Below are 288,358 nucleotides of genomic sequence, written 5' to 3'. Positions count from 1 at the left end.
GTAAAAACTCATAGAAGGGTTGTAAGCAGCTTAGTAATTAATGTCACAAGGCTTAGAATTAAATAGAAAAACAGACTACTTATTTTGGTATAAAATGGACTTCTAAGGAATAATTTTTATGAATTCACCTTCCTGCTGGGCAAAGCTCCGTGCTGACTGTGCAAATTTGTAAAATTGCCTCTTTGATGTCTAGTTTATATTTAAGCAGTTACAATGCTTCATTCAAATTCTGTGCTGTTTGATCCAAGACTACAGGAGGAAGAACAACTCGGAATCCCACAAGTAAATAATACACTGCAATCCACTGGGATTCTGAGATATTCCATGGACCAGTATCAGAGTGAAACCAGAAGACAATTTCAAATAAATGTTGGGATTAAAAACTGCCACCTTTTCTGATTATTTTTTTAAATGCTTGTTCTCAGAACTCATTCTGAATAGACTGAGAAATAGTCATGTAAGCCCACAAAATAGCGGCAATGAAATACAGCTATTTCCTTGTAAGTTTCCTGAGGTTACAAAATAATTTCTGTGAATGCCACAAACAGAAAGCAGCTGTTTGAATTTCTAAAACTAGCTTTTGACAAATTAACATTTTTGCAACATGTTCTTCAATGTCCTTCTATTATTTCTATGCCTAAAATTAATCAAGCATATTAAATTATATCAGAGGAAAAGAGGAGGAGTACATTACTTTTTGTTGGTTCTATCCTATTCTATAGCATTGGCCTTACTGTAGCAATGTCAGTGTACTAGAAGTGGATACAACGTTTCTAAAAATTGCTAGAAAAGGGGAAAACATTGGTTGACGTGGTAATGTTACCTTGGACAATATACAGTGTCAGAAAGGGGAGTAAGACAAGGAACACAGAAGAATATGGCTGTGAGAATATGCTAATAAAAAGGAGGCAACAATGGTGCTGCAGCTAAATTTCAGGACAGCATGCGCAGAAACAGGAGGAGCAATTGTTTCTGAAACTTGCATTAAATGCAGTTGGAGCAGTGTAAACTGTCATAAGATTCAAAGTAATAGCTCTCACTTATTTAGCATTCAAAATGCTCTTGAATCTCTGGAATGGTGTGACCGGTATGACCATACATCAGGGAATGTACAGGGAATTACAATTTTTGGCTTTTGGAGGGCACGTGAACACTTCCTTCAAGCTATGGGGCAAACATGTAAACACATCTATAATCTTTGGATGATTATTGGGGGCACAGGTCCCTTGTGCATCCCACAGACATGCATATGTATTGCCCAACTTGCACCTGGTGACAGCTATGTGAATGTTTACACCATAGCAGTGCAGTGAATCCCCACCAGAAGTGCACAGAGTTGGCAAATCATAACTTCAAAGGAGAGTGCTGGACAGATTTGCCACCAATTATGGCATATTGACAGGTCCTTCTTGTTGCTGAATGCAGAGTGAAGAGAAGATTCCCACTACCAATGCCATTTAAAGACATCTAAACTTTAAACAATCTACAGTTCAGTTCTTATTGATTTCTTTTGACTATTGATAAGACTGTGTAAGTATCTGGTGCTTTCCATAGTTGTTTCAAGTGTGCAGATAGTGGTATGTTCTGAAGGAAATCCTGCTGACTTCAAAGCTTCTGCACAAGCCAGTTGCTCTCAGACATAGCTGCATCAGAAAACTTTCTCCTTGGAACACAGCAAGAGTAAAAACAAAGATTGGAGCATACACAGAACAGAACAAAGAGCAGGAAGTGGGAAGAGGCAGAGAGAAAGAGAGAGAGAGGAGTCTCAGCCTGTTTTCAATGTTATTTGGGGTGCAGTGCTGCCGGAACCTCAGCAAAAGCAATGTGAAGTGCAGCTGAATTTCAATAAGGATGACCTCCCCAAAACCTAGCATTTGCTACAGCCATGACTACAGCTACAGAGGAACAGGGACCCCATTGACAGTGGCTGTCAAGATGACTGAATTTGTATATGCTGGAGTTCCCTGATGTTGGAGTTATTTACAATGGCATGCAGGTTGCCACGCACTCTTGCTTTGCGGAGGTTGCTCAGACTCTGTTGCAAGACAACTACTTGCACTTCATTCTTGCTTTTCAAGAACCAATTGGGAGAGAAGAAACATAAGACTTTGTACAGATTACACAGCGCAGGGTGCACATGAATTGTTTTGCTGGCACTGCATGTCAACTATACCTTACACTTGAACGGAAAGAGACTTCAGTCCCTCAACATTCTAGCAGTGTGCAACCATCTGCAGTGTATCATGCAGGTCAATGGTCCATATCTTAACACCAGCAATGGTGCCTTTAGACTGCCTTAACAGCGTCATTGGAGTCAATATGAAAACCAAAGAAGGGTAACTTTGCAACAAGGGTAATTCACTGATGGTCTAACTAACGACTCCTGTGCACAGCCCACACACACAGGCAGTGAAGCTCAAATATGTGCAACAGCATATGATCATAAAAAAATTTACAACAGTGAAAGGGGCCAGTCTGGGCCATTCTAGAAAGAGCTTCCCAACATAATCCCACCTTCCAGGTCTAGAACTTCATGGAGAGGTACAGCACAGAAACAGGCTCTTTGGCCCACTGAGGCCACACCATCAACCAGGCATTTACACCAAACCTACATTAATCCCAATGTTTTGATGCTCCCCACATTCTCATCAGCTCCCCCCAGATTCTACCATTCACCTATGCACTTGGGGCAATTTACAGTGGCCAATTGACCCTACCAACCAACATGCATTGGGGATGTGCGAGGAAACTGGAACACCCAGAGGAAACCCACACAGTCACAGGCAGAACTTGCAAACTCCACACAGACAGCACCCAAGGTCAGGATAGAACCTGGGACTCCAGGGCTGTGAGGCAGTGGCTCCACTAGTTGCACCACTGTGCTGCTCTCTGCCCACCAGCTCTGCAGACCTGCAACTCGTGGCTCTTCACTTTATATGTGATGAGGGTGTCTGCTTCTCCTTCAAATCCATGCCCCCTCAGAGACAGAAAGATGAGATGAAAGAAATACACAAAGAAAGAAAGAATAAAAGGGATGAGAAGAAAGAGGAAGCAGATGCATACAATGAAAGGTATACTCATAGTGCTGATTATTGGCAAGGTACTACAGAGTTGCCTGTACTACAGTGGTGGAGCTGTGATTCAGCATAGGGGACAGCGTGGATACTGGTAGAGGTGCAGTGTTGTGATCACAGAAGAAATCGTCCCTAAAGGGAATAACAAATCTGTGTTATGCAGAGCATTTGTTGCTCCCATGGGGTGACATTCCAGTAATCCTAATGATCTGTTGCAGCCAGATAGCTGACTGCTGTGTTACCCTACAAGGTCCTTGTACACTGCAGAAGCAGCTCTAATAGAAAAAGTCTGACCTTGCCCTGGATGCAGTCTGAGTTTTCAGTGCCTCATTGAGTGGCAGCTATTTGAAAGAAAGTAGAAGCTGTGGTGTTGGGAATCAGAACACATGTTGTGGCTGGGTCCAGATAGGCACCAATGGAACTGGCCCCCATTGAACTTATTATAGCAATGCATCCAGGTCCTTGAGCTTTGAATCTTGGCATTGACCTCTGAGGCTATCTGCTTCTTCTGCTTCCTGAGCATGTGCAGGCTGATATAAACCAGTGCATGCTAGCTTTAACTGGAACTAACTCATCAAGATGTTGATGCATTTGGCCAATGAATAGTACAGTCAGTACTGGCTGCAGAGTGTAATCATAGCATGTAGTTGGCCTGCTGCCTGCACTCCCCTTAACATGTGCCAGTTTATCATGATTCCGTCCTGTTCCCTGGTTTATAAAAAAAAATCCATTGTTTGAGAAGTGGAAGTGACAGGGGAAGAGAAAGTGAAGTGGTTAATCCGGATGCTAAAATGAACGTGCCTTCAGCTGAAGGAAAATGCCTAACCAAGGGGATGCACGGGGGTTGAAATACATCTTCAGTTACATGTGCTGGATGCATAAGGTAGCAACCTATGTGTGCTGTATCTGCTTCTAAAGTTCAGTTCCATGACCTTCAATGGAAGGAACAAAAGGAAACATCAGTTCATTCCAACTTCCTTTTCCTTTCAATATCCCAGAGTATATTGGAGTCACTCAAACCCATGCCCAACTGGAGCTCCTTCTATGAATCCCTAGGTTTTAGCCCTGCCATGGTGTCAATGATTAAATTCCCTCATGTCTTTTCTTGTAATTGTACAAAGGTAACACCATCTTCTTTATTCTTCTCTGTCTGTCCACCATGTTTGTCATGGTTAACAAAATCTCCCTCCTTTAATGTCATAAGCTGGGTAGGGCCACGCTTGTCTGGCTCCATTCAGCTGAACCTCTCATCCTGACTTCATTATCTCTAGCCTTAACTATTCCAGTGCACTCCTGACTCTGTTCTCTCATTCTTTCTACAACTTATGATAATCCAAAACTCTGCTGCCTTTACCCTAACTTGCAACACCCATCACACCTGTGCCGAGGTTCTCATTTAAGTAGCATCTTAATTTTAAAATCCTGACCCTATCTTCAATCCCCTCAATGATCTTGTCCCTCTTGAAATATCTACACACCTCTAATTATGACACTTAATTATCTCTGAATTTAATTTCTCGACCTCCAGTGGCCATGGTTTCAGCTGCCTAGACCCTAAGATCCTGATTTCTACTGCTAAATCCTTTCACCTCTCCTTCCCCATTTAAGACACTGCTTAAAACCTACCATTTCTCCTAAGCATCTGCACACCTGCCCATACATTTCCTTAAGTGGTACAGCATCATTTTTTGTTTGATAACTTTCAGGTGAAGCACCTAGAACACTTTGCCACGGTGAGGATAAAATGCAATTGGAAACTATATTTATGAAAGACCACCAGAGCTGGAGGAAATCATCCTCTTGATGTTTATATTTGGTGATGACTGCAAGCCAATAATGACAGGGCACTGTACACACTCAGTACTAACTCAGCGCTCTCCCTCATGTGTCATAGTTACATCCTGATGGCACATTGTACTGCTCTCCCCTGCCACTGGTCACTCTCTCAGCTACTTTCTGTTCCCAGTTTTCCAGACCCATGGAATTCTGGTCAGAGAGACTGAGGAAGAGAACTGTCTGGAAGATGGACCATTACTCCCACAAACCCTTTCGACGTACATTCCCAGTACTTGGAACCCAGTGAGGTCCAGCTAATAATTAGCAGCATTGGCACTTGATTATTCACTGAGTACCTGTGAGTAGGAGCAGGCACTGGAATTGATTCCTAGGATGACCTAGGAATTGATTCAATACAGGGCCTATGCTTTTCTCAGCTATGCTGAAGTTGACAGTGATGTAAACTTCAGTGCCATGGTGTACCATTTAAATGCTAATTAAGGAGCTTCTGCAACATTGGGACTGTATGGGCAGGGAGACTAAGTAACTGTATGAGGTTTTGCCAGGGGGTAAAAGTTCTCCACTCTCAGTGTGGCATGCAGCTGGACTCATTGCTAGAGTCTGTACCACTGCTAGGAGCTGTCCTCTGGGATGATGCTTTTGAATCCTACAGGCTTTGATCTCAAGCATCCTCCCCAGCTTAACCATCTGCAACCTTGATTGGACAAGGGGTTCGTGACATTCAGACCCAGGGTTCCTGACATTCAGACCCTGGGTTCTGATTGCAGTGCTGCTTGGATTTTGAGTGTGTGTTCCTGAGAGAAGCCACAAACCAAATGGCCTTTGTCTCTAAGCAAAGAGCGAAGAGCCCCTAATCTATTGCGCAGGCCAAAGGTCTGAGAGGGACAATGCATACTACATGCAGCCGAGGTTGGGCAGAATCTTACACCATGTACAGCCAGTGTACGCACAGGTGAACTCTAATCATTCATGAGGCAAGCTCAAAGGAGTTTGTGAAGGAGCCTGGAAGGTGACATGGTGAAGCCTGCAACCTGAGCAGATCCAAGAGCTCTATCCTGCTGCTTTCTGTTATCCACAGGGAAAATGCTGCAAATGTTTGCTTGAGAAAACAAACATCAATCACCTGCTCAATGAAAGCAGAACCTGCTGACTGATGGTGCTGATATCCCCCTGAGGCAGTGGCGAAGGTGCCGGAGACAATGAACTTCAGGGTGCATTGAACTTGCCTGTGACTTGTCCTGTCAGGGGGTTGCAGATCTTACTCCATTGTGACTTTGCTACAGTAAAAAATCACCTTTAAGTTCTGCTTGCTCAGAGAACCACGGGGATGTTTTCCTGGACCTATAATCTCTGCTAAGGAGATAGGACTCCTCTGAGTGTTGCCTTTGTCTATTTGTTCTCCCTGCAGCTGCTGCACTGTTTGCTCCTTCCTGCTATTGCTGCCTCTCTGAAATACTCCCAGAAGGCACTTTAAAATCATCTGAGTAGAAGAATAACCCCTTTGTGATATAAAACATAGAACATACATAGAACATAGAACAGTACAGCACAGAACAGGCCCTTCAGCCCACAATGTTGTGCCGACATAGCTAATCCCTCCTACCTACAGAATGCCCATATCCCTCTATTTTCCTCTCATTCATGTGCCTATCCAAGCCCGCCTTAAATGCCCCAATGAATTTGCCTCCATCACCCTATCAGACAACACATTCCAGGCATCCACCACTCTCTCAGTAAAAAACGTACCCCTCACGTCTGTTCTGAACCTACCCCCCTCACCTTAAATGCATGCCCTCTAGTATTGGATTGCTCAATAATGGGAAAAGGATATTGCTTGTCCACCCTATCTATGCCCCTCATAATTTTATACACCTCCAACAGATCACCCCTCAGCCTCTGCCGCTCCAGAGAAAAGAGCCCCATTTTGTCCAGCCTCTCCTGATAGCACATGCCTCTAATCCAGGCAGCATCCTAGTAAACCTCCTCTGCGCCCTCTCTAAAGCCTCAGCATCCTTCCTATAATGAGGTGACCAGAAATGCATGCAATACTCTAAATGTGGCCTAACCAGAGTTCTATAGAGATGCATCATAACTTCTTGACTCCTATACTCAGTACCTCGATTAATAAATGCAAGCATTCCATAAGCCTTCTTAACCACCCTATCTACCTGTGTAGCCACTTTTAATGAGTCATGGACTTGCACCCCAAGGTCTCTCTGCTCTTCAACACTGTTAAGGGTCTTGCTCTTAAGATTGTACTCTCTCTTGACATCAGTCCTACCAAGGTGCAACACCACACATTTATCTGGGTTAAACACCATCTACCATTTCTCTGCCCACATCTGCAGCTGATCTATATCACGCTGTATCCATCGGTAGTTTTCCACACTATTCACTACTCCACCAATCTTGGTATCGTCTGCAAACTTACTAACCCATCCATCAATGTACTCATCCAGGTCATTTATGTACATCACAAACAGCAGAGGTCCCAGCACAGATCCCTGCAGAACACCACTATTCACAGGCCTCAAAGCCCGAATCCCCCCAACCATCACCCTGTGTCTTCTACAGGCAAGCCAGTTCTGGATCCACACAGCCAATTCTCCACCGATCCCATGCATAAGAACTTTCTTGATCAACTGATTATGTGGGACCTTGTCAAATGTCATATAGATGACATCCACAGCTCTACCTTCATCAATCTCTCTCGTCACCCTGTCAAAGAACTCAACCAGGTTAGTAAGACATGTCTTGCCCCGCACAAAGCCATGCTGGGTTTCCCTAATCAAGACATTGGATTAGATGTTTGTATATCCTCTCCCTAAGATTTTTCTCCAGCAATTTCCCTGCAACTGACGTGAGACTCACCGGTCTATAGTTCCCTGGATTTTCCCTTGTTCCTTTCTTAAATAGAGGAACAACATTAGCCACTCACCAGTCCTCAGGGACCTCACCCATGGTCAAAGAGGACACAAAGGTACTGGTCAAGGCCCCAGCAATTTCCTTTCTCACCTCCCTCAGTAACCTGGGGTATATTCCATCAGGTCCCAGGGGCTTATCCACCTCAATACTGTTTAGGAGACCTAACACTACCTCCTCTTTGACCTCTAAATGCCCTAACCTGATGGCCTCGGCTAGATGCAGATTAGAGGTACCCTAAGTGGTCCTTCCAGGTGAGGCAGCACATCACATGTGAATCCATTGGTGTCATTTGATGCATCCAGTGCTCCCGGTGCAGCCTCCTCTACATTGGTGAGACCCCAGGCACGCAGATCGGGTGACCGCTTCGTTGAGCACTTTTGTTCCGTCTGCCACAACAGCCAGGATCTCCCGGTGGCCAGCCATTTAAATTCCACTTCCCATTCCCACACTGACATGTCTGTCCATGGCCTCCTCTACTGCCAAGCTGAGGCTGGATGCAGTTTAGGGAAAAAACACCTCATATTCCATCTTGGTCGTCTCCAATTTAATGGCATCAACATCGTTTTCTCTAACTTCTGGTAACCACTCTCCTCTGCCTCCCCCCCCCCTTTTATTTTCCTTCATCCCTCTGGCCCCTCACCCACACCTCCAACACCTTCCTCCCTCTGGTTCCCAACCTCCCCTTTATTCCATAGTCCACTGTCCTCTCCTATCAGATTCCATCTTGTTCAGCCCTTTGCCTCTTCCATCTATCACCTCCCAACTTCCCACATCATTCCCACCACCCCCCCTCACCTACCTACCTTGCTGCCTCACCTGGATTCAGCTATCTCCCGCTAGCTCGTGCTTCTCCCCCTCCCCCACCCTTTTATCCTGGCTTCTGCCCCCTTTCTTTTTAGTCTCGGCCCAAAATGTCCACTGTTTATTTCTCTCCATAGATGCTGCCTGACCCACTGAGTTCCTCCAGCACTTTGTGTGTGTTGCTCCAAGTATACAGCTCCATGCCTTCTTTATCCTCTCTGTATCAATAATGCGGCATATTTATCAGAATTTGATGGCACGCTATCTCTGAGGTAACTGCCAAATAAAAATATATGTAAATAAGCATGGAAAAAAATTCAGAGAGGTCATCAAGCCAGAGTGTTAATTCTGTCCCTCAGCCCCCAGATGCTGCTTGACCTGCTGAGTACTTCTTGTATTTTTTGTTTTATTTAGGTTTTCCAGGATTTGTTTCTTTCAGAAGCTGATTTAAAAAAAACATTATTGAAAGTATCTGTCGAAAAATTTACACTTGCAATGCAGCATTCACATGATTACATGGAGAGCTTAAACAAAAGCCTCAACCTTTGAACTTCTGATGGGAAATTACCCCAGACTTCAAACTTCAAAGGCTGAGAGTTGCTTTCAAGATCATTCATTATGATTGGTCAAGGATTAATTGCAAATGGAGTGAGTGTTGCAGCACTCTTACCTAAATACTGTTACTTAAACTTCTGTCTGTGTTTGGTGTTAGCTGGGTAACTTTAGCAACTGTGGACATCTACCAAAAAGAAATTTTTCCAGTAGGGATCAAATTCATTGCAGAAGGAAAATGGTGGCTTTAATTGTTGTGATTGCATCTATTTGAATATTGTGCATTTGATTTTCTATTTTTGAAACTGTCTTACCCAGCTGGCTTGATGATTCATGTACGTTGCAAGTTACTAAACTCATTACACAAAACAGTGGATTCTTCTGTATCCCTGTTCCTCTTTTTTTGCATTCTCAATTATTTGTGACATCAGCAAGAATTTGCATAATGATGTTAACATCCAATGGAGAAGTTTTAATGTATTTTTCTGGGCCTTGATGGAGCAGAGCCAGGTTGTAATCTAATTCTTCGGTCCCTGGTAAAATTTTTGGTCCTTAGGGTTATATATAGAAAAAAAATCTTTGGTTTTATATCTAGAGACATTGAATTCAAATTCAAATTCTAGAAGGCATTGTATAAACCACAATTTGAGTTTTGTGTACAGTTCTGAGTATGATAAACAATATATAAAACCAATGGTAAAGATATATTGTAGATTAGCTTGGCTGTTAACCAGGATGAAGAACACTTCTCAATAAAAACTGAGAACTTAAATTATTTTCATCAGACCTGACAGTGTTCGCCCCTCAGCAACACTACCTAAAGGGATTGTCTACTGTTAACAAGTTAGTTAGTGGTTAATTTTCTTTTCTGGCTTTTTTTTTTAATCAATCTACATGTATTTGGTTCCCTTCTATAGTTGTTTCAAGTCGCAAAGGTCCACAGGTTTTGCAAATGTTGATAGACGCTGTCCTGACTTCAATGTTTCTGCACACACCAGACAGTTTCAGATTCCTTTGGAATACAGCACAAATGGGGGGTTGAGCAGAGGGCACACACAGCAGGACAAGTTACTCTGAGAGAGGGAAGAAGGATAGAAAGAATGGATAAAGGCCATATCACAAAGGGTGGTTAGCTAATTCTCTCAAATGATATTGAGCAATGAACAAATCATCTGAGCTTCAGAAAGAATGTCCTCAATGAAGTTATGATCTACAGGTTGGATTGCAGGTTCTCTCATTTTCTATGTCCCCTCATCAACTTCCAAGATGTCAATAAAACATCTCTTCCTCAATGACAAAATGATGCCATTTCAAGTGTTAAAACACTTCAGCCCCAGGAGAGCTCAAGCTGACCTGAAAAAAAATCTGGAAAACCTTGTCTATAAAAAAATCAACAGATTAAAAAATTGAAGTTGAAGAGCATTCCTGAGGAATGATCAAGGTTATAACTACTGGGTCCCCTTCTCTGTTGTGGAGGCATGCACACAAACACTGACATTTAATAGACTGTGAGCTTCCTTTGCAGTTATCTCTTGGAACCAACGCTGTCATATTTCTTTCTTTGCTAGGGCCAGCAGTTTGGCAACAACGGCGGTGTGCTGACAAAACACTGCTGGTTCCTCTCACTGATATGTGCAGGCAGCATGTAGCTGTCTGCTAATCAGAGGTAACATTTATAGAAGCCATTTGAAGGGTATCTAGAGGTGGAAACGGAAAATAAAAACATAGTGGTGATCATCTCATACTTAGAAAATGCTGCAGTATGATGACATAGGTTTTAGTGGATAAAAAAGTTAGATAAAATAGCTGGCTATGCCAACAGAAGCTTCAATCATATTGTCCATTACATCGGTGTATGGTGCCAACTAATCACTGACATAGCAGCAACTCAAGTTTATTTAGTGACTCCAATGTAATAAAATGTCCAAAGAATTTATCAGGAGTATTTTTATCCTCAAATGAGATATCAGGACGGATGACTAAATGATCGGTCAAAGAAGTAGATTTTAAGGAGCATCTTAAAATTGGAGAGGGAGATAGAGTTAGAGAATTTAAGGCAGGGAATTCTAGAGCTTACGACCCAGGCAGTTGAAAGCATGGTCAGCAATGTTGGATGCAGGAGGTCAGATTTGGGGGAATACAATAAAGTTTAATAGCTGTAAAAGATTGTAGATGGAGAGGAGGTAAGGCCAACTTCAAAACAAGGATGAGCATTTCAAAACTGTGGCATTATTGAACCATTCATTGGTGTAATAGGGTAAGCATAAGGGTGAATGATGAACAAGACGTAGTTTGTTAAGGGCAGCAGAGTTCTCCTTATTGTGACCACATTGTTCTTCCTATTTAAAAAATTGCTGTCATTTACCAGCTCCAGTTCCAGCTCCAGTGGGACTTGGTCAGATGTCAGAGTTCTGATGGTCCACAGGATAGGCCAATAGTTTAACATGAAAATAACATCACTTCTTAGAGGAAGAGATAGAGAAGGAGAAAGAGAGAGAGAGAGGGACAGAGAGAGAGAGAGACAGAGGGACAGAGAGCGAGAAAACACTTTATCAAATGTACATTGACAGTAGCATTTACTCAGTGGATGCTATTTGCAGAATTCACAAAGAGGGTAATTGAAATCAAGGACTCTCTTCCCCAAAAGACTGGTGGTCTTACTGAGTCAATTGAAATTTCAAACAAAGATAGATTTTTGTTGGCCAAAGGCATCAAGGGAAAAGGGCAAGTAAGAGGTATGATCTAACTGAATGGTGGAACACTCTCATGGGACCGAATAGTCTACACTGATCCTATGTAGCAGACAATAATATTCAATTTGTTTGCCTTTTTAAAGTCATCCTATAACGTGAGAGCTACTGTAATCTCTTTTGCAATTACCTCAAAAGATTGTGCTGGAAGGATTTATTTACATTATATATCTTGACATTCAATGTATGTTTCAGTATAACTATCTGTGCTGGCATAATGCGACTTCATTTGGGTAACACAGACCTTATATTTATATTAATATTTATGATAGTGATGAATCCAGCGCTACTAGATTGCAATGTTCAGTGCCAGCAGCCCATAGAAACTCGTTAACCTTTACAGGGATAAAGTTTCAACAGAATGAACCCACAGATAAGAAAAATCTCCTAAGGGTGAGCAACTAGCTCCAGGATAGGAAGTGCTTACAGAGTTCCAACAGTGTGTTTATCCATCAAAGTACAGAAAGCCATTCAGCCCACTGAGATAGCTTTTTCATGAGAGTCCCTATTCTAATCCTATTTGTTTAGCCGAATTCCACATCCTTTTTATATGCTTCATTTTAAAATACATAGCCAATTCCGTATAAATGAGAACATTCAAAAAGGACTGGGAAAGTCTGCTTCACACACAGTGCAACCACATATATAACATTGACCAGCAGTCCCCTGAGAGAGGCCAAAAACTGGAGGGAAAAATAATCACCTCAGGAGAAACCACCCTACAATTTATCTTCTGTAACTTGAAAAAGCCTCCCCTCTGGGGAATACGTCCAGCTTCCTTTTGAAAAACTGCAGTGAATCCATGTACCTTTCTGATGCTAAATTCTTTGCTGTAGCAGCCATTTCAGCTAATGACTGTTCTAATGACTGTGGGAGAAATACAAGATTTTGTACAGTTAGTTTGCAAAGTAAAGAGGAGCACGGAGTAATAAACTAAATGTTAGAACTTTTGGGACATTTTTTGAAGCAGACTCCAGCAGTCCCTTTAAGAACCTCTGATTAACTAACCTCTGATTAAAATGCACAATGTCACAATAGCACAAACAAATTTAGAGGTCTAATTCCAAAGGAGCTGCTACAACGGCCTCAATAAAAGGCCCCAGCCAGTATACATGGGAGCTAAGCACCCACTCAGATCATACACAGGTAATTATTTTGCTATTGGACCCACCTAAGGTCTACCGAACATTTGGACAGAGATTAAATTTAGATCTCTACATTCCTTGATTTATAGAGCAGTAAAATTAAAACTCAAATGTTCACAGATTCCACTTGGCTGAGAAGTAATCGGAATTCCATGGGCTTCAGACGCAAGTCTGGAGCCTGCAGCTGCCGGGGAGCCTAGGGACATCCAATCCCTGAACCTAGGAATGCTGGGTATCCCATCACCAACACTGACATTGGGAAAGCTGGGATGTCCTTGTATGGGTTAGATATTTTGGAGTGGGTGGTGGAGAGTAGGGGTGGAAGGGAGTAGGGAGGGGAGCAGAAGTTGGAAGGCTGGGATGAAGTAATCTGCTCCTGAGCCCAAAGGAAAGGATGTCCTCTCTCTGAAGCTATCCTTTCCTCACCAACTGCTTTACAAGTTAAACCCTTGGTAGCTGACAATGTCATCTTGGAAGGGCAAAACCTGCATCTTAGATGGGCCTAATCAGAGGCTGACAGTGACATAAAAATATTTAATTTACTAAGGCCACAATCTGTCTGTCCCAGGTTTAGCTAACCTTAAATTGGATGGGATGGAGTCACTTCCATTTTTCCATATTTCCTTGCAACATAGAAGGAGACCATTTGGCCCATCAAGTCCTTGCCAGCTCAGGGCAATCCCATCCCCCCACTAGTTTTTCCTGCAATCTATTCCCATCAACTCCCTCCAGATTAAACCACCCACCCACGCCAGGAACAATTAACCACTCAACCCACGCATCTTTAGGATATGGCAGGAAGCTAGCACACCCAAAGCAAATGCATGCAGCCACAGGGACAACATACAAACTCGACACAAACAGCACCAGAGGTCAGGATGGAACCTGGGTCACTGGAACCGTGAGGTAGCAGCTCTACTAGGTGCACCACTGCTTTACAAATTAGAGTCAGGTTTAAGGTGTTGAAATTTTAATGACTCACTGCATCCACCCCATCCAATTTTGGGATTAAGATTTAGCTTGATCTTATTCTAATTAATTTCTCAAAACCTTTCATTATTTTGAAAACTTAACTACAAGTCTTCTTTAACCATATATGCTCCAGGGATAAATACACTAATCTTTAGTTTCTTTCTACAAATCTAATATTCACATGGTACATCTATGCTGCTTCTCTCCACAGCCCCAACATCTCCCTTGTGATGCAGTGCATAAAACTGCATGAAATACTCCAACTGTGCAATTGAAGTTAATCTTGCGTCAAAAGCCTTTCCTAACATTCCGCAGATAGGCACATTATGGAACCTAAAATTAAATATCATCATGTAGCAACAGGGCTAATCTCACCTGTCTTGTGGCTTCCCCCCTCCTGTGGTTGAGAAAGCTCGAGCCCACATCTCTGCTGTTTTCCCGCACCTCTGATCTCACCCCCATCCCTCCCAGACCCAACAGGGATAGGGTCCAGCTTGTCCTCACATTTCATCCCATCAGCCTATGTATCCAACACATCATTCTCCGCCACATCCGCCATCTCCAACGGGACCACGCCACCAAGCATATCGCCCCCTCCCCACCCCTTTTGCCTTTTGCAGGTACCACTCTCTCCGCGACTCCTTTGTTCACTCCTCCCTCCCCACCCATCCCGCTCCCACCCCAGGGACTTTCCACTGCCCCCACCATATGTGTAATACCTGCCCGTACACCACCTCCATCACCTCCATCCAGGGACCCAAACAGTCCTTTCAGGTGAGGCTGTGATTCACCTGCACCTCCCCTAATATCATCTACCGCATTCGGTGCTCCAAGTGTGGCCTCCTCTACATTGGCGAGACCAAACGCAGACTAGGTGAACACTTCGCAGAGCACCTGAGCTCTGTCCGTAACTGTGATCTGCATCTCCCTGTTGCCAGTCATTTCAATTCACCCTCCCGCTCCATCACTGATATGTCAGTCCTCGGCCTCCTCCTCCACTGCCAGGAGAAGTCCAAACACAAACCGGAGGAATAGCACTTCAGTTTCCATCTTGGGACCAATGGCATGGACATTGAACTCTCCCACTTTAAGTAAACAAAACCCCCCACCCCTCCCCCACTATGCCTCTTCTCTTCCCTTCCCTTTCCTAGCCTATCTCCCTTTTTTCTCCTTGCCTATTTTTTCCTCCCCTCCCCCCATGGGGCACCTGACTCCATACCTTTGATCCGTCCCCTGGTGAAGCTGCTCTCCCTCCTCCCCCACATCTGCCCATCTCTATCTCTTACCTGCACCTACCTATCACCATCCTATGCCCACCCTGCTTCCCCTCTTTTGTCCACCTATCACTGCTCTGTTTATCCCCCCTATATAGTGGGCTTCCCCTTTTCCTACCTTCAGTCCTGAAGAAGGGTCCTGACCTGAAACATTGACCGTCTGCTTTTCTCCATGGATGCTGCCTTGCCTCCTGAGTACCTCCAGTACCTTGTTGCTTTTTCATTCAGTGTACTATCTTCCACTCCACTTGCAGCTTTAGTTGTAACTCCAAGCATTTACCTCCATAACTTCTCAGAACATCTGGACATATGTGTAAACAAAGGCAAACACGGATGTCCTGAGCTTCCATACATTTGGTCACCGCTGTCAATTCACTGTGCTTCAGCTCTAAGCACCTTATGCAGTTCAGTTGCACAGAGCCTCACCCATTAGGTCAGAGAGGGCTTCTTCAAGGAAGTTCATGCCAAGGGATAAATTAGACAAAGCCTGACTTAGCTGGTAAGTAAGCAGCAAATATGGATGGCTAGATTGTCTGAAGGAATTCTAGGCCAATCTTGCTCTCTGTTTTAAATGAGAATCTCATATTATTAATCTTCTGCTGTTTCCAAATGTATAAGTAACAGAAGGCAGTGACAAATGTAAACTAAAAGGAAGGACAAGCATCATTGGTATTGGTATTGGTTTATTATTGTCACTTGTACTGAGGTACAGTGAAAAACATGTCTTGCATACTGTTCATACAGATCAATTCATTACATGGTGCAGATACATTGAGTTAGTACAGAGTGCATTGAGGTAGTACAGGGAAAAACAATAACAGAGTAAAGAGTAAAGTGTCACAGCTACAGGGAAGTGCATTGCAGGTAGACAATAAGGTGCAAGGTCATAACAAGGTAGATTATGAAGTCAAGAGTCCATCTCATCGTATAAGGGAACCATTCAATAGTCTTATCACCGTGGGATAGAAGCTGTCCTTGAGTCTCAGGCTCCTGTACCTTCTGCCTGATGGGAGAGGAGAGAAGAGAGAATGACCTGGGTGGGTGGGGGTCTTTGATTATGCTGGCTGCTTCACCTAGGCAGCGAGAGGTATAGAGAGAGTCCGTGGAGGGGAGGCTGGTTTCCGTGACGCACTGGGCTATGCCCACAACTCTCTGCAGTTTCTTGCAGTCCTGGGCAGAGCAGTTGCCATACCAAGCCATGATGCATCCAGAGAGGATGCTTTCTATGGTGTATCGATAAAAGTTGGTGAGTGTCAAAGGGATCATGCCAAATTTCTTTAGCCTCCTGAGGAAGCAGAGGCGCTGGTGAGCTTTCTTGGCTGTGGCGTCTACATGGTTGGACCAGGACAGGCTATTGGTGATGTTCACTCCTAGGAACTTGAAGCTCTCAACCCTCTCGACCTTGAAGGAAAGGTTGTTGTCATGACACCATATTACTAAGCTCGTTATCTCCTTCCTGTACTCCGATTCGTTGTTATTTGAGATACAGCCTACTACAGTGGTATCATCTGCAAACTTGCAGATGGAGTTAGAGCAGAATCTGGCACGCAGTCATGAGTGTATAGGGAGTAGAGGTCTGAGGACACAGCCTTGTGGGGCACCAGTGTTGAGAATAATCGTGCTGGAGGTATTGCTGCCTATCCTCACTGATTGCAGTTTCAGAAGCAATAAGCAGTAAATACAGGAGTGTTGTTGTATATAATGGTCCAGATTTTGCTGAAGCAGGCCACTAATAGTATCTGTGGTTGGTTCAGCTTGCTCTTGCACACTTAAGTGCATAATTACTTTGTGCAATGAACTGCAGGAAGTGCGAGCTAAAAACGTTATGTGAGAGAAGGATATGATCAATCTGAATGAACTGCTCCAGCCACTGATTATCACTGCAACAAGTCAAACTGAAAGCTTGTGAGATAAACAGCAGATGGAGAATGAGTTTAAGGTGAATTCAATGTCAAATCAGACACAAGAAGAGCAATGCAGAGAAAAAAAGGGGTGGATTATGAAGGAGAGAAAGCTCAATCCAGGGAGAAGAGGAAAGGGAATAGAGTCATATAGCACCAAAACAGGCCTTTTGACTCACAGATATATGGAGTTTGAGAATTGCACTTACATTCCTAGCACACTGATCTAAGAGGAGATGCTCCTTTCATTTTGAGCAACTAAATTTCCACTGTTGCTTTGGTGACTTTACTTTAACCCCCTGTGGTTTCCTGTCCTCAGGGGCAAGATTTACAGTGGCAGTCAGTATAGACTGCGGTCAGCTGTCAATCACCAACTGTCTGCTTACACTAATCCTATTTTTATTCTCCCTGCATTCCCATCAACTCTCTCCAGGTTCTACCATTCACCTACACACTCGGGGCAATTTACAATGTCCAGTTAACCTACCATCCACCGTGGGTGGCTGGTCCCAATTAACAGTCAGCATATTGCTAATGTATTACTTGTCCCGAAATGGCCCAACTTAACTCTCTTTGATAAGGTTATTACCATCTAAATGGAGAGTTATTTACTATTATCTAAATGGAGAGGGACTGCAAATGAGTGAAGTTCAGTGGGATCTGAGTGTTCTGATGCATGAACCACAAAAGGTTAGCAGTTAGCAAGTAGGTCCAACAAGCAGTCAAAAAGGCAAACAGCATGTGGACCTTTATTGCAAACAAGTTGGGCTTTAAGAATAGGGAGGTTTTGTTAAAATTGTACAGGCCACACCTGGAATACTACACACAGTTTTGGTCCCTTTACCTAAATAAAGGATATAGTAGCTTTGGAGGCAGTCCAAAGGAGATTCACCAAGCTAATTCCTGGAAAGAAAGGGTTGTCCTACCAAGAGAGACCAGACAGTTTGGGTCTGTATTTCTTGGAGTTTAGAAGAATGAGGGGTGACCTTATTGACACATATAAGATCCTAAGCAGGCTTGGCAGGGCAGACGTTGAGATGTTTCCATTAGTGGGAGAGTTACAAACAAAGGGTCATGGCTACAACATTAGAGGTCGGTCATTTAAAATTGATGTGTGCAGAAATTTCTTCTCTCAGAGTGTAGTGAATCTCTGGAAGCCTCTGCCCTCCAGGGTGGTGGAGTCCAGATCATTAGAAATCTTTAATGTGAAGATAGATTAATATTTGAAAGATCGAGGAACTGATGGTTATGGGGAACTGGCACAGAAGAGGCAAGCATAGATTAGAGGTGTAGGCTGACGGGTCTAGCAGCCTACTCCTGCTTCTATTTTGTTGTGTTCTTTAATTTGCATCAACTCTGCAAAACCAGCAGTTTCGTGACATTCAGCACTTCGGTGGTGCACCAGAAAGCGGGGGGTGCTGTTCCAACAAAGCTAATGGCAAAACAATCTAAATGAGACAGCAGTTTTTTGACATTAACACTCATCCACCTATCAACAATTTTCCTGAAGTTGCTTTACCAATTACAAATAAATAGATGGTGAGCACCTTTAGCTTCAATATTACGTTAATAGGAAATTTTGGCCCAATTAAAAATTTAAGTCTTGCATACCTGAGCTGTTTATGTTACCACAAACATGCTAAAGGATGAAATGAATGTAGTTAAATTATAATTTTGTTCAACGTTATTCACAACCTGCATAAACTAGTTTGCTTGACATCATTGGCAATAGTTCAAGTCACAAAATAACTCAGAGCATAGCAGCCTATTGCTCTGGAGACCATGTGGGTGGTTTAATATTGCATATCTGAAACCAATCCTGTTTTTTCAGAGTAATGATGTGTAGTTGTGAAGAACAGCTGACTGCAGTCTATACCGACTGCCACTGTAAATCTTGCCCCTAGGACAGGAAACCACAGGGGGTTAAAGAAAAGTCACCAAAGCAACAGTGGAAATTTGGTTGCTCTAATCAAAAGGAGCATCTCCACATGGACGAATGTGTGGGGACTGGAAGTGCAATTCTTAAACTCCACGCATGCCTTACATGAAGAAGTCTCCTTTCATTGTGTAATGAAGTGATGCACTCTTCAATGCCTTTCCTTCAGAAAGATATTTTGTCTGAAGTTTTCAGGCATTACATCCAGAGGAGGCAAAGTAGGAGCAAAGGAAAATAAATGTACAGCAGCTGCAGAATGATGGGGATTGGGAGGAGGATTGGAGATGCAGAGGTGATGGGAAGAGTGCCAGCAAATCCATGGAAGGGGTGAAGATATAACTGAAGTTGGGCTTCCAGTCTCAAGGTTAGTAAACCAGAGAGCTGGGAGCTTCTAATGATTGAAACTGGTGCTTCCTGTAGAAGAGGTCTGGAAGTTCCCTCAAATTGAGCCATGAAGTTGCTTCAGTAATTAAATACAATCAGACTAAGAGGAGATACCAGGAAGGGGAGAATTAAGAGGAGGATAGAAGCAATAGCTAAGATCTGAGAGGGGTTTGCCCAAGGCCATAATTGGAATAGTGGGAAAATTAGTGGTCAGGAGATAGGTGGAGCTTTCAGGGTCACAAACAAGGGTTGGTGGGGATTAGGGGACTGTAACCATGCAAGGTTGAAAAATAAACCTGCGGAGAAGCCATATTTCTTGTATCATTTTATCATCATGAAATCAGCATTAAATGCCTCACAAGCATCTTAAAAAATACAAAGAGAATCTCAATATTTAATGTCATTTTAATTTTTTTTAATTTATTTTTTATATTAAATTAAATTTTATTTAAATTTTAAATGTCATTTTAAAAAAATCAACAAATGAAGCCTGAACAGCATCTATCTCTCTCATTCTCTCTGTGTAAAAAATTTGCCTCATAAATCTTCTTGAGACTTTCACCTTCTCACCTTAAACCTATGCCCTCTAATGCAACATACAAAGCGTTGGAGGAACTCGGTAGGTCAGGCAACCGTGGAGGGAAATGGTCCAGATGAGGGGTCTCAACCCAAAACATTGACTGTCCCTTTCCCTCCATAGATGCTGCCTGACCTACTGAGTTCCTCCAGCACTTTGTGTGTTGCTCCAGATTCCATCATCTGCAGTCTCTTTTGTCTCCTATGCCCTCTAGTATTTGACATTTCCATCCTGGAAAAAAGACACTGATGATCTATCCTACCCTTGCTTCTCATAATTTTTAAATACTTCTATCAGGTCATTCCTCAGCTTCCTACACTTCAGTGAAAACAATACAAGATTGCCCAACCTTTCCTTATAGATGCTCTCCAATCCAGGCAACAATCTGGCGAATCTCTTCTGCATCCTCTCCAAAGCCTACACATATTTCCTGTACTGTAAACTGCAAACAAACTGTGGGGGTAGATACATTAGGGACATTTAAGAGACTCTTAGATAGCCACATGAATGATAGAAAAATGGAGGGATATGTGGAGAAGGGTTAGGTAGATATTAGAGCAGGATAAAATGTCGGCACAACATCATGTGCCGAAGGGCCTGTACCATGCTGTAATGTTCTATGTTCTATGTTCAATACTCCAAATGTTGGCTAACCAAAGTTTTATACAGCTGCAACATGACCTGCCAACTTTTATACTCAATCCCATGACCAATGAACGGAAGCATGCCATATGCCTTCTTTACCACCCTATCCACTTGTATTGCCAATTTCAGGGAGCTTGGACTTGCACCCCAAGATCCCTCCTAAGGGTCCTGCCATTTACTGTATACTTTCATCTTGCATTTGTCCACCCCCCCAAATGCAATAGCTCACACTCATCCAGATTAAACTCCACCTATTATTTCTCTGCCCAAATTTCTAATTGATCTATGTCCAGCTGTATCCTTTGACAACCTTCCCCACTATCTGCAATTCCACCAATTTTTGTGTTGTCTTCAACATTGCTAATCAGACCGCCTACATTTTTGTTGAAATCATTTACATATATTACAAAGCAGAAGGTATCAATGCCTTCTAATGCAGGATGAACACCAAACAGTAATAAGAGGTTTATATTATCATCTATTGGCTGCAATAAACCTGAATCTAGGAATTTGAGAATGAGAGTGACTTTGACTTCAACCGTGGGAGCAGTTCAGGAAATGTGTGACCTTGGAGACTGCAGATGCTGGAATCTAGAGCAAAAAACGAGCTGCTGGAGGAACTCAGCGGGTCAGGCAGCATCTGTAGAAGGAAATGGGCAGCCGACATTTCGAGTCAAGACCCTTCATCTGGACTGCGGCAATCCAGTAAAAGGATCTTGGCCTGAAATGTTGACTGTCCATTTCCCTCTACAGATGCTGCCTGACCTGCTGAGTTCCCCCAGCAGTTCATTTTTTTGCATGTGTATGACCTAGTGCTTGATATTTTATCATGACATAGCTCTCATTAAGGATGACACAGTTGAAGTATAGCCTGCATAGAAATTACTCCTCCAAGAAGTGCAGGCAAAAACATGGATCCCTGTGAAATCTGTGTGAATAAAGTGTTGGCTGCTGAACCATTGCCTCTACCACTGAAACGGCTTTACATTGCAAGATGTGTGGGTGTAATAAGCTGCTGTGTAGGTCTCTGTATGAGGGAGTGGACAATGGGATGAAGAATAAAAAGTCAAGAGGGATACTAGCCATGAAGTTAGCAAAGTCTTCCCCGTTCCTTTCATTTTCTCCACAGAGCTTTTCTGGAAACCTCTACTCTCAAGGAGACAACACTTAGAGTTTAGATGACACCTTTCACCCCATTCCCACTATGTAGAGTTATAGAAAGATGCAGAAAAAGAGGTTGTTCCTCTTCAGAAGTTTCTTTGTCCATGTGTCAGCTTGTGGGTAGAGTTAGTCAATTTGTCTCTTCCCCTTTTTCTCTTCTTCTAGCCTGCAGATTTTTTTTCCAATTCACGATATATCCAGTTCCTTTTTGCTAGCTAATATTAAATCCTCTTGCACCATGCTTTCAGGCAGTGTATTTCAGAGCTTAATAACTTGCTCCAGGAAAAGCTTCTTCAAATTGCCACTGGCTCTTCTTCTTCAGTTTACAACTGTGTCCTTTCATTATCAACTCTCTACCACGGGAAAGATTTTTTTCCTTATTTACACTCTCAAAACCATTCCTGGTTTTAAACTTGTACCATTTAGTTTATACTGCAGTCCTCTGTCTCACTACCAAAATTAATCATTTTACATTTGATTGCATTTTAGTTTCTCTGACATAACTTTCCATCTTAGTCTCTGAATAATTACTAATCTCCTCATTATTTACTACATTTTCATGTTTCATGTCCAAACTTTGCACTTATGCCTCAGTTCTTGAACATATATCAGAAGTTGTAATGGTTCCCAAAACAATCCCTGGAGATCATCACTTCACACTTCCTTCTAATCTAAAAAAACAACAATCTTTGCTTTCTATTCCTTTGCCAATTTTGCATCCACACACTGCCCCATCAATCTCATGGGTTTCAATTGTGCTGACATTTATCCTGTGAAGTTTTACATTTAATAAATTCACATGCACATCATTAACTGAACTGCCCTCATCAACCCTCTCTGTTATACCGGTACCTCACTGAGAGGGCAGGATGCATTCCCAGGAGCAAGAGCACTAATGGAATCATTGGTAAAATGGGTTATTATGGCATTATATATGGAGAGATGCGCTACTAACATGGCTGCTATACTGGTAACCGAGTGCAAACTCATGCCTCCCCCTGCAGTGCATTGCTGTGCTGGGTGCCTCACATAAATCCAGCAATAAATCGTCCCGTGGTTCTGTGTGGAAATGCTGCCTGTTGAGCTTGTTACCATGGAGAAATCTCTGGGCTGGGAATAGCTGTGCAGGCAGACAAAGAGGGAGAGAAAGCAGCTTCTATCGCATTCAGCAGGAGGTAATAAGAGAGCAGTAGGATCTAGGTGGTCTGTCTACACATGGAGCAGGTGCCATTAGCTCCCAGCAATGGCCCACATTCTCCATGCCGGTCAGGCTCCAGTACTGAGCTTGACATCTCACTTCAAACCACTAAACAACAGCCCTCACAGGCAGGTTCTCCACACTGGGTCATGGGGCAATTCGGTGCTGGGGAGGTGTCAGCAGAGTGTCAGCAGAGGGCAAGGGTTTGAACCAGGTTCCTGGCACAGCAGCACATGAGCCAAACAGATTTCTTTTTTAACTACATACAGGTACACATCGGCAAGTGTTTGGACTGGAGGACCAGGAACACTCAAGGGAACCGCCATTCTGTGCAATAGGGTTAAGCAGAGTACCAGTATACCTCATTAAAGAAGTCAATTAGATTAGTTTAGAAGTGGCATTCAGGAAATGAACCTGAGTCAGAGCACTGAGAGTGCTGAATCATAACCACCAGACTATCTGAAAAGTTCGCAATTTGTCATTTAACTAACTACAGGATTGTCTATCTCGCCTGCAGTTTCTTTAGTCTCTAGAAAGCAAAGAGTGAAGAACTGCTCACAGTTTGGAATACTTTGGTATTAAATTGGCAAATTCACAGGATAATATGTGGAAGGGGTATAAATCTCATATCCTAAAGTTTTCCTCCCTCGCTGTAACAAGCTTCCTTTTTCTGAAAACCAATAAAATAGTGATATGTTTTCAATGAAGAGTTTCAGAGAAGTTACATATAACCTAGTATCTTAGGGCAGTGGTCCACATATATGGCCACATCAGGACAAAGCATGCAAATATGTGGGAAGGATAGTGCTTTTGTTGCTTCTTGCTTTCCAAATTTAATAGAACACTTGGCAACTGTCTTGTCCTATCAGCACTACAGAACACCTCAAGCATATGAGCTGTTTGGAGCGCATGTAGTAGATTTCATTTGCGGCAAGTGCCTTTGTCCTTCTTGATAGTAAAAGTTGAAGCTTTGGAAAGTACTAGCAAAGTAATCTTGAGAAATAAATGAAGTGCATTTTGTAAGTGGTAGGTACTGCAGCCACTTGGTGCCGGTGGTGGTTAGTACCAACCAAGCTAGGTCCTTTGTTCTGGATTGTGTTGAGCTTCTTTAGTATTATTGGAGATGGATTTATCCAGGTAAATGAATCATATTCCACCACACTCCTGACTTGTGGAGTCGGGAGGTGAGCCCCTTGCCGTAGGATACTGTTCTTTGACCTGCTGTTATAGCCACGCTATTTATGTAGCTGGTCAAGTTTACTTTCTATTCAGGATCTCTGTTACCTTCTCCAGCCCTATACTCTAACTTTGAATACTTTGCATCCATTCCCTTCTTTTCCTCCTCCATGGTGCAGCCCATCAGCCACCACAACACTGATTGCCAGAGTTCTGTCTCTCAGCACAATGACTTTAGAATATCCCTCACCCAGCTGCAAGTGCCATTTCAAAACCTACTCCTTTGAACTTGTCTTTGCTCTCCTACCCGACCTTTCTCCCAGATCCTGCTCTGTATTTGAATTCTTTCTTATTAGGAAAAGCACTTGTTTCGCTCTGTTGCGATTTCTGTATTGTTGCATTTGTCATCTTTCTTTTTCCCCTTTCAGCTTGGAACCATCCTGGATTATGGGCCTTGATCCTTGACTGAGAAAAATAAAACTATATAAAAAAAACAATGTTAGTTAGTCTGATGAAGGGTCTCAACTTGAAACGTCTACTGCTTATTTCCCTCCATAGATGCTGGCTGACCTGCTGAGTTCCTCCAGCATTTTGTGTGTGTTGCTCCAGATTCCAGCATCTGCAGAATCTCTTGTGCCCTAGCTAGTCACACACTTTGATTGCATTGCTCTTTATCTACAGCTGTCATCTGTATAATTTATATAATCCTAGAAAAATGCAAAGTTAGACTGCAATCCCATACACAGCATAGAGGTCCAACCCTTAGGATTGTATATTGGAAATTCAGTGTAAAATGGATAATCCTGAAGCATCTTCAGAATTCAGTGTCTCATTCTGAAAATGGGCTTCCAAGTGAATTTTCAAAACAGAATTTGTATATTGACCACTATTTTATGGAACAAGCATTGCAACTTCTACTTGTATTTTGAATAATACATTCTAAATTGATTTTCTCAACATTGGTGAAAGATGAGGTTCTACCATATTGCCATTTGCACACTAATCTAATCCCATTTATAAATGCATTAATGGTAATTCCAAGGTTTTCATGTTATGAAACAACTCCTAATATTTCTTTTAAGAGCAAGTGGTCCCTTACCTTTCATCCAAGTGGAAACCACATTTTTACTCACACTGAATTGCCTATAGGTCATTTTGCCTAAGAATAAATTATCTGGCCATGATCCAGTTTATCTTTTCAGGTGACAAAACCTTGTGCTCACTGAGTGGAAAATAAGGCCCAAAGAGATTTGCAAGGTACAGGACAGCATGAATCATTGGCTGGCGGGTGAGTCTATGATATTGACACACTCACAGCTGCAAGATTCCCAGGCAATCCTCTGCCTTCAAATAAAAAAAAAATTGTTTTTGGCAATACAGAGCAACTCATGTACAAATTTCTCAAAAATACTACAACGTTAAACAGCCCTGGGATTGCATGATCTCAATTTTGACCTTCACTTGGTATTAAGAGAATTTAGAAAAAAAGGACACATCAAGAAAGCAAAGTAAAGCTAAAATCCTCCCATTGAAAATATCGTCCTATTGTTAGTTCAATATTTGCAGGTCACACGATTCTCCTTCACTCATCTGCAACACATTCCTAAGCTGTCTGTCCTATTTATATAGTCTCTAGAAGGTTTTTAATTTGCATGTTTGATGTAGCTGCTGCAGCACCCTGCTAGAATCAGGGACTTCAATTCTCACTAACCATTAGAAATGCTCTTCAGTTGGCTTGAGGGTTTACTTTTCTGGCATCTATAACATCCTAACAGAATCTTTGTAGTTACTTTTACATATCAATGTGGCCATTGTAGAATGTGATAGTGTGAATTCCTGAAATAATATAATAAAATAATATTTAAAGAGTGATGTATAGATGCACAAAATTAAATGCAAGGGCAGTTTTAAAGGACAGTACTTAGCTGGTCATTGACTCCAGGAAAGGGAGCGGTGAACATGCACTTGTCCACATCAATGGTGTTGAGGTTGAGAGGGTTGAGAGCTTCAAGTTCCTAGGAGTGAACATCACCAATATCCTGTCCTGGTCCAACCACATAAACGCCACGGCCAAGAAAGCTCACCAGCGCCTCTACTTCCTCAGGAGGCTAAAGAAATTTGGCATGTCCCCTTTGACTCTCACCAACTTTTACTGAGGCACCATAGAAAGCATCCTCTCTGGATGCATCATGGCTTGGTATGGCAACTGCTCTGCCCAAGACTGCAAGAAACTGCAGAGAGTTGTGGACACAACCCAGCACGTCACGGAAACTAGCCTCCCCTCCATGGACTCTGTCTATACCTCTCGCTGTCTTGGTGAAGCAGCCAACATAATCAAAGACCCCACCCACCCAGGTCATTCTCTCTTCTCTTCTCTCCTCTCCCATCAGGCAGGAGCCTGAGGGCACGTACCACCAGGCTCACGGACAGCTTCTATCCCACTGTGATAAGACTATTGAACAGTTCCCTTATACAATGAAATGGACTCTTGACCTCACAGTCTAACTTGTTTGACCTTGCACCTTATTGTCTACCTGCAATGCACTTCCCTGTAGCTGTGACACTTTACTCTGTATTCTGTTATTGTTTTTACCCTGTACTAGCGCAAAGCACTCTGTACTCCCTCACTGCACTGTGTAGTGAATTGATCTGTACAAACAATATGCAAGACAAGTCTTCACTGTACCTCGGTACAACTGACAATAATAAAACAATACCAATACCAATAAAGTAAAAATATGGAAAACACCCCATGCCGTCCATACATCTCATAACACAAGCTGTGGACAGTTAACCTGGTCTCCCATTCCAACATTGAACTCATCCATACATCTTACATCATTTGAGTCAGATGCCTACCATTGTCAAATAGACTGTTATCACAAATTTTCAGCAAGATTTTCCTTACAGCTACCTAACCAGTTTTAAAGATAATTAACCAAACAGAGAACTCCCATGATACAGCACTGAGATGTTCCAAAAGCCCTGCAAGAGACTAAGGCCTTAATAGTAAAATGAGAGGAAGGGAATACAAGGGAAGTGCGGCAAATGGTTAAAGAAACAACAGTATGGAGAAACTGACCTGAACTCATCACCACCAATCTACTTGCTGCAAGGGTGTCCGCCCATGACGGTATTGATTGGAATGAAAAATTTGCCCTTATGGAAATAAAATACCAATTTCACTTTGAAGGCATGCTTCACCATGTTTTTCAGGCAGGAGCAGAATGCTAAATGGGATGGATTCAGAACAGATCTGACAGTTCAAAATTGGTTATTCATGAAGTGATGGGATAAGCAGCAGTAAAATTATATTCCATCACAAAGCTTGACACAACGACTCTACAATTACAGTCCAGCCGGGGAGCAACCCTGGTTCAATGAGTGGAGTAAAACGTGCTAGGAGCAGCTTCAAGCATACCTTAATATGAGTTGCACACTTGGTAAAGCTACATATAGGACTAAAAACACAATAAACAGCAGAAGCAACATGTTAAAGTTAAGCTATCTCACAATTAAGGATCCAAATAAAGCACTACAATTTGTCACGTCCAGTTGTAGGGTGGCACAATGGTTCAGATAGTGGTGCCATTGCCTTACAGCACCTGACACCCAGGTTCAATCCTGGCCTTAGATCCTGTCTGTGTGAAGTTTGTACATGCTCCCTGTGACTACATGGGTTTTCTCCAGATGCTCTGGTTTCCTCCCACATCCCATTGATGTGTGGGTTGGTAAGTTATTTGCCCACTGTAAATTGCCTCTAGTGTCTAGTTAAGTGGTAACATCTGGGGGAAGTGATGAGAATGTGGGAAGAATAAAAATGAGATTAATGTAAAATTCATGTAAATGGGTAGTTTATGGTTGGTGTGGACTCAGTGGGCTGAAGGGCCTGTTTCTGTGCTGTATCCCTCTATGACTCTATAAATAGTGGAAGTGGGCAGGGTGGGGGGGAGGGGTCAATAAAAAAAAATGTGAAGGAAGAGGTTCCTCCTGCAATCCCATCTCATTGGAGGAGTCATTCATAGTCATAGAGCCATGCAGCATGGAAAAAGGCCCTCCACATCTGTCCTGAGCAGCAACAAGCCATGTACACTAATCCTACACAAATCCCATTTTATTCTCCCCATGTTCTATTCATCTACTTCCAGATCCTACCGCTCACGTACACACCCTTAGCAATTTGCAGTGATCAACCAACCTGCACGTCATTGGGATGTGGGAGGAAACCCATTTGGTCACAGGGATAATGTGCAAACTCCACACAAACAGGACTAGAGGTCAGGATTGAACATGGATCAATGGAGCATGAGGTAGCAGCTCTGCTAACTATGCTACTGTGCCACCTTGTGCAGTCCAAAGCTATTTCATTTCTCCCAGTGCCCTCTTTCATGGTGTCTATGGTGACCAGAAACATTGTGGAGCAGTCTAAAAAAAACTTGAAGCATTAGTTTATTAATAAAAATAATTTTAACATTAACAAGTTAACTTAAAAACACATATTACAGATGTAATTTAGTTGGAAAGATTGATAGCAATTAAAGTACTTTAAAAAAAAGACACTTAGCTTCACTTGCCTTTTTACTGAAGGTTAGTGACCATAAATAGGGCTGCACTTGATGTTCCAGCTTGACTGGTTAAGGCTGAAGGGGTAAGTGGCCAGGGACAAGTTGTATCTGGTTCTTCAGCTCAGATGTTATGAAACACCCCAAGACTCATTGGTGACACCAGGCGCAGAGCAGGAGGTCAGACCTCCAGTGTGTGTTGTGCTTCAGAGCTGCTGAGCAATAGAGTGGAAGTCTGGAACGCATTGATGCATGCACAACAGCTGGTGGTTCTGCACGGAACAGTTGGTTGGCTATTAGTACAATCTGGCAAAAGGATCCAGAGTTACCATCATGGCAAGGACAATTTATAGACTGCTGAGGGGAGAAATTTATTTTTGGTCACCAATCCTAAACATATGCATGAGTATCTGCCTCCAGTTCTTTACACCCTCACACAGTCAGCTCCACTGAAGAATGAAACCTTATGCACCATATTGCTCATCTGCATTTAGTGCCAGTGACCAAAGATTAATTTCTCCCCATTGAATCATAGTACATAGCACAATAGAGAAGAAATTCAATCGAACCATCAAGTCTGCATCATCCTTTCTAAAGGGCAATCCTATTATTACTGCACCCCCGAGTTCTTTCTTATATGAATGGTGGACCCAAGGAAGTCCTGCGGAACAGAGGGACTTTGATGTACATGTCCAAGGATCCCTGAAGGCAGAGATATAGATAGATAAATTGGTTAGGAAGGCCAATGGAATACTTGCCTTTTGAAAGGTGGAACACTGAATGTAAGAACAGGGAGGTTATGGTACAACATTGGTTTGAACACAACTGGAGTACTGTGTGCCGTTCTGGTCACCAAACCATTGGAACAAAGTGATAACACTGGAGAGGGTGCAGAGGAGATTCACCAGAGTGTTGCTTGAGATAGAGCATTTCAGCCACAAGGAGATACTATTGGCTGGGTCTGTTTCCCTTGCAGTGGAGAAGGCTGAGCGGGGACCTGATTTAGATATACAAATTGAGGGGTGTAGATATGGTGGATAGCAGGAAAGCATTCTTTATAGCAGAGGTGTTTATAACCAGAGGGCATGGATTTAAGGCAAGAAATAGGGGATTTAAGGGGTAGCAAGGAAGAAACTTTTCATCTACAGAATGATGGGAATCTGGAATATACTGCCTGAGGGACAGTGGAAGCAGGTGCATTCTTAACAGTTAAGAAGTATTTGAATGAGCACCTGAAGTGGTATGGCATGAAAAGCTGGGGGGTCAAATGCTGGAAACTGGAAGTAGTATAGATGGATACTTCATGGGCAGCGTGGACACAGCGGGCTGAAGGGCTGTGTGATTCTATGATCTACGACTCTGTTTTCTACCGTAACTTGCTATTGAAGGCTACTATTGAATCTGTTTAAGCTATCCCTTCAGGTAGTGCTTTCCAGGTCCTAACCACCTGTTGAAGTGAAAGGTTTATTGTCATGATGCGTTCGGTTATATTCGCAACTACCTTACATCTGTGCTAATTGATTATCCACAGACAGCCACTGGAAATAGTTAACAGTTATTCTGGTGCAGTTTATTCCAGCAGCCTCCCCATGACAATTGCTGGGGATTTACCATAAGTGCACCCTCTCACTGAACTCCATCAAGAGTCAAATGTCAGGGTGCAGACAGCAAAACTACCATGAATAGCTGATGCCTCTTTCCCTTGCCATGTCATTATCAGCTAGCACTACCAACAAGTTACATGGCAAAAAGAAATTTCAGCTGAATGGTGCAGAATGAAGCAGACTGAACTGTGTTTGCTGTAAGATGTCTCGCTCCAGTAAGAACATCCCCAATAAGCACAGCTCTCAGCCTGTAGGGAACGCATGACAACACACACTTCTGATAAGCTTTCATTTTTAGAGATGCCGGATTAAGCCAAGATACACAGATAGGTACGTCCTACAAAAAGAATATTTTCATACTGAATTGAATTTGCTCAAATTACATTCATGGAAGGATGTCTGTTCTGGCAGGATGAGATAATGAACTAATCCAGGTGAAGGACTTTTTGTTTATTAAAACCTTTCTTCTATCACTGTTTCATCAGAAAAATATTTTTATTGGACAGAACTAGGAATTTTATTAAAGGTATATTAAAATGTTTGATCCTGGCCCATTTAGATTGAGAAGAACTGAAAAGGACATGCTTCTTGTTTTTTATATAAGATATTAACTTTTATTCAATCAATGTATATTTATGGTTCCATGTGTCCAAATATCAGAAGGCTATTAGCATAGGGCATCAGAATATAAATAAACATGCTTCTGTTGCAGTGAAAAACTCCAGGAGAGTAGAGTCTTCTGCTCTCTGTAGCTGCTTGACCCTTGGTACAGATTTCATACAAAGCCTCCTATAATTTTCCAAAAATGTGGAACATCACAATTACTGTATGGTGCCATATGATCGTCTGTCTTGTGTTCATAACCCTAAGAAACACACACGTCATTTATGGAGAAATTTGAAAATAGAAAAAACATGAATGATTTTCACATTTCCCAAATTCATGCAATATAAAAAAATCAGATTCACAGAGCCAAGTGTTTGTGCTGCTGTCATTATTTATACATTTTACTGTCAACACTTTGGTGTGAATAACCTGCTATTTAACAAATGGAACACATCTGTAGGGATACTTACCAAGCTGGTATTAGTAAATCACAGGACAATTATAATGCCAAAACTAGACATGATTTTCATCAATTATTTAAATCAATCACAGGAACCACTGCAGCAACAGTTAAAAAATAATCTCCAGAGATGGAACTAGTTGTGAGATGGAAGGAAAGATTACAAAAGTTTAGTCTTGGGAGAAAAAAATGTTCACGTTTAACCATTAAGGATAAAGGGTCCATGGGTCCAGGAAAAGATGCTGAGGTTGGGATGACTAAGTCTCTGTGATGAAAAAAATAAGGGATGAACAAAGGACTATAGTCACAGGAATGAGAATGTGGGAAAGGAACATGAATTAGGCAGAGCTTATATGGACAGTGTGCTTAAAATAGGGAGGCATCAGAACAGACACACAAGGAATTAAAATTAAACTTGGAAGTACATGGAAGCAATAAAAAAAACATTAACATATTTATTTGGAGTTTTTAACATAGAAATATGTCCAAAGTGCTACATGGAAGTTATATTAAGCAAAATTTAACTCTGAGCCACATAAAGAGATATTGGAGTAACAGCTTCCCCAATGCCAAACAAAATATCATCCCACTGTGGAGAATCTCAGGTACTGAGTAAATTGACATCTTCCCATTCTGTGCCACTGTGTGTTGCAGCCATAGCACCCTGACACATCACCAAAACTATTTACAAACTATTTACTCTATCTGGATTTGAAACAAGATAATAATGTTACAAGCTAAATACTTAAAATCTAAATTTGCATATTTCCTCTTTGCTGCTGTTATTAGTATAGAGCTGGTGATGGCAGGGAATATGACTATTGGGAAATAGGCACACATGAACCTAGCATTTATATCTACTATCAAGCCATTAAAAGAAAATACTTTAGAAACAAATTTGACAAGACAGTTAAACATAACATTTTATAACCTTGTTTATGCAAACATTACAAATTATGACATTGATTCACAACTTCTAATAAACTCTTGTTAAACTACATTTCATGTACTGTAACAAAGAATTAGAGTTACCTGTTTCTGTCTAACCTTACAAGGGTCATGAAGAAATCTGATGTTGCCTTAAACAATAGAATTGAAATATATATTCTTTAGTGGCCCACTGGAGTGCAATGCATTATTGTATGTTGTATTTATTTTAATTTATTGTTGTTTGATTAATTATGGAAATAATACAAAATAATGCACAGAAAGTAATCATATAGCATTGCCTGTGTACATATGACAAGCTGCAAAATATTGGCCAAGAGGCATCAATCTTTTCAGATTTTTCAGAAGGAAGTAATCACATCTATGTCATATCAAAGGCTATATTTCAAAATGATTGTGATTTGTTTGCGAAGAACTTCAGGACATCCAATGGATTTGAATGGTGTTTTATAAACGTTTTTCCCCCTTTCAACACGAAAGAATACAAATGCCTTGCATGTTCTTGAATTGTGATTTCAGCACATATTTTAGGATCACCTAACATCAATGTCCTTGGTTCTAACCCTAGATTTCAAGGTCATTGGGAGAGAATCAAATGAGTACAAGGGCACTTTTGAGTGGATGGATTTCAGGCACTTGGCTCCCAATGCAACAAGAAAATCTGGCACCAATTCATCACACAGACAATAGCTTGACTAGACTCCTCTTCAGACTCCATATTGCCTTCAAACCCCTTTATAATGGAAGCAGGGAAGTATGTGTTAAAAAGCAACTACTCTTTGCAGAATTGGACTGCTTAATTAACCTGGATGTTTAAGGTAATGATCCCTTACACCACTCCAGAGGATGGTACATCTCATCCAACTAGATAAGGCAGCCTCCAAACTTAGGGTACGTAATCCTTACATGTACCATGCTGCCAATGAAATTTGCCTGCATGGAGCAAGCAGAAGTTCTACCTCTAAACAAGCAGGAAGATCCTGAAAATGGATGAAACCAAGTACTTGCTGTTTTTGGGGGGTCTGGTCAGTTAGCTACAGCTACTGAGTGACAGCAGGAAGCCAGCAGATGACCCAGATCCTTTCAGACCAACCAGTTGATAAAAAGTGAGAGGTAGTACAAGCAAGGAAGTAATGGTAAATCACTGGTTAGAGGACTGCTCCAACAGTGTAGGAAGGATATAAAGGCCTTTGGGAGGGTGCAGAAGATGTTTACCAATGATGAAGGACTTCAATTGTTTTGGTAGAGTTGAGGGAAGCTGAGATTGTTTTCTTCAGAGTGGACAGGATAAAGAGAGAAGTACAATGGGGAGAAGAAAAAAATGAAGGCTTTTGATACAGAGTAACTGTTTTTACTGTCAAATGATTCTATAACCGTAGAATTTCAAATTTAATGAATTGGCAGAAGAATTAGTGGGGAGATAAGAGGAAATTATTTTCTGCAGTGACTTATCTGCATTTGAAATGCACTGCCTGGTAGAGTGTAGGAATCAGTTTCAGTAGGAATTTTCAGAAGGAAATTGTATAAGCAATTGAAGAGGATACAATTATAGAGCTATGGGGAAAGAATGGGACTGCAGGAGTAACCAGGTAGCTCTTTCAAAGAGCCAGCACATGTTTAATGGGCTGAATGGCTTGCTTCTTGTTTCCAGTATACTAAGGATAAAAACACTCAACTAAATGGTACTCATTTGAAATACTATCAATGCCTTTTCAGGTATGTGGCTTTTATTATTGATTGTTCCAGCAAAATCTAAAGCTTAAAGACTATAGTTCCAACTATTTGATTTCCTTGCAACATTGACACATATTTGGAGAAGGGCACAATGCTTTATTTGCTGTCTCTTGGTTTTCAAAGACTCTCAATCGTATTTTGGCATTCAGAAAGGCTGTGCCAACACATAATAACATGCAATGTTCTTATGTGTACCCAACTAGGCATTTCCTTCTCTGTTTCCTGTATGCGATCACAAAGAACACGTAATGAGGTTACAGTTGGTATTATGCATGCACTTGATAAGTACTTGGGACTATTACCGTTCAACAGACTTAAAAGGTACAATTATAAATGTTGGCTTCACTCTTACACATGCTCATGATAATGTTTGTGCTCATTCTCATTAGAATGGGGTTGAGAAATAAAAAATCATCCATGATTGAATGGTGGAGCAGACTTGATGGCCTAATTCTGTTCCTATATCTTACGGCCTTATGATGAGGGGCCAATAGGCCTAAGTTACACTGCTCACTCCTTGCCATTGCCTGGCCAGAGAAAATTTATCTTCACTTATATATTACTAGACATATCCCTAGCTTTATGCAAAGAAGTATTTTAAAAATATCAAAAAGTTTACTCTTAAAGTTTCTTCTTCCCCAAAATCAACTCCCACTACTTTCAACCAGCAAAACCACAATACATTGCCTGATCAAGCCAGCAGTTAAAATGACTATCAGGTTCTGGTCAGATGCTTGTTAAAGAAGGAATCTGCTGACTTTAAGCAGGTATCCTTGCCACCAACACAGAAGAACAGGTTTAGATAGATGACAGTGTAGGCAGAGCAGGACATTGCCAGGTAAATCTCCCAGGCAATGTGAACTGGCCATCTGCCAGCCACTAAGATTAAATTCTCCTTGGTATTCAGGGCACAAGCAAGGTTTTAATTTTTACAGATTAGAATGTGGATTTATATGTAAAATATCTGTTATTGCAGCATTGATGAAGATTTAAGTCTTTATAATTATAATTCAACAGCAGTTTGGATTAACTTGGAAAAACATTCCTAGCTACTTCATAATAATGTGTTCAACCAAAGTCAATGCTATGACAAAGAAGTAATATCTGGTGGGATAAAAAGCTTGATCAAAGAGAAAGGTTTTATAGGAAGTAAAGAGAAGAGGGATGTGGAGAGGTCTACATTTAAAAAAAAGACCGGTTATATTTAGGCAGGTATCATTGGCATCAACTTAGGAAAAAACGGGTTTAAAGAGAGCACTGTGTAATTTGAACAAGATGGGAGAGGTGAAGGTTATCTATTCTCTCCATGGATACTGAGACTAATTTTGTGTTTTATTCAAATGATGGAAACTATTTTTAGGAAAGCATTGAGTTAGATATCCTGTTTCAATTGATTACAGCAATTATTGGCCATGGAACTTGATGAAAATGTTTATCTGGATCCAGGATATATTATTTAGTAAATATCTATTCTACCCAGCACATGTTGTTTAATAGAGCTGGATATTTTAAAAAGCATGTATGAATGAAACTCAGAAGGGCAGGACATAAAAATGCCAAGGAGATTGGAATAAGCAGGTAACAAGCTGTTTCACTTAAGAGTTGTGGTCTGAAGCAAACACGAGTGTGATGGTATCATAATGTGTTATACTCTTGTGCTTAGTCAAATTAAATACATTAACTGCTTAAGTAACATTCACTTCAGGGCTTGTCAGTACTAATAACTTTTTAATTCCCAATTGTTGCTAACGAGTTAAATAGCCCAGAACCACATTGACAGCCCTTAACTCAAATGTGCACTTGGCTGTAACAATTAAATACCCAAGCTGTAATGTGGAATAACCTTTGCACACCAACATTTTTGGGACATCAAACAAAATAAGTCACATTGGTAGCCATTCTATTGAATGCTCGGCATTAGAAGGGGTTCAATAGTGCAGGTGAGACTATATTTCCTTCTAAATTAAGGATGGAACACAATTTTCCAGCTAGGAAATGACCCTCCACCCTTTCTAGCCCCATCACATTATTCCTTACATTTTCCAACTCCTTCTGCACCTTAGAAGAAAGGCCTACAGAGCAAACATAATCTGTTTTTGTGACTCTGGAGACAAATCTGGGATCTAATTTCAGGAAACTAAAAGGGTAACAACAGAAAAATATAAGCTGACAAATGAGGAACAGGCTAAGAAGGAAAAGAAATAGCTTGCATTTAGTTAGTGTCCTTATTTTGACCTTTAGATATCATGTCCTGCCTTTATACTTCTGAAAAACAGTTCACTTTTGTAATTCAGGAAAGGTAACACCCAATTTGCACAAAGCAAAGTCCCACAGCAATACTGAACTAACTGACCAGATCTTTTATCTTGGTGACAATACCGGAAAGAAAATTACAAGACCCCCCCCCCCCCCCCCACTTCCATCTTTAGATAGATCTACTGGGTCATTTAGATCTACCTGAAAGTACAGAGAGGGTCCTATTTTAATATCTCACTCGAAAGATGGCATTACTGACAGTGTACCAGTGCTAGCACTGGACTAGCTGAGGAGTCTGAAGTGGAGACTGAAACCATCACTATTTGACTCAATACTGAGAATTCTATCACTGAATAAAAGCCATCACTTCAAATTTGATTATTATTTTTTTAGATGATCTATAAATAAAATTGTGATACAAACTGATGGAAATTAGTCTGCAAAAGGCAACAAAATATGGTGAGTGGTGGGAGGGGGGTGGGGGCTGACTGGCTGTGCACAATCTTGTTCAGAGTGGGAGATTATAGAAGGGGATAACTGATAATATTTGTGCCAACAATGAGAACAGGAATCAGAGGAAGATTAAAAAAAACAGAGGGAGTCAGTGCTTTCACCAGCAAATTACTGTTTGGAATTTTCCACTGTAATTACCATCAGATTTTTGCCAAGATTCCTAATCACTATTCACAACCAATACACATATTCCTTACCATGGCATCACCTTGCTCTCTGTTTGTTTAAGGCTGAAAAAAAAACAATACTTTGCCAATTCTTCAGTTTATGTGCACATTTGTTCCAGAGGTAGGAAGCTAGTTAAGGAGGCATTTGATTTGTTACCTGTCTTGTGAATTATGTACATGCAATGTACTATTCCTTTCCTTCTCCAGTCAATTTGGTGCATGTTCGATTTTAATGACTTTCAAGGTTCTTGTTGATGCACAGATGTTCCTGATATATACTTCAACAGCATCTGGTATTCAGTGCAATATGCTGGAAGCTCTGGTTCTTTAATGCAGCATTGTCAGATGGGCTGATCACTGCACTCATGATACTGGAAGTGGTAATGACAAATTTCAGCAGCTTAACTGGTTCACTTAATTTAGAATTTCACAAATTGGGAAATATGTTGACAATAACATTATAAGAATTATTAAGTGTTGCTGATATTTTGCTTCCAGGACAGGTATTTTAAGCCAATCTGTGAGGAGTGGGGTGATTGTTAAAATCCCTCCAATAGGTTATGATTATTAGCAGGGTGCTAAGCAGTGCTGTAAATTTTGGACCTTTTATACTTGGCTTTAAAAACAAACTTTTAAGACTTCCTCCTTACCTCTGACCTTTCCAAATGGCTTGGTCCAGAAATGAAATGTCATTGTCAAACAGAATGATTTGACACTTCGAGGCTTTTGGAAGTAAAGTTCCTGAGGTGCGTGGGTGAATTCAAGATATTTTTCTTTGGATTTTTTTTCCTCAATTTAACTAATTAATTACTTCTTATCATTTTATCATATTTTAATTGGTTCACTTTCTTTTTATCTGCTAGCATTATATTACTTGCATTATAGAACCCTTGAGACCATAAAAGTTCCTTGGAACATAGTCTTTATGAGTCTGAAAAGGGTTCCATTAAACCCAGACTATTAATGAATGTTTAAGTTGTATTTGACCTTGGAAAGTTAGAGTGTACTTATTCTACTAGCTTCTTGAGTGGTAGCGTTAGTTAAGGAGCTAGATAAGTAGACCTTCAGCTACCAGATCACCCACAAGCAGTGGATCATGGCAGGAGCACAAACCCCACAAAGTTCAAAAGAAATAAAGCACAACAAGGCCCATGTCTCACTAAGAGAATACTTTAGGAATGCAAAAGCAGGATCCCACTTTTTGACAGCCCTAGAGTATCATATCATATGACATAACAAAAGTAGCCAAAACATTATAGTGTGCCCCAGGCTTTATTGTTTTGTCCTTAGAAGAGCACAAATGGAAGAGCAGGTTAGACAGGCCCTGAAGTGTCATCTTGAGGGTAGAAGCCAAGAAGACAAATTTAGCAAAAGTCTGAGAGAGAAATACTAATTAAAATTAAATGATGCCACTATATTAGAAGAATTCATGTTGCCACACCCACTAATGTGCTATTATCTTCTACTTAACCTCAACAATAATTTATTTCCACCTACAGAACTAGATTGATTATAAATTGATTTAATGAGAAATGTAGAAATAAAATTCACAGTATTTATTAATCTTACAATTCTTTGTGCATTATACATTATTTCTCATTTGACCTGTTCCTGATGTTGATAGCGTATAGTTTATGTCCAACTTTTTGTTCACTCTGGTTACTATTCACATGGGAGGAAAAAGTGAGTTAACCGCCTGCTGGGAATTATTGAATTGCACATAGAATAAAGGTGTCTCCAGACCATGGGTTGATGCCCATCCAACATGTAGTCAGGTCTAGCTTAACGCAGGAAATTTGCAGGGTAAAATAGTGCAAAATGTGTAACAGGAGAGAAACAAGAACAGTGGATTATTTTTTAATATAGCGCAACTGTATGGATATCTCTATCATATTGGTAAAGCAAGACAGATTATATAACACACGAATACCTTTTGAAAACTATTTCACGGAGCAATGTCAATTGAACGGCGTTATATCTCCTTTGTTTCTTCTGCTTAAGCATATGTGTGCATGTGTATGCATGTTGTATCTGTGCACATGTCTGCCTGTCTGTATACATGCATGCACACAAGTAATGTGGTGGTGTATAGGGTGTGCCTCCATTTGCCAGATGAGCAGATTTGAAATTATAGAGAAAATTGCTCAGTATAATGTTATAATTAAAATAATTGTGAAACCAAATTTGCTCCTTGGAAATAAACCAGATCATTTGGAAAACACCACCGCTGCTTGAAGATTTAATGCTATTGGACATCCTGATAATGTCCGGTTGTTAAAAATGATTGGAAGTTTACAAACTGTGCTGAAGCTATGCATATGATGGCAAAACCTGATGATGGAGTAAGAATTAGGAGCTGGAATAGATCATCCACCCCTTCAAGCATGCTCCACCATTTATTAAGATCATCCATGATCATCTATGTCAGTGCAATTTTTCTGCACAACCCCATATCCCTTGATTCCTTTAATATCCACAATGATGGAGCCTCAAGTCAGGGATGGAACATTCCAAAGGTTCACTCTGTGAGTAAAGAAATTTCTCCTCAGTGCTAAATGGCTTACCCATTATTTACAAATAATGCCCCCTCCACCCTCTGCCCCCACCCCTCTCCCCCAGTACTAGGTATCCTAGATTCCACAGCCAGGAGAAACAGCTTCCCTGAATATAGCCTGTCAAGCCCTTTGAGAAATTTGTAAGTTTAGATGAGATCTTCTTTCATTCTTCTAAACTTTACAGAATACAGCCCTAGTCCATTCAATCTTTATTCAAATGGCAAACCCACTATCCCTGGAACGAGTCCAGTAAACCTTCACTGCAGTCTAGGGCAAGTTACCACAACTGTACACAATACTCTTGGTGTGATCTCATTAAGGCCCTATACAATAGTAATAAGACTCTCTTAATCATGAATGCAAATCCACTTGTAATAAAAACTAGCATGCCAATCTTCTTAATCGCTTATTTCAACAGCATGTTGGCCTCGAGGGACTTGTGTACAAGCACAATTAAGTCCCTTTGAACATCAACACCTCATATTTTTCCACATTGTATTCCATCTGGCATTTTGACCACTTACACAGTGTGTCCATATCCTCTTGAAGCCTTTTGACATCCTTCTCATACTCACAATCCCAACTAGTTTAGTATTGTAACCAAACGTGGAAGTACGGTATTTAGTCCCCACATCCAAATCATTGATATAGATTGTGAATAGGGGCCCAAGCACAATCCCTGCACAATTCCAGTCATAGACTGCCAAATTAGGAACAATCCATTTATCCTTACCCTTTACCTCCAGTCCAATAACTAATTCCCAATCCATATCAGTATATTCTCCTGAATTCTATGTCGGCAATCTTTGTTGATCAGTGTTCTGGTGGGATTCTATTGAAATGCACCACATCCCCTTATCTATTCTATTAGTAATCTATTAGTCACATCCTCAAAGGAAGTCCAGCAGAATAGTCAAACTTGTTTTTTTTCATAAATGTATGTTGATTTGGCTCAATCGTATTATACTTTTCATAGTGTTTTGTTATTACATCCTTCATTATAGATTCTACCATTTTCCCTACTAATAGGTCGGTAGTTCCCTGTTTATTCTCTCCCTCCCCTCTTGGTGGGGCCATGCTTGCTGTGCTCCAATCCACTGGAACAAGTATTGTAAGAATCAAGAAAAATATTAAAATCAGATTGCAAGAAACATTTGATTTTTTTTCATCTAAGTCTCATTGTTTAGCATATACTTTTTGGAAAGTTAATACAGTGCCATAGTTGCAGCAAAATTGTCCTTGAACTTATGTTTACATTTTTCTCCCCAATATTGTGGCTTGTTTGAAGCTCCAAATCTGTCTGGAATGTGTGTACACATTCTGCATGTCTGTAAATATTCAAAGAGCGGGGTTGGATTTTCTGGGATTAGGAAGATTTTAGTCACTCAGTTAACATGATGTTGCACTTCTGGAACTGCTGATGAAGTCAGAAACTGCTCACTAACACAATTGCTGCATTGATATTGAACAGTTAAGTCCTCATTGTCATGTTGCAGAACTATTCTGCAGAACACACAAATATAACAAAGAGTTTTCAACAACCAGCTATTTGAGTGTGGTTTGGAAAATAAGAGGGAACTGAAGTGCAATGCAACATAATTTGTTTCCCCATTTTGTGATTATATTTCTATTACAAAATGACATAACCATGTACTGTTCATAATTTGCACTAAAACCAACACCAAATACCAAGGGTGCCCATTTGTTCTTCATATCCCAGATTGCTAATGGTAGTTACTGTTGCCTAGTTGCATGTGATCCTGATGGTTTCATGACTCGACCTCTCACCCCCATCTTCCCCACCCCAACGCTCGTGCCATTAGCCTCCAAACATCTGCATCTTCATCATGCACCAGTTTGTCAGGTTAACTAGACAGCAAAAAGACTCTTCACTACTTGATTGGATAATTCTTGAATGTCAGCCAAAAAACCTTTGCCCATCTCCACTATTTTTATAATTGATAAATTAATGAGTTCAATGAAAACAAAAATATACAGAATTGCATCAAGAGCTATTGTGGTAGTTTCTCCAGGGTTGCTTACACCATTCCCCGAGGAACTAATCCTCAACTTCCGTTGGGGAGAGTTAAGGAGAGTTGGCTACTCCAATGCTGGTGAAGAGAGGAGCGAATATTGAATTTTCCAGTTTCAGGTGACCCTTCCCTCCTGTGTTTCCCCTTCCCCTCCTTCTGATCCACCTCCGGTTCTCCCACTTTTGTCCCTTTTCTCATACCCTGAGCCCTGCCCCCATCACCCATATTCATCCCCCTCCCCATCCTGCTTCCATCCACCTCCTACCCACACATTTTACCCACTGGATCCCCACCTGGTTCCATTGGCCTGTCTCTTCCCTATCTCACCTTCTTTATTTATCAGGTTCCAGCACTGGTAGCCTTGTGTTCCCGCATATCACCCTCCCAGCCATCTCCACCTACACCTTCCCCTCCCCCCACCTTGCTTCTATTGGCCATTTTTTTGCCTGCCTTCATCTATCATCCACCTTCCTCTGGTTCCCAGCTCCACCCCTCCCAGTCCCCTACCTGGCTCCATCTGCCCGTCATCCTTCACCATCCTCGGTCCACCAATCACATACTGGCCCTTGTCTCATCACTCCCCCTCTCTTCTTTTTACTGGTTATCTCTCCTCTCTACTCTCAGTCCTCATGCAGGGTTTCAACCCAAAATGTCAACAATTCCTTTCCCCTCACAGATGCTGCTTGACCTGCCGAGTTCTTCCAGCAGATTGCATGTTGCTCCAGACTCCAGCATCTGAATTCTCTTTTGTCTCCATCTCCTTCTTTCATTTGGTCCCCAAAGTCATTTTACTGGAAACACTCTTACTAGGCATCTTGAGAAATTTTGCTATTCTCAGGTTACTACCTTATTACTGAAGTAGCCTCCAATCATCGAGTCATATTTCTAGCTCCTCCTTGTTGATGATCAACACAGGCGCACCTCAAGGAGGCATGCTTAACCCTCTGCTCTACTCTCTCTACACTCATGACTGTGCGGCTAACTACAACTCAAACACCATTTATAAGTTCGCCGACGACACCACTGTTGTTGGTAGAATCTCAGATGGCGATGAGGAGGCGTACAGGAGTGAGATAGATCAGCTGATTGAGTGGTGTCGTAACAACAACCTCACACTCAACATCAGCAAGACCATGGAATTGATTGTGGACTTCAGGAAGGGGAGGTCAGGAGAACACACACCAGTCCTCATTGAGGGGTCAGTGGTGAAAAGGGTGAGCAGCTTCAAGTTCCTGGGTGCCAACATCTCAGAGAATCTATCCTGGGCCCAACACATTAATGCAGTCATGAAGAAGGCACGCCAGTGGCTCTACTTTATTAGGATTTTCGGAGATTTAGTATGTCACCAAAGGCTCTCACAAATTTCTATAGATGTACAGTGGAGAGCATCATGACTGGTTGCATCACAGCCTGATATGGAGCTTCCAATGCACAGGATCACAAGAGGCTGCAGAGGGTTGTAGACTCAGCCAGCTCCATCACAGACACAACCCTCCCCACCATCGAGGACGTCTTCAAGAGGTGGTGCCTCAAGAGGGCAGCATCTATTATTAAGGACGTTCACCATCCGGGACACACCCTCTTCACGTTACTACCATCAAGGAGGAGGTACAGGAGCCTGAAGACCCACACTCAATGATTCAGGAACAGCTCCTTCCCCTCTGTCATCAGATTTCTGAATGATCCATGAACCCATAAACACTACCTCATTATTCTTTTTTTTGCACTATTTATTTATTTTTTGTAATTTATAGATTTTATGCCTTTGCACTGTACTGCTGCCGCAAAACAACAAATTTTGTGTCATATGTCAGTGATAATAAATCTGATTCTGATTCTGATAGCTGATATTTCTACTATTGTTGTTAAGGGTATAGGTGCAAAGCAGGATCCAATCCTTTATTAAAAGCTTAAACTCAATCACTGATGAAGGGTCTTGACCTGAAACATCGACTGTTTATTTCCCTCCATAGATGCTGCCCTACTTGCTGAGTTCCTCCAGCACCTTGTGTGCGAAACTCAGTCACATAGTGCATGATTATTAAACTTGTAGATTGAATTGTCCTATAAGCTCAATCAGAAATCATGGTTAGTACTCCCAATGGTGATCATGCAAAATGAAACACTGAGTCACACGTTCAGAACACAAAGGGGTAATGTCAGTCATCATGCAAGGCAAATTGACACCTCCTTGTGAACCTAAATGTTTGGATTTGCAATGCTCCAAGAATGAAATTTTCTGTTTTTCTTTAAAATAGGAACTGCAAAATGTGGCTCACCGCCACCTTTTCAGGGTATGTGTAATCGATGTTGGCTTTGCCAATAATGTGTCCACGTCCTGAAAAATGAATAAAGTAAAATGGTTAATCATTAGCTCTGATGTTCCAGGAAAATCTGTCACCTATTACCAATAATGAACATGAAGAAACCCAGAGCAACAAATAATCTGCTGGAAGAACTCGACGGGTCAAGCAGCATCTATGGGGGAGAAGGAATTGTCGACGTTTTGGGTTGTATCCTTCCACCTTTCCTCCAGCAGGTTGTTTGTGGTTTCAGATTGCAGCATCTTCAGGCTCTTGAGTCTCCATGAAGGAACCCAAATCCCCGTTACCATATCTCCATTAGTGATTGTCTCAGTGTCCCCTTCTGCACAAGTTCTGTACTCCAGTGCTGTGCAGAGATAGACCTGTGCCGTACCATACTCTATCTCAGTGTTTTGTAGTGACAGATCTGTGCCCACTAGTTTTGTACAGTGGGATACCTGTATCCACCAGTACTGAACATCAATGTCACATCATGACAATTGCTGACAAACAAGTACACAGAACAGCCAGAACTTCCCTGCAAAACCTAGCTCATTATTTTTCTGGTGTAGGGTCTTCAGCCTGAAATATTGTTTCCCCTTTCAAAGATGGATGATGTGTGGTTAGCATTGATGGTTTGATGGAAGAGGTGTTTCTGGCCAGTTATTGATATTGAATCGTGACTGGCTGATCGCTGGGTTATTTACCCTTTGCAATGAAACCCTCTGCCCTGATCACTTGCAATCTTGTGGATGTAGCAGTGCAGTAGTTAATTTACTGGACCAGTAATTTAGTAGACTAAACTCATAATTTTTATTACACATCAATTATGAGATTTTTTTAAAAGCTAACTTCAGTGACTACTGGATTGTCGTAAAATAGAAGTCTTCCACCATTGCCCATTCTGACTAGAATGTGACACTAGTGACCTCCTGAGTGATTCCAACATTTTCTATTTAATTTTATTATTTTTCTTTTTTTCCTAAAACTGGTTATTGAGATGAAAGAACTGTTCCTATGTGACAGATTCTTCAATAGAGCCACCAAGGTGTTAGAGGATTAATGCACATTGTACACAGGGATTTTCAGAAAGTGTAGAAGATTACCAATTAAAACAAGGGCATATGGGACTGGAAACAACCTTGTGGCATATCTGTAAAATTGTTTTGGGAACAGGAGGCGAAAAGTTGTAATAAAAGAGACATTCTTGGGTTGATAGTTGGAGTCTTCTGGGGCCCACTGTTAGAACCATCACTTTTCATTCTATATGCAAATGACTTAGATTTAATAGTGTCAGGAAGCAGATCCAAGATTTGCAGATGATGCCAAAGTTAAGGCTTAAGAGTAAATTTTCAGCAAGTGATATTGAAGTAGAACAGGGAACAGAGGTACTGATAAATGTAGTGGAAATGAACCAATCATCTGAATTGTGCATTTTTAGTTGCAGCTGAATCTTGTATTTCCATTGTGGGGTCCGGAGGGAACAAGAAGAGATTCAGGAATATTCAGCCCAATCAGTATGGGACATCAGTGACCATCAAAGACAATGGACTACATCACCTTAGCTGAAGTGTTGAAACCCTGTGCTCCAGCAATAGCTGTACCTCTTGCCAACCTGTTCCCAACAGTGTGGATACCGCCAGGAACGCAAGTGCACTGAAAGCCAATCCAATCAATCACTGGTCTGTGGACTACTTCCAATCATCAGCAAAATAATAGAAGGTGCCATTGCCAATGCTGTCAAACAGCCCACATCCAGTTAGTCTGGAGAAACAAGGGAGTGCAGATGCTGGAATCTGGATCAAAAAGAAACAAACTGCTGGAAGAACTCAGCAGATCAGGCAGCAGCTGTGAAAGGACAGAGGTGGTCGATGTTTCCAGCTGAGACGTTATATCAGTCCTGAAATGTTGACCATTTCTTTCCCTCCACAGATACTGCCTGATGCACTGAGCTCCCCCAGCTGCTCCATCAGTAGTTTGCTCACCAAGTCTGGATTCCACCAGGACAACATGACTCCAGATCTCTGTGAAACTTTGCTACAAACAAGGATCAAAGAGATAAATTGTGGGGGTGAGAGTGACTACAATTGGCATCTAAGCAACATTTGATTCTGCTTTATTTCAGGGAGTGCTATTAAAATGAAATCAGTAGGAATCCTGGGAAAAATTCTCTACTGATTGGATTCATACTGAGCCCACTGAAAGACGACGACAACTGCAGTTTCCTCTATCCCAGAGCATTTCTGCAGAGGTCTTCAGGACAGTGTCTGGCTTTCAACCATCTTCAGCTGTTTCATCAGTGCTTCCCTCCTTCATAAAGCCAAAAGTGTGCATGTTTGCTGATGATTTTATACTTGTCAGTTCCAATTACAACTCCTTAAATATGAAAGCATTCTGTCCTTACAAGCAGCAAAACCTGGACACCATCTGGACTTGGGATGGTAAGTGGCAATTAACATTTGTGCCACCCAAGTGTCAGGTAACAACCATCCACAGCATTTGACCTCCACACTTGACGTTAAATGACATTACCCTCACTGAATTCCATATTATCAACATCCTGGAGGCTACCATTGACCAGAAAATTAATAAACCGTCCACATTAGTACATTGTCTCCAAAAGCAATGAGAACAGATGTCCTGCAGTGAGTGACTCAGAACCTGACACACCAAAGCTCTTCCATCATATGCTAGGCGTGTCAGAGTGTCTGAAGAATGCAGCTCCAGGAAGACTCAATATCATGGAAGACGACACAGACTTCTTAATTGGTCACCCTATATATTTATGTCCTCTACCACCAGTCTACCATGGCTACAATGTGAGACCAAGCACACTGCAGCAACTCTGTTACTCAGCTGAGGTCAGCACTGATTGGCATCAGTAGGCGTAATCCTGCTGTGAGTGCCAGTAACACGGCCCACTGAATTTTGGCCTCAATAATTTCATCTTTATACTTAAATCCATTGCAATGGGGAGCTTTTCAGCACGAGTGATTTTTGCTGACTCTTACTGCGAATGTGCTGTGCACTAAATTCAATCACATGAAAGAGGCAGTGTTCCTGATAGATAGCTTTTAAATGCTTTCTGGCATTGCAGAAGTCAGAGGAGAATGTCAATAAGTGATACTTTTCTTTCACTTGGCAATATTTTCTATTTTCAGTACTAATATTCTCATTTTTTTTCAATATTAAGATTCCTCACTTATAGGAGGATATGCCATATTTTACCATATTACCTGTTTTGGATGACTGAGTCTATGCTGGCTCATACAGCAATCTCTTTCTCTCACTAATTTTCCCTGTGACTAATTATCCCCACATTCCCATCAACTCCTGTCAGATTCTACCAGTCACTTACACGCTAGGGGTAATTTACAGGGGATAATTCTTTCCAATACTTTGGAATGTGGGAGGAAAACAGAGAATCCAGGGCAAAATCATACAGTTACAGGGAGAATATGTTAACTCCACATAGACAGCACCAGAGATCAGGTTTGAACTAGGTCAATGGAGCTGAGAGGCAGAAGTTCTACTCACTTCACCACTGGGTTACACTTATTGGTTCCATAGGAGATTAGAGCACAGGAGGAGGCAACTTACCTTCCCTTGCCTGTTCCAATTCTCTTCTGGAGCAATTAAAATCTTATCCCACCAATAGGATCACCCCTTGTTGCTTTGTATCCACATGCCGCACCAGCACTTTGCGTTAAATCCCATGAAGAACTATCTACAGAAAAAGTACACCTAGTTTGTACTACCACAGATGGATGGTTTGATCAAGGACCACTGAGCTGAAACATTCCCTCTGGTTCTCTCTCCAAAGATGGTGCCCGACCTACTCATCATTTCCAGCAGTCTCTATTTTCATAAGTTCTTGGAGGTACCACTTCACTAATGTTGCATTGACTCCCAGGGTGTGACCTCCAATTAACTTCTGCCATAGAGATGGCATTACCTGGTGCCCATCAATAATATTATAAACCTTAACATTTGTGCATCAGGCTTATTCCAGCTGTCACAGAGGATATCAGCAAAGTTAGTCAAGCAGGTGACAGAAGCATTGTTTTCTATAGAACATAATGTTTATTGATGGCTGGCATCATAATAATGTAATTCAAAACTTAATTTGGATGGCAGCTTAGCTATGGTACAGGATTTCCCTGTTGACCCCTACATCCTAGGTTGTGGCTTCAGGCTTTCCACTCCATCTAGGACAATGAAAGTTAGGTCCATGCAAATGAGTACCAGTTGTCAAAGTTATTGTGCTTTACTCTATGTCTTTGACAAACCTGGCACAGACAAGATTAATTCTAGGAGACTGAGCTGGCATGGTCCAGTTCTGGCTTCAGACATCTTAGGAAGTGCAACAGTAGTGCAACAAGAAGCATTATCAGACCCAGAATAGACATATTCAATTATTAATTCAGATACAAAGATAGATTAGGGAATATTCTGTTATAGTTTATAACGATGCTGATGAAGAAGTTGTATTCCAGTTTTGCTGCCTCAGGAGAGATTACTTGAGGTATGTAGAGATTAATATCTGTAGAAGGATATGCATGGCACACATTGCTAAATGTAAAACCTATTCTTGGCAATGATTTGTCAGCTGTAAAAATTGCTGAACCTGTTGCTCGGAAACTCAATAGAAATTATTTTATGTCTTTCCCAGTCCCATTGGCACATACCAGAAGGTGAGCACCCAAGGTGTACACTGGCTGACTCAGGCCCAAGTGGAGAGGAAAGGGAAATCAGTTTTTGAATGGGACCTGTGCAGAGGGTCAAGGGTGGAATCAAACCACCATGATTCAGCTGAAAAGCAGCAACAGCATTGAGGCCTTTTGGCTTCTGACCAACAACAGCAATCTGAAGAAGCCTTCAGTTTTGAAAGCCAATTGCTGGACCTGCCTTCCTTCGTGGGCTATCCCTGTCTTTCCTGACAGTGTCTCTCAGATCCTTTTGGGGCCAAAGAACACATTTACCTAAGGCACAAAAGAGTTGTAATCAGAGCATTAATATTTGAAGTCAGCAGTGTCCTGGAAGGGGGTTGACATCACAATGGCAGTGAACATTTCAGCTCAAGGCGTGGAGCTGAGTGAAGCAGCAGCTGGAGGATTCCCTGCTGGAGCTGATTGAGGGTGGAGCTTAGAACGTCCTTGGACATGTGCCAGCGTTATCAAAGGAAAACTTTAGTGCTGACCCAGGATTGTGTTCTGAGCCACCAAGTGACATTTCTGACCAATTTAATTTCAACCAGCAGATTTGAGAAGACTGGAGTTTGAAAACAGCTGCAATAATTTTTCACTATTTTCATTATCAGGTTCTCAAAAATGTACACCTGTCCACATGCTTTACAAAGCCATTTAACACTGGTGTTTATTCACAAACATTTTATATTATGTAGCGGATGTAAATTACAGGTGTGTTGCTTCATCAGGAGTATGCATCAACATGTCCGTTTTCTTTATCTGTGAGATGTTAATGTTGTCAGCAAGCCCAACACTTATTGCCCATCCCTGATTGCCCTTGGGTGGTGGTGAGTCGCCTGCTTCAGCTGCTGTAATTTGTACGATAAAGGTAGTACCAAAATGCTGTTGGGTAGGGAGTTCCAGGATTTTCTCTCAGCAACAATTAAGGAATGCTGATGTATTTCAAAGTCATGGTGATGTGTAACTTCAAGAGGAACTTGCAGGCAGGGGTGTTACCAAGTATATACTGTTCTTGTCCTTATAGGTGGTCGGGTTTGCAGATTTACAAGGTGCTAGTAAAGAAGTCTTGGCAAGTTGTTGCAATCCATTTTATGAATGTTACACATTGCAAAAACAGTAAGTTGATAGTGAAAGCAGTGAATGCTTAAGGTAGAGCACGAAGGTAAAATTAAATGGATTTCTTTATCCTGGGTAGTGTTAAATTTCCTGAGCATTATGGCAACTGTACTCATCAAGACAAGGGGAGAATATTCCATCATTGAATTATGATCATAGGTAGTGAAAGAGTTTTGATAGTCAGGATTGAGTTTCTTGCCACAGAATACATGGCTTCTGAATTACACTTGTAGCCAAAGCAGTTTTGTAGTTGGTCACTTTAAAGTTCTGCAGTAACTGCCGGGTAATTGATGAAGGAAGATCCAATGATGGTAATGTCATTGAATGTCAAATGGAGGTGGTTAGCTTTTTCCTTGTTGGAGATTGACATTGCCTGCCTCTTGTGTTGATTTATAAGGAGAGGCTGGATAGGCTGGGATTGTTTTCCCTGGAGCCAAGGAGACTGAGGGGTAACCTTATAGAGGTTTATAAAATCATGAGGGGCTTAGATAAGGTGGATGGTCATGGCCTTTTTCCCCAGGGTAGGGGAGACAAAAACTAGAGGGCATGGAGTTAAGGTGAGAGGGGAAAGGTTTAAAGGGGACCTGAGGGGCAAATTTTTTATCCAGGGGGTGGTGGGTAGATGGGACAAGCTGCAAGAGGATGTGGTAGAAATGGGTACAATTACAATGTTTAAAAGACATTTGGCCAGGGACATGGATAAGGAAGTATTGAGAGGGATATGGACCAAATGCCAGCGAATGGGAGTAGCTCAGGAAGGCATCTTGGTCGGCATGGACAATTTGGGCCAAAGGGCCTGTTTCCATGCTGCATAACTCGATGACTCTATGATTCTATAACTCTAAATGTTCCTTTGCATGATCTAGTATGAATGTTGCCCAAAGCTTGTACTCGGGCTGTTTCAATGTGCAAGGAAATGCAAATTGAAGTAAATATTCCATAACAATCAGAGAAATTACCAACTTCAGAACTTATGCTTGAGGCAAGGTCATTGTTAAAAGAGTTGAAAATAATTGCACCTAGAACTTGTCCTGCAGCATTTCTGGAGGTTTAAATAACAGGCCTAACTACCACAAACATCATTCTTTCTGTTACGTTTGGCTCCATACAGTGGAGGTTTTTCCCTTAATTCCTATTAAATCCAATTTTACTAGTACGCCTTGGTGCCTCACTCAGTGAAATGCTACTTGTGTCAAGGGTAGTCAATCTCACCCCATTTTTGGAATTCAACTTGTTCATTCAAGGCTGCAATAACTCTTACCTAGAGCAAAACGGTCCTGGTGTGACCTCAACTGAACATTTCTGAATAAGCTATTTGTGAATGTGTGACATTAGTTAACACTTTTGATTTAACGTTGTATAGTGCTGCTAATGAGTGGTGTAGACTGAAGCAAGTGTAACTGTTCAGATTGGATTTCTGCTAATAATTATGTTTAGGATAGACTAGGAAATGTTAAATTTGTTGCTTGATGCTAATGTAACAGTTTCGGTAAAGCTTGGTTGGAATTGAGATTCATTTGAGGATACAAGTCTTCATTATTGAACTGAAATGTTGTCAGGGGTGGCAGGATTTGCGGTGTCCAATGTGCTCCTCCTTTTCTTGTTATCATGTGGAATTAATTGACTTTATTGATGGATTAGCATCTGAGATGGTGGAAATCTCAAGAAGAAGCCAAAATGACTCATCCACAAGACATTCAGAGTGAAGATGGCTGCAGCATTGCCTATTGAACTCAATTGTTAAGCTCAGTCAGGGGAATATTAGTGGTGACTTCCTTCCTGTAACTTGCTTATATTTCATTTTAAGCATTTGAAAATAGCCATCAGCCTTTCATTAAGCTGGACATTCTATCCCATACTATCAGCTCTTTAAGTGCCAGGACTATCAAATTACTCAAATATGCTGTCTTTGCCATTTGCCAAAATTAGTTCAACGCATACATGTGCCTCAGGAGCAGCAATCCTGGGCTCTGCCTTGGGACCACATTGGTAATCACAAAGCCAGTTGATATTCCCTCAGGTGTAGTTGAATGAGGTCACTTTTAAATTGTATTCAATCTGTACTGAAACGTATAATGTATGGTACAAAAAACTCCTTAAGACGTACGGGTTAGGAAGTTGTGAGCATGCTATGTTGGCGCCGGAAACGTGGCAACACTTGCGGGCTGCCCCCCAGAACACTCCACGCAAAAGGTACATTTCACTGTGCGTTTCGATGTACATGTGACTAATAAAGATCTTACCTTATCTTATCTTGAGTATTTTGATTTACAGGGAAAATCAAATCATCAATCATCAATGGTGCATATTGGTTAATTATTAACGAACTAGATGTCAGGCAGTGGACCAGGGTCTTTTCATCATTCTGACCTTATTTATCAATTCTCTTACTAATGATTAGGTATTTAATTTAATCTGGAGAATTAAAAGAACACCATTATGTGTTAAAATATATTGCGAGGCCTACATTTATTAAGCCTGGAAACATTGATGTACATCAATGGTGTAGTGGTTAAATTACAGGCTGGTAATCCAAAAGCATAGACTAACAATCTAGAGACGTGAGTTCAAGTCCCTCCATGATAGCTGTGAAATTCAGTCAAATAAATAATCTAGCCCTTGTGAAACTACTGGATCTTTATGAAAATCTACTGATACCCTAAGGTGAAGGAAGTCTATCATTCTTACCCAGTCTGGCCTAAATGTGACTCCCAACACCCCCCTCTGCAATGTATTTGAGTCTCAGTTTTACATTGAAAAGTCCTCGCAAACCACACAATTGTATAATTAATGCTACAATAAAAATGACTGCAATGGTTCAAGAAGCTTACTACCATTTTTGTAAATTCAATTAGAGATGGGTATGCCAGTGCTGGCCAACAGTGATAGCCACATAGCATAAATGAATAATAATACTGTGAGGTGTGCTTCATTATCTCAGTATCCAGGCCTCCTGGTTAAAATAATTATCCCTGTTAAAACCAAATTCCAAATATATTGCTTTACACTCTGTTGTAATTACTTCGTACCTCAAGTGTGATTAATTTTATGCTGTTTAGAGCAACAATTTTGGAGTATTTCAGCGAACTCCAGTGTTTTAACACACGCTCTCAACAACTCCCCAGCCCCAATCCAATCTCTAGATTTGCTCTCTTGTGTTATCTGTCCCTGCTGAAGGCAATGTGTTGCACTGGAATGGCAACTTAGAAGTCAAAAACTTTCAGCTTTCAAGGAGGAGTCACAGTCCCATTTAAACCTCTTTAAAAATACCTGTCATAGATGTTATCAGGCATTTAATAACTACTCAGTTGGTTGTAGATTCCTCTGTCCACCAGTGCCAGTGGGGAGAATGTAGTAACAGACAAGAATGGAATCTTTGCCACAGGAAAAAAACTGGTCCACTTGGAAGCTCCCTCAATGCAACACAAATATCTCTTTATAAGTGCTCACACAACAAGTATGTTGGTAATGTAAAATGTATTAGGTGAAGTTGAGGGTGTTGTTGAAATATATTGGAATCTGAGGAATTATACTGACTCATGCTCTATCTAAACTAAGAATGTAAAAGCAATAAATAGGGGCAGGAGTTGGCCATCTGGCTTTTCAAGCCTGCTCTCCTATTTATCAAGATCATTGTTAATCTTCCACCTGAAAGTCATTTTCCAGCACTGTCCCCATATTCCTATAATCTCTTAATATTGATTTCTGATTTGAATGAACTCAATGACTGAGTCTCCACAGCCCTCAAGGGTGAAGAATTCTAAAGCATCACCACATTCTAGGTGAATAAATTACTCCTGAACTCAGTGCTATGTGGACAACCCCTTATTCTGAGACTGTAACCCCTATTTCTAGACTTCCTAGCTGGGGAAACATCCTCCATGCATCCACCTTGTTAACCTCCATATGAATTTTGTAACATTCAAAGAGATCACCTCTTATTGTTCAAAACCCTAGAAAATATAGGCCTAGTTGACCCAATCTCTCCTCATTTGGCAAACACATCTTTCCTGGAACCTTTGTTGCACTCCATCTGTGGGAAGTATGTACCTTTTTAACATAAGGACACTGAAATTCTATACAATAGTCTAGGTGCAGCTTCAGCAAGGCCCTATGTAACTGCAGTAAGACATCAGTACTCCCCCAATTCCTCGTGATAAAGGCCAACGTACAACTTGCCTTCCTCATTGCTTAGTACACCTGCGTGTTACCTCTCAGTGATTTGTGTGCAAGGATACTTAGGTTGCATTGAACATCAATATTATCCAGTCTGTCTCATTTAAAAAATAATCTGCTTTTCTGTTTTGTGCACTGAAGTGGATGATATCACAGACCTTTTTCTATTATATTCCAGCTGCTGTTTTCTCACCTACCCACCTATCTTGCCTATATCCTTTTAAAGCTGCTTTACATCCTCCTCCCTGAGCACACTCCCATCAAGTTTTATATCATGAACAAACTTGGAAATATAGAACTCCAGTTGCCTCAGCCAAGTCAGTGCTATGGATTGTGAACAGATGGGGCCCGAGCACCAGTCCCGGTAGTACCCCACTACAAATAGCTTGTCAACCTGAGAAAGACCAATTTATTCCCACATTTGTTTTTTTTAATCTAGGAACAATTCTCAATCCATGTTAGCATTTTACCCCCAATCCCAGTTGACCAATCCCCTTTGTAGGACCTGAGTGAAAGTCTTCTGAAAATTTAAATAAATCACATCCTACTGTTCTACTATTCTACTGGTCACATCATCAAAGAACTCCAAATAGATTAATAAAATATGATTTCTCTTTCATAAATCCTTGCTGACTCTGCTCAATCTTATTCTCCCCAAGTCATAAGATCCCCTTGTGCTTTTATCTCTTAGCTTGGACCCATAGTAACAGAAATGAGCAGCAAAGAAGCAATAATTATTGCCTAAGCAACATTTCCTTAAAGTAAGTTTCATTATTTGTTTCTGCAACATTTTTTTTACCAATCTGTGTAACTTAATTCCTGTTGGTTACTAGACATTTGCAAAATTATATTCAGAGTAGGAAGCGTTCCTCTCTTCTTAAGCAAAGTCATGAAACAGTTATTATCAGAATGATGTATGATTTTGCTTAATATACCAAATGCAGGAAACCTTCCTATGTTTGTATTAATGATATATAGGAGGAGCCCTGCAATTAACCACAACACAATAATTCTACAAGCACCCTGTGACTTCTTTTTCTCCATGTTTTAAATATACACAGAGACATGACTACAAGGTGTTTCCTGTGAATGCAGCTGTTGACTGGAGGCATCGGATCTTGGAATTACTGCTACAATGACCAGCAGAAACCTTGTTGTCTGAGTACGGCTTACAATTTACTGGTGTGTCCAAACAATTTAAGAACAGTTGCAAGAAGATAAATCCCCTGAGAATGGAATATTAGTTTAGAAAATCCACACATTCACCTGAAATTCTTCACAGCACTAAGCAGGGGTATGTATTTATTTCACTAAGATTAATGCTTTGACTAAAGAGGCACAGGGGAATTTCAAACAGATATGTTAAACATTTGGATACTAACATCCCATGGCATACTTCTAGGGAGAAAACATTTACTTTCAGTGGATTTCTTGTATGTGAGGGAATATTTCATGTAAATCAGAGCTGATAATTTAAACATTAGCTTTGTCCTGAGTAGGCAGATTCTGAGTATTTGTTAGGTTTGTTGTAATAATGAATATCATGCTGTTTGCTTGTCTTACCAGTCAAAAGGGATGAATACAGCTACGTGGACAATTATATTTTAGTTGGTAAACTTTTAGTTAGTTATGCATTAACCCTCCTTATCTTCACCCATGGCCTAAACATATGCAAAACACTGCAAAAAAAATTTTTTACAATTCATGCTGACATGCATCATTGGCTAAGCTACCCTTGTCCGGGTGTTCTCTCACCATAGGGCCTGTCTGCACTACATAGGTTCATTAGAAACTAGCAGCCTTTCAGAAGAATCTTGGATATTGCATAAACTAATACCATTAACCTTTAATTTTAGCCAAATGTAGCAAATAAAAAGATAGTATACAATGCATTCCACTTCCTGTTTCCTATGTAAGCAGGCTCTGGTTCAGTGTGGGTGTGTATATTTAGGCCAATGTCATTAAAATACCTCTTATCGTTCAAAGAAGGGAGGGCCCACATTTTATTTATAAGAGCCTGCTCATGTCATTTGGTAAGAAGGAAACAAATTATAATTATTGAATGGCGTTTTCTGAGAACAGTGATCTTCATATGAGGAGAAAATCCATTAAAAAAGATAGGCTCAATAACGACACTCTCAATTGTGTCGTTTTTTATTTTGTCATTATATAATACTACCAATTGCTGGGCAACTCCAATTGAAACACTTTCATTAGTATTTCATTGCTCTGTCAACTAAATAGAATACCTGTGTGCTAATGTTTGCCATAATAATGTTCATTTCTCTAGATAAAAAGCTGTAATTTATCCAGTTGATAATTCACTCAATGTTAATAACTGGTTATAGTTATTAATAATTATACCTAAGTTCCATCAATTGAGAAACATTTAATCTAGCATATTGTTTTTTTTTCACAGTGCCATTTTTTGACATTAGAAAGATCAAATGTGGATTTTATGTTCGCTTTGTACAACACCTTCATTCAGAGTGCAAACATGGTCATGAATTTATGGTAGTTCTCTTTCCTGCTGGAAGTCCTGCATCATTAGAGTAAAGTGTAAAGTAGAACATGGGATATACTTCTGGATTCATAATTCAGAGACTAGGATTATTAATCCAGATTCCATCATGGCAATTAGTCAAAGTCATAGAGTTACACAGCACGGAAACAGGCCCTTCAGCCCAACTCGTCCATGCCGACCAAGGTGCCTATCCAAGCTAGTCCCATTTGCCAGCAATTGGCCCTTTTCCCTCTACACCTTTTCTATCCGTGTACCTGTCTAAATGTCTTTTAGACATTGTAATTGTACCCGCCTCTACAGCTTCCCCTGGCAGCTTGTTCCATACACCCACCACCCTCTGTGTGAAAATGTTTCCCCTGAGGTTCCTTCTAAATCTTTCCCTTCTCACCTTAAATCTATGTCCTCTAGTTTTAGACTCCACTACCCTAGGAAAAACACCGTGGTCATCCACCTTATTCATGCCTCTCATGAACTTGTATATCTCTATAAGGCCACCCCTCAACCTTCTATGCTCTAGGGAAAAAAGTGCTAGCCTATCCAGCCACTCATTATAACTCAAGCCCTCCAGTCCCAGTAATATCCTTGTGAATTTTTTCTGCACCCTTTCCAGCTTAATGATATCCTTCCTATAGCTAGGCAACCAGAATCGAGCACAATACTCCAAGTGTGATCTCACCAACGACTTGTACAATTTCAACATGATGTCCCAACTCTCATACTCAATGAAGACAAGCATGCCAAACACCTTCTTCACCACCTTGTCTACCTTTGTCACCACTTTCAGAGAACTATGTACCTGTACCCCTCGGTCTCTCTGTTCTACAGCACTCTCCAGGGCCCTACCATTTACTGTGTAAATCCTGCCCTAGTTTAACTTACCATAAAGCAACACCTTGCATTTGTCCAAGTTAAACTCCATCTGCCATTCCTTGGCCCACTTCCCCAGTTCATCTAGATCCTGTTGTAATATTAGATAACCTTCTTCACTGTCCACTACACCACCAACTTTGGTGTCACCCGCACACTTACTGACCATATTAATAACATGTCATCCAAATAGTTAACATAGATGACAAACAACAGTGGACCCAGCACTATGGTAGACTACTGGTCACAGATCTGGTCACTTTGAATTTTGCGCTCTAAATAAATCTGAAATAAAATGTCAGTAATGTGATCATGAAGCTAAATGCAAACTGCTGGAGGAACTCAGCAGGCCAGACAGCCATCTGCGGTGGGTAAGGAATGGTCAACAATTCCGGTTGAGACCCTACATTGGGACTGTGTGACCATGAAGCTGTTGGATTGTCACGAGAATAGAACTGTTCATCATTGTCCTTTAGGGAAGAAACTTTACTGTTCCTATTCAGTGTGCCCTATCTATGATGTCGGAAACACAGCAATATCATTGCCTGTTCTATGAAGTGGCTGATCAGTTGGATAAAGTTTTTACAAAAGAAGTATAAGATTAAAATTATACAGACCTCCTGATAAAGAACTAGGCATTGGATTTGGACATGACAATAACATAAGCAGACCAGTCCACCTTGCAAGCTCCTTCACAAGCAGTCAAGCAGTAACTTGACATACTCTTTGTCATATAGGATTACACTTTTCAACAAATCTCCTGGACTCCTTAATCATCGAACCTGCAGAAGGACATATCTACCAGAAGTGGGAACAGTTCTGCACAGTCGGGATCTAGATGTCCTTAAGATTACTCTGGATCCCAAGAAGCCTAGTGTCACTAGGTCAATCATGTTTACCACCACATACTTCCCCCCTTCAACTGATTCATCATTTATTCTCCACATTGAACATATTTGAGGAAAGCCAGGGTGCTTCATGTGAAGATATCAATGTCTGTCATCAAGCATGGCTCAACAGCATCATTACTGTCTGAGCTGGCTGAGGATATTTCAGCCAAATAGGTTGACAGCTGATAGATGGTGAACCACCACAAGGAGGAAAAAAAGTAAAGCATCTTTCACTGGGCATCAACCCCTTATACCCTCACTTTAATGAATTTTGAGCTTGTCACAAACTGCTCTTGCATCACTTTTCATCTGCACTCACTTCTTTAGTTCAGAGTCTTTCCCCAGCACAGCAGAAACCCTTTCTCCAAAATTCCCAGTTCTCCTGCATCCATCTCTCTGGCATCTTATACCTTAATTCATTTTGTTATTTGGCACAATTGGCATTCAATCCGCTGCTTTGATATCTCAGTCTCATTCACTAACGTCAACCAAATTCATTGTGAATATGCAGTGTTCTGTTGTCAGAGGTCATCCTAATATTGCCCTAAGACATGCTGACAGGGGCAACACTGTTGCTGTTTGGCAAATAAACCTTTGTCTTGCAGAGGTTGAATGGAAACCCTCCCTATCCTCCTACCATCCCCATGACCATGACCACACCAACAAACATAAAAGCATTAATTCCCACAGCATCGTTTGCCTCACTTTCTTTTGTGATTTTCCATATAGCCTCCAATTTAACAGTGTCCTAACATTGCACAACTTGCTTCTACCCTTTTCCCAAGATTCACAAACAGGACTGTCCTGTTAGATCTGTTCTTCCAACCTGTTCTGGCTTCATTAAGCGTGTTCCTTTCTCCTCTTTTTTTCTTATGGTCTCTTCTCACCTTAATTCTTCAAACATTGTTAGCAACTTTAACCTTTTCCTAATCTTCTCTTTTTCACCATTAATCTCCAGAGCCCTTACATTTCCTTCTCACATAGAACAGTACAGCACAGGAATAGGCGTCTCGGCCCAAGATGTTGTGCTGAACTAATTAAACTAGTAATTAAAAGCCTACTAAACTAGTCCCTTCTGCCTACACAAGTCCATACCTCTCCATTCTCTGCACATTCATGTGCCTATCTAAGAGCCTCTTAAATGCTTCTTATCATATTTGCCTCCACTGCCACACCTAGCAGTGCATTCCAGGTGCCCACCACTCTCTGTGTAAAAAACTTGCCCTGCACATCTCCTTTGAACTTATCCCCTCTCACCTTAAATGCATGGCCTCCAGTATTAGTTATTTCGAACCTGGGAAAAAGATACTGGCTGTTATCTCTATCTATGCCTTCATAATCTTATAGACTTCTATTAGGTCTCACCCCCCCCAGCCTCCACTGCTCCACAGAAAACAACCCAAGTTTGACCAGCCTCTCCTCATAGAACATACCTTCTAATCCTGGCACCATCCCAGTAAACCTCCAGCACCCTCTCCAAAGCCTCCACAGCTTTCTTATAATGGGGCAACCAGAATTGAATGCAATACTCCAGATGCAGCCAAACCAAAATTTTATAAAGCTGCAGCACAACTTCCTGACTCTTGAAATCAATACTTCTACTAATAAAGGCAAGCATGCCATTTGCCTTCTTTATACCCTATCAACTTATGCAGCCACTTTCAGGGAGCTATGGACTTGGACCCCAAGATCCGTCTGTAAAGCAACACTGGTAAGGGTCCTGCCATTAATTATATACTGTCCCTTTACACTTGATCTCCCTTAAGTGCAACATCTCACACTTGGCCAGATTAAACTCCATCTGCCATTTCTCCGCCCATATCTGCAATTGATCTATATCTTTCTGTATCCTTTGGCAGTCTTCTACACTATCCACAACACCACCAATCTTTGTATTGTCTGCAAACTTACTAAGCCACCCATCCACATTTTCATACAACTCACTTCTATATATCACAATACATAGCAGGTCACGGATCCCTGTGGAACATCACTAGTCACAGGCCTCCAGCCACAATAAGTCCCATCAACCACCATCCTCTGTCTTCTGTGGGCAAGCCAATTCTAAATCCAAATGGCCAAGTCACCATGGATCCCATGCATCTCAATCTTCTGGATGAGCCTAGCATATGGGACCTTGTCAAACACCTTACTGAAATCCACGTCGACAACATCCACAGCTCTACTGTCATTATTCACTTCCGTCACCTCCTCAAAAAACACAATCAAGTTAGTAAGGCAAGACTTCCCCACACAAAACCATGCTGACTGTCGCTAATTAAGCCGTGGCTCTCCAAATGCTCATAAATCCTATCCCTAAGAATCCTCTCCAATAGCTTCCCTACCACTGACATGAGACTCACCGGTCTATAGTTACCAGGATTATCCCTATTTCCCTGCTTAAACAATGAAACAACACTAGCCACTCAGCAGTCCTCTGACACAAAGATCTTGGTCAAGACCCCAGCAATCTCATCTCTTTCCTCTTTCAATAACCTGGGGTATATCCCATCAGGCCCTGGGGACTTATCCACATTAACATTCTTCAAGAGACCCAATACTACCTCTTCCTTAATCTCAAAATGCCCTAGCATATTAGCACACTCTACACAAATCGTACCATCCTCCATGTTCTGCTCCCTGGTGAATACCAATGCAAAGTACTCATTTAGGACCTCTCCCATATCCTCTGCCTCCAAGTACATGTTTCCTCCTTTATGCTTGAGTGGTCCTACCAGCTCCCTAGTTATCCTCTTGCTCTTAGTGTAGGCATAGAATGTCTTGGGATCCTCTTTAATCCTACTTGCCAAGGACTTTTCACCCCTCCTGGCTCTCCTAATTCCCTTCTTGATTTCTTCTCTAGCTTCTTTATAATCCTCAAGGCCCTGTTTGATTTTAGCTTCCTGAAACTTACATGCGTTTCCATTTTCTTCTTGACTAAATTCACCACCTCTCTCATAATCCAAGGATCCCTTACCTTGCCACCCTTGTCCTTCCTTCTCACTAGAACATACCTGTCAACTACTCTATGCATTTGTTCTTTAAACACCCTCCACATGTCAGATGTGGACTTGCCCATAAACAGCTGTTCCCAATTAATTCTCCTAGTTCCTGTCTAATACTCTCATAGTCTTCCCTGTCCCAATTTAGTACTCTCCTGCAAGGTCTGTACTTATCCTTATTCATGGTTATCTTAAAGCTTATGTTCTGATCACTGTTTCCCAAATGCTTCCCCCCCCCCCCCCCCCAAACAGTCAGTCACCTGGCCAAGCTCATTTCCCAATACCAGGTCCAGTACGTCCCCTCCTCTAGCTGGATCACCTACATACAGATTTAAAAAACCCTCTTGGATGCCTCCAACAAATTCTGCCCCATCTAAACCTCTTGCACTAAGGAAGTCCCAGTCAATATTGGGGAAGTTGAAGTCACCCACGACAACAATCTTGTTGTTTTTGCACCTTTCCCTATTCTGCCTGCATATCTGTTCCTCAATATCCTGATGGCTATTGGGGTGGATAGTATAATCCCATCAGAGTGATTGCACCTTCCTTATTTTTGAGTTCTGCCCATGTAGGTGCAGTGGATGAGCTCTCTTATTATGTCCCCTCTGAGTGCAGCTTGATTTTGTCTCTCCCCAAGCCCCCCCCCCCACCTTCTACCTCCCCCTCTATCTTTTCTAAAACATCAAAACCCTGGAACATTAAGCATCCAGTCCTGTCCCTCTCTCAACCAAGTCTCTGTAATGGCCACAACATCATAATTTCATGTACTGATTTGTGCTCTAAGTTCATCTCCCTTACTCTTAATACTCCTGGTATGACAGTCGATAGTTAGGGGGACAGACAGGGGATTCTGTGCAGACCAACCTGTTCCTCCCTTCTTGTTTATTACCTTGTCCCTGCCCATCCTTCTTTACAAACTTAGTGGGTCATGACATCTACCTTCCTCTCAATCCCTCCATTTACTGACCTGGTTCCCATCCCCCTGCCAAACTAGGTTAAACTTCCCACCAGCATATTGGTTCCCCTCCAGTTAAGGTGCAACCCACCCCTCTTGTACAGGTCATTCTTGCCCCAGAAGAGGTTCCAATGATCCAAGAACCTGAAATCTTGCCCCCTGCACCAGTTCCTCAGCCACGCATTCAACTGTTCTGTCTTTCTATTCCTGCCCTGACTAACACATGGCACTGGGAGTAATCCCGAGATTACTACCTTTGAGGACTTGATTTTCTGCCTCTTTCCTAACTCCCTACACTCGATAACTCCCTATGCTCACTGTGCAGGACTTCATCCCCCTTTCTACCTATGTTGTTGGTGCCAATGTGCACCATGACATCTGACTGCTCACCCACCGCATTGAGAATGTTCTGCAGCCACTCTGAGACATCCTCGACCCTGGCACCCAAGAGGCAACATACCATCCTGGTGTCTCTTTCACAGCCACAGAATCCCCTGTCTGTCCCCCTAACTATCGACTGTCCTATCACTATTGCCCTTCCTGACTTGACCCTTCCCTGCTGAGCCTCAGGATGCTCTGCAGGTTTTGATTTTCTGCAATTGCTGGAATAGAAATGGCAAAATGTACAGATTATAAGTGCTATAACTAAGAATGTATCCAAACCTTAATTTAATACTGTTAGAACAATGCACGTAGTTTTGCATTTCACATTATATGTTTAGCCACACAGAGGTCCAGCTAGTAGGGTCACTGCCTCACAGCACCAGAGATTGGGTGCTGTCTGTGTGGAGTTTGCATGTTCTCCCAGTGACTATGTGGGTTTCTTCCAGGTGCTCTGGTTTCCTCCCACATCCCAAAGATGTGCAAGTCAGTAGGTTACTTGGCCACTGTGAATCGTCCCCAGTGTGTAGGTGAGTGAAAGTATCTGAAGGGACTTGAAGAGAATGGGGGCAGTGGGGGAGAGAGTAAGAATAAAAAATGAGATTAATGTAGGATTAGTGTAAAAATGTGTGGTTGATGTGCAGACATACAATACAGGTGTTACCTAGTAGTGTGAAAAAAGGAAATAATAAGATAATTGACATTTATATTGGCACAGTAGAGATTAAGGGATGTCTAAAGTCTGTGGGCTTTTCCACTGTTGCTGATTATAAAGTTAAAAACAGAGATTGAATTATCAACAAAAGATTCTTTATTAAAGGCAGTAAATTCTCAACTAAACAACAGTGGCTGATATAACAATGTATCAAAGTCATACCTTGCTGATACTCAGTTCTCAGAAGTGCCTTGCACTTGTAGGCTGCACTGCTTCTCCTTGAAAAAAGGAAATAGACCGTAAAAATGAAATTAGACAAATGAAGTCTAGTCTACAATAGACTTATGGATACACAATTATCAATTCAACTAATTATAAATCTAATTAATTTACTGGTCTTTTCAAATTTGATCTTTTTTACCACACAGGTACTTTTGTATTGTCTGAAGTTTCCACTGCAGGCTCCCACAATTCTGGTGGATCATCTGCTCAGTTTCCAGTCCCCTGTGGCTCCTGATAACATGTCCTCTGCAAAGTTGGCTTCCTCACACAACCCATCTGATAACTTAGATCTGTGCTCGTTCTGTATATCATATTCTCAATCATCAGCTTCTTGGGTGCTATATGCATGTACCTATTGATCCATGTAAACCCTCCGACTTCTGTCTCCTTCCTTCACCAATACTTTCACAATCTCATCACGGCTCCACCTCCACTCTCACAGTGTCCCCCACTTGCAACCCTCTCTCTTAACCTTGTGACTTGCACCACTTCTCTTGGCTCCTCCTCTTTCCTTCCATCTACCTTTCCAAGTTAGGATGCACCCAGGCATGCCAAGTCACTAAACTTCAAGCAATCGGAGCTGGGGAATATCCTGTGGTGGAGAGTGGGATGATCTTGTGCAGTTGCATATGCATAATATATTGTCGTGATTAAACTAAAGAATAGGAAGCAAAGGAGGGTTACTAAAAACCTGGTCAATGAATCTAGGTTTAGGAGGGCACTAAATGAGGGAGAGGGAAAGGCAGAAGAATTTTAAAAGGCAATCCCAGAAAAAAGGGCAAAAAAACTGAGGGATAAATGCCTCTGCTTGTGTGAGGGCAGGGATGACATAAAATACCGGAGAAAGAAGAAAGGAGAATTTTGGGAGGGTGAGGTTATAGCACTGGAGGAAATTACAAGAATGAAAAAAAAGCACAGTCATTCGGGGATTTCAACATTTTGGTAAGAATGTTAAATGGGTGGTGTTCCCAATGTATGACAGACAGAAGGGACTGAAGAGTTAGGCAGTGGGATGGTCTAGGATTGAATATGGGCAGTAGTTTTTGGATGAGTTGAATTTTACAGAGACCAGAAGTATGAGGCTGGACAGGCAAATATTAGAAGACTTACATCTGGTGATAATACACCTAGGGTTTCAGGATTTAACAACATATGGGCTGAGGCTAGAGATAGGTTGTTTTATGAAAGTGGAAACTGACTATCATTACGGATGAGGGCATAAGATTAGAACTGAAAATAGGGAATGAAGAGGACAGAAAATTGCAAAATAGACTAACCCATATGATTTACATAAAATCTACAATCTCTAATATATTAAAATTTCATGTTTGTCAGCACCATCATATCTTCAGATACTTTAACCTTTATATTTCAGTGGTTCATAGACTTCTTTAACAGAGAAGGCCATACAGCCCAGTGTGCTTGCAGTAGCTCTTTGAAAGTCTAATCACTTAGTTTCAGTTCCCATCTCCTCTCTAAGATTTGATGAAGTTTTCCTTACCACACTTTAGTATTCATCTAATTTGTTTACAAGATTTGCCATAGAGGGTTCAACAGTAATAATATAATTTAATGAGTATAAATTTTATTAATAATCTAGTACATAAAATTATATAAATTATATAAACTATCAAATCCAGTAAAGATTATGGGTTCATTATTAACCTCTCTGCAACGTTGAAAAGATTGGGGGAAGCAGGTTGCAGAATTAATTGTAAGGAGGGTGACCTCTACACAGTATACTTGCAGTGGCCATATTCTTTAATAGTGGATATGCTGTTGTCTACATGTTCCATCATGGAGAAATGGATGTTCGTTAGTGTATATAACTTAAGCTCTTGCAGCAAAATTGAGAGTCTGATTTAAAATTTGGGGCTGCAATTCAGTTTTCCCAGGCATTAGGAACGTCAGCAATGCAAGCATGGTATGAGTAGTTGGCTCCAAAATATAAATATCCTTTCCAGTACCCCTGGAACAGGAGATGTAGTTATACTCCCCTGAGTCCCTCAGTGATGCCTCCAACCTCTCCCACCCATCACAGACCTTTCTCTTCCCCACCATTGCAATTGCCTCCCACCTTAGCCAGGCATGATCCCTGGCTTTTCCCCCTCTTAACTTCCAATGACTGACCTCCAAGGGTCCTTGACAATGCTATCATTTTGCCTTGCAAAAAAAATGTTAGTGAGCTCCTGCCTTTAGGTTTGACAGGATCGCTGTGTTACTGAATATGTCAACCTATTTTGTCCTCTACACCTTTCCTGCCCTCTCTGTAAATATTGACTTATGGCTTTCACCATAACCACCTGATTTATGTTAGATTCTTAAGTAGCTTAATCCTAGCCCTTGTGATTTGTAATGTATTCTGCATTGTTCAATCATGTTAGGGCTGCAACAAATTCAAAAGCAAATGTTATTCTATATGCAACAACTGAGGAAAATACAGAAATAGATTTGCTGATGCCATCGATATCTAAGTGAATCAGAAATGTTAGAGGGTTGTGCAACTTGAGATGAGTGGATTATGTGACAAGGCCTGCAATATGAAGGAAAAAGTTCCTTTTTTGCAGTATATTTGAAGGTGGTCTGTGAGCCAGACTTGTAGTAAGTCCTATCTATAATAGCCCACAGGAGTTAGGAATTTCAAAACATGGGTGTGACTTTATTGCAGATTAACAACAAACAACTGTGCTAATGTCACCTGAACAATAACATCATTCTCACTTAACTCATTTACATACAAATAAACTACACCACTTTCTCTCCTTGAAAAGTGTTTTACCTTCATAGAAGTATTTTAGTTTCCTTCTGTTAACTGTTTTTCTCAGATGCCTTGAACATGTGTTTGGGTCCCTGACATTATAGTTAGCTCTTGACTGGAATAATGTGTGACATGCTGACTCAATTCACTGTTGACTTACATCTCTGCAGTAGTTGCTTCTATATCCATTTCTGGAAACAATTTGTCATCAGATATTTTCCCGTTATATTCTGAGTGTGTCTCTTGCTGCAATCAGATGATCAATGTGGACACATGACTTTTACTTCAATTTCTACAAGTTATCGTTTTGTACTGTAGCCTTGTACTAATAAACAAGTAGCCCACTTCAATAGGTGCTGTGCTTCTTCATTAGTCTCTTACTTTCTTAGGAACAGCTACTCAACACCTCTTACCAATGATTTGATAAAGTATGAATCATGATTTTGCTTTTGTTTCAACTGCTATCTTCCTTCTGATTCGTTCTTCCAAGATCAAGCTCAAACTCATAAATAATCCAGTACATTAGTTGCTTTGCTGGCGTGAATCCTACAGTAGAAAGTGATGTTACATGATGTGAACAAGGAGTTAGTAAAATGATGATTCATGGTTAAATTCAATCAACTTTGGAAAACATGTATTTTCAAGACTTCCTTAAGAACAGGTCCAGACCTTTCAGGATGCAGGATAGGATGAGAAGGGAACAAATGAATGTTTGAAACTATTCCACCTCATCAGTGTTCAACATGAATTGACACTCATTATCTGAGACAAAATTTTCAGGAATATAATGGATTGTAAAAATTATCCTTAGCTCCTCAACTGTATGATGTGCAGGATCCCATATGTCTAATCCTAATCCATTTAGAATGAATGTCACTAAGCATTAGAACGTTGGTATGGATTCTCTGAAATGGTCCTGCTTTACACCATTTTGGAAGGGGTGTCTTTGATCCTTTCACTCAATAATCTTGACAGACTATTCATTTTGACACTAAAACTTTTGGATTTTTGACCAACATATGAAGCCTTAGGCAGTAGCTTTTATATTAATAATACCAATAAGTTCACAATGTAATTCATCTCTGTCTTCTCAGCACATTGGCAATGGCTTTTCTTTGTTCCCAGATGTCTTTATTTCCAGAAAGTCTATGGAATAGGGACTCTGGAGAATTAAAAATGAAAAATAAGCAATGACAGATGAATTAAACAGGTATCTTGCATTGCTTTTCACTTTAGAAAATATCAGTAACAGCTAGGCTTGTATCTGCTGGAGTCTGAAAGAAGGAGATGCAACCTAACAAAACATATAAGGTCGTGAAGAGTTTTGACAGGGTGAATGTGAAGAGTATGTTGCTACTTATGGGAGAATCTAGAACAAGGGGGTCACTGTTCATAAATAAGGAGTTGTTTATTTAAGACAGAGATGAGGCATTTCTTTCCCTCTTTTGGGGTCATGACTCTTTGGTACTCTCTTCCTTAAAGGGTATTTAAGGCCAAAAGGTTAATTTAAAGACCACAGTCTTTCTTTTATCTTTAAGGTAAATGGATTCCAGATAAGCAAGGAATTAAAGGTTTTTGAGGAGAGTAGATGGGATTGAGTTCCCCATGATCTTTCTAAATGACAGAGCAGGTTCAAGGGGCCGAGTGTCCCATGTCAGTGCCTTATGTATGTGTTTGTCTGAAGTCGTATATCCTTGGTCAGTGAACAATTCAATTTTTCTACTGTAAATGAATGCACCTCCACACTTGGACACTGATTTGAACCTTTGAGAACCTGCTCATGGATTCACTTCAGAAATGCATCTTTCTGCATTGTCTCAGCGATTTCTTCAGCTGTGACCAGAAAGTTATTATCCGTGAGCATTTTCAATGTCAGAATCGGCATATCATAGTCTGGATGGAGAAGGAAAAATCTGCCCATTGGATCTGTGATCTTCTTAGGCAATCCTTGCTTAATAATGTCACTCTGTGCAGTTGGATGTGAGCATTGGCAAGTTTAATAACTGGCCATCATAATACGTAATACATTGTATTTGACCAAGTACATTTAGTACTTCACCACAGTACACCTTGAGACTAAATGTACTTTCTGCCAAAGGTAAATGGTTGGATTTCCTGCTGTAGATATCTCTTAATAATATCTCATTATGGAACAATCAGCTACTGTAAGATAGTCATTTCTATAGTACAGTTATTTATTGTTCCCTTTATTTCAAAATCTTGATGGTGTAGATGACAAATCCGCTTCTGCTCCAGCAGAGTCAGCTTTGATGTTATGTAGGCACCCTCTCCACATTTTGTCTCTGGGCCACCAGATTAATAAGTGTGCCATAGGTCTCAGGGGCAACAGAATAGCCTTCTTTTCTGAGTAGCTCTCTAAATAACAGTATTCACTGGCCACGCACTTTTCAACATGATCTTCTACTTCAAGAGTATTATCAGCCATAACTGTGAAGGTCTCACATGTTCAGTTATAATCACTAGGTCCCCTCTAAAACTTAGCCACTCTTGAGCATTCATTTTGTCCCATTTCCTGCCTAAACAATATTGCTTCTCAATGCTTCTCTACCCTATTCTTCTACTATGTGTTTAATTCCCCCATTTTCAGTGTTTTTCCTATTGCAAAGACTATCACTGTCCTTTTTTTTACCCACCACCGCCTGCAGATTTATCAGCTCATTGTATACTCAGAAAACATCAATGGCTGAGCCACGTTCTCATCCTGCCTGCAGAGTGAGGCCCTGTGGTGAGTGCTGCCCCTCAGCAATGCTCACTGGGTGCTTTGGAGAGTTTCTTCAAAGCACTGCTCTCTCCTTTCTGGAGTGGAATAACATCAGTCATTGTGACTGTTAACAGCAGAAGTGTATTTGGAAATGGGTTATGAGCTAGACCTATAGTACAAGCAGATACCACCCATAATAATCCCCAATAGACACCAGGCTCTTCAAAACATGGCTGTATAATGTCCTGCAGACTAACAATATGTGTTTATATGCCAGGTACAATGACAGAATTTGCATACAAATATACCACAATGAGGAGGCTAAGCTACATTTTTTAAGTTACTTGTTTTCTCCAACTTTCAAATAAAAATCCAGTGGATTTGTCTAAAAAAATGAATTGTGAAGCGTCTGTGAAAATACCCAAAAAAACTAAGGTGCAATCGACACTTAAGAATGATTTGGCTGATAGTAGAGCTGTAACTTTGTGAAATAAATTGTCCAATTTTCAGTGACACAAGCCTAATCCAGTCAGGGTACAATCCAGTGAAAATAAAACAGAATCCTTACTGACAGTGCACTTCCTGAATTGTAATTACTGTTGTGCACCTTTCCCAGCATCCTCCATGGCAACACTGTTATTCTCACAGAAATAGCAAAGCAGTTATAAGAATAAAATTAATGTGTAAATTAACACCCACACCCACCTGCACTGAAGTATTCAGCACGATAGAAATCAACAAATCATAAGAAAGCATCAGACTATAAAAGCTGCTTTAAAATGATTTCAACTTTATTATGAATCAGTTATCTTTTCAGAAAGATTTCTAAGTGATGGTGGAAAATAGATACATGAATATTCATTTTCCACAAGATCATTCCCCAATAGTGGTTCTGGCACACATGTAATGTGCTTGCATTGAGAAACTATGCTTTTACTTCTGCTTTGACTATCTCCAAACCTTCTCATATTTCTGTGCTTTATCATTCTCCAATTTTATGATTCTACATAGCCCTGACTTAGCTGCCGTCACCAAAGGGCAGCCTAGCAAAAAAATCAAAGTGTTACAAAAATTTATATAACACAGAGACCAAATTCTGATCAATTTGGATTCATGTCATGTTAGAGATGAAGGATGACTCATTAATTCAAAGGTATTCATGTTTTGTTTTTGATGTGTCTTGTCTTCATCAGTTGCAGCTTGCTTTCATTGTTCTGGACATGACTAACAGCCAGTGAGGGCAATGCTACCATGCAAGATGCTCCCATATTATTTTTTTAAATCTGAGAAATAACTAGTAATTTTAGAAAGGACACAGGGTTTCCTGAATACATCTGTTTCTTAGTTATGCAAATTGCCTTATTTCAAAATAGTTCAGGGAAATACCAGGAATCTGAGAATAGAACTATTTTTGTTTGTGAAATTCAAGATGCTTCTCCAGTATTTCACACATGCAAAGGCCTTGTTATTTTATTAAAATAACATTGCTTAAGGAAAAAATTACTGATCAACTAAAGCAGATAAATTGTTCCCGTTTCTTCTTCTTTCCAAACCATCGATGTGATGACTGGCAGGGCAGAATCAAAAATACTTCAAGCAACTGCACCAGGACATATTTTCCATTTCAGTTATTTCAGCAGTGCACTTCAAAATAGAGATCCTCTGCTAAACATTTGTCATGTAGTGTGTGCATATGGTATAAAGAGGAATTCAAATCAAGGAAAGGCAACTGAGTGTATTTCAGCCTTGTCTCAAAATCGGGTGGAGAGTCCAGTCAAAACTTCTGGGAAAACAGTATGGAAAATTACACTTTAACATTTTTTGGAAGGGAACTAGCATCTATTTTTAATACATCTGCTTATTTCAAATGGTTAGTTTACTAACTTTCTGCAGCAATTAAAATCTGCAATTCATTACCAATGTTTCCATAAAGTTCAGTCTCAATCATATTGCAAAAATAATTAACAATGCTCTTATTGATTTTACTGTTTTATTTCATTCCAATGCAGCAAGTTCTTGATTATTTGTTTTGTGATGAGTCAGTCCAACTCAAATATTTCTAAAAATAGATGTTAAATAGTTCAAATGAAGATGCAGGCTTCGACTTCCTGCAATGAAATTCACAAGCTGAGGCACAGCAACAGTGTGCAAGTGACATCATCTGAATGCAGTAACTGGCTGAGTTTCATTGCCTATTGATTTCAGCAGACATCAGAAGCACTGCCAGAACTCTTGTGCATGTCAAAAGAGACTGGAGATGTCTATTCAGCAATACCCAACTTAATTTATTTTGAGCTGCAGTAGAAATCCAATCATTCGAATTCACAAAAAAATGGTACCACGTTTCTTTTAAATCTATTTTAATATGAAAATAAAAATAAATTAAAGGACCATCTCATGTTAAAGTGATGTATTGGTAGATGTTTCATTACTGAATATGACCAAGGCCACAGCATTCTAGTTTGCACAGGAAAATGCAATTCCCAAAATACCAGTAAAAATGGCAGAGAATCCCATTTCATGTATAATTCCACTGCCTATATACTTTCCTGTGTTGTGTCTTATCCACCTAAGATTACTCTCCTTGAATACATCTTTTCATTCCTCCATCCCCAGGCCTCTTGAATTTAAAATTATATTTTCTGGTTGACTAATTACTTTATGGTCTTGTCCTTCTTCACTCCTCCAGCCCTGTATGCCATTCCCCTTTCTCCCTTGTTTGCCCAATGCTTCATTGTCCTCCCTTCCTTTCCTCAGTAGCAGATCCTTCAGGCTATATAACTCTCTCCTTAAATCTGTTTGTCTTGATTCATCTCTCCAACCCCCTCCCACCCCATTTTCAATCAACAAACTCAAAATTCTTACCAAGTTTTGAGTCATTACTTTCAATAGTATCCATTTCTGCAGAGTTAACATTACAACTCGATGACATTCCCCTGACGTGCTGTTCCTCATACTCACGTTGGATTTGTTGGAATGGTGTAAGAGTCCAAAGACAGATAGGTCGGAGTAGAAGTGGAACAGAGAATTAAAGTGACAAACAACTGGAAGCTTAAGGTCACCACCAAGGACTGAACAAAACTTTTTCTGCAAAGTGGTCACCCAGCTTCAGTTTGGTTGCTTGAGTGGACATGAGAGTACAGTGTGAGCACCAAATGCAGTACACTAAATCAGTAGCAGAGGTGAATTTCTTCCTCACCTGTAATGGGTATTGGGTTCCCATGCATTGGGGAAAAGGATGAGTTAAAAGGCCAGATGTCGCCTCTCCTATAGTTGCATGGAAAAGTGCCATGAGAAACAGGATGGGTGTTGATGGAAATGGAAGAGTGAACCTAGTAGTAGTGGAGGGAATAGTCTTAAGGAATGCTGAAAGGGAAGGAGTGGGGAAGGTATGTCTGGTGGTTGCATCGCATTGAAGGTGGAAGAAATTATGGAGGACAATCCTCTGAATGTGGAGTTTCTTGAGTGGAATCTGAGGACAAGGGGAAGCCTATCCCGGTTATGGGTGGGAGGAGAAAGAGCCAGCGAAAATGTGCAGGAAATGGAATACAATACACAGTGTAATGTAAACAGTTGAGAGGTTTGTCAACCACGGTTAAAGGGAAATTATCGATAAGGAAAAAGGAACCATTTCCTCTGTAACTTCCTGGTTCGCCTTGCCATCTCCAGTAGTACCCACTCACTTTCCTATAGCACTTTCCCATGCAACTTCAAGAAATGCAACACCAACTAAAAATCCAAACTATCCTTCCAGATGAAGAAGATATTCATTTGCATTTCTCCCAATTTAGTTTATTACATTCTCTACTCACAATGTAGTCTGCTCCGTGCAAGACAAATCAAAAATAGAATGGCTGACTGCATTGCAGAACATGTCCTTCCACTTCACAAATATATTCTTTAGTTTCCAGTTGCTTGTCACTTTAACTCTCCATTCTACTTCCAATCTCCACTCTGTCTTTTGCAGTATTCCGATGAAGCTCAATGCAACCTTGAGGAATAATCAATCATATTAGAGCTCTCAAGACTCAATATCGAATTCAACAATTTCAGATAGCTAGCCTTCTAGTTTGTACCAGAACTGGCCAGTTCTGATACAATACCTTTGACCTGTAATGTTAGCTCTGTTTTACTTTCCAGAGGTGCAGCCTGATGTGACAGGTATTTCCATCACTTTCTGTGTTCATTATAAGTTGTTTAAATGCTATTAAAATAAATGGGAAAGCCATAGTTGGATTGATTGGAAAAGGTTTAGGATTCTTTATTCTAAAATGGCAGTGATAAATGAGATGGAATTCAGAAAAGGTAATCTTTCTGGCTGGCAAAATTCTCACGTTCTTCCTACAAGGGTAAACTTATAAAATGCCTGTTTTTCTTTTCAATTTATTTGCAAAGATAACAAAAAGTAACATGGCACCTTTTTTGTTGGACCTTGGGGAACATGAAAGCCTTTCCTCCTGATTCCAACAAAAACTTGCTATTTTAGCCGAAAGGAATTTCATGCTGAACAATGGGCCTGCTTCAGTTCATGAATCTCAAATCCAGCCCAGGACTGAGCCACTTCAGCCCCCAAATCCACACCAACCATTTTGCCCATCTACACTAATCCCTTTTGTATGCTTTAGGACTGTATCCTTCTATGCCTTGTCTATTTAAGTGTCTGCCTAAATGCCTCTGAAATGCCCCTTAAGATCCTAGTTTGCAGAGGAGCCACCAGAGATCAACATTCATAACTCATCCTATTTCTCAACATCCACACTGATTAACCAGCACCGTTCAGTGCCTGCAATTTGCTGGAAATCCACTAGTGAAGTTGGATCTTATAAATTCATCCACTTTAGTAATGATTCCATTGAGTTTGTAACTTCTGTTAGATAAAACCAAATGTATGAGATTAAGAAGATTTCCAGTGATAACTAGGCAAATATTAACTTTCATCATCAATTTTTTACAAGAGAGGTAGTCCAATAGGTTACATTTTCTTGTCAAATCCAACCCATAGACAAGGCTTTGCTCTAACTAAGGCTGTGAAGATGCCATTTCCATTAAATTTTTACACCATCAGATTTTTTCATAATGTAGGCCAACACTCCATTGCATTAATAAAGGAGAACTGAATCGTCGGATGTTTCATCTCTCGGATAATATGTTAAACAGAATATTCGGACTCATATCATGTGGAGATAAAATAATCCCATGGCACTATTCAAAGAAGGACAGAAGCAGAGCTCTGACCAATATTTATCTCTTAATCAACATCACATGAACACTTCAATTACCCATCTTCATGGGAACTTGCCACATGAAAAGTGATTGCAGTGCTTTCCTGTACAACACATAACTACATTTCGAAAATTAATATTAAAGTCAATCGCAAATTCTGAGGAAGTGAAAGGTTAGATTGACACAATTTCTTCCTCATTTCTTTCAATTAATCTTTTGGTCTGTCTATCAGGCAAAGTGCTCTCAACATTCTCTGCATGAAGTGAAACTATTCATTACTAAGCTCTTTTCTATTGACAACTCCCATGAATTAAAAACCCCTGAGCCTCAGGCTGGGGCTGGGCTTTTGTTTCTTCCCTGTTATCATTTCCAGTTATTCCTCTCACCTGCACTATGTGCTTCACAATGTTTTCTCTCCTGAATTGTCAAGGCTGAATATATCTGGTCTGGTGCTGCATAATCAACTGTGTGCTTCAGATACTGCCTTATATCAGGGGATCTTTATATGAAGGGAAAGAGGCTTATGTTTGTATGGGAACTGTAGGAATGGCTGCAGACAACAGTCTGAAATACAGCTAAGTTGGAGAGAAAATTGATTAAAATTGCACACTTCAATTCCTGATACCTGTCCTCAATATTTCAAGTTTTAGCCAAAAGTACACATGTATAAAATAACATGCTGTCAGCCATTTTATTGTTGTGCAGGATTTGAGTGAACTAAGTTTAAAGGTGAAGATGGTATGATGTGTGTCAGATATCTAGAGATGACTTGAGTGCCAGGCCTAAGTTTGTGGAAGATCTGAAGGCTATATTGGTTCTTCCCCTGTTCCTTTACTGATGCTGCCCTGAGCTAGGAGTACAGTGTGCATGCTAACCCATATATTAATTTAAAATCGCAAATTATGATTCTTCTTACCTTGATGGACTTTCATAGGCCAGTTAACCCTTTCCACTTCTGGTCCCATGGTCTTAGAAAATGGAAGAATTGTTGACATGATCTGTAAATCCTGGCCTACCAACTATATAATGGGTAACAAGAAAGATTTCTTTTGGTCCTAAATAAGGGCATTCTTCTGCATTGGAAATAATCCAAAGCATCTTCATCAAAGACAGTAATTCTCCTACATTCCTTGGCTACCTTCCATCCCTGACTTTACTGATTTACTGCTGCCGAAAATTATTTTATGTGCAAGAGCTCCTTCACCTGCTAATCAGACTGTTTACAGCTGAGAACATGCACTGGGAACCTATTTTAATTATACTCACAAGCTGACCTTGCCAGCTTTACTCATTGTATAACATCTAGCAGAGGTGCAACTAAGTTCAGCCAGAATTACACAATCCAGTTTTAGACAAACTGATACCTATCTCTCAGTACAATGCCACTACAGTCAGTTTTCATACGTCCCGCAACTTTCTTATCTTGTTGCCTATCAATTCTTTAAAAAAAATCATAGTTTTTCACCAGCAAAGAGAATTTCAAAGGGTGAAAATTAGAAAAAGACATTGGGAGAATAACGAAAGGACTTCTTCCCCTGGTGGGAGAGTCAGTTCAAAAGTCACATTACAAAGAGAATAAAGGACAAGGTTAAATTAGATTTTTCTCTCGAGGGGTTAGGGGAGTATACAAAAACTGAGTCTCTGCATGGGTTATCCAGATATTGATGGACCTCCTGGCTCACCGGTGTCAATGGGCATTTCTAGTCATTTATGCCATTTCTCGGGGGATTCCTCATATTTTTCTACAAAAGCACTAGCATGATTTTCAGAGAATCTGTGTAAAAATTCAGGCCCAAAAGTTTTATTCCTACAAAAATTAAAATGTCATATATTCAAATGACTTGCATCATTATTTGGAAAATAAGAATATAAAGGGCAAGGAAAGGAGATTTAAATGGAAGGTAAAAATTCAGGAGGGAGTTAAACAGGAAGCAAATCTGATCCCATCAGTTTCCTGCCAGACAGACTGGGTTACAACTATGCTCTATAATTCTGATGCAAGGATTCAATTCTGATTCTGATGCTGCAAATAGATACTGGGATCTGTTTTGCAATAACAACCATCTATTTCTATTCACATTTTGCTAATTTTTCTGAAAATTGTCTCCTCCATTCCAGTGAGTTATTATTCCATGCCTCCTAGTACTTTACCCTCTTGACCTTTCTCATGCCTGAGCCTAGCCATTAACCACAAACTTAATTATGAGACTGTGCTACCAGAAGGAGCACATGTTAGTAAAAACTTTCCTTTCAAAGAAGTGGACCCAATATTTTTTCAATATGTACATATCGTAGGTGAGACATTTATAAAATTTGCAACTAAATGGCAAAAACAGATTTATCACAAGCACACCGCAGCAAGGCCTATTTTTGGTGTTCCCTACCAGGCATACATGCATAGTTAAAAGTGCTAAATAGCAATCAGAGTTTGAAACTCAAGTTAATGTGCTGCTCCCTGCCTCACAGCACAAAGATCAATCACAAGATCTATATCGTTAGCCTCATATTAGTTGCCTCAACACAAACTGGGGATCAAACCTGGATCCTTAGATTGTACAGCTGACCCACTAACAGATCAAGGTAATACACTTAATATCTGTGCAAATCACCTTTTCTCCTAATTCTGGCAACAATGTTCTTTTAAGACTGCAGGTAAATATGCAAAAATAAGAAGCTGGATTACAGTGGCTTCTGCCCACATCTTTATGTTCATTGAAAGTTAAGGAGAGACGGAATTGTAATGTTCAGGGAAGATAAATATTCAGGCTGAGAGTCCAATTGGCAGAAATTCACATGACCATTGCAGTCAGAATTACCAGAAGCTGGTGTTTTTTTAAATTCCAGTATGTTTCAAAGCTAAGGAATGCAGTTGGAATTTCAAGATGAATGCAATCTCTTTTTTTTGACTATAAATAAAACATTAATTATTTCTGTTCTTTGGCATGCACCTGTCCTTGATACCTCCGCAGAGATTTAATTTTTTAGTTATATTTTGTTCCTTCAGCTTAGATTTAAACAAGTCTTTCTCTTCATCACCATATTGTTGAGGCACTTTGCATCAATGAGATAGATTGGACAATTAGCATGGGGTCTTAATTCCCATCAGAGTTTCAGAATTTAAATGCCCTGTAAAAACTACTAACTTAAGCAAACTAACCACAGACATGATCACACAAAGTTGTTTCCATGGTACCCTTTATTGTACATGCTCCTGTAGAACACAAACAAGTAAGATAACCAAATCTCAGGGATAGCATCTCTTTGGACACTACTTCTTCCCTAACATAGGCTCTACAGCTAACCAAACTCTATGTGTATTGGATTTATCTTAAGAATCCAGGTTGCGACCACTAAAATTTCAGTTAAAAGGAAATAAATGTAAAAAGCAGTTGGATTCAACTGTTTTAATTAGTTTTTTAACATGTATAGTGTTTAATACACCTCAAGAGGCTGCACAAGGAATGACCACTTCCTAGCTTATTGGTTCATCCAGCAGGTGAAGAATATGTGTGTTCTCATTGGTTGGTTTGGCCACAAGTATCTAATAGGTTTCCCAATTGGACTATTGTTAGCTAAAGAGTATCTCTTATCTCAGCTATAAAAGGTGCCGTTTTTGTTAATCACGCTCTTGCTCTCCTCCCATCCCCCACCCCCTGCCCCCCCACCCCACCCCAAGCTCATCTTCAGTTCCTTTTGTCTCAGCTCATCTCCTAGTAGTAAAGCTAGTGCCATGTGTTCTGTGACTGCTTCTTTGTTTTAAACTTTTCCAATAAAACTTTGTGAAGCACCAAGTTGTTTTCAGCTCATTCCTGGGCTCCTGAAAGAACATGCGGATTCAAGAATAACCGGAGCCGACAAAGCTAAATGATTTTGGTTTTAACGAAACAGACGTAAGTAGCTTTACTGTAAATGATACACTTTTCAAACGTTGTTTTGCTGTTCTTTTCAAATGGAAACAAAGGGTTGAAATACTTAAATATGCACATATAATTCCAAATAGTCCACTTGGTCAATTTTTTTATTCATTCATGTTCCAAGATCTGGGCATTGCTGGCAAGGCCAGCATTTATTCCCCATCCCCCATTGCCTTGATAAGGTGATGGTTAGCCACCCACCTGAACCACTGCAGTCCTTTTCGTTAAGGTACTCCAACTGTGCTGTTGTTCAAAGTTCTAGATTTAGATCCAAAGGCAGTGAAAGACTGGTAGTGCATTTCCAAATCTAGATAATATGTGACCCTGAGTGGAATCCACAGGTCATCCACATTGCCATGCGCCTGTGAACCTTGTCCTTCTTGATGGTAGAGGTTGCAGGTTTGGGAGTTGCTGTTGGAGTAGCCTGGCTGAGTAACTGCAAGTCATAGTGTAGATGGTGCACACTGTAGGCACTGTGCATCAGTAGTGAAGAGAGTGAGGTGTAAGGTTTAGGATGTGCAAACATCAAGCTTTATCCTGGATGGTGTTGATTTGCTTGAGAATATTGGAGCTGCAGTGGTCCAGGCAAGTGAGAGTATTTCATTGTGCTCCTGATTTGTATCTCAAAGATGATTGAAAGGTCTGGGAGTGTCAGAAGGTGACACACTCACACAGGATAGCAAGCCTCTAACCTGCTCCTATAGCCACAGTATTTATGTGGTTGGTCCAGATGAGTTTGTAGTCAACAGTGACCCCCAGGATGTTGATGGAAGGATGTCGATGAAAGTAATGTCATTAAGCATCAAGGGTGTATGATTAGAATTTTCCTCATTGTAGATGTTCATTGCTGGCACTTTTGAGTACCAATGTTACTTACCACTTATCAGTCTATGCATGAATGTTGTCCTGGTCTTGCTGCATGCAGGTATGGTCTAGTTCATGTTTAGGGCAGCACGGTAGCGTAGCGGTTAGTGCTATGCTATTACAGTGCCAGCGATCGGGGTTCAATTCCCGTCGCTGTCTGTAAGGAGTTTGTACGTTCTCCCATGTCTGCGTGGGTTTCCTCTGGGTGCTCCGGTTTCCTCCCACATTGCAAAGATGTATGGGTAGGTTAATTGGGTTTAAAGTGGGCAGCCGGACTCGTTGGGCCAGAAGGGCCTGTTACCACGCTGTAAATAAAACTTAAAAATTTAAATATTTAAATTTATGAGGATGAATAGAATTGAACATTGATCATTCAGTACTCCTACTTCTGACCTAATGAGGGATGGAAGGTCATTGATGAAGCAGCTGAAGATATCTGAGTCTAGGACACTGTCTTAAGAAATTCCTCTCATAATGTCCTAGGGCTGGAGTGATTGACATCCAACAACCACAACCACCTGCAGCAACACACAGAAGGCTAGAGGAACTCAGCAGGTCAGGCATCATCTATGGAGGGAAATGGACAGTCGACATTTCGGGTCAAGACACTTCATCAGATGAAGGTTTGGCAGTAAGCTCACTTAGCTCTGTGTGTATTACCATTTAGCATGCATGTAGTCCTGTGTTGCAGCTTCACCATGCTGCCACCTCATCGTTTTTAGGTATGCCTGGTGTTGCTTTGGCACACCTTTTTGCACTTCGCATTGAACCAGGGTTGATCCCTTGACCACGTGGAGTAAGGGAATTCTGATTTCTTAATCTCCAATGAGCACCCAGTGAATTTGGTCCTTACTCCAAGGATTTGGTTTCAGGAATCATTGATCACTTGAAATTTGCATATATTCAGAATGGCTGCTCTTAATCATGCTGAATGCTTTATTGGGAACACTACACCAAATTTTCCCCCGATTAGAAATTGTGTTCCCAATAAAGGCAAGAAGTAATGCTGGGATTATAAATGGCAAGAACTTGGAGCAAAAATAAAAAATAGGTAGCGACCAGAGGATTACCAGCATCTGTGAAAAGTGCAGTCTTGGTAGTACTTTGGGAGTAAAGCTAAAGAGAAAAAAATATATTTCGCCAGGATTTAGGTCCCTATAGCTTTCCATCTTCATGGCAGCTCCTTCCCTTCCACACTCAGGCCAGACATTATTCAACAATAAATGTGTGTTGATTAATTGGGGGAAAAAAATTGGTTAAAGATATTCTGCACAATCTAAAAGTGCAAATGCAACATTCTCTTTTGAATTCCTTTCTTTTGCCATCTTTTTATTAGTTTTCAAATTAATGCAGATTGATATATAGCATCAATATTTATACATGTAATACAAAGAGATCAGGATAACAATCATGGCATAGATAATCATAAAGAACAACAAAATATAAAAAAATCTGTAGATCCAATGATCTCTTAGTAAATGAATATAATATAAAAGAAAGGAAAGAAAAAGATTTATTATATAAATTTAAAAAAAGAAAAAAAAACCCAAATCAATAAGAAAAATTATAAACAATATAAACTAAACAGAAAAATTGCAAAAAAAAACAAACAACAAAAAAAAGAAAAAAGAAACTGGGCTAAAATTTCTCAGTAGAAACAGAGCAGTATTATGTCGTCAAGTCCGTTCCTCTGAGTTGGAAAGTTATTGAAAGGGGATCTACATCATGTGAAAATATTGAATAAATGGACTCCAAATATCTTCAAATTTAGGTGAGGGATCAACAGTACCACTGCTAATTTTTTCCAAGTTTAAACATGATATAGTTTGAGAAAACCATTGAAAAGTAGTAGGGGGTATTGGATCCTTCCATTTAAGCAAAATGGATCGTTTGGCAATTAATGTAACAAAAGCAGTCATACAGTTAGCGGAAGCAGATAAATGGCCAGACACTACCCTTGGTAATCCAAAAATTGCAGTGATAGGGTGAGGTTGTAAATCAATCTTCAATACGTTTGAAATAATGTTAAAAATGTCTTTCCAATATTTTTCCAAAAGAGGACAGAACCAAAACATATGTGTCAAAGAAGCCACATTCGATTTACATCTATCACATATAGGACGTATATGGTTATAAAAATGAGCTAGGTTATCTTTGGACATATGGGTCCTGTGAACTACCTTAAACTGTATCAACGAGTGTCTGGCACACATTGAAGATCTATTAGCTAAATGAAGAATTTTCTTCCAAGTTTCTGTAGGTAAAGATGTCTGGAGTTCGCTTTCCCATTCATTCTTAATTTTGTCCAATGATTCTGGACGTATTTTCATAATTAAATCATAGATTATTGCTATCGAGCCCTTCTGATAAGGATTAAGACCTAAAATTTTTTCAGTAGTTTCAATTTTGTAAGGTGTCGGAAAAGAGGGTATAGTAGCTTTTAAAAAATTTCTAATCTGCAAATATCAAAAAAAGTGTGATCTAGACAAATTGTATTTGTTAGACAATTGTTCAAAAGATGAAAGACAGTTATCAATGAATAGATCGCGAAAACATACTATTCCCTTCCTTCTCCATATGGAAAAACCTGAGTCAACTCTAGATGGATGAAAGAAAAAATTAGATTGAATGGGACTTGACAAGTTAAATTTACTCAATCCAAAAAATTTACGACATTGAAACCATATTCGTATTGTATGTTTAACAATTGGGTTAGTCATATGTTTACTTAATGTGGTAAGTGCAAAAGGGAGTGAAGCTCCTAAAATAGAAACTAATGAAAATTTAAGTACTAATTGGTGCTCAAGGTATACCCATTTAGGGCATTGAATTACATCTAAATCTTGTATCCAAAAAATTAAATATCTGATATTACTTGCCCAATAACATTATCTAAAGTTAGGCAAGGCCATACCACCATCCTTTTTTAGTTTTTGTTCTTTTGAATTCCTATGGGTTGTCATTAAAATGTTAGATTTATAATGTAGTGGGACCTTCAATTACTTCAGGATCCTAAAGTAATTCTATGTATGTTTTCATAACTTTACTAATCTGTATATGGGAAAACTCTCCTACCCTTGAACAGCAAGTTCAGTAAGGACATGATAGCAATGTAAATGACTTTATTTTCCCCTTGTGTTAACACTAATAGTCACATAATTCTTGAACATGTTGTGTGTTGACAGAATTTAATTTGAATAAATTTGGAGTCACCAAAGATCTTCAGAGTGATATTATTAATGACACCGTTGTACGTAGCAAGTAACTAATTTCAAACTCCACAGCACTCTGCTTATTATAATTATTCCTAATCATTTAAATGCAAATGAATTTACAGAGGGATAAGAAGAACATAGGCACTTGAGTGGGAATATAATGCGGCCATAAGTAAGTCTTGGTAGTAAGATCTCAGATAGTCTGATAACATTTGACTTAAGGTCAAATGGTAGTATTTGTTCATTTCATTTTATTTTATTTCACAGTTTCTGTTTTGCATTTTTATCTAAAAGTTCACTATTTTAATCCAGCCCATCCTTTATTTTCCCTTCACTGAACTATTTGGAGAAAAGTACTCTCTAAGGGATTATAGTGATTAAAAATTGTCATTGCTATGTGATCATGGCCAATATTTGAACTACTGCTGAATTAATTGAGATTTCAGATGGAAATCTTGCTTCTTCCAAGATAATTTGGTGCCCTGTGGTATTGAATGCACTATTGCTGCTTTACCTTGACAGCTTTCTCCAGATCAGCTATCTTCTTCCTGACCTATGACTTAATGGACCAAAAATACACAGATTCTGTTTACAGTGCCAGAAGAGTTCTTTTCCTTCTATTTGCAGATAACTCAAGTTGTATAAAACATGCATGGAATTACCAAGGTGTTAAAACACCATCTGTGTGAAATAAAATCTGCTCCAAAATTTTGGTATTCTCCTATGCCAAGTCAGTAAGAAAGGGATTACTATTCCTTTATTTTTGGGATGTGGGTGTCATTGACAAGACCAGCATTTATTGCCTATCCCTAAATGCCCAAGTGACACAAAGAGTGAAGGAATTGAGGAAAAAAAGTACCTTTCATATTCCCAGGACATTCCAAAGCATTTAGAAGCCAATGGAGCTCTTTTTGAAGAGTAGTGAAGTTTGATGTTAAAAGCATGCTGGCAAATTTGGATTCTATATGATGTCCCAATCTCCAGTGAGATAATGACCAGATAATCTGTTTGCAATTTTGTTAACTGAGAAATAAATAGTATCCAGGACACTCCTGCTCCTCTTTGATATGGTGTCATGAAAGTCTTATGCCCATCTAAGAGGATAGATTTAATTTAACATCTCAACTGAAAAATGCCACTTCTTACAGTGCAACACTCCCCTAGTGCTGCACTGAAATGTCAGCCTGGGTTACGTTTTCTCTCTGCCATGTGACTTGAAACCATACCATTCTGATTTGCAGATGGTGGGACTGCTACCACAGAAAGAAATATAAACAGGTTTTGCCCTTTATGGTTGTTTATCATGTACTGTGTCTCAGCATCCTGCACTACCAGTAAATAATTCTGAAGCATTTGTCACTGCTGTTATGCAGATAAAAGGAAACCCTTGATTAAGAACAGTTTCAATAACAATAAATGCTCTAAAAGATGTTTGTTCTGCTTTGATTGCCATGGTTGAGGTAAGAGTATTGCTCAGGATGCTAGAAGGAATCCTTTTGTCCGATGAATTATATCCTTTAAGTTGATCTAAACTGGAAAATGGTTTTGCTTGATTGTCTTAGCCAAAAATAAACAGCATGGAAATTACTTCTCACAACTCTGAAAAATCCTCCTGCTGGAAGCACCTGGCTGTGGGCCTGTGGAGGCCTCTGTGGCCCCTTTTACAATGAACATGGTACCTGCAAATGTTCTTCTGCACCATTCTATCCATGTCCCTTTAACCCTCCAGAGACCACCGTCACTTACTTATTCCATCACCTTAATATTCATTTTGAAGACAATAGCTGGAAGAATGCTCCTAGTAATGTGTAAGCCTCTTTTAGGGCTGGCTCCTAAGTGCTGGTAGCTGTTGAGGTCTTGTAATAGATCGATAGCATAGTGTGCACTAAAATTGAATGGCACATCATTACGCAGGGAAACCCAACAATGTCATTTTCAGAACTTCACAATTAAAAATTGCGTTCTTCATTACATTTTTAAAAAACATTAAGCTGACACAAAATGCTGTTTTAACACCATTAAAAGGTGGTAAATCAATCTCTCAATTAATGTGCCCACAAATAGCCAGAGAGAGAAAGCCTTCCATCCAGTCAGCATTATATTACACTGAATGGAAAAATAATAGCATCACAGTGCCATAATAATCACTGGAATTCGATTCATGCAGTAATCAATTGCCACTCTTTGTGGTCACAAAAGTCAGCTCCATTGTACCCATTGCTGGGGATGACAGAGAAGTGGAATGTAAGTAGAAGGATTAAGTGGGAGCATATCACCTACCTGGTCTCTGTGCTATCACTGATCTCACACTCTCTGATGATCTTTCCACGTACAGCTGGGGTAAGGGGAGGGCAAGCCCTTGAAATTGTAGTTTGATGCTGCTAGCACTGGTTATGCAAAATCTTCTCCTGCAAGAGAGGTGGAAGGGAGGCAGTGAATATCATACAATGTTTAGATTATATACTTGTCAAATATTCTGTGCAAGCTGTGAGATGTGGATGAGAGGTTCAGTTTAGAACATAGAACACCACAGCACAGTACAGGCCCTTCGGCCCACAATGTTGTGCCGACATTTTATCCTGCTCTAAGATCTATCTAACCCTTTCCTCCCACATAGCCCTCCATTTCTCTATCATTCATGTGGTTATCTAAGAGTCTTTTAAATGTCCCTGATGTATCTTCACCCACCACCTCTGCCGGCAGTGCGTTCCATGCACCCACCACTCTCTGTGTAAAAAGCTTACCTCTGACATCCCCCTTATACCTTCCTCCAATCACCTTAAAATTATGCCCCATCGTATTAGTCATTTTCGCCCTGGCAAAAAGTCTCTGACTGTCCACTCGATCTATGCCTCTTATCATCTTGTACACCTCTATCAAGTCAAGTTTAGTGCGAGTGTGTTTGGGTGTGGTGAAGCATATGAAGCTAGGTCTGAATATCCAATTGATAAGAACTGTTGAAGGATGAGTGGTGCAATTTATTGCATTGAGCTAAATCTTGCTAATAGTACAATTGTTGGGAAATGGGGTTTGAAGATCTATTTGTTGACCTCAGCCAGGTGTGTAAGGACATGAACATTTTCCTACATTGCATCCATGTCCTTGAGGCTTAACACCATCCTCCCCACTCCCCTACTCCCATGTTGACCTTGATTACCATCTCCTTTCATTGCTGCTGGAGGGTCTTCTGCCCTCTACAAGTGGATAGCTTTTCTCTTCCTTATAGACCAAGTGCTCCAGTGCCATCCATAAATCTAGGTACACACTGAAGCATTCCAGTAAGCTCCTAAAGCTTATGGAATGACTGCATATGACAGTTCCAGCCACAAAGCACCACCCACAAGAGGAGCAAACAGGCTTTTGTTCACATGAGTTAGCTTTAACTGCTACAAACCACTGAAAAAATTGTGGCCCATGGTGATGTACCAAGATTATCACCAGCCTTGCCAATTTTCTTGCTGATTCCTATCCTTCTAATATTGGTTCAACCTCTTCTGATCCTGGACTAACCCTTATATTTCCAATCTCAGCCCAATCTCTCTTCTGATTCTAGCCCTATCCCTTTTCCGATCTCTGTCCCACTCTTACCTCTTCAGTAGTCTGCAATGGTGATCATGTGAGACCACTGCATTGTCATTAAAAAAAAAACATCTTATTCACAATTGAGATAAGATAAGATATCTTTATTAGTCACATGTACATTGAAACACAGTGAAATACATCTTTTGCGTAGAGTGTTCTGGGGGCAGCCTGAAAGTGTCGCCATGCTTCCGGCCCCAACATAGCATGCCCACAACTTCCTAACCCATACATCTTTGGAATGTGGGAGGAAACTGGAGCACCTGGAGGAAACCGGAGCACCCAGAGGAAACCCACATAGACACAGGGAGAACGTACAAACTCCTTACAGACAGTGGCCGGAATTGAACCCGGGTCTCTGGCACAGTAATAGCATTACGCTAACCGCTACACTACCGTGTACGATATGAAAGAAGCCTGTTATTCTTATTAGGTCTGGGTCATGTGACTTTTCTGGGGTGCAATCGGAGATCGACAATAAATTACAGCCTTGCCACCAACAACCACCACTCATGAGTGCATAAATAAATTTTAAAATAATTCTTTCCCAATGGCCCTGTCCCCTTTACCCTTCATGATCCCCTGAAATCTGACCTAAGATTCACAGAGTTATACAGCAGAGAAAAGGCTCTTCAGCCCAACTCGTCCTTGCTGACCAGCATGCCTACCTAAGCTAATCCCATTTGCCTGTGCTTGGCCCATATCCCTCTAAACTTTTCCTATCCATGTACTTATCCAAATGTCTGTTAAATGTTGTATTTGTACCTGCCTCAACCACTTCTTCTGGCAGCTTGTTCCATATACTCAATATCCTCTGTCTGGAAAACTTACCCCTCAGATCCCCTTTCAATCTCTCCCCTCTCAACTTAAACCTATGCCCTCTAGTTTTAGATTCCTCTACCTGGGAAAAAGACTGTGTCTATCTACTCTATCTATGCCTATCAACATCTTATAAACCTCCATAATTTCACCCCTCAGCCTCCACTGTTTCAGGGAAAATAGTCCCAGCCTATCCAATCTCTCCTTATAACTCAAGCCCTGCAGCCCAAGTAACACTCCTGTGAATCTTTTCTGCACCCTCTTTAGCTTAATTATATTCTTCCTATGGAGTGGTGCCCAGAACTGCCCACAATACTCCCATCTGCAGCTTACCCAATGATTGTACAACTGTAACCTGATGTCCCAACTCATATACTCAATACCTCAGTGATGAAGACAAGCACAAAATCTGACTTCGTCACCATTCTGTCTACCTGTGTCACCACTTTCAGGGAACTATGTACTTGTACTACAAGGCCTTGCTGTTCGACAATAAATGACAGGGCCCTGAAGATTGTTATTGAACAATGAGACCTTGGACAATGCATTTCCTTTGTTTGCCTTACCAAAGGCTTTGCTTAGTGCAAGGCCTGTAGACTGGCACATGTCAGTTTAGGACCTTAAAATCTATTTGCACTATTACATTGTCCACTAGGCCAGTGCCATTCATTTTTTAAGCATGGAGGTTTGGAAGAGGAGTAAATAAGCAATAGGTTTTCTTTCCTGATCATGAATAAACATTTCACGTGCATTGTGTTGTGGCTTTGGCATTACTTACTGGAGGATGGGTATTATTGAGCATATAGTTAATGTACATTGGTGGCAACTTAAGACATAACTAATTAATTGAGTGAAGAAAGATGGATTTGGTTGAACATATTCCAAAATCTCAGTCTGTAAATAGTATAACTATTATATATTATTAGCTATACTGAGCATCTCAGATTTTCATTGCATATACAAGGTTAGATATATGCACAGACCATAGAATATGGAACAGTACCACACAGGAACATGCCCTTCGGCCCACCATGTCTGTGCCGACCATGATGTCAATCTAAACTAATCCCATCTGCCTGCACGTGGTCAGAATCCGGTCTGTCTAAATCATGCCTGTCAAAATGTCTCTTAAACATTGCTATCGTATCTGCAAGGTATGCACAAGATTAGATTAGATCACAATGTACAAGATTAGATTTTTACAAATCACTTATGAGCAGCTGAAACTACAAAATTAACAGCCTGAAAATCCTGAGGGGCCCTCTGGCCTTCCAACATGAACTTCAATGTGAACTTCTGCTCTAAGAAGCTCTGTGCCAGGAGTGCAAATTTGTCAAATCTACATTCCAATAGTCCATTACCTAGAGGAAGACGGGGATCATTAGGAAAGCTGAATCAGGCATCTGAAACTTTACGTCTGGCTGACTTGCTGAACCTTCCAAGGTTAATCATGGCCAACATTAGGCTGATCCTCAATTACTATTAATTTAGTAATATAACTTCATTGAATAACTGTGAAGATCTCTCAAAATTTGTTGAACGATTTTATGTTAAACTAATAAATGTGCTTACAAATGTTTTCGGAAATAAAACCATAGCACTTGTACTTCTGCTGCAGTAGCTGATGTTTAAAATGGCTTGTTACATGTCACCAGATGACTTTATCTCAACAAAACAAAATGTCTTTACTGCATTAATTTTAGTTTGATTCAACAACAATCCCAAGAGTTCTTCTTGAAACAGATGCAGCCATACTAATTAGATGTGCAGCTTTCCTTACTGCCCTTTGTAAAATCAACACCTTTTGAAGCTGATTCTCTAGGGTTAGCAATAACCCTTGTGCCACATAACAGAATGTGCTATATGACTTTGAGAGGAGAAAATGCAATGAACAGTGACTGCACACCCCATTACTCCACCAAAAGCCCACTGCACAAGTGGTATGGCAGATGTGTCCTTACTTGCAAGACTACATGAGTGCAAATGCAATCCCCAAACTATTCTAATCACCTTATAAATCCAAATGCAGGCTCCAGCATCTACAAGATTCACTCTCTTATTCATTATGATCTAAAAGAGATCCTAATTTGCATTTGTCTTACAAATTCTGAACTCAAATCTATTCGCTTATTTATCACTTTATTGGAAACCATGGAAATCACATACGCATTTTGACACTTGATGTATTATAGGAGACTTCTTTGTTCCCATCTATTTTACCTCCATGTCAACAGTGATTAATCAATTTCAGTGCTAACACATATATTTCATTTAGTATTTCTAATCAATTTACTAGCTCAGACCTTTGAAACCATTCTATAATGAATATGTAATTTTTCTCTGCTGGTTCTCTATGTTTTGAGCTTGGTTTGTATGTATGCATTCATTCCCAATAATGAATGTTCTTTATTTTGTTCCTCAATTAACCTAAATTTAAAGAGACTTTCCAACTCTTCGAAAGGTTTCTGGTTGTCATCTGGTGTTATGATTGAAACCAATTCCCCTCCCTTTATTAAGCAGCAAAGTTTTAGCATGGTCTATGCCAAAGGGTAAGGCAAGACTAACCAGGAATTCCACATTGAATAAAATAAAACTATTATCCTTATAAATAATACATGCACAGTAATTTAGTACATAAACGATGCCTGCGATACACCAAATTTGACAAACAATCTTCATTTCATGGCCCCCTAAAAAGATTGCTTTTATGTTACTTACCATTCCCAGTTTATTAAGGTTCAACATTTATTTAATTTTAGTACAGCATAGCTCAAGAGCATCCAATAAATCAATCATTCTCACAGAATGCAGCTATTTCACACTGTGCTCTATACACATTACTTTTGATTTTTTGAAAAGTGTAGCTGGGAATATTGGTTTGAATTTTGCATTTATTCTGATTTCTGCAGACTAATTTTTAACTCCTTAGAAAGTGCATCAATTAAAAAACATGGTGATTATGATTTTTTTCCAGATTCTGTCAGGTTCAAACATTAACCTGCTCTTTCACCCCAAGCTTGAGAAGTATTTTTTGAATACACAACACAAGGCCTGATGATAATATCAGGATATAATCTCCTTCATTAGCTGAAGGCCCGAGCGATGGAGTAATGTTGGCTTCCTTTTCAGACCAGACATGCCAGGTGTGGAGTGCGAGCTAAAATCTGCTCAGAGGGTAGTTTTTAAATTTTATATTAGGTTTCCATACGGTTCTCCAGGACTCACAATGAAGCCTTGGGTTGTCTTTATCTTGGACTTACTGTGCTTTTCCTTGATCACTTTTGCCCCAATCTTCATTATCTCCCACCTCTACTTCCCCTCCCCCAATATCTCCCATAGCCTCTTACCACTTATTTGACAGCTGGGGGAACAGTAGCATAGTTACCTGACAGTGGCTTCCTGCTTGTAACCTTCCATATCTGCCCACGAGTCAGGTAACACATCTGGTGTGGTAAAGGTGGAAATCTGATGTGAGAGATGGAAATGAGCTAAGCTATTAAGATTGACCAGGCCACATTTCCAGTTGCCATTCTCTGCTTCAGGACTCATGCACACAGTACCCACTCTCCCAGGTATCCTCACCTTAAAAATCAGCACCAGTCAATCATGTTCAGAATTGCTCATTGCTTCAAGCATTAAAGCTTTCAGAATAGAGGTCCTTTTTCTTTCTTGACATTTTTCTTTCTGAAAATGAAATGTAAAGAATTAGAAAAATATACAAAAGCTATAATTAGTTCAAAATTCAGAATAATTTTGGAATAAAGTGTTAGAATGTGACTGCATTTAATTGGTTACTGAAATGTAGAAGCTCTCTGTCATAAAGATAGAAGCACAGCTTGTCAGTTCATAAATATTCTGGCAAAAAATTACTGCAGCGTTAAAAAATATGCTCATCCAGTGCTAAAATGTGAATCTAAGGGCCCCTGGTATTTATAAACCTTTCACATATTATCATATTAATAGAGGAACATTTAATTACAGGATTAACATGGTGCTGGAAGGTAGGAGACAACACTGCCACTGAAATTTACTGCAATCTGCTTCCCGTAAAGCATCGGTAATGTATTGCTTCATACAGAGGCAGCATCCATATTGCTTCGGACTTCATTAACCTCAGAAGCCTATCAAAGTAAATGTATGCAAATATGCTGCAAGACTTGCAGGTCAGACTCTGTTTAGAAATTATGCTTCCTTAGATCCCATCCACTTAATCACCTTGGAGCATGACTGCAGGAACTAATTCACTACAGACAACTAAAGCAATGCAAAAATGAATCAGAGTTGGTATTTCTGATTTTCTGAATAATGCCAAAGGTGCCAATGCATTTACATTTTCTTTGGCACTCAGAGAACAAAAATTAGTTATTTTTCAATTTATTTTCTTTACACGATTGTGCATACATAGTATGTTTCTTTTACCTGGTATAATTCTCAAACATACGATTTCATAGCAAGTATAATAAGTTATAACTTGATTAAAGAGCAACAACTTGTCTTTGACTAATTAGCTAAATATATTAAATGTTGTTCTGAGGTGTTACAGAAATTAAGGAAATAAACAAAAAGCAAAATAGGTTAGATGTATTGAATGCAGTTTGATTAAATTTTAACTCTACTTTTATCTCCATAGATATTCTTGCTGAGTTTCTCTGGCATTTTCTGTTTTCATTTTTGTTATTCAAATTTTTGGCTAGAACCATTTCAAAAGTCTAATTGACATCATTCAAATATGTACTTGAATTGGATTGAAGAAATGTTTATGGATCTAAAAGACAACAATATTTTGAAGGACCTTGGAGTAGAAACTGAGATTAGATGTGGGATGGTAGTCAACAAGTACAGAAGGGCTTGGTTTGACTTTGCTTCATATCACATTCTACTTAGCAGAGAGCTCTACATATCCTATGATGCACATGACAAGACTCTTCTGCTGAATTAAAATTGCTATTATTTTGCAAGTGGGGAGCAGAAATTTTTGCTTGATAAGATATTTAAAGTAAGATAAAATGGGATTAATATTTGTCAAGGAGTCCTAAACACACCACATTCAATTTACACATTCTGCTGTCTTAAACCAAGCCAATGTGAGATTACAGGTTCTGTGCAATGATATGTTCAAGGAATTTAACATCATGAATGCATGGATAAGTGGATAGAAGCAGACTGTTCTCAGGAGTTGACAAGTTAGATTTGGAGTCATAGATTAAATGCTGAAGATTTAGAATGAAGAACAGGTGAATTGAGCGACTGGATTCTTTCCTAAGTTTCTGCCTCTACTACAAGACCATGTCAATATTCACAATTAAATGAAAGAGAAAGGTTGGGTAATTAGAACCATCTTCACACAGAGAGAATAAATACCAACACAGATTGGCTGACGCAACAGCTTGTTTCCATATTGTATTTCCACATTTGATTTTCAGTTGCATTCTCATTTCTGAAGAAATATACAATTTATGTATTTACCTTTTTAAATATCCTGTTATTATGAAACTTGGCTCTATACTTCACAACCACAACTGGAAATTTAAATTCCTATCATTAACTGTTCTAATCTTATTAAGCCACTTGGCCTTTTATGCTATTATGAGAACAACTAAAGCACTGTTATTCTACCTTCTCCCCTGAGCTTATGAAATTTTACTGACATTATACTGGTACCTTGCTTAGCGAAAGAATGTGTCCCCAGGAATCAGTACTAAAAGGAGTCAATATAGCATTATATAGAGAGAGCTCGATTATTGACAGAATTGGTGTACCATGTACCTGGTGCAAATCCATGAAGGAGTCATTCCAAGGCCCAAGCTAAAAAGCTCAACAGCCAGAAACCATGCTTGAGCTTGTCACTGAAGAAAAATCTCCAGGCTGGAGAGAGCCATGCAGCCAAAGGGAAGGAGCACTGGCAATTTTCATCACATCCAACAGACATGATGAGGGAGACCAAACAATCTAGACAAATGTAAAACATACATCAGGCTACTGTTAATCGATTACAACTCAGCATTCAACACCATCATCTACTCAGTACTAATCACCAAGCTTCGAAACCTGGGCCTCTGTACCTCCCTCTGCAACTGGATCCTCGACATCCTTACCGGGAGACCACAGTCAGGGTAGATCGGTAACAACATCCCCTCCTCGCTGACAATCCACACAGGCGCACCTCAAGGATGTGTACTTAGCCCAGTGCTCTACTCTCTCTACACTCATGACTGTGTGGCTAAGCACAGCTCAAACGTCATCTATAAATCAACCAATGACACCACTGTTGTTAGTAGAATCACAGATGGCGATGAGGAGACGTACAGGTGTGAGATAGATCGGCTGGTTGAGTGGTGTCATAACAACAACCTCGCACTCAACATCAGCAAGACCAAGGAATCGATTGTGGCCTTCAGGCAGGGAAGTTGGGAGAACACACATCAGTCTTCATTGAGGGGCCAGCGGTGGAAAGGGTGAGCAGCTTCAAGTTCCTGGGTGTCAACATCTTGGAGAATCTATCCTGGGCCCAACACACTGATGCAATCACGAAGAAGGCACGCCAGTGGCTCTACTTTGTTAGGAGCTTAAGGAGATTTGGTATGTCACCAAAGATTCTTACAAATTTCTATAGATGTACAGTGGAGAGCATTCTGACTGATTGCATCACAGCCTGGTATGGAGGCTCCAATGCACAGGATTGCAAGAGGTTGCAGAGGGTTGTAGACTCAGCCAGCTCCATCATGGGCACAACCCGCCCGACCATGGAGGACATCTTCAATAGGAGGTGACTCAAGAAGGCCACATCCATCACTAATGACCCTCATCATCCGGGACGTGCCCTCTTCTCATTACAACCATTGAGGAGGATGTATAGGAGCCTGAAGACCCACACTCAACAATTCAAAAACAGCTTCTTCCCCTCCACCATCAGATTTCTGAACGGTCCATGAACCCATAAACACTACTTCATTATTCTTTTCTTTGCACTATTTATTTATTTTAATAATTTATAGTAATTTTGTCTTTCTTCTGTACTGCTGCCACAAAACAACAAATTTCACGTCATGTAAATCAGTGATAATAAATCTGATTCTAATTCTGAGACCACTGGATCTGGGCATTCTCTTAACACATGGAGCAGCCATAGCCATTATCTAGCAATTGAGTTCAGTCATAATTCTGGCTGGTGTGGAGCCCTGGAGCACATAGCGACCACTCAGCTCTGCCTGTCCAACCCCCAGCCCTCACAGAGAGCCTCTCCACACCAAGCCATGGGATGACTCATTCATGGATTTGCACTAGGCTCCTAGCCCAGCACTTGAAGTGGCTGTAAAGATTAAGAGAGAGTCAAAGAGATGAATGTAGATGTATAGGTTAAATGATATTGAGCTTAAGTGTTAAAAGCCTAAAGAAGACAAGATATTTTATATTTCTTGGGTCCAGGAAAGAAAATTCAAATCAGTTGATGGCAACGAAATCTTGACTCCAGCAGAATGAAGATGCAGGAAGAAGAAGATTATGTATTCAAAAAACAGGAAGACCACGAACTGAGCAGAATGGAAATGCTGGAAACACTCAGCAGGTCATGCAGCAACTGTGAAAAGCAGAACAGAGTTTCACATTGAACATGTGAAGAGGGGGAAAGGTCTTTGACCTGAAACATTAACTCTTTCTCTTTCCACAGAAGCTGTCTGACCTACTGGGTGTTTGAAGCATTTCTATGAATAAACTACCATTGCTAAAATGAAAGATATCATGAGATAGAGGTTGGAGGAAATGGAAGGATGGTCTCGAGGGTGGCAAACATTTTCTGCAAAATTGAAGTAGCTATTTTGGAATGCCTCCTGTGCCTCAGATATGGCACAACATTAAAGTCTTGGATGAATCTTGGCATATTCAAAGTGAAGAGTAATGAACCAGTTTTTTTTTGAGAGAGGGATACTTAACTTATTGAATGCAGTTTTAACATCATGTCCAGTAAATTCAATAAAGCATCTTCAGTCCAAAATCACTCCACTCCCAATCTATCTGCATACTTTAAAGATAAAATTCAGCAACCTGCTGCTCGATAAACTAGTCCCATCCATAGGGACCCATCCCAATGACATACACTACAAAGGTCTGTATCCATGTATAATGAATCTACTGCATTCAATTTTGTAAAAGTTGTTAATTTGCACCAACCCAAAATGCTAAGTTTGGGAAAGCTAGTAGATAAGACACACATTGCAATCTTTTTTTTAATTATACAGATGAAATGCATGTAATGTTGAATGTACCATCCATGAAATTTGTGTTGCTTTTAATGAAGATGGGATAAAAAGTGAACCTGTACTCCAGTTAAAAAAGTCCCCTTTATAAAATCTTTTTGCATCTTATTTGCTTGCCACTGTTTATTCCATACTTTACGAACTCTTTTATCAGTGATCCCTTAAAAAGTCATCTTCTGACTAACTGGTAATATCTTTTCACTACAGCTGATGTGACACACATTAAGAAAACAGAACTTATCAGGTCTGATCTCCTTTCTTAAATTAATTCCACACTTCATTGATTATGTTCAATTAATCACAGTTACAAATGTTATATGACTGCTGATCACTATTAAAGGTTGTGGCTCTAGAGAAAAAAATTAAAACAATGGTATTACTTTAATATGCATAGGCTCCCAAGATGTTATCAAATATTTACACCATAAATTTTCATTGTACCCTCTGTACATTTAGTTAAAAGCAAATGCATTCCACTAATAACAAAGCATTGAATAATTAGCTTATTTCATGAGTTAAGCATATTTGATAACTCCCTTCATATCTAAATTAGGTAAACATACAAAGAAGGAAGATACTAAATTCAATGTGCTTGGTTAGCTGACGTTATTGAGATACTCTTGCTTCTGATAACCCAAGATAAAATTAACCGCTGTTGCTTCTCCAAGTCACTACACATCACTCACTGAAGATACTGGGCAATGATAGGATTAGGCTTAACTTCTTTAACTTCTTCTTCCTACCACATATACACTTATATACATAACAATCCAACAAATATAGCCTGCCAATATAAGAATCATGGCTAGATTGGAAAATCACAAAGCAACCAATCCCTGTGGAATTGTACCCTCAGTTTCCATCCCAGTATTTCAATGTAAGCAGCTGAGAACACAGTAGATGCCCTAACTATATTCTTCCAAAGTTCACGCAAGTGACACCCATGTCATTCTGCTGGTTAAGAAAGTTAAGAGAGGAAACTGCAGATAATTATTGATAAGGAGACTGAACATGAATTTTTTCATCTAGTAAGAAAAAGCAAGGGAATGCCTGTGGAGGTTGTTTGCATGGGCTTCCAAAAGGCATTAGATAAAGAAATTCATAAGAGACTATCAACAAAAGTTGAAGATCAAAAAATAAAGGCAGATTATTACCTGGCTAGGAAGCTAACCTAGCAGCAGGAGACAGAGATTAGGGGCAAATGACAGTACTTAAATTTGGAACATCTTACTGGTGGTATCTCAAAGAGCTCTAGTGGGTTGCAACAATTTGAAACGTGTATAATTGACTTAGATATGAGAGCAAGCCATGTATCCAATTTGCTAATGACACAAGGTACGTTACCAGTTTTGATGGAAGCAATAAATTAAAAAGAAATATAAAAATATTAAGTAAATAAGCAAAAATATGGCCTGTGAATTTCATATAAAGGTAAATGGAAGATTGTCCACATTCAAGCTGAAATATTTAGAATTGAGTACTTTTGTAAACAGTGAGAAACAAGAAACAGTGGAAGTCCAAAGTGACCCGTGGGTCCATATACATAGTTCATTAAAATGTTATATCCAGGTACAGGACAAAATCATAAAGATGAATAAAACACTGGGCTCTACATCCAGAGGATAAGAACATAAAGGAGCAAAAGTTATGTTGCAGCTAAACACCATACCCAGCAAACTCTGAGCTGTTAGGAGCACCGCACCTTCAAGTCAAGTCAAATCAAATGAGTCCCCAAGGCAGCTGTAACTGTTTGGCAACTATAGATGATGTAACAACCTTTCTCCATTCCTCGCTGGGCTTGGCAATCATTGTGTACTTTGTCATCTGGAACCCCGTCTAGCTGTTGATATTGATTCTCCTGCTCTGCCTGGATTTTGCACTCTCTCTCTTTCCACTGTATCTGGATTACAATATTGGCAAGCTTGTCTGATCTTCTCATCATGTGTCCAAACTGTTGCAACTTCCTTCATTGACTCAAACAAAATGGTTCGTAGATTCCAATTTGCTGCTTGACAGACTCATTGATCCAAGACATACAACAGTCTCCAAAAGCAGAATTTTTCAAATGCTTCAATGATGTTTTCTAACTTCATGTTGTGAAGCAGTATGAAACAGATGTAACTTTAACCCAAGTGAAGTGCTGCTATTTGTCCAGATACTGATTAGATTTGTTAGAAGGCTGGTGTTAATGGCTTTTCATGACTTCCTTTTCAAATATTGTATTTTTTTAAAGTTAGCTCCTAAATTCTTAAATACCTATGACCATTTCTAATTTATCATTGTGATCTGTACCCCAATATTGTTGTCAGTGATCTTGGAGGCTGTAATCATGTGTTTTCCTCATCACTTATTTTCATTCTGTAACTCTTTGCAGTCTTGTTTAGCATTTCAGTAAATTCTTGAAGCTCTTCAGGGGCACCTGCTATTAGATCAATGTCAACAGCTTGATCTAGATCTGAGAACAGGAGCCCCTGAAGAGCATTAAAAACCTAGAGAAATGCTAAACAAGACTTGATCTCCTCTCATCTGACTTACACAGTTCCCATGAAATTCCAAGATGCCTGAATTGATTTGTTTGAGAAAAATGTTAAAAACATAATGAGAACAATATTGTCACATTCTAATGTGCTTTGTATCACACCCTTTCAAAAGCTTTCTTGAAGCCTATGAGGATATAAGTGTACATTTTGATAATTACAGAGCATTATTCAAGATTTGTTCTCCGGTACTTCACCCTTCAGAGGTTTGCTATGTCTTAGAAAGGTTGTGGAGGAATGCAGTATAGATTTAGTTCACTGCTTCCTGAGCTCCAGGGATTAAATTATATAAGGAGATTTACAAACTAGCATTGCATTGCCTGGAAGTTAGGAGTGAACAGATTGAAGTCTTCACTTGAGAGAACAGATAACATTAATGGAGAGAATCTGTTTTTGATGGTCAGTGGTCTAGGACTAGGGGTCTAAAGATTACAGCCTACTCTTTCAACATGTCGAAATTTGGACCCCAATTTATGTTGTAAATTATAAAGTCAAAAATAGAGATGGGTTGAGAAAAATCTACTTATTATTAAGTTTGGTCACACATCAGCTATGTTCTCAGTGTACACTGGAATAGGATCAGGTGTTGAATAGTTTTTTGCTGTTCCTGTGTGCCTTAGTGATGCATCAATGCCAATGTTAGCCTAGAGGGAAATAGATGAGCAAAATATCAAAATATTATTATAGAATGGCCTGTAGTAATAATTCATAAATACAACCATGAAGAGGTAGGTAAGTATTCAGCTCTCAATTAAGTTCAATTGTTGCAATGCAAAATATAGTACATTTAGTAAAAAGTTTAATTCAAATTGCAGTTGCAAAGGTGTACATATTTTGCCATTCATACCTACTCTGCAAATAATGCTGGATGCATCTAAAAGAACACTGCATCCTTTAAACACAGCAGAGGACAGTCAGAAACCATTTTACTTGTTTAATCCACCTGTCAGAAGAATCATCATATCATGCAGCATGGAAACAAGCCCTTTAGCCCACTGGGTTTATGCCACCATCAAGTGTACAATTATATTAATCCTACGCTAATCTTATTTTATTCCCCCATATTCCCATCAATTCCCCACAGAATCAACCACTCATCAAAATACCAGAGGCAAATTTCAAGAGGCCAATTAATCTACAAACCCATACATTCTTGAGATGTGGCAGAAAACTAGAGCACATGGAAGACACCCATGCAGTCACAGATTCCACACAGACAGCACTGTAAGTCAGAATAAAACCTGGGTCACTAGAGCTGTGAGGCAGCACCTTCACTAACTGCGCCACTGTGCTGTCAATATGTCATCTACTACTTCTCTGGCTATTAGGCAGGTACATCCAATTCACTGTGATACCTTGAGGATATAAAAATATATTTTATTGTTTAATATTCAGTTCTAGATATTGAGTAACAAATTCATACTAACACTGTCATTTATTGGCAGTTAGGGCTGTGATTTATTTCCCAAAGGATTTAAATTAACATCAGTCACATTTTAACTGAAGTTGAAATTCAATAAGCATTTAAGGCGATATGTTAAATTTAGTAAAAAGAGTTCATTTGAAATTAATGTACAGACCAATTCCTATAAATGTTAAAAAGTACCTGAAACCTATTCTAATAGTAGCACCTTCCCAATAAATCAAGATTAATTTAAAGATACACAAATGGATATGATCCCACTGTGATTAGATACTAATACTATTCAAAACTAGTGTGAGTTCATATAGTATCGCTCACATTTCTACGAGTTATTGTATTACCTCTGGGTGACTTATTTGAGCCTAATTAGAGTTTCAGAACAGATACCTATGCCATTACTAAGACTGCATATTTTCATCTCTGTACGTAACTATTCCCTCAACTCAGCTCACCTGATACCGAAATCTTTACCCACGCCTTTGTTGTCTGTAGACTTGGCTGTTCCAATGCATTCCCCTGATTGACCTTCCTTGTTCTATTTTCCATGGTCATATCCAAAACTCTGCTGCTCGTGTCCTAACACGCACCATGCTCCATTCATCTATCATTCCCATGCTTGCTGACCGATACTGGCTCTCAGTTAGGCAATGCCTTCATTTCAAAATTCTCATCCTTACTAAGGGCAGGCACGGTAGTGTAGCTTTTACAGTGCCAGAGACCCGGGTTCAATTCCAGTCACCGTCTGTGAGGAGTTTGTACGTTCTCCCCATGATTGCGAGGGTTTCCTCCGGGTGCTCCGGTTTCCTCCTACGTTCCAAAGACATAGGGATTAGGAAGTTGTGGGCATGCTTTGTTGGTGCCAGAAGCATGGCAACATCTGCAGGCTGCCCCCAGAACACTCTACACAAAAGATGTATTTCACTGTGTGTTTCGATGTACATGTGACTAATAAAGATGTCTTGTATTGTGTTATATTGTCAAATTTCCCCATGGTTTCACCATTCATTTCTGCTCTCGCCTCCAACATTATGATGCATTGTGGTAACCAAGCTCTTCTTATTCTGGCCTCTTTCTCACCCCTAATTTAGTCTTCTTCACCAATGCTAGTGACACCTTCTCCTGTCAAGCTCTGCCAACCTCTCCCTAAAACTCTGCTCCTTTCTACCTCTCCTTTAATGAGTTCCTTAAAATCTATGGCTTACTACCATATTTTTTGTTTGATAACTTTCCTATGAAGCACTTTCAGAGGTTTTGCTGCATGAACGATGTTAAGTAAATGGAAGCAGCTATGCATATTGAATGCTCCATTTCCAAAGCTTAACATTCCTTCTGCTTTCTTAACTGTATATTAACTAAATTTCATTGAGTTAGGTGCCTCCATTTTGTAGGAAAACAATTAGTTTTGGTCTCCTCTGTCGAAATTTTCAGTTACAAATGTGTAATTAGGCCTGTAGATTTAAGAATTACTCCATAACTAAATGAGCCAGAATCATGATAAATGCCTGAGCACTAACTGCATGCAAAATTCGTCAAGACCTTACACTCTGTGAGAATTAAGCAAGACTTCACATAATGCCACTAGAATTCCTGAGCAGACACTGACATTTCCACCAGGGGCTTTTTTAATATTTTTTAATCAGTTCTTAAGGGAGTGTAGAAACCTTCATCTAGAAAGACACAGATTAATCAGGGACAGTCAACATAGATTTCTTAAAAGAAAGTAATTCCTGACTAACTTAATTAAATTCTTTGAGGAAGTAACAATGAGGGTTGATGAGGGTAATGTGTTTGATATAGTCTAACAAGGCTGTTGACAAGGTCCTACATGGCAGACTGGTCAAAAAAGTAAAACACCATGGGATCTGAGGGAGGGTGGCCAATTAGATCCAAAATTGCCTAGATGCCAAAAAGCAAAGGGATTCTTTAGTTTCAGAGTGTTTGACTGGACTGTGTGACTGGAGCTTTGTGTCAAATCTATGTTGCCCCTGTCCTTAAATATATTCTTGGATGGCACTTTCCTTGTACTCTACATTAACCTTTAACGCACTATTTTTACCTTGGCATTTCTTTTAGAAAGCAACATTCAAATCTCAGAACATTTCAAGTGGCATTTGAAGGGAGCTAGAAACTGTGCAATGGCTGCCTGTGGGAATCCTATGCCTCTCAACCATCATCTTTCAACTCACGCATCAGCTTGCCAGCATTTGATCTTTTGCCACCGGAATTGCATATAATTAATATGAACCAATTGCTTCATTGCTTGATCCAAAGATGTTTATAACAAATAAGTCTTTTTTCTAAAAAAAAACTCGGGATGAGGGTGCTGCTGGCAAAGCCATATTTAATGGTTATCTCTTACTTACTCTGGGAATTGGGCGAGTAGCCGTCTCCTCGAACTGCCTGAGTCTTTAAGGTATTGAGCTACAAACAATTCCCCAAGTGTTTTTGCTCTTTAGTTGTCCAAGGCAGACAGGTTGTGATGGTGTTCCCGGGGCACTTTCATCCTTGTCCTCCTTTGTGATATGAATCATGGGGCTAGAAGACGCTGTTGAAGTAGACTAGGTGAGTTGCTGAAGAGCATATTGAATACAATTCACACTGCTGTGACAAAGCTCCAACGGTGGAGGTATGGCATTAAGTTTGCCAACAAAGGTACCAATCAACTGGACTGTTTTGTCCTCGCTCCGGTTGAATTTATCTAGTACAGTTCCAGCTATACTCATTCAGACGTGAAGAACAGTCAATCACATTCATGACCTAAGCCTTATATATGACAGATCAGGAATGATCCATTTTCTTGCTCTTATCTAAATGCTGATGTGGCTGTTTTTGTCAACCCCCCAAGATTTTAATAATATCCAACACAGCAAAGGTGATACAGCAACTCTAAGTACTGCAAGCTCAACCAGTTAGAAAGACAAAAAGCAGCAAGCATTTGGATACACAGTCGTCTCCAAGCCACACTCCATTGTGATTTGGAAGTATAATGTCACGCATTCAATATCATTGGGTTAAAATATTGGAGCTCCCTATTTGATTGCATTGTGGGAGCACAGTCACCATTTTCAGTACAGCAGAGCAGTTCAGTCAATAGAAACATTGCTTCAGGATACTAATGATCTATTCTATCAGAGCAGATCATTGTAGCAGAATGGCTATCATTGTTTGTGCATGGGCTCATGTGCTTGGGTTGCATAATAGAATCATCAACTATGTTGACAGTGGATACTGTCGTTTCACAATAGTCATCATTTGATGTGCCTTGATGGCTTAAGTACAGCTGGTGTACCAGACTGCACATGATGAAGGCATTATAACCATATCCAAGATACCATTCATTGGCCTGAGAGAATGGATTCTTTGATAACATAAAGTCGCTACGTGGCACCTCAAGACTATTGTCAACTATCCGACAGATAGAGAAGCCCACGTTCCCTGTTACTGGCACTGGTAGCAATTGTATAGAAGATTGGTGCTTTATATAATTGCTCCAACTGGTTGCTGAAAGCAAATGAAATGTACTTGGATGCCAATATTCAAGTAGGTTTAATCTACAGTTTAGCAACGCTAATGTAGCATATTACATAGACATTATATTATATAAACAATCTGTTCATACTTATTCCACACATGCATGATCTGATTCCATTGCACCAGCCTGATTTCTATGTGTATTTCTATTTCCCTTCAAACAAGTTTTGAACCCAGTCTTGACCCTGTTGACATCAGCATAAAAACGGTGCGGGGGATGGACTGTGCGGATAACTTGGTCAAGGGTCCCCTGCTGCAAGGCCAATAGCCTCAAGCACAACTAAATGCAATTTTCAGTAAATGTGTTGCTCAATACTTGCTACATTCAGGTGGAAGGAAGATTAAAGATGTTGTAGAAAACAATCAGAGGCAGTATGTTGGGCTGTGAAAGGTGGAGGAGGGGTTGGGGAAGCAGAGAAGAAGAATCCTATCATGCTCCAGGATCATGTTTGAAGACTGGGGCAACAGAGAAGTAAGTGGCAGAGGAGTTTAAGGGCATGGGGGAATCAGAGAATAAGGCCACCATCTGGGATCTCAGCAAAGGGTGGATGGGAGAGGGCAGGGGCTTCAGGAGATTGGAAGATTGAAATCAGGCCCTGGGGCCTGGCAGTATGGATGGTCAGGGGGTGATATTTTCCATCTTGGAACCTTGCAGCCTAATGACATGAACATTGAATTCTCTCATTTTAGGTATTCCCCACCCCCCTTCCCCAAAACACCCCCTCCCCCCACCATGCTTCTTCTCTTCTTCTCTTTCCTAGCCTCTTTTTTTCTACCTTTTTCCCTCCCTCTCCTTACCTTTGACCAATCCCCTGGTGGATCTGCTCTCCCCTCCTCCCCTGCATCCGCCTATCACTATCTCTTTCCTGCATCTACCTATCACCGCCCTGTGCCCACCCTCTCTCCCCTCTTTTGTCCACCTATCACTGCTCTGCTTTTCCTTCCTATACATTGGGTTTCCCCCTTCCCTACCTTCAGTCCTGAACAAGGGTCCTGATCCAAAATTTTGACTGCCTGCTTTTCTCCATGGATGCTACCTGGCCTGCTGAGTTCCTCCAGCATCATCATGTTTTACATGGGTGACAGGATTGTAGGTGGGAGGGGGTTCAGGACCTGTGTCTAGAGGAGGTAGGGGATATATAGAGCACAGTACAGTGGGAGATAGAACAACTTGATGGAGGTCAAGCCATCCAGCAGAAGACTTGCTTATTTGGGGATGCTCAATAATCACTCTGGGGATAACATGGTGCAGGTTTTACTGCAATGTTCCAAAATATCCTTTATCATTGGTAGGTCTATATTCTAGAATTCCCTACCCTAAAACACTACTGGAGTACCATCACTATAATTACTGCAGTGTTTCAAGAAGATTGCTCACCATCTCCTTTCCAAGACCAATAAGGAATGGGAAATAAATGCTGGTTTTCAAGCAATGCCTATATTCCATTAATAAATACATTTTAAATATTTCCAGCATCCGCATTATTTTCCTTTTTAATAGGAATGCTACACATGGTCCTGGATTTCACCAGGGTTCTTGCTCCTCATCACTTTGAGAGACTCCAACCAGATAATATATCTTATAGATGAATGGTAAGGATAGAATCAGTTTTCTTGTTTTGGTCATATTTCCTGGCAGTTTTCAAGAGCAAGAACCAAATGACACAAACAGATTCATAACTGAGCAGGTTAACATCTTCAGCCAAGAGATATGGAAACAGATATAAAATTTTAGATGATTATGTAATCTGGTGGCAATCTCTCAAGAAGAAACTGCCCTTTATTTCTATTTTTTTTGTAATGTTTAATTTGTATGTTAAATTCTATCTGAAGTTTTAATTTTCCTGTATAGGGCTTTGGATAATTTTTATTTCTACAAATACTTGAATTGTTATTTTGGCTATCATTTTGCTAATAATTCACATCCCTGCAATACTTATTTGAAATATTAGATTCAAAAGTTCAGTGTTCTTAAAAAAACTATGTAAATTCCATGGCAAGTGTACTTGAAACGTGATTTTATCATTGAGGATTATTTGGAAGGCATTTGAATCAGCAACTGCAATTTATCTTGGATGCAAAAATAAATCTATCACCTCTAAAAAAAACTGATGGAGATTTCTATGGACTAAAAGAAGCAATAGGGATTACCAGGATATACTGCAGTCATGATTTCTGATTATCATTGTGGACAAATGGTCAATAAATGTTAGGCTTCCACTGATACCATGTGCAACTTGGTTGCATGTGCAACCCTTGCAATTTACACCACCCTTTCGATTTCCTTCAAACATCTTCACAGAATTTTTTTTTCTAAATGCTACCACCCCATAGGTCATGAGCAACAAATACTGTCTGATTATCTTCACGTGATTGAACTTGCTGCAGGCTCAATCATACACCACAGTACACAATAGACATACTGCTCACCTTATTAACCAAATGGCTGACATCCTTTCAAGATGATTGGTGATGCATTTGAAGGTGAAGGTGTCTACTAGTTTGGAGAATATAACTTTTACCACAACTCTTCAACTAAACCTGTGAAGAACAAAGCCATAAAAATCAAACCCAAATGATTATTAGGAGTCAAAGCTAATATTAACAAATAATTTATTTGGATGAAGAAGGAAAAAAATTATCAGCTTGTTGAAGTTACTGGAGAATTGTTTTATTCTATAGTCTGATCTAATACCCTTTCTAATTTTAAGTAATTTTCAACCAGCACATTTTATCTACCAGTAAGCAGCAAAACATTGCAGTCAGCTATTACTTTAATTAAATGCATACTCTTAGATATATCAAATGCCTGCTGGCAATATGCATTAACACACACTCTTGATATTTAAGAAACACAACCTAAACAAACACTGTTCCAACAACAACTGAGGAATGGTAAATGGTGTTGAGAATAAAACATATTGACTAAATTGCTTCAATGGACTAATCGTTTTCTTTACCATTATAATTGTAGGAAATGTTTTAGCATTCATTTAAAAGACATGTACCAAAATATTTTTTACGTCAAATTCTGTGACATCAATACTTGTACAGTTCCATTTTCTGTTCTTAGCAGGTTAATGGACACATTCTGCCATCTTCTAATTAATTTTAGTGGATTTTTGTGACATTCTTAAAATTGTATTTTTTTGTAACATTAGGAAATATCATAGCATTTTTTAAGTAGATCACAACGTCTAAATGGAGTTTTAAAAAGCTTAATTTTCACTGTTTTTGTTTGGACATGAAAGTTTGCAGATTGAGAAGAGCTTATTTCAGATTTTACATCTAAAGTCAGAAACAAAATAAGACAATTTGTTTTTATGATTGCTAAAGTCAGAGGACCAAGATATCCTCTTGTGATATTTCCTGGTGCTCTCTACGTTGCAAGTGACTGTATTGATATCCCTTTCTTTTAACTTTTTTTCAGGAGTGGTACACAAAAGACATTTGTAAGCCAACAAGAATAACAAAATTTGTGAAATATATCATTTGTGCTTAATAAATATGTGTGGTTTTCTTTTGATACTGCCCAAAGTAAGTTATATGATGCACAGATTATAAGCACATACCATAAGTTGCACTATTTTGCCAAGAACTGTTTTGCATCTATAACAAATTGTCGGTACTTGAGCATAGCCACAGAAGGAACATCCATAATACTCCTCTGGCGATTTTTATTACCGCCAATCCTGCTGTTACCATCCACAAACTAAACCGGTGCAATCATTGTCACCAGTGTAAGGATTCATGACTTTTCTGGATGGCCATGAGAAGAATTATGTTATAAGAACATAAGAAATAGGAGCAGGAGTAGGAAATCTGGCCCGTCGAGCCTGCTCTGCCATTCAATAAGATCACGGCTGATCTGGCTGTGGACTCAGCTCCACCTACCTGCCTTTTCCCCATAACCCTTAATTCCCCTACTATGTAAAAATCTATCTAACCGTGTCTTAAATATATTTAGTGAGGTAGCCTCCTAAATTTACTCCCCCGTATCTTGAGGCCATGTCCCCCAGTTCTAATCTCACTTACCAGTGGAAATAACTTCCTTGCCTGTATCTTATCTATCCCTTTCATAATTTTATATGTTTCTATAAGATCCCCTCTCATTCTTCTGAATTCTGCACATTGGTCCAGATTTTCCAATTAGGAAGAGTCAGACTGGAAGACATCAGTCAAGGAATTGCCCACTTAACTTGGAGGACTCACCAAGGTCAGCATATTATAAATGTGGGCAAAGTGCAGGCAAAAAATACTTGCAATTAGGAGTTTGGTAATGTTTGTCAAGAATATATACGTTGTTAGGATTTATTCCACAAACAGGAGACGGATGTGCATATGATCTGCCTTCCTCTTCTCCACAAAGCATCAAGCTGAGTCCTGTTACATACAAGCCCACAAATACTATACCGCACGCATTAATTATTAAATCCATTGCAAGCACCAACTCATGTACAGTATATACTCCCCAGGACACTTAGACTATGAACCAGCAAGGTATATACTGAGTGGCAGATGCAAACAGTGACAAATAGCTTCTGATGGTTAAAGAGGAACCAGGGCCGGGCTTCATACCAGTTTAGCTGATGGCTCTGGTAATCTGGATTTTTGGAACTTTTTTTGTTGAAAAAGATTGATATCTAAGCATGAAGCTTTGATGTAATAACTTGGAGGGTTCTAGGCAGCACACTGCGGGTACTTACTGACATGGGGACATTTATAATCTATTTTTTGCAAGAGTGAAACATGTAGTAATTCCAGTGACATCTCCATATTGCCCTTCCTAAAGCAATTTGATGCTTCTACCAAAGGTGTACAAAATGAAACATTGGAGGCCTTGAATTGCAGAATCAAATAGGATATGTCTCAATGCATGGAGATCACTTAGAAAAATACTGAGGTAGTGTTTATTGATCCTTTTGGTTCATTTTTATCTGAGTTGTAGTTAAATAAAAATAGCTAGAACTGGAAGTAGCTGAATGTTATGTAAGCCAGTGGAAATGACCGTGGTTTGAATGGTTAAGAGAATTGAATGAGTGGCTCAGGAACCGGTGAGGGAGAAAGGGGTTTTGATTCTTGGGAAACTAGCTACAATACTGGGAAAAGATATGACTGCACCTTTGAACCATTTAAACTCCATTTAAGCAGAACCTCAGGCAGAGCTCTAGACTAAGAAAAGGTAAAGTGGGTAGGAGGACAGGGAGATGGAATGGAGACAACAGTTCAGGTGCAAAAATGTATACATTTAATGGGAAAGGGCAAGGTCATAAGGAAAAAATAGAAATTTGAGCACAATAAATGTGACAGAGATTAATAGTGATAGCACATGAATGCAGTCAAATCAATGAAAAATGATAATAAATTAAAATTAATATTATATCTGAATGCACAAAGAATTCATACCAATGTGGACAAAGCTGTGGCAGAAATTTAAATAATTCAGTTTGATTTAATAGCTGTCACAGAACCATGACTACTTAATTTTTAGAAAATTCAAACAATGTGGAAAAGGATTGAGATATCCCTGACTAAAAGGAGGAATGATCTTGACACAGAAGAACAAGACATGAAATCAGCATGAATGGAGTTTAGAGTGGTTTACGTGCTCCTTAACATCAGCAGCACAATTGGAGAGGGAATTAATCAAGAAATAAGGAGAGCTCATTATATAGGTAATACAACTATTATGGGAAACTTAAATCTTCATATAGATTGGACAAATTAAATTGGTAAAAGCTATTTAGATGAGGAATATATAAAGTGCATTTGAGCTTGTCTTCTGAGGCAATAAGTCATGAAACCAACCAATGAACAGGCAATTTTAGATTTTACCGTATTTAAAATGATAGGGTAATTTTAATTTCATAGTAAAGAAATTTTAATGGGGAAAAGTGATCACAATATTATAGGATTGTATACTCAGTTTGAGATGGTCATGGTTCAGTAGGAAACTAGTCTTTAATTTATGTAAAGCATATTACCTATCCATGAAGTCTGATCTGGATAAGGTGCTTGGGAGGACTAGCATAACTGTTTCACAGTAAGTAAGTAATGGAAATATTTCATACTCCTCAACAATCATTCATTCCTTTGAGAAATAATAAAAAAATCCAAGGCAAAAGTGATTTAACCATGGCTGATGAAGGCAAATATTACATTTCATATTTCCTTACAACATGGAAGGAGGCCACTTCAGCCCATCAACTCTCTGCCAGCTCACAGAGCACTACTATTCTGCAGTAATTTCCCTGTGCCCAACAAATGCTGGCCTCTCTACTACTTATCAATTCTACTACTTATCGACATGAGGTATAATATAAAGTGGTCAATTTACCAATCAACTTGCATGTCATTGGGATACAGAAGGAAACCAGAGCACCCAGGGGAAGCCCATGCAGCCACAGGCAGAATGCACAAACTCCACACAAACAGCATTGGACATCAGGATTGAACTCAGGTCACTGGAGCTGTGAGTAGCTGCACCACTGTGCCACCACAAATTCAGAAGTTTAGAGTAAAAAATCTGGGTATTGTTCAGAAACTCAAATACAGTGGCTACAAGAGCAGATAAGTGGTTGGGTATCCTGCAGTTAAAACTCACTTCCTGACATTCCAAGCCTTTTCACCATCTACCAGTGACATCATGAGTGTAATGCACTTGCATAGATGAATGCAGATCCATCAATATTCACAAAGCTCAACACCATGCAGGTCAATGTAGTCTGCTTGACTGGCACTCCATTCACCACCTTAAACATTCACACCTTCTGGCACCATTGCACTATGGCTGCAGTGTGTACCATCCACACTGACAGCAGTTTCCAGTTGGGCATCCAAAACCACTAAAGGGGTTCAGCCACATGAGTACAACAACTTCTGCAAATTTGTTACAGAAGAGCTCATGGGGCTGGAAGTAACATCTCTGTATTGATAGAGGATTGAAGTTTACAGTCAGAATATACAAATCCTAAGAACCTGGCCAACTGTTAATCAGGGATTCACACTGGGTCCTCAGACATTCACCTCTTGAGCAAGGGTTTGTGTAGTACCTTGCTGACTCAGAATCTCACAGTATGCTTTGACAACCAGTTACACCATATTCCTAGGCTGAACCAGTTGTCAAAGAGCTTGAATGTTTGTGAATGTTCAAAAATATTTAAGTATTAAAAAGTAAACATATTATGAACAATTAAAAATACATTATTAAAAATGAAAAGACTGGAAAACATTTTTAAAAAATAATAATCAAAAAATGCAATTTGCCTGCTGCTTGGCTTTCACTGTTGCAACCATTTGTCTCTATTGAAATGAATGGAATTGCTGAACTTCTGCCAAGTCTAACCTGGTGCATGTTCAGAAGGCAAATTCCCCAGTATAACTGCTAAGATATTGCAGCAGTCCACCACCGGACTCCATGAGGGAATCACGTGTGGGAATGCATTTGGAATGAAGACTTCCGATGAATTCAGGATGGTGATGGGTACGTGATAGGAAGCCAAGCAAGAAAGGAATGCAATAGTGGAGTCTACAAGTAACAAAGGCATGGATGAGGAATTCAGCAGATTAACTGAAATGAGCACAGTTACAGAAGTGAAAGTATGTCTTCTTGGTGATGGAGAGGATATAGGTTCAGACTCTTAGCTTGGGGTTATGAGGCCAAAATTTTCAGTTTGAGGCAGCATTCGGAGAAGGATATGGAGTTGATGATTGAGAGATTGTGATGGGATCTGAAGGCAGTTGCTTTGATCTTCCCAATATTTAGAAGGATGAACTTTCTGTTCACCCATAACAATGTTGAATAAGGAATCTAACAATTTAGAGACAATGAAGGGGTCAGAAAAGCTCTTAGTAATGTATCAGAAAGCTGGCAGATAATGTTGTTAAGGTGCAGCAGAAGGAACGAAGAAGTTGGCGAGTAGGACAGAGTTTGTATTGGGGGCCACACACAATTACCTTAATCTTCCCAAAACATAGCAGAAACTTTGGCTCATCCAGGATTGTGTTGAACAGACACCGTTGCAGCCCAGAGGCAGTAGAGTAGTTGAAAAAGTAAAAACAGAATTATAGAAATTTATGACAGAGAAGCAGGCTGTTCCATTCATTTGTGCCCAAGGTGCCATAATAGAACTATTTAGTCTATTCTCACTTCCCAGCTTTTGAGCTGTAGTTCTGTAGTTTACAGTACTTCGTCTTCAGCAAGGTAATTTTTAAATGCAATAAGAGTTTCTGTCTCCATTACCCATTTAGGAAATGAGATCCAGAATCTCACCACTAATTGAGTGATAAAACTATTGCTCACATTTCCTCTAATCCTTGTCAATCTTTCTAGAATAACAACTCTACCATCTTTTGAAATGGCTCATGTCCAAATTCATCCTTCCAGGCAAAGTACTTCTGCTGCTTATTAACCTTTATATAAAGAAACACTTCCTAACGTAAGCACCCTCCTCACAAATTGTCATAAAATCTGACATTTAAAAGTAAATGACAAATCTAAACAAATACTTCCAGCAAGAATGTTTTCCAATTTTCTCCTCTACTATAATAATGGTTTGGATCACAGATGCCAGCAACCTATTTGTTCTTACTTAATTAATGTGGTAATTTGCTAAAAGTGTGTTTTGACTCTCGTGACGCCAGGATATTCAATTGTGAAAGAATAAATTCTGACCCCAATTTTATCCTCATCCAATACCACATGTACATTTGCTTTGAGAATTACTGGATAGTGATTAGATTGACAATCCTGGCTAATTTTATTGTGACAAGCTTAGCTGTACTGAAATCAGTTAAAGCAATGACTGAGATCAACTCACTTGAAAAGGACCAGAATTGTGATTGAGACTTTGTGCATCTATATGGCTCACTACCCATATTTAATCGTGTATCTACACAAAATCATTGGAGAGCTGGTATAGATTATCAAAACTACAGTGTGCTTACTGTAATTTGTGCATATTTGCTTTGATAATGCAATCCTCTACATCGATAACTTTCCTGCACATCTTCCATATTATAGATTGTTGGGACCTGTAAAGCATGTGATATACACAACTCTCAACAATTCAAGGCCCCTTGCAACCTATGCAGAGGTTGTATTACAAGCTTACAAATGACCGGATTTGGATACAAGTTAAAGAGGAGCATCTTAGCAGAAATCCATATGTGATTCAACCTATAGAAAGCCACTCCACGTATTTTTTCCTCTATTAGGCTCTGTACACTTAAAAGTTTTTGGGATATCTGTTTGCAAGTCAATATTTCTTTATATCACAGTTGTTGGGCAAAGAAACATATTCCTGGAAAACAAATAATCGTTCAATAATAGTTGTGATTGAAATACAGTGTTAGTAGATGGTGAAAAGGTCCAGAACTATCAAGAGGTAAGTCACTCACTGGAGAATACCCTGCCTTTGACTTGCTCTGTAGCTACAGTTTCTGGTCAATCATGAGATATTTATGATGGAGGACTCAACAATAGTAATGCCATTGAATGTCAGGGGTGGGTGGTTAGACTCACTCTTGTTGGTGGTGGTCATTATCTGGGACTTCTGTGGTACAAATGTTACTTGCTACCTATCTGACTAGATTTGAATGTTTAATTTGCTGAGGAGTTGCTAATGAAATTGGACATAGAAAGAGGGGTGATTAAATGGTTCTGATGATGGAAGGAAGGTTATTGATGAAGCAGCTGAAGGCTCTTCCCTGAGAGAATGCAGTGATGCCCTGGGGCTGGTATGATTGACCTCCAACAACTACAATCATCTTGCTGTGTGTGAGGTATGATGCCAGCCATTCAAGTGCTCTCCCTTTGATGGTCATTGACTTCATTTTTACCATGGTACCTTGATGAAACACTCAGTCAATACTATCCTGATGTCAAGAGCAGGCAATCTTACATTACCTCCACAATTCAGCTCTTTTGGTCATGTTTAAAGAAAAGCTGTAATGGTCTGGAGTCAAATGGCTCTCTCAATACCTACTGCTTTCAGTGAATAGGTTTATTGGGGAGTAATTTCTACTTCACAGCACTGCCATTGACAACTTTGCTGTTGATTGAGAGTAGACTGACTGGGCAGTAATTAGCTGGATTGGATATGTTCTGGTTTGTGAGTGAGATGTATTAAGGTATTTTTTTCATTGTCAGGTAGATGCAAATTTTCTACTGGAACAGCTTGGCCAGAGGTATAACTAGTTCTGGAGGACTGGTCTTCAGTATTACAGCTGGCATGTTGACTGATGCCATAGTGTTTGCTGTATCTGTTGCTCTTAGCCATTTCTTGATCTCACATGGCATGAATAGAATTGGCTGAAAACTGGTTTCTTTGACAATGGAGATCTCAGAAGGAAGCTGAATTGGATTATCTATTTGACACTTCTGACTGAACATAGTTGTGAATGCTTTAGCCTTTTCTTAGGCACTCACATGGTGGACTCCACCATCATGGGGTTGTTTTTGGAGCCTCCTCAATCTGCTAGCTGTTTAATCATCCAGCACCATTCAAAACTTGATGTAGTAGGATCTGATCTGTTGGTATTGAGATTGCATGCTGTTTTTGGTGTTAACATGCAAGTAGTACTCCATTGCAGCTTCGCTAAGCTGGAACCTCATCTTAGATTGGTATGCTTGCTGCTGCATCCAACTAGCCCTTCTGCAATCCTCATTGAACCAGTTTGAGCCACTAGCTTCTTAGTGTTGGTAGAGTGAGGAATATACCAAGGTATGAGGTTACAGATTATTGTTGTGTATATTTCTGCTGCTGCTGATAGTCTGGAGTGCCTCATGAATGCCCAGAAGTTCCTCAGAGAATGACTGAGGGTGTCCTTGGTGTGAGGATGTAACTTTGTCTCCACAAAATTGTGTGGTGGCAATGCATCAGACACAGGTAGATCGGTAAGAAAGTGGTCATGTAGGTTTATCCCCTGTGTTTGTTCACTCATTACTTGATACAGACCCAGACTACCAGCTATGTGCTTCAAGACTCAGCTAGCTCTGTCTGTGGTGGTGCTATCAAGTCTCTGTTGGTGATGGACATTGAAGTTCCCCCACCCAGAGTACGTTCTATGCTCTTGCTTATTTCAAACCTCATTCCTGGTGTTGTTCAACATGGAGGACCACTGATTCATAGCCAAGGGGTGATGGTAGATGGTAATCAGGATTCCTTACCTGTGTTTGACCTAGTGCCATGAAACTTCAATCTTGTGTAGAATCAATCTTGAAGACTCCAATGGCTCTTCCTTCCTGCCTGCATACCACTCAGTCATTACCTTTGGAGGATCTGTCCAGCCAGAAGGACAGAATGTAACCAGGGATTGTAATTGAGGTTTCTGGAACATTGCAAGGTATAATTCTGTGAGTACAAATATGTCATATATTGCTTGATTAGTTTGGGGGAAAGCTCCTATTCCCCAAAGGTTTGTGAGGAGGACTTTGCAAATGGGCTGGGAGTGACTTTGCCGTTTCCAAATTCATGCCTGGGTCAATACCACGTGGTCCGCCCAGTGTGATCCTTACTCTGCTTAAATGTAACAGTAATGGTACAACTGGGAGGTTTACTATGCTACTTCAGGGACTTTTGAGAGTCAACCACTTGGGGTGAATTTTAAGACACATATAGGCCAGACTGGATAAAGATAGCATATTTCCTTCCCTGAAGGACCTTCATGTACGAAATGTGTTTTTAATGATAATCTGGAAGCTTTTGTCATTATTAATAGTGTTTTATTTCCCCATATTCCAGATTACCTTAATTTAAATTGCACAGCTACTCTGCGATTTGCACTCAGGCCTCTGGATTGTTAGTCCAGAACTCTGGGTTACTCGTCTGGTAATTTAACCAGTATGCCATCACCATACTCCTGCATGCTTCTTGTCATCTCTTGAATTCTGTGAAACAGGCCTGACAGATGGCAAACCATCTGTACATCCACATAAGCTAGTCATGAATGCATCCCAATCGTGGTCCTCAACTGAGCCCTCTAAAACCATATGGATGCCATGGACCCTACCTCCAGTGAACCCAAATGCCTGCACCAGATTCCCTATGACTTACACCAGACAGTAGCCCATTAGGGTCAGCTATATCTACCCCTGACACAAATCCTCTAATCTAATATGCTCACCCCAGACAGAGCCAATCCCTGAGGTGCTGCTGTGTGGTATTAGGCTTTAGCTAGACTTCTTCTGAGAAGGATAATCATGTGATCTGTTCTGATACCCAGCAAAGGCAAAACAGTAGATAGTTTGGCTATAAGGAGCAGCCAAAACATCTTTGTGGTGATGAAGTGCCACAGAGGATAATAAGGATATCTACAGGCAATCAAATCAAAGATAATGTAGTGATCACAAAGAAATCTGAAAGAATGCATATTGTGTTTGTCCCTGAGGTGGTTTTGTGTTCAGTAACTCCTCAATATAAGTCAGGATAATGCTGTATACATAAGGTCCCCTCTCTTGCACAAGCAGGTTTGACCTCTGTGTGTTAGACCATTAATGATACGCTGAGGTGTGTGTGTGTGTGTGTGTGTGTGTATGTGTGTGTGTGTGTGTGTGTGTGTGTGTGTGTGTGTGTGTGTGTGTCAGAATAAAAAAAAAGTATTGTTATTGGCCTAGAGCTTAACATGAAATTTAGTGTGAGATCATGAAATGTCTTCCACATTGCTCCACAGCACAGGGTTTCTCACTTCTGGGACAGACTACAGTAGCCACTTCCTGCTGAGTTCTTTCTTCAAAAAACATCTCTGGCAAGTATCCTGCTACGGCACCCCCCCAACCCCATCCAGCACCCCCAAACTCTGGTCACTCATGCCCCACCAAACTACTCATACCCAATCACAACAACGTCTACTGTCACCCCAGCTACCCCATCCCCCTCTTCATACCCCTCCCCCACCAAGGACATGGGGCCTGCTCAGGCCTCTATTTCATTCGCCATAACTTCAATATCTCTTTATGTGAAACTTGGTGCGCTGCCCCTCTTCCCACCAGCCTCTCCCTCCTCAATAGCAGCCATAATGCATCATTACCGTGAGGAGTATACCCTTAGAGGCTCAATGTTTCATTCATTCCTGCGCTAAACTATGTAAGATCCCATTGAGAACCAAAGCAAAGTCACAGCTATTTGTTCATAACAAGCTTTAAGTTAATCTTTTTCCTGAAAAAAATATTGTCAGGCAAATTAACATTTTTCATTTGTAAAAAAAGAAATTTCATTTTCGTTCATAAGTATAGACACTGCCAGACATTTTAACAAGCAGACTATGCTAGACTGAACTTTTTTGTGCTTTGTTATTTCCCTACAAGAATATTTTGCTGAGGCTTTGCTAGTATCACACACTGATTTACCATGCTAAATAATCATGTGAGAGAATATTTCATTGCTTAAAGATACCTTAGGAATTGTTGCAAATATATCACTTTTAAACTCTTTGTCCTATCTCAAATTCTATTATTTACTAAACCATTACACAATGAATTTGTCAGTCAAACTTAGAAAATTACGAAAATTGGCACAATTTGAAAGAAGGTAATGGAGTAAAAACACAATCACTCTTGCACCATCTGTTGACTCAGGCTTGTGTGTCTATGCATAGTCCAGCTGACAGTCACCAAAAGTGGCACACTGAGAGTCATCAAATTGTGCTGAATCAGCAATGAAGGGAAAAGAAAGACTTGAATTTGCAGACCGGATACTGAGTCAGTACCAGCACTGTAGCTGAGACACCTAGCACAACACCACATAATTATGCTTAATGTTATCATTAATAACAACAAGTTCCTTCATCCTAAACCTAAATATTATAATCAAGTGAACAATGAAAAGTGAAGATTACAGAAAGGCAAAGGGCTTCACAAAGGCAACATCAACAGCTGCAGATCTATTTCAGTCTTGGGTTTTACCAGTAATAATGAGAATGCAACTTTTTATGACAACAAGATAGAAATATAATGTGAAGGGAACAGAAAATTTCTGACAGAGCAACAATCATCAATAACAATAAACCCATGCAGTTGTTCATCTGTTTGTCCGTAAAAATATATATTTTGAATTACCAATGGTTGATATTTAACATAAAATAATAATTTTAGATTCAGAAGTATCTCATCAAATAATAATAATGACATATTTGGTTAAAGTCATTAATAAAAAGCAGAATGTTTTAAATAACTAAGTAGCATTGTAGGACGCTGTATGTCAACAGCTAAGGAAGATGAGAGGTACTTCTTCCATATATACCAATCCTTACAAATTATCTGAACCCTCAAGATTGTCACTTGGCATGAACTTAATTGTTATTCACAGTGAGTGATGTCAAAGAGCTCCTCAATCTGTGGTGTTTGTCCTAACAGATAGTTATATTATACATGAATTCAAAATTGACATCCTCTTGTATTATAAAAGCACAACATTTGGAAATAACATTTAAGAATTTTTATCAGAACATTTTATTAAATTATGTGTTTAATTTATTACATTAGTATAACTAGAACTGCTTGACCATTAGGCAACTTAACAATGATTTTAACATCTAACATTATTCTTGGGACATTTTCTTCAAATTTTTTTAAAACAACATACTTTAGGAGTCAGCACCTTTCAAGTTTATTTTGTTATTTAAATATTCCCTATTTAGAAGAAAAACCTATTGCACAGATTTTTTATAAAATAGGGAACTCCACTCAAACTTCTCTTTAAGGCCCCAGCTGGCTGAAAGCCCATTATTTTTGCCTAGTCTTGTCTAGTTAATTACTGCCACTGATTATTCAACACTAAACAGCACTATCACCTGCCTCGGCTTGACATATTTATTCCATCTGTCCCATATGGCAAAAGGACATATCTGGCATTCAGTCATGGAGAGGAGCAACTATACCCTATTAGGATATGAATGTGTCTTTAGAATCCAAACAGCTGGCAGTATCTGGATAGAACCATGTTGGATAACAAGGTAACATGGACACTAATAATTTCATATGCTGCAAGATCCATGGGATGGAAAATTTAGAGCTGCAGTACCCCAATTTCCTGACCAATCCTCATCACAAACTCCTCAGCAGAGTAACCTACTCCTGGATCCCTTCTTAAATGTTTTACCAAGATGTGATTTACTTCATATCTCACACAAAAAAATCAAAAGTTTATTCAGCATGCAGGAAAGTCCATTGGTGACATAGGGATCAGGGATAGGCCATGTAGGTGCTTGAGCCAATTCCGCCAATCAATATCACTGTATTTCAATTCCTACTTTTCCCCTGATATCCAATAAAATCTTTGTTTAAGAATGCATCAATCTCAGAATTCAAATTAATCAACTACCAGATTCAAAGGAGAGTATGTGGGAAGAAATGTTTTCGAACTTCACGGCTAAGAGGCCTGGCTCTAATTTTTAGACCTACTTCAAAGTCACTCAACCAACAAAAGTGATTTCGCTCCATCTGTCCTTTCATGGTCTTAATAGTTTGAAATTCCTAATCAAATTGACCCTCAATCTTATAAATTAGGGATTATAACTCTGGTTTATATAATCTCCCCTAATTTTACTTCTGAAATCCTGTGTCATTCTGCTAAATCAACACTACACCCTTTCCATGGCTTATCCCTGGTGCCAAGAACGGCTTATCATACTCTGATTGTGTTCTAACTGGGGAATTATATAGCTGCAGCATAATTTCAACCTTGTACTCCAGTCCTCTGATATAAAAGAACAGGATTCCATTACCCTTTTGACACCATCCACATTTAGCTTCAATGTAAATGGGCTTCCAAATCCTTGCATCTCCACAGCTTTTTGCTTTACACCATTTAGAAAGTATCCTGTCTCGTACTTTCCTGGCGCAAAGTGGATGGCCTCACTTATGCCTTTATCAAATTCTGTTTGCAAAATTGCAATGTTCCTGGTCCCAGCTTGATTCCTATGGCACTTATTCCAGTGGTACAGTTCCTTCCTGTTCTAGCACTGGTAAGAATCTCCCATGAAATGCCATCCCTCTTTCCCATATTATTTCGGCTGCCCTTGTCCGCCACCCTAATCTGCTTACCCACACACCAACTAAATTTGAGGACTAGCGATCATAGACATAAAACAAAAAGAATTGAAAGTAACATGAGGATAAGTTTTTTTGACACACTGCGTGGTTGCAATCTGAAATTCATTGCCTGCAGATGTGGTGAGGGCAGATCCCATTGTGGCCTACAAGAGAGAATTGTTTAAATATATGTTAAGAAACACTTGTAAGACTACATAGAAAATGCTAGTGAGTGAAACTAAAGAATATCTCTGGTGGAGAGCCATCATGGACATGATGGGCCAAATGGCCTGCTTGTGCGCTAATAAACATTCTATGATTTTATCTAAATACGCCCTTAACCAAATGATGTGCTAATTGCTACCAATCAGCCGCGTGGCATTGCATATTATAGACATGAACTCTTATTCCTTTGGAATGTAATTGTTATTAAAGATTATTAAAAAAGTATTCCTTTGGAGTTTAATTGTTGAAGGTTATAAAAAAGTATGATCTTTATTTTTTTAAATGTCTTACATTGTTTTTTCTTTCTCAATCAAATCTTTCTTTACTCTGCTCTTGTTCCTGATATGATATTTAGCTCACCAGTCTGACACACACACACACACACACACACACACACACACACACACACACACACACACACACACACACACACACACACACACACACACACACACACAACTGGTTCTTTTTGTTTAAATCCACACCCATAGAAAGAAAACTGGCAATGGTAACATGAAATGGCCAACAGACAGCAAATTTGTTGTCACGCCAGGTATTAAATTCCAGGCCATAGCAATGAGGGAGTTACATTCTGTAGTGGTAGTGTTGTTTATGTTATTGTACTGTTGTTGTAAACAGATTATTAAAACTGAAATTTCTTTACAATGTTTACAGGTCTTTTAATGTCTACACTGAGGACATGAACAAACTTCTTCAGAATACTTGGAAATGTTCATTTCTAAAATGTGAAAACAATGGCAAACCTATTAATATTTTCCTGTCATCACTATGACAGGAAGAAGCTAAAGTCCTGTTGTCAAAGTGAAACTCAATCCACAAGTTCAAGGGTTGTGAAATCTTATGTATTATCAATAAGGATGTCAAATACTTTCCAGATTAGTTTCAAACGAAAAATAAAAATTAAGGATTCAAGAAAAGTCTAGTTAATGAAAAATTGTTTAATAATAGTGTCATTGTTTACAGAAAGTAAACATGTACAAAGTTTTGAAATAAACCGGAAGACAAAATTTTTTGAAAATAATATGGAAAAGTCATGCATGAATTTCTACAATCTTTGAGAGTTAAACTATTCAGAATTCATGTTAATTTTGGAGCCTCTTTCATTATAGTTGCTTACATATTATCAAAGAAGCATGGAGTACTGCCAATTCCTAAAGCTGTAACATCATAAATTCAGAGAAGTAAACTTTCCAAAAAATAAAAGAAATATTAATTTTTCCCTTAGAAAAATAATTTTGTACTGCAAACTACTTCCAAAGATCACTTTCATGCACTATTGACTTAAATTTTACTGCATCTCCTTTTCTCTTAAGCTGAAGCAGAATTTTGTCTTGCTTTGTAGAATCTTTTTTAACAAAATAATAACATAAATGCAAAGCAACATATATTTCAAGAGATTTTGGAACTCCAATTCTACTGATTTTTGTGTACTTTCCACCTTTTGGTTGAGATGCCTCTCATGTGGACATAAACAATCCTATTTGAAGAAAAGCAGTTGAGATATTTCCTATATTCTAGCCAATATTTAAACCTCACTCAACTTTTCTAAAAGTACTGTAGCCAGAACTTAACTAATTGCTAACTGCATACTTACATTATGAGGATCCACCACTGTTGACTTCCTATTTCTAAAGGCCAAGACTCTGCATAATGGCAAGGCCTTGCACAACAGAATGCTGTCACACTGGGGATGGGGTGAGGGAAGAGTGTAGTGGGACAGCATGCCCATGGAATTGCTGAGAAAAGCTTTGACAGCCATTAAGGCACGCTACCTGGTTAGGCCAAATGTCAAACCTGTCAAAGGTTTTAAGTACATCTGAATGCCTCTGGAATTTAGAAATATTCTGAGCATTGTTAAATATCAAACAATTGTAACATACAAAAATGTTTTAAAAAATGAAAACATTGAAGTATTTAACAAAACCCCAAAAAAGTAAACTTATGTTCACCTTTGTTCCTTGCAGCCTTGTCTAACCTAGTGCAAGTTCAACACGTAGATTTCATAATACAAGTGCAGGTAAATTGCAGGAAGGTCACGCTCCATTGCTGAGCTCCATGAGAGCCTAATGTTGGAGTGAAATCAGGAAATCACAGGCTTTGAGCAACCTGCTTGTTTAGGACTTCTGCATTTAGCTAGGAATGCAGAACCTGATGGTAATTATACTGTGAAATGGTGATAGTGCTGCATCAGGAAATGTTGTGTGTCCACAAGTTCATCTTTTATATTTTATTTGTCAAAAAGAAACATGCACATCATCATAATATCATGAATTAATACCACATAATAAATTAAAAAATAAAGGTTCAAAAATTTATAAGTGATTACATATATTTGACTGGGAAAACAATGTTCTGACCATAATCCTTTCCCATCATTGTGCTCTAAATCTCAACCAGACCACCCATAAGTTTACATTTCTCTAAAGGAGAAAGGCTCAAGAAATCAAAAAGTAGAAAAATAATTAGATTGCCTTTAAACCACAGAAATTCAGAGTTGTAGATCATCATCCAATCTTCTACTGCCATTCAGAGAAGCTGAGCAGAGAACAGCTGAAAATCGAAGGTTTTATTTTTAGTTTTATTACAAGCATGTTGCTATTTATAATAGATTCCAATATAATTTTTTTCAATGATGGATGTCAAGCTAACAACCTATAATTCCCTTAAGTATATTTTCCTTTCTTCAATCATCTGGTACTATCCCCGTAATTAATGAGCTAAAAAAAATCAGTCCTCCCCTTAATTCCCTTAAGTCCTTTCAGTTGTGTCACATCTGGTCTGCTATCTTGCAAAAAAAAAATGAAGAACTCCATCATTTTAAATAGATTTCCACCTCCCCCATCCAGCTTTTCCCCGAATGCACCTGTCATGGCAAAGGCAACAATTCCAACCCTCATTTTTTTTCCATTGGATGTTAAAGGCACTGGAAGCCAGTCTCTGTTTTAGTGAGGGGTAGGGGGAAGACTCTGGATCCATCAGCACCAACTGGGAGCCTCACATGGATGTATCCTCCAGGTCAGCTGTCATGCTGAGCAAAGGCAATGTTAGAGCTGCAAAAGCCATGCAGTGGTTATCAGATGCATTCTGAAATGAAGTTGACATGGTATAAATCAACAGTGATGGAAGATCAGGCCTCTGATCAAGGCTTGTCATGATTATTAGAAAGCATCAAATACATTGATCAGCCTCTAAAGGCTTTGGAAAATGTTGTAGATGTTCTTGTGCCACTCAGCAGGATAGGGAATGAGGATAGTCGAGTTGTGATTAAATTACTGGACTAGCAGCCAAAGTTCTGGACTGTTGATCCAGGGACATGAGTTTGAATTCCATCATGGAGCTGGGGAATTTATATTTAAACAAATAAATAAACCTGGAAGTTAAATAAAAATGTCATTTTCAGTAATGGCAAACATGATACTATCAGAGCGAAACATCAAGTTCTCTAATGCTCTTCTGGGAAGGAAATCAACCATCCAAGTCCTAACTCTTCATTGTGACACTTGACTCATAACACAATTGACTCTTTGCTACCTCCTCAACAGAGAGGAAATTAGGATAACTAATAAATGCTGGAATTGCTAGCAATGTCTGCATCATGTGAACAAATAAATTTAAAGATTGTTAGCCCTTCAGTGGAAGAAAGGTAGGTCCAAGAGTACGCTATTACTACTATAGGTGTAGATACCAGCCTGAGCCCCAGCCCTTCAACAGCATGAATGGGCTGCCTTTATGTGGCAGCCTGCACAAGGCAGCTCTATATAATCCTCCTAGATTGCAAACAGTAGTAGCATTGGCCCTGGAACATGAACTGGAAACAGGCCTAAAACTCATTAGACCATCATCCTTCCATCCTGCACAAACTTTCTATTTTTGAGATGGAACAGTTAACTGAAGAGGTCATCAAGGTGTCAAAGTCAAGCAAGAATTTAATTCATGCTACCATTATTTCCTGCATATAGTGGTTCAAAAGATTTTAATTAGCACTGCATTATCCCACTTGTTCAACAACTACCATGATTTCAAAGTGGCTTTTCTGATGTATAAAAACATCTTAATCCAAAGTAAGATCTTTATTTAAATTTGTAAAAGTTTGCCAAAGTTGTACTATTTTCCAAAATTTACATGTTTAACTTTGGTTTCAAATGGCCCCTCACATTTTGTTATGTTCTTTAAACATTTATCATTAGAAATAGTTATTCAAATTACTATAAAGCAACTTTAGAATTAAACAATAGTTCTCAGGGTCTAATTAAGGTTGATAACCTTTCTTGTAAAAAAATGTTCAAATATTTAAGTGGAGCTCAACTCTTTCAGGAAAGATTTGTTATTATTAAAATTTGTCAAGTTCACTTGGAATAATACAAAATATTTTGTTACAAAATAAAGTCTGAAGTGAAAAGAAGTTGTGATTGATCATTTTTCTGTTATATTTATGGAATATTTATTAAGTAAAGACTTGGACTATAAACTGCCCTCTGATCTCTTGATGTGTTGTCATCTGCATGAATTGATAGATTCAACTAATTAAAAATTATCAAGAAAAAGGATGATTTTTTTGCCCAGACTTTCATGGTTATTTACAGAACAGCAACCCTTAAATAGCACAAGTGTAAATACTTGGTGTAGCACACTAGGGTTAGGATTAGGGTGGTGCTGCAGTCTCATAGCTTCACCAAGACCTGGATTCGATCATGACCTTGGGATCTATCTTGAAACTATCCCATTTTGAATGCAGGCAGCTGGAGAACAGAAAGAGAAAATAGTTTTTTTGAAAGTTAAGAAAGAGAAATGCTATACGCATTTTTCTCATTCCAGTCTGATGTAAATTCTACCACTAATTCTACCACCCCTCCATCATCCAACATAAAATCATGGACTTGCAGAGATTATGGATTTAAGTTACCGTTCCCCTCCATTTCTCTGGACGGTATCAATATCATAAGAAAATGAGAAATGGCTATAGATTGTATAGTCATTGACCCAGCTCAGTGAGATCATGGTTAATATAATCTTGGTCTCAGCTCCACATTCCTGCATGTTCACTGAAACCCTTGAAATTTCCTAAAGACTAAAAATCTCGCTATCTCAGTTTTGAATAACTTCAATGATTTGGGGTAGAAAATTCCAAAGGTTAATGACTGAGAGAAAAATAGCCTGCTGATCTCTGTTCTAAATGTCTAAAAACAATTCTGGTTCTAGATTCCTTCATGAGTGGGAAACATCCTTGCAGCAAGTATTTGTCAAGACCCCCAGAATCTTATAAGTTTCAATAAAATCCTTCTAAATTTTAATTAACATAGGCCCGACCTTTCCATCTCAAGAATCAATGTCATGATTTTCTGAACTGACTCCTGTGCAAGTATATTTCTCTTTAAACAAGAAGACCAAAGCTGTATTGAGTACTCAGGGTGTGGTCTCACTAATGCCATGTACCACTATAGCAAGATTTCTCTACTCAATTACCTTTGTAATAAAGGCCAATATACCATTTGCCTTCCTCATTACTTTCTACACCTGCATGCTAACCTTCCACCTTCCATGTACAAGAACACCTGAGTTTCACCTTGTGGAGTTCAAGTGATATTTGGAGTGGGAGCTTTGAAAAGAGGTGATTTTCTATGCTTGTGTGTTTCACCTTTCAGGAGTCTAAAAGAAGCACATTTGCAAATCGTTAATAGTTGACTGGCTAATTAATAGCAGCCAATAAAAAGAAGGTAGGGTCAAGCAGAGCAGCCATTGTTGGAGTGGACCAGTGTTAGGCGTTAGGCATGAGGCATGACTCTGGTAAATTTCTTTCTTTGATTTTTCCTTTAGTACCAGGCTAGAGTAGTTAGAATGACTCCAGGGCCAGTGGTATGTTCATCTTGTGAGATGTGGGAGTTCTGGAGATCTCCAGTCTCCTTGATAGCTACATCTGCATGAGGTGCATCCAGCTGCAGCTCCTTACAGACCATATAAGAGAACTGGAGCTGCAGCTGGATGACCTTTGGCTCCTACAGGAGAACAATGAGTTCATAGATAAGAGCTGTAGGGAGGTGGTCACTACTAAGCTGCCGGTGGCAGATAGCTAGGTGACTGTCAGGAGAAGGAAGATGAATAGGCAGGTAGTGTAGAGTACCTTTTGTGTTGTATGGTTCTATGGTACCCCTGTGGCTGTTTCCCTGAATAACAGGTATACCACTTTGGATACTTTTGGGGGTGGGGTGGGGGAAAGAGGATGACCTACCAGGGGAAAGCTGCAGTGACCAGATCTCTGGCACAGAGCCTGGTTGTGTGGTGCAGAAGGGGAGAGGAGAGTGGTAGTAATAGGGGATTCCATAGTAATGGGGGCAGACAGGAGATTCTGTGGATGTGAAAGAGACTCCTAGATATGTTGCCTCGCTGGTGCCAGGGTCAGGGACTTCTTGGATCGGGCTCACAGCATTCTGAAGGGGGGAGGGTGAACAGCCCGTAGTTGTGGTATGTGTTGGTACCAATGACAGGTAGGAAAAGGAATGAAGTCCTGAAGAGGGAATGTAGGGAGCTAGATAGGAAGCTGAAAAGCAGGACCTCCAGGGTAGTAATCTCTGGATTGCTACTTGTGCCACAAGCCAGTGAGGATAAAAATAGGTTGATTTGGCAGATGAATGTATGGCTGAGGAGTTGGTGCAGGGTTTCAGATTTGTGGATCATTGGGATCCCTTCTGGGGAAGGTATGACCTGTACAAAAGGGATGGGTTACACCTGAACTGGAGGGGATGAATATTCTTGCCAGCAGGTTTGCTAGAGCTTTTTGGGAGGGTTTAAATGAGCTTGGCAGGAGGATGTGAACCTGAGTGATCAGTTAGAGGTTGGTGCATTTAAGTCTACAAGTAGATGCAGTGTGTAGGAAAACTGTGGAGAAGGATAGGCAGTTGAAAGAGCAAAATTGCAGTCAGTTACATAGGCTGAAGTGTATCTACTTAATGTGAGAAGTATCAGGAACAAGGGTGATTAAGTACATGGAACTGTGTTGTGGCCATTAGAGACTTGGCTGTCACAAGGACAAAAATGGCTGCTGGATATTCCAGAGTTTAAATGTTTTGAAAGGGACAGAGGTAAAAGAGGTGGGGGAGTGACTTTACTGATCAGGCACAGTATCACAGCTGTAGAAAAGTAGGACGTCCTGGAGGGATCATCTACTGAGTCGTGTTGGTGGAAGTCAGAAACAGGAAGGGAGCGATCACACTATTGGGAGTATTCTACAGACCCCTCAATAGCAGCAGAAACACTGAGGAGCTGATCAGGAGGCAGATTTTAGAAAGGTGCAAAAACAGGGTTATTGTCATGGGTGACTTCAACTCTAATATTGATTGGCACTTCCTTAGTGTAAAGTGGATAGATGGGGCAGAGTTTGTTAGGAGTGTCCAGGAAGTATTCCCGACACAGTACGTGGACAGGCTGACTAGAAGAGAGTCCATACTGGATCTGGTACTAGGCAATGAGCCTGATCAGATTTCAGATCTCTTGGCGGGAGAGCATTTTGGAGACAGTGACCATTACTCCTTGACCCTTGTCCATAGGGGGAGGGACAGGAGCAGATGATATGGGAAAGTATTTAATTGGGGGAGGGGGGATTATGATGCTATTAGGCAGGAACTTGGGAGTGTAAATTGGAAACATATTCTTGGAAGTGTACAATGGAAATATGGAGGTTGTTTAGGGAGTACTTGCATGGTGTTCTAGATAAGTTTGTCCCATTTGAAGTAGGGTAAGAAAGGTAGAGTGAAGGAACCATGGTTGGCAAGAAAATTAGAATATCTTGTTAAGAGGAAGAAAGAAGATTACCCAAGGTTTAGAAAGCAAGGATCAGACAGGGCTCTGGAGAGTTGCAAAGTAACCAGGAGGGAGCTTCAAAATGGACTTGGAAGAGCTTGAGGGGGAATGAGAAGGCCTTGGTGAGTAGGATTAGGGAAAACCCCCAAGGCATTCTACACATGTGAAGAATAGGATGATGACTAGAGGGTAGGACTGATCAGGGATAAGAGGAGACATGTGCCTGCAGTCAGAGGCAGGGGAGGTCCTTAATGACTACTTCAGCACTCACCAGTGAGAGACCTTGACATTTGTGAGAATGATCCCTCAAGGTTGCCACACAGGTTGATAGGGTTGTTAAGAAGGTGTATGGTGTGTTGGCCTTCATTAGTTAGGGTATTGAGTTCAAGAGCCGCAAAGTAATGTTGCAGCTCGATAGAACTCTGGTTAGACCACACTTGGAGTATTGTGTTCAGTTCTGGTTGCCTCCGTCTAGGAAGGATGTAGAAGCTTTGGAGGGTGCAGAGGAGATTTACCAGGATGCTGCCTGGATTGGAGAGCATGTCTTGTGAGAATAGGCTTAGGGAGTTAGGGCTCTTCTCTTTGGGGTGAAGGAGGATGAGTGGTAACTTGACAGAGGTGTACAAGATAAGAGGCATAATTGAGTGGACAGTCAGAGACTTTTCCCTGGGTGAAAATGGCTAACATGAAGGGGCATAATTTTAAGGTGATTGAAGAAAGGTATGGGGGGGGTGTCAGTGGTATGTTTTTTTTTCTTACGGAGTGGTGAATGCACTGCTGACAGGTGGTGGAGGCAGATATATTAGGGACACCTAAGAGACTCTTAGATAGCCACATGGATGATAGAAAAATGGAGGGTTATGTGGGAGGGAAGGTAGATCTTAGAGCAGGATAAAATGTTGGCACAACATTGGACAGAAGGGACTATACTGTACTGGCCAACCTGGTTCTCTGTGTGCATTGTAGTTCTACATTTAAACAATATGCAGATTTGCAATTCTTCACACCAAGGAGAATAACCTCACATTTGCCCACATGAAGATTTAAGATCTTTATTAGTCACATGTACATCACAACACACAGTGAATACATCTTTTTGTGTAGAGTATTCTGGGAGCAGCCCACAAGTATCACCATGCTTCTGGCACCAACATAGCATGCCCACAACTTCCTAACCTGTACACCTTTGGAATGTGGGAGGAAACTGGAGCACCCGGAGGAAACCCATGCAGACATGGGGAGAATGTACAAACTCCTTACAGACAGTGGCTGGAATTGAGCCTGGATCACTGGCACTGTAATAGCGTTATGCTAACTGCTGCACTACTGTGCCTGCCCTCTACTGTCTCATTCTCCAGATTTTTGTCCACTCACTTTATCTATATCCTTTTGCAGATTCTTTATATTCTACTTGCAGCTTAATCATTAACAAATATTGCTACAATATACTCAGTCCCTTCATCTTGGTCGCTGATAATGGATTGGAAATGGTTGATGTCCTGACATTGACCATGTAAGTGGTTACAGCTTGTCAACCTGAAAACGATCCATTTATCCAAACTTTTTTTCTGTTTGTTAGCCAATCCTCTCTCCATGCTAATGTATTACCCCTAATGCCTTGAGCACTAACTTTGTTATAAGTTCTTGCGTGGCAACTTATGAAATGTCTTTTGGAAATGGATGTATACTACATTTACCAGGTGCTACATTCGCAGAGAACTCTAACAAAATTGTATTACTTCATTGCAAAGTGCTAACATGTTTAAGCAACATATTCTCAACCAAACTGCTACTGACAGCCTTCTGTCAGTCAGTTACTGTTACATAAACTATTGAACTTGTGTCACCTATCTTTATCCTGGAAATATTACCATAGCTTGCAATACATCACACAAATTACTGAAGACTACATGCAGTGGAATATAAGCTTAGTAATTTAACCAAATCTATCATGGTAATATTCCTATTCCAAATCACAGAAATATTCATTATATACAACTGACTGCAAAAGATATGCACCTTGTAGAAAATAGATTTTAATGCATTGGCTTGTATTCTTAAATTCTGAACAGCCCACTTAAACAAAATGCATATTGTTCAGCCCAAAACCAGGCAAGTGACAACGTTAAAAACACTTCTTGCATGCTATTGCTGTTGTTAGCCTTAAATATACCTCAGGACAACTGGGTCAACGAGAACTGTCACCAACCTATGTCATCTCTTCAACACCTGGATAGTTTTTCACACACATAGAACTTCCCTTGGGTTGGAAATGACATCCAAGTACCAACACCAGGAAGAAAACCTTTCTCGGCCACTCATTCTCACATCAACCAATGTTTTCCCTCCATCATTCAACCCCCCACCCTTCCATTTTGACATCCTCACTCTTGGTTTACCAACCCCTCCCCCCCCCCAATTTCCCCTCCCTCTCACACCCATCCTCCCCTTTCCCTTTCTTCCTGCAATGAGCTTCCTTTCTCTAATCCAAAGCCTCCTCTTTTCCCTCCCTTTCACAAGCCCTTCCCCTTCCCTCATGCCAGGCCCTCCCCTTCCCCACCTCCCCTTTCCCCTTCCAACTCCCTCCCTCCTGACAGTTCCTCCCTCTCCCTCACAACCCCCTTCTCTTCCCTAGCCCCTCTGTTGCCTGGGATGGAATGTTTCAGTTATGAGGTGAGAATGAATAGGCTGGGATTGTTTTCCTTGAAGTAGAGGAGGCAGAGGGAGGATCTGACAGAAGTATGCAAAATTATGAGACGTGCAGATATTAAGAAACTTTTTCCCCCATGACAGACCAGAAGGCATGGATTTAAGGTGAGTGGTAAGTGGTTTAGAGTGGATCTGAGGAAGAACATTTTCACCCAGAGGGTGGTTGCAGTTTGGAACACACTGCCTGAGAATGTGGTCGAGGCATATACTCTCACAACATTTAACAAGTATCCAGAAGAGCACTTGAATTGCCAAAGCATAGAAGGCTATGTGCTGGTAAATGGGTTCAGCATAGATGTATATTTGATGGTCGGCATAGGCTGAAGGGAGTTTCTGTAATGTATGGCTCCTCCTCACCCCTCCCTACTCCTTCCCACCTCTTCTCCCTCCCCTCCTCATCTTTTCCCCCTCCCTCACTATCACTCCCTTCCCCTTTGCTCACTATCACCCTTCTCCCACTTCCTCCCTCCCCTCACATCCCCACTACCCCTCTGCTCACTATCCCCATACCCTCGACATCCCCCACGCCCCCTCCCCCCACTCCCTCCCCCCCTCCCCCTCCCCCCACTCCCTCCCCCCCTCCCGCCCCCCCTCCCCCCTCTCCCCCCCCCTCCCCTCCCTCCCCTCCCCCCTCTCCCCCCTCTCCCCCCTCTCCCCTCTCCTCCCCCCCCTCACCTTCCCCCCCCTCCCCTCTCCTTCCCCCCTCCCCTCTCCGTCCCCCCCTCCCCCCTCTCCTTCCCCCCCCTCTCCTTCCCCCCTCCCCTCTCCTTCCCCCCCTCCCCTCTCCTTCCCCCCCCTCCCCTCTCCTTCCCCCCCCTCCCCTCTCCTTCCCCCCCTCCCCTCTCCTTCCCCCCCCTCCCCTCTCCTTCCCCCCCCTCCCCTCTCCTTCCCCCCCCTCCCCTCTCCTCCCCCCCCCTCCCCTCTCCTTCCCCCCCCTCCCCTCTCCTTCCCCCCCCCTCCCCTCTCCTTCCCCCCCCCTCCCCTCTCCTTCCCCCCCTCCCCTCTCCTTCCCCCCCCTCCCCTCTCCTTCCCCCCCCCTCCCCTCTCCTTCCCCCCCCTCCCCTCTCCTTCCCCCCCCTCCCCTCTCCTTCCCCCCCCCTCCCTCTCCTTCCCCCCCCCTCCCCTCTCCTTCCCCCCCCCTCCCCTCTCCTTCCCCCCCCCTCCCCTCTCCTTCCCCCCCCTCCCCTCTCCTTCCCCCCCCTCCCCTCTCCTTCCCCCCCCTCCCCTCTCCTTCCCCCCCCTCCCCTCTCCTTCCCCCCCCTCCCCTCTCCCCCCCCTCCCCTCTCCTTCCCCCCCTCCCCTCTCCTTCCCCCCCCTCCCCTCTCCTTCCCCCCCCTCCCCTCTCCTCTCCCTCCCCCCGCCCCGCCCCCCTCTCCCTCCCCCCGCCCCGCCCCCTCTCCTTCCCCCCGCCCCCTCCCCTCTCTCCTTCCCCCCGCCCCCTCCCCTCTCCTTCCCCCCGCCCCCTCCCCTCTCCTTCCCCCCGCCCCCTCCCCTCTCCTTCCCCCCGCCCCCTCCCCTCTCCTTCCCCCCGCCCCCTCCCCTCTCCTTCCCCCCGCCCCCTCTCCTTCCCCCCGCCTCCTTCCCCCCCGCCCCGCCCCCTCTCCTTCCCCCCCTCTCCCCTCTCCTTCCCCCCCTCTCCCCTCTCCCTCCCGCCCCGCCCCCCTCTCCTTCCCCCCGGCCCCGCCCCCCTCTCCTTCCCCCCGCCCCGCCCCCCTCTCCTTCCCCCCGCCCCGCCCCCTCTCCTTCCCCCGCCCCCTCCCTTCCCCCGCCCCCTCTCCTTCCCCCCGCCCCCTCCCCTCTCCTTCCCCCCGCCCCCTCCCCTCTCCTTCCCCCCGCCCCCTCTCCTTCCCCCCGCCCCCTCTCCTTCCCCCCGCCCCGCCCCCTCTCCTTCCCCCCGCCCCCTCTCCTTCCCCCCGCCCCGCCCCCTCTCCTTCCCCCCGCCCCGCCCCCTCTCCTTCCCCCGCCCCGCCCCCTCTCCTTCCCCCCGCCCCGCCCCCTCTCCTTCCCCCTTCCGGCAAACAAACGGTTAACCTCCTGCGTATTTGTTTTCCCACGGCGCGCGATTACTACGCGTATTCGCACGTGATGCTGACGTCAATGCAAATTACAAACGGGGGCGTCTCGAAACAGCTTCGCTTGCCGTGGAAGTAAAGTGCTCATGCGCACTCAGCCCCGGGCTGGGGGGGGGGGGAGAAAGTAAGCAGGAGTCCCTCCGAGTCTGAGGGTGGGGGAGCCTGGAAACAGGTGGGGGAGCCAGCCGTTTGGGAGGGGTGGGGGAGAAAGGTCAGCGAAACCCCGGCGGAGGCGAAAGGTTGGGACCCGGCGCTGTGCGGGACCGGTGGGTGGGAATCAGTCGGGGGACCCGCAGCCCTTGGACATGAAACAGTCAACACACTATGGGCTTCCCCGGTGAGAAATAAATCGTTACCCACTCGCGCTGCCCGGCCAAAGCCGCCATGATCTCCCCCTGCCGGCGTTGAACGGGCGGCCCGGCCCGGACAGCTGCACTGACAAACACTGAGCAACATTAGAAATGGGAGACTTTGGCTTCGCCTTGTTCCAGCCGGCGGGTGGCGGGGGCGGTGTTGGCGTTTACCGATGCACCAAGCCGGTGCTCGTAGTGGCGGCGGCCACGTCGTGCCCTTCAGCCTCCTCCTCCTCCTCCTCCTCCTCCTCCTCCCGGACTGCCGCCGGCGCCGCCTCCTCCTCCGCCTCTTTGTTTTTCCCACCAGTCAGCCGGGCTCCACACACCAGCCCTATTATGCAGGATGATGACCTTCTGATACCGGACAGGACGACAGGCACCGCCATCACCACCACCATCAGCAGCAGCAGCAGCGCCGTGTCCCTGGCTCCGGCTCCAGCCTTGAACGCCAGCCGCCCGACTTCCACACCCAGGAGCGATCGGCGGCTGCAGCAACAGGACCAGAGTCCGGATCCTCTGACCAAACGGAGTCACCAGCACCCGACTCCTGCCCCGCCGCCTCAGCCGTCCAACCCCGGAGAGCCGCCGCCGCCCTGCCGCCAGGAGGAGGAGGAGTTGGAGGAGGAAAGGACGGGAGACAGGGACGCGCTCGCCTCCACCGATGCCTGTGGTGCTGCCGCCGCCGCTGCTGTGAACATCGCAGAGCGCAGCCACCACCCGCAGCAGCAGCCGCACCGAGAGCAGGGTCTGATGGAAGCTACCGGTAACATGACGGCGGCTGGTGGCGGAGGAGGAGGAGGTGGTGGGATTGGGATGTTACCGGGGCTCGCCGCCGGTTTTCAACAACAGCAGCAGCTCCACCAGCAGCAGCAGGAGCCCGGGCCGGGCGGCAGCAGCAGCGCCGGCGGCAGCAGCAGCAATGGCTCCTCTCCGTCTCCAGTGGCCGCTCTGACCGGCTTCGGCACCGCCTGGTCCCCAGCACCCGCCGCAACCCCTGCTCAGATGAGCACTTCGCCGGGGTCCGGTGGCGGTGGCGTTAACGCGCCGGGACCCTGTTCGGTGCCCAGCCCCGCCGACGACAGCTTTTTCCACAGCATCCCGTCCATCAACGGCACAGTACTTTTCCAGAATTTCGCTGCTAACACGGCGGGCGTGGGCCACGGCTACGGCGGTACCTTCTCACCTTTACCTCAGCAGCAGCAGAACCGACGGTCCCCTGTCGGCCTTCAGCATCACCACCACCCGCAGCACCAACACCAGGCTGCCTTCCCCCACCAGAGGAGCACCTACAGCCACCACCAGGTAAGGCCAATGGCGTCCTGGTCCCTGATCAATGTCTGCTGTTTGTGTGCCCCATTCCTGTGTCCGACCCGACCTCAGAAAGCGCCTCAATTTTTTTAATATGTGCATATGATTACGGTTTTAATATTTAAAGCTATATCTTGAGTTCTCCCTCCTCCCCTTGCCCGTGGTCTACGAGCTGCGAGGTTGTGCTTCAAGGAACCGTGCTGTTTTCGGCTGGGTTTTGTTTGCTGGAGTTAGATCCATGCCACCCTTATGAACGGATCCGGTCAAGATCCGCTTCTCCGGTTGCCCTCGATCGCTACAGCGGTGCTGCTGGCAAAACCGGAGGGCTATGTGTATTTCTCTCCTCTATTTTTGAATTATGGTGCAGTGTGTGAGCTGTCAACGCCTAGGGAAGATTAAGAAAAACAAAACACTTAATTTTTTTCTGGCGTTCTGCAGCCACACCTCGGCTAAAGTTATTTACGCCTTAAGAAAAGCGGATTTCGGGTGCTGTCTAAATATATATGCGTAAGACTAATTGTTAGTTGCTGTTTAATAAGTATATTCGAATGAATTAGCACTCTGCCAGTCGCCAGCAGTGGGTTATGTTGTAGAAAGATTATTTCTGCTAACATAATGAGGGATGTTTGGCACTTGCCTACACGCACCCCGCCCTCTCCCAACCAAAATGGTTAATTTCTGAAGTTTTACTTAATTCCAAATTAGAGAGCCAAATGTCATTTAAATATATTGGGGTGGGGGAGAATGGATGCAGTATTCGGTCTGATACTGCAGCTGTGTTGGATGAATAGAAGTGTCATGATGCGGAGAGGAGCGAGGATGGAAAATTACTGCAGTTTATTGCTATACGTACGGGAGGTTTTTAGTTCTCTGCCGTTTTTAAATAGGGAACAAGGTTCTTAGCTAACACTAAATTTCAAACCCTTTGTCTTGCAAATTATTAAATGAGCTACATCCTTAATTTAAACATAAGTTAGTTATCTACTGTTTAATGCTGCATAAACACGTAATATTTATTGAACTTCAAATGGAACAACGCTGAACATTTAAGTACACAATAACTACTGTAGGTATTAATGCTAGGTGCTGAAGGAAAGAGCTCGACAATGAAAACTGGAAAATACTGTTGTACAACAACTGAAAAAACTGCCTTAATAGGCAGAAAATATAACAATTTAAATGACATAATAAACCTTTTAGTCTTGAACTTTTGGTTTCATTCTGTCTGAATCTACTTCCATCCCATGTTGTGGAATATCACTGTGGAATACTTCAATGGCAGTTCAGATTTCTCATCTGGATGGGTTGAATTGAAAAATATAGTCGAGAGACTGAATTTCTCAAATTGCAATTTTAAAATTAATATTTACAGTAATATGTATTAAGCAATATTAATGACCAGTATTGAGATTTTAACATTTCCAAAACGTGTTTTGCATTATATTTTAATTTGTATGCTGCCCTTTTTTGTCTATTGGATGTGGCTGCAATAAATTTTTGAAAGGAAATTACAAGGTAGTTTTCTAGTGATTGATTATAACTTTTTTTTAAATTAGCTGATCAACGGCATTGGTTAATTAAACCTCAAGGCGAGTAAAACAACTAAGCTTAGCTATAATAAAAAAAGACTAGATATCCTTGGTGTAAATCATTCTGCATTTGAAGGTTTTGATATTTTTAAAATGAAGAAATAGAGTTTTTGCTGGAGTGGACAAATGTTGGGTGGCTAATGTAATCAAAGGCTTTGTACAAAGTTTAATACAACTTGTGTTCTGTTAATACTCCTGTAATTAAACATGTCTAGTTGCTAAATTTTAAATATGCATGTTTAATATCATCAGCCCATAATGAAACAGTCTCCATGGAACAGCCACCAGAGCAGTGGCTGGAGTGCAGGCGTCTCTTGGGGAGGCATGCAGACAAGGGATCACCGCAGAACTGGAGGTGTAGGAATGCCAACAACCATGAACCAAATCTCTCCACTGAAGAAACCTTTCTCCAGTAATATTATAGCACCACCCAAATTTCCTCGTTCAGCCCCAACACTGACACCAAAATCTTGGATTGAAGACAATGTTTTCAGGACGGACAACAATAGCAACACTCTATTACCTTTACAGGTAAGAACAGAACGTGCTGTTTTATTGGCATGCAATAGTCAAAAACAAAATATGCTCTGCTGTAGTTTACGAACAGTAAGATTGATTAGAAACTTAAAAATTCTGATCGCAATAGTACTATAATTCTTTCCATGTGCCACAGTACGATATTTGAACATTGAATGCCAACCAAATTTTTGGAGAATTTTTCTTGTGGGTTATTGAACACAGTATCATGAAGGAATTAAAATATTTTTCAATAGTGAGTTATTAAATCTGGTTACTTCAGTGGGACATTGGTTCCAGGTTTCTGACAACTTTGAATTTTTTAACTGTTAGCGTTATAGCTGTTTTCCTAAAAGCTGAAACACTACCTTTAAGTAAAATGCCTGTAAACTTTAAATTCAGCAAGACTCTAACTAATGGCTAACAATACATTTATTGCACTAAGCCATTCAGGCAAGGATGACTACAGGTTTGTTTTCAAGCCTGGCTATAGAGTTAAGGAATGGATTAGATTTTGTGTGTCTACCCATTATTAAAAGTATACTTTGGAAGGCATGCACATAGGTATGTTGAGATGAACTCATTTGTGATGCTGTCATGAATGTAAAGGCATTGTGTTGAATCTTTATTTAATCTTGCACATCAGAAATACTAGGTCCAAGGGAAAAAGCAAGGAATCAGTCTTGTAAATAATGATAACATGTCTATTTGTTTATTTTGAATGATAGAAGTCATCTGTCAAGAAGGAGGCCATTTGAACTTTGAAGGCTGTTTGCTATCACAATCCTAAACTTGGTGCTTTTTTGGCTGTGACACAGAACTTGTCCCAAAAAAAAGCCTTGATACACAGTTTGCAAATTAATACTAATTCCTTCTGCACAGTTCGTATTTGTCAGATTCCAATAATTTTGAGATAAATAGTTTCCTGGGTTCCCTCCCATCTTTAAATGGACTGATGTTGGAAACATTCCAATTCAAGAGGACTACTCTTGAATCAGAATTTAAAGACCATGATATAAATGTTCTTGAAGTATAGCCTGCAATCTATAATTCAGTTGATGGCATGTGGAGCAGTTACTTACAATTGTGTAAGTGGACAACCTTCAAATGAAGATGTATCACAAAACATTTAACATTTTTAGCACAAGCATTTATGACAAAAGGAATCAGTTGCCCATAAGTATTGTTAAGTATATAGGTTTAGGCTGTATGTACAATAAGTGATATGGATCCATTTAGGATCTTGCAGTTTCTCTTTGACTTCTGAGATTGTATTTGCTAAAGTATTCATTTTCTAAGCTGCTTATTCAATGGTCATTAAGTTTAATGTATAAAATTGGCGTGTTAATTAAATGCTTTGCCAAGACCATGAGGCAGCTGATATGCAACAGCCACGCCACAAATAAAGAATTCATATGCAGACGTTTTTCCCTCTGAAGCATGTCATTCTCAGCCCTAAGGATCTGCCTAAGAAGGAGGAACAGAAGGGAAAAATTGGAGTCATGGCTTGTTTTGCTTTCACTAGATTACTTATTTAAAAAAACAAAATCACTCTCTTCCATGAATTTACAAATTATTTCAGGAATATGTAAGATGCAGAGGACACTTCTGAGCCATAAATGTGGAACATTATTTTTAGCAGAAATCTGATGCACTACGTCCCTATATCATGCTTTTATTTTGAAAGCAGATCATGATGACATTTTTCACAATTGCTCAGCATTTCTCTAATTACTACATCCTTAGGAGAAACATTTTCTGTCCAAATTCACCAACAATTACTACAACTGTAATTGCTAGATCATTTTTAAATAGACTTTTCATGTAAAAAGAAAGGTCTTTACTAAAACCAATCTTGTCAAGTAAATCAATATAAGAAAAAGCTAATTACTTTACTTGTGATTGTGTACGTGATGTCCATTGCATGTTTTGCGATCCATCACAGCCATGGTAGGAAGGCTAGAAAACAAAATACTGGAAAGTGCCATTTTTCTTAATTATTATCAACCTTGTGTCTTGATATGGTATTGTGCATTACTGAAAAAAAATGAAAAATTTCCTGATTGATTTGCAGGGAAAAGCTGCAAGTTGAGCAGTAATTGCAACCATATTACTTTCAAGTATTGCTTCCATCAAGTTTAGATCTTTCATTTCATTTGCAAGGAAATTCTTAATTTATTGAGCAATGATCAAAAATGGAGTGTAGTATAAACAGAAGGTCTAGTAATATCTCAGGAAATTGTGTATTCCCTGTCTTTGATTTACAGACATAAAATTGCAAGCCAGGCAGCTTTAATTTTTGATGCGTTTCTTGTAGGATCTGGAGCACAATATTGCTTCTGTGATGGCAGGGGACTTTCTTTGCAGTTCCACCTATGATTAAAAAGAAACTTGGAGAAAATAAGTATTATTCAATAATCAATGTAGTCAAACCAAAACAAGCTTACTGGAGAAACAAACTTACTTTTAAAGAAAATATTGCTGCAGTTTTTTTATTTTCTCTCTATACCGACAACCATGTCATTCTGCCCATGTTTATGCTTGTATTTTTAGACAACTTTGCCTTTGGGGAATATTTGAAGTTAGTATTATGAGACCTTCGGTTAATTTTATTTTTCACAAACAAGAATCAAGAGATTAATTTCCACCATCACTGAGGTTAATTACTGTTAGTGTAAGGCAGAGACTGCAGCGCTGTTCATTCGTGACAGTATTTTTACTTTGCATGAGCCATCTCACACTTCATTTAATTTGAAGCCATAAAGTAATGCATCTGTTCCTTTCTCCATTGTGTACTTATCTAACTTGCATTTAATGCATCCTTGCTTTTGTTGCAATTGTTCCTTTACGGGAGTGTGTTCTATATACTTCCCACTAAAAGGGGGGGGGGGAGGCGGAGGAGAAGAAAAGTCTCTTCTGAGTTTCCCTTTGGATTTCTGTGACTGTCTATAAGAAATGAATTATGAGCGGGTGCATGCAACTTGGACCTTAAAACTGTTCCAGCTTTTAAAAAGTTTACAGCTAATCTGCTTGTATTTTCACTCTGCATAGCCTTTAGCCTTTCACCACTTATCAAGTATGTCTACCTGTACCTTGAAAACAGCATATTTAAAGGCTCTGCTTCAACTGCCCTTTGAAGAAGGGAATTCCAAAGACTTATCCCTAGTTTTGTTTTCCCACAGGAGGAAACATCCTTTCCACATCCACACCTTGGAATTTTCTATGTTTCAAGAATGAAAGATGACTTGATTCTGAACTTTAGATATAAGCCCTATGTCCAATCTTCACTCACAAGATGACCCCACCCTCCCACCCCCACTCCAGGAGTCTGACCAACTCCTTTAAACTGCCTTCAGTGCAATAACATCCTTCAAATAAGGAGCCCATTACTGTACTCAGTGCTCCAGATGTGGTAACCATATCCCTCTGCTTCTCAGGCTCTGCAGTCTCTCACCATTGAGATAATGTGCTTTTTTTATTTTTCCTGTCAAAATGGACAATTTAACATTTTCCTCATTATACTCCATCCACTCCACAACAAAACATAAACAAACTACAAGGGATATAAACAGGTTGTGTTTTCTTCGCTATTTGATTTTTCTACCATCTTTGTGTCATCAGAAAATTTAACAGTCATACCTTTGGTGCCTTCATCTAAGTCAGTTATGTAAATTGTAAAAAGTTGAGACACACTACTCATTACATCTTATCAACAGGGGGGAAAAGAAACATTTATACTTACTGTTACAAGTTAACAAATTTGGCATGGATAAAAGATTGGTTGGTTATCTCCTACACCACAAGCTTTTATTTGTGATAACAATCTCTGATGCGTCACCTTAACAAATGCTTTCTGGAAATCTAGGTATAGCTCAGAACAGTCTAGGTTAGCTCTTCAAAGAGTTCCAATAAATTGGTCCGTTCACAAAACCATGTTGACTATCTGATTTACCTTGAAATTTTCTAAGTGTCCTACTATCATATTTTTAATAATAGCTTCTATCATTATTTTTATAATGGACATCAAGCTAATTGTACCTGGTAGTTTCCTGCTTTCACTCTCCCTTTTTTGAATTAAAGGAATTATATTAGCTATTTTCCAATTTAATGGAACCTTCCCTGCATTCAGGGAATTCTGGAAGATTAAAAGCAACACATCAACTATTTCACTAATCATTTATTTTAAGATTTCTAAGATGAAGTCCCTAGCGACTTGGAGACTTGTCAGCCCACAGTTTCAATTTGCCCACTTCCTTGGTGATTGTAACCACCTTGATTTTCCCAATTCCTTATGTACATCTATTTTTGGATGTTGCTTGTATTCTCTCTGGTGAAGACTGATCAAAATATCTTTTTTAGTTCATCAGCTATCTCCTTATTTTCTTTAATATAGAACCAATGGTCACTTTGTTAACTATTTTCTTTACGTATCTGAAGAAATTCTTACTGTTTTATATTCTGGCAGGCTTTATCTTAAACTAATTTTCCCTTTCTTATTAATCTTTTAGCCTTTTCTTTACATTCTGTCTAATTTGCTGGCCTGTTTTGCATAGTTATGTTTCTTTGTTAGATATTTTATGTGACTTTTTGTTAGATAGACATTGAAAAGTATATATTGTGTTTTCTAAAAGGTTCCATTAAATGTCTGTTACAGCATCTCAACTGACCAAATTTAAAACGTCTTGTTTTGAATTTCCCCATAATTAGAAGCTTTCCTCCACATCTACTCCATTACTTTTGTCATTGTTTTAAGACACCTTCTCAACTGGGGAAGGAAATGAGACTATTTAGTTCAACAATTCCATTAAGTTCTGGTATCAATGTAATTCTTTTGCACCTTCTCTAATGCTTCTGTTCCTTTTGTTATGTGGATTCTATAGATTATATTAGACAGATTTAGTTTGTTTTTCAAAGTTTTTTTCATTGATAAATTAGAGCTACCTTCCCCAAGCCCCTCCAACAAAAGATAGAAGTCTGAGCAATCGTTCTGTGATGGAATAGGACCTGATCATTTATAGCCTGGGTTTTTATGGAAGGCACTAGTACATATTTAGGTTGAATGGCAAGGAACCAGAATCCCCAAGCCAGCTCCCATTATTTATGTTCTCCTGATGCCCAAATGAGGGAACAGAAAACTGGTCCTATAATTCTTTCTGCAATGAGGAAGCAAGATATAGTACCACCTCACCAGTTCCATTCCTCTGAGTCCTGGCATATGTAATCAGTAATATAATTCCTTTTATAAATGATTCAATCCTTGCTGGTGCCATTGACTCCCAGTAACACAAAATTCAACATTGCATTTTGTTAGGAAGATCCAGTTTAAGAAAATATATTTTATATATAGTTGGATCTTCTTGGAAAGTTTACTTTAGAGCTGCCTCCAGGAGGCAGGACAATAGTATGGCATCTTACATTGTGTTAAGAGACATGTTATTTTTGAATGGCAAGAACAAACAAAGCAGACTTCATTTCCATTCTTGTTGAAACTCTTTTTCTTGTTATAATCTCTATGACCACCATTTTCGTGTAGCCAGCTGATGTGAAGTAATGTTACGTAGCTGTAGAGTCTGTTGAAATTACCCATATAAGGTGCATAATATTTGATAAATGATTACACTTTAAAACTGAACAAATATAGGTGGGAAAAAAAATGTATTATTAGAAATGACTAACCAGCAACAAATTTTGTGCTGGGCTTTGGGTATTTTTTTAGGTTACAAGTCATCCTATTAGTTGAAGTTGTGGCGACTCACCGTTTAGTCGGGCGAACCGGCTCGGCAGTCGGGTTGCGCGGCGTCGGAGCGACGAGGCCCAAGATGGCGGCGGGCCTCGTCTTTCCGAGCGACGGGGAGAACCCGCACGCGGGAAAGTCTTGATGACATAATACTTACGTCATTGCCAGTTTCATTGGGCGGGAACAGTCTCCCTTAAAGGGCCCGCGCAAGGCGGGAAAATAAACCAGTTCTTGTTCGGCAATCCTCCGACTAGCGTCTTGTTTTATTCCGCGGTAGCAACCGCAACAAAGTGTTTGTTTTGGATCAACAACAGAATCATTTAGTCATACAGAGGAACATTCTTTTTTGGTTTTAATATATTCTAAAATAATAAATTGCATAAAACAGACAAGACCCTTTGCTTCTCATGTTAAAGTGTCAAGTTTTGGCCATTTAATAGCTTATTCAGTCCATGCCCTTTTCTATAACATGGTCTGTGGGGAAACTCACGCCTCCATAGCATTTCAAATTACATGATTCGTTATTATCTAACCTCCAGTGCCCTGCCATGGGCCCCTGTTTGCCATCTCCCTGGTCGGATGAATTGATGGTCTCCAGTCTCAGCTTGTTCCCAGGACATGAGGTCTAACAACCTCCCAGATTTCAGCATCTTCTTCAGCTGTGGTCTTCTCTTCTTAGAGGGAAGAGATTTTTTTTCTCTCTGTCAAAGAATGACTCAGCAGTTCTGAGCATCTGCCTCCTAGTGAAAACCAAACCAGGAAATCCAGAAGAAAATTGAGAATTGCTGCACCTGCAACCAATTACAAACCAGAGACTATGAATCCAGATAGTCTAATTGTTGATTTGTGGTATCCTAAGGGATGATTCTACGGGGAGGAACAGTAAAAGAGAAAAGTTAAAAACCATTGTTCAGCAATATCAATCTTATTTACATGATAAAATGTGAATTCTATGATTCTGTGTTTATATTTTCATACTCTTCAAGCCCCATAAGTGTTTAATGATTTTGCACTGTTCAATTAAAAACGGCCACTTTAAATGTTGCATTAGGTTTTATAGACAAATTATTTAAAGCTTAGCAGTCTACTACATATTGGATGCAGAATTATGGTTTGAATTGCAGCTTATTGATGTAATGGCTGTTCGGTATTCAGGATTAGTTTATATAAATAAAAAAAAATCAATGACATTACTGGAAATAAATTGCATGTACTGGTACCTTGCTCAATGCCCAGGATGCATTCCCAGAGATGTGTGTGAATGGAATCGGCGTCAGAAGGGGTGATTATAGCATTCTATATATAGAGATGTGTTACCCATGGCAGTGGTATGCCTGGAACCTTGTGCAAATCCAGCAATGAATCGCTCACAGTTTGGTAGGAAGAGACTTCCAATGAGGGTTACTGCTGGGGTATCTGTTGTATGTGAGGGAAGCTGCTATTCCCCCTCCCCCCCCCCCCCCCCCCCCCCCCCCCCCTCCTTCTTAGTTACACAGCTCTCCCCAGCCCACAGATTTCTCTGTGGCAACAAGTTAACAATGATCACTGGCCTTTGAGCTTGCATAGCCAAGCAAAGAGGAGGAGACAGCACTTTTCGTTACATCCATTGAGAGATGAGAGAGCCCGTAGGATCCAGTGATCTGCCAACACATGGAACAGGTGCTGTCAATTCCCAGCAATGGCTCGCACGCACTGTGCTGCCCTGAGCCCCACATTCTTAGCATTGAGCATCTGCATCACTCCTCACCATCAGTTTCTCTACACTGAGCTGTGACAGTTCATTTCTGCAAGAGAGCCAAGGGTTCCAGTGAGATTCCTGATACATCAGCATACAAATCTGAGTGGATTTTTTTTTGAAATACATGAATCATCATTATCTAATCCTACTACTCCAACGTTCTGCAATGGTCCTGGTTGCCACCTTTGGAGCACAAAACTAATTAGTGAAATGCTGTGTACTTGTATTTTCTATCTTGACTAGGCACAAAAATCATGATTCAGAAAGTGCTGTCTACACTTAGATTTACAATGAAATATAATCGGGGTACCAACATTTCAGCCGAAATCTGCTTAGAGTAGTTCACTTAAGATTCCCCAAAAGGCTTGGCAACTCTCCAGCAACAAGTTGGATTTTAATGTATTCAGTCTATCTTGTCATCTCTCCTCTGCTAGAAGAAGAACGAAAAAGAATGTGATCTACAGGCATTAATTTGTTAAATAAAAACGTAGCATAGAATTTTTAATAGTGTCTTTGTTCTTTCTACCTACAAGTACCACCTAATTTTATCTTGTATCTGTTATTTGTGGGCCATGATATTGTCCAGCATGATGTATGTAAAAATGACCCAACATCTTTGAAATCCCTATTAGCTTTTAACTTTAGTACCAACTGATGATTAAAGAATGCGGAATATATTAATTAAATTTTATAGGGATATATCTGTAGAACTGAAAACAATAATGTATGAGTTATGGCATACATAACAAAGATAAAATATGATGAGCATGTATACTCTTGAAACAGAGTGTACAAATACTGGGATGTTTACAAAGAAGCTACAGAAAAGAGATGGGAAAGTTGCAATTGAGGAAGGGTGAGAAAGTATCTGCTCAAAAATGCTGAAGGCTGTCAATAGACAAAAGCTTAAGGGTTTAGTACATTGCCAGTGCAGTTAGGTAAGGCAATAAAAGGGTTTAAAAAGAGTTTTATTTTATAATTAGGCTTGGAATATGAGATTGAAGTAACAATTGTGCAAAGCATTAGTTCAGCTAAAGTTGCATTATAAAAAAGATACTGGAGAGCATTTGCTGAATCTGCACTAGGGTGTAGGGGTAGAAACATGGCTGAGTGACTTGTGACAAACAATAGTTCCAGTGGAGCAGATTGTGAAAATTCGATTGGGGCTTTACTGTTCTGAATGGCAAATAGGAATGATTTTCCAGTGATAGAAGCAGTACTGAAGAACCATCAATTATAATAGTCACCAAAGGCGGGGAGAGATCTTTTGGAGAAATTTCATCATGTACATAATTGCTCTGCTGTGGTTAAAGCTGTATGAGTAAACATTTGAAATGAGGAAAGTAGAGCATTGTGGGAAGAGAACAGGACAATCAGATTTGTTTTTCATTACTGTAACAGCTGGCACAAAGCAGGTGAATAATCTCCTGTGACAAATTCTATCACTGGTTTTCTCTGGAAAAGTTCTATGTGATCATAAAATTACTTCTCCATGTCATTTGGTGATATTTACAATTACTGTCAGGTCCTGTTAAATCTACCTTATTTGCTTGCTTAGTATATTTATTCTCAGTGTATAATTGTATACATTATCGACATTTCCATTTTATGTCCCATTGCATAGCTGATCCTTATCACTTCTGCAAATTTTTAACTGCTTCACTGATTTTTATGTTCCTTAATGTTGGAAAATTTGACAAGCTTGTAAATAAAATAAGTGTTTGGCGTTTGCATCTTAGTTTTCAGCAGGTGTGAGCTTTTAGCATAAACTCCTTATGATTAAGTTCTGTATTTATAATATAGATTGGAAGCTAGGATCTAAGTACTGATGTCTTGAGGCTGTACAACATCACCCTCTCAATCTGATTTGTACCCTTTTGTATACCCTCTGTCTGTCTTTTTGGGTGACCTCTTTATTGAATTTTTCATAAGAATTTGTCGCTTTCTAGTAGCCCAGATAAGTCATATAATTTTCTAATTCAAAATTGTCAAGGAACCTTACCAGATAGAAGTAGATGCTCCCATCACACAAACTATATGCAACCTAAAACTTCCCTCCTGCCGTAGTTTCTCAATATTCATATATTTCTAAACCCCTCTCCTATTTCCCCATTTACTATATCTTTACTTCTCAACTATGCAAATTTAACACTAAATTAGGAGGAGTTTTGGCATGAGAGTATTTAACTTTTTTTGTCAGAATCTTTCAGCAGGTAACAAACTTTTACCGCACTAAGTTTTACTGTTTTGGATGCAGAAACCTTTGATCATTGCTATATTTTATCTGCATGGAAGTTGATCTCAGAATGTGACTGAAGCAATTTAAGCCAACCAAGTGCAAAATAAGTTTCTACTGAAAATTCTGTTCACTTCATAATTTTGATACATCTGTTGTTTTTGATTGCTCAGTAAGATTTTACCTGCTTTGCATCACCAACTTGTATGTGTAACAGTGAAGGGTTAATTTTTGTTTGTTACATCTGACCACATTCTCTCTTGCTTTCTTTCATGTAGTGATGTGCATATTTGTCCATACTCTAAAGTATGGTAAAAGTTAGTGAAGTATGGAAAGAGTTAATGTAATTTTAACTCCATTCTTTGTAGGTCAATGTCTGAAGTGCAACGTTACAAGCAGTTTAACAAAATGTTGACTGAAAATTGCTATTAGAGGGAGTCGAAATCTTTACTCTGTTCTGTGATAGGATGTTTTTCTGCAAATAAGCATTATGAACACTCCATTTGCAATGAGAAAAGTGCTTTAGTGTGAGTGGAAAAGATGAGGATGAAGTATACACAGCTACCTTTAGCCAGTGATACCAAAATTCTATGCTCAAAATTCTGGAATAGAACACACTTGAAAGTCTTTCAATTCCTGATGATGTGGGAAGTGGAATATGTATGTATATATGTGTGTGTGTACAATTTGAGATCTGGGGCAAGAGTGCACCAACCAAGCCTTCTCTGTTGTGCTGGGGTTCCTGCTTCTCTCACTGAATAGCACTCCAGACATTTGTACCCATCCCAGGTCACTATCTCATGCCCACCCCATGCATCTTCTACTGTTTTTAACAACAACTGAGCCATTGTATTTCATCTCCACCTCAGTAGATATGATTTCTATCCATCCTCTCCAACCAGTGAGGAATACTTAGCACCATTCTATGTGCCCAAGCAGCATTTCCTCATTTATCTCCTTTCACCCTGGCAGGCTTGCAGCAAACTTCACCTTTCACAACTACTCCCAATGAAATTTATTCCAGCTTCCTTAACCTCACTAAATAATATTCATGGCAGTATTCCTTTCCATCGTGAGCAACACTTCATTGTTCCACATCCCAACACTCATCATTGTTTGTCAATACCTGCTTTCCTCTTCCCTCATTAAATTTAGTCCCTTCCCCTGCTCTCACATTTGGTGATTCTACCCATCCTTTTTCAACTGGTTCCTTGATATGATTATGCTCGACCAAGTGCTGAACTTGATCTTTAGCCGTACATATTATTATACAACACATTAATGAATTGTACTACATAAAGTGCATATTTCCTTCAAGTATCACACTGATTTCCTGTAACACATTCTCCAATATCCTTTGTTGACAGTACTCCTATTGTTTTAAAACCCCCATGAATGCTTTCTCATTTTCATTAACACCACAAAGGCCTATGCTAAATTACTTTAGAAGTTGGAAGCAGTATAAAGGTTCAAGACCTTTTTTGTCTTATCAATATCCAAATAATTCTACATGCAAATCAAGACAGTTTTCCCCAATTGAGCATACAAATTACTTTGTAAATGATAATTCCATTGGCCTACTGTGGGCATACTGGCAGTCCCTCTAAACCCTTTAAACTTAATGGCAAGTGATTAGTCATGAGTTGTTGGTGCCACTTTAAGTTTGCTGTGTTAGACATACAGTGTAGTGACATCCATTTGATCCTCTTGCTTACCCTCTTTTAACATTTTAAGGAAACCAGCCATATCATCAATCCTCAATTATCTTGCTTCATGTTATGAGCTCAGCAGTTATGTGCTAGATAGTTAATTAACCTGACCCAGACAATACAAACTCAGTCCTGTCCTTGCATTTCCAAGTGTTGTCCACTACCTATCCAATGTAGCCAAGATGAAATGCAGCTCTTCTACAGTGACATTTGATTAATTTAGCAAAGCCAAAAGATTAACCTGTCCGTGTTATTTCATAATGTGCAAAACATTTAACCACTAAGATGGTGAGGAATATCATTGCCCAGTAACATCTAAATACATACTGATATTGGTTTTAGAAAACTGAAAGTTTTACTAAACAGGATTTCAATGCAAAATGTTACTGAAGGCACCGCTGAGGCAGTCTTGGACCCAGGAGCAATTGATGAAGCAGTGAAAGATGGTTGACCCTTGGACACTGTCATGAGGAACTTTTACAATAGCATTCCTAGTTTTGCTACTAACAATACTTTCTTCCTTTGTGTTAGCTATGACATCAGTTATCGGAAAATTTCACAATTTGTTTCAATTTTGAGTTCCCTGGTGTCTTGATTTCAGGAGAAGACACACTTGCCTCATCTCTAGGTCAAATCTGGACAATAGATTAAATTCTAATGCTGTAATAAGGTCTGGTATCAAGTGCTTTGGTAGAGCTGAAGTTGAGCATTAGTCTAAGTGCTCATTGGTAGCATATTTGAAGTCTCAACCTTAGAAATCGGAGCAGGAATAGGCCATCTGGCCCATTGAGCCTGCTCCGCCATTCAATAAGATCATGGCTGATCTGGCTGTGGATTCAGCTCCACCTACCTGCCTTTTCCTCATAACCCTTAATTCCCCTACTGTGCAAAAATCTATCTGTGTCTTAAGTATATTTAATGAGAGCCTCTACTGCTTCCCTGGGCAGAGAATTCCACAGATTCACTACTCTCTGGGGGAAAAGCAGTTCCTCCTCATCTCCGTCCTAAATCTACTCCCCGGAATCTTGAGACAATGTCCTCTAGTTCTAGTCTTACTTACCAGTGGAAACAACTTTCCTGGCTCTATCTTATCTATCCCTTTCATAATTTTATGTTTCCATAAGATCCCCTCTCATTCTTCTGAATTCCAGTGAGTATAGCCCCAGGTGACACAATCTCTCCTCATAGGCTGACCCCCTCATCTCCGGAATCAACCTGGTGAACCTCCTCTGCATTGCTTCCGAAGCCAGTATATCTTTTCTCAAGTAAGGAGACAACAACTGCATGCAGTACTCCAGGTGCGGCCTCACCAGTACCCTGTACAGTTGCAGCATGACCTCCCTGCTATTCTTAAATTCAATCCCTTGAGCGATGAAGGCCAACATTCCATTTGCTTTCATTTGTCTTTTACTTTGCTGACGATTAAATGCATGTCAATAAGTGCATAAATTGGTTAGTCTTATTTTATTTTTTTTGTCGAGACCTACTTTTTACATTGCTAACTTGGGTACTTGTGTTACAGTTGCACTAGCCAAGAATGTGACTAGTTCTGGAGTATAGGACTTCTGGACTGTAGTCACATCAGTCTGAGGAAATCCCAGAGACACGTCCAACAAGGCCATTTGGGTAGAATTTAGAAATTAAAAAAAGGGGAACACTTTGATGGGTTTATACTATAGGCCCCCCCCCCCCCCCCAACAGTCAGCAGGAATTAGAGGAGCGTGTACATACATAGGGAAATCACAGATAAGTGTAGGAATAATAAGGTTGTACTAATAGGTACATTTACTTTCCCTGGTATTGACTGGGGACTGCCTTAGTGCTAAGTGATTAGCTGGGGAATAATTTTAAGTGTGTCCTGGAAAATTTTCTGAAGCAATATGCAGATAGCCCTACCAGAGAAGGGGCTACACTTGACCTCCTCTTGGGAAATGAGGGTGTCAGTGGGACCAATGACCATAATTCTAAGTTTCAAGATAGTCATGGAAAAAGATAGAACTGGTCCTCAATTAGGGGAAGGCTAATTTCAATGGCATCAGCCAGGAACTCTCAAAAGTTGCTTGGGAGAGGCTGTTTGCTTATTAAGGGACATCTGGCAAGTGGGAGGCTTTTAAAAGTGCAATAAGGGCAACGTCTTCCTGTTAGAGCGAAGGCAAGGCTGGCAAGATTAGGGAACCTTAGTTGGTAAGGGATATTGAGGGTTTAGTCATGAAAAAGGAGCTGTGTATAAGGTATAGGCAGCTGGGATCAAGGGAGTCCCTTGAGTATAAGAGATGTAGGAGTATACTTAAGGAAATTAGGAGGGCAAGAAGTGCCCATGAGATATCCCTGGCAGATAAGGTAAAGAATCCTAAAAGATTCTATAAGTATATTAAGAGTAAAACGGCACCTTGGGAGAGAGTAGGTCCCCATGAGGATCAACCTGATGATCTATTTGCGGAGCTATGGGAAACGGGTGATGTCGAAGTGAATACTTGTCTGTATTTACTGTGGAGAAGGACATGGGAACTAGTGAATTGGGAGAAGGGAATAATGATATCCTGGAACATACAACACTATGGAGGATGAGGTATTGGAGGTCTTGAAACACAAAGGTTGATAAATCACTGGTGCATGACTAGGTTTTGCCTAAGATGTTATGGGAAATAAGGGAGGAGATTGCTGGGTCCCTGGCAGAGATTTTTGTATCTTTGTTAGTCACAGGTGAGGTACCAGAAGGCTCAGCATGGCTAGTGTTCTACCTTTATTGAAGAAAGGCAGCAGGGATCAGCCAGGGAACTACAGGCTAGTGAGCCTGACATCAGTGGTGGGAAAGTTATTGGAAGGGATTCTGAGAGATGGGATTTATTTGCATTTAGAAAGGACGGACCGATTAGGGATAGTCAGCATGGCTCTGTGCGTGGGAAATCATGTCTCTCAGATTTGAGTTTCTTGAAAAGGTGACTGAGTATTGGCAAGGGCAGGGTGGTAGACATTGGTATATAATTGGTATAAAATTCAGAGGTGTATAAAGATAGTGTAGATGGCCAAAGCTTGTTTCCCGTGGTAGGGGTATCTGAAATTAAGGTGAGAGGGAGGTGGTTTAAAGGGGATACAAATGGTAAAGTTTCCACAAGGTATCTGGAATGAACTGACAGAGGAGATGGAGGCAAGAACAGTAACAACATTTAAGAGTCAACTGGACAGGTACTTGAATGAGTAGGGCATATAGGGGTATGGAATTAATGCAGACAAGTAAGATTAGTACCTGATGGTAGGCATAGACATGGGCCGAGGGGCCTGCTTCTGTGCTGTACAACTCTTTGACTCTGTGGTGCGTCAGGACCTAGAATCTTCATTAAATTCAAAGTACTCAGCGCCTCTCTAGATCATGTGGAAGCCAAGAGGATCTGATGGGAAGTCATAGACTTGAACTATTAACTCTCTTTCCATAGATACTGTCGGAACTGTTGACTACTTTGAGCTTTTTCTGTATTTAAATGCGTATCTTTCATTCACTCTGAAAGGTGATAGGACATTTTTTAAACGTTTTAGGAAGCTTCATCATGAAATAAGATTGAGCAAGGTTGGGGAAGCGGGGAGTCAGGGTCATCTGAGTGTTTGCCCTGAAATTGAGAAAGAAATTACAAAAATTCCTATTCAGGAAGCAAAAGTGATTTTATAGTCTATATGTACTTTGCTGCTGGATTCAGAAGAAGAGCAAACTTCAAATTTCTAGATTTTTTTTATTGAGTTTGGACTGCATCATGTTTGGATTCCTGGGTAGATGCAAGTAAAGAAACCAGAAACACTGATTTGTGCACTCATTCTTCCTGTGATATTTAAGGAGTGAGGGGGGAGTTTTGTAAGGAGCTTTCTGGTGCGCTTTACCTCAGTTGCATCAGCAAAATGGATAGCACTTCTGTGGAAGTGAAAGTTTTGAGACGTCATTAGAAATGGGTCGGATTTGGCTTCCTTTGCGTCAGATGACTTTGAAAGGTTATGTTCTTGATGTACTAGGGGATATGTGTTTATGTTGACCTTTACAGTGCACTGCCACCCCATGGATTGATTCTGAATCTTCATATTCAGATGCTCAAGGCCAAAATATAGATTTAGTATTGAATTGGTGCTCATGTTATCTGGTGGGTAACATTTGTATCATTGATGGAGACTGACGTGAGGGTTTCAAGTGGATTTTAATATGCAACAGTTGTATGGTATTAATCTCTAATTTGATTTTATTGAATTGGCTGGATTCAGACAAAAGTTTTAAGAAATGTGTACATTCAAATAATTTTCCAGGCTCTATAGGAAATGCCATTGAGTTTCCCAAAAGCTGATGGCTATTAGATGGAAATTTTCGGCTGACTTCTCAAACACTAAGTACAATGAATATGATTACAGTCAGTGATCCAAAGTATAAAGAGATATCATGAACTTTCAGTTACATTGTAAGCATCAGGTTTCTGCAGGCATTTTGTTATTTCTGCGTGTAACCTGTGATGCAGCATCTTGTTTGGTTCATAGGGATTTTTTACTTAGCATTAAGATTTATGGTCAGGAGTATCAGTATTCTAAATCATTTTATAAGACATGCCACTAAGTATGAATTCTGTTGAACAGCATGAACAATCATATGGATGTGCATAAGAAGTGCTCATTAATTTTCAGGGCATCACAAATCTAATGGATGCTTGGGGCATTTGCACTAGTGTGCTTGCATTAGCGTCATAGAGTGGATAGTCTGGGATTGTTTTCCTGGAGCACAGGAGGCTAGGGGTGACCTTGGAGGTTTATAAAATTATTAGGGGCGTAAATAGTAAGAGTCTTTTGGGATTAGCTTAGATATCCATGCCAACCAAGATGCCCGAGTTGGGCCAAGGGGCCTGTTTCTGTGCTGTACAACTATGAATCTATGAAAACTGTCTTGGGCAGTGCATTCCAGATTTCAACCACCCTCCAGGTGAAAAAAATATCTTTCTTAGATCCCCTCTAAACTTCTTACTCACCTTAAACCTATGGTCTTTGGTCTTAGACACCTCTGCAATGGGGAAATGTTTCTTACTATCTACCATATATATGCCCCTTAGAATTTTGTAAACCTCTGTCAGGTTCTCACCATCCCCTTTCAGTCACCCATACTCCAAGCAAGACTAAATCCATCTATCCAATCTCTCCTTATAACTGAAACATTGCATCCCAGAAACATCTTGATGAATCTCTTCTAGATCTTCAGTGCAATCATGTCCTTCCTATAGTGTTTTCATCTACGTTCTGGAATTTCTTTAAGCCTCATTGCCATTTCTCACTTGTTTTCTTTAAGACTTCTGAAACTGATTTACTTAATTAAAATTGAACCTCATAAAACCTGAAGAGCCTTTGAATATTTTTCTAAGTTGTATAGCATATTTAAATGTTGTTGAATAATTTCTATTTTCTTTCACAGTAGTTGCTCATCCTAATTTCAAAGCATACAATTTCAGATCATTGCACGTTAATCTGTGTAACATTTCACATCATAGGCACCTATTTCACATCGTAAGCACCTATGAAAAATATATATGTGTGTATATATTTGACATATAAAATATATGGTTAATCTATACATTTTGGACTGTATCCTTTAGATACTAGTCTTTTTAGATGTTGTATAACACTTGTACATTCAGAAACTAAATATTTTTGGCACTTCTATTAATTTTATCCAAAATGGATGATATGGTATAGAGTGTGGCAAGAAACTAACATGGTGTGCAGGTTTACAATTAGCGTTGTTAAGTACAATTAAATGGTCATATAGTTGCAAATAATTAAACATGTATTTTCAAAAAAATGAACGATAAATGCATTGTAGCACAATAGATTATTTTTAAAGTACTACAGCAATCTGGCCCATTCAACATCGTAAATGCTTCCTCTTACAGTCAAAGATAATCTTTTTTAGAGGTAGTATTACAGTTCTGACAAAAAACGTTTCTGCCTTAGGTTTTACTCTTGCACAAACCATTTGGCATGTAAATGAGTATTGTGTGGGTTAAAAGTGACTGAAGTATCACTAATTTAGCATTTAGACAATATGTATAATGTTTGATAAACAGATAAATTTGGCAAAAAGGCCTTGCACATGTGAGCAATGCAATACAACACAATGAATACATTCAGAATTTCATAATTCATTTAAACTCTTATGTTTTGCATTTTGTAGGGGATAGCTATCTTTGCAAAATATTTGACATTGAGATTTTATTCACTAAGCTATTTTAAAAGGCTACACTGTATGAGAAAACATTTTAAAATTTGAGCAGGTTTTCTGTGCGCTTTTGCAGTTTGTATTTTGACCACTAAAAAATTTTAAAACTGACTTCTGTGGAACAAATTTTGAAAGTAAAGTACTGTGCATTGACCCAGATTTTGTTCCTCCATTTTGTCTGCCACATTAAAAATATGTAAGTAAAATGAATAAAAGTGCCTGTATCAATATACACCTACAGTGTGTTTTTTGTTTATTTGTTACTGAATGCAGGCAGGAATCAAATTAGTGCATTGAGAAAAGGCTAATCAACATCTTGCAAAGCAAAAAATTGAGGGTTATTTGTCCCCGGTCTGTGTTTGCTTAAATTCTACCTGCCATGAGAATGTTAATTGAGACCAGGAACAGAGCATTCCTTACCCTTTGGGAAGCAAGTAGAATAGATGGACAAGGAAGTAACCATGTGGGAAGAATAGCCTGTCTAGAGGAAGAATCAGTATCAGGAAGGGTTAATGAGGATCAGATAATACAGGAAGTCCCCAACTTACGAACACCCGTACATACGATCCGACCTTCGTGGTCTTAACTATTCGTAAGCGGGCCCGGCCCCCAATCCTACCATGGCAGTGGTACACCTTCTTTGGCCCAACCCCGGGCCAAGTGCGCATGTGCAGCTGGGGCCATGCGCGGCCGCAATCCCCGGGCCAAGTGCGCATGCGCGGACACTGTTCCGAGTTACATACAAAATTGGGTTACGAACAGTCTCAAAAACGGAACTCGTTCGTAACCTGGGGACTTCCTGTATTTTAGTTTACAAGGTGTTTATAAGGTGTCTCATTTAACAAGCTGTAGTTGTACCTTGATCCTCATTATGTGCTTGTTTTTACAAAATGTTTGAAAAAGATTACATAAATTGGAATTCTTGGTAAAAGATGGCAATGTTTCAACCTGATTTCTGTAAAAGATGCTACGTAATATGTTCTGCTCAATCAAGTTGATTTGTAGATATGATCAGGAGAAAAGACTTCATCTGTATCTCGGCTTCTCTGAACATTTGAAGAATTACAATTTGCATGTGATTTTTAACTGACAGATTCTCTTGAGAGCAGAACAATTGCTTCATAGCAATTTTGTAAAAGCTTAAATTATGGGGTCCATCTTGCCATTTATTCCTGGTTGGTAACAACCTTAAATGAATATGCATGCATTTAAATTGCAATGGATTTAGATGGCAGAAGTAGGCATTCTAGGTTGGTAAGTACTTGGATGCAAATGTCTGCAGAAATTTTTTTTAGAACATAATGTTTCCATCCGTTGTAGACAAGCTTTTAATGTTTACACCAAATGTCTGAGAATCTAAAGTAATTAGCGAGAGGAATTTTATTTTTGGTCATTCTCCTTCACTTTAAATTGATACCTCATTTAAGGCTTTTGTCTGCTCCTGCTTGTAAACATTATTGATTTTATCACCCTCTCTTGTAATTTGATCACTTGTGTTTCTTTTAATATATTTTTGTTAGGTACTTTTGTAAAAATTTATGCAATTATAGAAGATGGGAGGTGGCCATTTGCTCTTGTATCTGTACTGGTTCTTTGGGAGAACTGACTAATTAGTGCCTTCCTCCTTCTTTCATAACTGTATAGTTTTCCAATTTGTAATGAATTATGTGTGAAATGCTATGGGTGAGCATTCCACATCCATCTTTAGTTTAAGGCATTGGGCTAAAGTTAAAAGTACATGCTTCTTTTAATGTGGCATGGTAAATATTTTACCATGAACATAAATTATTAGATCACATTTCCTGTGTTCAATGAATATTTTTTTGGCAAATACAAATATAATGGGCTGTTTTTCACCAATTTTCCAAAACAAAACACTATGCAGCTAAATACAGAAGCATTGTCAACTGGAACCTCAGAATTGTTTGATTTTAATTACATGCTGTCATTTTCATGGCTTGTTTTTCTTATTTTTGGCTCTCCAGTACAACATGGTGCAATAGACATCTGTTCTGGTGAATCAGCAAATAACTACAACCTTTGAGGCATAGGCCCATTTTGAGTACTGTTCATTAACCAGCTAATGTACTAATCAGCTGAACTTTAACGTTTGCATTTAAAATGTGGACATGTAATGGTGAAGATGAAGTGTAAATTTGCAGCATAAATTATAACATTTAATTTGTCTTAAGTTTAAAATCACGTTTGAATTTTAATTACCTTTTGAATTTTAAACACATCGAAATTGTTGGGCACTTTGGGTCATTTAAAAAAATAGTAAATTCTTTATAGCTGTTGACATTAGTCTTAATTTCTGTTGTGCTTTTCAGCTTATTTACAGCAATCAAACTGGTTTTTACCTTTGGTAAAAATAAAGTATTTGCATTTTATGTAACATATGTCATAATGTTAGAGCATAGCAAAATACTTTCTATAAATAACATTGGAAACAATTTTCTCATGCTGTTCCTCAAATTAATATGATAAATTCAGCTTTTAGTGAACTTGTTTGTGGAATGCATATTAGCCAAGATACCTGGAAATGTCTCCTGCTTTTCATGGAATGAATCCATGGGATGTTTTATTTCAATACGACACACAGCTTTATTTAATGTTTTGATCAAAAGGCATGTCCAAATGTGTAGCATTGTCTTAACACTGCATTAAGGTGTATTCCTAGATTTTCAGCAGTTCAGATTTCCTTTGTGGGATACGAAATGACTACTTTCTGCTGATATGTTCTATTTTGGAATCTTCTGCACATTCCTGTATCACATAATTGTAAGCACTTGTAAGTGACTCATCTCCACAGTGATGAGACAGTTACTTGGGTTAATTGTTAAGGTTTGTCTGATCATAGTATAATGCTTTTCCTTCTTTCCCTCCCTCCTTCCCTCCCTTGATAAAAGAGAGAGAGTGTTGTCCAGGTCTATTCAGCCAGCATCCTTTTTTTTCAACCAGTCATTCCTGTGTCTTTCAATTGGCCACAAAGGTATTTCCCTACAATAGCAAGACTGATTTCACTGTAGGAAGTTGATAACTAAATTTAAATCCCACTGACTTGGGACCACATTTGGATGCTGAATGTATTTGCAAACTGATTTTAATATGTTATTTTGTTTTTGTATTCCAGCAATAGCATTCAATGTGTGCATGTATTATGATTTTTTTTTTTGAGCTGTTTAGGTTTTGAAGACACCAATATTATTGGCCTGTGCCATTATGAGCTAATTTTAGCCAGAATGGCGGTGGGATGGCACAATCAGTCTCCACCAATTTAGCCAGCAAGCATTCCAAGTGCCAAATTATATTAAGTATAATTTAATGTAAAGCATTACTTAAGTTGATTGCTGGTTTTCTCTTAAATCACTGTTATTGCTCACCTTGAAAGATAAATATGCTGTGATCCTTGCTATCATAAGATTGTAGATCCAATCCCATCATTGTATTTTTCATTGGGTGATGGAGAGGAGCCTGCAGTCTTCTATACTTGGGTGCTGTTTAAATTCCAGAATAGATTGATTATGCTTTGAATTTGGTAATGTTTTGGCTAAAAGATTCACTTCCCTTTAAGGGCAAAATATTGTATTGATTTACACATTAGATGACTTGAATTGCATTATTTACCTTAATGGCTATATTTAAATAATGAAAGGTGTGTGTGTCTGTGTGATATATTAATCTCGGTTCTGAATGTTAACTTTAATATGTGAAGCTGTAGTGGTAAATGGTTCAAATTATGCATAGAAGTCCAGGTTTCCTGCTTGGCTGTGAAGTCACCTTTATGGGTTAGAAAGCAAAACCATTAAATAAAACTGACTGAAGTGCGCTGTATAATGGGTGCTTCCGTCCAGTATTTAAAAGCACTAAAAGGATTGTTTTCCTCTTTGCTATTCACCTTGACTTGTCCTTCCTGTCTGCTTAATATGAGCTGAATGCATCAGCTGTCCTCATGCATGGCTTGAATTATTAAAGCACTATCTCCCCACTACACCAAGGCTCAGTTGGAGTTTGCTTTCAGGTGCCAAATGTGAGCTTCCAATATTTCGATTTATTATTTCTTTAAATGCTGTATTCACTTGGGAAGAGCAGATGTTATACAGTTAGTGCCATACGTACTTCTGCATATGATGCTCAGTGCTCAAAATTCATCTACTGCATTACCACTGACAGTCATTATTATTACTACTATAAATTCCAGGTCATTATTTCTTGTAGTAGTCAGATTAAATTATAACTTGAAGTTTGTTTTAACAGATGGCTCTTTCCTCCCCCTGAACACATAGTAACTTGTCCCATGAATGTCCAATAAGCTGCTTCTCAAAATAAACATAACCAGATGTAATAATTATCAAGCTGTTTGGGCCCATGCTGATGATTGTTGATTTTAATGTAATTAATGCTCAACTGGCATTGTGAGCTGCTAGAATGGAAATTATGACTTGAAACTGTCATTTGAATCCCAAGATTAATTTTTTAAATTTCAATTTTTTTTTGTTTCCCTATTTGCACATGCTGCTTAAAATTGTAAGCAGTTTATTATTTAATTATTGCATTGAAATATTGATGACTTTGTTTTAAAAAGAGAATGAACTAATGTACAGTTCTGCGGTTGATAATGTGCATGTGTTACATGCAGCTTTGTCGAATGTCCTGACTTGGATTGATCCAATGAGAGAGACCAGCTTTCTTGGCCTACTAAGTTGATGCAGGGATTTGAAATTGCAATAATTTTAGGAAATTTCAATGGAATTCAAATGAATTTCCGCAGGCTTCCTGCTTGCCCTTCCTGTCCATGATCATGAGATTACCTACTTTGTAATTATCCTGGAAAATGGAACTATTTTTACTGTTTCCCTCTGATAACTAGTTTTAAAAGGCAGCTTAATTTTAAGACTTTATTTTAAATTTGATTTTTAGCTAAATTCCTTCAGGTTTGGAGAAAGAATTGCACTGATAAATGTACATAGCAACACTGAATTCATTCAAATGCAGCACTTTTACATTGTTACCACTCATTTGTCCTCCATTCCAGTCCTATAAATATTAGCTTTTTTGGGAAAAACCTGAAAGGTGAGGGAGGTGTTTAATTTGGCACTATAAAATTGAAATTGCATTTTTACTAGCTACGATGGTCTGTTGGTTCTTGCAGATCTTGTTTAAAATAGCTTGAGGGTAAGTACAGTTTGCATATACAGTTTAGTCTTATTTTGCTGAGTTACTTTGACCTTGGTGTTTTGTTTCAAAAATTCTTGTGGCAGATTTCAGTGTATTGAGTAACAAAAATGAAACAAAACATTTAATAATTGGAGGATGCAAATCTCTTAGTAACTGTACAACGTAAAAGGCTGTACATTATTCAGAACACCTTATTTCTCTTATAACCAGTGCTATTGAAATAAACATTTTGCATATGTACTAGACATTTGAAAGAGTTAACTGGAAAATACTAGTTCCAGCCAATCAAGCGATTCCTGGAATACTTGTGGGAGAATAACAACTATTGATTTAAAAAAAAATGTTCATCAGAATTTTATTAGAATCCTATATATTCTCTGTTAAACTACAGATGAAAACAATGCAGGAATATAACACACTTTGTGCATTTATTCTGGTGTGCAGTATTAAGATTGAGATTTAATATTAGGACTATATAGTGCTCTGATTTCTAAATTTTAGTGATTTTTTTGGTTGTCTAATCTTTCAACTTTTTATATTTTATTTAAAGGTTAGGATATCAACTGGGCAACTCATTACTAAACAATTTATTATTTGTGATGCACTTTAAAAGAAGTCTTGTGATCAGTGCCTGGGGAATAGATACTACCTGGATGTTAGGCACAACTAAATGCAAAAGTTTGTGATGCCAGGTCTCCACTGCTTATTAAACATAAAATAGTACAGCGCAGGAATAGGCTCTTTGGCCCACGGTGCCTGTGCTGACCATAATGCCATTTTAAACTAATTCCATCTGCCTGCATGTGGTCTATATACCTCCATTTCCTGCCTGTTCATGTGCCTATCTACATGCCTCTTAAAAGTCACTATCTTATGTTTCCACCACTTCACATGATGGTGCATTCCAGGTCCCTACCACTTTTTAAAAAAAAAACTTGCCTTGTAGACCTCCTTTTAACTTTTCCCTTCTCACCTTAAAGCTGTGCCTTCTAATATTTGATATTTCCACCCTGGGGGAAAAAGACTGATTATCTACCCTATCTATGCTTCTCACAATTTTGTCTACTATTATCAGGTCACCCCTCAGTCTCCAATGCTCCAGAGAGAACAATCCCAGTTCGTCCAACCTTTCCTTATAACTAATACTCTATAATCCAGGCAGCATCCTGGTGAACCTCTTCTGCATCCTCTCCAGAGCCTCCACATCCTTCCTGTAATGTGGCAACCAGAACTGCACACAATAAATGTGGCCTCATCAAAGTTTTTATACAACTGCAACATGACTTCCTGATATTTATACTCAACACCCAGGCCAAGTATGCCATACACCACCTTTACTATTCTATCTACTTGTATTGCCACTTTCAGAAACCTATGCACTTGTACTCCAAGATTCCTCTGTACATCATTATTCCTAAGAGTCCTGCCATTTACTACTTTCCTCTTGCATTTGACTGCCCCACAGTGCTGTTGCTGAGTGATTATCTGAGGCTTTGCTCAAAGTGTGGTGGGCTTGTGAGCCTGTTATGAGATGGGCCAGGGCAATAACCCAGATGAGATTGGACAACGCATTCCATGCCTCTAGCTTGCTGATCATTTGAATAATGCCAAATGAACTAGGCTTTTGGGTTTTGAATGTGCCCCTAATCAATGCAATGAAGCAGAATCCTTCTGCTTTCTAAAGATTTAAGGTCTGCTATCTTCTGTTTCCTGACATTTTCAAAAAAGACAACCAATAGTAGCTATAAATCCCTCAGAGCTGCTACTTCTCCAGTTCCGGGCTTTAGGACTTGCTGGGAGCTGTTGGTACCTAAATACAAATTTGCGCAAACTGGTCTGAGTAGTATTTTGTTGCAACTGTTCTTATGTTTCAGTAGCAGTTATGAAATGTTTGTTCTAATGATTTAGAAACTTCTTCTTAAACATAATATGGTTCAGTACAAGCTTGAAATAATTTAGTTTCCAATCATATGTGAGCTGAAGGACAAGTCTAAAATTAGTAACTAAAAACTTGAGAAAGCTGCAACAAATGTGCTATATACAAATAACAATCTCCCTTTTGTTATCTTGCCTAGAATTATGGTTAGCAATGCAAGGATTACTGTATGGTACTAAATGTATTTTTCTCTTTACAGGATCGCACTCGTCTGCATGATTCTCTCAACATGATTTCACTTGAAAACTCTCTCATTGATATAATGAGAGCTGAACAAGATCCCCTGAAAGGTTAGTATTACTCTTACAGGTATTAAAATAGATGTGACTTAGAGGTGATTATTCAGTCTAATAGCAAAAGGTGGAACACCTGTGCTAGCAGTCTGTATAAGTGTTTTCAATCTGAAATAAGGAAGAATAAAACTTAAAATTGATGCAATTATACAAAGCTGCAAAAGAGTAGTCTTGTGCAGTCAGATGTATGTCAGAAAGGATTTAGTAGCCAGAAGAAACTTTAAGAAAAATACAAATGATCTGAAATAAAAAGCAGTGTATTGGAAATACTCAGCAAGCCAGGCAGTGTCAGCTGAGATGTAAGCAAGCATTTTAGAAACAGTAACTGTTCCTTTCTTCATAAATATTACAGAACCTGAGTATTTCCAGTATCCTTTTATTTCAGATTTCTAGCATCTGCAGTATTCTACTTTTGAATAAAAATTTCAATAATATATTTTGCTGCATGCAGAAAAAAATTTCATTCTTAGGATGAAGGAAATCCTGATATTGAATTTTCACAGCTATTAATGTAAATTACATATGCTGTAAGTCAGCTTGATGTACATCTTGTGCAATTCTTTTACGTTTAAAAGTTCCATTATCATAAGAGAAAGGAATAGAAAAGAAAGAAAAGTTCATTAGTGAATGGCATCTTTGAATAAATGGTGGCACCGTGGTGAAACTGATGGTGTTGCTACCTCACACTTCCAGTGGCCAAGTTTGATGCCAACTTGTGAAGGTTACACATTCTCACCATGATTTCCTGGGTTTCTGCCAGGTGCTCTGGTTTCCTCCCACATCCCAAAGATTGGATACTAGAAATTACCCCATAGTTTAGGTAACTAGCAAACTTATCAAGGGGGATTTGATGGACAAGTGAGAGAATGAGTTTCAGGTGTAGAGGTAAATAAGGAGAGGGGAATAGAAATGATGGGATTGCTCTGCTGGGATCCAGCAGTGGGCTTAAATGGACTGTTCTAGCAAGTATGAAATATTCAACAAGAGAAGCCAAATATAATCTCCACCTTGTTTATTGAGTAATAAATTGTGCCTGTTATTACTAAAGACAATAATCCATACAAGAGTTTAGCTATTATTGTAGGAGTGCTTGGTTAGAAGCCGGATATTTCTGACAAAATATCTTGAGTTGAAGTTTTTCTTAGTAATGAATTTAAATACTTATTTGCAGACTTGAAGGACAGACAGACAGAACAGACCCAGAATATTTATAATTGTACAATAAAAACAATTTTTGATTTGTTCACTTACTGTAAATCATGAACTTCCTCTGATTTAATTGGAGACAAACAAATGAGCAAAGAGGGTGTAATAGCAATTCCAAAACTATGCTGTAAAAGCAGTAAATGGTGTCTCCGGTCATGGACAATAGAAGTAAAATCACTATAAAGAATAACCATAGAAGAGGAGGTGTCCATAGCTTCCCTATCCAGAGTTGGTGTTTTAAAGAGAACAATATTCCTTCATTATGTCACTAATTATTGTGCACAGAGGAGCCCCATTAGAACCTGTTGAACATAATTTTTCATCAGTTAACATTTTTACTTCAAGTAATGTAAATACTTCATTGGTCTCAATGAAATGATGTGTGCCATATCAAGGATTGAGTCATTGTTGAGCAATTCTTCGTGTTCCTTCAAGTGGGTGCTGACCATTTTTATCCGCTTGATAAGTTCACCTCTGTTGTTGGCTCTCAGTATGGTGGACTTCTGGGTGTTTGGGCATTTGATGCCCTTTACATCGCTAATAATGTCATGGCTATCAGCAAGTTGCTGGATTTTCCTCCCCATCATCTCTAATTTAGATCATAGGTTTTCTGTTGAACTTTGACATTCAAGTGCCTGTGGAGCTATTTCTTTTGAGATGTGGTATTGCTTCCAAGCTAGGTGTACTTTGAAGTTGTGATTAATTAGATCCTGGATTTCCTAGTCAATCTCACTAAATCAGCCCTGGTACTTTTTGGGCAGAAGGCAAGAGTTTCTTCACAGGTGGTAATTATGGTTGACTGTAGGGCAGTCCAGACAATGTGGACACTTTGTTGCTCCTGTTGGGTTATCTTTGAGGTGTTTTCTGGGAAGAGCTATCTCTGTAGGGTTTTTGATACTTTCAATTTTTTTTGTACCAAAACTTCCAATCTCACAGTTACTTTGGAGCCAGGCTATTGCTGATGGAAGCAAATAGTCTCCATGGCAACTGAATGACAAGATTCCTCTGGAATTCCAAAACTTTGGAGAGAGGGACTTCAGTCACAAATTCATAACTTCGTCTCCCATGTCTGAGAAGAGGATGATATGCTGGGGACCCTCTGATGCCACAATCACGACTGTTAGAGGAGACAATTCTGATTGCAGTAACTACAGAGAGGTTGTCTCCCTGCTGCCTTCTCACACTTGCTGAACAGCTACTCCCTGAATCCCAGTGTGGAATCTTTTCAGCCAGGACTGGAATTGATGAGTACAATCTTCACCATATAGAAACAACTCCAAGACAAACCCAAGAAGCATTTTGATCCCTCAAAACCTTTTAAACCCCATCAGTCGAATTTGGCTGCCTGCAGAAACTCATTTCCATCTTGTGCCTGCTCTATGATGATGTTCAGGACGTGATCTTAACCAACAGTTCCACAAAGGCCCAATATCAAGGCAGAATATTGTCAACCAAGGTGATGTTGTAACTCGCCTCCAACGAACATTATGCTGGAGCAGTGCTAATCTACAAAATAGGAAATTAATTTGACCTAAAACGCTTATACCCTGAACATACATGATGCTTACATATGTGCATATTTGGAAGCTCCGTCGTCGACTCATTTACTGAAGTATATGAAAAAATGGGCCTTGGACTTCCACAAAATAGTTTTTACCAACTGGTGGCTGCTACACAACAGCACTTTCCAATAATAAAGGTCTTCAAGAGACCCCAGAAAAAGTGGCCAACTTCCCATATCTGGGGAGTCGTCTCTCAGCAAAGACAAACATCAATGAAATTCACCATCTTCATTGTGCTAGCATAGCCTTTGAGGAGTTTGAGGAAAAGTTTTCAAAGATCATTGACCAGAAACTGAACTGAAGTAGTCATATACACAAGTTGGCTACAAGAGTAGGTCAGAGGCTAGGAGTCATGTGGCAAGTAGCTCACCTCCTAATTCCACAAAGCCTGGACACCATCTACAAGGCTCAAATCAAGTGTGATGGAATACTCTCCAATAGCCTGATGAGTGCAGCTTCAACAATACTCATGAAAATTGATATCATACAGGACATAGCAGCCCATTTGATTGGTACTCAATCCACAACCATGCTCTCACTCCACCGCTGATTTACAGTTGCAGCAGTTTGTAGCATCTACAGGATGCACTGCAGCAACTCACCAAGGCTCTTTAGACAGCACCTTCCAAACCCATGCCCTTTACCAGCTAGAAGGACAAGAGCAGCAAAAGCACGATAGCACTACCAACTGGAAGTCACCCTCCAAGCACACACCATTGTGATTTGGGAATATATTGCCATCACTGGGTCAGAATCCTGGTACTCCCTCCCGAAGACCATAATGAGTATACCCACACCTTGGGGACTGTGCAAAGCCCACATATCTTGAATGAAGAAAAAAAAACCACATCAAACATGGCACAAAGCACATGAAATTCTCAAAGCTACCTTGAGAAAGGGTAACATCCTCACTGACTCACTAAATTGCTGGCTCTCACCACTCAAACCAGAGCAGTGGACTTGGCATTGAGAGCCTTGAATCCATTCATTCCAAACAAATAGAAACCAAGTGTAAAACAAGTAATGACGGCATCTGATACCCCACCTTTTGACAGTATCTGTAGATTGCATAAAGGACTTGATTAGCCACCTCTGAACCCATGTGAACTAGAGTGGAAACAAGTTATCCTTGACCCAAAGAGACTACTCAAGAAGAAAGTGGTTAAAGAAGTGGGCTGTTGGAAAACTAACAATGACGTAGAAAGGTATTGGTTTATTATTCTCACATGTACCAAGATTCAGTGAAAGCATTTGTCTGTGTGCCATCCAGACAGATGCCATGCGTATGTGTATGTAGAGGTTGTAAAAAGAAAAACAATGCAGAATATAGTGTTGCAGTTACAGAGAAAGTGCAGTGCGGGTAGACAAGTGAAGCGCAAGGGCCATGAGGAGATAGATTGGGAAATCAGACTTTCCTGAGGCAGCAGGAAGTGTAGATTGAGTCAGCGGAGGGGAGGCTGGCCTGTGAGATGGACTGGGCTGTGTTCACAACTGCAATTTCTTGCTGTCTTGGGCAGAGCAGTTGCCGTACCAAACTGTGATGCATCCGAGTAGGATGCTTTCTATAGTGCATTTGTCAAAAAAAAAATTTTTTGGTAAGAATCATCGGGGAAATGCCAAATTTTATTATTCTTAAGAAATAGAGGCATTTGTGTGCTTTCTTGGCTATGGCATCCACATGGCTAGGTCAAGACAAATTGTTGGTGATATTTACACCTAGGAACTTGAAGCTCTCAACCATCTCCACCTCAGCAGCATTGATACAGAAAGGTTTGAGGAAGTCAGAGTGAGGGATTGTGACCAATGACATAAATGGTGGTAGAAAACAAAGTAATTAGAATCAAAAGTTATGAACAGTCATGTTGGGGCACAAATTTGAAAGATGCTTCAGAAGTAGGATGGTGAGAACCCATGAAGGAATTTGCAAACAAGGTTTCTGTGAGCAGTAGGATGGGGGCAGGAATCAAATAAGTCACCAAGATCTCGAGTGATAGATGGGTAGGAGTGCACATATTGATGTTTATATTATAGCTAAAGGCCTCAGTGAGAAATTATTACAGAAGTAAAAGATTCAATTGAGAATTTCAAATAGCTAAGTGCAGAGACCAGCATTACTGTAGATATTTTTGGGCTCTGAAGTTGTGATTCAAACAGAAGGGTTTAATTTGGGTCAGGTTTTCTGATGGGAACTGAATAGGGTGGTTTTAGACTTTTAGAAGATATATTTGTGAAACTGTCCAAAGAGTTAGGAACCAAAAGATGAAGGCAATAAATTTTCTTGCTAAAGGTTAATATTTTTGAATACTGAAAGGGTTAGCTGCTAATGTTTTCCTGTCAGTATGTCTCTCCCTGAGCATGAAGTGTCTGTATTGGTTTCATTTTTCTATGTGAATAATAACCTGCTCATTTTATTTTGGCAGTTCTCTCTGGTGTGTTAACCTACTTAAACTAACAAAGAGTTTCTTGTCACAATACCAGCAGTGATTCAGTAAGGCTGATGTGGTTGAATGGCAACATCAAGTGTAAGGTTATAGCACAAAGTATGGAGATGCTAGGGTATAATTAAATTCGGACGTAAAAGAAAATGTGCAGTGGTACAAAATAGAAAGAATGAAAGATGAGCATAGATTGAGTTAATATTTTAAGTAAACTTTGTAGTAACAGATTTCTTGATAAGCATATGCTGGTTCATTTTTATTTTCAGTTGTATTCCTGTTTTTAACCTTTTTCTCAAGCTTCCTTTTTGTAATTACAGTTTTTAAGAAATGTTTATGAATTGATGTTTGTTATATTAATTTTACTCTTCACTTTGCTCCTACATTACAACAGTGATAACACTTAAACATTATTGGCTGTGAAACACTTTTAGATTGTCCTGAAAGGTGTTATATAGATTAATAAGCACAAGACTTTTACCTTTGGCTGGTTTCTTTTAGCCTTGCTTGATTTTTATGACCAATTCTGTCACCCTCTACAAATGTTCAGTTGAAGAGCACACAAGAGAAGAAAGTAATGCATGCAAAATAGCCACTGTTCAAAAGACGATACTAATATTTTGGAAAAGATCCTAGCCATAAGTCTGTGAAAAACATGATGTTAGAACACTTGTATATTTTTTTTGGCGGGAGATGAAAGAATGACATACCTTTTGGGTACTGATCTTCAAAGATAGTATGTTTCTGGTGTAAACAAATTAACTTTTGCTAAAAGATGTGGTGGTTGCAGCAGCTTCATTGCAGAAGCTGATCCATGAAGTTTCATATTAGAATTTGCCCATCTCTATATAAAGGTAATAACCTGACTTAATTTAGTTGGACATTTCAAGGTGATTTTATTTCAGCAAAGAGAACTATGTAAAACTGAATAAGTATCTACTTTTATAAAAGTGAAATAAGTGGGTTGTTTTTCAAAGCACTGATAAGACAGAGTGGGTTTTGTGAAGGTTGTTTTGTTTTAACTCAGTGAAAGTCACGAACAAAACACAAAGATCTTATTCTCCCACTTAGAATTTGTTTACAACCTAATCTTCAAATAGAAAGTTGAAACGAACTGAAACAGTACATCTTTTATGTTGTATAGTTGTGGTTGAGAATGAAAGCCAATGGAATGTTGAGCCTGTGTCCTAAGTTTTGAGTTACTAAGCAATGTGGACTCGATATCCCTATTAGAAGCTGGGTATGAACAAAAAAAACATTTCATGTGCAAAGCAATTCAAATGAAAATAGTTGCAAAAATATTTGCAAAAAGGACAAGGGTTAAGTATTTGTTTAAGTGTAGCCAGTTGTGATTTATTCCTTGTAACGTTTGGGCATCTTGCATATAACACATGCATGTTATTAATAACAGATTGCAGGTTTCTAATAGTAGCCAGTGGCAATAATATGTTGGGTGTGAACTCGGCAGGAAATGCTTATAGAACATGAAATTGATCAACATTCGCATTGTTTAATTAGGAAAGCTAGTCATCTGGCAAGGCCAGCTTTTATTGTTCATTCCTAATTGCTCATGAGCAGGTGATGGTGAGCTGCATCTTGGACCATTGCACTCTGTGGTGAAGGTGTGGCCAGTGATGATAGATGGGGAAATCCAGCATTTTAACTAAGTGGCATTGAAGGAATAATTAGAAATTTACAAGCCAGTCTGGTTGGTGGCATGAAAGGGAATTTGGAGATGATTACAAGTGCTTGCTGACCTTGATCTTTCAAGTGGTAAGAGGTCATGGGTTTGTGAAGCTTTGCTGAGTTGTCAATAGTGCATGCAACTCCTGAGGTGTAGTGGTGGTAGAGGAGGGGACTATTGGAGATGGTAGATAGAATTCCAACTGAAAGAGGTTCTTTTGACCAGGAAGGGGGTGGGGGGGAAACGCAGAGCACACACTCCTGATTACATCAACGGTGCTGAGGTCAAGCGAGTTGAAAGCTTCAAGTTCCTGGGAGTGAACATCAGCAATAGCCTGTCCTGGTCCAACTACATAGACATCACAGCAAAGAAAGCTTACTGGAGCTTCTACTTCCTCAGGAGGCTAACGAAATTTGGCATGTCACCTTTGACCCTCACCAATTTTTACCAATTCACCATAGAAAGCATCCTCTCTCATTGCATTATGGCTTGGTATGGCAACTGCTCTGCCCGTGAGAATGAGAAACTTCAGAGCATCGTGGACACGGCTCAGCACATCATGGAAATCAGCCTCCCCTCCAAGGACTCTGTCTACACTTCTCACTGCCTTGTAAAGCAGCCAACATAATCAAAGACCTCACCAACCCTGGACATTCTCTCATCTCTTCCTTCCCATCGGCAGAGGTTACGAAAGCCGGAAAGCGCATACCATCAGGCTCAAGGACAGCTTCTATATCGCTGTTATGAGACTATTGAACAGTCCACTAGTATGATAAGGTAGATTCTTGACCTCGCACTCTATCTCATTATGGCCTTTCACCTTATTGTCTGCCAGCACTGCACTTTCTCTGTAACTGAAACACTTTATTCTGCATTCTGATATTGTTTTCACCTGTACTATCTCAATGCACTGTTTCAATGAAATGATCTGTATGGGTAGCATGCAAAACAAAGTTTTTCACTCTACCTTGTTACATGTGATGATAATAAACCAATTTACCAATTTTATCCTGGATGGTGTTGAGTTTTTGTGTTGTTAGAACTGGACTCATCAAGACAGTTTTGTAGTATTTCAACACCTTCCTTCTTGCATCTTGTAAATTATGGAAATGCTTTGCTGCAGGATATACAGCCACTTACATCCTCTTGTTTCTATATGGTTCATTTGGGTGTTTAGCCAATGATGACCCCAACCCTGCATTGAGATTTTGGTAGGGGATTCAACTATATCAATACCATTGAATGTCAGTGAGATGATGGTTACTTGTTTCTTTTGTTGGAGATGATCAGTGTCTGTCTCCTTGCATAGCACAAATTTCACTTGCAATTTATCAGCCTAAGATTGAAGATTTATCCTGGTTTGTTGCATGCAGCCATGGCCTGCTTTGTTTTGAGAAGTTATGAATGGAGTCAAACATTGTCGTCATCAATAGACATCTATATATGGTCAGAAATGAGGGAGGAAGGTCATTGATAAAATGGCTGAAGATGGTTGGACCTAAAATGGACTGATACATTTTACCTCTGATGACAATTCTCTTGTTCTGGGCATGAATTCAAACAGTGGAGAGGTTTCCTCCTCAATTCCTGTTGACTTAAGTTTTGCTGGGATTCCTTGATGTCACACTGTCTCGAAGCTGTATTCATCTCAAGGGGAGTTGTTATCATCTCTCCCTTGGAATTCAAATGTTTTTACATTTAAGGCAACACTGTAATGAGGCCTGTAAATAAGTAGTTCTGGTGGAACCCAGACTTGACCATCAACTGTGAAAGATAAAAAAAAATCTATGGTTTGCTTTCTTGCCAATGGTTTGTAGGCATTTAAAAAAAATGAACAAGATAAATCTTCATTTTGAATGCAAGTTTGAAAGGCTTTTAGAGCATGTTTCACTTTTTTTATATACAAGTTAATTTTGCTGTCAATTTGATAGTTTTGTCACGTTCAATAAAAGGAACTCATTGTCTCCTTTGAATGTTCTTTTATTTAGCTTGTTGTATTTTCTTTATTTATTCATTTTTTTGGTATCTGGCTAGACCAGCATTTTATTACTATTCCAGAATGGCACTTGAGGAGGTGGTGTTGAGCCCTTGAACTGCTCCAGTCTTTTTAATGAAAGTACTCCTCCCAATTCTGTTGGGTAGGGAATTCCAGTATTTAGACCTAGCGACTGTGATGTATCAAGGTGGTTTACAATTTGAAGAGGAACCTGGTGGTGTTCCCATATACCTGCTGACTTTGTCCTTGTTCACTATATGGTTATAAATGTTGGAGTAGCCAAGGCAAGTGACTGCAGTTTATTTTGCAGATGGTACACAATGTAGCTACTGTCTACTGGTGGAGGGAACTAATGTTCAGGGTGATGGATATGGTGCCATTCAAAGAAACTCCTTTGCCCTGGATGGTGTCAAACCTCAAAATGGAGGTGAGCTCATCCAGGAAATTGGAGTGTATGGCTTCACATTCATGACTTGTGCCTTGTGGATGATTGAAAAGTTTTGGGGCATCAAGAGCTTCAGCAGTATACTTGCCTTCTGACCTGCTCTTGTTTTTGGAGCTGATGCAGATGAGTTTCTTGTCGCAGATGATCTCCAACGTGTTGATAGTATGGGCCTCTGATAATGCCACTTAATGTCCAGGATAGGTGGTTAGACTATTGATTGGAGATGATCATTGCTTGATATGTCTGTAGCACAAATGTTACTTGCCAGTTAACAGCCCATGCCTGAATGTTATCCAGGTCTTGCAGTATGGGCTAGTTCGTTTGCTGAGGAGTTGAGTGGAATTAAATATTAGGCAATTATCAGTGAAGATCCCCACTTACCACAGGATGGAAAGATCATTGATGAAGCAGTTGAAAATGGTACAGTCTCCTCCACTGGGGTAGGGATGACACCCTTTTGACAACCAAAACCATTTTCCTTTGTGCAAAGTCAATGTTTTCCCCCTTTGCTCATTGACTTCTGTTCTGCTGAGTTGCTTGATGCCAAACTCGGTCAAATGCAGTGCACCCTTAATGCCAGGGGCAGTCATTTTCAACTCATTTGGAATTCAGCACTTGGTCCACATTTCAAGTAAATATATGATGAGGTTGTGGTGAAATCTAAACTGGGCATAAATGAACAGGTTATTGATAAGTAATGCCACTTGATCACACCACCATTCACCACTTTGAGAATAGACTGATTGGATGGTAATTAGCCAGATTAGATTTGTCTTCCTCTTTGACTATTCCTAATTTCAATGAAGTCGTTTATAGTTAATTGGAAACTGATTTAGTTTTCCTTGAAATCATTTTAAAATTACATTCATTTGAAATAATTCTATTTCTAAATGAAGTTGGGATTGTTATTTAGTGTACATTTAAAAACAAGTAGGGACATTTTGTGCTCGTTGATCTGCAAATGTATTAAGCATGAATTACTATCAGTGATGAAAGAGGAAGGGAATGTGGGCAAATGCAACAAAAAAGGCTTTATTCTATTGTAACAGGTTCCAAGAGCTTTGTATAACAGAACTTGTGATGAAGGAATTAAGATTAAGAAGCTGATCTGTGTTCCTTTATACTTGGGTCAAGGGCATGGTATTCATGATTGTTGGCTAGTATTTTAATGAATTCTCAGATTCATTTTAACACTGCATTTCCCAAATGTTGTTTTTCATCTTTCGAGAGATGTTAATAAATTTCTGTGTGAAGTTTATAGATCTCCAAATTTGCAGTATAACTTGATTTTGAACCTCAGTCCAGATATTTAGAAACTACAGTTTCACTTTGTTCATTTAGCTTGTGAACATAGTTTAATTTGGATATTTGTTAGACTTTATATAGTCCATGGATTACTTTGCCTGATTGAATAAAAGGGCATTGTTGGTATAGTAGTGTATCCTGTAACTATGGGCCAGGTTATCCTAACCTTGCTGTCTACTAGCATTCGTGTTTTCCAGAAAGAGGGCTGTACCTGGCAAACATCTGATGGGGTAGTACTTTGAGCACTGAGTAGATCTAAGGCAGCATTGTCCAAGACCTTGGCCCCTACTGTCAGCTCATTCTTTGTCAGCTCATTGGCTTTCAAATGCCATAATTTTAATATCTGTAACGAAAACATTTATGCTGGGCATATTATTATATAAAACATTTGCCTGCATTTACTACTATCTACAGAATCAGTTAAATGAGTACTGTTGACGTTCATTGGCCACCCGTTCTCTGCTCTAAAACTGAGAGAAAGATTTAAATGCATCTATAGTCTCTCTTCTTTGCATCAGTATTTTGGTGGGGCAGGTTGATGCCATTGCAGTATGTCTCATACCTCTGTCTTTTGCTGCACACTTATGGAACTCCAAATCCCTTGGCTACTGCTGGCTCATATGTCAGTACAATTTGGGCATACGTTGCTGATATAAATGCTTTAATGAACAATTGCCTTACTCTTCAGAAGTTTGAGGTGAGAAAGTTTGAATGGAAAATTTATATTGTCCTGCAGAAAGAGAAAATCAGAATCCCATTTGCTCTGGGGTTATCTCCTGAATCCTCTCCATGCACAATCATGCCCATAACATTTTTTATGTGTCATTAAAATTCTCATCTATACCTTTAGAACCCATTAGATTTGACTATTCCTTTCATGTAGTGATTGTCCTCCACTCTCCACAACTTAAGCTTGACCCAAACACCATTGTTTTTTACTCACCCATTTCCACTCTTTTGCTCATCCACAATTATTGCCATTAGGTTCAAATGAGCATACCAATTAGGAACATGAGTAGGCCACTCCACTTCAAACCCATGCTGCCATTTGGAAAGATCCATGGCTGATCTGATTGCAATCTCAAATCCACATTTCCTTCTATCCTTGGTAACCTTTGTTTCTCCCCCTCACACCACCACCACCCCCCCCCCCCCTCCCCACACTCACTGATCTAACTTGGCCTTAAAAAAAATATTCAGAACTTTCCTTGCACTGTCCTTTGAAGATAGAGTTCGAATGACTTATGATACACTGAAAGTAATAAAAAGTATTTTTCTTTTGTCTTAAATGAGTAACTTATTTTTTCAGCAGTGACCATTAGTTTAGATTCTTCCAGACGAGGAAGCATCTTCTCCATATCTACCCTGCCAATCTCTGTCAGGATCTTATATATTTTAATCAAGCCTCCTCTTGCTCTTCTGAACTCCAGCAGATACAAGTCTAGCGACTCCAACTTTCTTTGCAAGACAACTTGGCAATTGTAGGTATTTGTCACCTCTGAACCACTTCCAGTACTTTAATATCCTTAAACAAGGAGATCAATACTGCACATTACTCCAAATATGGTCTCATCATTATCCTAGGTAACTTAAGTATAACTTTTCTCTGTTCCTTTCTCCTATGATAATCTATTAGTTTTCCTAATTACTTGCAATGCCTGCAGGTTAGCCTTTTGTGAATTATGCACTAAGATGCCCAGATCCCTCTGCGTCTTGAGGCTCTGCAATCTCTCGCCATTTAGGTTTTTTTTGTTTTCCTTTGAAAATGGACAATTTCACATGTTCCCGTAATGTGCTCCATTTGACAGATCCTTGCTCATTAACCTATCTGCACCAAAAATGGAATTTAAGAGCAAGAGTATTCCATTCAGCCCTTTTTTGAGTCTGCTCTGCCATTCATAGCGATCATGAGTGATCATCCAAATTCTTACCTCTTTTTTAACCTCCTTGTATCTGCTTCACAATGAACTTTGCTGCCTATTTATGTATCATCACCAAATTTAGCAACCATACCTTCAATGCCTTCATCCAAATCAATTATGAGGTCCCAGCACCAAACCATATGGCTCACCATACATTACATCTTGCCAACCAGAAAAAAGCCAATAAAAACTTTCAATTTTTTTGTCCACACCAATATGTTACCTCAAGTTTCAACTTTTATTTCCACAGTAATCTTTAATATTCCAAATTAATAAATGATTCTACTTCATCCACAGCACATATTACTACTTCAAAGAACTCCAGTATATTTATTAAGTATGCTTTTCCTTTCCCTTTCTCAAAACCATGTTAACATTGCCTGCTTACCTTGAATTTTGCCTTAAATGATAGCCTCTAATATTTTCCCTATAGCAGATGTTAAGCTTTGTCTCCCACCTTTTCTGGATAAAGGAGTTGCTTTCACTCTTTTCCAATCTAATTTTTCCCCAGCATGCCAAACAACAAAATCATCCTTCTGTTTGTAGTCATACTCCTCTCTACCTATTTTGCTACTTCCTCTCTGCAAAAACTTCATCTGACTGTGTCTTGTGCATTTCCTCCCCTGCACATTCATTTTCCCCATCAACAGGGTGCTTGTAGTTTGTCTCCTTAGCCCATGCCATGTTACCTTGACCTTTCCAAACTTTTGTTTATTGATATACTTTCCTCTCTTTTTTTAATTTTGACTATCTCAAAGCAGCTTTGGAATATTTTGTGGATTTTTGTCGGACATATGAAACTTCTGTCTCTGTAGCCACAACCAAGAATGAAGCTGTTGCAAAAGTAACAATTTTACTAAATATAATTGTGCTTACAATAGAAAGATTATTGTAGGGTAGGTTTTATGTGGTAACTTCAGCAAACTCATTTCAGTACCCCATGTCCAGAAGGGAGGGAAAGTATATAAAGTACTTAGTGGTTTGTTTGATATACCAAAATACTGTGGCATAGGGCAATAGTTTCCAGTGTAGGGTGGGGAGGAGTCATACTTAAAATTACAAGGGTCTATAAGGTACAAATGATATTGAGGCAGTTTAGTTAAAAAGTTTACAAAAAGCAAAAATAAAAAAAACTAATTTAGCTGTCCTTGCTGCCGGGTGGAAAGAAGTGGGGAGAAATAAATGAGTGAAAGATTTAAAAAAAACAATCCATTTGCTCTAATTTGAGCTCCTATGGAAATTACTAGAAGCATGAAAGTGAGAGAATAGGGTAGAGTAAATGGGGATAATTAAAAACAATACTCATTTTAATTCAATACTTAGTATTAAAATAAAATGTTGCCAAAAATCCAATGAAATCAATAAACAATTGTGGTTGCTGTGCTGAAATGGGTCAGAAATATTCTGGTGAAAAGTTGTTGGTATCAATGTGAAAACCATTGTCTTATGAACAGAGTTTAGTATTTTGTCAGGATTTTGTAACTACATTTCAGAAGGACTTAATTTCCCAAAGTTATTTAAAACTAGATCATAAAGGATGCTCTGAAAATTCCTGTATTTTTTTCCGTAGCATTTCTTCAAGGGTTAATATTGAGATGCTCTTGCATTTTTGCTCTTCTTTCATTTAGAAATCTTATGTTATCCTCCCTTTTCCAGGTCGTTTAGGATATCCCCATCCAGGAACTGACAATTTTCTGATGCTTAATGGTAAGTCTTTAGTGAGTATTGCATTTTTTTTCCATTGCTTTTATCAGGCAACTTCATTGATTGGCAGCACATCAAACTCATTACATGAGGTGGAATGATCAGCTGGTAAAAGTTCGATGGCAGTATTAACTTGAAGCAGCACTATAGAAAAATATGCACACATGACTCAATTTTCAGTTTTGAAATTGATTTCTAGATGAATGGTTTGTTATCTCATAATTTAGTTCATCTGTCTATACATCTGTAATATCACCTTCATCCAGTATACTTTATATGAATTAGGATTGATATCAAATAGTGTATTGTGTCCATTGGATTAGTAGAGTCTATATTTAAGAGCAGAAAGACAGAATGCCTTAAACTTTCAGTTGATAGCAGAAATCCAGTATGAACTTAAAAAGGGAGGGTTTTGCAGAACAGAAGTAATTAAAAATAATTGTTAGTGAAAGTTTTTCCATATATAATTGAAGGCAAATAACTCAGAAAATTGGCCAAATAAGAGGAGGCAGATGAGTTGCTTTTCTATTTGATGGAATATGACAATGGTTACCCACTAAGAGCTATTTTGGACCCTCAGTTATTCACTGGAATATGGATTTTTTTTAAGATTTAGTTAATAGAACAAATCTGTATTCTAGTTTGCTGATGGCTAGGAAGGTTGGTGATATTGTAAGCAGTGGTCTAATGAGGTTCTGGTGACACAACTTGAGAAGGATGCACAGTCTTGGAGGGAGTGCAGTCTTGATTTACTAAAATAATACCTAGGTTTCAAAATTAAAATGATGAAAGGATATACAAATTAGGGTTCTGTCCCTGGAATTCAGAAGGCTAAGCAACTGGATAGCAATTTTCAAGATATTAAGGAGACCAGGTTGGCTGCTTTCCCTAGGTAGATGCTATGTTCACTGGTTGTGGAGTCTAAAAGTAGGGTGTATGGTCTAAAATTGGAGCTCATTGACGTTTGGCAACAATTCCATATGCAGAGGGTAATAAAATTTGAAATAATCTTTCACAATATCTACATGTTCAATCAATTAATTTTAAATCTGAGATCATTTTTTGTTAATTGACAGCATTAAGCAGCATGAGGCAAAGACTTACTGATGGTGATCATTTGGTGATGGTCATATTAAATGATTGGGTATGCACATTGTGGTATTTTTAGTAGGACATATTAAACAGTGTCCTATATTGCATTATTGGAGTAACAGCTTGGGAACAGTTGCTTTTCCAATGTGCTAAAAACTTGGATTGGAAAGGGATTCATCAAGTCAGATTGCATGACAGAAATCTTGTATTGAAATAACTACACTTTTTCATCGTGTTTGATTCCAAAGTGGTTTTTTTATATTTTTTGTTTGGGTTTGTGTGTGAATAAACAATGGATCAGTGTTATTTTGCCCAAATAATTGTGATTCTGTTATTTATGCTGTGATTTGGAATGCATTTTTATGTTGTTTATGCAAGTTTTTGAGAAGTCATGCAGTTATCAATGTAGATGTATCTAACATTGAAATTAATTTTTGTTTAATTCAGATTGCACATTATTCAGAATATGGCTTTTTTAAAGTACTTACATAGTCCAAGTAGAACACATATGTGATACTGCGTATACAAAGATTTTAATTGGTAGTTTAGCAAGGTGAAAAAAAATGTGAATGCTGGACATTTGAAGTAAAAGTCAAAGTTTCTGGAAATACTCTCAGATTCATGCAGCATCTGTGAAGACAGTTAATGAATGTGGTAGATGACTGTTGAAGCCACTGATAACCTAAAGACCAAACTAGTACATAATGGGGGGGGTGGGGGGAGGTAGAATCGTCTGGAGCATCTCCGCTCCATCCACCATGCCAGCCTGGATCTCCCGGTGGCCATCCATATCAGAATCAGATTTATTATTGCTGACTTATGACATGAAATTTATTTTTTGCAGCAGCAGTACAGTGCAAAGACATAAAATTGCCATAAATTACAAAAATAAATAATGCAAAAAAAAGAATAACAAGGTAGTGATCACTTCACATTCTGACACTGACATGTCTGTCCATGGCCTTCTGCACTGCCAGGTCATGGCCAAATAAAATTAGAGGAACAACACCTCATATTCTGCCTGGGCAGTCTTCAACCTAGCGGGATGAACATCAAATTCTGAAACTTCCGGTAACTACTCCCCGTCCCTTTTTTTTGTCCCCTATTTTTTCACTCTCCTCCTGATCCAGCTGGCCCCCATCACTTTCTTCCCCTCCTCCACCCTCTCTATCTGCTCATCATCCACGCATTCCTCCCACCGGATCCCCTCCCCACCTCCCTCCCTTTACTCCATGTCCTACCATCGTTGTCATCTATCAGATTCCATCATCTTCTCCCTATGTCACTTCTACTTATTACCTCCCAGCTTCTGACATCATTCCCACCCTTATCAGCCCCCTCACCTGGATCCACCCCTTCCCTTCACCTTTTTATTACCAGCTATCTCTTCTTTCCAGTCCAGATGAAGGGTCTCAACCTGAAATACCGACTGTCCATTTCCGTCCATAGATGCTGCCTGACCCACCGAGTTCCCCCAGCGCTTTCTGTGTGCTCAAAAAAAATTCTTTTCCTCAAGCCTTCTCTGTATTTTGGTTCACTAATTGAGAAAACATAACATGTATTATGCTAGAAAGAGAAGTATCTTGTGTAACAAAGTGAATTTATTTAAGTACTGTTTGATACAAGTGAGAGTTAGCAATGACATTCATTCACTAGGGTTAGACATTGAACTTCAGCTGGAAAAGTTAGATTATCTATGTAATCAAATTTTCTCATTACTAGGCTAACGTGCCATTTGTCCTCAATGCCTGCTGCATCTGCATGTTGGCCTATAGTGATTTATGTACAAGAACACCTGCATCCCTTTGAACATCACCATTACCCAATCCCTCACCATTTAATAAACACTTTTCTGTTATGTGTGGTCATCCACATCAGTCAACATTATATTCTATCTGCTGCATTCTCACTCGTTCATTGAGCTTGCCAATATCTCCCTGAAGCCTTTTAACATCCTCCACTACTCATCTCACATAGTTTAGTGTTATCAGCAAATTTAACAATATATTTGGTCATCTCAGTTAAATCATTAATGTAGATTGTAAATAGCTAGGGTTGAAGCACCAATCCCTGTGGTACCCCAGTTGTCTCTGCCTGCTAACCTGAGAAGGATCTGTTTATTCCCACTCTTTGTTTTTTCCAGTAACCAGTGCTCAATCATGTTGACATATTACCTCCATTTTCATGTGCCCTAAACTTGTGGCCAATCTCTGGTAACCTTCCTGAAAATTTAAATTCACTGCATCCACTGGTTTCCCCCCTTTACTATTCTATTGATCTGATCCTCAAAAAGCTCCAGTATATTAGTCAAACGTGACTTTCCATTCATAAATTCATGTTGACTCTGATCATTCCCGTCCCACTTCTTCCACGCCGCCCCCCCCCCCCCCCCCCCCCCCCACCAAGGTGTGACATTCTTCATTATAGATTTATCACATAGTGAAACACTGCAGGTACTGGACATCTAAAATAAAAACAGAAAATTTTGAAAGTACTCAGCAGGTCAGCCAACATTTGTAGAAAGAACAAAATGGGTTAATACTTCAGGCTCTTGACACTTCATCAGAACTGGCCAGTTCCATTGCAAACCAGAATCGCTGTTTGAATTCAACCATTTTAAGTTAATGTTCGGTTCCAAGAACTAAAATCTGTGAAGCTGGGAGATGAGATGCTGTTCCTTGAGCCTGTGTTGTGTTTTTTTTATTCCAAAATAAACTTTATTCATAATAAAAGACAAACTATATACAATTATAAAACAGTGCATGCCTTTACATTCTTGTACAGATCATTCATTAGTGTTACCTTTTTATATAAAAAAAACAACACCGATGCCACACATGTGGCTCCCTGGGGGCTACCCAGTGTTTACAATATTTAGGGGCTTTCTTGCCTGACCCTGCCCCTCCCTCTCCAGTGGCAGAAGAACCCTAAACTGTAGTCCTTCCCCACTGAGCCCTTGCGTTGGCTGCACCCAGCTTCAGTGCGTCCCTCAGCACGTACTCCTGTAGCCTGGAATGTGCCAGTCGGCAGCATTCCCCTACGGACATCTCGCAGTGCTGGAAGACCAACAAGTTTCGGGCAGACCAAAGGGCGTCTTTCACCGAGTTGATGACCTTCCAGCAGCAGTTGATGTCTGTCTCTGTGTGTGTCCCCGGGAACAGCCCATAGATCAGAGAATCCTCTGTTACGCAGCTGCTGGGGATGAACCATGACAAGAACCCTTGCATCTTTCGCCACACCTTCCTCGCAAACCCACAGCCCACAGCGAGGTGGGTGACCGTCTCGACCCCAGCGCAGTCCTCCCGGGGGGCAGCGCGCGCTGGGAGTAAGGTTCTGACCATGCAGGAAGGATCTGACTGGGAGGGCCCCTCTCACCACCAGCCAAGCGAGGTCTTGGTGCTTGTTGGTGAGTTCTGGCAATGATGCATTCTGCCAGATGGTCTGGACAGTCTGCTCAGGGAACCACCCCACAGTGTCCATCGAGTCCTTCTCCTGCAGTGTTTGCAGGGTGTTCCGTGCTGACCACTGCCTGATGGACTTGTGGTCAGAGGTGTTGGTCTGGAAGAACTTTTCCACGAAGGAAAGGTAGTGCGGCAACGTCCAGCTGATTGGGACGTTGTGTGGCCACGGGGCCAGGCCTATCCTCCACAACAGCAGGGACAGGTAGAACCTCGGTACATTGTGACACTTGGTGCCCACGTATTTGGGTTCCACACACAGCCTGATGCAGCCACAGACGAAGGTGGTCATCAGGATGAGGGCGACATTGGGGACACCTTTACCCCCATTGTCCAGGGACTTGTGCATGGTGACCTGTCAGACCAACTCCACCTTGGATCCCCAGATGAACCGGAAGACGGCACGGGTGATTTCCAAGCCAGAGGAGCGAGGAACAGGCCACACCTGCGCCAAGTACAGCAGCCCTGAGAGCACCTCTCACCTGATGACCAAGTTCTTCCCAGTTATCGATAGGGAGCGCTGTTCCCACAGTCCCATTTTCTGCTTCACCTTCCCAATCTGCTGCAGCCAATTTTTGTTGCACACCCCAGCTCCTCCGACCCAGATCCCCAGCACCTTCAGATAGTCAGGCCTGACAGTGAAGGGGACGTTGGATCAGTTGGGCCAGTTGCCAAAGAGCATGGCCTCTCTCCGCGCGGTTAACTCTGGCCCCTGATGCCAACTCAAACTGGTCACAAATGCTGATCAATCTGCGAACTGACCTTGGGTCCGAGCAGAAGACGGCAATGTCGTCCATATACAGGGAGGTTTTCACCTGGGTGACCTCACTGCCTGGCAACGTCACCCCTCTGATGCTCTCGTCCTTCCTGATGGATTCGGCAAAGGGTTCTATACAGCACACAAACAAGACGGGAGAGAAGGCAGCCCTGCCTGACTCCAGACTTGATGGGGAAGCTGTCTGTTTTCCACCTATTGATTTGGACTGCGTTCCAGATGTCTGTGTAGAGCAGTTGGATCCAATTCCTGATTCCCTCCCCAAAGCCCATTTTGGAGGGCACATCCAACATGTTTGTGTGTGATATCCTGTCGAAGGCCTTCTCTTGGTCCAAGCTGACCATGTAGGTGTTCACCCCTCTGTCCTGCACGTAGGCGATGTATCTCTGAGCAGCACAAGGCTGTCAAAGATCTTCCTGCCAGGTACAGTACAGGTTTGGTCCGGGTGAATCAGCTGTCCCAGAGCAGACTTCACCCTGTTGGCACTGGCCTTGGACTGGATCTTATAATCCACATTCAATACTGAGATGGGTCTCCAATGTTTGATGTCTGCCCTCTCCCCCTTCTGCTTGTAGATGAGGGTAATGATGCCCTTCCTCATGGATTCTGACATGCTGCCAGCCCGAAGCATAGCATTGTACACTTCCAGCAGGTCCTGGCCCATCCAGTCCCTCAGAGCCAAGTACAACTCCACCGGTGAGCCATCGCTTCCGGGAGTTTTATTCGAATCAAAGGAACAGACAGAGCCAGTCAGCTCCTCCAGGGTAAGTGGTTGGTCCAGACTCTCCCGCTTGCTGCCCTCTAAGACCTCCGTGATAGAGGACAGGAAGTTCTGGGAGGCGGTGCTGTCTGTGGTCTTTTTGTCGTACAGACTGGCATGGAAGGATCTGCAGATCCTTAATATGTCCGTCTGCGAGGATGCCACTGAGCCGTCCTCTTCCTTAAGCCTGTGAATCACAGAACTCCCCGTGCACCTTTTGGAAGAAGAAACGTGAGCTAGTCTCATCCTGCTCCACAGAGCGAACCTTGGATCGGAAGATAATCTTGGAGGATTTGGAGCTGGGCTTGCCGGCTCTTCACCTCTCGGAGTTCCTCCCTCACATCCACCCCCCTCGACTGCAGAAGGAGGAGTTGCTGCAGGTCTGTCTGGAGTTGGCACAGTTCCCTCTGATTCTGTCTTGCTTTCTGGACCCCTCTGCAGATGAAGAACCTCTTGATGTTCTCCTTTGTCACTTCCCACCAGTGCACAGGGGAGTCTAGAGGGGTTTCACGGTTCTCCAACCTGCGTAATCCCTCTTTAGTTCTTCAATGCTTTCTGGGGTCAGCAGCTTCACATTCAACTTCCACATCCCCCTGCCTGCCTTCTGGTTGGACCTCATTAGAATGGTGTAGGAAGCCAAAGCCTGAGTAGGATAAAGAATTAAAGCAGCATGCAACAGGAAGCTTGGGGTCTTCTCTACAGTGGTGGTGTGCAGGGTGGTTGTCCAATCTGTGTTTGGCTTCTCCAACATTAAGGGGAGTATGTTGTGAGTATTGAATGCAGCACAAGGGGTGTTTTGTATCCAGTGTTTCTTTTTCTTTCTCCTCCTGTTTTCATTCGTCTCCTCAAATTTGCATTTCCTCCAGACAGATCAGCTGCAATTAACAAGCTTCTACCAGTTCCTCAGCTGACATCACCACTTGACACTTGGTCACCTTAGTCTCCATCTGATCTTTGTTCTTCTCTGGACTTGAAACATTTAATTCCTAACTTCACTCAGTTCTGATGAAGTATTAACTCTGTCTCCACAGATGCTATCTGACTTGCAGAATATTTCCAACATTAGCTTTTTGACTTGTTATTATCAGCTATGAGTGAGATTCCCATCTGTGTTGTAGATGATGCACATTGACAATCCACATGGTCTTTGTTTAGTGTTTAAAATCATTTGAAGTCCTTTTGTAGACATGCACATGCCCATGTGCTGCTGTCTGTTGTATCTGTACATCCTATTTTATAAGGTTGATAATTCTAGAGTCTGACAGTTTGCTGAAGCCAGCCACCGGCTGGTTCTTAGAACTGCCGTATAATGTGCTGCAGAAACTATGACTCACTGCATCACATCATTCCCAAGAAAGGTCAATGGTATAGATGTGAAAAGAACGTGCCACACAAGGAAGAAAAATTCACATCAAAATGTCACATGTGGAGCTCGCTTCTGCTGCATCAGGGAATGGTCTATTTTTAGCCTGACCTTCATAGTTGTTTAAAATTTCCTTCTGTCATTAATTAACTGAACTTCTTATATATGTATAATATCCCTTTGTAAAGAATGGAGATATTTTGACGTATTTTAATAGTTGGGTGCATATTGTGTATACATAGGTGATTTGTTTATTAATGAAAAATCCAGATGCACAAACTCATTTTAGGCATAATTGAGTTATCCAACAGTTCATAGTTAAATTGCCACATGTAATAATATATTACTCTGTATGGTGTTGACAGACTAACCTAAGTATTAAATGGAACTGCAATTAAGCAATTTTAAAAGGATGAGGTGATATTTCTGATGTGCTAAAGCTCATAGTTCAGAAAAAACCATGAAGGAATGGCAAGTGTAAACCTGTTATCTTTATTTACAGAATGTGATGCAATTCAAAATGCATTTTGAACATTTCAGTAGTTTACTAGGATTTTCAGTGTTAACTGGAAAATGTCTTTTTGTAAACTGGATATTGTACTATCTGGATTTCACTGGAATGAATTATATGGAATATTATAATATCAACAACTTCTATTTATGTTGTGACATTAACATCATAAACACTTCCAGGCACTTCACAGGACTGCTATTTAAAAAAAAGACATGTAAAGGAGATATTAGAGCAGAAAGTTTTGGTTTTAGAAGTTTTGTGGAGTGTACTGAAGGAAGCCAGAGAAGCTTAAAGGATTCAAGGAGTTTGAAGTGTTGGCAGTTTGAGGTGCAGTCATCAATGGTGATCTGATTAAAATGGATTGAGTAAGAAGTCGTTATTGACAAAATTCAGATTGTTTGGAGAGTTCTGTGTCTGAACTTGTATATGTATAATATCCCTTTGTAAAGAATGGAGATATTTTGACATGTTTTAATAGTTGGGTGCATATTGTGTATGTTACAGAGGAACTTACAGAGATGGGGTGGAATGAGGCCATGGAATGATGTGAAATCAAAATGTGAAAGAAGGAATGAAGGGTTCAGCATCGCAAGTTAAGGAAGTTGTGTGAACATTGAATTTGATCCTACTTCTGGTGAAAAAAGTGGTTGAATGTTTAACTTGACATCAAATTTAAGTTTGTGAATGAGAGAAAAAATGTCGATTGGACTCTATTTGCATGAAGTAAGCTACAAGTGTCATGAAAGATTTTCCAGGTTTTGTGAGGGCATCTTGAAGCAAGAATGGACATGGTTTAAGTAGTTTTGTCCGGAATCCCATATTTGAGCCTTATTTAATGAAGAAAAGTAGTGTTGATCAGAAAGTTGATGTGACGTATGTCCATTATTTCTTGCCTGACTACAAGAGACATTGTGTGCATGGAGTTGTCTATGTATTTACATTCTCAGCAGAGTAGGTGGAAAGGATACATTATGAAATAGAATAGAAGAGAAACCTGTCAAAATGCTTATTTTGTTCCTTTTAAAATTGTGGAAGATTTTTGTAGGGTGAGTGTATATATAAATAAAGATGCATATTCTGGTCCCGTTTGTGCCTGGAGCTAGAACCTTTTTGTTTTCATCTTTTAATTCTGGGGTATTTCTGGGGTATGAAGTGGATTTGATCTTTAGTGAACTGTTCAGAATGCAATAGACTCGGTTGCCAGCCATAAGAGTGAGCAAAATTCATGTCCTTGGCCCAGGAAGAATTGCTTTGTACCCACAACACACATGATTTGCTCAGGGAGTTTTGAGGAAAGATCTGATCCCTGATCTGGATGGGAGATGGTCAGTGGACAGTAGAGGGGGTTGTTGGCAGTGAGGGGATAACTGATGGGAGAGTTGGGGTATTGAGCCCTTCCTGCATCTAGTGCTGCAGCTTCTGAAATTTGCCAGATTTCCCCAAGGCCAGGAAACCCAACCATCTACTGTGACAGTTTGCTTACTTCATTAAAAAAAAATGTAAAATACCTACGCATCTCATGAATCACCTTGGTGAAATTTGCAGATTGGAGCTAGCTTTAATGTCAATCTAAGAATTTTCTGATTAAACCTTCCCCTGCCATGGCCCCACCTCCCTGCCCATTCCTAATGCCATCCCCTTGCCCACATTTATTTCTACCCGCATCCCCCTCTCCCCACTCCACATCACCATGCTCCCCAAGTCCAATATCTGCTGATCATCGGAAAAAAACATTATATAAAACCTTGGATTTTGGCCTGGGAGTGGGGTGGATGACCTCATTTTCAGATTATCTGTTGGAATTTGTCTGAAGTACAATCGCAGCCTGATTAATAGACTGAAGTCCTTTCAGGCAGGCATTGTGTTTCACAAGGCTGAAGTTTATTGGAAGAGGAAAGTGTATTGGTGAAGTGAGAAGGATCATGAGAGAGTGAGAACTTATCAAAATTGCAGGTGTTCAGTGGTGAACATAAAGACTAGATGTTGGCCAGGAAATCCAGTAGTGGTCAAAATAGGATAATTATTGAAATGGAGGTGCTCAGCTGCTTTGTAATTTATGATTGACTAACCCACTTGGCCACTTGCCTTTCAAAACTTTGTGGGCAGATTTGAAGAGGGCTTTCTTGCTTTTTATCTCTGACTCCATTCTCCTGGAGTTCAGAAGAATGAAAAAGAATCTCATTGAAACATAGAAAATTCATAGAGGACTGAACAGTGTAGTTGGAGGATGTTTCTCCTGACTCAGGAATTTAGATCTAGGAGACATAGTTTCAAAATAAGGGGCAAGCCATTTTGGATAGAAATATGAAAATTTTTCAAAGGGTAATAAACTTTTGGAGTTCTCTATCCTGGAAAGCTGTGGAGGCTCAGTCATTGATTGCATTTGAAACTAAGATCAATAGATTCCAGGATGTCAAAAGAATCAATAAATATGGGCATAGGGCCGAAAAATGGTATTGAGTGAAATGGTTACCCAAGACCCTGTTAAATGGCAAAGCAGGCTCAAGAGGCTGAATAGCAACTCTTTTGTTCTTAAGATATGACTTCAACTCAACCAAGTTTAGAACGCAGGAATTAACCTAATCTGTCAGTTTTGGATTCAGTGACAGTTACAAATCTAGAGATTTTTGTATTGCTGTATTCTGCATGTGAATTAATATTAGTTGGTGTATAGCAGTAATGAGCATTTATGTTGCCATAAAATTAGAGCTTTCTAGTCTTGTAGTTGTAGGTTTTTCTCCATTGTTATGTAATATGAACCATTTGACTATTTGCTTTTGCTGGACTTCCATGTTTGTTTTACTTTTGGATTTGGGTAAGTAAATAGAAGAATTTTCTCGCATTTATTTAAAGAATAAAATACCTTTTTTTTAACTTTTCTCCGTGAGGCATCTTCTATAACCTTTTCCTTTTTCCACACGCAAGCACAATTTGTCTTTTTCTGTTAAGCCACTGTTCCAACTTTGAGTCTGATTAATGAATTTTAAAAAAACCTGCAGATGGTAGAAATCTGAAATAAAAGGAGAAAATATTGGTAACACTCAGGTCAGGCAGTTTCTGTGGAAAGAGAAACTGAAGCATTAAGCAGGTCTGTGCCATAGAGTTAGTGACTAATTCTGTCTTAGGCTTTGAAATTATTTTTACATGGGCTCTCAATATTATCGAACTGGGTATAAATCCTGAATTAATTTATTCATTTAGCAATTAATGCCTATTGTGGTACCTTGCCCCTTTGCACCCCATACCCCAAACAATGCTTGCTTTCTATTTAATTGCTCAGCCTACCATCTCATTTACCCACCTGCTATGTCTGATGCTGAGGTGTTTGGTGCAAATTTTTCCATTGCTGAGGTTATTTTGAACAATCGCAGCTCAGCTCAATGCAGTTCAGTTTTTTCCATTTTTAAGACTTCCAGTGCCTTCAAGCTGGCAATTATTTTAGTTCAGTTGTCTGCCAGAGTCTCCAAGCTGTCTACTCAATTTCCTCACTGGGAAATCATAAGGATATATGCAGTTCACAGTGCACGCAACTACTTCAACAGCATTCTCTTTGTAAAAACAAGAATGCTGCAGAGCCAAAAATTGAACTGTTCTACATGATCTGAGAAAATGTAGCTCAGCTGCAAAACAAAAAAAAATACACTTGCAAAATGCTCCAAATCGTGTAATTCCATTTCTGCCAAGCTACTGCTTTACTTGATAAAATAAGCATTAACGATTCAAGTTAAAAATCTGCATTTGCTCTTTTCAGTACATATAACTAGCTCCTTATGTATTGTCTTTTTTTGCATTATATTGTTGTTGACAGTAACTGCACTTCAAAAATGCTTAATTGGTTGCCACCTCCCTGAGACATCACAGTTGTAAATTTTTTTTTGGCTGGATCCCATTTAGATTGCTGCTGCAGTAACCTTTAGGAACAACACTTAAAAGGGCATATTGGCCTTGGTGTGAGAGCATTGATTCATAAGAATGATATTAAGTTCAAAGGTTCACTCTTAGCAATTTGCATAGCTAGGTGTATATCCTCTTGGATACAGTGTAATCTGAGGTGTTTAAAATGATTGGAGTTTCCACATTTGCTTGTGTAACTTCCTAATAAATATACGACTGCCTTGCCAAAATTAATGTTTTATTTAAAATCTTTTCCACAAGTTGTGTTCTTCAAAAGGAACACTTGCCTTTAAGCAGTAGCTTTCACAAACACAGCTTCCCAAATGCTTTGCAACCAAAGAAAAGTGCTTCTGAAGTGTAGTTAATTTTGGACTGTAGAAAGTGTGGCAGCCAATTTGTGCACCACAAGTTCCATAAATAACAGTTAAGTAATAACCGTGTAATCTGTTTTAATGTTGGTTGAGTATTACTTCAGAGAGCTGTGGATGCTTAGTCATTGTTTATGTTCAAGACTGATTAGATGTTTCACTGCTAAGGGAATTGGGCAATAAAGTGAACTTGAGGAAACAGGATAAGCCGTGATCTTATTGAATGGCAGAGCTGCAGGCTCACATTCTTAAATGGTAAGCAGGATATTGGAAAATCCATTTTTTTATTTCCCAAATAGGGCCAAGAGATATCTTTGTGCCCACTTCAAAGAGTGAAAAGGCGCTTAGTGTGAAAAGAGGCATTTCTCACTGATGCAGTATTAAGAAGTAACAGGACTAATATCAGCCCAAAGTATTAGGAATCGGAGGGTCATGGAGTTATATGACATGGAAATGGGCCTTTTGGCTCAACTCATCCATGCTGACTGAGGTATCCACCTATGCTAGTCCTATTTGCCTGCATTTGGCCCATAACCCTCTAAACCTTTTCTATCTATGTACCTGTCCAAATGTCTTTTAAATGTTAATTGTATCCACCTCTACCACTTCCTCTGGCGACTTGTTCCATATACCCACCACCCTCTGTGTGGAAAAACCTGTCCTTCAGATTCCCTTTAATTCCCCCCTCATCTTAAATCTCTGTTCTCTACCCTGGGGAAAAAGACTCTGACTACCTACCCCTTCTATACCCCTCAGGATTTTACAAACCTCTATGATGTCACCCCTCAGCCTCCTTTGCTCCAGGGTAAACTGTCCCAGCCTTTCCGATCTCTCCTTATAACTCGAACCCTTCAGTCGCAGCAATGTCTGTGAATCTTTTCTGCACCCTCTCTAACTTAATCACATCCTTCCTATAGTGTGGCGACCAGAACTGCACACACATACTCCAAATGTAGTCTCATCAGCATTTTGTACAGCTGTAACATGACATCACAACTCCTGTATTCAATGCCCTGACTGATGAAGACATTTGCTATTTGCCGCCTTCGCCACCCTGCCGACTTGTGTCGCCACTTTCAAGGAACTAGATGCTTGTAGGTATGTCTGTTCAACAGCACTTCCCAGGGTTCTGCCATTCACTTTGTATGTCCTGCGCTGACTTAACTTCCCGAAATACATCACTTCACACTTGTCTGAGTTAAATTCCATCTGCCATTCCTTTGCACACTTTCCCAGTTGATCTAGATCTGGTTAGACAGTCTTCTTCACTGTCCGCTCTGCCACTAGTTTCGGTGCCATTCATGAACTTACCAATCATGCCATCTACATTCTCTTCCAAATCATTTGTATGACAAACAGCAGGCGACCCAGCACTAAGCCCTGTGGCACATCACTGGTCACAGGCCCCCTCTACCACCAAGCCAATTTTGTATCCAATTGGCAAGCTCACCCTGGATCCCATATGATCTAACCTTCCGGACCAGCCTACCATGTGGGACCTTGTCAAAGGCCTTGCTGAAGTCGAGCTTGAATTTACAACATCCTGAGTCAGGAGTAAAAGTGCTATCACAATGCGAAAGCAGTTTGTGTCAGTTAGTATATTTTCATCTTAATAATACTTAGTCTTGCACAATAAGGGGGAAAAGACTGCTTCCTAACTCTGGACAAGATAAGAGGTGTCTATCTCAATGAGAAAAATTCTTGTGACAGCATCTCATCAATTTGGAGATTCTTAAAGATATTGTTGGATTTCTATCTTTTCTTCCCTTCTAGTCCCCAAAAAGAGACAGCAATTGTTATGTAAAATTAAAACAAAGTGCTAAAAATACTCAGCAGGTCAGGCTGCAACTGTAGGAAGAGAAACAGAGCTTAATGGTTCAAGTCAAAGAACCTTCATCAATGTTTTTGCTTTTACTTTTTCTGCAATTGTTATGCTTGTTTTAATACACTTTGCTTTACATTATAAATCATAAATTTACATTATATATCCCCAATTCCTGTTCTAACATAGTTCAGTACGTTAATAAAAGATATTCCAGATAATATTTAGCAAAATTATAGGGCAATCTTAATGGTAAATCTCGTTACACAGAGCCATAGTTTTATGTGAAGAAATTAAACCTTATGCAGTGTTTATCATGAGAATATGCTGAAGTGCATCATAGTAACTGAATTACTGTTTTTCCAAATCAATGAGCATGGCCGTAATTTTATCAATGATAATTGATGTCGCTAATGTTTTTAGCACTGAACAGTGGTTAAATGTGTTTTCAAAATTTTGTGTGAGGATTATTTCATCAGGCTTGAGGTGGATTTTTATTTCATTGATCAGGTGTTGGTATTGTTGATAAGGCAAGCATTTATGAGCCATTTATAATTGCCCTGGAACTAAATAGCCAGGTCATGTCAGAGGATAGCTAAAAGCTGACCATATTGGTATAGATCTGATATTGCAGGCCAGACCAGGTAAGGAAGAAAGATTGCTTTCCCTAGTGGTTGAGTCCCACCAAACCCCAGCTCTAATACTGTGAAATTGTGCTGCAGGCAACCAATTAACCTGATAGTTTCAACAACATTCTGGTAGTTTTACTGGTCACTTTTGCTGATGTCAGCTTAAAAAAAATAAAGATTTATGTAATTGATTAAAGTTAAATTTTGGAGCATTTTGAAATTTTGAACAAATATCTCTGCATTAATAGTCCAGGCCTTTGTTACTAGGGAATTGGGGATTGTCTGCTGACCTACTTTTGTTGATTCAGTATTTCAGTTAAGTTTCTGGTCAATAGTAGCCCCAGATAATGTGGTCAGTGGGTGATTATACTGGTAATGCCATTGAAAGTCGCAAGGAAGTGGTTAGACTTTTTTTTATCCATTGGCCAGCATTTTTTAAATATTGTTTGAATCTGCTCAAGTTTTGTACTGATCTTGCTGAACATGAACACTAGTTGCTGCTTTGTTGTGATAGTTGCTGATGGAACTGAACAGTGAACAGTTATTGCAAACACTTCATATACATCTGATTTCCTTGGAGCAGTTAAAAATGATGTTAAAGATGGTACTCAACACCTCCCTCTAACTGGATCCTTGACTTTCTGACCAACAGACCGCAATCAGTGAGGATAGGCAGCAATACCTCCAGCACGAATATTCTCAACACTGGTGCCCCACAAGGCTGCATCCTCAGCCCTCTACTCCCTATATCTTCGTGACTGCGTGGCCAGATTCTGCTGTAATTCCATCTACAAGTTTGCAGATGATACGGCCTACTACGGTGGTATCTCAAATAACGATGAGTTGGAGTACAGAAAGGAGATAGAGAGCTCAGTGACGTGGTGTCATGACAACAACCTTTCCCTCAATGTCAGTAAAACAAAAGAGCTGATCATTGACTTCAGGAAGAGGGGCAGTGCACATGCACCTGTCTACATCAATGGTGCTGAGGTCAAGAGGGTTGAGAGCTTCAAGTTCCTGGGAGTAAACATCACCAATAGCCTGTCCTAGTCCAACCACGTAGACACCACAGTCTAGAAAGCGCACCAGTGCCTCTGCTTCCTCAGGATGCTAAGGAAGTTTGGCATGTCCCTGTTGACACTCACCAACTTTTGTTGATGCACCATAGAAAGCATCCTGTCTGGATGCATCATGGCTTGGTATGGCAACTGCTCTGCCCAGGACCGCAAGAAACTGCAGTGTTGTGGACACAGCCCAATGCGTCATGGAAATCAGCCTCTCCTCTGTGGACTCCCTATACCTCCCGCTGCCTTGGTGAAGCAGCCAGCATAATCAAAGACCCCCACCCACCCGGGTCATTCTCTCCTTTCCCATCAGGCAGAAGGTACAGGAGCCTGAGGGCACATACCACCAGGCTCAAGGACAGCTTCTATCCCACTGTGATAAGACTATTGAATGGTTCCCTTATACAATGAGATGGACTCAACCTCACAATCTATCTTGTTATGACCTTGCACCTTATTGTCTACCTGCAATGCACTTCCCTGTAGCTGTAACACTTGACTCTGTACTCTGTTATTGTTTTTCCCTGTACTACCTCAATGCACTCTTTACTATCTCAATGTATCTGCACTGTGTAATGAATTGATCTGTACAAATGGTATGCAAGACAAGTTTTTCGTTGTACCTCGGTACAAGTGACAATAATATACCAATAACTAGGGAACTGCTTTGAACTTCTTCAGCTAGATCCTGAAGTTGAACCAATTGGCCGCATATAACTGCAGTCATCTTCTGTTGTGCAAGGGATAATTCTAGTTGGTGGAATTTCCCCTGGATTTCCATTGGCTTGAATTTACTATGGTATATTTGTAGTTGGTCATATGCTGCTTTGCTATCAAGCAGCATATAACCAACTGCAAATATGCCATAGTAAAATTCAAGCCAATGCTCTTCTGCATTTGAACCAAGGCTGTCATGTGCTCAGGTCAAGCTATCCTGACCAAAGTAAAACTGATTGTCAGTGGGTAGGAGTTTGATCACATGTTGCTTGATTGAACTATTGACAACAATGCCGATTGGACCTGCCCTGCGTTTACTGGCAAGGCATGACTAGAAATCTTTCCTTTTGCCAAATAGATGTCAGAGTTGTAGGAATTGGTTTATTATTGTCACTTGTTCCAAAGTATAGTGAAAAACTTGTCTTGCATACAATTCATACAGATCAATTCATTACGCAGTGCATTGAGGAAATACAAGGTAAAACAATACAGAATAAAGTGTCAAAGCTACGGAGAAAGTGCAGTGCAGGTAGACAATTAGGTGCAAGGTCATAAGGTAGATTGTGAGGTCGAGTCCATTTTATCCTACTAGGGAAGTGTTCAATAGTCTTGTAACAGTGGAATAGAACCTGTCCTTGAGCTTGGTGGTACATGCTTTCAGGTTTTTGTATCTTCTGCCTGATGGGAGAAGAGAGAATGTCCAGGGTGGGTGGGGTCTTTGATTATGCTGGCTGCTTTACCGAGGCAACGAGAAGTATAGACAGAGTCCATGGAGGGGAGGCTGGTTTCTGTGATGTGCTGAGCTGTGTCCACAACTCTCTGAAGTTTTGTGCTGTCCCAGGCAGAGCAGTTGCCATACCAAACTGTGATGCATCCAGATAAGATGCTTTCTATGGTGTATCGATAAAAGTTGGTGAATGTCAAGGGGGACATGCCAAACTACTTTAGCCTCCTGAGGAAGTAGAGGCGCTGTTGAGCTTTATTGGCCGTGACATCAACATGGTTGGACCAGGCCAGGCCATTGGTGATGCTCACTCCTAGGAACTTGAAGCTCTCAACCTCAGAACCATTGATGTAGACAGGCGCATGTACACCGCCCCCTTTCCTGAAGTCAATGACCAGCTCTTTTGTTTTGCTGACATTGAGGGAAAGGTTGTTGTCATGACACCATTCCACTAAGCTCTCTATCTCCTTCCTGTACTCCGACTCATCGCTCTTTGAGATACGGCCCACTACAGTGGTGTCATCTGCAAACTTGTAGATGGCGTTAGAGCAGAATCTGGCCACGCAGTCATGAGTGTCTAGGAAGTAGAGTAGGGGATGAGGACGCAGCCTCGTGAGGCACCAGTATTGAGAGGCACCAGTATTGAGAATAATCGTGACAGAGGTGTTGCTGCCAATCCTCACTGATTGTGGTCTGTTGGTCAGGAAGTCAAGAATCCAGTTGCAAAGGGAGGTGATGAGTCCCAGATATCAGAGTTTGGTGATGAGTTTGCTTGGACTAATAGTATTGAAGGTGAAGCTGTAGTCAATAAACAGTAGTCTAACTTAAGTGTCTTTACTGTCTAGATGCTCCAGAGATAAGTGTAGGGTCAGGGAGATGGTGTCTGCCATAGACCTGTTTCAGTGGTAGGTAAATTGCAGTGGGTTAAGGTTTTCTGGGAGGCTGGAGTTAATGCGTGCCATGATCAGCCTCTTGAAGCACTTAATGATGGTGGATGTAAGAGCTACTGGGCAGTAGCCATTAAGGCACATTACCTTGTTTTTCTTAAGCACCAGGATGATAGTGGTCTTCTTAAAGCAGGTGGGAACCTCAGATTGAAGCAGGGAGAGGTTAAAAATGTCTGCAAATATGCACAAGATCTGAGGACACAGCCAGGGACACTATCCGGGCCAGATGCTTTCCATGGATGTACTGAAATAGCCTTTGCCAAAACATATGTACTGCAGCCCAGTTCTCGTTCAGCAGAATGTTATCTGACCCTTAGACTTTAATGCCCACCCCCCCCCCCCCCCAGCATAGTTGGCCACTTTTTGCAATCAAGTGGTTGAATTAATCTGACTGAAGTCTAGCTTCTGTGATGGAGGAGACACATGGATCATTCACTCTGTACTTGGATTTGAGAATCTCTGTTGCACTCAAGTACTTGGTATTAACCATGGAACCATCTCCTCCTGTTCATCATTTAATTCGGGACTTTATGACAGGACTCCAGAACACAAAAATAGGAGCAGTGGAGCACCAGGCTCCTCAAACCTGCCCTGCCATTCAATATGCTGATGGCCTCAAATCCTCTCCTGTGCCAGTTCCCCATAAACTTCAATTCCTCTATCTTTCAAATATTTATCTATCTCTATCTTAAATATGTCTAATAATCTGTCCTCCAACACCCCTGGGGGCAGGGAATTCCAGAGATTTACTATCCTCTGATGAAGAAAATTCTATACACCTCTGTTTTAAATGACAGGATCCTTACTTTGTAGCTTTGTCCCCATGTTCGTGACTTTCCCACTAGTGAAAACATTGCAACATCTATCCAAATTGTCTAGCCTCTTGTGATAGGGCAACCCTCTCTTCCCAAAAATTAGCTTGGTGAATCTCCTTTGCACTGCCTCCTATGCTGATGTATCCTTTTTAAGGATACACTGTTTTCGGTGTGACATCACCAACACCCTGTACAACTGTGACAAAACTTCCCTCCTCTTAAACTCTAACCTCTTTGCAATAAAGGCCTACATGCTGTTTGCCAAATTAACTACTTGTTGGATTTGCCTACTAACTCTTTGCGATTCATGCACTAAAACACCTAGATCCTTCAATTGTTTGCAGTCTCTCTCATTTAGATAAAAAATCCACGTTTTGATTCCTCTTGCTGAAGTGCCCACATTAATCTCCATTTGCAGGTTTTTAACCCAATCAATCTATCTATATCCTGTTGCAGAATCACAATGTCCTCATCACAACATGCCATTCTTCCTATTTTCATATCATTGGCAAACTTGGAAACCTTACACTTTACTCCCTTCAGGTTATTAATGTAAACAGAAAACAAAATGAAGGTAAGAACTGATCCCCGGGATACTCTGCTAGTTGCAACCCTCCAGCCTGAAAAGGATCCATTTTTTCCAATTGTTTGTTTTATATGTGACAGCCAGTTTTCAGTCCATGCTAACACACTTCCTTCAATACTTTGGACTCTTAATTTATGCACCAGCCTTTTCAGTGGCACCTTGTCAAATGCCTTTTGAAAATCCAAATATATTAGACCTACCTATCAACTCTTCCTTTCACCACCTCAAAGAATTTGAGCAAATTTTTCAAACATAATTTACCTTCCATAAAGCCATGTTGACATAGTTTGATTTTATTTAGCTTTCCTAAATGTTAGTTATTTCTTGAGTATTGACTCTAGCACCTTGCCAGCTACAGATGTTAACCTAACTGGCTTATAGTTCCCCACCTTATGTCTTCCTCGCTTTTTGAACAATGTATAAACATTGGCTGTTTTCCAATCTTCTCATGCCCTCCTGGAATTTAGCTAGTTTCAAAAAATTTTAACCAATGGGTACACTTCCTTTAAACCCCTTGAGTGCAGGTCATCAAGTCCTGGCAATTTGTCTGCCTTTAGTCCAGTGAGTTTCTCTAATATTTTATCCCTTGTGATTGGGATTTTTACACGTTTTTCGTCTGTTATTTGCAATTAGCCCATCTGTTATCTGAGGGATATTTGCAGTGCCATACACAATGAAGACTGTTGCAAAAAGTAATTTAACATATTGGTCATTTCTTTGTCTCCTATTATTAATTCACCGGTCTAGTTCTCTGGAGGCCCTACATCTACCTTAACTGCCTTCCTATTTATAGATCTATTGAAACTCTTACTGTTTGTTTTTATATTGCATGCAAGTTTGATTTAATCTATTGCTTGTGTGATAGCCCAGCTAAGCCCAGGGAGAACAAATTCCATTGGATTGTATCTACATGTATATAGTCCAGTGTTATAATTCCCACCAGGTTGGCACCTCATTTGTTTTAGATGCACCTGGTGCTGCTTCTGGTAAACTCTTGTATACCTATTGAATCTGATTAGATGGTAGTGACAGAAATGAGTGGTATGCCAAGCCATGAAATAATATGAATTGGTGGGAAATAATTCTGCTGCTACTGTCCTCCAGCATTTCATGGATGCCTAGTATTGAGCTTTGTAGCAATACCTGCAGGAAGAGTGGGTAACTATGCATACATTAATGGGACTGGGCAGCTGTACAGGAAACAATTTGTGGTACACAATCGCAGAAATTGAGCAAAAATATACAATCCCTAGAGACTAAGGCTCTGTGAAATGTATAAGCTGAGCTGGAGGACGGGGGGTAGACGTAGAACAGTGGGGAGGAGAGGATTTGCGGGTTTAACAATGTTTTTTCTGTCTTTGTGGCCTTTGGAAATGCTAAGTTATAAAATTAATTAACAAATCACTTAAAAACCATAGAAAAGATGCATGAATGATTTGTTACTGTACAGTATAGCACTTCATGGGAATATGGGGGTAACTTAAACAGAGCAGGCGTTGGAAATATTTTAATATTTGTAATTCCCACTAAAATATACTCCACTTCTATGTAATTCCATTGAAGCTGACTTCCCACTTGAAACTCAATCAGAATCAGGTTTATTATCACTGACCCACGCCTTGAAATTTGTTGTTTTGCAACAGCAGTACAGTGTAAGACCTAAAAATTACTATAAGTCACCAAAAAAATAAATCAGTGCAAAAGACGAATAACAAGGTAGAGTGCATGGACCGTTCAGAAATCTGACGGCAGAGGGGAAGAAGCTGTTCCTGAAACATTGACTGTGGGTCTTCAGGCTCCTGTAGCTCCTCTGTACCCCCCCCCCCCCATTTATTCCTTGGTCTTGCTGACGTTGAATGCAAGGTTGTTGTTGTGACACCACTCAACCAGCCGATCTATCTCACTCCTGTACACCACCTCATCGCCATTCTGAGATTCTGCCAATAACTGGTGTCATCGGCAAATTTATAGATGGCGTTTGAGCTGTGTCTAGCCACACAGTCATGAGTGTAGAGTAGAGCAGTGGGCTAAGCACGCATCCTTGAGGTGTGCCTGTGTTGATCGTCAGGAAGGAGGAGATGTTACTACTGATCTGCACCGACTGTGGTCTCCCAATGAGGAAGTCAAGGATCCAGTTGCAGAGGGAGGTACCGAGGCCCAGATTTTGAAGCTTGTTAATTAATACTGAGGGGATGATGGTGCTGACTGCCCAGCTGTAATCAATGAACAGAAGCCCTGACGTATGTATTGCTGTTGTCTAGGTGCTCCAAAGCCAAGTGAAGGGCCAGTGAGATTGCATCTGTTGTGGCGGTAGGCAAATTGTACTGAACTGTATTGAAGCAACTAATTGTTGTTATTGGAAATTGTTTGACCACCTGGGATATAATTTGGAAATTATGAAACATTAAAAATTGTATCAAGCAGCTGACACAGACACCATACGGGAGAGGGAAAAGAGCTAAACCCCATTTGCTTGCACCTGGTGAGGTAGTGCAAAACTTAATCTTGGAACAAATGGAAGGCTTTGATTACAATTTATTAAGGCAAGCAGGGTTTTGCCTCGGTGTATTTTTTATGGGGTTAACTCAATTTCTTTGTTTTCACTTCAAATACTAAGTTTTAAAAGCATTTTAACATTAATTGTAAAAATAAATGAGAGGGAATGGAGTTTGACTTTGAGAAATTAAGTGATGAGTGGATTGTTCAGAGATGTGTAAAATCTGGGGAAAGGATTTCCCAAAGTCCTGCAAAATTTAACAGCCTGGCTTTATTTCTTTCCTGCCTACAACCAGTATACGTGGTGAATTGGGAATTGTGAGAAGGTTCTGAATATGGAGTGAGAGGAGATTGGTGAAGGTTGTGTCCATGGTGAGGGGATAGTGGGTGTTGTGGTAAGGCGGATATTGGTTGTTGAGCAGATAGTGATGGATGGGTTGCAAACTGAAGCAGATTGTGATGGAGGTGGAAGTGTAGTGGTTGTCAAATTAGTGTTATTGAGCCTGGAGGAAATGCTCCTCCTCTAGGGCATAAACAGTGTAAAGATGCTAACTTTATGAACTAGGCTATTCTTGCCTCCTTTCAGCTGTCAGTTTTCCAAAGCCTTGGATCTCCAGCTTTCTGTAGTTAAAAAGAGAATGCAAGGATGAAGCCAGGGAGTTTAATTAGACTATTTAAATAACAAACCCCCTTCCTGCAGGCACAATTGCTCCCCTGCCCTTCACTGCCATTTTCAGAACTCTGCAAAGTTTCATTTACTCTTCTCCCCATTCAAAAAGCTTTAAAAATGCAGAAAGCTTTAACCTTTTTTCTCTTTCTAAGAATGTTCAATGTACTCTGTAAACATTGTGCTGATTCTGGATATTTATAATTCTGTTCAATTAACAGTAATTTGTGACCATATAAATGTGATATTGCCAAGTAAGTATGTAATCTGAAACATGTAGTGTCATTTAGTTACTAAGCAGCTGATTTGTTCAATATTTGTTCTGTAATAATATATTCAGAATATTCTTGAATACAGAGTTTGAGTGCAAATTTTAATCACAATTATGATTTGACAAATCAGTTCATTGTTTTGCCTTTTGTATGAAGAAAACTTGTACTTTTAAAATTTGAAAATTGGAATTATGTACAAAGGGATGTGGATTCATTAAGCAGTTTCAGTAGCTTTCTTGTAAAGGTTTTGATTTTTACTCAGCTTGCATTCTGTGAACTTTAAAGTCCACATTGACATTTGATACAAATTCTATTTATCCTTTGTTTGCATGCAGCAAGAAGTTACGGGAGAAGACGAGGTAAACATTTGGTTTTTAGTGCTGACTAGATTGTATCTTTTAAATGAATCCATACTATTGGATGACTGATTATTAGTTATTTATTTTTGACAATTAATTGAATCATGGGTTGGGTGATGATTTCTTGAGAGATTTCAGTTGTATGGAAAATAACTACAGTTGAAGATCTCCACTCCTTGATTGATTTCTCGTGAATGTAGTAAATATTCATAATCTTGCTGGGTGATGAAGCTCTTCTCCTTAATCCTATGTTCAGATCACCCAATTTTATCCCCAATTCCATGTTGATTTTCTCTTGTGATTCTTTACTACTACAGTTGTCATTAGTGCGTACGGTTGGACTCAAAACATGGAATCAATCTCTTCATCTGGTAGACCGCAGGTCCAGTTTTTCCATGCCACAATGTCATTTTCACAATGTAATTATCAAACCAGTCAGTGGTCAACTCTTTAGTATCCAGGCCCTTTTTCTTTTACCTCCAAAGCACAGACAGCTCACTTACTCTCTCCAGTGCGTGACGGTGACCATTTTTGCACACCCCAGCAGTTTGCATTTCTGTATGCCTGCCATCTATGCGCACATAAGAATAGTCACTGTCTTTAATTTCCTTTAAGCCAGAGAGTACTTATTCATCTCTTCCTTGAAGAATGTTCCTTAGAATACAGTACCAGAAGAAGCTTGTTGCATCTGCATTGCTAATTTGTTTACAAGTGAGGTTTTCATCTCTTATTTGCTATAAATGCATCTCTGTGGCCTGTCTGTGGACCTTATCTTACTCCTCTTGGGTATCAAGCACAACTGCCTTGCTTTGAAAAAGATGGTGCATGGAAGTACTTGAACAGGGATTCATAATCAATTTTAATAGGGAATTCTGAATGCATTTGGATTTTGAATGTATTTGGACTGAAGATCTTCTACTGTAACTGCATGATTATAAAGCTGAACAATGCTACAAGGAATCATTAGTCATTATGATTTAAGAAATGCTTATCTGGGATTGTTTTATGTTAATAACGAAGGTTGTTTGAACGTAGCATTAAAATAGTATTCTGATTTGTTCATTTGTATACTTAAACCTGTACTTGTTGTCCAGTAATTTCTCTGAAGCAATTCTTGAAGTTCATTTTGTTCTTTTTTTTATTCCATAAAGAATGGGACAGCTTGGGCCATCTTCAGCAGGGTTCAGTTACAGACCAAGTGGCATTAGTTAGAGTAGGACTGATGTGCCCTTTCTCACCTCTCTCACTCCTCCCCCCCCCCCCCCCCCCCCACCTTTATCCCCAATATTGAATGAACTAAAGAAATTGATGCCTTGGTTGAAGATAAGAATTTGAAACATAGTTTGAACATCTTAATATCTCTCAAATATTGTGTTTACGAGGGTATTAATTAATGTGGGGAAGATGGCAACAGGGTGCAAGATCAGTCATGATCTTGAGTGGTAGTGCAGGCGCAAGAAGCTAAATGGTTTACAACTGCTGTTCCTTAAATTCTTATATTAACAAATATTAAGCCTGTCACTAACAAGTCAGCTGATAGCCACTGAACTGCATTTTCCTCAGTGCATTCTTCAGTTAACGTGTTTTGAACCCCATGTAATTCAATGGAGAGAAGAAAGCTTTGTTATGCTCAAGATTCTTTATTTCTTAGGCATCTTTGATCCTGGTTTCCTTAGATTCAAGATTAACATTTTTAAGAAAAAAGGACATGAGCTAGATTTCTTCCCTTTTACCCCACTTCTCTGTCTGAAGATGCTCCCTTTTGCTGGAGGTATATGCTGTCATGTTCATCAGGCAACTTACAAATGTCTTGCTGAAGTGACCTTTTTGTGTGTAAACATTGAGTGCAGGCAGGCTAAGGAGACACCACAACTAACCTAGTTGTGTCCTCACACATTCTTGCAGTTTTTGCTGGAATGTTTGCTGACTTTTACTTTTGCCCCTACCTCAGGGGTAATGTAGACAATTTTTGCACCCAAGTTTTTGTCTAAGCTTGCAAAGCTAACGCAACTGAAACTGAGGTGATTGGTGTCATACATATCACAGCCTTTGGTTGATTGAGCAAAGGGGTGTTTGAAAATTAAAACTGAAGACCTGCATAAAACTCATGGTCTTCTGGGCAACAGTGAACCCTGCTCTCATATACTTCTGATACTTGGTCTATCTGCAGCAAGACACTGAAGAGAAAAGACCATTGGTAAGGATAATAAACCAGTGTAAGGGACATGTCCCAGGACAAAGTCCCCTGCGGTGATTCCCTAGCTTCATTCACTTGGTTCTGTTGGGGCAAGCCAAGCTTTTTCCCATGCCTGATGAAAGACTCCAGGAACAAATGCATTATTCCAAGCTCTGTCACAGAAAGAGATTCAGGCGAACTGAGGGAAAGATTCAATGATGTGCTCAAAGCCTCATAAATTGAAACACCCACACTGACTGTTAGGAACTCCAGGCCCATGACCACTTACTACTATCCTGAATGTTCCTTCTCCATTTTAAGGATCTTGAGTGAATGCATCAGAAGTATGTGAAAACCTTGTATAAGTGGCAGAAGAAGCATACCACTCAAACTACCTCCCTTGCTTCCACTGTCAGGCATCTCCAGCCCCATCAGTGGAAGAGTGTTCAGTTCTCAGTGTGGCCTTTAATACCACCTAAACCCACCAAAGCAGAATGGAAACAAATTGTCTTTGATCCCAAGGGACTACCTAAGAAAAAAAAGGATTAAAGCAAGTGGTACTTTTATTCAAAAAGGGCAAAAGTTTCTCATCACATACTATGCATTATTTTAAATTCAGCATGAATGAAGATGTGTTTCAGAAGGGGAAAGAATTTGGTGGCTGGATAGATTTTATTTCATAGATAAGTGCAAACATTAATGGGCGCAGGTGATTGGCTTCAATTACGTAGATGAAGTTTTTAAAAAGCACACTTTGTTGCCAGGATTTTAAAGTCATGCAGTGAATTTGTCATACTCTGACTTATGTGCAATTTTATTAGGCTGCATGCATCCAATTACTGTTATCTTAGTTATCATTTAAAGAAACAATTTGAGAAGTGATCTTCCACAATCAATTTTTAAAAGAAATATTAAAAACAAGGTTTCATCACAAGCTTCCAATTTCATAAGATGGTTAAATCTGGTATTAACTCAAACTGAAGAGTTTCTTTATAAATGCAGATCCATGTTAATTTTATTTATTGGGAAATGCTATTTCTGTGCATTTAGTATGAGCTGGAAGGATCAGTAAACTCGTGCCTTAATTACATTCTCTCTGTAGTTTGCATGAATGAATTCTATTTAAGGAATTTCCACTTTCCTCTTGCGTAAAATATGAAAACTGTTCCAGCACATGTCTACAGTTCCTATTAACCACACAATATGGATGAATGTTTTCTCAGGCAAAGTTAATGTGCATTTCTTCTGTTAATGGTTGCCAGGGGAGTTCAGTTTTATTCTGGAGGGCTCATAGCCCACTTCATGTAAATAGCTTGGATTACAATTAAACTTGACCTTCTGTTTTCATTTTTTGATATCAGTTATTGACTAAAACAATTTGCAGGTACTGTTTATAACCTCTTTCTTTAAAACAAAAGCCACTATAAACAGAATGACACAATTTATGGAAAATAATGATAGAGGCAGGGTAATTATAACTTTTTATTGACGGTATGACAAATCTCACACTGCTTTTCTGTTTTGGTCAAATTATTGAAGGCTTTCTGTGCAATATTTGCTTCACTAGAAGATTACTGACAAGAACAGATTTTATATTTGTTTTTTCCGTATCCTAGATTTTACTTGCAAAACCTCAAGTTCCCTTTGTGTAATATTCAGCTATAATCATGAAGTCCTTTAAATCAGGTGTTTAGTAAGCATATCCTTCTCTTCCAACATGATTGATGTCTATGTCATTATGAATTGCTAAAAGTTAGTAACCAAGATTAAGGACAGTGTCTTGGGGTTTTTATGCTTCAACCTTGTGGGAACCATAAAGTGGATTCTACCTCAGGCAGTTTCTTCATTTTCAGAATAACTGCAGATTTAAGCACAATTGACATTGGAGATGTAGTACGAGAACCATTAGAGGAGATAGTCACACTTGCTCTTCAGATACTGGATAGCATAATTCCAGTCTGTTTGGATCTTGTTTGAAATGTGCTTGGTTATTCTTTGAGCCATATGGTTAATGGTTGTACAGAAGTAACACAAGGAATATAAAATATGGTTGGTTGGAAGCTGCTTTTTCATCTGGGAGAAGAGTCTGTACTTACACAATAGCACACACATTACTAATCATCATGTATGGCAAAGAACAGAAGTTCTTGTTTATTATCTGAAATAGAACCACTATTGGAGTAAACCTGTATAAGTTGAAAAAAAGCAATTTTCAGTGAATAATTTGGTGAGACCTGATGCAGATTGGGGGATCGCTTCGTCGAGTATATTTTGCTCTGTCCGCCATAACAGCCAGGATTTCCCAGTGGCCAGCCATTTTAATTCCACTTCCCATTCCCACACTGACATGTCTGCCCATGGCTGCCTCTACTGCCAAGATGAGGCTAAATGCAGATTAGAGGAATGACACATCGTATTCTGTTTTGGTAGTCTCCAATCTGACGGCATCAACATCAATTTGTCTAACTTCTGCTAACCACTCCCCATCCCCTCTCCCCTTTTTTGTTTTTCCTTGTACTTCTGTCCCCTTTACCCTTTCTCTTTCCCCTCCCCCACCTTCACGACCTGACCCTCACCCACACCTTCCTCCCTCTGGTTCCTCACCACCTTCCCTTTATTCCATGGTCTACTGTCCTCTCCTATCAAGTTCCATCTTGTTCAACCCTTTGCCTCTTCCATCTATCACCTCCCAGCTTCTCAAATCATTCCCACTTCCCACCCCTCCCCACTTACCAAACCTTCCCCCCTCACCTGGATTAACCTATCACCCGCCAGCTTGTAGTCCTCCCCCTCCCCTCACCTTTTTATTCTGGTTTCTGCCCTCTTTCTTTCCAGTCCTGATGAAAGGTTTCGACCTGAAGTGTCGACTGTTCATTTCCCTCCACAGATGCTGCCTGGCCTGCTGAGTTCTTCCAGCATTTTGCGTGTGTTGCTCCAGATTTCCAGCATCTGCAGTCTTTCTTGTGTCTTCAGTGATTCTTCATTCAGTATCTGCAATGTCATCAATACAAGTTCTCAATGTTTCAGTCTGAATGGCTACTTTGGCTTTACTAATCATTTATGCTATACCAAAATAAAATATAATTTTGTAGAATTTAACTGCAGTTTTGTAACCTTTGATTTACATGGCCATAAAACTGACAGTGAATTCATAAATTGATATTTCCTTTGCAAATAAAAAGTCAAATAAAAGTAACATTCTCTTTGTTCAGACTAAAATAAACTCTTAAAATGTTAAAGAAATTTTATGGAGCATGCAACACAAATGATTAGCTTCAAGCTTTTTGGTTTAGTAAGATAGTAGTCTAATTTCTGTATTTGTATTTTGATTTGTAGTAAAAGTTCATTGGTACTTGTCTTTTCACATTCTATATAAGCATTTTCTCATGCATTTTTGCTTCTATTTCTTATTCTTAATCATGTTTTCCCTGAACAACAAAAGTTGTTAAAAGGAATAGAAATTCTTAAGTTGCAATATTAGCATTAACTATAAGTTAAACTAAGGTGACAGGAGCAATTACTTGACCAATAATTTTTATATGTTTCCACTGACTTTGATGTTCTTTGAAGATTACAGATGTAGTTCTGCCATTCTTTGAGGTTCTAAACTTTTGATGAAAACACATTTCAGCACATTTTCATCTTTGCTATAAACTCGGTTGGCATTCTTCAACTGACATGTATCTCATGCAGATATTATACATTTATTAAGAGAGGGATGGGAATATATAACACAATTTCAGTTTCTGGTAGACCATTTTGTTAGCTGCCAGCTAGCTTGAACTTCTGATTCTACTGTTCTCATCACTTGAATGTAATATTTAATAGATATATAAAGCTTTTTATGTTCTGACTTTTGTGAAATTAGTTTGGTTATACTTATTTGCTTTTATTAAAGTTACAAGTAGTCCAAATTGGATTGTCATGTAATGGAGCATAGACTTGCCTCTGAATTAAAACTTAGTGTGAACTCTGCTAACACAGACACAGATTTGCTTCAGTTATATTAAAAGCCCCTCTTTGAGTCTGGTGCACATGGCAAGCTTTGTTGTGAATCATTTTCCTATCTGGCAACCTGATACCCATATTCATCACACATAACTGAAGAACATAAATTCTTATTATCTGAAACAGAAGAATGAACTAGATTAGCATCAATTTAAAAACAATAAGCAGAACATTTACTTAGTAAATGATAAATACAATATCTTAAAGTTCTCTGGAGTATGCTTTCATTTATTTATTTTTAGAATGTAGGATACTCCCAAAATGCTGTGGATAGGGAATTCCAAGATTTAGGCTAAGTGATGATATTAGGAAGGATGATGTGTTTCCAAGTTACACTGGTGTGTGGCTTAAAGGAACAACGTGGCCTTCAGGCTTCCCTATGTTCCTGTTACCCATGTCTGTGTTGGTAATAGAAGCTGTGGGTCTGGGAGGTACTGTCCAAATAGTGAATGTAATTTGGAGTTCTTTACCCAAAAGGACTCTGAAGACTCAGTTGCTGAGTATATTTAAGACTGATATATTTTTAGATATTAGGGGAATCAAGGGATGTAAGGAGAGTGGAGAAAGATGCCGCTGCAGTAAAAATAATAATCTTATTGAATAGCAGAGCAAGCATGAGAGGAGCCAAATTACTTTTTCCTGCTTCTGTTTGGGTTCTGACAAGTAGTCTTTGTGCATGATTGTATTTTGTAGATGCCCCATACTGCAGCCTTGAAGAGACTAGATTTTAGGATAGAGAATGGAATGAAAAGAATTAGACCTTGACCTGAATAGTGTCAATCTGCATGTGCAACTGCTCTTGATTCGTGTTTAAAGGTCATGGAATATCCTACACATCTTTTACTGTAAATACTTTTCTTTCCAGCAACTAATACCATTACTTGGATCTATTGCATTAATAATTGTCACATATGGCTCTTGGGTGGTTTGTAGAATACTTTTGGCTACTTTAAGTTAATGCTTGGTGCCATGAAGGATGAAAGCTCCAGTCTCCTTCAAGATCAAAGGCCAAAAGTAAATTGATGTTAGTATAACCGGTGTGAATGTGCAGAGAATGGAGGGATATGAACATTGTGCAGGCAGAAGGGGTTAGTGTAATTAGTTCGGCACAACATTGTGGGCCGAAGGGCCTATTCCTCTGCTGAACTGTTCTATGTTCAGTCTGAATTTGAGAGTTTTACATCTCATGCTCATTGGAAGCACTCAGTCCAAGCGGGTAACCTGTTCAATATAGAAACCATCACAATAAATGATGTACCATACGTAGATCCTTTGGCATTGTGAATTATGGTTATTGTGTATAGTAGTTCAAGTGAAGAGAAAAAATGTATCCTTGCAAATGCAAATTCCACAGACCTGTGTTCCATGTTTTTTATTGCAATACAGAAACAGGAAGATACGAGTCTGTCTTAAAGTGAACAATCTTTGTTGTCATCCATAATGGCAAAGCAGTCATTGACATTATAGATGCAAAGTACTGGAAATCTTAAAAAAAAATGAAGTGCTAGAAATGCTCAGGTCAGGTTATGTCTATAGAGAGAGGTTGCGAGTGTTTTATTCACTGACTGATCAAAGAGATGCTTTCCATGCATGTACATTTATCCATGCATGATAGATAAACTGTCTAGTTTACAGAATTAAAATGTTGTACGTTTAATTAGGATAGATGCTATAAACCATTTGTAGATTTTTTTTTTGCAAACCCACATTCTTCAAAGCTAGTATTAGAATTTCTGTACATCTTTGAAGTGCCTAGGGAAATAAACACATCAGTAATATGCAAGTTAAACTTAAAAAAACAAGTTGAAATCTTTTAATTCTGCTTGTTAAGCTTGAAATGTTGATATTTTGCATAAAAATAGACAAAAATGCTTTGTTAACAATTTCAAGACATTAGTCCTTATTTTGTTACAGCTGAACTCTTTTGAAATTGTTTTTTTCAGGCCGCTCCTCATTGTTCCCCATAGAAGATGGTTTTCTTGATGATGGACATGGTGACCAGACTGTCCCTGGCGTTTTGAATTCTGTTAATTGCTGCTCATCTCACCAGAACGGAGAAAGAATTGAACGATACTCCCGAAAAGTATTTGTTGGTGGCCTTCCACCAGACATTGATGAAGGTAGTGCTCATTGTGAAATTTTTGTGGAGTTCTTTCTTCAATTCTATACTGCCCTTCTTTGTAGAGATTGTATACATGGTCAAATTCTGCTTTTACAGATGAAATTACAGCGAGTTTTCGCCGTTTTGGACCTTTGGTTGTCGACTGGCCTCATAAGGCTGAAAGCAAATCCTATTTTCCACCAAAAGGTAAGGCAATTATCTAATGATAAGTGAGATTTTAGCCTGCAGATGAGTTCCATGAAGTTATTGTGAGGCCAAACCAATATGTTTCCCTGATACTGTATATTGCAGGCTCCTTTTTAAAATTTTTGTCTTTCTGTGCAGTCCAGTCCCCAATCATTGGTAGCCTAACTGACAGACCACATGTACAAGGCCAAATCTCCTGAAGGCAGGTAATGCATCTGGGAAGATCAAGAGAATTTCCAGTAGTGCTTGGGATGAAGAGATATAGGATAGAGCACATATACAGGGCTAGGATGTTTACTGGGTGACTTATTGGTTTTGGAGAAAACATTCTTGCAACTCTTGATGCACAAGCAGTGCTGCAAAGGTACTTGCCTTGTGGATTTATCATGTGTTCCCTCTCCTAAACTGCCAACTTTACCAAAGCCTGAGGAATGTAAAATCCAAAAGTAGCCCAAGTTGGTTGCTAATTCAGATCATTTTTCAATTTTTTTCTTTCAGCTGACACAGCCCCAACACACCCATTTTTCAAGGTTCAAATTCAGCTTTTTGGCTCATCATCATCTTAGCTTTTTTGTCCAAGCTATTTAAACAATACTTTATTTTTAACTCTGCATTAAAACAAACTGTATTTGTGTGTGTAGCTGATTAACTGCTTTGAGGTTTTTTTTAATCAATCACGTTCTCTATTCCTTAAAATATTTACGGAGTCGAGTAGTACCATTTTGCAATGGTAATGAGCTGGAAGAATTTTTGGGCACTGTAGCAAAATTTATAGTATTTGTAACATTCAGTCTACAATGACTGAATCTGCAATTCCACATTTCATTTTGTACATTCCCTTGGACCTGACATGGCTTCATCTCAGTCTGGCTTAGTCACTAACAGGCTGATGGCCTACCCAGCTTCTTCACCTCTCTTCCCAGTCTCCTTTCCCCTTGTATCTCACCAAAAAAAAGTATCCTTAGTCTGTCTGGCCGCCAAGTATAAACAAGTTGTGGGAAATTTGATGATATGGTTACCATAGTTGGGGTGAAGGAAGTCGGAGATGCACAAGAGGGCCAGAAAGGAAGGAATGCAGGGTTCTGAGGGTTGTGGGATTGGAGGAGGTTACAGAAATCTGATGCTCACAGGGATATGAAGACTTGGATTTTTAAATTACATATTAGAGGTTAATAGAAGCAAAACATTTTCATCAACTGGGCTTCAATGAGTAATCCAACTATAGTTTCCAGGATTAAAAGTGGAATTACAGGGTTTTTTTTTTTAAAAGGTCAATACTTATAGCAGTCTCCACCATGAATTTCTGCCAGGTGCTCCAATTTCTTCCCACATCTCAAGGGTGTGTGGGAGGAATAAAATAAGATTAGGGTAGGACTATGTGCCAAAGAGCCTGTTCCTGTGCCATAGCTCTCTGACTTCTTACGAACTACACTTTGAAGACCAAGTTAGCCTTTTTATCATGAAGAGATTATACTGCCATCATTGTTACTGCTAAACTATTTTAAATGGTTGCTTATAGAAGCTCATTGTGAGAAAAGTGAGTCTAGAATGCAGAACCCAAAGTGTAAACACAAAAGTGTTTTGCCCTTGGGGTGTACTTTGCTTTACAACACAGTTCAATTTGGTTTCTTGCTACCCCAGTGCTATATGGTACAGAAGGGAATAAAATCTCTTGATAGTCCATTGTTTCATTCTAATGTTTGGTTGTGTCTACCACTGGGTCCCATATGGCAATCATACATAATGTTTTGGGAGACTTCATTGAACTAACACACAATTCTGAAGTAACATTTGTATAATATGGATGCAAAAGTACTGTATTTCATGCTTATTGTTTTTTATCCCCAATGCAAGTACATTTTTGCTGATATCCCCATCAATACTGTGTTTTGAAATACAACTGAAGACGTAAAAATCACTTTGCTTGCTGTTTACAGTGTATTTTTCTGTTGCAGGCTATGCATTTCTCCTGTTTCAGGAGGAGAGTTCTGTCCAGGCTCTAATTGATGCATGCATCGAAGAGGATGGAAAACTCTACCTTTGTGTTTCAAGCCCTACTATCAAGGACAAACCAGTAAATTTATAGATATGTTTGTAGACAATAACCACTTTAATCACACTAGATAAAATTCTTGAGCAGGAAGAAAGAGTGCACCTAAAAAATGTATGTACTGTAAGTTAAGCAGTTGGCAAACGGGCTTCTAACTAATTTTGTCCCTGTGCAGGATGGTCTAGACTATATTTTTGGAAATCTAGTGACATTAAGTTTTCTTGTAGTTAAATGTTATGTTCCTAATTAACCTTGAAAGCAAAATAGAAAACTAATTGCTTAAGGTCTAATAGTTGGAAATGTTGCCTTTGCAGATTTGAGACAATGTTTACCTTCAACATAATTTACCTTCACCAACATAATTTTTGACCACGATTTTTCTGCTTAGAATTGTTGAGTAGCAGGGATTCTTAATAGCTAAGACTTGCCAAAAAAAATTATATATTCGCACTTGAACTCAAATGTAGAAATCTGGCAGTCATTTTGCCAGAGGCTAGACGTGTTCCTTTTTGTGGAAAAGGAATTGTATCTGTAGCAATTCTGATTTAGTATTTAGGAATAGGAATATTTGGAGTTGCTCTATTGTACTTCATATGTATCAAAAATAATTATCAATAGTAGTTACAAGAGTTTTACTGTTTAACAGTAATATTCCTGACGAGGCTGTTTTGGTGCATTTGCCCCAAATGCTTGATTTGTATGAATGAACTGTTTGGCTGGGAATGCTCACTTGCCTGAAGCGATCCTGCCATTTGAAAGTCACAGGTGAAACTTCGTCCAATCTTATGAGCCTCAGAACAAATATGTCGTAACTAAAGCTGTCTAAGACTGAATGTTTCTAAACATTTTAAATGTTCATGAAATGATCAACAATTCTTAAACACTTAAAAATTAATGTCCTGAAACACATTCATAAACATTTTAAAATGCATTTTAGCATTTTAAGGGACCACGTACTTGCTTGTCCATCACAGCCACCCCTTCCATTGAAGTCAATGGGATAGCTTTCCCCGAACTACCTCAGACCACAGGGTCTTTGGGTATCTTCCCCACCAAATGTAGTGTGGAATCGCACCCCCATTGCACCTTCAGCATTGTAATGCAGTCAACTGCCAGTGGCGAATCACTGAGAGCAATTCCATGTGTGAAAGCACAGAATTTGTTAGCTAGACATGATATTGTCAGTAAGCACTGACCATTTCACCAAAATGTCCCTGAAAAATCCAGGTTTTGAGGTTGAAGAATGTCAATTACATTTCTCTGAATGAAGATTGTTTTTTGTATAGCAATAGTTAGGTTAACTGAACATTTCTATTCTTTAAATCAGGTCCAGATTCGGCCGTGGAATCTTAGTGATAGCGACTTTGTAATGGATGGTTCACAGCCACTTGATCCTCGCAAAACCATTTTTGTAGGAGGGGTTCCTCGTCCTCTGAGAGCTGGTAAAAAGAAAAGTAGTTTGAAGCATTTTAAAAGGAATCTTTTTACATATAGCTTAATAGCATACTTAAAGATGATGATTACTTTAAACCAATCAAATATTAAATTTGCCTTAACCTGAAATATCCTGACCAAGCAAAATCTATGTGCATGTACTTACTTGAACCAGCGTGCAATAAGAAGTTTAAAGTTTGCAGACTGGTTTCATATTGCCAATGCAAGCTAATTCTGTTCATTTGACCCTATTGCAAACTATCCTGACTGACTTCCTTTCTATCTGAAGTTGAAAATGGTTACTTTGCTTTCAAAATAATTGTCATATCCTGACTTTTACAAAAATGACTCCTCTGTCCTTGCAAACAATCTCAATCTCTTTTATCCCTAAACTCCTGTGCCTTATTGTTTCCAGAATTGTCAATATCAGTTACAACTCCTTTTGAACCCTTCTATGGTTTCTGTTCCATCCATGCACCTAGAAGAGCCCTATTCAAAATTACTAACGTATGCTGCTATTGTACTAATGCTATATTATTGTTCTTATTCTCAATCTCTGAAGACTTGACCATAATTAATCATGCCATCTTCTGATTCTTCTGTTCTTCACTTCATGGGACTGCTCTTGTATGACTCCAGGTCCCTTAAATCCAAGAGTCTCTCGCAATGTCTTCTCTTACCTCATAGTCAATTTTGGAGTCCCTGAGGGATCCATTCTTGAACCCACACCAGCTTCATATTTACAGTGTTGCTGGGCAACGTTATCCTTATATATTGAACTGACTTGTGTATCTATGATGGTGATGCTAAATACTACCTGCTACATACGCCTTTAACCACTCTGCTGCCTCTGTGCTGTTAGCCAATTTAATAGGGGAATTGTTTTTCTACTTCTGCCACAGCACCGTATTCATTGGTTTTGCATTTTCCCGATTCCATTTGCACAACTTGCCCTCTTTCGCCCAACTACTGACAGTCATCATGACTTCAGTTATCTAAGCCCTGCATCCCAAAATATCTCCACCTCCCTACTTACACCTCATTCAATGAAGCCTATCTTTGACGAAATTTTTGGGAAACCAAATACCTCCCCCTTTAATTTTCATCCATCTTTTCCTTGGAATCCTGTGCAGGAGTTGGAATATTAAAAGCATATTAAATGTAACTTGCTGTTACATGACATGAAACTGAGCAAAATTAGTCTGCATAGTGTATACTGTTAGCCAATATATACCAGCTGCAGAGTGCATTTCTGAAATGTACTTATTTCCCTTTTGGCTGCAAAATTGAACTAATTAATCTATCTCGTAATCTAAGAGTGATATGGGCTTAAAATGTCAGGTGTTGTAAAACAGAAGTAAACATAATATTGAGCATTATTTTTATTCATTTTGCACACTTGATAACCCCCTTGAAAATAGTTGACAATACATTGTCAATATTGGTCTTCTGACTTTGAAATTGATTTTTTTTTAATGCATAGTGCCAATATCAGTGTGTGATTTTGCCAAAATGTTCAGCTGCTGAAAATGAAGCTGATCAAAAAGCAGGATTGTGGGAACTTATTAATAAACTAGCATCTGTTAAACAATCATGCATTTTACACTACCACCAGGCACAATGAAGGACATTCAATTTATTTATAAAATTACTATCTTAGATTCATTCACTTCAGTACATATTCTGGTTTTAAAGGCTTCTGTATTTCTTTTTAGTGGAGCTAGCGATGATAATGGATCGCCTTTATGGTGGAGTATGTTATGCAGGAATTGATACCGACCCAGAGCTGAAGTACCCTAAAGGAGCCGGGCGTGTTGCTTTTTCAAATCAGCAGAGCTATATAGCTGCCATCAGTGCTCGATTTGTTCAGCTACAGCATGGAGATATCGATAAACGGGTAAGTGGTATCTTTTGAGCTTAACAGACTCAATTGCTTGTTTCATTTTGATTTTGGAAGACCTCTAAAATTCAACAGCTAAACCATCCAGCTGCAGAAAACTGTGCAAAAAAAAATGCATGTTAAACTGAGTGACTTAACGAAGCAAAATAATGGAACACTTGTGCAAGCACATGCAGAATAAGAGAGAATTATTCAGAAACTGTTAAAATTAGACCATAATAGAGGGACATGGGTTCAAACCAATAAATGGCATGTTTGCAACTAATGTCAGGAACCTTATTACTGGATAAATAACTAAATTGAAAACTGGGTAGGATAATAGAGGAAACTACAATCATGATACACTTGCTGCTTTTGAGAATTAACATAATTGCCATGAAGAATAACCTAGATGGACCAAATAATCTCGCACATTTATTTTAATATATGCTTTTTGCAGAAGGCTATTTGCTTAAAGTTACAAATATATGCCTATTTTTGAATACAGTTTAACTGGGCCACACCTTGGAATTTATCTGCACAACTGTTAGGTTAGATTTGTAACTTTAAGCTGGTAGTATACATTGCCAGAAACATAGATTAAAATATGGGTTATTTATTTTGGAGTCCTAGAAGGTGAAAAGTCTCTTGGGTGACTTGGTCAGAGTTGAAAGTCGTGAAGTTATTGACCTGGTTTTTTTTTAGAAAGAATTCTGAACTGCAGTATAGGACAAGATAGGTATGTTGACAGACTTATACAGTAAATATATTGTGGAATGTCATTGCCATTGTCTTGAAAGGCTATGTATTAGGGCTGCAACTACTCACCATCTTTATTAACAACTTGGGACATGAAATATAAAGTGACGTATTGTGATGACAAAAGATAGATGATGATGTAAGCATGAAAATACAAAGAGTAGTAGATTTAGCTTACAATCAAAGCATAGCAAATGGATTTCAACACAGATAAATGCAAGGTCAGTTGTATTCAACTAAAAAAGGATAGAAAGTATTGCATAAATAGTAAAAATGTGGAAGTGGTGCAGGTCCAGAGAGGGATTGGGGTTTATATACATAAGTCAATAAAAATGTTATGGACAGAATGGAAAATAATCAAAAAAATTAATGACATGGTAAACATTGTGTAGAGGACTGAAATACACCTCTGTACATGTATTGCCAAAGAATAGAATTTTTAAATTAGCCACTTTTGTAGGAATTTACTAAATAAATGATGAGTGTATACACGTAACTGCGCACAACACGTACATGCACACGCATTCTCTCGTATCCTTAAAGTACTGAATGATTGCTTGGGGGTGGGAAGATGAGGGTGAAATGCCCCAAGTCTTAATGTGTCCCTGCAAACATTCCACTGCAATGATTAAGGAAAATGGAATAAAATGGCACATGGAGCATGATGACTCTGGATATTTGGGAGCAATTGCAAAAGCTGGTTGCTTTTAACTACTTATCCTCATTTGTATGCCATATGAGTCCTCTAGATCGAAAGATGTTTTGCACTGACTTTAATGGAAGAAATATTAATGTAAAATTGTATTTTATTCTAACAGGTGGAAGTTAAGCCATACGTGCTAGATGATCAAATGTGTGATGAATGCCAGGGTGCCCGGTGTGGTGGAAAGTTTGCTCCATTTTTCTGTGCCAATGTCACTTGTCTGCAGTATTACTGTGAATTTTGTTGGGCAAACATCCACTCTCGTGCGGGGCGGGAATTCCACAAGCCGCTGGTGAAGGAAGGGGCTGACCGCCCTCGACAGGTTCACTTCCGCTGGAGCTGAACGTAACATTCAGGCGCCTGAAGGATCATGACGGATGAAGAGAGGAGAGTGCATGAGGTTTAAAAAGCTGAAGAAACCATGACTAGTTAGGAGAAATAAGTGCATTCCTCTGCCTCCTACCCCAGCTCTCAATGCGTACATCATATGTAGCAGCTAATACACTACAGGCCTCTGTTTGTCACCAAAACCCTGCATCTCAGGCTTTACTAACTTTTTTGAGGTACTTTCATGTTTTTGAGAAAAAAAGGATTTTTTGTAGTTTTTTCAAGTTATTTTTTTATATAAAATAAACTTAGAAGTGAGAATGTTGCCACTTAGGGGCGCACAGTTTGCTGCTATCTTTAATGGGTGGAGCATGCACTTATTTCAGGAAGCTCAGTTTCATCTCCAAGACCTATCCCTAGTAATTTTACCAAAGGTAGCACATAGTAGGAGGCAAGATTAGCTATAGATGAGTGATTTCTGCCACACAGAATTTTATTTTTTAATGTTGCTATTTGCAATGTATACACAAACTTTAAAAAAAATAGGTTACGTTTTTGCTCTCCATTTTGACTTGCAAGAAATAATACCTCGAGACTGATCTGGTTTAACTATTTTAGCATTTGTATTATTCTTGAGCTACATTAGGAGCTTTGCTGCTATATAGTGTTATATTTAATGCCAGAACACACAGTAACAAAATGGGATCAGAAACATAATTATAACAGCTGCATTAAGAAAGAATTAGATGCAGGCAGCAATGGCCTAGACTGCCACAATTTAGAATGTGAATTTAACTGCATGTTTACTTGTACACCTAATGCATGCAGTAGTATATTTAGTATATTCATACATGTTCTTCACAGCAGTGAATGCAATGTCAGATTTGGCAAACATTCAGAAAAATTAGTTAGCATGAAAGATACAATAATAGTTTTAAAGAAAATGAGGAAAAAAACCTAACTTGCATGCATAAGTGTGACTCCTGTAACGACAATGTCCTACTGCTACACTTTGTGTACATTATGCAAATTAGCTTTTAGAGTAGAAGTGCAGCCACTATCGTGACCTGGTGGGTTGTGGAGTTTGATTTCTGCAGACTGGATGTAATCTCGTATTTCCCTGTGCAATCTTGTTAATATGTGGGTTTAGTTTTAGTGTTCAGTGAATTGTTGTCCTAAGTAGAAATCTAGAAGTAGCTAGCTAGGAATTTAAATCAAATTATTAAATGAAAAAAAATTAAAAGCTTTGATTTCATTGCCCCTTTCATAAAACTCTTTGGTATAGTGGCTCAGACTTCCTCTACAAACCAAAGATGGTCAGCACACTGCTAAACAATCACCAAACTCTTAAGGTCCCTTCCCTCCTATCAGCCCTCCCAAAAAATGTAAAATGGTACTGATTTTGTCATATAAGGAACATGAATTAATAAACCTAACCATTTTAAAGTCAAAATGGAGATGAATATGGTATTAAATTAACCTGGTTTGGCATAGAGCATTGAATTTCTCTGCAGTTTAATCACACTAGATTGAAAAAAAATGTATTAGTAAGCTGCAGAAAGTTATGCGGGTGTCAATTATTTATTTTAAAAAAGGTGATCATGCCATTACAAGCATATGCTGTATAGAACAACCGTATATAATCCTTAGGGACAATCTTTTTATGTAAGCAAGGTGTTGGTCTTGAACATTGGTGGTCTCCTGGTGTGCTTTTGTGTATGTAGTTTGTCTAACTCTGCTGTTTAGTGATTGTGATGCAACTTTTAAAATGTTTGAAGTCTATGCTGTTTTGAAGAATAGCTTTTTTACTAATTTATTTATTGGCTAATGCTCCCATTTGTTACTTACCATGGTTCTCCAGGCTATTTGGAGTATTTGTTCTCTGCCAAATTTGTTCCATTTTCAGACATCCATATTGGCATTTGTTATGCACTACTTTTGTATCTTGGTGAGAATTTTTTCCAACAGTCAGCTGTTTTAGGGCACACTTTTTGACTGATGGCATCTCCTTTGCAATACCTCAATTTTTCTGAATTTAGAAGAGAAATCGATAGTTTTGCTATGTTTATTATCAAAAGATCTGCATATATAATTTAACTCAGCAAATAAATGATTTAACAAATTGATAATTTTATTTTTCCATACATTCTGCTTCCTAAATTTGGAAGGGTCTAAACATTTGTAAACTAATGTGGTAACCTTAGGAGGGCTCTGCTATTTAAAACTGTGCAGAAAGTAAGTGCAGTAATTTGAAATATCCCCAGCTCCTGAAAAATAACTAAAGGCATAATCACCCATGTATTTTGTTAAATTAATTTAATTTAAATATTAAGTGAATCCTTTTTAGGGGTGGGGTGGTGGTAGAATGATTTTTGTTTCATCTGCTGTCATTTCTTTCCCGCGACACTGTAGCACCTGAATTATTCAGCATTGCCATGAAGAAAATGGTAAACACTGTAATGCATCTTTTTTAAAGAAATCATATTTATTTCACTATTTTTGTAGAAATGTAATTATTTTGTTTTGATTGTATTATTTTTATATTCTAATAAGCTTGTTCACATACTGTGTTCCCCGAATGTATGTATTTCTGCCCAGATGCAGGGCTCTGCAGAGAAATTAATTTTTTAAAATCACGCTGTGTTTTTGCAAAGAAAACATAAGCAAATATATTTTATGGGAAACACTTGACATTTTAACCCCTGTTGCATCTGGCCAAACGAGGCCTTTCCTCAAAGATGCTGAAAGACTTGAATATAACACATTTTGGAAGGCTGATTAACCTCGACTCTGTGTTGTGATGTGCAATACTGTTTCTAATGTTTGTAAGAAAAGAAAAAGAATAACAGTGTAAACCTTTTAATGCAGATTTATTTTTTTCATTGCATATTTGCAGACTAGTTATCCACAATGTCATTTTTTTACTGTCAGAAATTTTACCCCTTTGTCATGCTAATATTTTTAAATCCAGAGATCTTTGTACTGATGTAAATGATTGTAGTTATTTTGGATAGTGTTTTGCTAAAAAAAAGAAAAAAAGGAGATACTTTTCATGCATATTTGCCTATTTTGTTTTATTTTACTTTAAAAATATGACTACTTTTTCAACGGTAGCATGATACTTGGAATGATTTTCTTATTCAGCCAGTGTCATTAATATTATTTTGTATTTTTATGTGGAAAATATAATTTTATGATGCTAATTCCTAAAGTTTATTTTATGTTGAATTATTTTTGGAGCTAAATCTTTGTAATATTGTTAAAGTCTCTAGATTCTAATTAAATGCTTGTGTATAGATTCAGAGCAGTGGTTTACAGGAGTGTTTAGGTTGTAATTAGCAATTAATGGTTCTTTGATATGCAAATTAGACAGCCATCAACTTCTGCCAGTTCTGTTCCTTTTTGTACTTTATAGGGAAAGTTGATTAGTAATTTTTGTTTGATTTTTAAATAAAGGAGAACCCATGCTTTTTGGACACAAGATCACCTCAAGCTTGATTTAATTTTACTTTCAACTTTTATTTCTTTTGCATACTTCTGTTGATGTCTAATTCCTCCAGTCTGTCTGTTGTACTGGTGATAATTCTGTACTGGAATGGTTTGCTGCCAACTATTTATATTAAGTCATTTTTAAATATTTGTAATATTAACTGTTGACTGAATTAATAAACCATTAAACTATTTGCATGTTTGCTCTATGCTAAAAATGTATCTGTCAGCTGTCCTATTTGAAATTAGAAAATTAACTCATCTTTCCAGTGTCTGACCATGAGTAAGTTTAGGTCTGTTTTTCTGAAATCTGTCTCTGTTACACCAAACCTCACATCTTTTCATTCTATCAATTATTATAGTTCTTTCCCTGTAGTGGCAGGAAGTGTTACAGAAACTGTCATATCTGCCTAAATAGACAATGTCACTAATAACAATTCAAGTATTTTAAAGGACTTTTCATCAAAATTCATATAAGTGACTTGGATAACCGTTTAGTTGAATTTTGTTGTTTACAATAAACTGGATAATTCGAAGCTCTATCTAAACAACTGCAACATTAACAAAGTTAGCTTTGGTCGCACAACTGTCCCAGGATTAATGAATATAACCTTTACAGAGTAGAAAATTAATATTATTACAGCAACCTCAATATGCTATGCAAAACAGGTTTGCAAGATGAAATGCCATTTTAAAGTTTTTATTTAACTGTTGCTAGTGAGAGACAGTTAACTCAAAAGCAAAATACTCTAAATGCTGAATATCTGAAAACTACTTTCTTATAACTTTAGCTCTGTTTAGCAATTGAATGTTAGAACACAAAGGGAGGAAAACTAACATTAACATCATATTATGGAGGATATTGGAACAACGTACAAGTTCATGATAATATTTAAAAGCAAGTCAATGATAACATCACTCATAAGAACTGACTGGGTAGTCTCAGGAAAATATTCATATTTTACTAAGCCAAAGAAAAGTGAGGTTCATTTTTAACAGGTTGGGAACAGGGCATTGTATCTCACTGCTTTGAAAACCATTAATTCAATCAGGTCAATATGGTTAAATGGATATACTTTGCTAGGTAATAGGTAAATATGTGCAAATATTTTTTAAAAATGAAGAAAATGACCAAAACTGGGATCAGGAATATCATGACTGGGACAGTCCTTTACTCCCTACCTACCAAATACTTTATTTAACAGAAATTCCTTGCTGCAAAATTGTGAAATGATTTGTTCCTCTAACATCAATATTTGAATGGAATGCCAAGCATTCTTTCTGAAGTGGAATGGAAATAGTATGTGAAAATCTTAAGCAAAGAACTGTGGCTTAATCTTTAATTGCACCAATGGAAGACATGTCCCACTTAACAGCTAGGTAGCAGAAAGAAACATACTGGGCCTTGAGAGATTAGAGGTAATGTTTCCATTGAAAGATCTCCCAATTGCCATTTGTGGTGGTTTGTTGCAGATACTGCATGAACAGTACTTTGGATCACCAGGGGCTGTACAATGGCACAGCTGATAAAGCTGCTCCCTCACAGCTCCGATTCTGACCTGCAGTGTTATCTGTGTGGAGTTCTCCCTATGACCGTGTGGGTTTCCTCAAGATACTTTGGTTTCCTCCCACATACAAAAATGCATGAGTTGGTAGTTTAGTTGGCTATTTTAAAGTACTCCAAATGTGTAGGTGAGAGGTAGAATCTGGGGAGGAGTTGATAGTGTAAAAATGGGTGGTTAGTGGTCAGCATGGACTTGGACCGAAGAGCCTGTTCAGTGCTGCATCTGTGTATGATTCTGTTACTAAATGTCCCCAGAATTGTTCATTGCCATAGTGACACAAATACTGTCAGGTCATGTTCCTATGTCTAGGTTTATAAAGGACAGGCTTGTGCCACTTGGAGCAAAGAAGTTCAAATAAAGATGATGAAATCCCATTAAAGAATACATACTTTTTGATTCACCTATCAACTTATTCTATGTTGCTGAAAGGGCACAGATATTTGGATATCAAATGATGCCTCAGTTGGTAATAATACTGGCTAACCAGTACATAACCCATACCACTCTGATGTGTTTAGGATTAGACTGTCATAGAATCCACTATTTGCATATCCTAACTGCTTTTAAAGATGTACCAGCAACTGGCCATGTTTTGTATTCCTAGAAAAAACATTTTTCTGAGAAAAGCATTTGAAAAGCCTGTTGCCCAGTGTTAAAGCTTGTGACAAGATTCAGATCCTGCTGAATCCCCTGTTGGGATTGAATGAATTATAAAACTCTTGTCCCTAGAGCCATGAAAATTTATGAATGGATACAGACCGTTCAGCTTGTGTTTCTGCCAGTTAGTCGTTCTCTTTTCCTATGGGTCTACCCCTTCTGTTTCAAATATTTATCTTATTGAAACACTGTTTATCAGGAGGAAAAGCTAGATAATAACAAAAGCAGAGTACTCTCTTGGTCAACTTTCAGAGCATCAATTGTATGGTGGGATCAGAGTAAGTAAAGCTTAACACCTCACTTCAGACACTGTAGGAGGAATTAAATTTAGTGGATGAACATTTGAGAACTGGGAACCAAACTTGCACTTCTGAGCATCTTGTTTCATAATATTTGATTCTTTAATGGGAGTTTGGAATGAACTGTACAACCTAGGATTGTAGAGTTACACGTTTCCCACTTGTTCACCAACAGCAAGTACCGAGCATGAATGAGAACCCAGAGGCTATTTGTACCAAAGAACCCAATTGAAGTCCTTTATGGCGGGACACCTGTGGGGCCAGAGCAAGTAAAAAGGTTGAAGATAAAACTTAGCAGGTTGTCCATTCTTAATAATAAGTGGTTAAATGAAATCCTGTTCATCTCCAGAGGAAATGTTAATTGAAAATCAGGGACTTCTGCAAATCAGTGCATTTCTGCTTTGTGAGGAAAAAATATGAAGCAGGCAGAGATACTTGCTGATTCCTGACCAACTTTTCCTATGTATGGCTGGAGACCTGAAACCATGCATCCTACGCCTTCCCAACCAGGCAACCTTCCCTTGTTTGATTGAAGATTTGAACCTTTAAATATTCAGGGAAACATCAAAGAGCCTGTGATGTACCACTGAATTAACCTGGTGATTCTTCTGAGCAGTCTCTGTTTGTATATGGCCTGATCACAACCAGAAAAACAAATTTATCCCTATCTGCAAACAGAAATAACATTGGATAATATTTAAAACCCAGCAGAAAACGAGTGGTTAAAAAGCTGCTGCAAAGCTAAAAGAATTCTAAAACGAGTGTGTTACAAGTTTTTGAAACACAGTTATGGAAAAAATTCCACAAAGTGATGCAGCGGTAGCAACCAACAACAGATCTGAGGGAGGAGGGAGCAGAGGATGAATCAGAGCAGCACTGCTTGTGCCAGAAGAGGTCATCAAGATAAGCTGCTGCAAGACCGTGATTTAAAAGCGTAGGGGTGAAATCAATTTGTTGGTGCAAGTTGAGTCAGTGAACTCATCAAGTGTATGGATGATGGATGTTCAGGGAGAACAGAAGGCACGCTCCAGAGCTCTGAATAAATTTGTGCTGTTTATGGAGTGTGTGGACAGGATGGCCAATGAGCAAAGCATCAAAATTAGCCTTTGAGATAAAAACAGAAAATATTGGAAATAGTTTTTTTTGCATTTTCTGTTTTTGTTTAAGATTTCCAACAGTGCAGTTATCTGATCTTCAGGATAATGGATGATCTCCTATTGGGCAAGTTGCACTACACTGAGTCAACACCCGCTCCTTCCATCCTATCATTAATGTCCATTGCTTCATTCACTACACAACACTCAGTGGACTTGCACACAAATCTCTTCAAATTAGTCCTCCCTGTGGGTGAACGGTAGGAGAATGAAAGGAAGTTGATAGGCATTTGAGAGACAATAGCTCACAAGGAAACAAGTGCAGGAATGGGATTGATGAGAATGTTATAGAGTCGTAGAGAGATACAGCACAAAAACAGGCCCTTTAGCCTACTAACCATCACCCATCCATTTACTCTATTCCTATATTAATCCTATTTTATTCTCCCCACATTCCCATCAACTCTCCCCAGATTTTACCATCAACCTGCACACTGTGAGCTGTGCTACTGTGCTGCCCCTTGGGTTCTGAAAGCCAATGTAGATTCAATGGGCTGAATAGTCTATGTTGTAATAACATTTGAAAAAACGTCCTCCTATTTGAAATGATCAGTGTTTTAGTCATCACAAGAGAGGCATTGCACAGCTGGCAAAGATTCAACGTTGTCTAAATCCCAACTGTTTCCCGAATGCATGATCAGTAAGTTCTGGACCACACATAGCTTCTCTGAGACTCTACCTTGAAGACAGAGGATGCCTTGGAATCTGAGGCAAGGAGGGAATCTGTTGTTGAAAGGAAATCTAGCATTATAACATGAAGCAACTCATTGCCTCAGCAACCAAGTTACTTGATGTCAAACAAACACAGAAAATGCTAGAAATACTCATCAAGTCAGGCCACATCAGTGGGAAGAGAAACAGAGTCAACATTTCAGGTCGGAGATCCTTCATTTGCACAGATGCAGCCTGACCTGCTTATAGTATATCCAGCATTTTCTGTCTTTATTTTAAATTTCCAGCATCTGCAGTATTTTTTATTTTCACTTACTTGTTGAATTCACTGCTACTTCTCTTCCACAAATGCCTAACCTGAAGAAATTCTACTCTGCTGACAAAGGGTCTCCAACCTGAAATGTTGACTCTGTTTCTCTTCTCATGGACACAACCTGACCTGCTGAGTATTTCCAGCATTTTCTGTCTTTGTTTCAGATTTCCAGCATCTGCTGAGTTATTTTAATTTTTTTTCAGGTTTTTTTAGGTGTTGGACAGAAGATTGCATTATTCTCTTTTGAATAAATTTAGATACTGGCATCTGAAACGGCAAAATGCAACACATAAAGGCCTGGTATGGTAGCAACGCCACACTTAAATAGGCCTTTCTTTTCAAAAAAAATCATTGGCTGATGCATTTAAAAGAAATCTTTCTCCTCACTTTTGATTCAGGCTTCCTTTTTTTTCACTTTCTGTAGGAACTCCTTCCCATGTTTTGCTCTTCACGGATCGATGTCCAAAATCCAAGATTGGCAACTGATAATCAGTCCCTACAAGTTAAAGAGAAAGAAGCCTCACCTGCTCTTTCAAAAAAGTCAAAAAGCAACTCACAATTTGGGACCCACTGCATACAGCTTCAATTGAAATGGTTAGAAAATTATGAGCAGCTAGAGCATGTGTCGCTGAACTCCCAGCAGCAATGCAACCAGAAAGGGTGCAAAGTTGGAAAATTACCTCTTATCTAATTACTGCTTAGAAAATTACAGGTAAAGCAGCAGAGTGATTCATTTATTAGACTAGTATCCAGAGACCTGGACCATTGATCTGGAAGAATGAATTTGAATTCCATCATGACAACTGAGGAACTTAAATAAAAAGCTAGATAAGTGGGAATATGAAAGCTACTAAGAATAATAATGAAAATGAAACTACAGATTGTCATTAAAAACTTGCCTGGTTCACCTGTCTTTCAGGAAACAAATTTATCATCCTGGGTCAATCTGGCCCTTGGATCCATCAATGTGATAAACATTTAACTTTGGTTATCACCTGAAGAATAACTTGGAATGGGCAGTACTTGCTGACCTTTCTAACTTTAAAAAAATGAAACTAAGTAACTGGTCCTATCTGACCAATAGCTAATAAAAGATACTGGCGCAACATTTCCTTGGGCTCTTCAATGCAACTGCAGTTTTAGAGAAGCTGCACACAGGAGTGGAGTTTTGGATAGAACCATTTAAACCCAGTTGCCATTGATTAATCAATTCTAAAAATTCCATCAAGTATTTGAGGTCTTATTGCAAGTAACCCGACAATAGATTTTAATTTCTATCATTTTCTCTATTGTTTAAAGGGAAAACTCAGAATCTTGCAAGGCAAGTGGTGGGCCACCTTCTTGTCGTGCTACAGGATTTAGACCCTGTGGTATTGAAGGACTAGTCAGGATTTCTCTAGTCAGAAACTCACTGACTTTCCAAGTCAGGATGGTGTGCAAGTTGGAAGGAAACCCGCCAGTGGTGGTGTTCTGTGATATGCCTCTTGTCCTTATCCTTCTCGGAAATGGTCGTTCATTGGCACTTCTATGGCGTGATTATTACTTACCACTTAGCAGCCCATGCCTGGATGTTGTCTAGATCTCACTGTATGCAGATATGAACAGCCTCATTTGCTAAGAAGTTACAAATGGAATTAAATTTATGAATTCATCCGGGAACATCAAAACTTCTGACTTTAGAATGGAAAGAAGTCAATGATGAAGCATCTGAGGATGGTTGGGCCTATGGCACTGCCTTGAGGAACTTCTTCCACGGTGTCCTAGGGCTGGGATGATTGACCTCTAACAACTACAGCCTTTTTCCTCTGAAAAATACTTTGGTTTGTATCATCATAATTTCTATGCTGAGGTATTCATTTGGCTTATGTTGACCAGTATCCCCCCAGGCTGAGAAGTTCCACAGTACATTTAAACAGCTGCCTTTATGCTTTTCCTGAAGGCAATGTTGCTGTCTCCCTTGCTCATGCAAGCAGCCTGAGGGTAGCAATGGCATATCTGAACAGCTGCAAAAGCAACTGAAGCTGCCATGCAGTCTGGTTTCCAGGAACAATGAACTCACATCCTGATGTTGGCTCAATGGATTGTGGTGGGTTCCACTGTCAGCCTTGCCATCATGCTGTGTTATAAATCTGAATAAGTGTATATTTCTCACCATTCAGGATGCAGCTGGTGCAGCCAGGGTTGCCATCCTCTGAACACTGATCAAGATCAACATGACTTATTCCATGCCTCATCTCCCTGACTTCCTCATGCTCTCTGCCACACCCAAAGTAGAGGGTTCTTGCCTTCTATATCCCTGCTCCTAATTGAGTGTTTCTAAGCTGATGCCTGGAACGGTGATGCAGCAGGTTTCTCAAGGCAATTATTTGATAAACTAGACAATATAACAAAGGTTTAAAAAGTAAAAATATCACATAATATTACAATTCTACTACAGAGGTACAACATGCATAGCTTGATTTTACCTGTTAGATATAATTACTATATTTAGCTAGTCTGGATGTCAATTATAGAATATTTTCTATTGGGTGTATCCTGAGCCCAAATAGGCAGTGAATATTGATTGCTTGGAAACCCTTGGCTTTTCTTCAAGAAGGAAAGCCCCAGCAAGAAATGGCTTTACAGAGTGTCTGGGTCTATAATGTGCAGGACTTTGAAGTAAGGTGTTTGAAGAGTGACAGATGTTGCATTTTGAAAGACTCCTTTAGAAACATCACTTTGTCTTTTTTGTTATTGTTTTTGCAACAGAAGCAATTTAATAATGAGATTTGTATCTGTAATATGGTAGTTACAGTATTTAATATACTTGAGCATTGCTGCCACAACCAGCCATGACCACAACCAGGATGATGTTCAACTATGAGGCCGTACAGAGCATCACCTCTGGAATCGTTTCTGCTGTTAGGCTGGGATAATTGCAGAGTGATACACCTTGCATTGGATTCCATGGGCAAGTATATTTTTCTCTGTCAAGAAGCATGTTGAGCAATTTTGTTTTCACTCTGCTGATCTTAATAAATCATCTCTGTTACTGTGGGAGGTCCATGGTGAGAAAATACAAGTAGTGCTTTTGTCTTTGAAGTGACTGATCATGCATAGCTGTTCTTGTATTGCCATCAGTGCCCTATAATGCAAACAGGGTGGATTCAGACAACAGTGGCTGAGACAAACACAACCACTTCTATTTGCAAAATATTAATGTAATAAGTGGTGTTAATTTCTAATTCATAAGGTTTGTATTGTCTCTATAATGATTGCCCTGGGTTTCATAGTATTACAGAATTCCACAAAAAACAATAATAGTTCTTTAAGTGGGTGTATGTTTCAATTATCTGCTAATGCTGTTCGTGGAGTCAAGAATTAATTATCCTTTCCTCTGGTTCCAATTACACTTCTGGGGTCCTTTTCCTCCACTTCATACTGTGGCCAAGTGAAAGATGAGAGGTGGATATATGAGAGGCTACAGATGCTGGAATCAGGAACAACGACCAATCTGCTGGAGGAACTGAGCCGGTCGAGCAGCATCTGTGGGAAGAACGGAATTTCCAACGTTTTGGGTCAAAACCCTACACCAGGAGTAAGAGTGGAGAGGGGAGAGAGCCAGTATAAAGAGGACAGGGGGAGGGATGAAACAGGGGCCAGAGGTGATTGGTGGACGAAGAGGAGGTGAAGGATGATAGGCAATTCAAGCCAAGTAGCGGAGGGGAGGAGTGGAGTTGGGAGCCAGAGGCAAATGGATGATAGATGGAGGCAGATGGATTCATGTAGTGGGAGGGAAGGGTGAAGGTGGAGACAGCTAGAAGGGTGATAAACAGGAACACAATACCAGTGCTGGAATTTGCCAAGTAAGTAAGGTGATAATGAAAACCATTAGGGGAGAGGTGAATACCAGATGGAACCAGGACCACATGGGTGGAGGGGGAAGAGGGAGTGGGGAATCTGGAGGGTGAAATGTGTGTGTGAGTATTAGGTGCTGGAATCCTGGAATCAGGAGGGGAAGGGGGACAAGAGTGGGTGATGGGGGCACTATGAGGGGGGGGGAATGTGGAGAGAATATGGGAAGGGACAAAAATGGGAGGGCCGGAGAGGACTGGGGGGGGGGGGGGGTGCTGGGGGAGACATCGGAGGTGAGAGCTACCTGAAATTGGGAAATTCAATATTTGTACCATTGGGTTGTAGACGACACAGGCAGAACATGAGGTATTGGTCCTCTAGTTTGAAAAAGGTGCTGAGGATAGACATGTGGGTGTAAGAATGAGAAGGGGTGTCAAAAAGGGATGCAACTGGGAGCTCTAGATGACCATTGTGGACACAGCGCGGGTGCTCTGCAAATCGGTCTCCTAGTCTGCCCTTGGTCTTGCCAGTGTAGAGCAGGCCACATCAGGAGCACTGAATGCAGTAGACAAGGTTGGAGGAGGTGTCTTAAAAGAGCTTGTTAAAATTACGAAATGTTTTGACAAAGTAGACAATGTTTCTTATGGGGAAAATCAAAATTAGAGGCCATCAAACTACGATAGTAACCAAGAAATCAGTAGGAGAATTAAGGTGAAACACTTTTACACAGATAGCGGTGAGGTTGAAACTCACTACCTGATAGAATGGTTAACATGAATAATAGTTAAGAAGAGGCGAGATTAGAAGGGAAGGGATTAAAGGTTATGCTGGTGAAGGTAAATAATGTCCAATGGGAGGAAACTTGAATGAAGCATAAATATCAGCATCGATCATTGGGCTGAATGGTCTATTTTGATGCCGTATAATCAATATAATTCTTTGTACATTTTGGCTTTTAATATAAGATGCATCACTTTTGTGACAGAGAAAATAGAGAGTCAGCAGTATTTAAATTTGCTGTCCAGGAGAAAGTCAAGTGAAAGGTAGGTGCCGATTCACACCACCAGTTGGAAAACTAAAAACCTATCCCAACATTTATGTGATTAATAGGGATGAACTCATGAAAAAGTTTTATTGGGTAACCTGATAAGGTAAATGTGGCATAAAATTAAGCCATCAAAGGGGATCATCTCCTTTCCCATTCCTACAATACACCCGTCATCCACTAAATCTACAACGGCACTATTATACTCTCAACTTATCATAAGGTAAATTGAATTCTGCTCTGCAGCCACTGTCTCAAGCTCAATTACCACATGGCAAGGGCTGGCATTTTTTAAAAACTGTACTTTATACAATCAATCATGTAGAGTCATCAATTTATCAAGTCATGTAATAAAGAAACAGACCATTTGGCCCATTGGACATGCAACAACTATCAAGCATCCAGTTACACTAATTCTGCACTAACCTCTTTTTATTCTCCCCACATTCCCCTCAAATATCCCCAGATTTTACCTCTCACATGTACACTAGGAGCAGTTTACAGCAGCCAGTTAATATACCATATGCTAGGGGTGGGCACATTGTCCACCTCCACAATCTATTTGCTGAAATGAACAGGAAGCACGTTAACAGCCTGTTTGCAAAGGTTGTACTTCTGAACTATCAGAAAATATTTATTTCTCAGTTCACTTATTGCTCAGTTTCCTTGCTATCTTAACTTAAATAAATAATACTTTTATAATTGCCCAGTAAGAAAATATACACAAGGTAAAATAACTTAGCTTTAATTATTACCGCACATTTGAATGTTACCCAAGAGAACTCAGTTCCAAATCCTTTCAAATTTTCTCAGCAATTTTGCTCTGCAGGTTACAACCTGGATGGCACTTCATGGTATTACTTGCTCTGAATATCAAAAAAACCCAATAGTAGCAGATCTAGATGATAATACCTTTCCTTCTTTTTCTCTACACGTTATACTGATCCTCATAACATTTTACAAGGACAGCTGCTACTAAGAATATTTTGTGACCGAAATACATTGAAAAGTTATTAGTCACAAAGGAAGTTCAGTAGTTGAGAAATTGAAGGGACTTTCTGTTTGGATCAGATTTGCAGCTGAGATCACATCATTAATAATGGATGAAAGAAGGGATTCATAACCCAGCCCATTTATATTCAATGTTATTTTTCACAATGGATTCTAAAAGAATCCTTGTCCAAAAATAGTGCCTATAGTGAAGCAAAATCTTGAGATACACGGATCCCTTTGTATGCTGAACTTTGTGCAGTTTATACAGCGCCATAATACTGGTGTGCATGGTCAGCAAAAATGATGCATTATCAGAGCTGTGCCCTTCCTGATTCCAGTGCAGAACTGCTTCCAAAAGGCTACAGAAGACTGTTTTACCCAAGGTGTGGATGACAGAATTCAGTCAAGGTTCCCATTCTTGATTTATATTTGGTGACAGCTGCCTATAGAAGGTAATTTGCAATCGAATCACAAAGAGATGTAGCCCAGAAACAGGCCTTATGGCTCACCAAGTCCATGCCAACATCATCCACCCATTTTTTATTCTCCCCACATTCTCAGCAGTTCCCTCCAGATTCTACCACTCACTTTCACACTTTGAGCAATGTTCAATGGTCAATTAACCTCCACATTATTGGGATGTGGGAGGAAACGAGAGTACCTGGAGGAAACCTACACAGCCACAGGGAGAACATGCAAATTCCACACAGACGGCGTGCAAGGTCAGAATTGAACTTGGGTCTCTAGCACTGTGAAGCAGAGTCCCAGCTGTGCCCCTGTACCACCCCAATACTTGGGCTCAGCTCTTATTCGTCCCATGGTAAAATATGCTTTCGCCAATGGCTGCTTAGAACTACATGTGAGGAATGATCATGCCCTACAGAACTGCCCATCTAAACTCGGCCAGTGTCTTCAAAAGGAAAAACAATGTCTTTTTTTAAAAAATGTAAAAGCCACTTGACTCATCTAATATCCTGTACATATGGGTCCTCTGCCAGAATGTAGCTATTTATCAGAATTAAAAATAAATACTATAAATTCTGAACCAGAGCAAAATGGCATCTGAAGAAATAAAGTGTATTAAATTTAGGTTGGTCACCATAATGAGGATATGTAAAGTATCAGCCAATCTTTCTCCTTCAGTTGGTGGTTTTCTACTATGTCAGCTGATAAATAGCCAGAATCCAAAAAAAGGGCTCAGTTTGTAAAGAGTTAAAGGCTGCGTAAGACTGTTAGTGCACAAAAGCTACAGTGGTGCATGGTACTTTATTATAGTTTGTAATATTGCTTATTCTATAATTCTATATCATACTTATTTTGCACTTTCATATGATATCATGTTATATTATTTGTAGTTTTTACATTTTACTAGTCACTGTGTTACTTAATTTCAATAAGCTTCTTGAAGAGTTCTGAGTTGTTCTGTTCTACAAGTCTTGGCTAGTTCTACCCCATCCAGATGGGTTCAGAGCCAAACAGGTTTTATGAATAGGTATCAGGATGGGCTACCTACAGAAGCCCTTGTGCAACAGTGGATGACAAAATGCAAAGTGTTACAAATATCTCCAGCTCTAGCCTAAATGGATTCTGAAGCATAAAGGTTTATGGCCATAGTAGCCCCCTTGACAGGCACAAGCAAACCTGTAGTGGCACTGCTCTGAGATTCGTTTTGTCTGGAACTGAGGGTACTTTTCAGCAAAAATATCATTGAACTCCCATTAAAATACCCATCTCTGAAAATAAATCATTTGTGAGAAGTTTTGAAGTCAAGACAAAATCCTTCAGCATCTGGCAAGTACTCCCTATAGAATTTATACATTTTAGAAAATCATAGAAAGTATTGAACATTTGTAGAATGAAACACCTGCCAGCAAAAATCAATCAGCAGCCTGCAGGTAATTGATGAAATCTTCCAATGGCGCTGAGGGGTTTCTTTGTACCCTTGAATGTGTATTCAGCTGTGCGAGATTAAGAGAGAACAGTAGCTAGAGCACTGAGCTCCATTTTGGCAGCACTGGCATGAAATCAGTGTTGCATGCTAAACAGCATCATTACCTGCCTGCCCCACATACTTCCGTGGCATTAGCAGTACATGTTCTAATGGTCATACCAATATGGCAGCGAGTAGCATGCATGTGTGCTCCCACTCCAATCAGCATATTGGAATGAGTTCAAAATTTGTAACAACCAAACAATGGGCACTATGGAGTTGAATTCTGTGATCTAATCTCTCCTTTAATTTTCTCATCTCTCTTCCTCCATCTATGTCATAAGCTTCTAGCCTTTTCCTTATCTTTCTTGATGCTCTTGACACAAATGAGCCAAGAATTATGATACCTGACTTCTTGCTTCCTAAAAACTGGCATGCAATTAAATCTGAGTTTCTCATCCACAACCTTACTCTATTTTACCTATCTCCCCTCTCCCCTCACTTCAGTCCACCATGGTGTTGGCACTTACAGCTATCTAAAAGCAAGATACTGCAATGCTGTTGATCTGATGGCTTTCAGCCATCGGTATCTGGCTCTTTGCAACAACTCCCTTCCTAAACCTCTACACTTCTCCCTCTTCCTTCAAATTTCCTTTTCAGAACTCGTTCTGCTAAAGCCTTTATTCTTAAGTTATCTCCTAATGTGCTTCATTTATAGTTATCTTCCTAATCCATAAGATGAGTGTGACATTTACTCAATAAATATTTGCTTAATAATATTCACTTTGCAATAACCACTAAAACGGACTTTGTTATTTTTTGTTCTAATTGTATTCTTCCATGTAAAAATTGTGTATAATTTATGCTTAATTTACGTTTTTCTTGTGAATGCTGCTTATATAATGCTATGTGCCTGTGATGCTGCTGCAAGTAAGTTTCCCATTGCGCCTGTGCATACATGTACTTGTGCATATGACAATAAACTTAACTTTGACTTTGATAAGTATACTGGATAAATTAAGTTTTCACTGTTTGCCTCTACCTTATGGATTGTTCTCCTCAGCAACATTATATCCGAAGAATTGTAATAGATTTGTCAAGCAAGATCTTCTCCAAAAGACTACTCTGACTTGCTCCAATGACTTTTAGGAGCTCCGCAACATCCTCCTTTAGGAATTCAATTAATTTGCCATACTTGGATCAGAAAAGCAATTCCCAATGAGAGCCTAATTTCAGATATTTCAGAACCACAAATGTTTTACTTTAACTGGAAAATCAATTAATCAAATCTTCTGCATGATAAGAATTATTTTAATTTATGTAATAATATAACCAGTGTTAATTGAAACTCAACATTGACAGGATTTTAAACTGAGACGCAGTATACCCAGAAATCAGAGACTGGCCAAAAATATTTAAGAAAAGAAAGATTGGCAAATTCCTTTACATCTGCCTCTTAGCACAAGTTGAAGGATTGAGGTCATACATTTGGGAAGTGCAAGTGCAGAACTTCAATAATGTACACATGCCCACATTTGTTCTTGGGGCTAACACATCAGCTACAACTATCTGAAGTGTTACTGAGAACCCTGCAGCTTCACCCCAGCAAGTGCTGGAACCCTTAGGAGAGGAGGAGAGAAAGTTCAGAAAAACCATTAAAATTCCTGGGGGCTTAATGATTTTGTTAAATTGTGCCCACAGTGATTTGACACAAATGCTAATGGTGTGACTGAGAAAACCTCAGCACAAGAATTTTAATTTGTTGCAACGTGTGGCTTAGTTCCAGACCATGCCCCAGCAAAAATATCCTCCAACTAGCAGGAGACCTTTGAAAGCTGTAGCTCTAAATACTATATCTCCTCTAGACTGGCTCATAAATTATAAAATGTCATGAAAATTCAGAATATCAATGGCTTGGAGATAAAACTCAAATCTGAAACTCCAGTGTTAAAGCTATAGGACTTGGATTAAAATGGTTCTCACCAGTATTCTAGTCCCAATTTGCCTTCATTTTAATTTGATGTTTCCACAGGCCAATCACATCACCTGGTTGCAAACTCCCACATGTCTGTAGTTCTTAGGAATTTGACCACCAGCCAGATGGAGCAGATGGTCACCAAAACCATAGGATGTGGGTGGTAGATTTAACATCATCATTATGTGGTTAACTTTGCTTTTGCAGCCAACTAATGGAAATCAGTTGGATATCTCCTTCAATCCATCTACTTTTCCTGCCCAGTCTTTGCAGTAAAACATCCCCAGGAAGAGATTGTTATGTATCAAAAGTAAAGATTGTACTCAGAGTTCAACAGAACAATTTACATGAAAGGTGGGCGCTGAACTTGCCGGCAACAGCTTGAACATATGTGAAAATTATGAGACCACAATAATTTTTCTCATCTCCTCTTTTAATGGTGAGGATCAAAGATCTCAAATGAAAAAAATGAGAAGTGTTACTTCAGATTTTAGTTAAATGTCTCCCTTCTTTCTATTTAAATTTAACTAAACTTTTGCATCACATAATGTTTTTTCATCCAACCAATTGTAAATGCTGAAGTCCATCTTTTTCCTTAAATTCTGGTCCTTTCCAATAAATAAAATGTCTTTTGGATGCTCAGGAGAGCAGCTTTGCAAGAGCTATTTAATCCACAATGTAGACTAGAAGGAATTGTCTTCTCAGGAAGGCCCTCACTGTGACACAACCCACTAATTCCAAAATTCCTACTATGTTCTCTTTTCCTAACAGAGAGATGAGGTATCTTGTCTTCTGAAACATAACGATGTGGTGTCATATGTTATGGGAAAATGTTTGCTATGATGGAGAACCCAGCAGGTGATGCTGGTTAATAGGAGGAAATATCAGTTGAAATGTATTGATAGATTCTGCATTCTCCCTGCATTGCACTTAAATGAGCTTTGCACAGATAGCAAGGAAAAATATTTCTGCCAATTGAAATAAGAAATAGTTGATATAGTGAAGGAAGTTCATGTTTCCTCTCCCGCAGCCCACACCCTACATCTCCTGGGACATGCGAGTGTGCATGATTTCCTCAATAAGCCTAAGTCTGGCTCCTACAATATCATAAACATTGCTGTTTAATTGATAGATTGCCAGAGTGCCTATTATAAGGCAACACTAAAGCGGCACAAAGAACCACTCCTGAAGCATACAGCAGAATCATATTTGATTGTAAACATATGCTGGTGGATTTACTGAGAGGTTCCCCTTTTAGGCAATGTCCATTAGCCATTTTTTGCTGTTCTTATGACTGGAACCTTCTCCATAAGGGGTAAATTATCTGACAGTTATGATGTTAGCAACTTGGAGGACAGATGTGCAATCCCACAGCAGCGATATTCAGATCAAGAGTGGCTAGGTTGTATCACCACTGATGTAGTGGTCAGAATCTTGATGGACATAGCTGAATCTTGTGTCAACACAAGGGAATGATTTACTTGACCTCATCTTCATTTACTTGGCTCTTTCTTTGTTCACGATAAGAGAAATAGCAGTCTTTGTGAAGATACTGTAAGACATTAATAGTGAGGACCCTATGGTGCAGTATTTCCTGTACACTTTCACAGTGCTGATTGGTAAACTTCAGAAAACAGAACTGAAAAATTTTCAAAGCACTTTCAGCCAGGATTAACAAATCAACAATCTGATGGCTTCGTGTAGACATACCCACTGTCATTAATTATCTGTATCCAGATAATTTGGTTCACTTCTTGTGGTGTTAGGAAGTGAATAAATGCACTGGTAATGCAAAGATTGCAAGCCCTGACAGCACTGCCAGCTACAGTGCTGAATTATGGTCCTAGCTGCACAGCTAGGATAGTTTACTCCAGTTATAATACAACATAACAATGTGGAAAGATGCTCATCTATGTCCTGTCCACAAACAAAAAAGGAAAATCTAACCAGGTGATCACTTCTTCATTATCTTCTTCCTAATTATCAGCAAAGTGGTGGAAGATCAGTTAATAGAGCTGTACTTCATTCATCAATACACTACTTGGTGACTGACAAACCCATATCTCTGGACCACATCATGGGCATGATTCAGACATGTACACAGAACTGAATGGCAGGAGATAAAGCTGTTGTTGTCCTTAATATAAAGTAGAATTCAACTGTACTAAAGGGCCCAAGCCAAACCATAACCAATGAGGGTCAAAGCTAAAACCCAATATGTTAGTCACACTTGTCACAAAGGAAGATGACTGTGGTTGCTGGAGGCAAATTACTTCAGACCCAGAACATTGCTGCAATTTACCACTCATCTTGGTCTAACCAAATTCATCTAATCCATCAATAATTTTCCAGTCAGCATACGTTCAGAAGTGGAGTTGTTTCCTAACAATGTAACAATGTTTATCTCTTTTTGTAACTCCTTCAATAATGAAACAGTTTAGTCTGTAAAGGAATAGGACAAGATTTAGGCTTAGGAAGGCAAGTAGTAGGTGACCTATATGCAAGCAACATTCAATTGCTCTTGTTATGCTACCTTAACTAAGACTCTCAGCATTTAAACCTTGGGACTTATAATGAACCTGCAACTTAACTGGACCAGCCATACCAAAATTATGGCTTCATCAGCAAGATAGAGCCTGGGTATTCCATTATAAGTGACTCAGTCCCAACCCTTCAGAATTGCTCTGTCCTCCAGGAGTGCAATAAAATGCTCACCAATTGCCTGGATGGTGTACCATCACTTAGGAAGCTAACTATCACCTAGGAAAACAATTCTACTTATCCAGCATCACTGCCACTGATGTTCTTACTTTTCTTTATTCCTAATTGGGTGTGGATATTGATGACATTTATTGCCAATCCTTAATTTCCCTTGAAATGACTGTGGTGAGCCTTCAGCCACCAACAACAAAAGAACGGTGATATATTTCCAAGTCAGCAAGATATGCAGCTTGTCAGGGAACTTCCAGCTTGTGGTATTCCCCTATGAAGTGGATTGCTTCCAAGCAGTAGAGTTTTGGGAAGTGCTGTTGAAGAAAGTAGCAAGCTGCTGCTGTGGACCTTTTAGATGGTCCACTGTGTGGCCAAGCTGCAACAGTGGTGGTGGGAGTGAAGACATAAGGTGGTGGATGGGTGCCAACAATCAGAGTGCTTTGTCCTGCATTCACGTGATTGTCTTGGGTGTTGTTGAAGGTGCAACCGTTCAGGCAAGAAGAGATATTTTCAGCATTCTCCTGACTTGTCCCATGTAGATGGCGGAAAAGACAGAGGGAGTTAGAAGGTTAGTCATTCTCTACGGAGTATCTAATATCTGACCTATTCTTGTAATCATGTGACTTATCTAGTTGAATTTCGAGTCAATTCTGACCACAAGGCTGTTGGTGAAGAATTCAGTGATTGGAATATCACCTAATATCAAAGTAAGGTGGGTAGGCTTTTCTGTGTTGGAGACGGTCATTGCTTAACACTTACAGTATGTAAGTGCTACTGACCAGTTATCAGGCCAATATTGTGCAGGTATTCAGTCTTGCTTCGTGTGTGCACTATATTATCTGAGAAGTTGTAAATGGAACTGAACAATAATCACCACTTTTGACATTATGATGTGGGAAACATTACTGAACCGATGAAAACTACCTTGACGGTTTCCTACAGCAATACCTTTGGACTATAATATGCAACAACCAACCTCTCCATCACCAATGGACTGTGATTACAATACATCCCCTACAGGATACATTACAACAACTTCAGAGTGAGGTTGGCAAGTTACTTCGCAGCCTATGTAGTCTCTACTAATTCAAGACAGCAGTTTCAAGTTCTCCTTCAAGAACCCCCGTCTTTGATTATTCCATTACAACTTGGACATGGTAGGGGTTCCTGAGCATTCCATGAGCTAAATCCTTAGATTCAGCATCCTTTCTGCCAAGTTTTTGGGATGGTTAAATATTGGGAGTAACAGATTACTAAAGGATAAATACAACCTTGTGCTGCCTGGGTACAACACACAAATGTGCATCATCCTCTTTCTGGGATCAGAGACCATCTGCAGATTAATGGAATGTTGGACTTCTCTATTTGCTAATATTGTTGGCAGTCATGCTGGTGTCTAATGGTAAGAAATGTCCAATGAATTACTTGACTGAAGGAAAGCTGTAAGTTCCTGAGTTCTTGAGGCCAATAGTGAAAATGTGGCCTTACTCAGCCCTGAAGACAAAGTGACCAGCATAAAGCAAATATGTGGACTGTGAGATACAGCTAAAGGTCCTTGTAGCTGACTAGAAGGAGGCAGTGGTAAAGAAGCTGAGTTAATAGTAAGGGACAATCCTCACCATTTGGTTCTGCCATACCCACTTCCCACTACTGACCCCCAACCTACCTTCCCTAGGTGTTGCTGAAGACTATAGGATCTCCACCAGCCCAGCTGAAGAAAGGCAGCTTCCAGATGCTTTGACGCAAAATGAACAGATAGCCCATGGCCTGTTCCTGGATATTGTCTCCTTTCAATCTCTTTTTAATGTCTTGGACATGGCTCGTGCTTTTCTTCCTCCATCCAAAGGATAACAACAATAACACCAGTTACAGCAAATACTTTTTCTTTGGGGTGATATAGCATATAAAAAAATAGCAATTCACCCAGAATCCATATTGCACAATAATATTTGGTCAATCAGTCACAAGTATGTAACCCTTTAAAAATAACTTCATTGACTCTGGGAGAGCAATGCTGGAAGGTTTTACTGATAGGTTGGATAATGGGCAAGGCTGTTTTTATTCTAAGTAAAAATGTGCTCAGTGTCTTAATTGTATCATGGAATCAATGGTTCTTGGCCTAGACTTCCATGAAAAATTAAGAGTGTCTGAACAATTCTTCCTTCACTAAAGTGAAAATTGGCTTGCATCTGTGGTGAATTACCCCATATATTGCAAATCACCATAAATTGCAGAATCATTGTTAACTTTGCAATGATATCACCCCACAGTGCTCTCTTTTTTAAAAAAATATACTTTATTCATAAAAATTGCTTATGTATATAATACATAACATTGAAGTCAATATTTTCAGCACGAGTCATATTATTCCAATTACTTAATGTTAGCACGACATCAGTTTTTATTTATGTACAACCCTGAGGCAAATAGTTCATGGGATTTTAATGCAGATTCTGGTTTGGTGTACTTAAACTGTGGCCCTTCCCCACAGAGCCTTGTAGTGTCTACTCCACTCCAGAAACCTGAGCTAATAGATTCATGTAGTCAGTGCCTGCCTGTAGCTCCATCAGCTCCCTCTGAAAAGCAGGAGCACAATTACACATATTCTGTCTTGGTTTTAAATACCCTCTCATCTTGGTACCTTTCGCCTTGCAAGGTTAATATTGGGGTTTTAGAACTATAGTTAATAGAAAATTGGGTGTCGAACAGAAAACATTTTCTGCCAGATTTTCTCCAGTAGTGGCACCCAGGGTTTTCCATGAATGTCAAGACAATGTTACTATGGTGACTGCTTTGTCTGTTCCACACCTAACAAGCTGGCTGTATCCAGCAAGTGTTGGTTGGAAGAGAAATCTGGCTGTGAGTCAGGTGTCTGTTCAAGGTGACTGGAAGAGCAACTACCAGTGCATACTTCAATCTGGAACTGCGCATGAAACAAGATGAAAGAAGTCAATTTTTGCAGGCTACCCTATTCATCAGGATTATGGATCAACTGATTAACATTTTAGAAGTGATGATTTTTAATCTGGCTTGAATAATGTAAGATGATATAAACTTACAGCATATGTTCAGCGTGGTGACACAGTATTCATGCTGATATATTGGAATTTTCTGAAGCAGAAATCATAGGGGTATTTTTTATTGGTTCTAAAGTTGCCAAGTACTTCATAAACCTTTCAAAAATTTACTGGACTGTCTGGAAAAACAAACACATTTTGGATTGCGTAATTGAACTGCCGCCCACTCCCTACCACACCACCACACCACCACCATCCTTCACACAATAATTTACATTTATCAAAAACAAATGTCAATTCAGCTGTTTTCATACACAGGCAGATTTAATACAGATTAACAATGAAACAAATTGCTGTTCCTCTGTTTTCCGAATTCCCACTGACTTTTATCCAGCATGGAACTCTTCTCTTAGCTTCAATCTGAAGTACGGATAATGGATGATGTCTTTATACAAAGCCGTTTGTTTTGGCATGTTGAATGCAGAAAAATAAACCTGATCTTTTCTTCAAAATATTTACAGCATAAAAATTGGGCATTCAACCTAATAGATCCATGCTAGTGACTCCAATACACTCAAGCCTCCTCCCATCTTCTTCATCTAACCCTATCAACACACCATTCTGTCTATCTCCCTTATGTAGTTCTTTAGCATCCCTCAAAATACATCCCTGTACTTATGTCAGCTGTCCCTCTGGTAGAAAATTCCACATTCTAATTATTTTTGTATAAAGGCATCTCTTCTGATTTCTTCATTGGACACTTTTACGGCTATTTTATATTTACTTGCCCTTGTTCTGGTCTCAGTGGCAAGTGGAAATATCATTTTTTATGCCAATCACATCAAATCCTTTCATAATCTTAAATGACTTCATCAAGTCATCCTGGGTTTTATTTTCCTTATTAATCTGCCCCCACTGCATTGGTGATCCAGATGTCCTTGTCTAAGTCCTACTGTCAGTGTGGAACTTGTCCATTCCCAGAAGACTTCCTTTGCATATATACAGAGGGCAACAGCAACAAAAGATTTTGTCTTTTTGCTCATCTGATTAACTAAGAGATCCAAGAGTCAGCAACTTTAATACCTCATAAAGAAATACAAGATTTAACCACTGCCTTATACGGACACATCATCCATTTTAAAAAAAAGTCTGTGGTGTCAAATTCAAACTACCTATACAACTCTAAGATGTTCTATCCAGTTTTATCTTTGCTATAGAATGACAACTGTTGATTACACGGTGTAAGCAAAGCATCATGTTCCACTTTCTCTGTCAATAAAGTGAAAGGTCAGTTTTGTGTCATTCTGAAGTACAGATATTAGGCCTTTAAAACGTCTCTTCCTCTGTCCGCAAAAAAATGTTGAGGACAGAAAGCTGTGTTTATTTATTTCGGCTAACTTCATTTACACATTTTGCTATCTACTCAAGTTACCCTAATTGATTCATTTTCAACTATCAACCAAGCTTCCCAAACAAAAACATTAGAGTCAGCAACACCTTTCTTTCAGGAATAAGGTGTTATGAAAGTAGGATTATCTTAGTCCCTGCAAATTTAATACCACAGAAGAACCTAACCACCTCTCATGATATCAGGTTGAAGGTTGTATCAAGGAGAAGCATTGGTATAAGGGAAGGAACACACGTTGGAAACCCACATGGGAAGTGGGACATAACTATAGGAGAGTCCACATTCTGCTAAGATGCTTGAGAATTCTCCTATACCAAGTGCAGCAGTGGATAAGAAAGGCAATGTGTCATCATGTTTATGTTTAAAAATTCCTTGGAAAAGGGCTCTGGTCAGCATGCCACCAATTTCCTTTATCCAAACCATATCAAAAGTGCCAAAATATCCTCACAATTAGATTGTTCCATTTCCAATTACCAGAGAAATGGTAAAAGTGAGTTTAGCATTATAGATATAGATTGAAACTCTCTCTAACAAATTGAAAAACACAATTTGATGGACAAAACAGTAATGAAGTTTAAGGCTCAATTACATAATTTTGGGCCATGAACTAAATATAGCAAGCCTATTTCTGTCAGCCTAATTTAGTTAGTATAGTTCACAAGTACAATTTCTTGCCAATGAAGTTCTCATTTATATTCTATGAAAAAATATCCAAAATCTAAGTCTGTTCTCATTAATGAATTAGCTTAACTTCTTTGGCACAAGTGATTTAACATATTTATAAAATTTGGTTACAATTCATAATGAATCCAGTGAATGCATGTAATGATTGCATTAGTTGCACTGCAAGCTAACAACATTCAGAACGTTTTGCCCAGTGATTTTCAGCAATATGCAGTAAATACTTTTGAGATTGCCTTAGTTTTACATTACTATCAGTCCCATCAGAAAGTTGCATGCAATTCATCCATGGATTCTCTGCTATTCGCTATGATAATTTAATACTTCAGAAATTTTAAGATCTCCCAAAGAAAGCACAGAACACAATGAAGGTGAAAAGTTTCAAACTATTTCATAATTTTTGTAACAAGTCATCCTTTGCCATGCTACCTGTCCTGTGCAGACTAAAATACCACAATACTTTAAACAAAAATAAAATACTACAGATGCTAGAAATATGAAATATAAACAGTCCGAAATATTCAGCAGATCAGGGAGCATCTGCGGAGAGAGAAACTGAGGTGACTTTTCTTTAGAACTTGGACAAATTAGAGTTAAAACAAGTTTTAAGTTGCAGAGAAAGGGATGGTGGTGGGGAGGTGGAAGATTGGGGGTGTGGTGATGGTACAGCTGGGAGGAGAAAATAAAATATGTCTGTGATCGGGTGGAGATTAGCAGAGTGATGATAGTGCTGACTGAAAGAAGATGGTAAGGACTAGTAAATATATTTCTGGATGATGTGTACATAGGTGACAAATAAAACCTGGAAGTACTAAAAGAAGAGAGAGAATAAAAATTCCAGAAATGTGAGCAACAAAGCTGGAATGGCTGATTATCTGAAACTGCTGAGTTAATGCTGCGTCTAGAGGGTGATAATATGTCTGGAAGGAAGATGATGTGCTATTCCTTGAGTTTACATTGAGCTTTGTTTGAACAGTGTTCAAAGACAAAGAGCTCAGAGGAAGAATAATATTTTGTTGCCAGTGTGGAAATTACACTTCATATACTTTGGAGACACGAGAGAATGCAGATGCCGTAATCTGGAGCATAAAGATAAACTGCTGGAAGAACTCAATGGGTCAGGCAGCATCTATGGAGGAAAAGGGATTAGAACTGTACTTAATGTTATTTTCACAGGTGGTGGCACAAATTTACAACTGACAATAATGACAAGCGGAGACTTCAGTGCTAATCCATTCATGTTTTTTTCTGAAAAGAGTTTCAGCAAGTCTTCTGACCTGCCTGTGCATCTGTAAAGATTATTCCATCACGTTTAAACTCTGCTTACAAATATGTAAATATATTCAGTTTTATAAATAATAAAGAGGTTTGAATGAACAGTGTTTGTAGAGATCCTGATCCCTTTTCTAAAAAAAAGTGCCTAACTCTTCGGAGTAATAAGATGGAATGAATTTCCATACAGGTTGAAGAAAAAAAGCAATCAAAAGAACCAATCAAACCCAGTCCCTGGAGCTGTGCAGGAGCAGCACTAACTGCTACAGCACCACGCCAGCCATATCCAGAAGTGAAGGTGAATTATTCAGTGAAATAATGCCCTGGAAGTTCATCTCAGAAGAAAATCAAGCTAATGAGGTGTTAACAAATTTTATACATTTTCAGGTAAGTTAATGCCAAAAATATTTATGGATGGAACTCGTGGTACAAGAAATTTATCTACCCTACTGCTGATTTTTTTTTGTCATTAGTGGTAAAATGCCAAAAACTTGTTTCTGGTGAGATTTTCAACCACATTGGTCTTAATCTCAACTGGCACAGTTCTCTTGCAAAAACAAAGCAGTTTTTATTAACTGTAAAGGCTCAAACTGATCATTATTTAGAAGATCAGGTAGATTTCTCCTGCTGTCACGGGCAGGGTTCTGCATAGTCTCCAAGAAACAACCCTGACCCTAAATGGGCTGTCATTCACCACTCCCCACAGTGGGAGTGTACTTCTCAGGGTCTCCTGAAAAGTAAATGGCCAGAGATGTCAGAAAAATATCCTACAAAAAGGAAAACGTTTCCACAGTCATCTGATCAAGAATGAATAAAACGTTTGAGAAAAACATCTGAGAAAAAATGTGCTTATAGCAGGGAGTTACCAGGGAGGTTCCTGTAAAGGCATGAGTGCTTTCTGTAAATCAGGCTGTCCCTACTGATCTACGCCACACACACTTTGTTAGTTGAGCTATTCTTGAGTTCTGCAAGGGAGCAACAAACACCCTAAATGTCATATGTGGTGTAGATCAGTAGGGACTGCCTGCAAGGGTCCTGAAGCAAGGCTTCTGAGAGCAAGGATGACACTGACTTTGACTTTGGGACCAGTGCGGGTGATTGTGTTTATTTGTTATTTGAGGTTTGTCTAGAAAATAAACACAGGTGCCTGTACTGCTCTCAAAGTCAAAGTAAGGGTCACCCTTGCTCTCAGAAGCCTTGCCTCAGGATACTAGCAGGCTGCCTCTGCTTGCACTTGTCACTTATGACACTTTGCTGCTCCCTGCTGCACAGATGAAAAAAACATTTCTCTTATCTCTCTTTCCCAGTTCTGACACAATCTCCTGCCTAAAACGTTAACGCTCTTTCTCTTTGCACAAATGCTGCCTGACCTGATGCTTCCAGCATTATCAGTGTTTATTTCAGATCCCCAACATCTGCATTTTTTTCTGGTTTTCATTCCCTGCCATAAGTGCCCTTTACATAAGAAAGCTGTCTGGCAGGCGCCCTCTTCTTCAGAGGTTTGTGCAGATTCCTCTGCCCACTCTCCACTTGCCTCCTGTGCCCAATTCCATCATTGCTGCACAACTTGATTTCTTGCCAATACTCCCTTGTAGCTGAATGAGTGCTGATTTTTTTGTGACGTGACTCCTTAAAGGTTCTTCCTGAGATCAAACAAGGAAAGGCGCTACTAATGCCGGAAATTCAACCCCTAATATTCACTGTCCCTGAAACAGAGTAGCTCTGTACAAGGGAGCCTGCTAGTGTTGGTTTGGAACTGACACTGATTTTTTTTTTGGACTTTTTTGAAATAACATTCGGAAGAGGGATTTTGAGGCTCTGGTCAGTAAAAAATAGGAAGCATATGTCAGGTATAGGCAGCTGGGATCAAACAAGTCCTTTGAGGAGTATAAAAGATGTAGGAGTACACTTAAGTACACTTAAGAAGGAAAATAGGAGGGCAAAAGGGGGACATGAGAGATCCCTGGCAGATACGGTCTCCTAAAAGACTCTATAAGAGTAAAGGAGTAACTAAGGAGAGTAAAGGTCCCCTTAAGGATCAGTGTGCTCATCTATGAGTGGAGCCACAGGAGATGGGCAAGGTCTTAAATGGATATTTCTTGTCTGTTTTTACCATGGAGAAGGACATGGAAGCTGGTGAGCTCATGGAAGGGAACAAAGATATCTTGAAGCATATCGATATTACGAAGGTCTTGAAGTGTGTAAAGTTGGATAAGTCTCTGAGACCTGACCAGGTGTATTCTAGGATATTGTGGGAAGCAAGGAAGATATTGCTGGGACTGTGGCTGAGATTTTTGTATCTTTGTTAACCTGAGGTGAGGTACCAGAAGTCTGGAGAATAGCTAAAGGCCTTTATTTAAGAAGGGCTGCAAGGAAAAGCCAGGGAAATACAGCCCGGTAAGCTTTACATCAGTGATGGGAAAGCTATTGGAAGGAATTCTGACGGATAGGTTTTATTTGCATTTGGAAAGGCAAGGACTGATTAAGGATAGTCAGCATGGCTTTGTTCATGGGTGATCGTGTCTCACAAACTTGATGAAGTTTTTTGAAGAGGTGACCAACAGAATTGATGAGGGCAGTGCAGTGGACATTGACTACATAGACTTCAACAAAGCCTTTGACAAAATCCTACCTGGTAGGTTGGTCCAGAAGGTTAGAATACGTGGGTTTCAGGGTGAGATTGCAAATTGGATGCAAAATTTGCTTGGTGGTAGGAGGCAGAGGGTGCTGGTGGAGGGTTGCTTTTCAGATTGGAGACTTGTAACCAGTGGTGTGCCATATGGATTGGTACCAGGTCCTTTATGGTTTGTCATATATACTAATGATTTGGAAGAGAATGTAGGTGGCATGATTAGTAAATTTGCTGCTGACACCAAAATTGGTGGCATAGTGAACATCGAAGAAAATTGTGTAAGGATACAACAGCATTTAGATCTACTGGGAAAGTGGGCAAGGGAATAGCTGATGGAAGTTAACAGACCAAAGTCAAGTGATGCACTTTGAGAAGTTAAACCAGGCCAGAACATACATAGTGAATGGCAGAGCCCTGGGGAATATAATTGAACAGCAAGGTCTTGGGTACAAGTATATAGTTTCGTGAAAGGAGAAACACAGGTAGACAGAGTGGCGAAGAAGGCTTATGGTATGCTTGCCTTCATCAGCCTTGGCATTGAGTTTAGGAGCTGGGACGTCATTGTTAGAGTTCTACAAATCGTTGGTTAGGCCTCACTTGGAGTATTGTCTGCATTTCTGGTTACCACGCTAAAGGAGGGATATAATTAAGCCCGTGAGGGTGCAGAAAAGATTCGCAGGAATGATGCCTGGACTGGAGGGCTTGAATTACCAGGGGAGATTGGATAGGCTGGGACTGTTTTCCCTGGAGTGAAGGAGACTGAGGGATCACCTTATAAAGGTTTAAACAATTATAAGGAGCATAGATAAGGTAGATAGTCACAGTCTTTTTGACCCATGTAGGAGAGTCTAAAACTAGAGGGCATATATTGAAGGTGATTGGGAAAAGATTTAAAGGGGATGTGAGGGGCAGATTTCTCATACAGAGGACAGTGGGTATATGGAGCAAGCTGCCAGAGGAGATGGTGGAGACAGGTACAATTACAACATTTAAAATACATTTGGACAGGTACTTGGATAAGAAAGCTTTAAAGGGGTATGGGCTAAATGGAGGCAAATGGAATTAGCACAGATAGGCATCTTGGTCAGCATTGATGAGTTGGGCTGAAGGGCCTGTTTCCGTGCTCTATAACTCTATGAAACTATGAATCTATAAGATGGCTAAAGCCATTTTAAAATGGAAAATGGCACAGCTGCACATCCCCCAATGTGTATTGAGATATGGTCAGATTGTAGAATGTATTAACATTTTACAACATATCATTATATTTTCTGTTCTTTGAGAATCCATATCAGAATTTACTGGAGTTATAGAAATTTGTGCCACAATTGATGCATTCACAGTTCTTTGGCTTTAATTAACATTGAACAAAACAAAAACTTAAATTGTGATAAATTTTCTTCATCTGCATAACCTGTAATTTTCTGCCTTGATGGATAATTGTGTTTAAAGGAAATTACATCTACTTTCTGCATTCTGCATGAATGTTGACTAAATCATCTGTCAGCTGTGTGGAGATGTCAAATACAAGGTGCTATAAGTAGTTGTAATTATTCCCATAAATTTCACATAATTGAAATGCTAGTAAAATCCTTATGAATTTGGCTTTCTATGAAGATGCACATCTTTCTTTACAATGTCATTAGAGATTGATCAGTCCTAATATCTGTGGGAGGAAAATATATTCATTTTCAGACCTACCTTATATTCTGCTCAAGTGCAAATATAGTTACAGTATACAATTACATAACTTCAGCATTTGTTTAGGGAACTTAGTGCAGCATTTTCATCAACTTTACTGAGGGAAATTATAAGAAAAGTTAATGCTGCAAAATCTGTCTGCACTGGGCTTGTTGCAATTTGTTTCCAAAATGGCGTCTGATGCACATGCCCACTTGTACCTCCAGTTGCAGCTGCCACAGTGTTAAAGGTGTTAATGAGTGCAAAGTTAATCCCCCTGAAGGTTTACAGAATAGGTAGGTCGAATGTCATTCAGTGCGCAATGCTGATTTGATGCCTCTGTGCTAAATTAGCACTCAATGACAAGCTGACACCGAGAAATAAACATGCAGTCAATAGTGGAAAAGACCCACCAAACAGTGCTCTTTAAAGAGATCCTGTTGTCATACAGTCTGAGTTCCATTTCAGCACACAGTTATTGAGTGGCTTTTGTTATGCTGTTCTAAAAGCAGGGACGTTGGGTGTAATACCCTGCACTATGCTTGAGGCCCCCTGTGTGCTAATGGAGTCACTCAGCACTTCTGTAGTGGAAAGGATGAGCTTTCAGCTCTGCAAGTAGTCCTGTGCAGTCTGATACGGAGACACCACAAGGCTTTTACTATTGAACCATAGTCTTTCTGTCAACCCTGCCAATGCATCAAGGAAAGAAAATCAGAGTTTGTTTTAAATAGAGAGTAACTCCAGAGTGCAGCAGTGTGCAGGGATTTGGGTGTTCTTATATATGGCATACAGAAAGTGAGCATGCAGGTACAGAAGTAATACAGAAAGCAAATGGAACGGTGGCCTTTATTGCAAAGTAATCGAACACAAAAGTAGGGAAGTCTTGTGCCAAGTGTACAGGGCATCACTGAGACCATAGCTGCATACAGTTTTAACCTCCTTATTTAAGGAGGAATGCATTTTTATTGGAGGCAGCTCAGAGCAGTTTCACACGCATGATTCCTGGGATGAAAGGGTGGTCTTCAGAGGGTTGGTTGAGCAGGTTGGGCCTCTACTCATTGGGATTTAGAAAAATGAGACGTGATCTTATTGAAACATGTAAGGTCTGAGTGTGGATGCAGAGAAGGAAGTGTGGAAGTGAATATTATATGATACACTTGGGTGATTTGCCAGGAAGGGTTGAATCGCCATCTCTGTGTGCAAGTTCTGAAAGTGGTTTTAGGCTTGGTTAGGTGGTAAGTGTGTGAGATCATGTTAGAGCATATTAAATGTGAATCCTCATTGATAGAGGTCATTGGGGTGTGGTGTATTGAGTAGGGTAGGAGTCTAGTAGTGTTGATAGTGAAATAAAGCATCAACTGGTGCATTCACTGACAACCACCAATGTGAAGTCATTGAAACTTTTAGTAGCACTGCATCCATATCTTCAGGTCTTAAAAACTGGCATTGACCCCCACCATTGTTGTATTGCCATTTGAGCATGCTCCTGGTGCCCTGTTGATTCAGGGCATCTCTTCTACTTTTTGTCTCCTCCACCAATACGTACACTGCAGCATTTAAAAAACCGCAGAATCCTTTCATGTCATATGAAGATACAGTCAGCTCCACTTGCTACAGCCAAAATGCACCATCCCTTTAACTGGGCCCACTGATATTGGGATAAAGAAAGCAGCAGTGTAGTTAACATAGACTAGATGATGGATACTAAAATTAGAATGAGCAGGCAGAAAAATTGTGTATGTTTTAGCTGCTATCCAGCTTAGCCACAAATATGGTCAGATTTGCTACCAATGTGCCTCTTGCATGCTCTGTCGAATTTACCACTTGAAATAATTCCCAACACAACCAACAATACTGACCGAACAGTATCATCCTAAAGTTCTGCAGTTCAAAGTGCATGCTTGCAGGAATAAAATTTCTCTGCATCACTGAGTGCTCTTCATCAAGTAAGTGGTCTGGAACTTTTACGTACCATCACTCCAGTCCATGTCACTGACAACTTTGAAAAGAAATATTTGCAAAGCATGCTATCTTTCTGACACTGAACTTGCAGACCATCACGTTAGTATTCTTCTATATGTGGCGTACTCCCCCAAGTCATGTTCATACACCAGTATAAATTACACCAATTATAAATATTCATATAAATTAAGGTTAAATTTTGCCACGTGCATGCAGAGAAAATTGTTATCTGATGAAATGCACAAAAACAAATTAACTCTGTGCAATCATCACCAAACATTTCCTATCTGAATCATCCTCTGTTCACTACTTGCTTGGGTCATATTTAGTTCCTCAGTTGTAGTCAGAAAGTCACCTGCAATGGCTTCCCTTCTCACTTCCTCTTTGGTAATATGTATACAATACCGCACCCCCCCCCCCCCCCCCACCGAACCTGAAAATATATCCTTGCTCCCCTCCTAATTGTGGGCAGGCACAGTAGTGTAACGGTTAGCATAACACCATTACAGCACCAGCGACCCGGGTTCAATTCCTGCCGCTGTCTGTAAGGAGTTTGTACGTTCTCCCCGTGACTGCATGGGTTTCCTCTGGGTGTTCTGGTTTCCTCCTACATTCCAAAAAAAGATGTACAGGTTAGGAAGTTGTGGGCATGCTATGTTGACACCGGAAGCGTGGCGTCACTTGTGGGCTGCCCCTAGACCACTCTACACAAAAGATGCATTTCACTGTGTGTTTCAATGTACATGTGACTAATAAAGATATCATATCTTATCTAATTCTCATCTACATGCTGACCCTCAGCAACATCATTAGAGAGAACTCCAGGTTACATCTGAGAATTGCCAATAGCCAGAACTACCTCACCAGCCTCCCTCTCAACCACCTCATTTGTCTCCAAATTGTCAGACAACTTATTCAACAACCTTGACTGGAATAAAGAGAAATTTTCTCCAACTCAAAACTGAGAAGACTGCTTTAGTCCCTGCTGAGAATGAATGGCACTGTGGCTCAGCACGTAGCGCTGCTGCCTCATGGCTCCAGTGACCTGGGTTCAATTCTGGCCTCTAGTGATGTCTGTGTAGAGTTTGCACATTCTCCCTGTAACTGGATGGGTTTCTCCCAGGTGCTCCATTTCCCATTTCTCTCCCACATCCCAACGAAGTGCTGGTTGGTAGATTCATTGACCACTGTAAATTACCTCTTGTGTAGTTGGCTGCTGGGAGATTCAGTAGCATTTAACGGCAATGTGTGAGAGAATAGGTTAAGGGGAAATAAGCAGGGAAATAGGATTTACACAATTGTCCTGAGAGTCAACATAGATTCGATGAGCCAAAGGTCTCTTCTTATTTCATAAGGAAAAACATGAAATAAGATATAAATATGAAATGCCTGGTCTCTTGCCATCAGCTCCATCCCATCTGCTGAACACTATCAGAAGCTGCGACAGATCCTCTGCAATCTTTGTTCCAGGTCTGAATTTGAGATGAGGATCTGACCACAGATCCACGCCATGAGTAAAGTGGGGCTTATGCCAATTGTGGGCCAGAAATCTTCTTGGAGATCTTCTCACTTCACTGCTGTAAGTTAGCTGGAAAATGGCAGGTGCAAAATTCTACAGTGTTGACGGGAGCTACGTGGACTCAGCAAAGGGTCTCCTGTCTGGGGGTGACGGTGAGAAGACCTCTGACAACCAGGGCCTGGGCCACAAGCCAGGCACAGTGGCAGAGAACTTCCCGACCAATCTGAAGAAGTATAAGGCTGCTCCTTTTGATGCTAGGTTTCCCAATAAAAAACAAATCCAAATCAAGAATTGCTTCCAAAATTATATGGACTACAACACTGACTGGAAAAGATGCCGATATTGCTCCGTGTAAACAGTACCACAGGGCATTCAAGTTAATCTGCCCACTTTCCTGGACAAAGAAGTGGAATGATCATTTGGAACAAAGCACATATCCTGGAAAAATCTGACCAATTATGGTAGACAGGATAAAACTTTACAACGTTTGCAAAACTTGCATCCTACATCAAAATAAGCTCTAACCATTAAAAAAAAGGACAGGGAACCGCTTTTATACCTAAAAAGATCCATTATTTGAGTGAGAATGGCTCTAAGGAAGCTCCTAGTCCTCATACTTGTCATCAAAGCTGACACTTAAACAAGTGGACATGTCTTCATTACTCTACGTGCATTATAGCAGAAAATGAACATTTTATTTTATATCCATGAGTCATTAATGTATAATGCCGTTGCAACTTTGTATGTCAAAGTTGTGTAGCTCACTTAAAGAACACATTGAGTCATACTTTATTTTACTTTTCTATTTCTATAAAATATCATAGGAAATATTTGACAGAGTGACTTGATGAAAGTTTGTTGTTGTCCACAAAGAGAAATTTCGGAATAATGATTTGTTTAGCACAGCTTGCAGCAATTTTCTCTGTGTGACATTTTGCAAAAATCCTTTCCTCCACTTTCAACATAATGCTAAAAAAAGGATGAATATTTTCTGTCCTGAATCATCCCATGGGTGGGCTAATAGCCTGCTGCAAATGTAAATTGGAAATGAATTACTTTCCTGCAATATGAGAGTGAATCATCACTATAATAACATTGCTTTAAACTTTAGATAAAGTTCTGGATGAGCTGCAACTCCATCTGAATATCAAGAGAATAATTAACCAAGCAGAACAGAAATTCACAGCCATAAACAGCCATCAACCTGCTGTGAAAAGTAAATTAAAACAGTGAAATGATGGAAAGGCATGACGACTCAATCCACATCAGTAAGATGATGAGATATATGTTGGGAGAATCATCAGAAATATGAATCTTTCTCTTTACCAAATTCTGACAAGCTTACCACAAACTAAGGTTTTTTATTTAAAAAGTGATCTGCAGATTCCTATAAAAAGGTTCCGTTGACTGCCTACTCCATTACAACTGTTGGTGTGAATGGAAGTCATTCAGAATATTACGGTCCTTTAAACTTCTATTGCTTTCTTAATCATGGGTCTTGTGTTTGTATTGTCATTTCCATGCCTGGGGACTATTGTTATTCATGAGTGGTTTGATGCTCACCTTCTAAGATCATTCACATTCGCTCTTCTTTTATCCTTATTCATCAGAAAGCCATCAGTAGATTTCATCATTGGGTTTGGCCCCTGATGATTGATGTATACATTTGATTTGCCTAAAATATTATCATGCCGGATCAGGACACGATCTTCTGCTGTTTTCATTCAGTTCTATTTTTTTCTGAGTATTCTTCTACTCCAAAAGTCAGAATTCACATTCAACAAGTCTTTCTGCTTGGTTTATTGACAAAGAAATCTTTTCCAGTTTGATATCATATGCCTGATGTTTGAAATTTCTCATTTGATAACCAATGAGAACACATGTCCAACACATCATGTAATTTCTCAGATTCAGATGGTATATTCGATGGCAACTTTTACACTTTTCATGCATTTTATATACTTTAGCTTTGGTTCCACGGGCTTCATTAGTTCCAAAGGCTTAATCTGATACTTTCTGTTGTGGAGAATACAAACCAAACAGCACATTCTTCATCTGGATGATTGATGCAGAGTCGTAAGAGAAGCTCGAGGGATGAACCTCTGTGATGCTGGTTCTCTTTTAACTGCTATTGCGATGTACCTGTGTGCTGTATACCATCATAGAAGTATCAGGTAAATTGTATTCATTTGAATCTCCCAACATCACAGATACTTGAACATGCATGAAGATTTCATAGAGTCATACGGCACAGAAACAGAACCTTTGGCCCACCCTGTCCATACAACCATCAAGTACCCATCTATTTGTACTCAGGCAGTGCATTCCAAGCTGGAACCACCCTCTGGGTGAAAAAAGTTCTTCCTTATATTCCCTCTAAACCTTCTACACCTGACCTTAAACCTATGCTCTCTGGTTACAGACAACTCTTGCACAGGGAAAAGTATAGCAGTGTCTTCCCTATCAATGCCCTTCTTTAAAGCAATTTAATGCTTCAATTGCTTTCTGTGTTAGGGAATGCCACAGGTTTACTACTCTCTGGGGAAAGAAATTTCTCATCCTCTTGTCCTTAACTATCCCAGTTCCCAAGGCTGATCTCCTGGCCCTGGACTTCCCAATCATCCAGAGCATCCTTCTTGTGTCTAATCTTTCCAGTCCTATTAGCATTTTGTAGATTTCTATGAGCTCCCCTCTCATTCTTCTAAGCTCCAGTGAACATAACCCTAATTGACCTGATCTCTCTTCATATGTCAGTCCTGCCATCCTAGGAGTCTGTCTGGTGATTCTTTACTGAACTCCCCTCATAGCAAGAAAATCCTTTCCTATATAAGAATGCCAAAACTGCACACCACACTTATGGTGCCATCTCACCAAGGCTCACATCCTCTTGCTATGAAAGCCAGCATGCCAGTTGGAATTGCAATTGGTTTATTATTGTCACTTGTATCAAGGTACAGAGAAAAACTTGTCTTGTATACCATTCAAACAGATCAATTCATTACACAGTGCATCAAGGTAGTACAAGGTAAAACTATAACAGAATGTAGAATAAAGTGTAACAGCTACAGAGAAAGTGCAGTGCAGGTAAACAATAAGGCACAAGGTCATAATGAGGTAGATTATGAGATCAAGAGTTCATTTTATCATACTAAGGAACCATTCAATGGTCTTATGGGATAGAAGCTGTCCTTGAGAAAGGCATTTGCCTTTTTAACGCCTGCTGCACCTACATGCTTACTTTCAGTGACTGATGGACAAGGACACCAGATCTCATTGTACCTCCACCTTTCCCAATCTATTGTTAATCAGATAATAATCTGCCTCCTTGTTGTTGCCATTAGAATGGATAACCTCACATTTATCCACATTATACTGCACTTGTTACGTATCTGCCCACTCCCCCAAACTGTCCAAATCAACCTGGTACTTCTCTGCATCCTCCTCAGGGCTCCCCCTCCCACACAGCTTTTTATCATCTGCAAACGTGGAGATAATTTATTGAGTTTCCTCATACAAATCATTAATACATTTCATGGTCCCTGTCAAAACCAACTAGTAACTCAGAAATAGATTCTTGCTTTTTGTTTCCTGTAGGCCAACCAGTTCTCTAAGCATTTCAGCACCTTAACTCCAATTGATGTACTTTAATTATTCATGCTAATATCCTGTGTGAAACCTTATCAAAAGCTTTCTCAAAGTCCAAATACACAACATCCACTGGTTCTTCCTCATCTATTCTGCTAATTACATCCTCAAAAAAATTACAGCAGAATTTCAAGCATGATTTCCTTTTCATAAATCCATGATGATTTTGTCCAATTCTGTCACTCTTCTCTAAGTGCTCTGATATTATACATTTCTACAATGACAACTTTTTAGTTGAATAAATCTATTAGGATGGCAACTATTTCAGTTCAAGGAACAGCTGTCTATTGTTAGAAAATATTCAACATTATTTACCAATTCATAAATTATCTCCAAGATCTTCCCAATTTTATAGAAGAAAATAATTGAGTCAGTAAAATTGTGTCTTGCATATTCCCTTCTCCCAGTGTTGGATTGCTCCACAGAGAGAGTGAGTCGATGTTGTTATTGATCATCACCTTCCATCAGGGGAAAACGAGCCCATTAGAAAACCAAAGTTTTATACAAAGTCAATACACATTTCTTCGGACTCTACTAGTGCTTTCTATAAACAGGCAGCACTGTCAGTTTTTTTAAAATTTATCCTGTTACACTAATGCTTCCTCATAACATACAGCAATTTCCTTCTGCCAGCTTATTAGGAATATCACTTATTTACATTTTAAAAGAATTAAAGTGCAAAGTTATTGAGAATATATTAAAAGATTTAAATTTCCCCCTACCCACTTGCAGGTACAGCCATTATAGATTCCTAGGCCCTTATTTTCATTGGAAACTCCGCACATAAATTTATCTAACTGCATTTCTATTCCCTTGCCATTGAAGAAATTGCAGCACCATTACCAGTGGAAGGTAAAATTACAGCATCATAAGTCATAAGGAAATGGGTGATGGCTTATCAGCTGTTTTACATACCATTGGGTAGTGTATAAGATGGGTTGCTGACCAACTGCCACCTGCTTGCAACAGTTAGAAATGACCTGTAACTTATACCTTCATTTATATCTGCAGAGCCTGATCCAGTTTCTCTGCCATTCCAACCCCACTTTACTCGAAGGCTACACTTGATTTTAAATCTCCATCTAAAACCCCGTGGGAGATCCACTGTTGTTTTATATGAATACATTTGTGTAGCTCCTTTAGTAGCAATAGAACATCATTGGAACATCATTAGGGAGTTATTTGACATATTTAACTGTGAGCCATTGGATGGATGATCATAAGATGATCAAGAAGGTTTCAAGAAGTTGGTTAGAGAGGGAGAGAGGCAGTAGTATTTCAGAATTTTGAAAGCTTGTCACTTTGGTACAGCTGCCACTGGTGGAATGAATGGAGTGATGGGCACCAGAGGCCAGTACTGGGGCAAAACCAAATGGTACCATCATCAAGGATGATACATTCCTCAAAGGGTGTTTTGATGAATGTAGACTATATGTAGTTTCACAGCTCTTATAATTCTGTGCTTATTCTTATCTTTGTTAAATGCCTTCAGGCCCAAGAGGTTTGCTTTGTTAGTCCATCTGATAGCTACCTCTCCAGGTTGTGTTAGACTTTTTTTTTAAATTTAAAGCAGTGCTCTATGACTGACTGATGTGGGGAAATTTCCGTTTTTACAATGGGAGGTACTTCATGTCTTCAAAATGGTACAAGAGTATGTACTTGCAAAAAATTAACTCACCTTAGTAGTAATTACCTCTTGTGAACTATTGCTATATATTTATTGATTGATCTATATGAGAAATGGCAGACACTGGGAACACTAACTCTTGTTACTTAGTTCTCAACTAACCAATATACACAATGGTATAAAGCTCAATGCTTCTTCACCCCTCGCAAACTCACTCAAGAAATCTAAGTATGTCCGTTTTCATTCAATGTATATAATAGGAATATATAATCCTCACATAACAGTACTTTCCACAACTTGATTTTAAGCCATATGCAATGCTTAATTAGAAATGACCCTTGAGAAAATATGAAATGGATATTTCTTCTGACAAGGCACCAGCTGTATTAATTGCAGTTGATTCACATTGAGCTTTTCCACAGGGCACCCATATCTTCTGATCCTCGCCAACACCTGTGTTCTCCAAATGGCTGGTATTACTTTAATCGAGATAAATATGGGCCAGATGGTGGCTGTAGAAATATATCATTCATAATGTATTTTCATGGCTTGGACAAAACACTGTGAAGGAATCCTGAATGTCATACCACATCTTGGGAATATATTATTGCTTTTCCTTTTGGCAGCAACAAAGCCACTTTGACAGCAGGCCAAATGATTTGATAATCCCGGGGACTAAAAACAGGGCAATGCCAACTGTTCCGGTGGCTCTGAGAACACATATCATCTGTGTCTCCTTCTGTAACCCCAGGAAAGCAGCTAAATTGATTGGAGTTGGCAGTAAGAAGACAACAGCCTGGGAAGTAGCCAGCGTTTCTTGCAAAATGATTCATGTATTGAATTGCTAAAGCACAAAAATTAGTTTTGTTACTAACATTTGAACTTAGTCTGAAAAATAAATGCTCCTGGTAAATGCTCCCTGCTCCTGGACAAACATGACATCTATTTTAATTGAGTTTATGCTCTGACAATATAATCTACTGAAACCATCAATGTTTCTCATTTTGTCCCCAGCACCTTTTGCACAAAGCATTGTTCTCATGAGTAAACATTGCAACATATTAAGTAGTAACTCCTCCTGCTCAACTATGCACCTGAGCACGCCATTTGTTGAAAAACGTATCAAAATAAAGCAATCTTATTTGAAACCTATACTCCCTTTGCATTTTTCACATGGAGATGGAGACTTACTATTAATGAAATTAGATACCTTGATGTCAGGGATGGTTAATATCTGCAAATTCAAATATCTATTCTAGTTGTCAGATTTTTTTTCAATAGAAATGTTTCATGTGGGTTCTATATTAGAGTAATTTCTGTAGCAGTTCTGGAAATGAAGAAATGTTGTTGGTTAACTAAGTAAGTACTATAATGTAATGGTTATATCATTAAACTATTAATGTAGAAATTTGACCATGTCAGATTAGGAAACTGACCTCAAGAGTTTTAAAAGCTGCATTGCAGCAATATTTTGGGTCTGTGATACTGACCTCCAGTAACCAAGCCATTACTGATTGCACTAGGGCATGACTCCGGCCAGCAGAGACTACTCAACTTGATTTGCATTGACTTCAGCTTTATTAATGCCTTTTGATGCCATACTTGGTCAAATGCTGCTGTGGTGACAAGGGCAACCACAGTCATCACACCTTTGAAATCTGTCCTGATGCAAGTTTCGACACAAAACGTCGACAATTCCTTTCCTCCCATGGATTGCTGCTCGACCTGCTGGGTTCCTCCAGCAGATTGTTTGTTGCATTAACTATTTACCAATGTTTGGAGCAAAGTTGTAAAATGGTGTAGAGCTTGGTGATCCCAGCAGAACCTAGAGGGAGCATTGTAAGCAGATTTTTGGGAAGTAATTGACACTTGACACATTGTTGATGACAATGGTAGTCACCAGCTCATGATTGGGAGAGCTTCTGCATTTTCAAAGCATGTTTATATCAGAAGTGTTGAGTAGTTGATCAACCTTGGCTTCCTCCCTCACAGAAGCCAGTCCTTAGCTAATTCGGTTCACTCTATGGGATATCAAGAATCGCTGAGAGCACCGGATTCAGTAAAAGCTATGGGACTCAGCAATGTTTTATTTGTGGTACTGAGGACCTGAACTCCAGAACTAACTGTGCCTCCGGAACAGTTACAACACTGGCATCTATCTGAAAATGTGGAATATTGCCCAAGCATGTCCTGTTTACAAAAAGCAGGATGAATCAAGCCTGGCTAATTACCCCCAACAATCAGTCTATTCTCAATCATCAGTGAACTGATAGAAGTTGTCTTCAGAAATACTGTCAAGCAGCACCTGCTCACCAATGGACAGTTTGGGGTTTACCAGGACAGTTCAGCTCCAGACCTCATAATATGGGCCAAAGAGCTGAATTCCACAGATGAGGTGATACATGAAGGCAACACGTGACCTAGTGTGGCATCAAGGAGCCCTGCTAAACTGAAGTCAATGGGCATCAGGGGGAAAACATTCCAATGGTTGGAGTTATACCTCGCATAAAAGAAGATGGCTGTGGTTGTTGGATGTCAATCATCCCAGCCCCAGGACATCACTGCAGAAGTTCTTCAGGGGAATGTCCTAGGCCAACAACCTACAGCTGCTTCATTGTTGATCTTACTTCCATCTCAACTTCATAAGTGAGGATGTTTACTGATGACTGTAACATGCTCAATTCCTTTTGCAACTCCTCAGCAGATGAAGCAGCCCATGCCTGCGTGTAGCAAGACCTAGACAACACTCAAGTATGGATCAATAAATGGCAAGTAACATATCACAGAAGTACCAGACAATGGCAATCTTCAACAAGTGAGAGTCTAATCACATGTCCTTGATATTCAATGGCATTACCGTTGCTGATTCCCTCGCTATTAACATCCTGGTGGTCACCATTGACTGGAATCTCAACTGAACCAGCCATATGAACATTGTGGCTATAATAATAGTTTAGAGGCTGGGTTTCCTACAGGAAGTGACTCACCTTCTGACACCTCTGATACCCGAAAGCCTTTCCATCATCTACAAGGCACAAGTCTGGAGTGTAACTTGACCAGGTGAATACGGATCCAACAATTCTCAAGGAACTTGATATCATCCAGTACAAGTTGGCCACTTGACTGGCATCCAGCACCTGAAAATATACAATCCCAGCACTTCAGTGTCTGTGGTGTGTACCATCCACAAAATGCACTGCAGTTACTCACTCAGGCTACTCCAACAGCACCTCCTAAATCTGCTACCTCTGCCACCAAAATGTACAAGGGCAGCAGGCTCATGGCAATACCCCGACATGCAGGCTCCCTTCCAAGATGACTTGAAAATATATCAATATAAAAAAATAGACTGAGTCTAAATCCTGAACTCCCTTCCCACCAGTACTGTGGGGTATCTTCACCAGAAGAACAGCAACAGTTCTAGAAGGCAGCTCACCAGCACTTCCTCAAGAGCAACTAAGAACAGGTAATAAAGGCTGGCCTTGCCAGCAACACCCAGATCCCAAGGATGAAAAAATAAAAAAGGGGTGAAATTAAGTTACCAGTAATGTCATATCACAAACATATTGTCAACCACATTCTTCCCCATACCATACCATATTTCCTAACTTGCACCTTTAGTTGTTACTTCATTTGTGGCATGACTTTTTGTAGGTACTACTTGAACCAAGACTGATCCCTGGCTCATTTGGTTAGTAGAGACACAAGAGACTACAGATGCTGGTATCTGGGGCAACAAACAATCTGCTGGAGGAGTTCAGTGGAACGAGCAGCATCTGTGGGACGAAAGGAATTGTCGATGTTTTGTGTCGAAATCCTGCATCAGGACCACCAGTACTTTGGGGCCCTTTCCTCCCACAGATGCTGCTTGACCTGCTGAGTTCCTCCAGCAGATTGTTCATTGGATTAGTAGACTGAGTGGGAGATCTGCAGGGCTGTGAGGTTTTAGATTATGATAGAACACAATGTTCTTGCTGCTGATGAGTCACAGCACTTCATGGGTGCTCAGTTTTGAGCTGTTGGGTCTGTTCTAACTTTAGCATAGCAGAAGTGCCACATAGTGTAATGGAGGATGCCCTCAGTGTGAATATGGGACCTTAAGGCGAGGTAACATTACTTCAACCAGTGGTGCCTTGGCCGGTACGCTAACTGGTGAAGGTGAGCTGAATAGGTTTACACGGTGTGATGTTTATCTCTGACAACTGTATCTTCCAAGGTTTAGCCAACCTTGGCAGAGGTGTTGTAACCGAGACACCCTTGGTGAGGATGCTGAGAGTTAAATTCTGTGTCCTTTCACCCTTCTGTGTTTAGTCCATGTAGCATTCAATATGGAAGAATACCAATTCATCATTTGAGGAAAGGCAGTAGATAGAAACCAACAGGAGATTTCCTTTGCTGTCTTTGACCTGAATTCATGGAATCAATGACAAGGATTCCCAAGGTCACTCTGTCCTGAACATATAACAAGGTGCTCTCACCTTTGCAGGGTCTATCTTGCTGGTGGAACCAGCATACTTGGTATTGTGATAAGATATACCTGAAAGGAATGATTCTGTGAGTTTGACTGTGTTGACTTTTGCTTGACTGTTCTGTGAGACACCTCTCCCAGTTTAAGCATAAGTCTTCATATGTTTGGTGGGAGGACTTTGCATTGTTCTCTTATGCCCACGTACAAATCCTGCACTGGTTGGTTTGTCAGATTATATTATTATTTGGTTTTGTCATATGAACAATTGAGTGCTAGATCAAACAAAAGAAGTGGTAATAAATTACAATACATGTTGTCACTTTTTAATGTAAGTGAGAATGATATTTGCACTTCAGTTAAGTTACAATTGAAAAAAACAAGTCCAACCTCTGAAAAAAATGAATGACTCATTCCCTCACCCACAAAGCATTTATGTAATCCCTATTGACTTCACAGTGTTCTGTTTAGATTTGCTGTATGTGTTTGGTCCATCAGCCATACAGATTTATACTTTAAACAACGAGCACCACTGCACAGAAAACAAAGTTGCCATCACCAGGTCTGTCGGCCCTTTGAAAGCAACACGAAAGCTGACAATGTTAACCCTTTGAGTGCAGATTCCCAGAAATGCAAGTTAAGGATTTATGTGGAAATGACATCAAATGCAAAAGAACAATTACTCATTTTCATCTTTTGTAACCCATCATGGATGAAATCGACATTCATGTAAGTAGAACTTCCAACAGGAAATTCTGGAAACATTCAGCAGGTCAGGCAGCATCAGTAGAAAGAGAAACGGTGTTAAATTTTAAGGTTCAAGATTCTTTGTCTCCAATATGAGACGTTAACTTGATTTCCCTTTCCATAGATGCTGCCTAACCTGCTGAGAGTTGCCAGAGTTTTCTTATTTTATTTCAGATTTCTAGCATCTGCAGCTTTTTTTTATTTTGAAAACTTCTAATAGAGTGAGAGTCACAAAGTCATAGAGTTACACAGCACAGCAAAAGGTCCTTCAGGCAGACTTGTTCATGCCAATTGAGATGCTTCTCTACACTAGTCCCTTTTTCCTGTATTTTCCTCCGCGATCCCTCCATTTCTCTCTTATCCGTGTACCTGTCCGTATGCTTCTTAAGCAACGATTGTACCTTCCTCTACAACCTCCTCTGGCAGCTTGTTCCCTAGACCCACCACCCCCTAAATGAAAAACCAATGCCCCCTAGTTTTAAACTCCCTTACCCTTGGAAAAAGACTGACTATCTACCCTGTCTATGCCCTTCATAAATTTATAAACCTCTATAAGGCCTCCTGCATTCCAGTGAGAACAATCCCAGCCTATCTAATCTCTTCTTGTAACTACAGCCCCCCATTTCAGGAAACATCCTGGTGAATCTCTTCTGCACTACCGCATCCTTTCTATAGTGTGGTGACTGGAACTGCACACACTATTTCAAGTGTGGCCTAACCAATGTCTTGTACAGTTGCAACATGATGTCCTAACTATTACTGTATACTCACTACCTCTGCCTATGAAGGCAAGCAAGCTAAACACCTTCTTCACTACCCTCTCCATCTATGTCTCCATTTTCAGGAAGCTATGAACTTGCATTCCCAGGTCCATCTGTACATTAATGCCTCTAAGGTCCCTGTTGTTTACTGTATATGTCTGACCCATATTAGATGACCCAAAATGTATTACGTCACACTTGTTTGGATTAAATTCTATCTGTCACAGCTCTGCCCAACTTTCCGGCTGATCTATGTCTTTCTGTATCCTTAGGCAACCATCCTCACTACATATAATCCTACCAATCTTTATGTCATTAGCAAACTTTCTTGTCAGACTACAGATATTGTCATCCAAGTCATTTATATATATGACAAACAAGAATGGTCCCAGCACTGATCCCTGTGGTACACTGGTGTTAACAAACTTCCAGTCAGTAAAAAAACCCTCCAGCCTACCCTCTGCTTTCAATCACCAAGTCAATTTAAATCCATTTTGCCAAAACTCCTTGAATCCCATGTGCTCTAACCTTCTGCTCCAGCCTGCTGTGCAGGACTGTGTCAGAAGCCTTGCTAAAGCCCACGTAGACCACGTCTACTGCCTTGCCTTCATCAATTTTCTTAGTACCTCTTCAAAAACCTCAAGATTTGTGAGGCAGGATGCCATGCCAACTCACCCTAATCAGTCCCTGTCTTTCCAAGTGATCATAAATCCTATCACAGAACATAGAACATAGAACATGACAGCACAGTACAGGCCCTTCAGCCCACAATGTTGTGCCAAAATTTTATCCTGCTCTAATATCTATCTAACCCTTCCCTCCCACATAGTCCTTCATTTCTCTATCATTCATGTGTCTATCTAAGAGTCTCTTAAATGTCCCTAATGTATCTGCCCCCACAACTTCTGCCGGCAGTGCGTTCCATGCACCCATCACTCTCTGTGTTAAAAACTTACCCCGACATCCCCCTTATATCTTCCTCCAATCACCTTAAAATTATGTCCCCTCGTGTGAGCCATTTTCACCCCAAGAAAAAGTCTCTGACTGTCCACTCGATCTGTGCCTCTTATCATCTTGTACACCTCTATCAAGTCACCTCTCATCCCCCTTATCTCCAAAGAGAAAAGCACTAGCTTACTCAACCTATCCTCATTTCTCTCTAAGAAATTTTTCCAATAGTTTCCCTACGACTGACTTAAGGCTCACTGGTCTGTAGTTTCCTGGCTTATCCCTACCACCCTTCTTGAATATGGGAACAACATTAGCTACCTTCCTGCCATATTTTAGACTTAAACTGTTTAGGCCAGTAGCATTGCAGGATGTGATCCATGATCAGGAAGCAATGGTACCTGACCCCACATAATCCACTGGGGCTGATTGTAGCCAGCTTTGTGATACTTGATCTCCTGGAATATTTTGAGAAAGTAGAAGGGGGGGAAAAAGAGTGGTATTGTCAAAACTACCATCCAACAAGTAATGCAAGGCCCAGTGGAGCCATTCAAAGAGAAACAGAAAATATTTGAGAAGAGGAAACTTAAATAGAAGTGGAAAAAATACAGGAAAATGGCGCTGTTTAGAAAGTTAGTTCGAAGAACCCACAGAGAACCAAGCTGCAGTATGCCTTCAACAGTTCTTGCAGACATTCAGTGTTTCTAGGAGCACTGAGTTCACCCTCCATAGTATAGCAAAACGTGAATAAACTGCTCAATTAGCTCACCAGATGACTATCCAATGGCCACATTAGGTCCATGTTAATAATTTGTTTGAGAAAATTGGAGATAGCCTCCTTCATAAGTAATTCAGTTCAACAATCTGATCATGGGCAGGCTTGGTCAATAATCTGATCACAGATAGACTGGGTCAATAATCTGATCACAGATCGTCTGGGTCAACCTTTTGGACAAGTGAATTCAGCAGCAGTATACTCAATGCCTATTTGATATTATCTGGAACTGAAGTAACCAGTTCCTCATAGTCTTTGTGACCACCATGCACAAGTCCCTGGACAGTGGGGGTAAAGGTGTCCCCAATGTTGCCCTCCTCCTGATGACCACCTTCATCTGTGGCTGCATCAGGCTGTGCGTGGAACCCAAGTATGTGGGCACCAAGTGTCACTATGTACAGAGGTTCTACCTGTCCCTGCTGTTGCGAAGGATACGCCTGGCCCCATGGTCACACGGCGTCCCAATCAGCTGGACGCTGCCGCGCTACCTGTCCTTCGTGGAAAAGTTCTTCCAGACCAACACCTTTGACCACAAGTCCATCAGGCAGTGGTCAGCATGGAACATCCTGCAGGCACTGCAGGAGAAGGACTCAATGGATACTGTAGGGTGGTTCCCTGAGCAGACTGTCCAGACCATCTGGCAAAATGTCTCATCGCCAGAATTCACCAACAAGCACCAAGACCTCACTTGGCTGGTGGTGAGAGGGGCCTCCCAGTCAGATCCTTCTTGTGTGGTTGGAACCTCACTCCAGCGTGCGTTGCCCCGAGAGGACTGCGCTGGGGACGAGACGGTCGCCCACCTCTTTGCGGGCTGTAGGTTTGCGAGGAGGGTGTGGCGAAAGATGCAAGGGTCCTTGTCACTGTTCATCCCCAGCAGCAGCGTAACAGAGGATTCTCTGATCTATGGGCTGTTCCCAGGGACACACACAGAGACAGACATCAACTGCTGCTGGAAGGTCATCAACTGGGTGAAAGACGCCCTTTGGTCTGCCCGAAACTTGTTGGTCTTCCAGCACTGCGAGATGTCCGTAGGGGAATGCTGCCGACTGGCACATTGCAGGCTGCAGGAGTACGTGCTGAGGGACGCACTGAAGCTGGACGCAGCCAACGCAAGGGCTCAGTGGGGAAGGACTACAGTTTAGGGTTCTTCTACCACTGGAGAGGGAAGGGCGGGGACAGGGAGAAAGCTCCTAAATATTGTAAATACGGGACCGGGTAGCTTCCAGGGAGCCAGACGTGCGGCATCGGTGCTGTTTTCTATATAAAAAGGTAACACTAATGAATGATCTGTACAAGACTGTAAAGGTTTGCACTGTTTTGAAATTGTATATAGTTTGTCTTTTATTATGAATAAAGTTTATTTTGTAAAAAAAATACTGATGGTACAGGTCAGGAGAAAGCAGTTACTGCACTATGTAAAAGACTCTGTTACTTTCTCAGTTAAAGTTTGGGACATAGTTGACTGGTAGTTTATAGGTGTAGCTGATCAGTTTAAAATCATAATGGGTTTCTCATAGTCATAGGGAGATGCAGCAAAGAAACAGGCCCACCAACTCCGCTCTGACCATCAAACGCATATTTACACAAAACCCACATTCCCATCAGTCTTCTGGCCAATTAAACTACCAACCCGCCTGTCTTGGAACGTGGGAGGAAACTGGAGCACCCAGAGGAAACCCACAAAGTCACAGGGAGAACATGCAAACTCCTTACAGACAGCATGGGAGGCCAGGATTGTATTAGGGTCATTGGAGCTGTGAGGCAGCAGTTCTACTGGCTATACCATTGTGGCACTCTAACAACAAAAACCAGGTAATTTCTCTTGGCAATTCCATGTTGATTAGAGTTATTGAAAAGTAAAATATTGTCGATCTTGGAAATCTGAAAGATAAATAGAAAATGCTGAAGATACTCAGCAGGTCAGCCCGTGTCTCCGTTTTTTTGTTTCTTCTTTAGTGAAAGTGCTGTGTTATAGGAGGAAAAGCAAAGCTCCAGTTAAACAGATGAAGTTACTGGAATCCCTACCCTCCCTGAGGAATGTCATGGCCCAGGAGAATATACCAACAAGCTCCCTGAGGAGCATAAGGGGACAGCTTCTTGTTGCTGTCACAATGTCACATCATCTCATGTAACGAAATGTAAGCAGACCTAAGCTGGCTGTAGCCCAGTACTACTTTACCTCTGGTCCATTCTAAATTGTAACAAAGGATGTCAGTAACATCATTCAACTTGAGTCCATGGTTGTGTTAAGCAGGTTCATGTCACTTTTGTTGAAGCAGTGCAGAGGGGCACCTTCAGACAATCATTCTACTGTCATTGTTAATGAGCAACCAATGCACGATCACTCACGGACAGGTTTGTGTCTGCTTACCTGATACATTTATACAGTCCTCCCATTCTCCCACTCTTTGCCATAGGATAGCAAGTGAATGGTTGACTCCATGGGGGCAGAGACTGTCCTCTGAACACATGATTCGCAACAATTACTGAGCTGCCCCATTACCTTTGGGAATAAAAGCAGACTTTCTCCATTGCTCACTCCTCAAAGCATCGCCTGGCACTTTGTATATTGGGGTCTCTGTCTGATGCCATTCCAGCTTCTGCCACAGTAACATGCTGACCATCTTTGAAGATGCCCTCACTCCTCTCGATGGCCCCCGCCTTTCAGAGTTGCGAATTGGCTTCTCTCTTCTACCCTTGAAAATGACAAGCTGCCTCTAAGCAGTTTGATTAATGCTGGCAGCTCCCTGCTTAATGCAAATGAGATCCAAGCACCAATATTAATCGGGATGCAGGCAGAAATTGCATTCTTTGTTTGATCCACATATGAATTGAAAATGGTTAGTCGTGATATCTTTCAGTTAGTGGGAAAAATGAGATTTTATTGTAGAAAATATTGCCAGTGCCTCAGAACTCTGTTCCATATATTCTGTTTTCCTGGTGTGGTAGCAATTTTCACCATCAAATAAGTAACAAAACTCTAATATTGTTTAAATTTACTTTTGTAGTGTATTAGGATTGACATGGCAGAATTCCAAGGGGATGTTAAGGTGCAGATGGTCCTTGTGTCACAGCACAGATGCTGTGGCCATTTGCCCCCCCACCCCCCCATGGACATCTCTTCTTAATACTTTAGATCTGATGAGTTTGCATTGGGTTGTGTAATTGTAAACATGTTTTTATATTACTAGCACTCCATGATATTTCATATTTTGTGCATATCATTTGTGACAGATACATCGCCCATATAACCAAAGCAAATTTTCCAGTGAAGGAGTTCTGTGTGAATTTATCCTTTTCCTTTTCCGTTGGAAGTATATACAAGGGGATTTTAAAAATAAAACCTGAGTAAAACATGCTGCAATTTGAAATGCATTTGCTAAAATATAATTGAATTTCTCTAATACTTTAAAACTGATATTTCTGTTTTATCAAATATGTCAATCTTCAAAAGGGTGGGAGTCAAGCATTTTTAAATGAAAGCAAGTTTGGCGCCCTCTAAAGACACACACTTGAAATGCGTTTTATTTTCAGGCAAACACTTTCCCTGAACGTGATTTAGGATGACACTCCAGTTGGAGATAGATAAGTAAAGTTCACAACTACGTAAATAACAAATCCTTAAACAAAGATACTGGGAACAAAATTCACTTTTATATGGTCACTTCTAGTTCTTAAAGTCTTGAGGCACATTCTGGATCCAAAAATTTAAAACAAATGGATTATTTTAAAAATCAACTTTAGGGTCAGGGTGTCACCAGCAAGACCATTTGGAAGCCAGTGGTGAGCCATCTGCTTGAATAACGACAGTCCTTGTGAAGTGCAGGGGATAGGGAGTTCCAGGATTTAGACCCAGTGAAGGACCAGCGGTATATTTCCAAGTTAGGATGGTGTGGGATGGAGGGGAACCTGCAGGTGGTGGTGTCCCATGTGCCTGCTGCTCTTGTCCTTCTTGGTGGTAGAGGATGTTGGTTTGGGAGGGGCTGTTGGGGAAGCTTAGGGAAGTAACTGCAGTGCATTTAGTCGGGGAACATTGCAGACACTGCACTCTGGTGGTGGATGGAATGAATGTTTAAAGTGGTTGATGGGGTGCAAATCAAGCAGACTGCTTTATCCTGAATGGTGTTAAGCTTCCGGGGTGTTACTGACACTGCACCTATCCAGGCAAGTGCAGAGCATTTCATCACAAGGTGTCAGGAAGTGAGTCATTTACTGCAGGATACCCACAGCCTCTGACCTACTCTTGTAGCCATGGAATTTTTGTCACTGGTCCAGTTAAATTTGTGGTCAATGGTGAACCACAACATATGATGGTGGAGCACTCAGTGATGGTAATTCCATTGAACATCAACAACAGGTGGTCAGACTCTCTCTGATTAGAGATAGTCATAGCCTGGCACTTCTGTTACACAAATGTTACTCGCCACTTATCTGCCCATGCCTGAATGTTGTCTAGATCTTGCTGCAGGCAGGCATGGACTGCTTCATGTGCCAAGGAGTTGTGAATGTAAGTGAAAATAGTGCAGTCATCTGTGAGGATCCCCACTTCTGGCCTTATGATGGAAGGAAGGGCAATGAAGCAGCGGTGCTTCATCATTGGTTGGGCCATGTACACTGGCCCTGAAGAACTCCTGCAATGATGTCTTGGGGTTGGGAATGATAAATTATTTTGCTGTGGATGACTATTATGTTAGAACATTTTTCAACTTTTGATTTCTGCTAATTGTTTCTGCAGATACCTCTGAACTTCTTCTGAGCCTGATGCTTGACATACATGTGGAGCATGCCACAATCCACTCTTGGACTGAAGGTACACATCAGAAGCTTGTGTACCATGTTCTCCAGAGTCATCAAAACTGGTGGAATACCCTGTATATAAAGCAGCACTTGATAGGTTAAAAGTGTGGCTGACAATGAGGGTGAATGTAAGATGGCAGAGGAGGTCATGGACAAGTTAGAGAGGTGATAACTTGCATGGCAGATATATTACAATATAAACAAATGTGAAGCTGCATACTTTGGAAAAAAACTGAAAAAGTGGGAATATCATAATGTAACAAGAGTTACGAGGATGAAAGAATCAGATGCAGGTGTTTAATCTTTAAAGAGCACTTAAAAAAGCCATTACGATAATATGATGGTTCTTGGGTTTTTCACACAGGGATGTAGAACATAAAACAGAAATAATGTTGATTGCTTACAAGGCATCGGATAAGTCAGAGCTGAGATATTTAAAGCAGTTCTAGATATCAGTAGCTCAACTGGCACTCTGTGTCTTTAAATTTGAAGACAAAACATAATGTATCACACAAAAATCTACTACATTAGAGTTGTAGTTGTAGACTGGCTGGCAGATTTTCTGATGGATAAGTTAAAGGAATTTCTTGCAGAAAAAAATTGTTATTAATGGAATCACATTGGGATTTTTGATAAGATCATTGTGCTCCAGTATCTTTGTTAATGATCAGAATGTCTGTACTCACATGCAGCAAGACCTGGATATCGTTCAGGAATGAGCCAATAAATGGCAAGTTACATCTGAAAGATCATGATAAATAGGAGTAAAAGTATCCATACTTGAGCCTGTTCTGCCATTCAATAATGTCATGGCTCTACAGCACCTCAAACTCACTTTCCCACTCAAACTGCATCTCCTCTGATTTTCTTATTATCCTCAGTGTACCAATATTTACACCATACAAGGACCAAGCAATGACAATCTCCAAAATGAGAAAATCTAACCACCTCCCTTTGATATTTAACTCAACCATCAACATTTTGGGTGTTATGATTGATCAGAAATTTAATTAGACCAACTCCTTAAATAGAGACACAAGAGACTACAAATGCTGGAATCTGAAGCAACAAGCAATGTGCTGGAGGAACTCAATGGGTCAAGCAGCATCTGTGGGAGGAAAGGAATTGTCAACGTTTCGGGTCGAAACCCTGCATCAGGACTGAGAGCGGAGAGGCGAGGTGGCCAGCAGAGACAGGAGAAGGGGAGTGGCAAGAAAGGATTCCAAGGTGATTGGTGGACTGAGGAGGGGTGTAAGATGACAGGCAGGTAGTTCCAGGTAGGGGAAGGGAGCGGGGGTGGAGTTGGAAGACTGTCATTCAATCATCAACTCCACCCCTGCTCACCTCCCCTTCCTGGCACTACCTGCCTGTCATCTTACAGTCCACTAATCACCTTGGAATCCTTTCTTACCACAGCCCTTCTCCTCTCTCTGCTGACCATCTCGCCTCTCCGTTCTCAGTCCTGATGCAGGGTTTCGACCCAAAACGTCGACAATTTCTTTCCTCCCACAGATGCTGCTCGACCCATTGAGTTCCTCCAGAACATTGCTTGTTGCTCCAAATCCTTAAATGCTCGGAATCCTATACCAAGTGACTCGCTTCCTGTCTTCTAAAGCCCTTTGGGCATCCACAAGACACATGTGTGATGGAACATTCTCCACATGTCTGGATGAGTGTATCCTTTTTTTGTCCTTTAACAGGACACGAGCATCAGTTGATTGGCACACCATCCATAATGCTGAACGTTCAGTCCCACCACAATTCACCATAGCTGTAGTGTGTACCATCTGCAAAATGTACTGAGCAACTGTCCAAGGATTCTTCAACAGGACCTCCTAAACTCACATTATCAACCACCCAGGCAAAGGCCTGAGATGCATGGGAATGGAACCACCAGCAAATTTCCTTCCAAGTCGCAAAATATGCTGATTTGCAAAGGTATTGTAATTTCACTGGATCTGATTCCTGAGACTTGTTCCTCAGCATCACCGTAGGAGTACCTTCACCAGAAAGACAGTAGCAGTTCAAGAAAGCGGTTCACCTCCTTCTTCAAAAGGGCATTTAGGGATAGGCAATAAATAGAGTCAATAGAAAGTCATCATGTCATACAGTCATACAGCACAGAAAAGGGCCCTTCAGCCCAACTGGTCCATGCTGACCAAGGTTCCCGTTTAAGCTAGTCCCAATTGCTTGCATTTGGCCCATATCCCTCTAAACGTTTCCTATCCATGTACCTGTCCAAGTACCATTTAAATGTTGTTAATGTACCCACCTCAACCACTTCCTCTGGCAGCTCACTCTGGGTGAAAAAGTTGCCTCTCAGGTTACTATTAAATCTCTCCCCTCTCACCATAAACCTATGCCCTCTAGTTCTTGATTCCCCAACCCTGGGAAAAAGATTGTGCGCATTCGCCCTATCTATTCCCCTCATGATTTTATACACGACTGTAAGATTGCCCCTCATTCTCCTACACACCAATGAAAGAAGTCCCAACCTGCTCAACCTCTCTCCATAACTCAGTCCCTCAAGTCCTGGCAACATCCTCGTAAATCTCCTTTGCACTCTTTCCAACTTAATGGCATCTTTCCTATAACAGGGCGACCAAAACTGAACACAATATTCCAAATGCAGCCTCACCAACATCTTATACAACTGCAACATAACATCCCAATTTCTATACTCAGTGCCCTGACTGATGAAGGCCAGTGTGCCAGAAGTTTTCTTCTCCGCCCTGCCTACCTGCAATGCCACTTTCAGGGAACCATGTACTTGTACTCCAAGGTCCCTCAGGGCCCTACCATTGACTGTGAATGTCCTACCCTGATTTGTCTTCCCAAAATGCAACACCTCACACTTATCTGAATTAAACTCCATTTGCCATTCCTCAGCTACTTACCCAGCTGATCAAGATCCCTCTATAAATCCTGATAACCATTTTCACTATCAATGACACCACCTATTTTATTGTCATCTGCAAACTTGCTAACCATGCCTTGCACATTCTTATCCAAGTAGTTGATATAGATGACATAGAGTAATGGGCCTAGCACCGACCCTTGGGGAACACCATGAGTCATGGGTCTCCAGTCCAAAAAAGAACCTTCCTCACCACCTGGTCTACCTGCGCCTTGTCATAAAAAAAGATAGTCCATTCTTGAATATGATGATATCCATGTTTGAGTAACCTGCCAATACTCCTCATCAAACCACATGCATACTGTACATAGTTATCACTTGGTACAGGTATTGGTAATTGTCTGGTACATATGTGCTTCTGCACATATTAGGAATCAATGCATTCAGAAAAGCAGAAATAGGGTCAAAATTGGTGGGCAAATGTAGCATGCATGAAGATGAACTTGACAGTACTGTGGATGTGAAAAATGTGAACCAGGACCTTTTCTCCTAATTTATAACCAGGAGCAGCATGGAAACCAACCCCCAATCTAGAGGGAGTAATAGATAATAGAAATCCTTCAACAACTACATCACACTTCATATTGTGCGGTTTGTTCTGTTTCACGAGAAACTACAGATGCTGCTGATTTGACTTTTTTTGCTGAATTTTGTGCTATGAACTGACACCGTGTCAAGATAAGATAGAAACCTGTTCTGTTAGGACTGTTCATTTCTGGAGACCATTAATGGCAGCAGATTGGGCTCAGTGGCAAATATCCTGTCAGTAACAATGTCGTGAGAATTTCGGACAGAGATTCAACACAAAGCTGAAAGAAGAGAAACACAACATTTAGCTAAGAAAGGCACAAGAGACTGCAGATGCTGGAATGTGGAGCAAACAATAACAAAATGTTCAAGGAACTCAGCGGGTCAGGCAGCATCTGTAGCATCTGTCCATTCCTCTCTGCAGATGCTGCCTGACCTGCTGAGTTCCTCCAGCACTTTGTTTTTTGCATTTAGTTAAGAGACACATATTTTTGTTTTTCCTACCATTTTCAGTTAGATTTGCTATGAAAGCAAAACTGCTATCTACAATTCAGAGCAAAGGGAATATAGTTTTGTGAGTGTTGCACTGTCAGCACCAGGAATCTATTGGGAGCAGACTTACAGCTGGCAAGAGCAATACAGCATGCAAGTCAATTTAAAAATCTCCCAGTGATGTTTAATTTTCAGAGTGACAGTCATCAAAGTTGGTCACACACTTCAAGACATCAGCAGTGATTACATTTCATAGTGAGAGATGACAAATTTATGAATTGTCTTGGTTAACTAAAAGTTCGGTGAGAAGTAAACATTCCTGCATATTGTGCAGGAATCAGAATGAAAAGCTAATTAGACCATTTGAAACAGTTTATCTTTAATCAATCCAGGTTCCCCAGAACAGCATAGCACACACTAGGGTGCATATTTTTAATCCAACAATGCAACTTTGTCACTAAACTAGTAAACAATTGCGCTAAAGTAACACAATTTGTGTTAAAAGGTTGAACCTCTCCCTAAAAATCACACCACATCATTACTGAGGGATATTTGCCGCTAAACCCAATCTGTTGTCACTAGTAGTCTCCAGAAAGGAACAGTCCTAACAGAACAGGTTTCTATCCTATCTGGATATAGCATCAACTCACAGAACAAATCCCAGCAACCAAAGTCAAATCAACTGCATCTGTAGTTTCTTATAAAATGAAATAGACCACACAATATGATGCGTGATATAATTGTTAAAGGACTTTTATGATGTATTGCTGCCTCTAAACTTGGGGACTGGTCTTCATACTGCTCTTGGTTATGAGTTAGGAGAACAGGTGTTGGTTCATACTTTGCACATTTGAGACACTGTCAGGGTTTGCAGCCAATGCCCGCTGGTCTCCCTCCAAATGTATCACTTCACCGCTGAGAATTGCTGGAAGTCACCTGGGAACTCTGTGGCCAGGATTGCTGTGGGGAGAAATATGTGCTAGGGAGTCCCTTCATGATGCACCAAAGTCTATTTCAATCACTGGCTTAACACAGAAAACCTCAGTGGCAACTGAGGGCTTGGCTGTTACTGAAATGCCATTGCAATCATTCTTTCATGTACTTTGGAGCACACAAAGGAAAATATGCCATCTGAGCTCCAGGCTGGGTGGGGAGGAGTGGGGAAGAGGGCTGGTTGTCAATCAGGGCTCAAAAGAAAGAGGTCTGGAAGTGGCTGCCTGGAGTACAAGGTCTTGGTAAGGCAGGGAGGGGTCAGGTGATGGCTGGCCTGAGATCTGTCCTGCAATGGAAGCAGGAGAGGTATCTGGACATCATTCAGGGAACTCGGGATCCAGAGGCCTGGGAGTTAAATGATCAGGAGTTCAGGACCGAGGTTATTGAGGAGAGCTGGGAAGGTGTAATTGACGGGCGGAGGTACCTAACATGAGGAAGAGGGTGGTCCAGTGGAGAGTGGATAAGTAGGCATGTGTTGTGTCCCAGCCCAGAATGATTGCCCTGGGGAAGACCAGCAATGGGCATTCCCAGGCCAAGTGGACCAGGAAATTGAAGAAGCAGCCTTTGATGTCCAACCGGAGTGAAGGTTGTGTCTGATGGCTAGAAGTACTCTGCTGAAATTTTAATGTGGTGCAATTCAGTCAGCAAGTGGTCACAAACACATTTCACCTTCCACAACCCCCCCACAAAATGCATTTTATTCACATGGTGCTGATAAAATAGTGGTACACTTCCAACACTTCCAAATCTCTGGCCATGTATCTCCTGAGAGAGCAACAAAAACTGGAGGAGGGAAGGAAAGGGTCCTCACACATTCTTTGCTGCTTCTCAAGAACTATACAGTTCATTAATAGTCTGCGAGGTATAGCACCTGCCTCCAGCTCAGCAGAGTTCAGAGTGCCTTGCACCCTTCAGCATGGACTGCTGTCCCGTCTGTCCCCATCTGCTTGTGATATGCAAGTAATCTGGAAAAGAAAACAAACTATCTTCCTTACTGAGCCTCCAAAATCCAAGTGTCTGACCAGGTGCTAGAAGGACATAGATGGTGCAGTAGATTAGCATTCAATGTCTGTTCAAGTACCTGGCTTGGTACCGTCTGATAAAGAGTGATGTTTCATTCTCCAGTTAGCACGACATAATATGATGCTACTTACAGGGTTAAACACCAACTTCACCCTGAGAAAAAAATGATAATGTATAAAGTGCGACTGCATCAATTCATGAGTTTTTCTGACACTCTGGTTTAAGATAGAGACCTAACCAACTGTAAGTACAAATACATTCTGGATTTCTTCAAGCACAATTTTGATTGGCAGTTTTTAAAAAAAAATAACAATTATTTAAATAATCTTAATCCCAATAATTTTGCAAGTGTTTATCTGTGTATTTAAATGGATCAGCGAGACAGCTTTTTAGATGGTGAGAACTATGAAAGATTATTATAATTGTCCGATGAGAGATAGACATTAATTCTACTTTTCTTTCGGCAGCCACTGCCTGTCCTGATCAGTACTTACATCATTATCCATTTTATTTCAGTTTTTCAGCAGAGGAATAATTTGTTTGTGTATTATATTCCTGTTGTTTTTCTATTATATTTCTATAGAGTGTCAAATACCTTTGTAATGAAGATAAATACTTATTACATGAAGAGCTGTGAATCTTAAAATACGTCTTGTAATACTGCAAACATTTTGATTTTTCTTTTATTACTTAAGCAATTTATTTGCCATTCAGAATCTTGTACAATGCTAATCTGCTGTTTCAAAATAGACACTCAATTAATTTGGAGAGAATTTCTATAGACTAAAATCAAAAACTAAAAATTAGTGGATATCTAACAGAAAACAGGTGACTCTGCATCTATGGAGAGAGTAGATAATTTAATCTTTCTGGACAAGTGAATCTTCATACCTGCTCCAAAATGATAATGCGAAGCAAAACAAAAAACTAGAATATGTGTTCTGGGAAATTATAGAAAGGAGTTTAAGTATATAAATCCTTGAAAGTGCAGGTGAAAACCGAGGCAGTAACATATCATAAATGGGTTTGATAAATAGGAGCATAAGAGATAAATATACATGGCAGTGGTTAAGTTGTAGTTCATGCAAGTTTGGTAATTAAAGCCTTAGAAAATTTATTGCATGAATTCACTGGGATGATTAAGGGAGTTGAAGTTTATGGTGTAAAGAGGGACTTGACATCCCATGATTATCTCTACTGCAGCAGAATAAAGGAGGTAACTTAATGAAGTTTCATTTTTAATTTAGTAAATGTAATTAGTTGATTACTTATCACATGTGTTAAAGGAAACTATACTGCATGGATCCTGCAGACAATTGTTAAAGAGTTGTAAATGCAAGTTTTCCAAAATAATACCAGGATTAATTTGTAGTGAAACATTGACAGATTTTGTTTTAGTTTCAAAGCTTGAAAGGTGATCCAATTAAGTCAGATCTAATTAAGTCATATAAAATGACAAAGGAATTCATAAGGTTGATATTGAGAAATCATGCAGGCCCCTGGTAAAACTTCACCCATAATATTACACTCAGATCCGGTTCCTTACCTAAGGAAGTATATACTTGCAATAGAAGGAGTGCAGTGAAGGTTCACCAAACTGATATCTGGGATAGGGGGTTGCAGAGGGATACTGTCCTATGAAGAGAAATTAGGCAGAACGATCCTTTGTTCTCTTGAATTGAGAAGAACGAGAGATGATCTTGTGAAAACATATAACATTTTTTAATGGTTTTTGACAGGGTAGGTGCAGGGATGTTATTTTCCCTGACTAGGGTGTATATAACCAGAGAACATAGTCTCAAAATAAGGGATGTGTGTTCAGAATAGAGATGAGAAGAAATTTCTTCGCTCAGATGGGCTTGAACCTTTGGAATTCTCTACCGAAAGGGATGTGGTGGCTCAGTGACTGATTATGGGCCAGACAGGGATTGAGAGATTTTTGGACATTGAGGGAATCAAGGGACATGGGCATAGTGCAGGAAAGCGGTGCTGAGGTTAAAGACCAACCATCATCTTATTGAGAAACAGAACAGATGCAAGGCACTGAATGGACTCCTCCTGCTTCTGTGTCTTATGTTCTTATTTTTTTGATAGAAGATTCCCAAACAAGCTTACGTTTGGCCATTCAAGTGCAAAGTAAAGAAGCAATTTTATACATAGTGGAAATCTGGAATCCTCTTCCCTGAAGGCTGTGACTGCTGAGTCAATTAAAATTTTCACAACCAATGGTGACGATTTTTTGCTGGATTTCTGGCAAAGAGATAGAATCATCAAGTACCAGGTCAGATCCGATGCACTGAATGAGCCACTCCTACTCTTACAGAAATGTTCTTATGACATCCCTTCCATGCTTTTTAAATGTAAAATAAAATATAGCTTTGGAACTGTATTTTACCATCATTAATAAATAACACCATTAATTAATAATTAAAAAGCTGCCTTTATTCAAGAAATGTAATGATGAAGGGCACTTGTCCAATCCAATGTGCACCAGAACTTGAAAATGAATCTCTGCTGAACTGAAAATTCACTTAGAAAACGTAAGATAAAATGATTCCTTTAGCTTGTATGCACTATTTTAATCTCTGGAGTGACTGTAATTCTAAATAAGTAACATATGAAGCAAAAACATTGTCACTGCAGGGAATCTGAAACAAATACAGAAATGCTAGAAACAGTCAACAGGTCAGGTAACATCTGGAGATAGAATGGGCAGTTAAAGCTTTTGCTTGTGACTCTTGTTTGAGACCAGGTCAATTACTGATGCATTTATAAAATCTGGCACGAGGGGGAGCCGCCTCCTAATAGCTTCCTCGAACAAGCAACGCCCATTCATCAGGAGTAAATGCAGACAAATCAACCTCCCTCTGCAGTGTACACTGATAGTCAGGGTGTTCAAGACATGTAAGGAGCATTAGATTATGGGTACTAACTCTATTCTGTTGATTTCAGAGATAAGTGTTATGTTGAGTTTTAGTTCATGTTTTAGTAAAGTGCCTAATTATTGTAAATAAACCACTTGTGCTGAGTACTGCCTACTTACTAATCATTAGACAGATGTGTCAGGTATTATGTAGCCTGAGCCACAATCTATTGCAGAATTTATTCAGGCATCTTCTGTAATTAAGAATATCAAATGGTGGCATGCAGTAGCAAATATAACAGCAATAGTTCCATGTTTAACCTTGGATTTCATCATATACCCAGATAAAAAGGAGATACAAAGGAAAAGGCGTACCATGCTTCACAGAGTACACCAGATCTGTAAACAAGTGTAGTGTTGGTGAGCTGGATAGGCTACAGAGAATAGCTTTGATTTCTTTTTCCATGCAGGCAATGACAAGGTCTGTGTTGACTGTGGATACCAACCTTCACATTGCCAAAACAGGGTGGTAGCTTTGAAAATCTACCTGGTTTGCAGCAGTGCATTAGGAGAGCTGTGTTGATAGCCCATGAAAGGAACAATGGCAAGAGGGGATATGGAAATTAGAACTCCGTTCAGAGTGTTTTCACCTGACGCCCTCTATCCCCAGCTTGATGCCTTCTGCCAGTGTCCAGTTTGTTCTCCCTTGTCTCCCAGTGACTAGATGTGCCCCTACAGAGAAGCTGGAGCTCTCATTTACCTGTACCCTTAAGTTGCTCTGAGGCCATGAGGCCAAAAGCAGATCATTAATCAGATTAGGGATCTCAGTCAGCTGCTTCCACCTCTGTTGAAGCCGCACATCATGCAGAAGCAGCAGGAAATGTAATTCAAAGTAATCGCAATTCACCATGAGGATTGCATAGGATTATATTGGTCCAGATTTTGAATTATCAGAAGTTTCCCATGCAACTGCCAATATTTCTGCCCCACCACCAGGCACCCAACCATCCCAAAACTTGCCACAACTTTGGGATTTCCGTATTGAATGTGTTGTCATCCATTTGCAGTATTTTTCAAGATGTGCCTTGAGGTTTGACTCCTCAAGGAACCCAGCAGCAAATTACAAATCTGCAACAATTACCCAGCACAAGGGAACCCACCTGAACAGCAAGCACTAAGTTACACGAGCTACAGGATCTGTCACTCCACTTACTTGAATGAAAAAGAATGGTTGTGAGGTTCAGAGGTAATTTATGGATAATTTTCATTTTTCATGTGTTTGGATTGTTTAAATTCTTTTGCTTGTCTTAAGCATTTTTATACACATTTAAATATTTTATATTGTAATTTTGAAAATATTCAGAAATGTTGAACACTTTTGACAGCCAGCTAAGCTTGCAGATATTACTTAGCTGTCTGCCAGGCTATTTTGTAGCAATGCTTGGAAGCCCTCCCCCTCTCAAGGGCCAGCGGTTGTACATGGAAAACCTTGTTGCCACACAGTGCTTCATCACTGAAGCTTGGGATGGCATATTCATACATTTCTCAAGATATAGGAGACCATTCAGCCCATCGAGTTTATGACAGCTCTCAGAGCAACCTGATCAATCCAGTTTCCCCACTCATGTCCCGCTGATCTGTTCTCTCTCACATGTCCATTGCTACCAACTTGATATTCCTACCACCCACCTATTCTAAGGTTGATTTACAGAAGCCAGTTACCGTACCAAGGTTGCATCTTTGGAATGTGGGAGGAAACCAGAACACACAGGGGTTACCCATGCAGTCACAGGCAGAACATGCAGATTCAACACAGAAAGCACCTGTGGTCAGGCTCGAACCCAGGTCCCTGGGGTTGTGAGGCAGCAGTGCTAACCACTGCGCTATCATGGCTTGTTGCTTGGAGGTTAGCCAAAGGTAAGTGCAGACCTTTCATTTATATTAGCAGCTTGCTATTGACCGCAAAATGAGGGCCACTGAAAACACAACTCAGAAAGAAACCATTCAACCCAATCATCTGATGGGCTTTGATATTCAGTCTTCCTTCTGTCCTTCATGATTTAGTTCTCTGAGCTTTACCCTGCATTCCCTCTGGCTTACCTTACCCTGACCCCTATCGCCCCACTCACCCCCCTCTCTCCCAGGTTTCTCTTTGCAAGAGTGAAATGTAACCTGACCTGCTGAGTATTTCCAACATTTTCTATTTTTATTTTCTCTGTTCAAGGTATCTGCCAGAAGGAGTTGACAGGGCAGCTGTAAGTGTAATCCTTCACAGACCTTGGAACCTCTGAAATTTCAAGTTTGCAATCAAGTCAGTGACAACCTTGCTCCTTTTCATTGGCCACTTTTCTGAGCTGGGATATTACATTCAAGTACTTATTTAGTTCCAAATTGCCTTATTGCCCTGAGCTAATGATGTTTCCAACTGTGCTAATAAGTGACTAGCCTGACTGCATAGTCATGCAGTCTCTGGTGAACAGGATGCCTTGCATGTGCCTCTATTAAATTGTGGGCACGTTGTGGCAAGGTTACAGTCACCTCAGTTTCCTACATTTTTTTATTTCCAACGAGACCCCAACCAACCTGTTCTTGGCAGTTAAAATTCTCTCCTATGTTTCTGTGAAATGATAGGGGTTGTGATATGAAGGTGGAGAGCTGGGGGACAATGTGATGATTGTGACGATGTCCAGGGACCCACAGAAGGTGCAACATGCTGCAAAATCTTCATAATCCATGGATCAAGGTGGTGACTTCATCTGTATACTTGTGGAAGGGATCAAAGTAACAGGGGTGATTGAACGGATGGAAGATAAGTACACAATACTCAAAAATTTTTTTGAATGGGGAGGACACTACAGTTAGCTGCTAAAGTTGCTTGGTTGTAAAGGCATGGGAGCAAAATTGCCCACCACACTACTGCCACATCCCTGGCAGGTCAGTGGCAGTGTATAAACTCAGCACTACTATGTCTGGATCCTGGCTGTATGCTGGGAGTATATTTGATTGCAGTAATTTATATTCTACATGTTACACTGTATTCTCCGGTGAAGCACAATATGGTTTTTATAACTGAGTTTCTTTCTTTGCAGCCAGGTTTATATGAGTTATAACAATACTCTATGCACTGGGGTAATTAATACCAGAAGAATTAAGGAAATGCATGTATCTGCCAACAAACTGCCTGCTGGATGATGTTATAAAGTGACATTTCTAGTAATGTTGTGACATTTCTGATGATCTGACAGATCCTTCCTACATGAATTGAACACTTACTCTCCCTGGAAGTGAATGGTTAGGGGCCATGTGAGATTAAGCCTTGAGGAAATAGTACTTTGGTATGCTTAAAGCAACATTTCGGAGATCCAACAACCCCTATTTTGTATGATTTGTTTAACCCCCACCACCCCCCCCCCCCTTAAAGTAAGTGATTAAGGACTATTAGACATTGCTGAACAGAGAAGGTTTAACAGCCTGGAATTTGCTCTGAATGTTAAATGATTGACGCTCAGCTCTCACCAGACTAGACATTTTGCGGGTACATCAATGGAAAGTTCCTCTAATTTGTTGTTTTTTTCCTACCACAATGGCCTCAGAAGGTGATCAAGGAAGAGACTCTTCAGCTGATTTCTTACTAAAACATGAACTGATTGTTCGCACTCAGGATGGCATCAGTCACGATCCCACCATTGCCACTCTGCTGCCCTCTTGTGGCAGCCCAGACTGCTGCGGCTCAAGGTGATTATGGTGTGCCATCTGTCAATGATGTTGACCAGTGCCTCATGGCGACTGCTGATTCAGCAGATAGTAGGCCCAATGACAGAAAGGTAGTGAATGATAACTCCAAGGATGCAGAAGCTAGAAAGGAAGGCTCTCTGTCTTGGATTCTAAGACATCTGTAGTAGCAGCTGGAGGAGATGGAATAAATGACATTCAAGATTCTGCTACTGTGGGCTTGCTATTGATGATTGCTCCATGATGGGCTGCAGTTGTACAAACTTCTCCAACAAGATAGGGTAATTCAGGTGGTGAATTCATAATACCCACAATACCCATCAGCCATTGTTGGTTAGAAGGCACAGCTTCCAATTTTGAAGTAAACTTTAAATCTTCTCTACTTAAAGGTAAGAACTATAACTTCCAAATATGAGTTTAAGGATGGATGCAATCTGACCTTTCCAGACAGTCGGTTCCTGATTGTCCACCACTGCAAGCAACACCAGATGCTGCAGCTGTTGTCTGTGTGTCATCTGGTGAACTCTCCCTGTGCATTCCTGAGGAAGTTAATCCACTTAGAGGTAAAACTCTGCCCTTGCAACATAGATCTAAAGAGAGAGGTAAAGGTTGTACAGTGTTGTTGACCTGCCTTTGTCTCTTTCTGTCTTCAAGAAGTGGAGGACATGGCTTCAGGATCAGGGGCTGGCCAGTTAGTACTGAGGTGAGGAGCAATTTCCTTATGTAGATGGTTTTAATTCTTTGGAACTCTCTATTACAGAGGCAATAGATGTCTCGTTGTTGAGTTCAAACAAGGCTGAAGTAGATTTTGGACACTTAGAAATCGAGGATATGGGGTTTTGAAAGGAAAGCAGGAAAGGCATAGTATAAACCATGAAAAGAAATGGTTTGTGGTGGTATTAACCACACTCCTTACATTTTGTATGTTCACCACAGGAGCTGTGATGAAATGAGTAGCCATACTTCAGCTGACCTTGTGAGTTCTGTAAACAGTTTCTGGTTCTGGTCCAAGGTTTTTGATATTTAAAGACTGCCTCCTCTTATGCGCTCTGTGATATTCACTGAATAGTGTCCAAGGGTGCAAAACGATGCCAACTTTTGTTCTAAATAGAACTTCCAATGATGCATTTCAGAATCTGTGTGTCATTAGCACAGCTCCTCTGAAAACTGACTTTTTGCTTGGTTGAGTTTTCTGCAGTGCAGCACTCAAAACGAGAATCAATTCCAATCCTTGGCACATATTCTGGATATCTGACAGAGAGACCGCAAGAATTAGAAAAAGTGTAACAGAATACTCACCAGTCATCTGGGTCAATGCAGATGGGCCATCTCTCAAGAAGTGCGATGATAGCCAGGATTTAATAGTTCATTTAAATAAAAACAGGGATACTCAGCAGGACAGGCAGCATCTGTGGAGAGAAAAACAGAGTTAACGTTTCAGATGAATGACCCTTCATCAGTTTACTTGATTAACTCTTTATTCAGTTCACTCTCCCCACTTCCCTCACCCAGAGGCAAAGTGCGGTTGTTTTATTTAAAGCCTGCGTTTTCAATCTATGTGTGACAGGGAATGAGGGGAGGCAGGGCTGGGGATAGTATTTATTCATTGAAAAGCAAAAAAGACCCAGATGCTGGAAATCTGAAATAAAAGCAGAAACCACTTCACTGATCCAGCTCAAGCAGAAAATGAGAGGGTGGAAGAGAGATGAATTTTGCATCTTTTATATCCCTTCACACTCTCTCTCTCTCTCTCTCTCTCTCTCTCTCTCTCTCTCTCTCTCTCCCCCCCCCTCCCTACCCCCCACTCCGTACCGCCTCTCTCCCCCCATCCACCTCCCTCTCCTCCTCCTCTCCCTCCTCTATCTCTCTCTCTCTGTCTCTCCTCATTTCATAGCTTTAATGTTCTTCTGATCATTTTCCCTCTCTCTAACTATCCCTGATAACTCATTGTTTAGGTGACCTTGTGTACAGCTTATCCTTCCTTTTGTCTGATCCACCCCATTGGATCCTCTCTGCTACCCAAAGCCAACTTGTTTTCTTTCTTTCCCAGTTCTGAGAAGGATCTTTGACCTGAAGCGTTAACGTTGTTTCTCTTTCCATAGATGCTGCCTGACCTGCTAGGTATCCCAGTATTTTCTGTCTTTATTTCAGTGTTTACCATGGTTTATAATTAGAGTGCAGAATAAGAACAATGCCCTCTGAAACTGGGCAGAACAAAAAAGACTTGGGGAATCTCAAGTTTGCAGGAAGGGGTGTAGTAACTCATTGGAGCCCAAACAGCTCACTTATGGTGGTTGCTGTGGCCTGTGTCGATGTACATAAAATTCTAAAACACAAGCAGTCTGACCAGGAGAGGAAAGTCGTAGATAAGAGCCTAACTCCACTCTGACTGTTGGGAGTAAGCTAGTTCAGGGCCATTAACTGACACTGCAAATGTTTTAAAAGGGACGTGTCTTCCTCTGATGAATAAACCACCTGAGTTCACCCAGTCATCCGCCTTGGACTGAACTGGGTTTGTTAAGTGGAGCGCCTGATCAGGGATAGAGATGTATAAAGACAGGACGTCCATGGTGAAGGTGAGGCACTGGGGGGCCAGGAAGTTGTCAAAATGGTGGAGGGCAGGCAAGCTGTCCCAGATGTAGGTGGGAAGAGACTGGACAAGGGGAGGCAGGATGGAGTCAAGGTCTGAGGAGATAAGTTCAGTGAGGCAAGAACAGGCAGAAACAATGGGCCTACCAGGACAGTCCTATCTGTGGATATTGGGTAAGTATTTTTTTCTTCTTTTACAATATTTTTATTGAATCCATGATAAAAAGAGTACATGCATCAAGAAAGAGAATAAAAATACTACTGAATATGTTGTATTAAATCATACTTAGATTACAATACTCTAATAATCATATATAGAAGTTAGTTAATAAAGGAAAAAAAATTGAAATATTTTATTATAAAAAAATCTGCTCCCACTACCAAAACCCGAAGCTGTTAGATGGAAAAAACAAGGAAAAACCTTTAAAAATGTAACCGTGTCAGCCAATATCTGCGTTTTAGTCCCCAAATCAGAGATTTTGAAAATAATTCAAAAAAGGTCCCCACAGGGTTTGAAAGTCTAGGTTAGATTCAAAAACTGAACAGCAAATCTTCTCTAGATTCAAGTATGACATAACATCCCGTAACCATTGAATATGAGTAGGCAGAGTAACTTCCTTCCATTTAAGCAACACAGCTCTCCTGGCTATAAGAGAAATAAAAGCCAGAATATGTAAATCAGAAGCCTTCAAAGTTATATCTTTTTCTCCAACAATCCCAAATAGTGCAGTCAAAGGATTAAGTTTAAAATTTATTTTGAAAAGTACGGAAAAAGTATGAAAGACCTCTGTCCAATATTTTTTAAGACTCTGACACGTCCAAAACATGTGAATTAAGGAAGCCAATCCGTTATTACGTTTGTCACAGTAAGGAGATATATCAGAATAAAAACGGGATAATTTATCTTTAGGCAAGTGAACTCTATGGACCACTTTAAATTGAAGGAGAGAATGACGAGCACAGTATTTTTAAGTGGAGGAGCCAAAGACCTGATGTAGGGTCTCGAACCGAAATGTCAGCTATCCCTTTGCCTCCACAGATGCTGCTCAACCCACTGAGTTCCTCCAGCAGTTTGTTTTTGCATCTGCCTTAGACATGCTGGTTCTTCCTCAGGCGCAATATTCCATTGGGAAGCCAGCTCCCTGCGGATGGATGAGGTCCCGTGAACCCACAGAGCCTCTCTGAGCACAATGCTGACTCTGCCTCTGGAATGGTTTTGACGGCCACTGAACTTCTGCATCCAAATTCACTGGGTCTCAAACTTGTCTCTGAGATCAAATATATTCGAATGCCTCCCTTTGACATTCAAAACACTCCAGCACTGTTAAAAACAGTGCAAGCAACAAGCTATCTCCCAATGCAACAAGTATCAAGGACGAGGAAGTAAACAGCATAAGGGCTGAAGAGGGTAAATTAAAGGGACAAATTCAATGTCAAATCAGGAGCAGAAAAAAACAAAGAGAGGCGAAGAAAGATTAGTTCAAAGTTTGTAAAAACAAAAAATAAACCTTAATTTTTTTAATGCTCAGAAGTTTAAAATCTGATGGTGAGAGTACATTCTTTCAATAATTAACTAATAATGAGCTGCCTGTCATTAATACTTACCACATTGTTCATAATCGTTCTACTTCTGCAACTGATTACTAATTGCCTGTCATGGCACAAATATAGTAATTCCAGGACAGTCCATGGGCCAAAATGCCAAGCCAGCTATCTGAAGCTTCCATAGGGAACTGCCAGCTAACTTCAGTTTGTACAGCAGCACATTTTGGACTCCCAGGCCATTCAGCATTGAGACAAGGGTTTTTCTGTATATTGCTACGACAAGGGGCCGGATGCACTTTGTGATTGGTTCCTTGGCTTTATGCCAACTGTAGCTGGCCCAGCTCACATGGCCCACTTATTTGGAAGGAGTTACTGACCTTCATTAAAATGGTAAGTATGTTGTGTATTTTTCTTTATTTTGCAGTACAGAAACACTGAAAAAGGAGCAAGCGGTGGCCATTTGGCCTTCTCCACCATTCAATATGATCCTGACTGATCATTCACTTCAGTACCTGTTCCTACTATACATTTGCACTGTACATTTGCACTGTACTGCTGTCGCAAAACAACAAAGTTCACGTCATGTGTCAGTGATAATAAACCTGATTCTGATTCTGACTCCACTGCATCTCTCATGCATTTGACCACTCACCTAACTTGTCTCAATCACGTTGGTCTCTTTGAATCCTTTACACAGCTCACAATCCCCCCTGCTTTGTGTCATCTGCAAACCTGAAAATACTACATTTAGTTCCCTCATCCAAGTCTTGATATACAGTATACTCTCAACCATCTGGGAATGGGGGGGGGGTTGCCAGTTGCATGAGAATTGCTCAAAAAAAAATTACTGTACATCACACATTAGTATTCTATCCACAAACTGCTTAACTATCTGTCATCTCCTTGCTATTCTAAATAACAATGTTTCACATTGCAATTCTATGTTTTAAAGGAAAACAATATTAATGTAAAATACAGCAAAAAGACCTGGCACAAACTTATGATCCAGTGGGCAGTAGTGATCCCTGCCCTTCTGTAGGCTTGGATTACCTACAGCGAGCACCCAAGTAACTTAAAAGATACCTCTAATGCTGTGTCCACAAAATCCTCCAAATCTACTGGAAGAAGAGCAAACCAATGTCAGCGTCCTCTCCAAGGCCAACATACCCGGCATTGAGCCTCCTTGAAAAAAACATGACATCCCCACTGACTCTTGGAAATCCCTGGCCCATGACTGCTTGGAATGGAGATGGAATATTCAGGATGACATTGACAACCATGAGTCCATGCACTGGATCCACAGAGAGCCCTGCATAAAAGGGAAGGAGTTCACCAAACCATCTCACAAACTACCTAACCACCAACCACATCAGGGACCTATTGATCCACCTGGGGAAGAGTCTGCTTTTCCCAAACTGGCCTCTTCAGTCACGTCAGAACCTGCAAATCCAGAGTGGAGGCAAATCGTCCTCAAACCTGGGGGGCTGCCCATGAAGAAGATTTACCAATAAATATTGGTGAACTTCATTTTGTTAGCAGCATTTTAGCCATGATGTTAATTGAAAAATGCTTTAAAACCGGAAAGGGACTTTGTAAATTTGAATATAATATCTAGTGTATAATAAAATTGAACTAACAATAGAAATAATTTCTACTGCACCATTAACATTTTTAAATCTTCACAGATCATTCAGGAATGCAATTGGTAACATTTTTATGAGCACTTTAAAACAAAGTTATTTTAGTGGAAGTTTTTGAAGTCCAAAGCCAATGGATTTCTGAAGAGCAAAATAAAAGTTTATGTGACAATCTGTTCCCTAGTGTTGAGTTATCATTTCCTGCTTTTAAATGATCTGGCCTGCATGACACAAACACCCGAAAAAATGTTCCACAAATAAAATGAAGTCCCAGCATAGCATCTTATTCGGTCTTAGTGGAATGTACTTGTAAACTGGTACCATGTTTCAGTACTTCACGGTTCTCTTGCTGACTTATTAACCATGGTATTTGAGATTATGAAAGGCTCCTAAAAACTAAAAAGACTCAGTTCATTTTAAAAGCTCTGCATAGGTTTTACAAATCATGCCATTATTCATGACCAAATGGGAGAAATATTGAAGTATATGAGAACACTTTATCTGACTCTATGAAAATTCAGACAGGATTCCTTTTCATAGGTACTCTGGAACGACGTGACATTCAACCTCATACGTGTAGAATGTTCTGATTTTTTCACTCATATAAAGAGATTTTTTTTTCTACACTTTTTTCAATTGTGATGTTCCAGATGTTCATATCTTGCAATGATTTTGCTAGGCTCATCTTTCACCTCAACTCCTAAACTTGCATGAGCACATCCACTGTCAGTTGCAAATTCAGCTCCATTGAAGTCAACAGAACCAAACGTGTGGAGGAGAATACAGGAAGGAGCTGACACTCAGAGAGGCATTGAGCAAAGTTAAATTTCTCCCCCATTGTTTAGTTTGGCCTGGGGAAGAATGCTTTGCTTTGATTTAATGTTTGTTATTCTGCACTCCTGATCTAAAATTCTGAGCAGTCATTATACAAAGACTCACTGGAGGTTGGAGGAATGCTGGTTTATAAACTCAACTTGTGGGCAGATTCGCTTTGTGTTTTCTGCATCTCTAAAGTTGCAGAGTTAATGTGAAAATGTTAAGAATTCATCAGAAAGCATGATAGAATTAAAATTCATCTGCCTTCATGGATGATTTGCGTGGACAGATTAAAGAGCATCTGTGCTGAGGCATTTTAAGTACTGGAATAATTGTAATTGCAGAAATAAAGGGAGTATTCATCAGGAGTCTTCTTCTACTGTCAATTTCAGTTTTTACTTTGCGAAACTGTAATGATATAGATAGTGATCCTTCTGTTGCTCTGGATCCACACTCATGTTCATTTTACACCTGGATAAGCTGTCACATTTCTGGGTATTTTTTACCAATAAGTATGTGATTGCTTATCATATATTTTTGAGTGTATTGCAAAACCTATGGCTTTTTAATGGGAAAATGTAATATAAAGCTCATTTACATAAATAAGCATGCATATAGCTTCCAGGGCCCAAATGGAAAAGTTCGAGAGGTCCCTCCACAAGGTAGCACAGGAAGACATTCTGAGGCAGGGTCAAAGGAACTACCCAAAAAAGTAAGAGGAAAGAATGGTCATTCAGGTGAAAACCTGCCCAATCATCGCATGAATGCCTGGTATGTTTCAATTTCTGCTTTCAAAAGGAGTGTGCCTGCAGGATACAAAATGAAGTGATAGATTTATCATCCTGAACTTTATTATGCCTACAGCAGCAGGCAGACTATTAATTGCTGTATGTAAGGAACAGAAGGAAGTGCTAGGGACCTCGCTTGTTTATGCAGGGCATCCATTGGCTGATTTCTGTGGCTGTCCCATAAGCCTGAAAACCTCGATATTTCCAGTATTGTATCAGATGTCTTTCAGACCTCCTTAGGAAACAGTGTATTAATCCTTCATTGTACCAAGAGACCTTCAAATTGCATTGGGAGTGAGGTTTCAAAACTATCCTCAATTAATCCAGCATGTGCTTTATCTAATTCAGTCATAATTGATAAATTACAACCTATAAAATCTATACTAAATATGCAAACATTCTGTAAACATTTATTTCACTGTACATGTTTTTGCACATCAATAAATTTACTTATCATCATATACATCCATGAAAGTTTTAAAAGTTCAGTGGAAGCTCTGTTAAGAAAGGAATTATAAAAGCTTGAAACCCTTAATAGGATTAAAGTCAACACAGATCTTTAAAGTGTTTTGAAACAGAGTAGAAGCCAGTATCCTGGCAACAGAGATGAATCATGCTTCACTGAGCCAATTGCTTCTGACCCAGAATGTGTTAGGCTTCACAAACCATAGTTCCAGCAGCTGAACACAACAAACTTCTGAAAACAGGAAGGCTTTTAATGCAAATAAAATGCAGATGTAATCAGAGACAGGTTACTGAACTATACATCATAAAATAAATCCTTTTACACAAAAGCAAAACATCTGTTTTGTGGATGTTCAGCCACAATATTCTGGTTACAGGTTCCAAACAGACTCTGTGACCTTTCTGAATCTATGGTGGAGAGTCTGCACTCAGGACTAGTGACAGGGTAGACCTCCGGCAGCTTCTGATTTTACTTCTGCAAGGATGAAAGGAATAACAAAGACAAGTGATATTTCATTTATTATTAGCGTTTGCAGCAATGTATTTAAATATATAAAAGTGCGACATAGTTTTGGTGGTTTTACTCTTGTTATTTTTTAAAGTAATATTTTTAGATTTAATTGTTACACTCTTTAATATTTTTACATGCTTCCCCATATTGGGGACTTACAGAAGTTTTTAAATAATTTGACAGCTTTGAGAGATGGCAAAGCTGTGGAAGGATTTTGCCAATGGTCAAAGTCTTTCAGAGCAGTTTCGAAGGTGGGCCTTTGTCTGGCCCACCTACCTGACTCATTTTTGAGACAGGAGGCCTTGCAGTTTGGCTCCTAGACAAAGTTGGATGTGGACTTGGAGACTGTGCAAATGTGGGTGTAATTCGGGAGCAGGTGTGGGTGGAGAATTCCACTCAGCAAGATCCAGGCCAATGATTTCTTGCATTGATATTTGCTGTAAGTGTTTTAGAACATAGAACAGTACAGCACAATACAGGCCCTACTGCCCACCATGTTGTGCTGGCCTTTAAACCTCACCTAAGACTATCTAACCCCTTCCTCCCACATATCCCTCTATTTTTAATTCTTCCATATGCCTATCTAGCAGTCTCTTGAATTTGACCAATGTACCTGCCTCCACCACTGCTCCAGGCAGTGCATTCCATGCCCCAACCACTCTCTGAGTAAAAAACCTTCCTGTGACATCTCCCTTGAACTTCCCATCCATTACTTTAAAGCCATGCCCTCTTGTATTGAGCATTGGTGCCCTGGGAAAGAGGCACCGGCTGTCCTCTCTATCTACTCCTCTTAATATTTCGTACACCTCTATCATGTCTCCTCTCATCCTCCTTCTCTCCAAAGAGTAAAGCACTAGCTCCCTTAGTCTCTCATAATGCATACTCTCTAAACCAGGTAGCATCCTGGTAAATCTCCTCTGCACCCTTTCCAACACTTCCACGTCCTTCGTATAATGAAGTGGTCTAACCAGAGTTTTGTACAGCTGCATCATTACCTTGTGGCTCTTAAACTCAGTCCCCTGACTAATGAAAGCTAACATCCCATAAGCTTTCTTAACTACCCTATCCACCTGTGAGGCAACTTTCAGGGATTTGTGGATATGGACTCCAGATCCCTCTGCTCCTCCACACTATCAAGAATCCTGCCATTAAATTTGTACTCTGCCTTGGAGTTTGTCCTTCTAAAGTGTACCACCTCACACTTCTTCGGATTGAACTCCATCTGCCACTTCTCAGCCCAGCTCTGCATCCTATCAATGTCCCTCTGCAATCTTCGACAATCCTCTACACTATCCACAATGCCACCAACCTTTGTCTGCAAACTTGCCAACCTACCCTCCTACCCCCTCATCCAAGTCATTAATAAAAATCATGAAAAGCAGAGCTCCCAGAACCGATCCTTGTGGGACACCGCTAGCCACAGCCCTCCAATCTGAATGCACTCTCCCTCCACCACAACCCTCTGCTTTCTACAGGTAAGCCAATTCTGAATCCACATGGCCAAGCTTCCCTGGATCCCATGCCCTCTGACCTTCTGAAGAAGCCTACCATGTGGAACCTTGTCAAATGCCTTACTAAAAT

The 288,358-nt window shown here is 40.0% G+C and overlaps 1 protein-coding gene and 2 long non-coding RNA genes across 4 annotated transcripts; 1 reads left to right on the top strand and 2 right to left on the bottom strand.

The window, feature by feature from the left end:
* Positions 1-90,331: 90,331 nt before the first annotated feature.
* Positions 90,332-101,299, bottom strand: LOC127567553 (uncharacterized). Its single transcript, XR_007955907.1, has 3 exons — positions 101,236-101,299; positions 92,427-92,609; positions 90,332-90,344 (listed from the first exon to the last, which is right to left on the bottom strand). It is a non-coding gene; the product is annotated as an uncharacterized LOC127567553 (long non-coding RNA).
* Positions 101,300-131,200: 29,901 nt separating this feature from the next.
* On the top strand, positions 131,201-216,987 carry LOC127581941 (cytoplasmic polyadenylation element-binding protein 2-like). 2 transcript variants are annotated; one of them, XM_052036736.1, is made up of 11 exons: positions 131,201-132,909; positions 134,757-135,035; positions 159,986-160,076; positions 174,291-174,341; positions 197,637-197,660; positions 205,788-205,964; positions 206,063-206,152; positions 208,108-208,226; positions 209,530-209,644; positions 211,352-211,533; positions 213,093-216,987. In XM_052036736.1, exons 1-11 carry the CDS (start codon positions 131,716-131,718, stop codon positions 213,318-213,320), a joined length of 2,550 nt encoding a protein of 849 aa, XP_051892696.1. In that variant the 5' UTR covers positions 131,201-131,715; the 3' UTR covers positions 213,321-216,987. The 2 variants fall into 2 exon arrangements, with proteins under 2 accessions (XP_051892696.1, XP_051892702.1); XM_052036742.1 differs by lacking the exon at positions 197,637-197,660.
* Positions 216,988-221,762: 4,775 nt separating this feature from the next.
* On the bottom strand, positions 221,763-279,830 carry LOC127567002 (uncharacterized). Its single transcript, XR_007955830.1, has 3 exons — positions 279,726-279,830; positions 256,373-256,522; positions 221,763-221,949 (listed from the first exon to the last, which is right to left on the bottom strand). It is a non-coding gene; the product is annotated as an uncharacterized LOC127567002 (long non-coding RNA).
* Positions 279,831-288,358: the final 8,528 nt, after the last annotated feature.

Source organism: Pristis pectinata, chromosome 2 (genome assembly GCF_009764475.1).
Source record: "Pristis pectinata isolate sPriPec2 chromosome 2, sPriPec2.1.pri, whole genome shotgun sequence".
In the NCBI taxonomy this organism is placed as follows: domain Eukaryota; kingdom Metazoa; phylum Chordata; class Chondrichthyes; order Rhinopristiformes; family Pristidae; genus Pristis; species Pristis pectinata.
The sequence above is the reverse complement of the archived record's forward strand: the minus strand, read 5'-3'. Positions and strand labels throughout refer to the sequence as shown.

Coding starts and splice junctions, on each gene's coding strand:
- LOC127581941 (XM_052036736.1), top strand. CDS start 131,716: ATGGGAGACTTTGGCTTCGCCTTGTTCCAGCCGGCGGGTGGCGGGGGC. Junction 160,077..174,290: donor TGAACAAGATCCCCTGAAAG/GTTAGTATTACT, acceptor TCCCTTTTCCAG/GTCGTTTAGGATATCCCCAT. Junction 209,645..211,351: donor TCCTCGTCCTCTGAGAGCTG/GTAAAAAGAAAA, acceptor ATTTCTTTTTAG/TGGAGCTAGCGATGATAATG.